General features: G+C 44.7%; 10 protein-coding genes across 17 annotated transcripts; 1 reads left to right on the top strand and 9 right to left on the bottom strand.

Annotated features, from left to right (window-relative positions):
* Positions 1 to 1,946: 1,946 nt before the first annotated feature.
* Positions 1,947 to 5,326, bottom strand: LOC308416347 (endotoxic shock protective protein U9-ORF-like; the record flags this gene model as incomplete). The annotated part of the gene is made up of 3 exons (XM_080911296.1): positions 1,947 to 2,078; positions 4,450 to 4,503; positions 5,273 to 5,326. The coding sequence occupies 3 exons, from the start codon at positions 5,324 to 5,326 to the stop codon at positions 1,947 to 1,949; spliced, it is 240 nt and encodes a 79-aa protein (XP_080767422.1).
* Positions 5,327 to 17,313: 11,987 nt separating this feature from the next.
* PPEF2 (protein phosphatase with EF-hand domain 2) lies at positions 17,314 to 42,158 on the bottom strand (the record flags this gene model as incomplete). Its single annotated transcript, XM_080911308.1, has 16 exons — positions 17,314 to 17,600; positions 18,860 to 18,947; positions 19,955 to 20,118; positions 21,286 to 21,392; positions 24,414 to 24,556; positions 26,702 to 26,887; positions 29,569 to 29,961; positions 34,531 to 34,680; positions 34,785 to 34,821; positions 35,310 to 35,476; positions 36,206 to 36,252; positions 37,124 to 37,238; positions 38,384 to 38,559; positions 39,803 to 39,860; positions 39,983 to 40,110; positions 42,104 to 42,158. The coding sequence occupies 16 exons, from the start codon at positions 42,156 to 42,158 to the stop codon at positions 17,314 to 17,316; spliced, it is 2,301 nt and encodes a 766-aa protein (XP_080767434.1).
* Positions 42,159 to 49,328: 7,170 nt separating this feature from the next.
* Positions 49,329 to 65,210, bottom strand: NAAA (N-acylethanolamine acid amidase). Its single transcript, XM_080917792.1, has 11 exons — positions 64,954 to 65,210; positions 63,991 to 64,155; positions 61,744 to 61,870; positions 57,868 to 57,958; positions 55,665 to 55,741; positions 54,243 to 54,415; positions 54,060 to 54,122; positions 53,165 to 53,231; positions 52,610 to 52,638; positions 50,506 to 50,583; positions 49,329 to 49,903 (listed from the first exon to the last, which is right to left on the bottom strand). The coding sequence occupies exons 1-10, from the start codon at positions 65,172 to 65,174 to the stop codon at positions 50,508 to 50,510; spliced, it is 1,089 nt and encodes a 362-aa protein (XP_080773918.1). The 5' UTR covers positions 65,175 to 65,210; the 3' UTR covers positions 49,329 to 49,903; positions 50,506 to 50,507.
* A 4,483-nt stretch (positions 65,211 to 69,693) lies between these two features.
* Positions 69,694 to 94,868, bottom strand: SDAD1 (SDA1 domain containing 1). Its single transcript, XM_080909735.1, has 22 exons — positions 94,717 to 94,868; positions 90,768 to 90,872; positions 90,290 to 90,388; positions 90,017 to 90,127; positions 88,339 to 88,410; positions 88,110 to 88,210; positions 87,185 to 87,242; positions 86,372 to 86,446; positions 84,724 to 84,825; positions 83,231 to 83,300; positions 82,195 to 82,298; positions 81,074 to 81,131; positions 79,538 to 79,596; positions 78,108 to 78,184; positions 77,477 to 77,574; positions 77,297 to 77,373; positions 76,677 to 76,803; positions 75,976 to 76,067; positions 75,657 to 75,847; positions 75,483 to 75,567; positions 74,331 to 74,492; positions 69,694 to 72,067 (listed from the first exon to the last, which is right to left on the bottom strand). Exons 1-22 carry the CDS (start codon positions 94,804 to 94,806, stop codon positions 72,020 to 72,022), a joined length of 2,061 nt encoding a protein of 686 aa, XP_080765861.1. The 5' UTR covers positions 94,807 to 94,868; the 3' UTR covers positions 69,694 to 72,019.
* Positions 94,869 to 108,548: 13,680 nt separating this feature from the next.
* Positions 108,549 to 115,357, bottom strand: CXCL9 (C-X-C motif chemokine ligand 9). The gene is made up of 4 exons (XM_080921454.1): positions 115,258 to 115,357; positions 114,011 to 114,137; positions 111,838 to 111,922; positions 108,549 to 110,726 (listed from the first exon to the last, which is right to left on the bottom strand). Exons 1-4 carry the CDS (start codon positions 115,316 to 115,318, stop codon positions 110,649 to 110,651), a joined length of 351 nt encoding a protein of 116 aa, XP_080777580.1. The 5' UTR covers positions 115,319 to 115,357; the 3' UTR covers positions 108,549 to 110,648.
* Positions 115,358 to 118,672: 3,315 nt separating this feature from the next.
* On the top strand, positions 118,673 to 194,593 carry ART3 (ADP-ribosyltransferase 3 (inactive)). 7 transcript variants are annotated; one of them, XM_080915551.1, is made up of 11 exons: positions 167,312 to 167,440; positions 168,553 to 168,630; positions 172,433 to 173,141; positions 183,880 to 183,912; positions 185,413 to 185,445; positions 186,866 to 186,895; positions 190,631 to 190,663; positions 192,426 to 192,479; positions 193,563 to 193,595; positions 193,672 to 193,725; positions 194,176 to 194,593. In XM_080915551.1, exons 2-10 carry the CDS (start codon positions 168,562 to 168,564, stop codon positions 193,689 to 193,691), a joined length of 1,014 nt encoding a protein of 337 aa, XP_080771677.1. In that variant the 5' UTR covers positions 167,312 to 167,440; positions 168,553 to 168,561; the 3' UTR covers positions 193,692 to 193,725; positions 194,176 to 194,593. The 7 variants fall into 7 exon arrangements, with proteins under 7 accessions (XP_080771673.1, XP_080771677.1, XP_080771678.1 ...); XM_080915552.1 differs by having other exon boundaries at positions 193,566 to 193,595; XM_080915547.1 differs by lacking the exons at positions 167,312 to 167,440; positions 193,672 to 193,725 and adding an exon at positions 118,673 to 118,783.
* CXCL10 (C-X-C motif chemokine ligand 10) lies at positions 119,328 to 130,294 on the bottom strand (the record flags this gene model as incomplete). Its single annotated transcript, XM_080911333.1, has 6 exons — positions 119,328 to 119,360; positions 123,189 to 123,224; positions 124,562 to 124,696; positions 129,427 to 129,520; positions 129,702 to 129,828; positions 130,234 to 130,294. The coding sequence occupies 6 exons, from the start codon at positions 130,292 to 130,294 to the stop codon at positions 119,328 to 119,330; spliced, it is 486 nt and encodes a 161-aa protein (XP_080767459.1).
* On the bottom strand, positions 130,926 to 144,330 carry CXCL11 (C-X-C motif chemokine ligand 11; the record flags this gene model as incomplete). The annotated part of the gene is made up of 4 exons (XM_080911344.1): positions 130,926 to 130,949; positions 142,738 to 142,810; positions 142,903 to 143,029; positions 144,270 to 144,330. The coding sequence occupies 4 exons, from the start codon at positions 144,328 to 144,330 to the stop codon at positions 130,926 to 130,928; spliced, it is 285 nt and encodes a 94-aa protein (XP_080767470.1).
* A 1,136-nt stretch (positions 194,594 to 195,729) lies between the features above and the next one.
* NUP54 (nucleoporin 54) lies at positions 195,730 to 212,995 on the bottom strand. 2 transcript variants are annotated; one of them, XM_080915531.1, is made up of 13 exons: positions 212,891 to 212,995; positions 212,141 to 212,302; positions 209,247 to 209,330; positions 209,006 to 209,158; positions 206,782 to 207,008; positions 204,591 to 204,778; positions 203,489 to 203,685; positions 202,620 to 202,674; positions 202,141 to 202,234; positions 199,363 to 199,470; positions 197,673 to 197,792; positions 197,270 to 197,380; positions 195,730 to 196,291 (listed from the first exon to the last, which is right to left on the bottom strand). In XM_080915531.1, exons 1-13 carry the CDS (start codon positions 212,955 to 212,957, stop codon positions 196,163 to 196,165), a joined length of 1,695 nt encoding a protein of 564 aa, XP_080771657.1. In that variant the 5' UTR covers positions 212,958 to 212,995; the 3' UTR covers positions 195,730 to 196,162. The 2 variants fall into 2 exon arrangements, with proteins under 2 accessions (XP_080771657.1, XP_080771656.1); XM_080915530.1 differs by lacking the exon at positions 212,141 to 212,302 and having other exon boundaries at positions 212,891 to 212,994.
* Positions 212,996 to 215,959: 2,964 nt separating this feature from the next.
* SCARB2 (scavenger receptor class B member 2) lies at positions 215,960 to 277,601 on the bottom strand. Its single transcript, XM_080932282.1, has 12 exons — positions 277,168 to 277,601; positions 253,304 to 253,461; positions 236,218 to 236,365; positions 234,189 to 234,377; positions 233,512 to 233,603; positions 229,341 to 229,460; positions 228,159 to 228,328; positions 225,813 to 225,931; positions 224,158 to 224,231; positions 222,894 to 222,945; positions 220,448 to 220,606; positions 215,960 to 218,909 (listed from the first exon to the last, which is right to left on the bottom strand). The coding sequence occupies exons 1-12, from the start codon at positions 277,282 to 277,284 to the stop codon at positions 218,871 to 218,873; spliced, it is 1,437 nt and encodes a 478-aa protein (XP_080788408.1). The 5' UTR covers positions 277,285 to 277,601; the 3' UTR covers positions 215,960 to 218,870.
* Positions 277,602 to 288,358: the final 10,757 nt, after the last annotated feature.

Consider the following 288,358-nt stretch of genomic DNA (forward strand, 5'->3'; position numbering starts at 1 on the left):
TTTACTAGTTAGAGAGGGCGGAAGCCAGCGCCATCTTAGGGTGCGGCCCTTTGTCTCCAAATCCAATACGGCTCCCTACACCTTTCAACATGAAACACTGTGGAATGACGTACTATCCAGGAGTGACTCTGACAGGTGTGTTGACATGGTGCCGTGTGACTGAGGAGCAGAGGGCTCTGCCTACATACTGTGTCCTTCCACAGGTCTGCAGCAGAGAAGGGATTGCTCCCTGGCATAGTGTAATCGGTGGTATGCACGCTCTGTCCTTGTTGAACCTGTCTTTCCAAGAAATGGGTGTCTCCTACACTGACCCCATTCTTTTGGCTCCCAAACACTTTCCAAAGAAGCCTCTAAATCTTTCATGAACAACATGTTGTGACTGCATTCCAGTGGAACAGATGGATGAGTAGACTGTGACCATCCCTCACAATCGATGAGCCAGAGCTGCTGCCACTGTCCCTTCATGAAAGATAGACTCCATGTTTGCTTTGCGTCCTATAGCTTTATAGGCAGATACAGAGAGACTTACAACCTCCCATCCCAACTGCAGCAAATGTAAATACATTTGTAGCTTTATAAGTTTAAACCACAGTTAAGAGAGTCGGGATGCCCTCTCTGTTTTCTTGCACACCCCACAGAGTCCGCTCAAGGCCTTGAATGCAGGGGTGGGACAGATCCATCTTTACCTGCCGCTATCCTACAGTAGAGGACGCAGGGTGCCCCCCTCCAACTGCTATTCCCATTTTTCTTCTGTGTGGTGGAATCCTGATTCCTAGCTAGACTTTTGATTACAAAAGGAAGAAAGGAAGGAAGGAAGGAAGGAAGGAAGAAAGAAAGAAAGAAAGAAAGAAAGAAAGAAAGAGAGAGAGAGAGAGAAAGGAAGGAAGGAAAAAAGGAAAGAAAGAAAGGAAGGAAGGAAAGAAAGAAAGGGAAGGAGGGAGAAAGGGAGGAAAGGAAAGAAAGAAAGAAATAAAGGAACTATGTCCTAATTGCTTTTATTTTCCTGATTCTTCTTCAGAGACCTAGTGATGTAGGAGGCATAATAAATATATATCATTGTTCTAATTTGCTTTTTGGGCATTGGTAAACATTCATCAAAACCAAGTTGGGGGCAGAATCTGCATTTAGCTTATGGATTAGAGTCAGGGGCGTCAAAGCAAAAGCTCGACGCAGGAACTTTGGCAGAGGCTAGAGAAAGCTTCTTCCCGCTCGCTCCCCTGGCTTGCTCAGCTAGCTTTTTTTTTTTTTTTTTTTTTTTTTTTTTTTTTTTAATAATCTTTATTTTATATGCATTGGTGTTTTGCCTACACATGTCTATTGGATCCCCTGGAACTGGAGTTACAGATAGGTATGAGCTTTCGTGTGGGTGCTGGGAATTGAACTTGGATCCTTTGGAAGAGCAGCTAATGTGCCTTTAACCACTGAGCCATCTTGTAGGGGTCAGCTAGCTTTTTTATACGCAGCCCAGGTACACCTGATATATTACAGTTCCTGGGCCCGCCTACATCATTTGAACCAAGAAAACAACCCACAGACCTTTCCATAGGCCAGTCTGATGGCGGTGATTCCTCAGACAAGATTCCTTTGTTCTAGAGCTAGAAAGATGACTCACTGACAGCCTTTCTAGAGGACCTGGGTTCAAATCCTAGCATGTACATGGCAACTTCCAACTGTCTGTCACCCCAAGATCTAACACTTTCATATACATGCAGGCATGACAGTCAGGCATGTAAGATAAAAGTAAGTACTTTTTTTTTTTTTTTAAAGATCCCCTCTTCCTGAGGTTTGGGTCAAGTTGACAAAATCTGCCCAGCACAATGTGATGTAAGCTTTTTATTGAAGCATCCTATAGGAAGGAGACACTGTGAACAGGACCTGGAAGTGCAGTCCGCCTGCAGCACGCACTCTGTGGGGGAAGAAGCTTCTCTGGGCTATGAGGAACTGTACTATCTCGAATCTCCCCGCCTTTCGGGAGTAAGAGGAGGCAGAGGACCCCCAGTCAGAGAAAGGTCAGCTTCTGTTGTGGGTGAAAATGATGGGACCATGGTAGTTTTCCTTCCATTCATTGGTGGCTTCCTCTGATAAAAACAAAAGTCAAGACAGAAATGCACTTTTAAAAAAAAAAAAATGACATTAAAAATCACATAGCTAGCATATATGTATACATAAAAGTCACATGGCTATTTGTTATAATTTTAAGTGATTTGGGGGAAGAATTCTAAACAAGACCACAAACTTCTGTGTTTCCACTCTCTTCTTACCAACCTTGAAGTCTTAGAGCCTGTGCGGCATCTAAGTGTTTTCTTTCTTTGTGTGCATTCATGCTGCTGTCCACAGACCACTAGGTGCCCTCCTCCCTCCCTCTCTGCCTCTCTCCTTTCAGACAGGTTTCCTTCCCAGACAGCGAGTCAGCCTCCTGTCCATCCACCTCAGAGCCCAGGTTACAGGTCTGCAGGGGACACCCTGCTTGTTATGAGGGAGCTGGAACCCAAAGTTTGTTCCTCGTAGGTCAGAAGAGGGCATCTTGTCCTCTGGGATTGGAGTTATGGATGGTCGTGACAGCTCGTGTAGGTGTTGGGAACTGAACCTGGAACCTCACTCAGCCAGAGTTCTTAACTGCAATTCTCCAGGTCCCAAACAAGAACTTTGAAAGCATAGTTTTAAAGTGTTTTCTCTCTTAATTATAATTATGTGATCTTAGACAAGTGGTCTCTTTCTTTAAAAAAAAAATAAACCAAAAAAACAAAACAACTCAGATATTCTGATGGATAACATAATTGAGAACTGCGTGTAGCATTTTCAAGAACTGGTGCGGTAGATCTTTTCTTAGGGGTGTGTTAGTTCCTAAATGATGGTTTAGGATCTCATGAAAAAGAAGCTATGGTTTGGCCGACTGTCCACAGCCATCACACCTCCTACTCCCTGCCTCCCCTTTATCTTCCCAAGTCTTCGTCCTCTACAAGCACCATAATGATAGTGAACAGAATAAGAACTTACATGGATTTTTAAGAACTGACAGAGCCTCCGGCCTGGCTGGAAGGTAAGAAGAAGTGGATTGTTAGGAACTGGAGGGTTTTCCTGTGCAGCCCTGGCTGTCCTGAACCTCACTCTGTAGATCAGTCTGGCCTTGACTCACAGAGGTCTGCCCGCCTCTGCCTCTGGAGTGCTGGGATAGACGGGGTGCACCACCACTGCCCGACTAAGTGCATTTTTCAGTGTTCTGAAGAAAGCTCTTTTAAGAAAACATTTACACAAATTTCTTCAGGGTCATCATATGGAAGTAGAGGGGCTAAGGGTTAGCTGGTTGATTACACACTCATCTCTGCTCCTCTACTGAAAGTATGAAAGAAGAAGCCATCTGCTAACTGCCTGAGGATGGTAAGTCTAACCTTGCCAAGTGTCCTCAGGGAGATGCGAAGCAACAGGAAAATGCCAAGAGGCCACAACCTATATATTAAAATCCGAGTCAGACAGCAGCTTAAAATAAATACAAAGTTGGCTGCCAGATTTCTTGACAAAAAAAGAGAAAGAAGAAAGACCTTGGAACTGGAGAGGTGGCTCAGTGGTTAAGAGCACTGACTGCTCTTCCAGAGGTCCTGAGTTCAAATCCCAGCAACCACATGGTGGCTCACAATCATCTGCAATGGGATCTGATGCCCTCTTCTGGTGTGTCTGAGGACAGTGACAGTTATGTACTCACACACACAATAAAAAAAGTAAATCTTTTTAAAAATATTAAAAATGAGGCATCCACATTTTGGCCTTCCTTCTTTTTGAACTTCATAAGGTCTGTGAGTTGTTGTTTCTTGGGCCTCAGTCCTTCTTAGAAAAAGAAAAAAGAAAAAAAAAATCGTGTATTCATCATATATTATTATGTAACAAATTTTATGAGCAATAATAATATTTTATAAAATAAATTAATTTTAAAATTTGAAAAAAAAGAAAAAAGATTTTAAAAATAGGATGACAAAACATGGATCACCAGTCTGTATGTAATAAAATGGACCTCAAACAACAACAACAAAAAAACTTATAAAAGAAAGAAAGAACGTTGCTGGTTGACAAAGTTCTCTAAGAGGAATATATACATGTATGCTTGAATATCATGATAGATGTGTCTAAGAAAGCTAGAGTGTGAGGCATGTGTGTCTGAGATGAAAACGCTGGTAGAAATGAAATTGAAACAAAACAATTTCCTACTTTCTGACTAATTAGTTAGTCAATTGGCTTCTTTTATTTATTTGTTTATTTAGTGTATGTGTATGACAGTGTGTGTGTGTAAAACAGTGTCTGTGTGGTGTTTTTCTCTAAATCATATCTTTCTGAAGAGGAAGAGAAGTAGTGATGGAGGGGGAGGGGATGGGAGGGGAAAGGGAGGAAGAGGGGAGGGGGAGGGAAATAGGAGGAGGAGGGGAGGGAAGGGGATGGAAAAGGGGGAGGGGACTTTACCTTCCAGTTAAAAAAAGAACAGTAGAAGACGATCCTGCCAGGGAATCTTGCTACCTGTGAAAATGGAAAGACTGAGACAGGACATCCACAGTATTGATAATCAGTAAAGAACTGGGAAATTCTTTACAACCCTGTGAAGGCAGGATCTATCTGCCTTTTGACAGGTGAATGATCCCAGCACTGAGCAAGATGGGCCTCTCATGTAGATGTTTAAGAGACACCCCGTTCGCAAAGGGAATGACTGGAACTGGCATGTGTTAGCCTCAGTCACAAGTCTTCCTAAGATCAGTGTCTTATCAAGAAGAGTAAGAACTAACCCTCTCCAGATGGCCAGCTGCCCTCTAACCTTGCCACCCTCTGACATGGTCTTCTGCAAGTGTACTGGGCTGTCTCCAAAGCTGCCTGAGATGCACATGCCTCAGGTTGGACACATCTGTGAGTCTGAGTGACAGTCACTCTCTTCTTTATCTGCCTCAGGCTCTTGCCCCTCCAAGCCCATCACTATCAGTGCCTCTTCCTCCAAACATGGTCCTCAGCCCAGTCACCATTGGAAGAGTCATCCAGGAGCTTGTGACCCTCCAGACACTTGGCACAAACCCCAGACCAGTCAAGCCAGACTTGGGGGTGTGGCTCCTAGATGTCAGAACTTTTGGAAGTTTTCCGAAGGAGTCCAAAGGACAGCCAAGATTGTGAACCACTGCTGTGCTCTGAGGTAGGTGGGGGGAGTAGCTACATACCACTTTGCTCTCAGGGTGTTGTCCTTATTTTAGGACTGAACGTGTGCAGTAAAGCTCGTTTGCACAGACATTCAGAGGTTACTTACTGGAACACAGTGAGCCGAGAGCACGAGGAAAGCCATCAGAATCGCCACTTTCATTTCTCCTTATCTACAAGTAAAGCAAGAGGACCATCGTCATTGAAAAAGAAAGACACACAGACACACACATGGGTCACTCAATAATTGGTGAATGCCACCCAGGCTTTATTTGGGACTCCTTTTATACGTGGTGAACAACAAAGCCTGGGGAGGCCAGGTGCAGTCTCAGTGTACAAAACAGGATGTGTTCAAGGTAAAGATTCCTCGGATGGACGGTTCTGGGGCGTGGTTAAGAACCACAATGGGGCTCCAAAGGCGGGTTACAACACCCTGGAACATTGATTCTCACTCAGAGGCCTTAAGAACAATGACGGCTCAAGCCTATAGACCTTGAGTTCAATCCATGGAACCCACTCAGTAGAAGGAGACACCAATTCCTGCAAGTTGTCCTCTGAGCTCCACACACTCAGTGTGGCATAAGCATATCCGTGCACACATACTCACACACATTACACATATGTACTTTACACATATACCTTAGACACACACACACACCATATACACTTCATACACACAAACCACACATACATTTCATATACAAACACACACCACACACAGCATACACACATGCCTTACACACATCACATACATGTACCTTATACATACATGACATACACATAAATACATACTACACACACATACACAAACACACACACCAACACACACTCATACATAAACACACATATCACACATGCACCACACATACCTTACACACGAGCATACCACACATTACACACCATACACACATATACAGCACACACAGAGACATACATATACCACATACACGTACCACACATACACCAAACACACACACTTTACACAGACCATCCATACCACAGACACACCACAGACACACACACACACATGTATGCATGCACTACATAAATGCAAAAAGAAAAGGTAACAATGTTTCTAATTCAGGATCTGCATGGTTCAAGTGCACTATAACCTTTGATGTTTGTTAGGAATATTTCCCCGATGAATTTAAAACACCATCGCTCACTTCTGTTGTTCTTGAAAGCACAGCTCTGTGATCTTTGTAACTTTACCTGCTTTTACGATGACTTTGATACAATGACATTGTTAGAGTAACATCCCCCTGGGGTATTCGCCCCTGCTTCATATATCAATAAATACACAAAAATGAGGCCAAATCTTCTGTTCTGTACTGTATTATGACAAATATTATTCTAATGTTCTGACAAAAATTATTCTAATGTGGCAAATTTAAAATGCCAGTGTTTAGACTTGTTTTAACTTGATGTACCATGTTTGTTTGGTACCCCTTTGGAGGACTGCTGCCCTTTTCTGAAGGGAAAAGAGGAGGAGATCTGGGGAGGGGAGGTGGGAGTTCAGGCTGAGAAGGGAGGAGGAAGGGATGCAATGTATAGGAAGAGAATAAAGAAAAAAGAAAAACAATCCCTCCAGGCTGGAGGGATGGCTCAGTGGTTAGAACACTGACTGTTCTTTCAGAGGTCCTGAGTTCAAATCCCAGAGACCACATGAAGGCTCAGAAAACAGCCAAAGTACAGGCTAATGACATGCATGGCTTAGGGGTAAGGCCTCTGCTGTTCTTAGAGGACCCAGGTTTAGCACCCAGCACCCACATGGTGGCTCACAACAGTCTATAAATCCAGTTTTAGGGGAGCTGGCATCGTCTTCTTGTCTCAATAGACATCAGGCATGCATGGGGTACACACACATACATGTCAGCAGAACACACCCACATAGGTAATAAGAATAAATACATCTGTTTAAATAGAATTCCATGTTGCCTATAGAGTTTTGTGACTGTTCAACAATTTCTTCTTAGTAATGAACTACTTTAAAGCGCTAACATAACACAGCAACTATCAGAGTAACATATTAAAATACATAGCATAATAAATAAAAATTAAAAAATATAAATACACAAGAACATATAGAACAATATTTTTTTTAAAAAAACCAAAATACCAAGACTGATGAAGTAAGCTAAAATTCTAGTGTGTGAATTCTTAAGTTTGAGGCCATATATTTTATCAGACAAAGTTAGTTATGATTGGGGAAAAAAAGTTTACCAGTACGGCCAGAAAGGATGGAGTATCTGTTAATCTTGAGTTCTTCTGAAGCCTCGTTCAGACAATCTGAATATGAACAGATCTATATATATATATATATATATATATATATATATATATATATATATGCGTGTATGTGTGTGTGTGCGCGTGTGTGTGTGTGCGTGTGTGTGTGTGTGTGTGTGTGTGTGTGTGTGTGTGTGTGTGATCAGCACAGTACAAAGCTCTGATGACCGGAATTTACATAGGATAAGATGGGTTCCCCACCTCATTCTTTAAGGGGCTAAGACGCTGCTTCCTGTTTGGTTAACACAAGTTTGTGGTTATTCATGACACATGAGTGATTGTTTCAGTGTATTGGGGTTTTGCTAATGAATAATGAGAATTGCAACAACTAGGAAATCACTGCAGTGGACGGGCAGTTAGACAGGGTTATATACCTGGAGAGTTTCAACCAAAGGCTCCCCTGTCCAGTCCAACCTCAACACAGTCACGGTGCCTCGGGTATTGGAGGGTCCCATCCCTACAAAGAACTCCAGAGCTCTCCCAGGTCTAAGTAGGCACCAGACTAAAGGCATTTCATTCTCTTTCAGCAAAAACTCATTCGATTCTCTGTAGACTTGAAAGGATAGTCGGGAATAGAGCAGAGCCTAAAATGGAGGTGGACTAACTCGTGCAATAACTAACGTTATTCAGAACCTCAGACACTTTACACTCTGAGTGTTAAACAATGTCATACAAGCAAACTCCACATGACTTCAAACTGTATACTGTATATGAGGGTTGGGCCATTCTTGGAAACAGTTTTTAATAACGAAAGTAAGATAATTGGTATATAAAAGCATATTCTAAGAACAAACCCATCTTTAGAAGAAGTAGCTGTCACAAGACTCCTTGTCTTGGTTTTATTTATTTATTTTTTTAAAGGCTTATTTATTTATTTAATGTATGTGGGCACACAATTTCAGACACACCAGAAGAGGGCATCAGATCTCATTACAAATGGTTGTGAGCCACCATATGGTTGCTGGGAATTGAACTCAGGACCTCTGGAAGAGCAGTCAGTGCTCTAACCACTGAGCCATCTCTCCAGCCCGTCTTTGTCTTGTTATCTTGGAGTTTTCTCATGAGCTTTTAGAGTTCTCAGGCAGCTCCATTCTTGGTTATGGGGAAGCCAGCCCTCTACTCTGCGTCCTGCAGATTCCCTTCCCATGGTCCCAGCAGGCGAGCCCAGTGTCTCCCACATTTTCTCAAAGTTTAGTTGAGGCACTCCCGACTCAGTAGCTTGTCAAGCCTGCCTTTTTTTCATTGTATTTTCTTCAGAGGAAGCCAAAGCACCCGCAACTATGTACAGCTAGATAATGGGGTTCTGACGGCGAACCCAGGAGAGCATCTATCTCCTGCGTCCCCTCTAAGGGACAGGTGTGGGGCGATCAGTGTAACTTAGAGCTTGGATCAGTGAAGTTTTCAGAGATGTGAAGAGAATTCGAAAGGTTTGGGGGCAGAGTGTGGGGTGAAGTGTTGAGTGAAGCCACTGGTACTGAGAGCTGGCCAGCGTCTGCTTTGATATGCTAATAGGCACCTCGGGCATTTGTTGGGGGTGGGGGTGGGTCCAGTTTACAGTTTGTTTGGTTGTGTGTTGTTTGTTTGAGACGGGTCTCACCAGGAAACTCTGCTGGCCTGGAACTCGCTCACAGACCAGTCTGACACTCTGACGTACTGAGTTACGTGTTTGCGGCATCCTTCGAGGCTCTCTACGGGTTCCGTGTTGCTTTGCTTTGTTTTAGTGGATCTAGAACAGTCCTCAGAACCGCTGGGAGCTTCTTGTGGCAGGAAGCTCACTTTCTTGAGGCTTATTATATATACATGGTTAAATCTAGACGGTACATTACCTTCAAGATAAAGGAAAGAAACGCATTTAACTTTTTTCTTAAAGAAGTTACATTTATAATTTTATTTATATTTACTTTTTAATAAAGACTTATAATGAAAGACCCCCGCTTAGAAGCAATTAATGCCATTTCTGTAAGGCTGTGCACACACGGGGCAGGCTTATTGTAACCCTCTAAATATCAGCTTCACCCCACAGGGAAAACAAGATCGTCAGTGGGTAAGAGGAAACCGTTGGGGATGGAGAGTCTATACTGGCAGAGGGGACCCTAGATTCATTTTTGTTATTAAGATAAAGATAGAGAGTCCGCCCACATGACCCGTAGGCCCCAATTCGGTGCTTGATAACCCTGCACCCAGGCCTGAGAGACCTCCTTGTCTCACTCTGTCACCAAATGAGGACTCGTATCCCCTTTTGACCACACCCTCCTATCTCCCTATGAGAACTGAGGACCGCCTGTTCAATCTGCTTGATAGTGCATTTGTTGTTTTAAACCGCCGCTACTTTGACCTTAGCTGTCTTGTTAGGACTTGGAGTGGCAGCAGGAATTGGAACAGGGGCAGCTGCCCTCATCCAACAACCTTACTACTATAATGAACTCAGAGCAGCTATGGACGCGGACCTGGGAGCATTAGAACAGTCCATAACCAAACTAGAAGAGTCATTGACTTCATTATCAGAGGTAGTGCTACAGAACAGGAGGGGATTAGATCTGCTTTTTCTAAAGGAAGGAGGGCTCTGTGCTGCCCTAAAAGAAGAATGTTGCTTTTACGTAGATCATTCTGGTGTCATAAGAGATTCTATGGCAAAGCTTAGAGAAAGACTAGAAAACAGAAAAAAAAGAAAGAGAAACATACCAAGGATGGTATGAAAATTGGTTTAACCGGTCACCCTGGTTCTCTACACTAGTCTCTGCTTTGGTCGGGCCTTTACTCATTTTAATGCTAATCCTAACCTTTGGGCCATGCATCCTCAATAGACTGGTGACTTTTATAAAAGAAAGGGTGAGTGCTGTACAGGTAATGGTCCTAAGACAACAATACCAGATATTACAAGAAGCTGAGGGATCGCTCTAAGATTAGAGCTTTTTACAAAAAGAAAAATGGGGGAATGAAGAGTAAAAGGTTGTCAAAGGACACTGATTCCTTGCCTTAGGGATTTCCTCTGCCGCTCCCAGGAAATCCCACCCAGGAAATCCCACTTTCTTGAGATTTGAGTTCCCAAAATACCACAGAAGGTCCGGATGACCTCTGTGGAATGTTCCAACGCCCTAGGTGTGCCTGGGGGTGTACTGATAAAAAATGTATGATTCTTCCCCTTATGAATTTCCTCATTCCCCCTGTCCTCCCCCTCCTTTGTGATTTTTGCCTTTATAAGCCTGTTACAAGTTCAGGCCGGGGTCGAACTCCTCTACCCCTGCGTGGTGTATGAGTCTCAACCCCAGCATGCTGGCCTGAGATCTCACTCTTTCACTTTCAATAAACTTCCTCATGCGATTGCAGCAAGTCTGGTCTCGGTGCCTCGCTGGGTGCACGCCTCTCCTGAGACTTGAGTGAGGGTCTCCCTTCGGAGGTCTTTCAACACAAGGGTTTTGTATAGTGTGGAGAGCATTTTTGGCACCTCTGGACAGTTTTACCAGGACATCTTGAAGCTAGCCAAGGCAGAAACCTGGCTTCTGTGCTACACCCTGTAAGGGCTAGAATTAAGCACATTTGCATCTGTAGCTCTAGGCAGAGCCCCTGGGATAAGGCTATAGGGAAGTACATCTACATCTGAAGTTCAGGGCAGAGCTCTTAGGAATGCGGCCGAGGGAAGACATTTGCATTTGAAGCTCCAGGGGAACCCTTAGGAATGCAGCTCAAGGCTGGGCAGGTGTCTATTTTTGTCTCTGACTTTTACACTTGACGAGCAGTAAGACGTTTACTGTATCTTTGATTGTTAATTTGCTTATTCCCAGGCTCAGAACTGATGTTACCTTTTTGTATGTAATTAAAGTGATTTAAAAGAGGGTGGAATAAACTAAGCTTCGCTTGGCCTTGAGGTCAGGCCAAAGTCTTGCTGCAGCTTTAACTAACTTGTCTTTTTTCTTTCAATCCTCGCTCAGGCTCCTGGGAACCTGTTGTTTGCCTGAGCTGGTCTCGGACAGTATAGTCCAGCACAACGTATTTCTCATTTAAAACACTCTGTAGCAGACAGAGGAAGCTGAAGCTGCAGCTCTGGGCAGGGTGTATGGGTGTGGCCAGACTCCTTGGCTCCCAGGTTCAAGAGCTCAGCATGACTCAAATGCACAAACTCCTGCCCTGGCCTGGAGTGTGACTCAGGAGCTCTGGCTGGGGTCTACAATCACTAGGAACTTTACAAAACTCAAAGCCTTGTGTAATCAGAAGGGATACATCCCACAGAAGGCTCAGAAATACACTGGAAAATCCTACTGGAGACACCAAACTGATCTGACTTTTGAGTCAGCAACTGGCAGGTCAGCTGTGACCAGATAAGTACAAAGATGAACAACTGACCAGAGCCTGCCCTTCCAGAACACCCAGAGAGCACATCCAGATACTGAAACTGCTCAATATGAGAATGACCTAAGGGTGTGTGTGTCCCATCCCTGAATCCCAATACTTGGAAGGTAAAGGATCAGCTTAGTCTAAACATATACAGTCACATTTAAAAATAAAAATGGCTTTTGTTGGCATTAGGATAGCCCCCTCCCCCAGCAATGGCTCCACCCACAGGTGACAGGAACCTAGCACATCAATTGCCATGGAAACAGCCAAAGCATTCCCAGAAGACATCAGTTCTAAATCCCATCTCCACCTGGGAGCAAGTGACGTCACTACCCCTACAAAAGACCGAAACCCTTTCTCCTCTCTCTCTTTCCTTTTCCTCTCTTCGCCCGGCCTTGACCCCTGCCCTATCCCGTTCTATTAAACCTCTCCACGTGGAACCGTGTTTGGTGTGGTCTGTCTGGGCCTAGGCGAGAAATCTAATTTACAACAGCTTTAGCCAAGCTGGATCTTAATGCCTCTGAATTACATCAGCCAAAGAGCAATTACAAAATCAACTACATTGTCTGATAGGTAAAACCCAGCACTTGTGACATTGTAAGACCCAAACTGAGTCTTATCTACTTGAGGCTCCCATGAATGAGACAAGATCGAGGATTGATGCAAAAGCAAGAGGTTTATTAGTCCAGTGCACTGGGGTGGCCTACATCCAGAGGAGACGCAACCCCGAGTCCTCTGTCAGTATAGTTTTTATACACTTAGTAATGGGTGGGCTACAGCTGGAAGGAAAAGATGACGGGGCACCATTGAAAGGAAAGGTCACTGAAAGGAAAAGTCACGGGGCACCAATGTTGTGTAAAGATGATGTCTCGGGTTTTGGCACCAATGTTAGTGGAAGGATGAAGAGAGTGTGGGGGGCATATGGCCCATGGAGGTGTGGTGGGCAAGGGAGATGCCTCTGGGGGGGCCCATGTTGGGAATCCTTTCCCCCTGAGGGACCAGCCACACAACGGTATAGTACAGAATAGAGTTTATTCAGGTCATGGGAGAGTTAAGAGGGTAGTAGAGGCAGAGAGAGAGAGAAGAGTAGAGGCCAGCCATGAGCACATGGAGAGGGGAAGGGAAGGGGAAGAGGAAGGGTAGGGGTGGGAAAGCAAGGCTGCAAAAGGCCTAGAGAGGCAAGAGAGGCCAAAGAGAGAGAGGAGAGGTCAAGCAGCTCTTTTTATAGTGTCAGGTCACAGCGGGGGGGGGGGGGGGGTTGGGGGGGTGGAGCATAACTGGCTACTACCCGGTAATTGAAGGGTGGGGTTTACAGAATCCCAACAACAGTGATGGTGACCAGGCATGCAAACATTGGTGGGTTTACTTGACTTTTAAATCGATTGGCTGCTGCCAACATGGGTTACATCTCAGGACCTATGCCCTACATTCCAGGGCTGCCCAGATAAAGTTGAAGCGCTCCTTCCTGGAGGGAGCAGTACCAAAAAAGCCTTCAGTGGGAGACAAAAGCTGTAAGACCCTGGGCAGGGAGGGGTGGGGGACATGTAAGGAGGGTGTGAAACTGTAAAAGTCCTTGGGGTCCCTCAACATCACTTACAATTCTTGTACCCAGGACACATTTGGAGAGATTCTGAGCTACCCAGCCTAGATAACACTCAAATCCTGTTTTGTTTTTTGTTTTTTGTTTTTTTTTTTTTGTTTTTTTTTTTTTAATATTCTCTGTGATTGAGAACCACTGAGTCAGACAAAGTAGGGTAATGAAGTTGCATTATCTGGTCTGTCCCCTAGAACTTCTCTAGTTAATTTGCTTGCATTCATTGGCTGCTTCTGATTGGCTAAAGCTCCGACATTTTTTTAGGATAGACAGACGTAAAAGGAAAGTCATTTTGCTTATGTGTATTAAGGTCGCTCATGGGTCCTAGCCAGCTTTACTTAAGTATCCTTTCCTGGACTTTGTTTGCAATAACAAAGAGAGAGTTAACTTTAACAACTCTCATGACTTCCCTGGAAAATAGTTTATGATAACCTCTTTATAGGTGAGGGAACTTATGCTTAATGAGATTAGGCGCTTTTCTAAGGCTCCATGATTCACAGAAGAATGATATCCTGGATTCAAATAGTATGTAAACACAGAGTGTTTTATTCTGCAGAAGTCCAGCATGCTGGGAGAGACAACCAATGACCTCGCAGGCCTGATTTAAAGCATGTTAGGTGACCTCTATGTTAATCTGTTGGGTTTTTCTCTACAGACATTCCATTACCAGAGTGTGGGGGCTGGAAACTGTTGGCTCAGGAAGTAGCTGAGGAAGTCTGGAAACTGAGGCTGACCCACTGTTCTTGACTCAGGCCAGGTAGCAGGGAAGCTCCTGACTCCTGGACTTGCCTGGAATTGCCCAGTTCTTAGAAACAGATTTAGGCCTAGTCTCCTTAACTGCTGAAATCCAACCAAATTGAACAAAAACAACAAAAAGGTCTCTGGACCACTCAGAGGTTTAGTGACGATACTGGACCCCACCTGGTTGTAGCTGTGTCCTGAGGAAGTTTGTACCCCTGTTCGATTTAGCAAATGTGCTATTTTCTTTACTTACTCTACACTGAAATCTAATCTTTATCTTCATATTTTATTCTATTTTTTTAAGACAAGGTCTCACTCTGAAGTGCAGGCTGCCCTAAAACTAATTATGAGTCCAGGCTGACTCAAGCTCACGGCCCTCCTGCCTTCTCCTCCCAGGCATTGGGTTTGCTCTTCACAAACCAGCACATCTGGCCTCCAAGTGTAATTTTTTTTAAAGTGCTTATTATAGAAAAATTCAAATGCAAAGATCTCTCACATAGCTGCTTGGTGATCTAGTCAGGGCGAGCCTGGCTTTGTACCCATACTGCTCTATCAGCTTCTATTTTGGAATGAATCTCAGCATGTATTTCAGTGCATTTACGAATAGTGAGTCAAACATGACCCTGAACCTCACCATGTCAGGAAAATAAATAATGCCTTCACAACATCACATATTCCTGTTAGCCACACAGTTCTGGTTATTTAAGAAAGGAACAGCCATTCTTTGAAGATCAAATTAAGTCATGTTTGCAATGTTGTGTCCTGTAACAATCTGGGACAGGGTCAGTTGCAGACCAGCTGGCCCTCAGCTCACAGAGGTCTGCCTGCTCCTTTCTCTCCGGTGCTGGAACTGAAGGCGTACTACACTGTGACAACCACCTCATAAACATTTGCAAGTCTGTGGTTTTCTCCTTGCTCTCTTGGTATTCCTCTCCTTGTGGTTCATTTGCTGAAGAAGCCTGTCTCAGCATCCCCACAGTCTGCATTTCTTTAGAAATTATATTTTTTTCTCAAAACTCTATTTCAATCTTTACTAGTGTGCCATTTATATAAAAAGTGAAAGTCCCACCCATCCTAGTCCCAATGCCAAGCCAACTGCCCAAAACAGACATCTATTTATTTTTAATTTATTGTATATGAGAACACTGTCACTGTCTTCAGATACACCAGAAGTATCAGATCCCATTACAGATGGTTGTGAGGCACCATGTGGTTGCTGGGAATTGAATTCAGAACCTCTGGAAGAGCAGTCAGTGCTCTAACTACTGAGCCATCTCTCCAGCCCAGACCATCCTTTTTCATGGCTGCATAGCATTTGATGGAGTGTAGAGACAGTAATGTTTATCTCTCTGTGCCTCAGATAAAACTAGAGAACATTTTGGGTGGGGTGGGGATCATGGACCCCATTTCTGCCCATCTCATTAAGTCACACACCAAGAAAGTTCTCCTTCATTTACAAATAAACAAAATGAGGGAGAGGAGTTTGGCATTAGTCAATGAAATATACAGTAAATTATGAATGGAACACTATTCATTCACCTCTAGCCAAAATTTGAGATGACACCCATCTCAAGCTGTGAATTTGTGGTAAAATTCACCTGAGAGATAAAGACCAGAGGATTGGGAATTCAAGGCCATCCTCAGCCATGCACTGAATCCAAAGGTAGCTCTACCTAGGTCAGGTAAGAGGTAATGTGTATGGTGTGTGCAGTCTGTATGCATGTTGGTGTGCATGTGTGTGGTATGTGTATGGTTTATGTGTGTATGCGTGTGATATGTATAGTATGTATGTAATGTGTGGTGTGCATGCGTATGTGGTGTATGTACGGTGTGTGTGTATGTGTGTGTGTGTGTAGTGTGTATGTAATGTGTGGTGTAGGTATGGTATGTGATATGTGTAGTGTGTATATAATGTATGGTGTGTATGTATGGTGTGTGTGTGTGTGATATGTGTAGTATGTATTTAATGTGTGATGTGTGTGATATGTGTAGTATGTATGTAATGTGTGATATATATGTGGTGTATGTATGGTGTGTATGTGTGTAGTGTGTATGTAATGTATGGTGTGTGTGTGATATGTGTAGTATGTATGTAATGTGTGGTGTGTATGTGGTGTATGTACATAATGTGTGGCATGTGTATGGTGTGTGTGATATGTGTAGTGTGTATGTAATGTGTGATGTGTGTGTGTGATATGTGTAGTGTGTATGTAATGTGTGGTGTGTGTGTGGTATGGATGTGGTTGGTTATGATGTTTTCACTTCTCCATACTTGTTGAGACAAGGACTCTCACTAAGCCCATCGATCTGTGACTGGCTAGGCCGGCCAGGCCCTCACCTCCTAGCACTACATTCAACTTTCCATGTGAATGCTGGGGATAGACTCAGGGGGTTGTGCTCACACAGCACGTGTGCCCTTAGCTGGCTGAGCCATCTCTCCAGCCCCTGCCAATTCTTCAGAGTAAGTTATGTCTATAGCCTATTGGTTTCCCTGAAAACCCTAAATAATACAATGTCCTTTAGCAAAGAAACCCCATTCCTGAGATTTGTATCCTAAGAAAACATATTCAAAAATACTTTTACAAGTTAGGCATGATGTCATTTACAAAAAACTAAGCAACATATCTGTTTATTAACTGAGAACCAAATGGATTATAGTACATTCATTTGAAAGAAAGCTATTCGGCCATTAAATGCTAGCTGTGAAAATTATATAGTGTCATGGAAAAGTATGTGCTGTTAAATGTAAATTTATTTAAAAATGAGAACATAAAATCAGAGAATCTCCATAGCTATCAGGAGGAGAAGTGTATAATGAAAAGATGTATATTTGGGTCATAGGATTATAGACAATTAAAAACAAACCTTCTCTTACTGATGATGTTTTAAAACAATAAATAAAATATGTGAAACAAAAACCCGAGGGCGTTCAACTTAAATCATCAGTGAGAACCTGAGTATATTTGAGATTTAAACATTCCTACACCCAAGTTCTACTTTGTGAAGATTCTGAAATGAGGTTGGGACCACTATCTATTCAGACACACACACACACACACACACTTACACACACACACACACACACGCCCACCCACCAGCAAAATATACAGGTGATTTTTGATTTGAATGCCTCATGGTGGCAAATTCCCAGGATAAAGTCCCCAAGTCTACTGGAGTCATAAGCCTGGCATCACCTATAGGCACTTCGAGTGACAGACCAGGCTGTCCTTGCACGGGCCTGGGCTGCTATGGCCACTCTCAGCCGTGACTGTGCACTGCAGGCCAGCAGAGGTGTGGCCCTCCGAGCAGGACTGCTCCACCAGGCGGAAGGCCTCCAGGAACTCATTGATGTCGATGTGGCCGTCCTTGTTGAAGTCGATGCTTCTGACAAGGTCACAGATGCCATCATCTGTGATGCTGATGTTCATATGAGAGCTGAACAGCTTCCAAGTCTGTCTGAACTCATCCAAGGAGATGAATCCTTAGCAGAGGGGAGAAGTCAGAGTGAGCACATCTAGTTTTCAGGGCTAACAGAGTCTGACCTGCTTACGGGATGGATACCTGTGCCCTGTCTCATAAGCAGATACAGATCCCCAAGGCTCTTGGTGACATATAAACTCCCAAAGGGACCACAGAGAAGCATGAATCACGAGTGCTCTTTAGCTGGGAGCATTTGACAGTGTCAGAGATGTACAAACACAAGAATGGATGCTGGGAACAGATGAAAGCCAGCAATACTGCTTAACACCATACGATGCACAAAATGAACTCCTTGAACTACATTATCCGGTGGAAACTGTCGGTGGGGGTGTCTTCTGTCAAGCCATCCAGATACACGCTTATTTATCCTGCTTACAGAACGTGTTTAAACTGGGCACACTTCCTGGCTTCTCGGGACAGAGGTGAGGTTCAGGTGAGGCCAGGACTTAGACACCAGCCTGGAGAGGCAGGTGAAGTGAGATCTCACCTCAAAAGCAAACATCCTGATCTAGCAAGAGCCCTGCCATGGTGCATGGACAGTCGGCCAGAGTTCATTTTCCATTTGGTTTTCTGCAGTTCTGGAAACTGAACCCAACCTGGGGCCCCTCAAAGCTTTATTCTCAGCTAAGGCATTTGCACTGTAGTTATTATAAATCATGTCTCTGTCCACACATAGACACACGCTTATGCATGCTCATGTCCACGTGTGCCACAGGAAGGAAGCATGTTGGGGTCAGAGGGCAACTTTTTAGGAGTTAGTTCTTCCCTTCCACTGTGGGCTCTGGCATTGTCAGGCTGTGTGCATCTGTCTCTTACCTGCTGAGCTATCTCATTGGCCTTAAATTGGTTTTTAAAAAACCAAAGGTCCAAAATCACCCAATGAAGTCAGGAGTGGTGGTACATACTGTAAACCCAACTACCTGGGGCAAAAGGCAGGAAGATTGCTTGTGACCAGGAGTTTTCAGCCAGGCTAGAAGACACAGGGAGACCCCAGATACATAATAAACAAATTCCACTGAGACCATTTGATGCGAGAAGAGTAAAGTCAGGCAGTGGTGGTGCATGCCTTTAATACCAGCACAGAGAGGCAGAGGCCGGCAGATGCCTGGTCTACAGAGGGGATATCAGGACAGCCAGGGCTACAGAGAGAAACCCTGTCTCAAAACAAAACAAAGAGAATAGCTTTTCAGACACTGTTGGGGACAACTCCGAGGAGAAATAGTTCCTGTGCGTGGGTGACAGAACCACGTGTGAGCTCACCCGAATGGTCACTGTCTATGATCCTGAAGATGGTCTCCAAGTTGGATCGGTTTCGATAGAGTTTTTCCAGCAGACTCGACTGAATATTCTGTAAGAAAAAAAGGGGGGGGGGGGAGCTTCTTCTCTCTCTTCCCTCGTTCTCCTTTTCTCAGGGAGATTTCCCCCGACTTGGTCCTTGGGGCCAGTGAACTTGCCCCGCCCGAAAGAAAAATAAAAACAAACCTTATTTTTGCCCTAATGAGAAAGAGACAGCACCACATCTGGCAAAAAAACCCATTCAAAAATAGAATCTGGTGGTTGGTTACAGATATTTGCAAATATAGGCATCTTTTCATATCCTTAGGTTCAGCCTCTGTGGTTTAGCCACAGGTGAAAATTGTGCCAGTATTGACCATATGCAGACCTTCCCTATCATTAATCCAGTATTACATATTTTTACATCGTATTTACATTGCATTAGGTATTATAAGTGCCCAGAGAGTAAAGTCCCTGGAGGATGTGCGTGGTCGCGCTGTTTCATGTTAAGGGATTTGGGCATCCCCAGACTTGAGCATCCTCCTTACTCTCCATACTTAGGGATAAATGCATCCTGACCATCACTGAGTTGAGTCCTTTCAAGTGGTTGAATTATATAACGTGTGAATTATGTTGCAATAAAGGGGTTTTCCAAAAGTTCTCAAGAGAAAGCCTCACTTAACTGGCCTTGTCAGCAACTATTTATTGACTCATGTTTTAAAATAGAGAAAAAATCCTGGTGTGGGGAAATAAAAGTGGTTTTGTTCTGTTTTGCTGCTGGAGGTTGATCCAGGGCTTGGAACATGCTTAGTATAGGTTTTCTCACAAAGTACACCCTAAGACCAAGCCTGAGTCACTGCTGAAAAATGCTATGACCCCAGGCCAATGCACTCTCAGGTCTAAAAAAGCAGGTAACACCTACCTCTAGGTTGTTTGTGGGGATTAACAAAGACAACTCCATAAACCCCTCAACACACAGTCTGATGCATAGGAATGTAACAGATAGTTTCAGAATTTAGATACCCCTTAATAGGATTCAGATGCCTCCGTGTGCTCTCAACCACCCCACCACACCCTTACCTCTCGGCTCAACTGCTCTTTGGCCAAGCTGTCCAACCAGGACTTGTACTCCAACGGAGTGTCTGCGGAACTGTTCACCAGCTGTGGCCGTAGCATCCGCCACGGCAGCCCCAGATGCAGCACAGACTCTGCCACAATCGCCCAGTCACTCAGGGGGATTACGCCTGTGGGAAAGACCTGGCCTGTTGATTGGCCACCCAGAAGTCTGGTTCCGTGTTCAGCGGGTACACTCGCAGGCATACATTTAACGCTTGCATCCTTGAATAACGCCAGTTACCACTACTTTTGCTGGTCAAGGCAGAGTTGGCTGGAAACTAAGCTTGCCAGATGATACACAAGATGGCTAATTAAATAGGAATTTCAGATAGACAACAAAGCATAAATGTATGTAATATGTGATATAAAGCTTTATGTCTGCCTATATTAAAATTTACATAGTGTTTATTTATTAAATCTGGGTACATTAAGATTTTTGTAAATATCATAAAACAGTGTATGTGTGTATGTGTTTTTTATGTATATGTGTATATAAGTGTTTATATATGTGTAGGTGTATGTATGAGTGTGTATGTTTGTACATATATAGTTATATGTATGTATGTGTATATATGAATGTATATAAATATGTGCATGCACAAGTGTGTATGTATGAATGTGTATGTATGTTATATGTGTGTATGCATGTGTATATGTATGTGAATGTATGTGTCTGTATGTATATATGTATGTGTGTATCTGTATATATGAGTATGTATATATGTATGCATTTGTATATATATGTATATACGTGTGTATGTGTATGCATGCATGTGTGTGTCTGTGTGTGGTTGTTTTAAAAGGTAGGTGCTGGTGTAGCTTAGAACAGAGCACCTGCCTAGCATGTATAAGGTCCTGGGTTCAATTCCCAGTACTGAAGAAAGAATCAGTTTTTTACTCTCCTTGGAATATATTATTCACCGAAACCCTTAATAACATATATTTATAGAACTGCAGTTAATCAATGTTTGGTTGGCAATTCCATCAAGTTGAATAAAACCAGAATGTTTAGCGTTGACAATAGAAATGGGGCTGATAAGATCAGAAACAAGCATTCACTGTGGACCAACGCCTGAGACTCACGGTTCCTTGGTTCTGGGCCTGACCCTTCCCATGATTCCATTGCTTTCATCATCTGCATCTGACCAAGTATATGCTCTACTATAATCTTAGCAATTACAAAAACGATGATAAGCTGAAGGTGCGAAGTCATGGGATGAGCTACCTTTCATCCCTAACCAGTGCTCCTGCGCAAGCCCCGCAGAGGCTTCTGGGTCTGTTTACTTGATCCTCACCGCTCTCATCCGGGTCGCGCTTCCTAAACTCAACAAGCAGGTCCGAGGAATGAGCAAATAACTTTTGTCGCAGGGCTCTGAGGGCCGACTCCTCCACCCTGCTGATCCTGGAACAGGAAGAACAAGGGTTTGTGAAAAGCGGAATCTAAGGTAAGTCCTGGGCTCTAGCACGGCCCTTCTCAGTAACACAAAAGCTCAGCTTTGGAGAAAATTGTTCCAGCTCATTCCCCTCTCCATCCCAGGGCAGCCAGTGGCTCAAGTCTAGAGAAAGATCACCTCTGTAGTCACGTGCTCTACACAAGCTGTGCCTCAATTGTTCCATCAAAAACTGGTTTAAAAGGCCATGGACCTCACAGGGTGAAATGGAGATTAAATAGATTCATAGTGAGCATTTAGCAGAACGCCTGAAACTCACTGTCTACCATCATACTAAATCATGTTTTCCTCACAGAAAGTGAGATTTATATAAAACACAGAAACCACTAAATCTATTTGTTTTGTTTTATTTTTTTAATTATTTTTGATGGGGAGGAGGGTCTTGGGATCAAGTTTTGCCCATGCTAAGCAAGTGTTGTAGTTACAAACTACAGTTCCAGGGCTGGAGAGATGATGGTTCGGTGGTTAAGAGCACTGACTGTTCTTCCAGAGGCCCTGAGTTCAATTCCCAGCAGCCACATGGTGGCTCACAACTACCTGCAATTGTTGAGGTCTGGTGCCCTTTTCTGGTGTGTCTGAAGACAGCTACAATGTACTCATAAATAAAATAAACCTTAAAAAAAAAAACAAACAAACCTACAATCCCAGCCCAATTTTCTCATTTTGGTGGGTGGGTCGATCACATGATTCTGGACATAACACTTGGCCCAAAATAGATATTCAATAAATTAAAGGGACGAGAGATACAAAGGAGATTAAAAAACAAAAACAAAACCAAATGTATTCAATTTGTAATATCTTATCAAAGGCCAGGCATTCTATAAATAATGAACAGCTAACCTGTCTTTTCAACTGACAAAAGTATTTTTAAAACATTTGTTATGTTTGATAAAAATATTTATTGCAGGCCAGATGTGGTGGTACTGGCCTATAGTCTCAGCACTCTGGAGACAGAGGCAGAAGATCATAAATTCAAGGTTAGTCTTGACTATATAGTAAGTCCAGGGCTAGCCTAGACTACATAAGACATTCTTGCAAATAAACAAAAAGCAAAACATTTTTTAAGATGAAAAATGTTCGTTGTAATTCAAGTTATATAACCAGTAACCCATATGTAGGCTTCATTAGCCCTTTAAAAATTGTGTGAGCTATCAAAATCTTGGTCCAAATTGCACAAGAACACAAGCACAGGAGCTTTGTCTAAAATTTGTTGTTACATTGGAAGCTAACAGAAGTACAGGACCCTAAAAAGAATCAGTTAGGGGAGCATTTGAATTATGACCTTGCTAACAGTAGTCATTGATAGTTAAGAAGGAACCTGAGGGAGTCATGCTTGGACAGTCTTAGATTGGATACGTTTCTCTGGAATTCTGCAGAGAGAGAGAGAGACAGAGAGACAGACAGAGAGAGAGAGAGAGAGAGAGAGAGAGAGAGAGAGAGAGAGAGAGAGAGAGAGAGAGAGAGAGAGAGTAAGTAGTGTGGTGTGTGTGTGTGTCTGTGGTATGTGGTGTATGTGTGTGTGTGGTGTGTGGTATGGTGTGTGGTGTGTATGTGGTGTGGTGTGTGTGTATGTGGTGTGTGTATGTGTGTATCTGTGGTGTGTGGTGTGTGTGTGTGTGTATCTGTGGTGTGGTGTGTGTGGGGGGGGTGGTGGTGAGTGTTTGCCTCAGCAAGCGTGTGTTGATAAGAGAGAACTTTCAAGAGCTGATTCTCTCTGATCTCACAGATTCCAGATGTATAACTCAGGGTGTCTGGTTTGTGTGTTGAGAACTCAGCCCAGTGTGATGATGGAATTTTAGAGGGTGGAGCCAAGAACAAAGTTCTTAGGTCATGGCCCGCCCCCATCTCCACTCCCTGCCACCACTGCCAAGAGATTAAGGCAGTTTTCACAGGACTCTTGACTGAGTTCTGTGAGCTATGAAAATAGATGGAACCTAATGGTCCTCCTTCATCTGCCTCCCATCTTAAGAAGTGATCTTTCCTCTCATCCCTGATGAGATGCCACTTGCAGTTAGGACCTCACGAAAGGACAGATCCACAGGGCTGCCCAGTCTTATGTGTCTAGCCTCTAAAACCATATGCTAAGAAAGCTCATTTTCTTTAAAAATACCCTGCATCAGGTCTTTTATTGGAATAACTGCAAACAGAATTAGACAGGTATGGCAGTGCCTGTCCATATTCTCAGCTCTTAGGAGGCAGAGGCAGAAGGGACAGGAGAGTGAAGGACATCCTTAGCTATATGTGAGGTTGAGGCCAGCCTGGACTACATGAGACATGAGACCCTACTGAGATCTATCTATCTATCTGTCTGTCTGTCTGTCTGTCTGTCTGTCTATCTATCTATCTATCTATCTATCTATCTACCTACCTACCTACCTACCTACATATCTCTATCTATCTATCTATCTATCTATCTATCTATCTATCTACCTACCTACCTACCTACCTACATATCTATATCTATCTATCTATCTATCTATCTATCTATCTATCTATCTATCTACCTACCTATCTATCTATCTATCTACCTACCTACCTACCTACCTACATATTTCTATCTATCTATCTATCTATCTATCTATCTATCTATCTATCTATCTATCTATCTATTTACCTACCTACCTACCTACATATCTCTATCTATCTATCTATCTATCTATCTATCTATCTATCTAGTGCTGAGTTTAATCTCATACCTTTCATCTTAGTATTCAGGAGGCAGAGGCAAGTGAACCTCTACAAGGCCAGCTTTGTCTACACAGCAAGTTCCTGCCAGTGAGACCCTGTCTCAAAACAAATGGAACAACCAAATAACAACAAAAAGACCAAAACCAGGGGCTCTCATATAATGTATACTCTAGATTTCAGTACCAATATAGCTGAATACCAATATTCTGAACGGTTCTGTAGAATTTGAACATCTCAAGGCACTGACATTCGTTTCCTGATAACTGCTCATTGGGAAGTCTTGCCTTTGCCTCATGGTTAGCTTGTGGGTCGTCTTGTTAGTCTGATATTGCACGATATGTGGAGTCAGGGCTGGCCCCAGTTTGACATAGGCGCCTCTGTTGCTGCCAACTTCATAGTAGTTGGAGGCAGAAAAAATGGTTAACACCTAAATGAAAGCAGAAGAGACACGGCATGGGATGTAGGCATACTGATGAATCGCCATCCTCAACCCCACGGTCAAGCAGTCATTGGGCTATTTCTCACACTCATGGATGGGCCTCCCTCTCCTCCCTCCCTCCCTCCCTCTTCCCCCTCCCCTTTCTCCCTCCCTCCCTTCTTCCTCCCCATCTTCCCCCTCCTTCTTTTCCCCCTCCCTCTCCTTCCTCCCTCCCCTTTCCTTCCCTCTCTATCTTTCCCTCCTTCCCCCTCTTCCCTCTCCCTCTCTTCCCCGTCCCTCTCTTCCCCCTCCCTCTCCTTCCTCCCTCCCCCTTTCCTTCCCTCTCTATCTTTCCCTCCCTCCCCCTCTTCCCCGTCCCTCTCTTCCCCCTCCCTCTCCTTCCTCCCTCCCCCTTTCCTTCCCTCTCTATCTTTCCCTCCCTCCCCCTCTTCCCCCTCCCTCTCTTCCCCGTCCCTCTCTTCCCCCTCCCTCTCCTTCCTCCCTCCCCCTTTCCTTCCCTCTCTATCTTTCCCTCCCTCCCCCTCTTCCCCCTCCCTCTCTTCCCCCTCCCTCTCTTTCCCCTCCCTCTCTTTCCCCTCCTCTCCCTCTCTCCCTCTCTTCCCTCTCCCCTCCCTCTCTTCCCCCTCCCTCTCCTTCCTCCCTCCCCACTTTCCTTCCCTTTCTTTCTTTCCCTCCCTCCCTCCCTCTCTTCCTCCCTTCTCCCTCCCTCCCCTCCCATTGGGTTTCTTTTTCAGTTGCTGTCTACAGTATTTGTTGAGGCAGGTCTCTACATGAGTGGGATCTCACCGTTTCATCCAGACCAGCTGGCCAGTGAGCTCCAGGGGTCAGCCTCTCTCGACCTCCCCAGCCCTAGGATTACAGACCCAACTTTTTATGTGGGTCCTGGGAAGCTGCACTCAGGCCCCCATGTTTTATGCAGCAAGTGCTTTCCCAACAGAGCTGTCCTCTCAGACTTTCTGATCTTTTACTTTTGACTGTTAGGATCCTTTGTTTAATTAATTTATTTTTTGAAACAGGATTCTCTGTATAGCCCTGGCCATCCTAGAACTCACTATGTAGACCAGGCTAGTTTTGAACTCACAGGGATTTGCCTACCTCTGCCTCCTGTGTGTTGGTTTTAAAGGAGTTACCCCATGAAGCTTTTTATGACCTTTTAAGACAAAATTTGGGAGCTGGAGAGATGGCTCAGTGGTTGTTCTCTTCAGCTACAGTGTATTCATATAATGTGTGTGTGTGTGTGTGTGTGTGTGTGTGTGTGTGTGTGTGTGTATAAAAGTCTGAGAACAACGGACAGAGAAGACCCTTTTTTACTGATGGATATAGGAGGCCAGTGTTTTTTTTTAATTAGTTAATTAATTATAAATACACTGTAGCTGACTTCAGACACACCAGAAGAGGGCATCAGATCCCATTAGAGATGGTTGTGAGCCACCATGTGGTTTCTGGGATTTGAACTCAGGACCTCTGGAAGAGCAGCCAGTGCTCTAACCACTGAGCTGTCTCTCCAGCCGGAGGCTAGTGTTTCCACAGCCACATCTTTCCTTGTCTGTCTCAAACATCCCTACAGAGCACTAGATTTTTGCACTGTCCAGGCAGACATTCAGGATCTGCATGTATCTGGGTATCCTTTGACTTAGTCAATGACAATGGGGTGGGGCTCTGTGTTCCCAGAATCCTTTTTCTATGGGAGAAAAATGGGTTTACAGTCCATTAACAGAAGACACATTTGACTGTGAACTGAATTTGTGTTTTCTGGTTGTAAGGCCGAGGGCATTTTCTGTTCCATGTGTGCTGTAAGTCTTAAGGAAGAGAGAAGAGGCATTGTGTGCAGCATCTCCTAGCATATTGAGAGCAGAAAGTCTCATAGAGCATCTCTGAGGTACAAAAGGCATAGAAAACCCCAGTGGGGGCCAGAGAAACAGTTCAGCAAACAAGAGTGTGTACTGTCTTACAGAGGACCTGGGTTCTATCACCAGCATCTCCTTAGGACTCAAAAAGCACACACGCACACAGGTGCACATATACTCGTGCGTTCTGGCACTTGTAAAGTGAGTACAAACCCCAGGCACTCCCAGGAGCTCTTTGGAACCACTCCTGTTACACAGACACCTACAGCTGCAGGGTTCAACCCACCTTTCGGTTGTGGCAGAATTCGTAGCCTTCGGGTTTACATTCATGTGATCGGATCAGGAATTGTAGCTTGTATTTCTCCATTAACTGTTCCGTTACATCAGGCCCAAAGTAGCAGCCTCCTCCTCGGACAGTGTTGGCCTTGCAGCCCTCCTGAGCCATGGGGTCACTCCACAGGATATCTACAACCTAGGAAGAAAATGAGGTATACTCCATCATTCAAAGAAAAAACAGGAGGTGGACGAAGGGGGTGGGGAGGAGGAGAAAAAAAAATAAGGCAAAGTGAAAAAATTTCTATGTGATCAATATTTGACCCATGCCTGTATTTTGAAGTTTTATTTTATTGATTTTTTAATTATTAATTTTAAATGTTTTAATGGGTGTTTTGCCTGAATGTCTGTCTGTGCATGCTGAGAGGTGTTGGGTTCCAAGGGACTAGAATTACAGATGATTGTGAGAGGCATGTGGGTGCAGAGAATCAAACTCAGGATTCTATGTAAGAGCAACCAATGCTCTTAGCCACCTAGTCACCTCTCCAGCCCTAGGGTTTATATTTTGGATGCTTAAGCTGAATTTAAAAAGATTTACACATCCTTTTATTGCTTGTTTTGTTTGGTTAGGGTTTTGTTTGGGTAGGTTTTTTGTTTGTTTTAAGACCGGGTCTTCCCAAGCAACCCAGGCTGTCCTTGAACTCACAGTGACCCTCCTACCTCAACCTCCCAAGTGCCGCAGATTTCTTGTTTGTTTGTTTGTTTTGAGGCAGGGTCTTGTGTATCCCAAGCTGAGAAAGACTCTGAACAATTGATCCTCCTGCCTCCACTTCCCGAGGATGGCGATGACAGGCAGGTAGCCTACAAGTGTTCTATTTCACAACTGAGCAGATGTGCCTATTGGCTAGCAAGCACACACCTGGTCTCTTGGTGAATTTTATGTGAAAGGTCAACATGGTAGTGTTGCTCAGGCAACAGCTGTGCCCACGGCTGATACCCGCAGGCAGAGATCCTGGAAATAGCAGGTATTTCGGCTTCGTGTCTCCATGGCTCTCTTAAGAGTCAGGATGCCCTGTCTGTTTGCCAGCACATCTTGTGGAGTCCACTCAAGGCCTTGAATGCAGGAGTGGGACAGACCTTCCTTTACCCACCTTACCCTACAGAACGAAAGTTGTTCTCTTCAGATTGTTATTCCCTTTTTTCTTCTGTGTGTCCTTCTTTCTCCTGATTCCTAGCTAGATTTTATTATGAGAGAGAGAGAGAGAGAAAGAGAGAGAGAGAGAGAGAGAGAGAGAGAGAGAGAGAGAGAGAAAGAGAGAGAGAGAGAAGACGAGAGCCAGAAAGAAACTATGTACTGGGCTGGAGAAGAGATGGCTCAGTGGTTAGAGCACTGACTGCTCTTCCAGATATCCTGAGTTCAATTCCCAGCAACCACATGGTGGCTCACAACCATCTGTAATGAGACCTGATGCCCTCTTCTGGTGTGTCTGAAGACAGCTATGCTGTACTCATAAGACCTGGTAATGGTGGGAGATATAAGTATATATTAATTCTTCTAGTTTGCTCTTCTGTGCTGGACAAAGCCAACTTGAGAGGAAGAAGATCTGAGAAGCTCCCCAGTAGTTCAGGTTTTACTCCTGTCCAGACTCAGGTGAGCATCACTACCTGTCTGGCATAATGAAGGGTGAAGATATGACAGATCTGGGGTGACGACATAGGCTATTTCCTGAATGTACTTTTAAGGAAAGTGCGCTTGATTTATAACCATCTGCATGTTGGTGGGTCACATGTTGCAAAAAGAGAGATGTTCAATTTAAACTTCAGGTATAGGCTGGTCCTGAAGCCCAGATTAATAACTCTGGGAGACTGTGTCGTGTGTTTCTTACTCTCCTTTGTTGAGCCAGCGGCTCCTTCTGCCCATTTTAGCTTTTAAAACGGCCTGAATTCTTTTCTGTATGGGAGGAACCTTATGAAACTGCCATTTTATAGATGAAAAAATGGCAACACCATCAAGTTTTTATAGTTCTGTAATTGCCCCAACATCATCTCCAACCTGGTTGTGCTTATTTTTATGTCAACTTGACACAAGGTACGGTTATCTGAGAGGCAGGAACCACAGTTGAGGAAATTTATCAATAGGACTAGCCTCTAGGCAAGTCTGTGGACTGTCGTCTTGATTAACAATTCATAGGGCGGGCCCATCCCACAGGGATTGATGCCTCCCCTGGACAGGTTCCTGGGGAACTTTGGGTCAGAAGCTAGCAGCCCCTCCAAGGTCTCTCCATCAGCTCCTGCCTCTAGGTTCCTGCTCTGTTTGAATTCCTGCCTTGAATTTCTTCAGTGACAAACTTTGATGTGGAAGTGTAAGCAAAATAAACCTTTCCTCCCAAGTTATTTTTGGTCATAGTGTTTCATCACAGTAATAGAAACCCTAACTGAATAGCAGCTGGGTATGGTAAATTATATAGTTCTAGAGACCTGGGGAGGCCCATATTTTTCTGAAAAAACAGAGAACAGAAGCTACTAACTAGTTCTCTTGGTCTTGTGCTGCAGCTTGCTGCATGGAAAAATATTCAGAGTGGTACCTAACCTGCATCCTCAGTGGTACCTAACCTGCATCCTCAGTGGTACCTAACCTGCATCCTCAGCTGATGCCAAGTCCTGGAACAGGAGTTCTTGGGAAACAGTCTACAGCAACCTCTTTCAGTCATTACAAAACGTTAACATGAGTTATTAGACAAAAATTAATGTCCTTCTAGAGTTTTCTAATTCTTGATAGAAAGCGGGGCCTCAGGAAACCACTTGCATTTATACAGGACTTTTGATCGGTTTGCTCCCGTGACAGGCAAATTCTTAGAAGCAGCACCTGGCCACACTCACCTGCCTCCACTCCTCGGGAGTAGGCTCCAGCACCCCTCCTGCGTCAGCATCACAGTCAGCATCTGGGGCCAAGGGCAAAGGCTCCTCCTTCTCTCTGATCCCCAGGAAGCCGGCTTGCTTCCTGCACAGTTCCAGCTCCAAATCCTCTGAGCACCGCACCTGCCCCTTCCGGGATAGCTCCCTGCTGTCAGCTGAGCCGCAGGGGATGCTGGAGGACCTGCAGGTTTTGTGAGCCTTAAAGCCAGAGCTCAGGTGAAAAGGCGAAGAGGGGAGAGAGCGGCTCTGAGGAAGAAACCACGGAGTAGGTTTCTGTCCAGAGCTTGTCTGGTTATCTTTTCTCTTCTGCCGGTTCTCGTTTTCCTTTCTTGTTTTGCACCGCAAGGTAGAAACAATCTAAATGTGTCAAATAAATAAACAAGTAAATATACGCACACACTCGCACACACGCACGCATGCACGCACAAGAATGAAATGTTAAGTCTTTTCAGACTACCGTCTGGCATCCAAGTCAGTCTTAAACCTCGGAGGTCACAGAAAATGCTGCTCTGTGCACTTTTCTGGGGTTAAGAGAAGCACAGCGCTTGAAACAACCCTTAGAACTTTGCACAGCAATTCCATATAGCTGTCACATCCAAACCTGAAATATATATATATATATATATATATATATATGTCATATTTCATGTTTAAATTACATTTAACATATTTTTGTAAGACACATATAACATTTTGTACCTCCAGTGGAAATGTGTGTGTTTTGTGGGTCACCCCTGTGTGTAGCGCATCTACGCCTGTATACACTGTCCTTGAATCAGTCACGTAACCTAGGTTTTCTGATGGACAGTCACAGCATTATCCTAAAAATACCGACAAATGGAACAGTAGCGGTGCAGAAACATGGACATGGAACATGGACCGGCAGATCATGGGTTCTGACAGGGTACACGGGAAAAACAAAACAAACAAACATCCCTATTCTATTGGGGTTTGGCGCCATCTGCTGGGAAGTTCCGGATTGCATGGATCGCTAGGCGGGTGGGTAGAGTAGGGAAAGGAAGTCAGGTAATGGTATGCTTGGTGCCCGTGATCCTGTTGCAGAGGGACAGGGGAGAGGAGGCGGAAGCCCTTTTCAGCTGAAGCACCGCCATCAGGGTGCTGTAATCGAGTTAAAAAATGAACACAAAGCATTCTGTTCGCGGGAAGGCAGGAATCTGGCAACGAACACAAAGACAGCAGCCATGCTTGGGACCGAGGGCTACCGAAGGAATCTGAGGTCATCTTTGCAAGGCCAGACATGCGCACAGAATGCCCCCTCCCCATCCCGCAAATACAGCCAGGAACTGTGAGATACAAAAAACAGCCACCCCCGAGTGGAGTGGCTTAGGACAAGAACAAAGGAAGGTCCTGGAGAGGTCAGAGGGGAGAACTTGGAAAGAGTCCACACTGCATAGGGACATGAGGCTGTACCCAAGTGGGACGGGCCCTACCGGGATCATTTCCTAGCAGCTGGAAGAGAGAGAGAGGAGCTGAGATCACCTGGTGCTTAGCCAGTTCACTAAAGACTCAGCAAACACCAGTCACCAGTGACACCCCTGTCACCTCTCAGGAGACTTTAAGGATTCCATCACCCGCTCCTAGCTCTGATTCTCTAACTTTGATTCTTAAGAAGACTTCGGATGCTGGTGTGTTGAGACTTTCTGGCGAGGTACTATGGTGGTGCAATTTTCTTAAGTCAACCTACTTTCTCACCAGCACTATGAGAGAGCATCATCAGTTACAGACAGCTAAGGAATCCGTGGCACAGGGATGCGAAGACTCTTCCTGCGCTGGATCCAGTCTGACTGGAGCCTCGTGTCTTTCTTTGCACTCTTCCTTGGGCCTCCCAGGTTGTCCAAACTGCTGTACCAGCCCCACACAGAGATATGCCAGCCAAATGTTAGGAAGTTAGCTAATCGTAGCCATGAAAAGAAACCGTTCCTTCTGCTCTATCCAGAGTCTTCACCCTCCACTGCTATGTTTTCACAGCTACATACAGGTCTCCAGATGAAATAATTGGCTCTCCTGTGGCTTGCTGTCTTTCCCCCCAGATGGAAACCCAGCTAAACAGAAGGGTTGAGCTCAAAGTTTGTGAAACGTTAAGCTTAAAAAACATCAGGTGCCAGGCTAGCTTTAGGTTCTAAGGCCCTATATGCTCAGGATTATAAGTAGGGGTGGGGTCAGGACGATGCAGAAAGGAGAAGGTGGACAAGAGGGCCAGCTAGAATTAAGAATAGTGGCTGGAGAGATGGACCTGTGGTTAAGAGCATTTGCTGCTCTTATAGTAGACTCGGGTTCAATTCCCAGCACCCGCACGGCAGCTCACAACAATCATCTGAAACTTGAGCTCCAGCCTGACCCTCATCTAACCTCTGCAGGCTCCACACGATGCACATATACACATGCAGGCAAAACACTCTAACAGATTTTCAAGATAATGAAAAACGTTACTTTATAAATTGAGTGTGAGCCAGTAGTGGTACACCCTTTAATCCTCACACTGGGGAGGCAGAAGCAGGTAGATCTCTGAGTTTGAGGCCAGCTTGGACTACAGAGTAAGTTCTAGCCAGGCTACACAGAGAAATCCTGTTTTGGGGAAAAAGACAACATTGTGGAGGCTGGCTCGACAGCACTTGTATAATCCCAGAGTTCTGTTCCCAGCACTTACATCTGGCAGCTCACAAACACAGGTAATTCCAGTTCCCAAGCATCCAATGTCTGCCAACTGATGGCTACATAGCTTCCCACACTCCATGAAGTTTGTTACATATCAACCACCCCTAAGTACATGTGCAAATACTGCAAGGAAACCTGTGACTTTAAGGCTGAAACTGGGCATGGCGGTGTGCATTTGTGGTCGTAGCTCTCGGGAGGTACAATGGTGAGGATCACAAGTTAGAGGCCAGCCTTGACTAACAATGAGGTCTAGAACATTCCTAAAACAAAAACCAAAACAAACAGATATACAAATGGGAAAGGCTGAGATGTCCAGAAGCAGAGTGAGCCAGCGAATGCACAGAGCTCTCTCACCAGCATCTGCCAAAAACCTCACCTTTTTAGAACATTAAATTTGAGTATAGGGATATAGGGATGTGTAACTTGTCCCTGGCCACTGAATCATGTGAAGCCACGCCCAACCCTGATAGTTGGAACACAGAAATTTGGGAAGCCAACATTACAAGCTAAATCAGGGTTGCCATCCTAACCTATTCCTGTCTTCCTCTCTGTCTGTCTGTCTGTCTGTCTGTCTCTCTCTCTCTCTCTCTCTCTCTGTGTGTGTGTGTGTGTGTGTGTGTGTGTGTGTGTGTGTAGACCTTAATAATGAGCATGCACTTTGGAAAAGAGACAGCAAACTTTCAGGTAATTGTAACTATTTGGATACATTCTTGTCAACTAGGTAGGAAGAGAAACATCAGGTGCCACCTGCTGTCCATAAAAGAAAAGAGCGTATCTTTCTTTTGTCCTTTCTAATTGGCTGGAATGTAGTCAAGCAGCCATCTTGGATCTTAAGCTTGGTGGCAGAGAATTTCAAGTTCCTAGACTCTGTGATGTTGCTACAGAAGTGCATTCCCACAAGGAAGACATAAGCATTAAACACAGCCAAGTGAACCTTGGTGTTACCTCAGCCAAACGTGAGCATGACTTCATGGAGCGTGTGTGACACATTTGACTATTTACATTTAATCTTCACAATGCCAATAATAGAGTTTATTCATATCCCCATTATGCAAGTTAGGTCTAAGGTCATATTAGGTTGTCCAAGGTCACAAACTCTAAGCAGTAGAACCAGGATTTTTATCCCTTTCTGTCTCACTTCTCAGACCAGGTTTTGCCAACCCAGGTAACACTTTCCAACTTGAATATGTTTGTGGCAAACATTATCATCCTCCCCTCCCCCCCGCCGCCCAGATCTGTCTTCCAATTCTTTCTCACAGGATGGCCAACAACAAACTCCTCATTTCCAACCTCCCTTCAAATATAACCAACAGTCTGATGAGGCAGGTCAAAGTCATCGAATTTTGGATTGTTTGGAAGGGGCGAGAACACTGGTCCTTTCCTCTCTCTCCCTAGTGTGCAGAACCTGGGTACAATAGCAACTTTTCTTGGCAATACAGATTGAGGCTTGGAGGTGACAGGCCAGGTGATTGCCTAGATAATGTCACAGAACCAAGTTGCCATGTCACCTGATAACTGAAAATTTCAAGCCTCAAAGCCAGCCCTGATTCTAACACTGCACACTGTTGTGTTTATTTATAACCATTGGAGTCACTCAGAGCTGGGGCAGCTGGACTTGTAGAAAAAAGCTACATGTTGTTGAAGCTTCAGGAAAGAGCTACAGAGAAGGCCTTTGCAGAGGCAGCCACATGGGACAGTTGAAGGGGAGATGCATGGGCTACCCTGAAAAGTCAAGAGTCTAATATAAGAAGAAAGTGAAGCCTTGGTCTTTCAGGTCTCTATTTCTAAAGTCAAATGGACAATAGAAAGTTATTGTTCATCGGCTATACTCCATTCCATGTCTCCCTCTCCACCCCCTCTGAAGGGCAGGCACAGTCTCTGGATCATTTTCACATCTCCTAAGTATTGACTTTGCACATGGAAAGAAAGCGGAACACACATGGGTTGAATTTAGATAACAACAATTCACATGTGAATGATTTGGGAAGTAGGGGCTCTTTGGGAGTTGGTGCTGAGGGGCACTGATTACAATTATCTAGACCAAGGGTGTCAAAAACGCAGCAGTAGCAGCCAACCTCCTCTTGTGTGTCCATGGTAGACATTGCTAATGGATTACAGAACACTTGCTCCCTGAGGCCAGCTGGGGACCCTAAGCCTTTTCCCCACATTCTCACCAGTCAGCATGCACTGTGACTTCTATTTCACATTGATGGTGAAACTAGAGATTTGTATGGGTTCATGAATCAGTACCTTGTGCCTGTCTAGTTTAGCCAGAAGTTCCAGGTCCGTCCTGTTTGAAACCCCACCATGAAGAACGAGGACTTTCTCATCCACCAGAGTAGCCAACGGAAGCCAGCGGAAGACATCTTGAAGTGTCCTTAGGATTTTCTTCCCGTGTATCTAGAAAATGATATGGATAGGACATTCTGCTTCATGCTGGTGTACCCCAAAGAGTTTCATCTTAACTGTCTGGTGGGGGGCGCTGGACTTGGGACGGGGCTCACCTGGTATTTGTACATCACTTCCTTAGTAAAGCCGTATCTGCACACAGAGGCAAAGCACACATGAAGATGCGTTTAGTGACAGAGGTCACGGAATGCTCACATGTCATAAAAATGCTTATTCTAGCTTTGTGCCCTTAGAATATGTAGAAAAGAGACAGAAAGAATCATCAGGAAGTTTTCTAGTCTTTCTGTTTATCTAGAATGGCTACTTTCTCTGTGTGAACCCTTATTGCTTACAAGCTAAATATATTAATAAGTAAAAATGTAATGTTCTTGCTACAATAGTAAAATAACATGGAATTTAAAAATCTTTAAAAATAGCATACACTGTGTATTCTTGCAGAAATTAGAAAACTTCTTTTTTTTTTTTTTTACTTATACTTGAACCCAGCCAGGCCCTTGTATATACTAGATAAGCACTCTGCTACTGAGCAACCCTAGCTTTAGGAAAACTGTGATTAAAAGATATCTAAAGCAAGGAATGCTAGAGGAAGCACCCAGCATCCAGCACGTCTGGGCTTGTACCGTAGGTTCACTAGATGGTCCTCATGGTTCCCTCTGTTAAGATGAAACTCTTTGGGATACACCAACATGAAGGCAAATAGAACCATCAGGACCTCCACAGAGTCCTTGCCTCGATCCACGAAGTCACCGTTGAACACGTATGCTCTCTCTGGCGATGGTAGGCCATTCTTCCAACAGACCGATGAGAGGCCACAAAGAGGCAGTGGGGGAGGAGAGAGAACATTAGGTTAAAGGCAGGAGGCATCTGACTGCTAAGTCGGAGCCATAGCCAATCCTGTGATCTGTGGGTTCCTCTACACAGGGAATATCAGCAAAAAAGGAAATGCTTTCCCTTGCCTTATGTTTCCTTTCCAAAGACACAGAAGTGAGGAGATGCTCATCAAAGCCGGCATTTGATGCAGAGGAACAACCATGTGGTGTGAACCAAAGGATTCTGGGCTTGTAAGATGGAAGCCACTTTTAAGTTCCAGGTTCATAATGACAATAACAATAATAGTCATAATGACTGCCACATGGGGATTAAATAAGGTAAGACCAGGCTGAGCCTGATAGCACACATCTGTAAACCCAGCACTTGGAAGATGGAAGCAGGAAGGATTAGGAGTTCAAAGCCAGCCTGGGCTACATAGTGAGTTAGAAGGAGGCCATTCTTGTCTATATAAGACCTTATTTCAGAAAACTTTTATATATACATATATATACATATATTACAATTAATATATTAAATAATTTAATACATATGGAAATAAGGTATACATACAAAGCTGTAGTGTACTAATAAAGCATTATCAGTCTAAGCAATGCTTAGTCATTTGTGTAACGAAGGATAGATCTTATAACTGAACTTTTAAATTAAGCCTCAGAGCAAGAAAGTAACTTAAATTGGATATTCATACCTTATAAAATATAAATATTAAATCATCCAACTGGCCATGTAGATCTCCTAACAGAGAGAAGAATATTAGTTCATACTGACTCATGCTTTAACAAGAAAAGGGGGAGGTTAGAAAGCAACAGTTGCTAACTTAGGGCAAACACTCTCATCTCTCCTCTTGTAATTAGTACTGAAAGGCAGAAAACACTGTTTTTGTTTTTAATGATTATCACCAACAGTCAATTAGCAACATTATTACTGAGGCAAAGACCAGGCAGTACAATACAAGGCACTAATTAGAAAAGAGCTGGGGAGTTCACCCCACTGAAGTCAGAACTTGTCACTCACATGTGAACCCGTGTTGGGAGACTGTTCAAAAAAGTTACAAAACCTAACAAGAAATCTCCTTTTCACTGGTTGAAACCATGATTTCTAAGTTTCAGATGCTCACAGGGTGAGCAAGGAACACGAGCCGGACCAGTTCACACCCTCCCCTGGTGCGCACCACCCTCTGCTGGGGAATGGTTCTGTCCACACGGATGCCGCTGAGAAGATGGAGAAGGTTGGTCACTATGGTACTCTATGTGACGGCCACGTGTGTGGCTGGAAATAAAAACTCTGTGAGCCTTGAAATTTGCTCAAGTACCAAGACATACAAAGTCAGACTGTTAGGGTTTCTTTGTGTTGTTGCCTATTGTGGTCATTCTGCTCTCTGTATGGAGTGCGAACTTGGAATCACTATGATTTGCTTCTCTGAGCCATGTCTCCTTTAAAATACATGTGTGACAAGTGTGGAAACAGTCTGCTTGCTGAGAGAGAGACGATTTGACCTGTTCATCCGCCAGCATGTCTTCCTGCAGCTCCTTCTCCTGGCCCCTTTCCAAGGCGGGGTTTTCTGCTTTGTGTCTACCCAGGGAAGGCGGCTTCCACCGGCACTTACCACACACGGTGACCTCCTCGCTGTAGCAGGTAGAGACTCGGTTGATGTTGGGCAGCTGGGCCAGGTGTTTCCTGGTCTCATGCAAAAGATTCAAGACATACCGAGCATGGAGCTGCTATCGGGAGGAAGAAATGGGACACAATAAATTAACACGGGTGGCCCTGCTTCTGCTGCCAACATCCGGCCATTCCAGACCTCAGAAGGAACCCAGTATGCTGTAGATGCCCGTCATTCAACTCTACCTCTCTTTGACTTTCCTTCCTTCCTCCTCTTTCCTGTCTAGTCTCTACATTTTTTCTTAGCCCGTAGGAAGCGGTGTGTGTCTGCAGCAGTGGCAATGCCTGAATTCCTGCACCTACATTGATGGTGTGGACTCATCCTGCCGTTACTGAGAAATGGCCTCCCAACCCCCACACTGCTTTCATCTCGTCCGAGTGAAAGGATCATGATCTACGTACCTCACAGAACTGCACGCTTCTTCTCACAGAACACACACAACTTCTCACCAGCTCTACACTGGCTATTGGGGGGTTTCAAGCCAAGACGGTGTTTTGCTCGGACCATTGTCTACTGACGAGTTTCCCTGATTCTCTTGCACCCTCACCGGCCTTCCAGTCTCAACTTGGCAAGCACTACAATTTCATTATTAGTTCAGACAGGTCTGCCTGTCTCTGCCTTTCAAATACTGAGTGTGTGCCTATAGGGTGTGGGCACAGTGACTATTTTAAAGAGCAAACCGGACGGAGTATCATCCTGTGTTTCTGCCCCAGCATCTTTTACTTATCCTCTGCATTCCTCCTTGCTAATCACACCAGGCTTTCTGAGGTTCCCGGACAGTCCACGGAGTTCATGACTCGATGCCTTTACACCCTCCTTTTAATCTCCAACACTGTGCTCCCAGATATCTCGGGTGCATCTCTCAGCATGCTGACCTCTGCTCAGATGCCTCCTTCCAAGACTGTAGGGCTGCCTGCTCTCCCGCAGCTCATCTCTCTGCTACGGCATACTAACCCTTTTTGTTCCTACACCGCTAACATGTCAACTGCATGAGGGCAGCTGCATCCCCCACGCCCAGAGCGGTGTGAGCCTCGAGCCTTCCTCACAGGCTTCCTGCAGGCTGAACGAACAAACCTACAAAGGCTGTGCTCTTAGAAGCTGACTGCCGGGCCATAGGATTCTGGCTACATTTCCGGGCTGGCTTGGTCTGCCTTTACTCATCAATACAAGTTGGTAGGGACCCACGTCCCCATTTAAGCTTACTCGTCTCAGCCTGAACGCTTCCACCAGGGCAGTGGCGTGGTCAGGAAGAAGGGGGAAGGAGAGGCGTGGCCCCGTGTAGCTGTCGGGCACCTCTATGGATTCAAAATCGCCGCCTTTCTCTGTCTCCACATCCTGGGCGAATCTCTCCTCGGTGAACATGCGGTTCAGGAAATCTCCTAGTTCAGACGCAGAGGGCAAAGGCAGGCCAGTTTAGGAACAGACCTTGAGGGACCTTAGTGCTGTGGGACCCTGCCAGCTGGGTGCTGGCTCCCAGCCCAGGATGTGATAGAGAAACTGAAGTAGTGAGCGAGGAGGAAGGTTATGTTTCTGTGTCTGTACAATCATTAGTTGGTCTACATTTACATTTAAAAAAAAATCACCAGAAATAGGAGACGGAGAGATAATGTCTCTGCTGTTAGGACCGCTTGCTGCTCTTCCAGAAGACTGAGTTTGATTCCTAGCACCCACATCTGGGATGTCACAAATTACCTCTAGCCCTAGCTCCAGGGGATCTGATGCCCTCTCCTGGCCTCCTCAGACACGATCATACACATTTTCACACATGATTTAAAATAAATATATATATATTTTTAAGTCAAAAGATGAGCTGGAGAGATGGCTCAGTGGTTAGGAGCACTGACTGCTCTTCCAGAGGTCCTGAGTTCAATTCCCAGCAACACATGGTGGCTCACAACCATCTGTAATGGGATCTGGTGCTCTCTTCTGATGTGTTGAAGGCAGCAACACTGTACTTATACATAAAATTAAATCTTAAAAAAAAAATTAAAAACAAAAGAGCAGTCAGAGGACGTCGGGGAAGAGCAGGGCAAGGCCAACGAGGAAAGGCTTCTAGGCCATTCATCTTGTTCAGTGGGCACAGCAGAGGCTTGGGACATCTCCAGCACTGCAGCCTCCTCCAGGGGCCAGGCTCTAAAGGTCCAGCTAAGGGTTTCCCTCCTGGACCGCAGAGGATCATGGGTAGCAGAACCAGAAAGGCTACGGAGCCAACCACCCTCCCATCCGGCTCTCTAGGAGGCCTTCAACCAGGAACTTCCAAGCTGATATTTCCCCCAAGGTCCTGGTGCCCGGAGGTTCATTCTTCATTACTTCGCAGGCCTCCTGAGCTGCTGGCTCACAATCTATCCTATGGTCCGCATCTCTCTCCACCCCTCCTTTCTCTCACTCCCTTCTACCTCCAGCGTTTCTTAGTAAACCAACTTCTTGCGCGTAAACTTGTCTCCAGGGATGTTTACAGGAGAGCCCAGGCTAAAGTTTACTCAGCCATTACTCTCTTTATGCCAACCTTCTTACACAATCCCAAACTCTCGGCAAATTTCCAGCTACACTCCCAAAGTAACCCTACCACATCGACACCATAGTATTAAACCAGGACAGCACAGCATGGCATCTCATACTCACTCTCGTGGTGGCTTCTGGGAGTGAAATGGTCCACAAGGTAGCTGAAGAATTCATGGAGCTGTGGAAGAACCAGAGGAGGCTAGCTTTAACAATGAAGGAAAGAGAATCCAGGAGTGTGGTCCCAAGCTGCACCTTCAAACACCAGGCCAGTTCCCTCTCCCTATGGTCATGGCCACATACCTTGACTTGATCCTGCTGTCCAGCATACTCTATAGACTGGAAGATGTTCCAGGTACATCGCCGCCTCATCTCTAGACGGGCCATGTAGCGCCGGTACCATCTCTGGATCAGGGCTGCTGCCTTGAAGGCTGTAAACAGATGTAAGCCTGTGTAAGCCTATGAGATGGGGCTGGAAACACGAGTTTTGTGTGTGTGTGTGTGTGTGTGTGTGTGTGATATTTCTACAATGTGACAGTAAAATGAATATCAAAAGATTGGGTACCTCTGAACTATCCTGCCAAACTATGTGGCTTGAACAACTCAGCTTCTGCCTCAGCATCTTCATCTGGACAAGGAATTAGACTCAGTGGAGAACAGGTAGTCTCTTTATGCCACACAACACGTGATGAGTGTTTCTTACACCCCAGTCTTGTATGATACTGTTCTGGCAAGTTTTATGTCAACTTGACACAAGCTAGAGTCATCAGAGAGAAAGGAGCCTCAACTGAGAAAATGCCTCTATTAAGATGTAGCTGTAGACAAGCCTGTGGGGAGGGGGGGTTTCTTAATTAGTAATTGATGGGGATGGGCCCAGCCCATTGTGGGCAGAGCCATCCCTGGGCTGCTGGTTCTGACTTCTATAAGAAAGCAGGCTGAGTCAGCCATGAGGATCAAGCCAGTGAGCTGTGCTCCTTCGTGGCTTCTGCACTGGCTCCTGCCTCCAGGTTCCTGCCTTGCTGGAGTTCCTGTCCTGACTTCCTGTGATGATGTGGAACTATGATGTAACGCATAAGCTGAACGACCCCTGCCCTGCCTCCCAGGCTTCTTTGTCCATGGTGTTTCATCATACGCAAGAAGAACCCTCACGCAGACAACATTCTCATTTTAAGAATTACATTGAGGTTGTGGTAGCACATGCCTTTAATCCCAGTACTTGGAAGGGGAAGGCAAGCAGATCTCTGTGAGTTTCAGGACAGCCAGGGCCACATAATGAGACCCTGTCAACAACAATAATAATGCAATAATAGTAATAATAGTACATTTGTCCTGTAAGGGATTTGGTCACATCTATGCAAAAGTAGCTAATGTGGATGTGTTAGTAGCTCTAAAAATTGATTTCTTTTTAGTCTTCAATTCTTTCTTCGAATAAGACAGGAGGGTGTTCCAAAGAGATAAAAATGTTGTTATAGAGTTCCTTATTTTTAACTCCTTCATGCTTTTGGGATAAAGTTTAGAATCTTTCAGGAGACTGAATGTAGTGGCTCATGTCCATAATGCCAGCCCCTGAGAGGCAGACGTAAGAGAGTTGTGTCAGGTTTGAGACCAGCTTGGTCCCTAGCGGGCAGCCAGAGATCCACAGTGAGTCTCTGCTTTAAAAGACCCCAGACAAGGGGCTGGAGAGACTGCACAGTCGTGAAGAGCATTGGCTGCCCAAACAGAGGTTGTGGAGTTCAATTCTCAGCACCCACATAGTGGCTCATAGCCATCTATACTGGGATCGGTGCCACACAGCATATACGCAGAGCACTCATAGACACACATAAACCCCAAACAAACAAAATCCTGTAAGGTTTGGCTTTTGCAGCTCCGTTTCTTCTCCACCTTTGTTCTCTTCAGACCTATGAATCCCAATCCCTCTGAGGGTCAAAAGACACTTTCACAGGGATTGTCTAGGTCCATCAAAAAACACAAATATTTACATTACAATTCACAACAGCAGCAAAACTACAGTTAGGAAGTAGCAACGAAACAATGTTCTGGTTGTGGGTGGTTGTGGGTCACCACACTATGAGGAACGGCATAAAGAGTCTCAGTGTCGAGAAGGTCGAGAGCCGTTGGTCCAGGAACGGGCATTACTTCTCCCTCCTTGCTGGTCCTGGCACACGGTGGACCCCTCTAGACCCCTCTACACAGCATTTTTCCACCTGTGCACAGACTGGATAAACCCGGAGACAGCAGTGGCTGCTGGGAACACTTTTACTCTGTCAACACAGATGGTCTGCTGAGCACCAGAGAGCAACCCAGTTCTAAGAGGCAGCATGAGAACAAATGAACGGCTTTCTATCCATCTTAAGGGGTTCCGCCCTACGCAGCAAGGGCACTGGGTACCAAAAGCAGCTCGCACGCAGAAAAGCCACATACCTTTTTCAGCATTCTGAAACGCAAAGTGGTACTGGCTGGACGAGCTGCTTCCCATGGTTGAGGGCAGAGCTCCTGCCGGACACGGACTGTGGATCCCGATCGGAGGGAAGGGTTTGCTGACGACAGAAGGGGTGTTGTCAGCCGGGGGTTCACACACAGCGTCAGTTCAGGTGGAGCAACTGTCTATGAGCCCCATGAGATCACCCCCCTCCTCTCTGTTTATCCCGAGACTCCCCTCAGCGTGTTGTCCCGTCTCCCTCCGGTGTTGATGCCACACTGTCTTTTTCTGAGTGGACCAGAAACACACCCATGGCTTTTGTGACTTCAAAGCTGCTTTTCATAATCTCCACCATCCTTAAGCTGCTACCAAACCAACGCTGTCCTTTCCTGCAGACTTCTCACCAGAGCAGATGGCATGTTCTTAGATACCGTTTGTATGGCACCGGGACTGGACTTGGGGCCTGGGGTATGTTAGACAAATACTCCACTGCTGAACCACATCCACAGCCCCTTTTACTTTGAGACAGGATTGCATGCAGTGCAGGTTAACCTCAGATTCACTGTGTATGAGGATAACCTCGAACCTCCAACCATCTCTGTTATCTGCCTGCTGGTAAACAGGCACACACCACTGATTCCTGTCTATGTGATGCTGGGATCAAACTCGGGGCCTTGTGCATGCTAGTCTGGTGCTCTATCAACTGAGCTACAGCCTAAACCTCTTTTTTTCATGATCACTTTCAAAATGCTAACCATCCCAGGCTGGCTTCAAACTTGTGACCCTCTTTGTGCCAGTCTCCAGAATAGCTGGGATTACAGGTCTGAGCCACCCACGCCTGACTTCGTAGGTGCTCCCAGAAATACAGTTTTCATCATCATTATTGATCAAAGTATTTCATGCTGATGTCTCCAATAATTTCACCTTTCAGTCAGTACTTTTCTAGAACAAAGCCACTGCCTTTGCAGGTTCCACCTGAATTATAGTTTTGTGCCTTGAGGTCTCAGATGCTGGCCATGTTCTGGTTGCTCCCACCTCTCTAGGCTCTCTTGAGCTTGTTTGTCCCTATCTTTCAAATGCCAGTGTGTACGTGTGTGTGTGTGTGTGTGTGTGTGTGTGTGTGTGTATGCATGTATTCTTCATTCTTGCTTGCATGCATGTATGTATGGATGTATGCATGTGTGTCTGTATTCATGCATTCTTCATGCTTGCATGCTTGTGTGTGTGAATGCATACATGTATGTATGTATGTATGTGTGTGTGTTCGTGTGAGAGAGAGAGAGCAAGCACACATGCACTCACGTATGTATGTGTGTGTATTCTAGTCCCAAATCTCTCCTTTTACTTAGTGGTTTAATAATTGGCTCTCACATACTAACTATTACCTTCCAGCTCTCAGACCTCTTTACTAGAGTATCATTAAACTCCAGTCTATACATCTGGCTTTGTGCTAAGAAGCTACACTGGGGTGTTTAGGTGTACAGAGTGGGGTTCCTTAAAAATCTAGATTAAACATGTAGATTTGAGAGGCTAGATGTCATAGTTAAGCATGTAAGAGCTGCTTAAGTCAGAGAGTAAAAGAAGACCATTTTATTTTTGGTTGTGAGCCTAGCCTTTAACGGCTGAGCCATCTCTCCAGCCCAAGAAGACCATTTTAAACAAATTTTTGTTTTGGGTTTGTGTGTTTGTGTGTGTTGCTAGGTATTGGCCCAGAGTGCTAAACATGCAAACACATGATGCACCCCAAATGTAGTAGTTATCCTTGGGCAAAACTCCAACCTTGCACCATTGTTTGATAATTTACCACTCTACCGTCACTGTGGGCTCCTCCAGAGCTAGACTGTATAAGAATTCATCCCCAGAGTTTAGCACAAATGCTTGACCCAAGGTGGAGAGTCAATACATAGTCACTGAATAAACTTGAATCATATGCATTTTATATAACCTACAGGACTCCAGACCTGTCTCCAGGAAGCCTTGTGGGGTTGGCTGTCTTTTCCTGTGTTTATTCATTGAGCACAGCATTGTGCCACATAAGGCCACTTTCCCACAAGTACACACTACACACTGAGCACACTCGGGGTCCTCTCTTCTTTCCTTCCCCCTCCCCTCTCAGTTGGTCCCCTTGGTCCCCCTGGAAAGCTTAATTTTTACTTTCAAGATGATATACCATGTCACTGAAGCATGAAACCAACAAGACAGCTACGGAAGGCCGATGCTCCAGGATTATAATTGATTAATTCTAATTCTCTCTGGTGCTCCAGCAGCTCATTGTCTATGAAGAATAAACCCAAAGGGTGGTGGAAGAAGATGATCTTAAATTTCCTACTCTATTAAAAAGGCCAATAGAGATCAATAACGCTGCTCCTGAATGAGGTGTAATAGCTCTCATGGGTCAATAACCAGGATTGGTAGCTATGGTGTTTTCTGTCAGCTGGCACATCTTATTGTAACTAATAGCGTTACCATGGATAAAAGGGATGTGTGTCCACATAGCCCATGGAAGGGGTGAGGGGTCCCAGCTATTACCAGAGCTACAGAGGGACTAGCATCCCTACTTGGGGCTCCATGGCCTCTCCTGTGTTGTGCATAGGCTCTGGTAACTCCATTACAGGGGGTGCCGTCTGGTGACTGGGGTTTGTGAAGGTTTACCAGAAACACAGACTAAGAGTTTTCTTAAATGACAGACTCAGGATTTTAGAGCAGGGCATGGTGGTGTGTGCCTGTAATCTCAGCACTCAGGAAGACCACAAGTTTGAGGCTAGCTCGGCCTATCTAGTGGAGGCCTGACTCAGAAAAAAAAAAAAAAAAGTCAAATCTCTTCCCCACAAAATGAAAACGTGCTTTAGGTAGTTTCCGAATAGAATCGACCAAATATATTATGGCATAATAAAAACAGTGGCGTCCTATGCAACAGGACAAAGAACAAAGCAAGCGTGTGTGCAATACTCTAAAAATGTCCCCAAGATGAATCCCACAAAAAGCCTGTGTGCCCAGTGTGCTCTTATCACCGAAGACCAGGTTGTACACCAGCTTTTAAACTGGTGAGTCTGAGTGAGATAGTTCTGCTCCCTCCCGCCGGGGTCTTGATTTGTATCCCAGGCTAGCCCACGATACATTCCTCCTTCCTAAGCCTCCTGAGGGCTGGGTTTACAGGCATGTGCTACCACACAGTTTGAGACTTGGGTTTTGCCTACACCAGTTCCATTTTAAATGAGCCTGGTTGGATCTAACCTCAAAAGCTAAGCAGAACTGAGCCTAGTTGCTAATTGGGTGGGAAGATTTTAATTTTTAACTTATAGAGTTTTTTTTAAGATAACCTTTATTACTGAGATCAATACATGGTATATTTTCAAAAAGTTTACATGGGGGGGATGAGACAGCAACTGCAACTAATAGGTATTATTATGGCTCCTCAAGAGAACGTGAAGTCATCTAGGCTGGCAGAGTGTTCTAGAAGCCACTAAAAATAAAAGAAAAAATAAAATAACTTTCAAGAAAAACAACTTCAGAGTAATAACTGCAGGCTGGGGAGATGGCTCTGAGGGTAAAATGCCTTCTGCCAAGGCATGAGGGACCTGATCGTGGATCACCAGCACCCATGTAAACAGCCAGGGGTGCTGGGTGCTTCCTGATAGTGGAGACAGGCAGATGACAGGGCTTATGGGGTGCATCAGGAGAGACAGGAAGGACTAGGTTCAAGAGAATCTGTCTCAAAAACATGAAGTTGAGAATGACTAGAAAGATTATAGAAATGATGCTGACCAGCACACCCACCCACCCACACACACAAACACACACACATACACCTCATACCCCCAGCACACATACCACACACTACACACACACACACCACACATACACCACACACACAGATACCACACACACACATATACACACCACACACACATACTCACCACACACACAGATACCACACACACACACATACATACCACACACACATACTCACCATACACACAGATACCACACACACACACATACACACACCACATACACAGATACCACACACACACACCCTCATATACCACACACACACACCCCACATATACCACACACACACATACACACCACACACACCACACACATATTACATATACATACACACACATTACATACACACACACCACACATTACACCACACATACACATACATACACCACACGCAACACTCACACACACAGCCACTACACACACACAATACACCACATATACACACCACACACACACACACAGATAACACACACACACCACACACACACCACTCACCACTCCTGAAAAATGAGGCTGAAGGAGCTTTTTACAACTGAACTGGCTCCTCTCACAGTGACTGGTAGCTGCCACACCTAAGCTTTGCTGTGACCAATCTTTGTAAGTCACGGTGATTTCCACATTATGCCACTTTGTGAGGGAGGTTCCCTGTCCCTCTAGAACTTGACAAGTCAAGTCAGCCAAGCCTTACAACATTCTTTTTAATCTGTTTCTCTGCTCACTAACTGTGCCTAATGAGTGCAGGGAAAGCAGGTTATCAGGACTTGAAATCCAAAAAACATGAGTGTAGTGCCTCCAACAGAGGCTTCTGACTGACCTTCATCCCCAAACCAAATGGAAGCAGGAGAAAAAGACAGAGAGAGGGCTGGAGATGGCTCAGTGGGTAGAGCACTGACTGTGCTTCCAGAGGTCCTGAGTTCAAATCCCAGCAACCACATGGTGGTTCACAACCATCTGTAATGGGATCTGATGCCCTCTTCTGATGTGTTTGACGACAGCCGCAGTGTACTCACAAACATGAAATAAATAAAATTAAAAAGACAGAATGACAGTGACAGGCAAACATAAAATGGCCTGTGGCCCTGGGGCCTGGGGCCTGTCTTGCTGATGGGGTCAGGAAACTTCTAGAATCTTTAGTGAAGTTGCAGTTACCTTGTAAGGTGCTCCATGCTTCCCACAAGGTGTTGGAGGCAACAGAGAAGCTATGCGTACAGAGGCTGAACTGATACACGAATTCCCAGAGACCAAGGGTGAATAAACTGCTTATGTAAAACCAATGCGACTATAACCTTGAACATTCCCTGAACTCTTACAAACCCACCTTTGTTTACTAAGAAAAATTCTTCAACTTAGTCTTGTTACAATACCCTTTGGGCAGTGCTGGAAAAGTAGTTGGAAAGTGTGTGGTGTGTGTGGGTACAGGCACCTGTGTGTTGGGGGCTGGGGAGACCGCTCAGTAGTTAAGAGCACTTGTTGCATTTTTTAGTGGATCAGGGTTCAATTCCCAGCACCGCTCCCCATGGTGCCTTGCAATAACTTATAACTCCAGTTTCAGGGAACCCAACAATTTTCTGACCTTCACAGGCACCAGACATACACAAACATTTATATATGTAAAATAAAAGAAATAAATCTAAAATATTTTTAATAAGTGTGAGGTGTGTGTGTGTGTGTGTGTGTGTGTGTGTGTGTGTATGTGTGTCTCTGTGTGTGTGTGTGTCTGTCTGTCTGTCTCCTGGGGGGATATTCTTAGCAACCTTTTAGAGGGGTCACTTGAAAACTACTAAAATCCTATATAAACCTGATGTAAAGACACATAAATTGGACCCTCATCCACAAGGCCACAACCATGCATGAGAATATCTCACTGTTCCCCAAAGCACCTCTCTCTATTAGCTCTGTGCCTAATTTTTATGTTAGAAATGTACTTAATATCCAACTCTGCTTATACTGGCCTTCACTCATGGAAACCTCACATCCTGGTTTTGCTTGGATGGAGATCCCTAGGGGCCAGAGAGGTCTTGAGGATGCTCTGGGAGAGGGAAGGAGCTGTTTCTGTTTGTTGTTCTCAGAGTATCTTTTCCCTCCCACATTATGGTCACTGGTCGACTTCATGGCCTCATCCATTTCTGCCCCACAGGCTGAGAAGTCTAGACTTACCTTCTAGGGGTCTTACTGACTCCGAGGCCTGAGGAGGTAGGCACCCATGTGTCTGATCACTATCTGTCTTCAAGGTTGATGGGAACTTCCTGGTTGGTCTGCGGGTCTAACAAATATGGAGCCACCTTTGTCTGATGTCTTCTCAGAGGGCACAGTGACACCCACAACTCTGGCAATGCATATCAAGTGCCATGTGACATTCACAATATCCACCTTTGAGCCCTGGGCAGCAATCTGGGAACTGAAGGCAAGTCTGCCAAGTGTGGTGTCACTTGTCACAGGGATGGAGGATCCCCCCCACACCTAAATCTTCTTACTCTTCTGGATTAGAAGGGACATTCTTGAAGCCAGCCTGGTTAAACCTGAGCTCCTTAACCCAGAAACACAGAGTGCTGACCCACATAGAGAATGCAGGGGCCAGCTGCTCCAGCTGCTCCAGCTGCTCCAGCTGCTCCAGCTGCTCCAGCTGCTCCAGCTGCTCCACAAGAGCCACAAAGCTGCTTCCTGCAGCCTGCACCGAGACTTTTCTGTTTGCAAAACTTGACTGAAACATCCTGCCTTTCCCATAGACAGAATCCCCTTAGGACGGAGCTGAGGTAACTGTTAATCTACTATATTTAAAAACAGAAGCTCACAGTTCCAAGGGAGGCAGGTAGAACACAACATTCAATGTCTTGCTTTTTTTTTTTTTTTTTTAATTCTCGAACAGCATCTTGTAGCGAGAACTTTGTATTTTGGGGTTTCTTTTAGAAACACAGAAGTGTTATATGGGTAAGTTTCGTTGTGATCCCAGTTGCAGGGATAAAGAGCCATTTGGAAGTGGCTGGCAGTGGTTCGCCTCGTGCTCCAGCAGGGGCGGATACTTTCTGAGATGGTGTGATGTTTAGAATTCTGGGGACTTTTTAGAGCGTGGATAAATGCTAGAACCCAGATGGATGGGTTGTTGGTTGATTGCTGTTGGTTGTAGTTAAGTCAAAACAAGAAGAAGAAACTAAATATCCTGATGGCAAAGATCAAACTTGCCCAAAGGGACTTGACACCCCTAATCATCAGGAAGTAGTCTAAAGATGACGTTACTCCCTTTCCCCTCTATCCTTTTCTATATAGTTTTTAGGGGGCTGAAAGGTGGAAGAAAAAGAACCCACAAAGAAAAAAAATGCAGCTAGAATTTTTTGACATTTTATTAACAAACGATAAAGAATGACAGGAAATTACTTGGTGTCATATAATTTTCAAAAGTAGTAAGAAATTAGTTTTATTTTTTAATAAGGCCCACATTTTAAAAAAAAATATATTAGACGTTTACAAAAAAATGAGTTTTCACTATATGGAAACACAAAATCAAAGGTCAGAGGAACATACCTTCAAGCAAATTCTACTCAAATTAGAGGTTTCCACTCTTCAGAGAAAACTTTGGTTGGTTTATCTATGTTTTATTTACTTAGTGGTTGTAAACTCTGCTACTGAACCTCATCCCAGCCTTAGAAGAAACTTTCTTAAGGGCTTCTCCACAAGGTGTCCCTCCCCATGACAGCCATCTTGTCCAGTCCCGTCTTCAGTGGAAAAGCAGGAATGAGAATACAGAACCACAGGAAACTTGTCGAGTGCAGCCTGACCTCTGTGTGTTGTGCACGGTGTGTTCAAGCCAAGGGTGGGTTGTTGGTGAAGGTCAAGGGGACCAGGAAGTCAGGAAGGTGCAAGGGCTACTCTCCTCTTCCTCCAGACATGTGCCGAGACGTCTTCCTCTCCACAAGGCGGGAAAGCTCCAAGAAGAGGGAGTATGCATTACTCAGGAAACGGCACAAAACTTCCAGTCTTGGTCTTTTATATGCAGCTTTTAGACAATAAATCACCTGGTAGGAAAGAAAAGAAAAAGGACATGCTTTTAATTCTAACAGTAATGTTTTTTACGTTCCCATGGTAAAAGATTAACCTATCAGACCAGGCTTCCCAGTTCAGACACCTAAGCAGAAGAGCCCTGACCACCGGTGCTGTCCAGAGGTGGAGTCCAGGGTCACAGGAAGGAGACTCCTGTCTCTTTCCCTTTCCCCATGGGCTCACTGGTGCCTTCAGGTAAATTCTGTAGAGGTCCTTAGCCTTCGGGATCTGCCTTCTGATGCCCAAAGTGGACCTCAACACTGCTCTGGAGACACACAGGTCCTCCTAAATATCTGCCCCTCCACAGGCGAGAGAGGAGGTACCAGCCGGTCTTGAGAACAGGGTATGTTAAGGGGCGCTGGGCAGAAACACAGGGAGATTTCGGTGTTATATAAACTCCCTAAAATAAAATGCCTACTGACTGGGTATCAAATGATAAATGCTTGTCAGAGTCTGTACCGTCCTTTCAAGTCTTAGGCGGGTCACCACTGTCTCTGAGAAGCCTTTGCCATTTTACCCAAACAGTAACAGGCTGTGGAGTCCTTTGAAGCACGGGCACACCCACTCGCCTGCTCACCTTCAGCTCGGGTTTCTGATCATGGTCATGTACTTGTCGGGCTCGGCAGCGCTCATCACCGTACTATAAATTGTGTAGCTGAAATAAGACAAATTCTTACTGTTAGCATTCTAAGCTCCGCCCCACAGTTACCTGGCAACAGTCGGGTATGCTCCGCCCCACAGTTACCTGGCAACAGTCGGGTAAGCCTGACACTATAAAAGGGGCTCCTTGCCCCCTTGCTCTCTTGCTCCTTTCTTGCTCTTGCCTTCCTGCCCCACTCTCTCCCCTTCCCTTTCCTCCTCTCTCTCCACGTGCTCATGGCCGCCCTCTACCTCGCCATTCTCTCTCTTTGCTTCTGTCTCTGTCTGTCTGTCTGTCTCTCTCTCTGCCTTTCCCTTCCTCTACTATCTTCTTAACCGCCCCCCCCCCCATGCCCTGAGTAAACTCTATTCCATACTACACTGTCCCGTGGCTGGTCCCTCGGGGGGGGGGGGGAGGATGCCTCAGCATTGACCTGCGGAAGCACCCCCTTCCCCCATACCCGACCACACCTCCACAGAATAAATCCCTGTCTCAAACTTACAGATGTGTCTCCTTCCCTAATATGATGCCCTCCTGCATCTCCTTGGATACAGGATAAGGATGCAAAGAGGAAGAATGTTAAAAACATAAACCAAGAGATCTAAGCGGGTTTTCTTCCTATTTTGAAACACCATTGAAAGCCGAGTCAGACTTCTAAACTCTGATTCCTCAGAGCTCATGCTGTGGTCGTGAGTGGCAGTCAGCCCCTTAGTGAAACTACCTCTAACAGGGCCACTGCCTATTCTTTGCTTGAAAAGAACCCCTCCCCAACTTCTTGTACAACTGCCCTTTAGGGCAAACTAAGTTTCCTGTGGCTTTCCCCTTATCTCCAGGCCAGAGAAACCCTAGCTCGCACACTGCCACAGTCAAGACCACCACGGGCTAAAAGAGGGAGGAATAATACTTAATAATATCAACAATAATAGAAAAACAATATTTAAATTTTTTTATTGTTTTGTTTTTTGAGACAGGGTTTTTCTGTGTAGCTGGCCTGAAACTCACAGAGCAGCTCCTCCTGCCTGTGCCTCCCAAGACATAGGTCACCACCACTTGGCTAACGATATTTTTCAAAACCAAAAGAATAGAGACATAGAAAGAAAGAAAGAAAGAAAGAAAGAAAGAAAGAAAGAAAGAAAGAAAGAAAGAAAGAAGGAAAGAAAAGAAACATGGCAGTAAGCTGTCAGCAGGAGGAGGGGGAGGGGAAGCGTGAGAGTGAGGGGCAGAAACTTGAAGGTGACAGACCCTTAGTCCTTAAGGGACTTAGGAGGACTGTCTGTGTGCAGACTGAGGGGCAAACATGTCACTACCCACCTCCTTCCACGATCCTGGTTACCCCATCCTCTTGGCTTTGTTTGGATTTCTTGAATTTCTCACCTGATTGCGGTATGTTTACCTGCCTCTCCTCCTCAAACTAGAGCATCTGTCCCCTTTGCTTTGCTTGCTATCACTTCCGTCAAGGATATCTCCCCCCCCCCCTGCACCCCTCAACCCCACTTCTGTTGCCCCTGCCATTTCCCCATCCACCTTGTGCCTTCCCCCAACCCAGGGTGTGTGTGAAGTTGTAACACTTTGCTTTGGATCACTGCTCTCCCCTCCTCCCCTCTGCACTCGGCCCTCTATCGGGGCGCGCAGGGGGGGGGGGGTTGGAGGAGTGCCTATCTGGAAACTGGTGCTTACCTAAACTCAACTACTTCCGCTTCAAGGCTTAACCCTGCAGAACCAGAATGGGGACGGAGAGCAGCCAGACCACGCCCTCACCAGGAGGAGCTCTGGATGTCGGACTCCACTTTTTCTCTATGTAAATCTAGCTGACTGCGGTCCCTTGAAGACCGGCTCTGACTCACAGAGCTCTTCATTCCTATCCAGCATGCTGATGGAAACTCCCCTCTCTGCTTTTCCCCAGTACGCCTGTCGGACAGGTGGCTGGGCTAGCTTTTGGAGGCTGATAGTGCCGGGGCTTTTGGTCTGAAACTCGGGTTACCTGGCCATAGTAACAATTTTCCTGGTGAAAGTAAACAGCTAGGCCGAACATGCAACTTACTTGTTATAAACAGGAAACACGGATAAAACCTGCATAGGAAAAAAATCAGATTATGAAAATATTAAAAGATAGAAGAAACACATGTAGAGTATGTATAAGAACATAATCACTGGCCCTGCGAGATGGCTCAGCAGGTAAAGGAGCTTGCTGCAAAGTCTACCAAGCCTGAAGACCCGAGTTCAATCCCTGGAACCCACATGGTAGAAAGAGAAAACCAACTCCTATAAATTGCTCTTTGACCTTCTGTGTCTAGTGTGGTATGAGCATTAGCATGTACAGACACACAGACACACAGACACACACACACACACATACACTTCTTATAACTGAAAGGAAAAAGAGATCCACTTAACACCTCAGTGTATCTCAGGATAATTCAGAACATATGAAGACAGACTTAGATGAAGGCAGACGTACTCTGATCTATACAGAGCCAAATTCAGACACCATGTAGCTTTAAAGATGTTTTCAACAGTATAAAACTTTTGTGGCAACATTTTTCCTAATTTTAGAGGAGGTTCACACCCCAGGTTAGGTAAACATTGAAAGAATTACCTGGAAGAGGGTCTCCAGACTGAGGTGAGCTTGCCCTGTGGCATTCAGGGCTTTGATGGCTGGTGTTCTATAAAAACAATGGGCAACGGTCACCAGGTGCATATGGAAACCCTGAATCTCAGATGTCATTTTGAGAGGCCCAGTCCAAGGCCCAGACTCTCCTCAAAACAGATTCTGGTTCCTAAGCTTCCTCCCTGTGTCCACTGGGTCCCACTGTGGTGGGGTTCATTCCACTACACACCCTCAACCTGGTGCTCAAGAGAAGTGGGTCAGTAGCTGCAGAAATCAACTTGCCAACCTTGCAGGGCAACAGAGATTAGGGAGGTGGACTTACTTCCTGGAGCCAGATGACTCATGGTGTTTCTACATTAGAAAGGGCCATGCAAGCCCTTGTACCCGCCGGGTAATTGACTAATTGGTTTATGGGAAATTACTTCCTTCCCAATAAAGCCTTACAACTTGGTAGCCCATTAGTCAGTCCTTCCCTTTCACTTACAGTAGATGAGCAAAGGCCCCAGTGGCCCCACAGAGTCATTGATGGGGTTCATGATAGGATTCGGTGCTCCTTGACCCGGAAGCCAGGGCTAACTTCATCCCTCTAGCTAATACCAACTACCAAGAGTTCCCCCTCCCCACTCCCACTCCCCCCACTACTCCTCTATACCCTGGAGAGAGGCCAGGTGTATTTTCTGGAAGGAGACAGCACCTGAGGTCTCTCCGTGTCCTGTTGTAGGAAGGGGACAGTCTCTTGACCGTGAGAAACATTGGAAGTCGGTGTGCAGGGCTCTAACCCCAGCACCAGGGAGGCTGAGACAAGTGGCTTACTCCGAATTTGAGGCTAGCCTAGTAAGAGCCTTTATCAATGAAACAGAACAGAAGAACAGAAAGAGTCTACCTTCGGTCATCCCTCTTGGGTACAGGCTTCCAGTGGTCATAATTTGTCTCAACTCGGAACCACCTGCAGGTAGAGGGCACTAACGTGTCTTATCCAGCAACACTTAGAAGAAATACGAAATATAAAAATAGCTCCTACTTCAGCAAATGAAAGACTTGACAAAGATACTGTAACTCTACTTACGCTCCATTCAGAGGGTCAAGAGGCCAAATGTCTGCAGGGCCACCTCTGTCTCTGGTGATGACTACTCCCTCCTGGGGCGATGTACCCCCAACAATGTAATAAACATCAGCAATGAGGGGAGTCTTGGCCAGAGAGTAAACAGCTGTTTCAAAGTTTTCTGACTCACTCAGGGTCTAAACAGAAAGACAAACCAGTGTGGCAACCTCATCCAAGGGAAAGGCCCATATTGCAGGGCACACATTCCAAAGTGTAACCTCCCTAAGCTAAGCCAGGGCTGTAACCTGTAACTCTTCTGGCTTTATCCTGTTGTCATGGGGACTTCTAAGGGCAAAACAAAACAACAGTGACAAACTCCTCAGCTTTCCAACAGCAGCAGGAATGTCTCTAGGGCATCTTGTCAGCCATGGCTCACCTAGTCACTGGGCTCACCTAGACTTGGTAAGAGACACACCACACCTCCACTCATGTTATCCCCGTTGCCACTGTCTGAACCCTGCTCTGGAGTGGGCAATGTGTTAGAGAATGTTACTTTCCAGTAACACAAAGACACCACCAGGCAACGGTGACACGGTAGAGAACCCATCTTGAGCATAAGAGCTCAAGGATCAAGGGACAAACCTGATGGGGTGGTGGAGCGGTTGTGGGACTGAGTTCCAGGCCAACGAACTCAACTGGCAATGGCTTGGAATTGTGGCATTGTGACACTGAATGAGGAGACACGCTAAGTCTGTGAAGAGGCTAGCAGTGAAGAGGGTCACTTTCCAACTGCCCGCTTCTGTTTGGGCTCCTTCGCTAAACCGGAACCGGAACCGCCAGGAACAACCTGCAGCGGTCCCTCCGCCCCCTCCACCTTTACATCACTCCTGGTCACTTTCTGAGAGGAAGACATTTTACAGTCGCTATCCTATTTAAGACATAGAGAAGTATGAGGATGGGAAAGGGGCCAGACGACAGGACATTTCAGAAGCTAGGGTCACCAGAGGCTCTCCCGCATGGCGCGTAAGCCACAAGACCCTGACAAGGCATCGCGAGTTCCCAGCCTGGTACATATTGCTGGAAAGATGAGATTTTTTATTATTCTGTTTACACTTATTTCGTGTGTCTTCTCTACGTCTCCATTCACCCCTTCCTTTCCCCCTTCCTCTTCCCTGCGTCTCTGTAGAGATCAAAGCTGAGCTGTGTATAAACCACACCGGATTGTGTCTATCCCAATAGTACAGCACCGGCTAAAACCTGCCCTTATTACCGTTATGCAGGACCCAGCTTTATTGCCGTTGGAAACACAAGATGGATTGGAAACACTAAAATGCTTCTTCTTAGGGGACAGGGGTCATGCGAAGGAGTCAAAGCGTGGTGGAGGGAAGCCACGACACTGTTTAAAGGAGCCTGTGGGCGGGGGCGGGGTCTACACTAGCTACTCACTTTGCGAATGAGCCAGCTGACCGGAGAGTGTCCCAGGGAAAGCGCTGCGATCATATTCTCCCACCACCAGCCTTTGTCTGCGCGCATAAAGAAGCATCAATCAGCCCATGGTTCAAACACCATCCGCATGAAAAATAATCTTAATTAATAACTTTTTAAATTCCATTTATTTACATAATTTTACTGTGCATTTAGGTGAGGGTGCACGCATGCCACAGCGTGTACGTGGGTGTCAGAGGACAACCTGCAAGAATCAGTTTTCTTCTGCCACTATGTGGGTCCCGGGGATCAAACTCTGATCCTCAGACTTGGTTGCAAGTACCTCTACCTTGCTGAGTCATGTAGCTGGCCCCCATTCGCAAAATTGTGTTCTTTCCAATATTACAAGATAATGTGAGGAAATTTCAGCTAATGAAGAGGATTTTACTAGTGTCCAGCTTTCAAAGGCATGAATTTCTTCCTTAAAATGTGTATGTTTGTGTATGTATATATGTATATATTAGTGTGGGGGTGGGGGTCAAGGGCATGTGTCCATGTGCCACAGTCTATGTGTGGAGGTGAAAGGTTATCTTGAGAGAGGTCCTCTCTTCCATCTGAGTCCCAAGGATCCAGGTCACTAGGCTGGACAAGAAGTGTCTTTGCTGGCTGATTATACACAAGTGAATGTATCTATTCATACAATGACTATAGATGCCTAATAAACAAAAACGAGCAGATATGCACTGACTTTTCTTTTTTCCTCTTTTCCCTCTTTTAATTTTTTTGAGATAGGATCTTCCTATGTAGTCCTAGTCGGACTTCTAACCGGATATTCTTCTGCCTCAGCCTCCCGGTATTGGGTTCAGACGTGAGCCACCATGCTGACCAGCACCTCTTAGCCTTGTCATGCTGTGGCTGAAACTCAGATTCATTTATGACATTTGAATAGATACATGAGGATAAAAAGCTGATTACTGTGGGGGGAGGGTGGAGAAAGAGAGAGTATGAGAGAGTGTGGGGGGGGGAGAGAGGGAGGGTGAAGCCCTATCCAAATGAATCAATAATGGCTTGATGTTAGTCAGGGGTCATCAGGTGAGGAATGTCATATGCATGCTTTGTTCTCCTTAGCACCAAGTCCCTAGGGACAGCTGAAAGAGGCCTGAGCAATGTTGCCTTGAGGTTTGGGCAATGATGTGAAGTTGTTAGCAAACAGAAGGACTCAAGGAACTGGCTCCGGTCCGGGAGATCAGCCTGAGAAATGCCTCTTACTCCCATCTGCTACCCTTTCATTTTGTAACCTCAGTTTCCAGCCCTGTATCCTGTGTGGCCTCTAGGATCAGCTCTGCCTGCTTCAGTGAGATGTCTGAGCACCCACCTCCATGTTAAATCCAAGAGGTTCATAAATGTTGCTTGTGGACAGGAAAACAGATCTCTGGGTGAATTCAATAGCTCCTCAGTGTTCTTCTGACTCTGTATAAACCCAACACAGTCTAATCTGTACTGAGAAGCCAAAGTAAGGGTCAAAAACATAACCCTGGCCTAGGCATGGCAGTGGGGTCTGCAATTCCAGCATTTAGGAGGCTGATGCAAGAGGGTCCTAGTGTTTTGTGGGGGGAGTGGGGAGGAAAGGAGAGGGAGGGAGTGACACAGACAGACAGAAGACATACACAGGAGGAAAGAGAAGACAGGGAAGACACACGCACAGAGAGATGGAGAGGGAGAGAGACAAAGAGCAGAGACAGAGAGATTTGTTTACTCTTCAGCCTAAAACTCTCCTATGGCTTCTAGTCTGCTTAAAATCCCAGATGCTCGTTAAGGTCACAGTGTCCTCACATTTCCAGTGTCTTCCCTGCTGTAACTTCTCAGATTTTGTCTCATTTCTGTGACGTACCAACAGTGATACCTGTGGCCTTTTTAGTGACTTTCAGACCACCCAGATGATCTCTGGCCTCTGCAGACCCAGACTAGGATCACAAGGGTCAGGGAAAGCTCCTCCCCCTCCCCTGTGCCTCTGTGCCTGCATCAGCCCTTCTTCACTCCTGTGGTTCTAACCAGCACCAGAGATCACCCTCAGCACTCACAGACTGTTTCTCCTCAGTGAGTGGAAATCCCTGGTGCTGGAAGGTTCCTTCCATAGATTCTGCTGGTTGAGCCAGTGAAGGAAGCACCCAGAAAACCTCGACAAGGATTTGATTTTAAAGGCTCAAGAGTTTGTTTTAATTACCTCGTTCGTCACCAGAAATTGTAAACTTGTGTGGACTTTGACCTGTCCACAGTCCCACATAGCCAACGAAAGTGGTCCCTGTGAATGCAATCTGAAATTGGAAAAAAAAAAAAAAAAAAAAAAAAAAGTCATTGCCATCCAAAGAATATGTGCTGAAATCCCTTAGTTTCCCTGCCCTCTCCTGCATTTTCGGTACTGAGCTGTTGTTGAGACAGGGTTTTACTATGTAGGCCACGCTGGCCTCAAACTCAGAGATCTGCTTACCTCTGCCTCTCCTGAGTGCTGGGATTAAAAGTGTATGCCACCATACCCAGCTTCCTGGGTGGTTTTGTTTTTTTAGAGGTTTGAATGTAACAGAATTAAGCTCTGAAACAGCATTCTAGAACAAAAGTTCTGAGCCAAGTTGGGGGAAGTGTCCATGGGCAGAATTCAGCAAATGATTGATCACCCACCCACCCATCTATCTATCTATCTATCTATCTATCTATCTATCTATCTATCTATCTATCTATCTATCCATCTATCAATCTATCTACTTACCTGTTCTATCTATCTATCCAGGTTTTTTGAGACAGGGTTTCCCTGTGTAGCCCTGACTGTTCTGAAACTGACTCTGTAGACCAGGCTGGCCAACTCAGAGATGGACCTGCCTCTGCCTCCCAGTGCTGGGATTAAAGGTACCTACCCCCATGCCTGGTTCTTCAAACTGCTTTTTAGTAAATGTGCTTGGCAAAGACAAGAAGTAATGGCAGTGTCCGGGACTATCAGTGGACCTTGCTGGTTCTTGCACACAGTGACAGTGGTTACAGACATAGGACTCACAACACCATCCACAGTGTTGCTACACAGGTGTCATAATAGTTACTAGACTTGCTGCTCAATCAGACTACTAAAAATTTAACTTAACAGATCGTTTCTAACCCTTTGCGTTCTGTGTGTCTATGAAACTTTATTCACCTAAAAGACTTCCCTACTGAGAGTAGCAAATGGAGTCTGACTGGAAACTTGTTTTGAGCTCATGAGACAGGCAGTCAGTCTATAGGTAAGCTTTGTGGAGTTAAGGACGTGCAGGCCATGTGGGGGACAAGTGGGACAGCTCGCCAGTGACAGCCACTTACAGTTTAAACGCTTTAAAAACCATCCTGCACCCAGCTTTCGTGTAGCCCCTAAGCGCCTCACAGTAAACCAAGCCAAGCTGCAGTGGCTGAAAGATACCTCTGGCAACAATCTTCAGTACCAGACTTTTTTATTCAAGGAAGAATTTAGGGGGCTTGAGAGATGGCTCAGTGGTTAAGAGCACTGACTGCGCTTCCTGAATTCAATCCCAGCAACCACATGGTGGCTCACAACCATCTGTAATGGGATCTGATGCCCTCTTCTGCTGTGTCTGAATACAGTTACAGTGTATTTATAATAAATCAAATAAATAAACCTTAAAGAAAAGAAAACAGCATTTGCTCATCTTCCAGAGGACATGAGTTCAGTTCCAGCCCCACATGGTGGCTCATGGTTGATTTCAACCCCAGTTCTATGGGATGTGCAACCATATATACTTGGTCCCACAGATATACACATAAAATAATAAACCTTAACAAAACACAAAACACAAAATCTCTAAAGCCCCTTTACAATGCAACCATGGGGAAAACAAAAGGAATCCAAAAATCTCACATCATTCACATGATGCCCTCAGCCCTAAGGGGACACACCCTCACTCCAGAGGAGGCAGGAACAAAGTTAGGAAACCCAAACCACATTCTTCTTGCAATCACAGTTCAGAGAGACTGTAAGGTGTCTTTCTTTTTGTCTCTAGATAAAAGTACCTCCCAACAAGTTCTCCCAAGGCAGTTAAGATAAACCCAAGATGATTCCAATCTAACTGTGGCTGAACTATGGCTCCCAGGAAAAGCCCAGCAGGGCTGCAGGCTGACATCTGGTCCCACGTGGTTTAGGGCACATGAATCTGTTAGGCCTGGTGTGTCCCTGCTGAACCATGTCTCCAGCCCTGTACAACCTGCTCCGAATTTAGCAAAACCATTTTCTGACTTGAACAACACCCAGGTGTGAGCTGCATGGGTTTGGGAACAGTCACTAAGTGCCACAAACAAAGCCACTGCACAGACTATTCCCGTAGGATCTGCAGCAGAAGCAGGAGCTAATGATCGAATAGATACTTCAGGCTGACTACATTTAATTCTTGGACTCAAAGATTATCTCCCTGTCCAGAGCACAGGAGAGCACACAGCAGCTGCCTCATCACTTCCTCATGACATTCTAAGAAGTGATTAGGGCGTGTGCAGAGAAGACAGCAGTTAAAAGTACTCGATGCTCTTGCAGAGGTCCTGGGTTTGGTTTTGAGAACCTGCTTAAGGCAGTTCACAACCATGGTAAGCCCAGTTCCAAGGGACCTGTGCCCCCTTCTGGCTCTCCAGACTCCTGTATTCCCGTGGTCTCACACATTTACACATGAAATAAAAATAATTAACAAATACACATCTTTAAAGAATTGATTTCGGATTTGTATTACCACTGCTTCTGCTTACAACTGTGCTTTGGAAGTGAACCTAAAAACAAACAAACAAAAAAACCAACGTTGATAATGTCAACGTAAGTGAACAAAATTGAGAAAGGAGAAACTTTCCTTAAATATTTCTGTATTGCTTAAATCTTTTCCGAGAGAAAGGTTTTCTCGATCAGGTGACCAAATGAGTATTCAGTAAATATGTTTCTATTATTGCTGAATCGACCACAAAATGCAAAGAACAAAGAGGATATAATCCTTGTCCTTACGGCCAAACCACGCCCTCCCATGCTCTTTGTGGTTCAGCAGCCATACACTTGGCACATCCCATTACCACTGACCAATGCCACTCTCTAGATGCGTCCAGTCACGTGACCATGGTAAATATTAGCTCCCAAAAGTGCCTGATGCCATGGAGGTCAAAAGAGCTGAACCCAGGTCCTATGTAAGAGCAGCCAGCGTCCTTAGCCACTGCCATCTCAGGATTTAGCCGCCGTTTATCCAGACCTACAACAAGCTTTACACAGAGGACTTCCTTTAATCTTAACAGCTACTTCCATGACGCAAATCTTAATGTCTTTGAGCTGGAGCCTCTGGAACCAAATCGAGTCATTCTCAATGGAAATGACAGAACCTTGAAACTGGGTGTCCCTCACCACTGCCCAACCCCTCCTGGTCCAGAAGCCACCTGAACAAGGAGACAAAGGAAGGTGCAGATTACACACAACCTTTACAAGACTGATCCCACCCCCAATCAATGTGCCTAAAGGAAACTGGCCTCTTTAAGGCCATGCCCCTGAAAACAACGACCGACCCTTCTTCCTATGGGCACAACTGGCATATACCTCTCTAGCTTTTTCACAGGAAGCTGATGGTTTGAAGATTATTTTAATCAAGGGAAGGAGGGCTTGTATGAGCCGCGGTGCATATATGGCCGTCAGAGGACAATTTCAATTTCATGTGACACACCTTGCCTTCCACGTTCCTTAAGGTAGGGTCTCTTATTCGCACTGTCTATGCCTGGCTAGCTGGCCTCTCTCAGAGCTTCCCATTGAAACACAGACATCTGCTGCCAAATCCAGCTTTGCATGGCTTTGAGATTCTGAACCCTGGTCATCACACTTGTACCGCAAGGACTTCATCCACTGAGCATCTTCTTCAACCTGCTGTTTGGCTCTTTCCGGGAGAAACACCTAAAGTTAGCAGACCTTTCAAAGGGCTCCTAGGCCAGACAAGACGCCTGCTGATTTCTGCATCTTGTTTGTGCGCATGACTGTTCCTGCCCCTGACCTCTGCATGTTGTGCGCATGGCTGTTCCTGCCCCTAATCTTTCCATCTCTCGAGCATGGCTGTACCTGCCCATTCTTTACAAACTGCACGTCTGCCGTCAGCTTTCGTAAGGTATTTCCAAAAGGGTAGTCCAGGTTCCGGCCATGGTAAATACGGCCTTGGGAGTCTTGGGCCACAATACTGGTGCAGAATCTGAGCAAAGAAAAAGTCCAGCATGAATGAAGGCAATAAAAACAAAGACAGTGAGACTTCTGTCTTTAAAACAAACCCTCAAAGCATCAGGGTGTCTTGATTATTGCTGGCATAAATGCTACAATGATATACTCTTGTACAAGAGTCTGGAACTACAGTTGCAGCTGGAAAATACAATTGGACACGACACATCTAGACCCTGTCATTAGCCCACAGCTTGCTGATACGGATATACCAACCAGAGTTTCATCTCCCCCACACCCCGTGGATACGCTCATCCCTCGGCTCGCGGGCACATTACCTATGAACATGTTACTATATAACCCAATTAGCTATCCTAAGCTACCCTGTCCCCATTATGCATTGTTAGAGCAAATACACACACACACACACACACACACACACACACACACATGCCAAAATACTAATTAAAAAAATTAAAAGGCACTTCAGGCTGGGCGTAGTGGCAGAAGTCTTTAAACCCAGAACTTGGGAAGCAGAGGCAGGTGGATTTTGTGAATTTGAGGCCAGCCTGGTCTACATACACAGTTTCCAGGCCTGACAGGGCTATCCTGCCACAAAAACCAATCTTTTAAACAAACTTTTCTGTATTACTGATTTTTCTGTCATGATTCAAGATTACTTTTTAAACGTTTTTCATTATTTTTTTAAGTTTAATTTTAAAATTAATCTTACTTTTATAATTAGGAAAAACAAGCACTACCTCACTGGTTTGTCCAAAGAAGAAAGCTTAGTGAGGTTTCTGAGCTTGACCTGGAAGGTTCAGGTAGGGTTGGGAACCCAGGTGAGTTGGTGAGTGGTTACGCTTGTAGTGCTCTCAAACTGGATTTTTCTAAATGGTGGCAAGGCAAACATCCTTGCCAAATCTTTTTCAGGCTTACCCTGGGACTCACCATCTAACAGGCTTGCTCAGACTCAGAGATTTTTTCCTGCCTCTTTGTCCCAAATGCCAGGACCACCACTCCCAGAATACAAATTTTTCAATGTGACCTCTCCTGCAGGTGCCCAGGAGACAATGACATGTCTCTATGTTGGGAGAGGTGCTTTGGACATGGCAAGACTTGTAGTGAGCAGCCTTGGAACTCACCAGCTACAGGACAGCCAGCAAGTGTCCCCTCAGAAGCTTGGTTTCCACAACACAAAAAAATCCTACCCCCCCCCACCAGCCCTGCAGGCAGCCTGAGGCCTGGAAGATTCAGGAGCGCATAGTTAGCACTCACACAACCAGCCTTCAGGAGAGCAAAGCATTTCCTACCTGAACCTGAGGGCGCTTTAAAAAGAAAATTAGGCAATTTAAGAAACACCTTAAAAGAAAAAAAAAAAAAAAAGAAATGGGGGGGGGGAGGGAGGAAGGGAGGGAGGGAGGGAAGGAAGGAAGGAAGGAAGGAAGGAAGGAAGGAAGACCTTAATCTGAGACACAAAATTAGAATCATTTCATTTTACTGGAACATTTGCTTTAATCTGCTTGCATCATGGACTCAATGAGATATGCTCTCTGATTTCTTCATTTAGTAAGCCACAAAAGAGGACAGTAAGGTTAACCAAGTCCCCTTTGAGCATGCGAGTTTAGCAGAAGCTCATTTCCCCAGAAAAAGCAATTAAAATGCTTCTTAGGAACTGTGCTCCTCTGAGATTGGAAAGTTGCTATAGTAAAATATTTTTAATTTTATTGAGAGAGAGAGAGAGAGAGAGAGAGAGAGAGAGAGAGAGAGAGAGAGAGAGAGAGAGAGAGAGAGAGAGAGAGATTCTCTGTGTAACAATCCCAGCTGTCCTGGAACTCCCTTTGTAGGCCAGGCTGGCCTTGAACTCATAGAGTTCGAGTGCCTGCCTCTACCTCCAGAACGTTGGAATCCTCTGGGCTGCCCCTCCTCCTCCTTTTTTTTTTTTTTTTTTTTTTTTTTTAAAAAGGTTTATTAATTATATTTGAGTACACTGTAGCTGTCTTCAGACACACCAGAAGAGGGCACCAGATCTAAGGTGACTTCCAAACTGTAGCCATTATCTTATCTCCAATCAAACATTTCCTCTTTGTAGGTGGTGTGAGTCCCCAAAAGGTGACAATTAATTGACTTCAACCCATCCTAGCCTGGGGCACTTACGCGGAAGCCTCATAGGCCAGGTTGACCAAGACACCCTCTGCCAGGCTGAGGTTGAGCGAGTCACAAATGCCGCGGATCTCGTCCGTGAAGGGCTGAGGCAGGAAGCTCTCCACCTTCCACACGATTTCTGCGATCATCTCGAGTACCCACTGGGGAACCCTGTCACTAGAAACGAAAAAGCACGAAGCTTGTTTCTCCTCTCAGAGCACGAACGGTGCACGTGTGCATGGGCGAGGGGAGAGGAATCTAGAGTATTTTCAGACCTGCCTGGTGCTGCTCCACCCCAGCGTCCAAACCAGAGGGAATAGACTGGGCACGGTAGTGCAGGGTTGTAATCCCAACTATTCAGGAGGCTGAGGCAGGAGGATTGTAAGTAAGGATAGCTTATGTTTTACAGCAAGATTTTCTTTCTTTTCCCCCCTCCCATCATGATATTTCTATTCATTATTTGGGAATTTCATACAGTGTATTGTGATCACACGTATTCCTCTCGGGTTCACCCCCTCACCTTTGCCCCGCCCCCTCAAAAACAAAACAAAACAAACCACCAGATCCAATTTATGTTGTCCGTATACTCCCAGAGAGATTTTCTAAATGAAAATTCTAAGGGCTGAGATACACCAAGTGGTAGAGCAACCACTGCCACCTCCAGTGCCAACCACCGTGAAGAGGAGGAAAGGCATCCAAGGCTCGTCGGGGATGAGGAGGCTCGTGGCTGCATGCCCCACGCTGCAGCTTAGCCGACTTGGGTGACACCTTGTGCGTTACCCTGACCCGGAAAACGTATGGTAGACCCACGCGCCACCCGGGAGACCCCGAACTTGAGAGCCGAATCGGCCTTGCAGTGTCAGCCACCCGCTGGGCGCCGCGCGGAGGACAAGGTGCAGCGGAGAGGGCAGGGGTGCAGCGCCGAGGGAAGAGCGGAGCGTGGCTGCAAGTTCACCGGACCTGTCCCGCGCTCACCCAATGACCTGCGCCACCGCGGCGCGCACGAAGTCCGGGTCGTAGTGCTGCAGCATAGGCAGCCAGCGCTGCTCCGGGGCCGCGTCCAGACTGACGTTGAAGAGAGGAGGAGTCCCGGGGACGACCGCGGACAGCCAGGGACCCGACAGCGACAACAGCAGCAACAGAGCCAGCGCCAGGTGCGCCCCATGGCACGCGGTGCGAGTGGCCGAGGTCCCCATGGCTCGGGCTGCTGAGGCCACCACCGGACCGAGGAGCCTTTGCTTTGCTGGGGAAGCGGAGTGGGAGGCAGGGGCGGTGCTGGCACTGAAGGCGGGGCCTGCGCTTGGTCGCTCCGCCTGGTCCTGAACCCAAGCGCTGACTTGGCCTCCAGCCCCAGCAGGATTCGGCTTCCTCCTCATTCACAACTAGAGGCCGTACCACACCTCTGCGGACTAAGAGTGCGAGCTTTTGCTAACTCAGAACAGTTGATTTATCATTGGGGATATGACTATGTAGCAAGTATTTATTGAAAATTAAAAATAAATTATTTTAATACTGAAAAAAAAAGAGTGCGAGCTTTGAAGTGTTTGTAGTATGTGGTATGTAAATGCAGTGGATGTAGTTAATAACCTGGTGATCCCTGCTACATGTAGGGCCTGGCCTCGCCCGAACCTTCCAGACTTCCCCAGATCATTGCTTCTGTCAATAGGACCTATCCTTAGGGAAGATGTGACATGAACTTTGTAGTTTGGTGACTCTATGCCTATATGACCAAGACCAAAGGACCCCAGGCCAGTCCACCCCAATGGCCTCTTGCTGAGATGGAACTAAACTGTACATTCAGTTTATCCAAATCTGTGAGCATCATGTTCAGTGAGACACCCTGCCTCAGTAAAAGGCAGCGGAAAGTAACAAAGACACCCAATGTCAGCCTCTATGCACACATACACATGTGCACGCCCCCACCACACACACCACCACACCCCGACACAGAAGCTAAGGTTGAGCTAGTCAGCAAAAGTATAAATTGATACTCTACGAAGAATTTTAAGATACTAAGTACTGTGCTGAACACACACACACACACACACACACACACACACGAGCACACACACTCTTGAGGGAGGGGTCATAGTGCTTCAGTTCCACGCTTTGGTTCGCTTATACTGAATTCCTCTCTGTAAGGCAGGCTCTCCCTAAGTAGTACACAGACCAGGCTGGCCCACCCTTCTGTTCCTCCTGCTTGAGCCCCAGGTACTGGGATTACAGGTGTGTACCTTGATGCCAACCTCTCATGCTTTCAGTTAAAAAAAAAAAAGGCCAGGGTATCAACATTGGATTGGCAAATGTCTCCTCGTGTTCTATATCTGTATGTTAAAGAGTCATGGTTATAAAATGTTTTTATCTTTTAAAGAGAGGAAGGTTCAAGTACCCTTGAAACAGGAAGTTGAGGTGTCTTTATTCCTAATTTCCTTACCGAGTGGTTTCTTTAAACGTCTGCTTTGGCAGCCTTTCCAATGGCAGTTCTCGTTTTACCCTTCCGTTTTACAATGTGGCCCAACTTCCCTTTCAGGCCCGTTGTCGCTGCTGCTTTAGGACCAGCAGGTCCACCGCAACTGCTACTTGCTGAGAAGGAAACTTAGCGTTTCTGGTTCTGCCGAGGACGATTTGTTCAAACATTTAACATACAAATCGGGCTGGAGAGATGGCCCAGCAGTAAAGGGTGCTGACTGTTCCTCCAGAGGTCCTGAGTCCAATTCCCAGCAGCCACATGGTGGCTCACATCCATCTGTAATGGGATCTGGTGTCCTTGGCTGGTGTGTCTGAAGACAGCGACAGTGTGTTCATATGCATTAAATAAATATTTTTAAATGTACAAATTACCAAAACGTCTAAAGCAGAGAAAGAGAAGCCACTCAGGCAAGCCCTATCCACTGACACCCAGCAGCCATTTTCACATGGGCATTTTGTAAGAAACCGAGAGAGAAGGAACACCTCTTCCAGCTGCAGAGACACTAACAATGGACACTGGAAAGATGCTCAACCACCAGAGCAGAAGCCAATGACAGATCATGGAGCACATGACACCGAAAATGAAATAAAACCCAGGGGTCCAATCAGATGCAGAGAAAGTGGATATAGAATAATGTACAAGAAAAGGACTAAGAGATTGGTGGCATTTTTAAAAAACAAAACCCCCACTTTATTAATAAGAGCTATGTATTTGGGATGTCAACACAATTCTGAAGTATGAATAAATGATAAATATCAACCTGTCCCCTCTAGCAGTAACAGAACATCCCATGACAGATGGTTGTGAGCCACCATGTTGCTGGGAATTGAACTCAGGACCTCTGGAAGAGCAGTCAGTGTTCTAACCACTGAGCCATCTCTCCAGCCCAGCTTGGTGGATTTTGATGCTTGATATAACGAGGAAGTACATTCATACATTTGCCTCACTGATGTTCTCTTTAATGTGTATCATTTAACTTAGTTTACTTACTGACTACAACTGTACACCTAGGACTTCATTTTAGAAATGCAATTGTATGTTAATACTTTGTATAAAGGAAATTTTGGTTCAAAAGAAAAAGAAAAACTGAATGTGCCCCAAGGGAACACTGTCGTTTAAAGTGTGACTTGCTTTCTTGCCAGCACTCTGCATTCAAAGAACTTTCTCATGGTTTTGTAGAACTAACATATATGTAATATATGTAACACACACACACACACTCATATACTCTTGTATATTGTTTTAGTCAGGTTTCTATTCCTGCACAAACATCATGACCAAGAAGCAAGTTGGGGAGGAAAGGGTTTATTCAGCTTACACTTCCATATCGCTGTTCATCACCAGAGGAAGTCAGGACTGGAACCCAAGCAGGTCAGGAAGCAGGAGCTGATGCAGAGGCCATGGAGGGATGTCACTTACTGGCTTGCTTCCCATGGCTTGCTCAGCCTGCTTTCTTATAGAATCCAGGTCTACCAGCCCAGGGATGGCACCACCCACAATGGGCTGGACCCTCCCCCTTGATCACTAGTGGAGAAAATGCCTTACAGCTGGATCTCATGGAGGCGTTTCCTCAACTGAGGCTCCTTTCTCTGTGATTAACTCCAGCTTGTGTCAAGTTGACACAAAACCAGCCAGTACATACATTAAAAATTAAGATATTGCTTATGCTTCTTTGCATTCTGGCTCAATTTTCCCAAATTGCCATGAGTTGATGAAAAACACTACTGTTTTCCCCTCCACACTACCCTACCCTCTGTGTTATTAAGAGCTTTGGGGGATGGGCAGGGAAGGATAGCTCAGTGAGTAAAGCACTTGATGTTAGGCATGAGGACCTGAATTTAAATCTCCAGCAACTCCTCCTCCTCCTCTACAGTGTCCACACCTGAATTCTCAGAGTTGGGGTGGCAAAGGGAGAGAGGCGGGTAGATTTCAGGGACCCATTAGTTGGCCAGCCTAGCCAACCAGTAGGCTTCAGTTTCACAGAAAGACTTTCTTCAAGACTCCAGGTGTGCATTAGTGCACACATGCACAGGACCTTATGATTCTGGTTTTGAGACTGAGCCATGCATGCTAACATGGAACTTGTTTCATAGACCGAGCAGGCTTTGAATTTACAGTCGTATGCTCCAGAGCTTCAGACAGTTAGAGACGTTACCCTGCAGGGCTCAAGTGAAGCTCAGGGACACCACACAGGTCAGGGGGTGGGAAATGCAATCTAAGCTGTGGGAGGCCGAAGTTGGGGTTTCCAGACTCTTAAGTATTCAGTCACTGCTTGAAACCACTCAGAGGAATGAAGGGTGTGTGTGTGTGTGTGGGGTGGTCCAGGGCCTGCGATAAAGAACCTGGGACTAGGAACTCCCAAACTCAAGGACATCCAGGTGCCACTGGGAGTTGGGAATGGAGTTGTGAGCCCTCGGGCTGAGGATGATGAGCCTGGGGTAGGGGATGGGAACTCCAGCTTAGCTCACTGGTGGTAGTCTGGGAGCACAGAGAAGCCTTTTGTTGGAGACTTAGGCTGCAGCTCGATTGTTGAAGGCTTTTTCCATGTTCCCCATGGCTGTTGATGAGACAGTCCATGTTTATCCACACCATTTATTGACTGCTCCTCATGGAAAATGGGTAAATATCACTTTCTCAGGGTGGACCAGAGATTAAATACCTTTTGCAGAAAGGAATATCAAATTATTAGCTAAACCCTCAAGGCCTCTAGAACTTAACTCAGGATCTCTGCAAGAGCAGTCATGTCTCCAGTCCCCTCAGACAGGGTGTTTCCAGACACTGGGAAGCCAGGGGAAAGAATGAGGAAGGAGAGACAAACAACTCTGAACACTTAAATCGACAGTGCCTTAGGGCTGGCAGTGCAGAGCGTCCAGGCCTTAAGTACAGCCTGGTGGGAGCTCGCTTGCCTCCACATCCCAAGGGTCCTTGGCTTGATCCTGGCACCATGGGGGAGGGGAGACCTCCTGCTTCTAATTACAGAGAAATTTCATAAGGATCATTTGTCACACATTTTTATTTCCCACCTTGTTTTTGTTTTTTGGTTTCTTACACAATGACATAAGTAAAAACATACACTGTGAAAGACACAGAAAGTAGAAAGAAATTACAGCACCAACCCTCCTAATATTTGGCACATTTCTGGATATTTTTTTGGTCAAGCTCTCTCTACTTCCCCCCATTTCATATCCCCACTCCACCCCCAAGCCCATAGGGTTCTGCTGTCTTGCTATGTAGCCCAGACTGGTCTCAACCCAGAGCATCCTCCTGCCCCGCCTCATCCCCCAAGTGCTGGATTATAGGTGTGTGTCACCATGCCTGCTAAAGCTTCCTTAAATCTCAAAAATACACCCCAAACCCACGCAGAGAATAAACTAGAGGGTACTATTTGGGAGACAATATTATCTAGAGTTTAAAAAAATGTTACACAAAATAGCTTAACAGGATACTCAGAACAATTAAACGTTTTAGTTAAACTAAAAATTTCAAAGTAATACTCTATACATTATAAATTTCCAAATTAGAAAAGAATAAAAACAACATTTGTATAAACTGTAACACTTAAAAATGACGCCAACACTATGTGGACTTCACCACAGGACTCAGACTCAGGGAATACATGTGACAGAGGCCACAGGCCCTGTGGTCCAATGTGAGTACTCGGTGTGTCTTCTGGGGAGGGACTGGGTCCTGATGCTGCTCAGCTCCATCTTCACACGTCATGTTACCCTCAGTGGACTAAACGCTTCAATACGACACAGACAGCCACAAGCATCCAGCAGTGCTTTATACACAATGGACTTTTAATATGGATTTTAAACCAGCTGCCCAACATTGGGTGTGATGGTTAAAATAAACATAGCAACTGTAAGGAAAAAAGAAAGAAAATATTCCCCCAAAAAATTTTACTAAAGAGAGGTGGGTGGTATATTTATAGATGGAAACCTGGGCGGGCAGGGTTCACCCACATGTTCCAACAGGAGACACTTAGCACCAGGGATGAGCAGAGAGCAGGTGAGACTGTCCCGTGTGGTTCTTCTTCACCAGTGAAGTTTGCTAATGGCACACATGTAATTTGCTGTTTCCCAGATTTATATGCCAAGCCCTGGTCTGACCCCTAGCAGCCTAGACCCTGGCCATGGTGGCGTGTGCCTAAAATGCCAGCAGCTGAGGTGAGGGCAGGACTTAGAACAAAGCACACAGCAGAGCTGCAGCCTGAGCCCCAGCTGCTTCCAGATCTGATGCATAAGCAGACGCCCGTGAAGAACACAGGAAGAAAGAGAAGGGACACTTTCAGGTCTCACATACACAAATCTGCACAGGACACTTCCTCCACAGCTGTGCTGGGAAGGCTGATGGGCACCGTTAGGGAAGATAAGGGACAAATAAGCCCAAGTGGACCTCAGAAGCTGAACAGAGCGATGGAAAGGAAGGCAGACACCAGCAGCTGCTCTCCAACTGAGGGGCAGAAACTGCCCTTTCCTCTAATCCGAAAATGAAACGTTTTCTCATGACAAGATTACCTAAGAAATCTGAGGCAAACTTTCTAAGCCCAGCAGCCTGCACGCAGTCTGTCTTGTAACAGACTCAAATGTGACAATAACTGCACACACCACTGTACATACCTGACTACTAACAACCCGTGAGCTTTGGTTGAGAACAAGGCAAGGGAACTGGTCCAGCCTTGTGAAGAGTAGGCACTCAGGGTCGGGGAAGCTCAGGGGCAGAGAACCTGCTCAGGGTAAGCATGAGGCCTTGGGGCTCATCTCCAGCACAGCAAAAAACAGAAACAGAACCCCAACAGCACCAGGCAGCAGAGAACCAGCCACTCAAATAACAGCTCAAAGATGGTTTCTGTTCCCAATTAGGGTCTCCCTATGTAGCTCAGGCTGCCCTGAACTAACTCAGTATGTCAAGCTGGTTCTAATCTTAGAAGCCTCCTGCCTTGGCTCCCCAAGTGCTGGGATTGTGGGTGTGTGCCACCACACACTGCTAGGCATTTCAAAAATCATTATTTAGACTTAAGGCAATTTAAAAAAATGAGGCCTTAGCCAAAGGTATTTACATTAAAAAACAAAAGTAGGGCTCAACCGTCTACCCGGATCTGTAGAGCAGGAGCCTGTTTGACAGGTAAGCCTGTTTACAAGTAAGAACCTCTTACTCTTGTGACACTGTCCTGACTGAAGAGCATGGATAGCTTCCATCCCTGCACAGTTGGTCCAGGAGCCCCAGTGGCCCCAGGAATATGGACTTTTTTTTTTATTTACAGCTTACTATAAACACCATATGTATACATCTACCCTCAGTCAAGGGCTATGGCTCACTCAGCTACATACACAGCCACAATCAGCAGGCACTCAGCTCTTCTGCTAGAGATAGAAGTGAGCTTAATATCACTACTGTTTACATTTCCCACCAGTCCCACCTCCCAGTTAAAAATACTAAATCGTTACAGATGTTACTGTGGTTTACAAAATAGTGTTCCTTGACTTTTAGACGTCAGCAGATATTTACTAATTTTCGGTACACTGATACACACAGCATCGGGCAGAAAACAGATAACTTGCTGCTAAGTTACTTCATCCTTTTCCTCTTTTTCAGAAGTGCATCTCGCAGTGCCAGCTGCAAGGAAAGAGAAAGGCTTCGTCAGAGTAAGAACCTGTACCTCATCTATGTCAAGGTACCAGACAAGAATGGCTAGGCAATAACCACCACATCATGTAATAAAATATTCCCGAAGGGACCGGATCCGAGCCAGCAGGATGGCTCAGTGGGTGGTGGTGATTACCACCAAGTAAGATAATCTTACCGCCTGTCACCTGTCAGGTCTCTTCACCAGCTCAGACTTCAAGACATTAACTTAGGAGTTAAAATCCTGGGAATGAAGCTCAAGGCAAATATCTCTTCCTAGCTAATTCAGGTGACTCTGTTCTTGTGTGTGTGTGAAGGCGCATGTGTCCTGGTAGCCTAGTGGGGGTCAGAGCACATCTTTGTGGAACTGATTCTCTGACACACTGGCAAGGGTGAAGCTTGCTGCTCTTTCCTAGACTGTCTGGGTCAACAGGTTTCAGGAACACATGACATACACTGCATTTACATTCAACAGGATGGTCTAAGTTCGGCGGAGACAACAAGAAAAGCCAGGAGCAAGAGTTATGGTCTTGTTGCCCCCACCCTACCCCAGACAGGGTTTCTCTGTGTAGTCCTGGAACTCACTCAGGCTGAACTCGAGGACACAGTCTACCTGCCTCTGCCTCCCAACTGCTGGGATCAAAGGTCCAGCCGAGGGTTAACTTTTTTTTTTAAAGTGTTTATTTTAAAGATTTATTTATTTAACGTATGTGAATATTCTGTCATTCTCTTCAAACATGCCGGAAGAGAGCATCATATCCATTACAGATGGTTGTGAGCCACCATGTGGTTGCTGGGATTTGAACTCAGGACGTCAGGATGAGCAGTCAGTGCTCTTAACCCCTGAGCCATCTCTCCAGTTATAAAAAGTTATAACTTTTATAACAAGTAAACCCTGAAGAAACCGCAGGGCAAGGAAACAGGCAGAAATGTTCATTCATTTCTCAGTGTACACAGCAAGACAACTGCGGGACGAAGGAGCAACACCCTTAAACCAGCAGCTGTGTCAATGGACTCTCAGTTTAGTCTGAGAATTTCATCTTTGAGAGAAATGCTTAATAATGACTAATAAGAACAAAAGCCCCACTTCTCTATAAGGCTAAAAAAGGCAGTCTATGAAACAGGAAGTGAGAGAGTGGCACTTAAGCTAAATTAAACTGTGTTTGAAGCCAGGCTGCTAACAGGGTGGCTGTGACTTCCTCAACCTACGATGTCAGGAAGGATCTGAAGGACAAAACTCAAGTCAATTCAACTATGTGGCGAAATTCAGGGCTGTTTTTAGAAATGGTGTTGCTTTATTATTTACACGTGTGTGTGTGTGTGTGTGTGTGTGTGTGTGTGTGTGTGTTTTAAGTATAGAATAGTTTATTCAGGGCATGGGGAGGGGAGTTAAGAGGGTAGTAGAGGCAGAGAGAGAGGGGAGTAGAGAAGTAGAGGCCGGCCATAAGCACGTGGAGAGAGGGGAAAGGAATGGAGAGAGGGGGTAAAGGGGGGGGAAGCAAGGGCAGGAGAGCAAGAGAACAAGAGCGATTTACACCTGTTAAACACGGTCACAGATGAAAGAATAAAGGCAGAGGGCAGAGCTCAGGAGGTGGCACCTGCACAATCACACACGCAGGGCTGGCCACTACACTCAAGTCTTGGCAGTTTGTCATTGGGTAGCCACCAGGAAAGATAGCTCAGAGATCATGTAGTCTGGAGCTGGTTTTCTACAGTTGCTTCAGAATGACACATGATCAGCTCTTGCATGCTTCCACGAGAGGAAGCCACAGTGTCCATGTTTGCTACAGTACCTCACTGAGGTAAGTAGGCCGGCCAAGCAGCTCGACCCTGGGCACATGGTGCCAGGTGCCTGCAATCACAAAGCAAAGCAACACCCAGGGGGCTGAAGCCAGAGACTCTCACACACAGCAGTCCTGTGTGCGGAGACTGCTTTCCTAAAGCCAAGCGTTCTGAAGAGTCCCCATAACCTACATCAATTTCACTCTGCTTCACAGGTTGGAGGACTACGTTAGCATGGGACTGGACCTCATGGGATCCTGCTTGCTTCTCTCACTCACAGAGAACATCCTGGGTCACCCACAGGTCACATGGTGACCTCTATCAACTCAGGTTTGAGTCTTTCCCATTCTGACTGCTTCTCCCCTCAGAATGCTTACTCGAACCCCAAAGCACGCTCAGCATGTGCTTCTCAGAAGGCACCCCCTGACAAACATAAGGCTGTTTCAGCACCCAGGCTTCATGCCAAACCCACCTGCTTCTCCCGGAAGGAGCGTGCTGTCTTTGAGCGGACATTCTGGCTATACCGCATCATCATAAAGTTCTTCTGCTTTTTCTTCTCTTTATTTGTGGAACTGGAGAATGGGTTTATTTTGGTTTTCTTCTTCACAAACTCCTTTCGGTCTGTCCTTCCAGCCTGTTAGCACAAAGAGATTCGTGTCAGTATTTCTTCATAAATAACCATCTCAGGCATTCTCTGATCGCTCTGCTGGATGCCAAGGACAAGACAGGGACAGAATTCTGCTCTTGCTCCTCAGAATTAGGTCCAATAGAAACAAGGTTTGAGCTCAGTGAAAGAAAATGTCCTGATTCAGTCTGATTCACAGAAAGCCAAGCTGTTTTTGGCATAGTGGGAAAAGAAGGAAGAGACATCAGTGTGCAGAAAGCGTGAAGGAGAGAGAACACGGTTATCTAATTACTAATGGGTCTCCTTTCAAAAGAAGCAAAGGTGAGGAGTTTTTGTGTGATGCCTCACGGCAGTTACGGTACAGGAAGCAGCTGAGAACAGTCCTGCACAAACACAAGCAGCAACCGCCTGAGCCAGAGGCTGACTGTGACACATCATTCTGCTGCTTGAATAAATGTGCTAAGCCTTCTGGTACCACCACCACATGACACTGCATTTTCATCCTCTGCATTTTGTTTTGAGTGGTAGTCACATGGTTATATGCAGCTGTCTAAAGTCTTCTAATGTAGTGGCACACATTTTTAATCCCAGCACCCTGGGGAGAGGCAGATACAAGCTGATCCTTAAATTCAGTGGTGCATATGCAAAGTTCAGAGAGAGCCTGTCTCAAAGCAACAACAAAAATACACAAAAAGACTAAACAGAAAACCTCCCACTAGGGCTGGGATGTGGCTCAGTTGGTAGAATGCTGCTTGGCACAGGCCTGGGTCCTTCCCCAAGCACCACACAAACCAAGCACAGCAGTACATGTCTGTAAACCACCAGGCAGAGGAAGAGGGTCAGGAATCCAAGGTCATCCTCAACTAAAGCTTTAAGCCAGCCTGAGTTATGGGTTATGTCGAAAGGGTGAGGACATGAAATTTATGGCTACACGCATGGAGCATCATAGTTCATTTTATTTGCTGTTTGCAAAAGGAGAAATGGTATGTACCCACTTACCATTGCGGTTGCCAGTCTTGTCTCCTTGTCAGACTTCGGTTTTTTATGAAGGCGTTCAATGTCCCGAAGAGACAGCAATTCACCCCTGCAGTGAGGGAAAATATAAGATGGGGCAGGATTCCTTTGCCTGCTACAGTCATGGCCACAGCTGACTGCAGGCTGGGCCATCCTCACCTGGACTCCTCGTCACTGTCGATTTCCACGTATTTCCTTTTCTGGGCTTTCCCCGGGGCAGCATCCATTTCTTTCCTCATCTGGGCCATTCGGATTTTCTGGAAGTCATCCTGTGTTAAAACTCGGCTGGTGCTGATGGCCGCAGCTTTGGCCTTCCGCTCCTCCATGGGCATGCTGTCTAGCTTCTTGGCCTTGAGAAACACAGAGCCAAGAGGATGACTGACTACCAGTTCAAGTGACAGCTCAGTCATTTAAATTTCCACACGGGCGGGGGAGGCATCTTGGCAAACACCAGCCTGTGGCAGTCATTCCAACTTACAATTGCTTGCTGTTCCTCGTCAGAAGAGTGGTGCACATCAACCCAGTCGCCATCTTCCTCCTCCTCACTGAGGCTGGCACTTTCCCATCCATCTGTGTGAAAGAGAGCTCACTGCCGCAGCTGCCCCTTCATGCTGGGTAGTCACAGCGAGATGAGGTAAATGAGCGAAGTTGAGAAGGTGGGTAACGAGCCTCAGACCGGCACTGACTGACAACTGGAGACACTCAGTCCCATGCCACATCAAGTGACTTAAGGAATGGGGACTAGCACTCAGTATCTATTAACAGCCAACATTTTACAGTGATTTACCTAATTCTTACAGCTCAGAGAGGAACAGATTCTCAGTAAGACACATAGCAGAGGCTGGGTGTAGTGCGCACCTTTAACCCCAGCACTCGAGAGGCAGAGGCAGGTGGAACTCTTTAGTTTAAGGCCAGCCTGGTCTACAAAGTAAGTTCAGGACATCCAGGGCTTTGTTACACACAGAAATCTAGTCACAAAACCAAATAAGCCAAACAAACAAACAAAAAACCCACAGCCTGTCTGATTCTCTGTGGTCCACCATTTTCACTCAGTATCACAACAAGCTCCCTTATCCTGCCAGGCAGCTTCAGGGGCTAGAGCTTCCCTAGCATGAGTAGACTGAGCATGGGTCAGATCTTAGCCAAAGGCAAGGTGAGGCAAAGGGCAGGCAGAGGAACCTTCATCGTTGTCTGTGTTCTCTTCTTCCTCAAGCTCTAGAACCTCTGCTCCTGGGATATAATCTTTAGCATCCAATTCTCCATATTCTTGTATTCTCGCTTCGATGGAGGCTTCAGTGGGCTTACCCTAAAGGAGAAAATTATTTAAAAATAAGGTGCTTAGACCTGCAAATGTGTCAGAAACAATGTAAAACCCCAGGAACAGCAAGTTCACTTCTTTCTCAGAAACTGGCTTTGTAAAGAATACTGAGCTGCTCTGACATTTTAAGTCTCAAGTGGGCTACATCTTTGTGTTATGAACACGCCTCCCTCTCTGCTGAAAAAGGCAGCACCCGGAGGGGCTGTGTATCAGCTGCTCACTCTAAGCTGCGGACAGCACCACACAGTCAGCTACAACAGCCCGGCAGACCTTTGGGACCCAGTGGTCCATCACAGAGCACATGTCAGCAGCAACGGCCGAGGACTACGGAATTCAATCCAGTCCCCTCGAAGCTTCAAGTACAGAGCCACACAAATCCCATTTCCCCAGGAGCATCTGTGATCTAACATGCCAACTACAGACACTACCCGCACTTTCTGAGACCACAATCTTCAGACTAATGTAAGTATGTTTCACTCACCCGGAACTTCTTCTGCAACATCTGAGGGTTCAGTGTCCGGAAGAGATGGATCAAAGTTCTGGCGGACATCATTACATCTATGAGACACCACCTTTGGTTAGGGAATGTAAAGCAAAGGCTACAGTGAGGTAGCAATGAGTCCCACTGTGCTCACTGCCTGCAGAGAAACCTGCTACTCACTCTTATCCTTGTGTGTCTTATACTGAGCCAGGTCCTGAAGAAGCTCTTCAGTCATGGCCAGAGGACATCGAGCTGTGATCTCCTTTATAGCATTGATTCTAGAAAAGGGAAAACAATGAGAAGAGTACCATGGTGGACTTTCTATGCACTTCCTCTGGCAGTGTGACAAGGACAACAAACGATGCAGCGTTTGCTCAGCAGCAACAAGGACGGGCACCAAGTCAGACAGGAAGGGTTAAAGGTCTTTAGGGCTGTTCCCCAGCAGCAGTTTGCAAGGGAGACACAGAGAAACTGCTTAGCATGTTATTTACAGGAGCACACATTAAATAAACCTTCCTTCATGTTACCCAAAGGGGCTACTGAAGTTTTCTAGAATTAGAGGATTCATTAACAAATCACTTGTGCCTGCACAAGACAAATCCAAGGTGGATGGAAAAGAAAAACTTAGGTTGGCAAATAGTCATTTGATCAGGACAAGTATTTTTATCTAGTTCCCTCTTCAGAATTCTGACCAATAAATGAAATTACAAAGCATCCTGAGAAAACTATTTTCTAGAGGTCACACCCACAGCATAACTGCCCATCTTAGTACATTAAAAATACTGACTGTTCCCAAGTATGTTCCACATACCCTACAGTCATGACTTCTCCAGAGTTCTTGTCAGTAACAAAATTGTTGGCCACCGTCAGGAGCAGCGACTGAATAATCTGAGTTGGAAACAAAAGAACCAAGTCAGGCAAAGGTCCCTGACTCCTGCACTCCTACGCACGCAGACTCTGAAGTGCAGAGGCAGCCTTCCTCAGGGTGGAGCTGAGAACCAAAGCTAAGGAGGAGAAAAAATATGTGTGCCCCAGTTCAACAGTCTGGATTACACTGAAGGTAAGTTTACTGTCCTTTAATATGGTTCTCTTTTACAGTGTGTGTGTGCGTGCATGTGTGACAATATACATGTACCTGAGTGTGTACACGCACACATGCACAAGAACACATGTGTGAAGGTCAAAGGACAACTTGTAGTAGTCCTCACAGAAGCTGCTCCCTGTTTCTACTGAGCTGGCCTCCGGGCTAGCTGGCCTTTGCCCTCTGGGGAGACCTTCCTGTCTCTACCACCATCTCCTGGTAGGAGCGCCAGGATCACAGATGCGCACAGCTGCATCTACTTTAAACGAACTCAACTCACCGTGTCAGTTTTGTGCTAAGTACTTTTACCCACTGAGCCATGACTGGCCTATAACATAATTTTCCTTTTTAAAAAAATTAATGTTTTAGGTTGGCACACAAAGTATCAGTTATCTTTTAGTTTTTCTCTTTTTAAAGATTTATTTACTTAATGTATATAAGAACACTGTCGCTGTCTTCAGATATACAGAAGAGGGCATCGGATCTCATTACGGACGGTTGTGAGCCACCATGTAGTTGCTGGGAACTGAACTCAGGATCTGGAAGAGCAGTCAGTGCTCTAACCGCTGAGCCGTCTCCGGCCCAGTATCAGGTTCCATTATGGCAGTTTTTGCGTCATTCCTTTGTGATCCTTCACCTCCAGTGTGCTCTCTGCTCACCTCTGCTTCCTTCCCTTCTCTCAAACGGTCTTGCTCCTGCTCTGTTTAAAGGGGTTTGTTTTGTACTCATGTGTGTAGGACATGTGTGAGCTGTCTGACCTGGGTCTCTGACGAGCAGCAAGGCCTCTGGCCTAAGGCACTGCTCTGGCTCCATGCCTGCGTTCTCACCACATTCACTCCATTACACTGCTTTTAACAGTGACAGAACCAAAACAAAGCTGTGCTTTGACACAAGATAACTCAGTGTCCTTCTAATCAAAGCATTAAGCAATAATAACTACCATGAGCTCACAAACACGTTTGGACCTTCCTAGTCATAAAACTTGATTATTAAACAAAGTCAGAACCCTCAGCTTGCTCCTTTCTGTGAACTGTACAGCCAACTTCTGTGTCCATCTCCTTAGGAGTTAGGGCTCCTCTGTTCAGTTAAAGAGGCCACGAGAGACAACTCTGGACAGAAACCCTCACATGCCAATGGTGACACCCCTAGAAGTGTCTCACCTCTGGGGGCACCAGGTGATGAGAGGCTTGTGCAGCGAACAGAAGGATCTTCGTGACTTCTAAAGGCAAAAGAGACAGAAAGGAAAAATGTTGTCACTATGTGTACTGGCTGTTTTTATGTCAACTTGACACTAGCTGGAGTTATCACAGAGAAAGGAGCCTCAGTTGGGGAAATGCCTCCATGAGATCCAGCTGTGAGGCATTTTCTCAACTAGTGATCAAGGGGGAGGGCCCAGCCCATTGTGGGTGGAGCCATCCCTGGGCTGGTAGACCTGGATTCTATAAGAAAGCAGGCTGAGCAAGCCAGGGGAAGCAAGCCAGTAAGTAACATCCCTCCATGGCCTCAGCATCAGCTCCTGCTTCCTGACCTGCTTGGGTTCCAGTCCTGACTTCCTCTGGTGATGAACAGTGATATGGAAGTGTAAGCTGAATAAACCCTTTCCTCCCCACCTTGCTCCTTGGTCATGATGTTTGTGCAGGAATAGAAACCCTGACTGAGACATTATGCCTCCAGGGACTACTACCACATGGCAAGCAAATCCAGCTGTCATGACTGCCACTTAATGTATCAACCTCAACTCCAACCTGGTCTGTCTGCATGGCTCACCCACTGCCCCTCTGCTCAACTGCTGCCTATCAGTCTGCCTGACCCTGCGGCCAAGCAGCACCTGCCCTGTGCTTGCTGCCGTTCTCACGCTGCTCTCCTCTTCCAAATGCCTGGCCTCCATATTAAACCAGCGACATCTAGACTTCTGTAGAGCACAAATTCAGTGAGAAGGACTCTGCTTTATGGTCACTGTGGACCTTAGCTGTCCTTGGCTGCCTGTGATGCACACAAGCCACAAAGGAGCCTTGTGCGGTAACTCACACCTACAATCCTAGCACTTTAAAGAATGGCAGCAGAAACGGAAGGACCTGACACTGGGGCCAGCTGGGACTGCTTTGCCTTCTCTCCAGACCCAAAATTAGAATTTTCAACAGGAAAATTTATATTATAAAAAGACTTGCTAAGATTAAGTAAAATTTATCTTTAAGTTTTATTTTACTTTAAAAACCAGGGGAATGTACGTGTGTCTCTGTGCACATAAGTGAAGTGCTCACCAAGACCAGAAGAGGACACTGGATTCCCTAGAGCTGCCTGAAGTGGGTGATGGGAACTGAACTCATCATATACTCTACAAGAGCAGTATGTGGCAAGTAACCACGCCTTGTAGTTAAGGAATAGGAAAATAAAGCCATGGCTGATTTAAGGAAGAAACGTAGGTCTCTCTGTCCTCCTTTATCACAGTTTTGCCGGGAAGGTTAGGGTTCGGTGTTCTCTTCTGTTTGAGAAAGGCTTTGATGTTCTCCAGGCTAGCCTCCAACCTGGCATGTAGTTGGAGCTGGCCTGAAGTTCTGATCCCCCTGCCTCGGCATTCCACTGTCCTTCTCTATAAATCACACGTAACTCCATCTGTCTTCATAGCACAAGAACCACAGACTAGCCACTCATTCTTAGGTTGGGGCTGGCAAGGGGCACACACACAAGCAGGTTACCTCTCTGGTGGGGCTGCAGAAACCTTTGCACAAAAGGGTAGAAGTTGAAGAGGAAGAGCTGTGGGGAGAATACAGCAACTTTAATATTTATAAGATGTTAGCATGGAATCCCACTGTCCATCACGTAATCTCATTACGGAAATGCACTGGGAGCCATTTTGACTTGCTTGTCTCAGTAAGCACTCTCCCCACTGCAGTAACCCAGGGAAAGACTTTCCCCACACTACTCTGCCATCTTACCACATGCGAGAGAAAGAGCAGAAGAAGTAGGAAAGGCAAGCAAAACCCAACACTCTTTAATTCTGACACTGGCCTGGCTGCAGAGCTCCAAACTGGTGTTCACAGAGAGAAGCCAGGACCAGCACCGGTATTAAAGTTCCCAAGGACAGAACAGGGCAAATGTGAAGGGCACTGGCGTCATCAGACCGCCACAGACTGACAGCCCTGACTCCACTCTGTATTTAACCAAGGAGAGCAACATATTCAACCTTGTCAGAAAACTGCACTGGAGAGCTGGCTCAGCCGCCAGGAGCTGTTACCAGCACCAACATGGTAACTCACAGACATCTATAACTCCAGTCCCAGAGAACCTAATGCTCTCTTCTGGCTTCTGTGGGCACTGAACACATGCACTGCCCATTTCTTTGTGGTCTAAATGTTTTGGTAAAGGCAGCTATTCTAAAAGCATCAACATGTACCACACACCCACCAACAAGTAGCTCTTGCAATCTAATTCAATACAAAAGAAACACCCAGGAAACCCAGCATCGTAAACATACGGTTCCCTACCAGAGACACCAGAAGTGAAGAATGACAGGAAGGGTTAGCCGGGCACACTGAACTAAGGGTCGATAGATATATGCAATTCACTCTGGCTTTAAAAGTAACAACTGCACACAACAGTTGCGTGTGAACTGAATGTGCACACATCAGTCTTCCTACGGACTGGGAAAAACCAGGGCAGGTAAAAGCAGCTGTTTTCAGGACAGGCAGCACTGCCTGCTGATTCTAACTGCAAATGACTTAGGATTAAAACGGAGACACTCTTCTACATAAGAGCTTTCCTTCCCCTAGCTCACCCCACTCCTAACATCCACCAGAAGAGGCAGCACGTTTCATACCTCGTGAATTCCCACCAATCTGGAGATGAGGTTCATGAGCATCATCTTCACTTCAAACCTCTCCTTACAGCTCTCTAGCTGCTTCAGAAGCTTTTCTGCAAAGTCTGGAAAGGATCAAGAGTCACTGTGGGTTCCCAGCTGCAGAACAGGACTCTACAGGCACAGGGAAAGGAAGAGCAACGTCTCACCAGTGGAAAGACCAGGTAAGGTACTCCAAGTTCAGCTTCGGGAGTCCTGAGATTTTTTTTAAAAAAGATGGTCTCACTATGTAAGTACAGCTCTCCCACAACTCCCTCTGTAGAGCAGACAAGCCAGGATCCCAGAGATCTGCCTGCCTATGCCTTCGGAGTGCAGATTAAAGGCGTGTACCACTGCTCTAGGAGATCTTTTACATTTCTTTATAGAATTTATTTATTTATGTACATGCTTGCATGTGTGTATGAGCACATGTGTGTGGGTGCCCACAGAGGCCAGAAGAGGTGTTGAATCCCTTTAGAGCTGAGCTGGTACTGTGAGCTCACGTGGTGCTAGGGACCACACTTGGGTCTTCCACAAGCACAGCCACTGCTCTCACCCACTCAGGCAGCTTTTTAGCCCAGGATTCCTAAGACCCGCTTCTAAAAATCATTCCTTTTACTTTTTGAGGTAATATTTTCCCCCTTCCCTCTCCTCTCTTCAAACCCTCCCATATACTTTCCCCTGTCTTGTTTCAGTGTTACATCATTATATGTGTATATATCTACATCCATATTCCTAAATACACAAATATACAGATTCCTGACGTGTGTGTGCATCAACCTCTTCAGTGACTGGATAGTTTGCTTCTGTGGGTGTGGTCTGCAGACCATCAGCAGCCAATCTACTTGGATTTTCTTGGTAGTGCAGACTCCGAAGCCACACCCACAGCCTGACGAATCAGAGCCTGCACTTTACCCAGTTCCCTGGGTGATTCAGTTAAGAGACCCTGACCTAAAACAAGAGGAAGAACACGAAGTAATAAGGCCAACAAGGAACTGAAGAGTAGTCATTATGGTACCTTGGGGATCATGAATCAAGTGAATAGCTGAAAAGTTAAACACTTCTGGTTTCTTCTTCTTCTTTTGTTTCTGAAAGAGAAAATGGTTCAAAACCCCTTTGTTCAGAATTCTTCTGGCATGACCAACTAGCCAGTCCTTTAGCCTGTTCAGGTGCCGTCCTGAAGACCCGCCAGCCCGTTAGACTGTGCGTGCGCTGTGTCATTCAGGGGAGATGTCAGTGTTCCGCCCTATCACGCTGAGACCCGGTTTCTTACTAACCCTGGAGCTTGCTGTTCTCCAGTGACACTGGCTGGTCACCAATGTCCAGGGACCCACCTGTCTCTTCTCTAACCAGTGCTCAGTTACAGATGTTCGCAGCACATCTGGCTTGTGCTAGATATCTGAACTCAGGTCATCATGCCTGGGCAGCAGCATTCTAACCCATTGAGTCATTTATTTTCCCTGTCCCGTTACACTAATTTAAAAGAAAAACAAAACCAAAGAAACCAAAACAACCAAAAAGCTCCTTGATGTAAAAATCTCTTCATTGTCAAAAATGAAGTGTGTCTGGAGAGATGGCTCAGTGGTTAGAGCTCTGACTGCTCTTCCAGAGGTCCTGAGCTCAATTCTCAGCAACCACATGGTGGCTCACAACCATCTGTAACGGGATCTGATGCCCTCTTCTGTGTCTGAAGACAGCAATAGTGTACTCACATACATAAAATAAACAAATCTTTAAAAAAACAAAAAACTAAAGTCGTTTTTTGCCTTTTAAAATTAAGCTTTGAGAAGCCAGGTATGGTGGTATATGCCTTTAATCCTAGCATTTGTAAGGCAGAGGCAGGTGGATCACTATGAGTCTGAGGCCAGTCTGCTCTACATAGTGAGTTCCAGGATAGCTGAGTGAGACTGTCTTAAAAAACATTTTAAAAAAAGCTTTGAAAATATACCAGCTATTAAAAATATATCAGTTATTAAAATGTGAGACTTAAAGAAATGTAAAGATCCATATGCTAATACCACACAGAGGCTGGGGCATGGCTCATTTGGCAAAGTATTTGCCATGTGAGCCTGAGGACCTGAGTTTGGATTCTCAAGAAGGGTGTGGCGAACCCTGTACCCCAGCACTGGGGAGGCAGAGATGGGGGAAGGTGGGTTCCTGGAATTCCCCGACCAGCCAGTCCAGCCATGTTCAGCGAGAGATGCAGAGTGACAGAGGACGCCCATCACTGTGGTCTTTGGGCAACCCACACCGTGTTCACATGTACCTGCATCAACCTCACACACGGACACATGGAACTCCCCCAGAAATGAACTGTAAGCCCCACACATACACCCAAACACACAACTTTATAGGGATCAAACCTATGATTGTTGAAACAATCACCAAACACCTTTCCACATTGTTGTAAGAACTCAGGTTTAATTAAGGCAGTTTTATCACAGCTGAGCACAGCCCACTGTCTAGGACGGTGATGCTTACGATTCCCCACACCCCCAGGCACACCCTCACCTTCAGCACTCTCATCGCCTTCTCCAGCTTCTTCTTGTTTTTGGAACCCTTCTTTCCCGTGGCATACTGCACCAGCAGGTCTCTCGCTGTGGGCCCGTCATCCTGAAGAACAAACCACACTGCAAATCTGCACACAAGGCAAATCTGCAGTGTCAGTGTATGATTCTTTCAACTACATCCTTTTGTTCTAGAGGTTTCTTTTTACGTATGTGTCAGTGTATGTTTATATGTGAGTACGTGCATGTGAAGAGGTGCCTTGAGTCCCTGGGAGCTGGTTGTCTCATAAGTAACATCACATCTTCAGTGTGTGTGACTGTACTAGGCACCAGTGCATGTGCAGATATCAGAACGAGGTTGTGGAGCTGGCTCTCTGCTCCACCTTTACTTGGTACTCAGTAAAGTACTGAGTAATTTAATGTCTCTTGGGACCCTACATTTTGGTTCTTAAACTTTTTGCACACACCTACTAATGAATACAACTTTAAAAATCAGGAACTATGTTCACGTGTGCAAAAACAGGCTTTATGTTTTCACTGCAGGGCTGAATTTGTGCTTAGATTTGGTAGTACTTTGCATTTCAGTATGATATGCGGATATAATGTTGCTTTTATTATCAGGAAACTGTCAATAGAAGAGTGCTTAGTGTAAGACACATTCATATTCTCGGATAAGTGGTGGATATTCATCAATCTAAACAAAAGTTAGCTCTGCATACACCAACACAAACAACGCGCTCTGCAGCACATATGTTACACACATAGCTTGTAACACATTAAGACTATTTGTACAAAAATATATAAATGCACCAGAAAAGAAATGAGCTGCCCGGAAATAAGGAAGGAAGGAAGGAAGAAAGGAAGAAAGGAAAGAGGGAAGGAAGGAAGGAAGAAAGAAGGAAGGAAATAAGACAGAAATAATCCAAGATCAAAAAACCTTTCCCCAAACTGGGCACTGGTGGTGAATTCCTTAAACCCCAGCACTTGGGAGGTAGAGACAGGTGGATCTCTGAGTTTGAGGCCAGCCTGATTTACAGAGAAGTGAGTTCAAGGACAGCCAGGGCTATGCAGAGAAACCCTGTCTTGAAAAACCAAACTAATAAATAATAGATAGAAGGATAAAGAAAACCTTTACTCTGTGTACATTATTATCTGAAAGTTTTTACAATTAAATATAGTAAGAATTTATCAGACATTACTGATCTACTTATCTATGCTAAGAGGATGTGTGTGTGTGTGTGTAAGTCTGCACATCCCTGTGGATTCCTAGGAAAACATAAGAAGGTGCTGAATCCCTTGGAGCTGGAGTTAATGTATCCGTAAACCATCTAACATGCATGGTGTGAACCAAACTGCAGACTCTGCAGGAGCAGGAAGTGCTCTTCCCCACGGAGGCACTGATCCGGCACCACATGCATCTATCTATGTATTTTTAGGGTGTTTATTGAAAAGAACTTTTTACTTCTTCTAAGAAAAACTGTTTGATCACAAGCCTTGATTAAAGACACTGCAGTATCACTCTCCTTTCCTCCCCTTCACTGTACTGCTGGCACTTCCTCCAACACTGTCAGCATTTTAGGTGAAGGTCTTACAGTCTGAACTCAGAGGAGCAACACAGGAACAGCTGTGACGTCTGACCTGCACAAACCCACCTCGGATTCTGAGTCACTGTCCTGTTTCTCTTCCTCGTCTTTCCCAAGGAAGAACGTCAAAGCAGCAACTAATATCTAAAGACCAACAAGGAAAAAAAATCAACTTATCCAGCCTACAAACGGAGATTTCTGTTGACATTCCCATCATATACCAACACTGTTGTGTCTGAAGGGGAGAATCTCAAGGGCAGGAGGAGGGTAATTACTCTCCTTTCATGATTTAACATCTCCCACAATGGCTCACATTTCACAAATACACAGCATCATCTTAACTAGTGCGGGGACAGGGATAGAGCTGGATGTCAGGGCACAAGTTGAGTAATCCAATCCCTGCTCCCATACCCCGCACTCCTGGCCAATCATTTATTAGATAAAAACTGGCTTATAGCATATGGAAGGAGAGGTTAGCTCTCCCCTTGATAAGGATGGAAGAGCCCGGAGCCTCCAACATGCATGTAACTGAGGCACTGGCACCTAATCACTGTCTTTACACACGTGTGTTCTAGCATTAAACACTGTGACTTAAACAAAAACCTGCCAGGCTTTAAGTTACCCTTCAGGTAGACAGCCAAGAACAGAGCTATCACAGTCCTTATTATAAGTTAAACGATGTCCTTGCATTTCTTTCAACTGCCAGCTCAGCAGAAGGGAAGTCAGGCATCAAAGGCAAATCTCTGCCATTACTGTGCCAACACCATAGAGCTGGGCTTTACGGTGTCTTTACAGCGTTGCTGTCCTGGCTCCAGCCTGAGGCTCAACTAGAACTGTGGGGCTCTAAAGCATGGTGCAGCACCGGGCAGATCTACAGCTCACCTTGGTGATCTTGGAGAAACATGCAGTTGTGATAACATTGACAGTTTTGGCGTCATTCCTGAAAGAGAACATGGCATAAACCAACAGTGAGTGCTTCTGACATTAGGACAGTCAATCCTAGGGTTGAAGTGCTAAGGTGTCAAATGAGCCAGCACAGGTCAAATACCATCAAGATGAAGAACATTTGGTGCCAAGGAACCCACTCAGAGTAAGTGTTAGGAAAACAAAAACAAAAATGCCAACAATTCTGTTGGAAAAAACTCCAACATAGCTAACCCAGGGCTGGAGAAACAGTTGGTGCAGAGGGCACTTGGGTGAGCATGAGACCAAGTTCAGACCCCACAATTCATGGCAGGAAGGAATGGTGTCTGTTGTCAGAGGTGGGTCCCACAGTCAGCTAGATTGGCTAAATTGAGTCAATCAGCTTCAACCTGATTCAGAAACACACTGTTTGACGTATAAGGTAGAGAGCAGATGAGGAAGACAGCTGATGCCAAGCTTGGACCTGCAATCCCCTCCCCTACACAATATATAGCATGCGCAAGCCTACACACACACACAAGAAAAAAAAAACAAAATAAAAAAAATTAAAAATAGAAATTAGCAAAATCCCAACGACAGCTAAAACCCCACATCCGTCACTAATTAAGATGCACCACAAACTGCCTACATGCCGTCTGAGGGCGACATTTCTCAACTGAGGTCCCTCTTCCCAGGTAATGCTAACTTGTACTGAGCTGACAAGAAAAAGAACCAACCAATCGGAGTGCCTCTGTATTTTATGTCCAACTTCAATGTATTGTAAGTATATTAAAGGATGTATGATTAAAAAAATAAGACAAATACCCGTATCTATGAGCTCAGTAATCAATCATTACAAATTAAAAGAAGCAGTTTATTTCTCCTGGGAAAATTCCTGTGTTACCAGATGTTCCTGCGGTAGAGTTCAATCATCACATCCAAAGACATCTTGGCTGCAGTTGCATTGCTGTCCCTCAGCATGGTGTACATGAAGTTCTGCAGCACCTACCAACCCAGGGAGAAGGGTGTCAATGCATGGCTGGCAAAGAGCTGGGAGTGCAGGGGTGGAGGGGCAGGGGTGCAGGGTGGAGGGCAGGGGTGCAGGGTGGAGGGCAGGGGTGGAGGGCACTTACCACGTTCACTTTGTTGTTCTTGTGTTTGGCGTTGATGTTCTTGATGTCAGTCACAATATGTGTGTACAGAGTCTGAGGAAACAAAGCACACACATTAAACCTAGAAAAGCACAAACACACAGGAGAGACTTGCTTTTTCACTTCATTCTCTAATAGAAGAGATCCAAAAGAAGGGAGTGCTCAAGAAAAGGTGAAAGGTTAGACTGCCCTCCAGGGGTTAAACGTGGAATTACCCTAGAGAATACCCTACCTGCTTGACAAATAGTTAAATCTCCTTTATTTGCAAGAGGCAAAAAAGGAGATGCAACCCAATGCCCATTTGCTGATGAATGGGCAAGCATGTGGCAGAGTCACATCATGGAATATTTGATGACCAAAAAGATGCCATACACACTACAGTAAACACTGATCTTGAACCAGCATGCTAAGACAGCCAGAGAAATGAGTTCTGTATGGCTTCACTTACATGAAACATCAGAGGCAGAAAGACTGCTCAAGGGAGCCTGGGCTAGTTACATCAAGGTCAAGGTCAGGCTGACTACTCAGTGAGATTCTGTCTAAAAACCCAAGGGCTAGGATGTAATTCACCGAACAAGCACTTCTAGCAACTGCAAGGTCCTGGACTCAATCTTTAGCATTGCCAGAAACCAAGAAACCAAAAGCAGAGGGTAGAGAGATGGCTGTTGAGAGCACTTGCTGCTTTTCCGAAGGTCAAGTTCAGTTCCAGCACCCACATCAGTGACAGCCATCAGTAACTCTACCTCCAGGAGATCAGATATCTTTGGCCTCCACGGGCACCTGAACTCATGTACATAGCCACATATAGGTATACACAACTATATATAACTAAAAATCTTTTAAAAAGCATACTGAATTATTTATTTATTCATTTATCATATACAGTTCAATGCACTTTTTTGAAAAGATCCTTTTTTGTGCATGTTTTCCGTAAACATGTGTAAGTGCTCTGCATGTATTCCTTGCTCAGAGTTAGAGTTCTGTGCCAGGAACTGAACCCAGGTTCCCTCGAAGAGCAACAAGTGCTCTTAAACCACCAAGCCGTATCTCAGCCGCAACCTTTTTAAAGGGAAACAAATATCTAACTGAATGCATGACAAATCTGTGTCTATAAAATCACTAGTACCCAACATAGACCAGAACTATAAATGCTCGAGTCAAACAGTAGTCCTCTCTTATTAAATGGTATGAGGGAGTAACATGATGAATACAAATTCAAGTTTTTCTTTCTGAAAGTTGTCTCATAAGCCTTCAGCTCTCAGTCTTAAAAAAGCAAATCAAAAGTCATGGAAAAACGCTAACAGCAACAAAACATCAAGTTTTACTGTATGGGTCTGGTTCCAGCTAAGAGTAACTGTGTCTCCCCTGTCTAACGGTTCAGTGCAGCATGGTGCTGAAGACATTAGGCTTGGATGCTGCCCGGCCAGAGGCACGCTACTCAGCTGTGCCTCAACCTGTCTGTCTGCACAACATTAATAATGAAGATTTTCCTCATCAATCTCTATCTTTTGTAAGTAAAATATATACTCTGTGATTCAGCCTATTTCCTCTTGAAGGACCAGCTATCTCTTATAATACCAAACAATGCTAAGAATTGTGACTTCTGAACTCTGCTGTGTAAGCTCAGGAAGGAACGGCGGGCTAAACTTCTGCTCTTTACCTTCCGCAGGAGCTTGTCATGGCAGCGCAGAAGCTCAAAGAAGAGCTCTAGTAAGCTTGATGGATTGATGAGATTCTTATTTCTCAGTAAGATCAAGGCTTTGCAAAATGTCTAGTGGGTAAAAGAGAGCATACCAAAAAGGTGAAGTTAAACAGATGAGGAGACAGCATGCATCCCATCCCTGCCCTCCCCCAGACACCAAAAAGATATTTTGCAGGAAGGCGCTCTCGGGTCTCCCATTATGACATGCACAGACCAGTGTAACTCCCCTACCATGCGGAGGTCTGGGTCTAAGACAGTGTGGTTGTAGGAAAGCAGGTCCTTCAGCTCCTGCGGGAAATTACTGAGATGCTCCGGGTAGCAGTGGCCAATCTGTAACAAAGCAGAGCTGTTCTCAACATCAGCCTTTCCCCTAACTTCAGGTGCACATTCACATGCTTTCGTCAGGGAACGGCTTTCCCTGGAGGCTGTCTCTGCTACTTTCAGTGTCCCTGTGGATTCTGTTTGTGACACAATTGAGAACTTGCCTGTATGATGAATGAAAACAATTTTTTGATGATTTTTGTTCTGTTTGGCTTTGTGTTAAAATTAATCAAAGTCCTCCAACATATCTTAGGAAGAAAATAAGATCTATAAGACAAAGGCTGTAGAAAAACTTAAGTTTTCACACAGAGGGTGAAAATAACCAGGTGAGGGAACTTCTGCAAATTATGGTAGGGCCAACTTCTGTATCACTGAGAGACCCTCTTACCTGTGCCATGAACATCACCAGCTCTGCGAGTTCTTTGCTGGGTTTATCTGGCTGTAACTTGAAAATCTCCATATTGGATTTATAGTGATTATATTGCTGAAGGAACTGCAGAGAAAAGAGCAGAGTTCATTACAGTCTCACACAGAACGACTGGTACGCCTTTGCCAGTGGCGGAGAAACAGAATCTCAGGCACTGCACAGCTCAATGTCAGCAGTGTGGCACAGATACCAGTTGGAGACTCAGTTCCTGGCCTTGTTCTGTCCTTTAGTACCGCATGTGTGTGAAGAGCAGAAAAATGCCAGGTCAGGCCAGTGAATGCATGCCCAAAGGACATGAAGCTTTCTAGTCAAAGTCCTTCCTTTCAAAATACCCTTTAAGCTTTATGTTGGCGTACTAGACAAGATATGTTAACTAGCCAACAACACAGGCCTCTAAAGACAGCTCAGCGGTGAAGAGCACTTGTTCTTTCGGAGGACCTGGTTCACTTCCCAGTGATTTGGAACCATCTGTAACTCCAGTTCCAGGGGATCAGAAGACCTCTTCTAATCTCCAAGGGTACCAGATATGCACACAGTGTACACAGAACAGGGAAAAAAGAAAAGAATCAAACACAGGGCTAGAGATGGCTCCATGTCAGAGGCTTGCCTGAGGCTCAGAGTACAGATGCCAGAGCACACATAAAAGCCAGTGAGAGGGCCAGACAGGAAGGAGGCTCTGCGGCTTACTAAATACTCGCTTAGCTCCAGGACCAGAGGAAGAATGAGACTGGGTGGAATAAGAGACTGGAGCAGGTCCATCCATCCTCCACGAGTGCATGTGTGCAGACACCAACCTAACATCCTCTATGTGCATGCATGTGTGTATACACACCAACCTCTGCCCACCTCCCCCCACCTCAAACCAAAATGACATCAAACCCACGGGTAATAGACACATGGAACATGTATAAAGCCCCAGCGCACACTTACTAAGCACTTGGTTTGTACTGAGCTTTTTACATATATGACTCTATTTCACTATAACTGTAAATGAAGTCAAGTCCATTTCATGCCCCACAGCTATTGTCCTTCCATAGATTTCACAGCTTTTGTGGGGCTAGGAATGGAACTCAGGATGCTCAGGTATGTCAGAGAACTGTTCCACTGCTCAGCTACATCTCGGCTCCCCACAGTTAAACTGTGTGTCAAAGATCTCTTTCTCTCTAATCCTCAGCCTTTATTGAAGGTTACTGAAGGTTTATTGAAGTGTAAGAGTTATTACTGCCTCTCCCTCGGCGCCATAATCCACAGGAGTGAGGAGGCCCCAAACTCTTCATGTTCCTAACCTAGTCCTCCTACCAATTCCTTCAGGGTCCCACTCATGGACAGTTACATGCTCACAGCTGCCGGTCTGCTGGACATGAGCAGGACACACCACACTCTCATCCCAAGCTTCACACTAGTGCCCCAAAGTGGTTCTGTGGATGTCTTGGCCCCTCCACTGTAAGCATGGCTTTCCTCCAGCGCTCTTATATCACTTCTTTGTCCTATGGCGGAGTCACTCAGTAGTCATTCTCTGTTCCTTCCTGACATCAGCCACTTTCCAGATGGAGCTGTTTTCTTATCCTCTCGCCTCAACCACTGCCCTACCAGCAGATCATGGAGTGCTACTACTTCTGCAATCTAAGGAGAAACTGCTTCCACTCCATTTCCCCTTCTTCTTGTCAGAAAAACAAACTTTAAGAACTATCCATACTTGGTACTGAGATTATCTAAACTCTTCATTAGCTCCTAGAAACACCAGAAGTAAATTCTAAACTGCTTACTACTGCTGGAAAGGCTCTGACCTATCCACACGTCTCACGATACACTTCCTGGCAATGTTCCTGCTTCATTTATTTCCACAATGGCTTCTGTGAATCCCCTTTTCCTGTCTGGAATGTTTTTAGCACCATTGCAGAAAAGGTCTCCCTGCTCACAAGAGTCTGCAGCTGTCTATTCAAACATCCTCACCTATTCTAACCTTCCTCGGTCCCCACCTTATACAGGCACTGTCCTCCTAAGGACAGGGGTCCGAAAGACAACAAGGCTCCATTACCTGTCTTACTTGTCCCTTACAATCAATGTCTAGACATATACTGACATACAACCCTCGCAGTGTATGGAGGTGGTGGCTGTCACCTTCCTTGAAGTACAAAGGTTGTTGCTAACCTTCCTTGGTTATACAACTGGTCAGAAATCAAACCGGAGCTTTGAGTCAGCTACAAAACAAATGGTCTCAAGCGCCTGCTGAAAGGACTCTGACAAGAACCAAGATACAGGAGGGCCTGCAATAAAAAAGAAAGCAGGGCCAGGCCAGTGAAGAAAACCCACAGAATGGCAGGAAAGCTTCACCGCTGTCTCTCGGATGGAGGCTAGTAGGTGGAATGCATAAAGAACTGTATAGACTTCAAGAAACATCTTCCAACCAATAAATGAACTGAAAATTCTCAAAATAAACACAAATGCCAGTAACTATGTGGAGAAGTGTGCAACATTCAAATTAGAATCATCCTCGATTCTATTTCACCTCAGTCAGAATGGCTGTCAGCAAGGGAAAACCGACAACAAATGCTGGTTGTGGAAAAACAGGAACTATATTCCCTTTCTCTTATACTCACATACAGGCAGGCATGAGTGCACACACACACACACACACACACACACACTGTCTCTCTCTCTCTCTCTCTCTCTCTCTCTCTCTCTCTCTCTCTCTCTCTCTCTCTCTCTCTCTCTCTCTCTCTCTCGGGCACAGGCATGCACACAGCCCACTGGTGGGAACGGAGGCTGACAGGACCACTATGGACAAACTGAAACTGACCTTCCTCACAGCCTGATATAGAATAAAAAAGAACTCAGATCAAATACCATTTGTGCTTACTGGTGCACTACACATGACAGCAAACAAACAGGGCCAGCCTATATGTTCATCAACAGAAGAATGTGTAATTGTTTTACATGTGCTTAATTTTCCCAGCCATGAACTGAAACCACGATAATGGTTTAAGAAAGTAAGCCAGATTCAGAGAGGTAGCCCATTTCCTCTCATAAGCAGCAGTCAGACTTAAGTTAGAAAGGAGAATATGAGAAGCGATTCTTTTTCATGTGTATTGACTGTTGGCCTATGTGAACACTGATGCCTAGTGTCCAGAGGCCAGAAGACGTGTGTTGGATCCCGTGAAACTAGAGCTACAAGGTGGTTATGAGCTATCATAACTGAACCTGGGTCCTCTGGAAGAACAGCCAGTGCTCTTAACCATTGAGCCACCTCCCCAGCCCAGGAAGAAGAAATCTTAAAGGGATGTGGGGAACTGAAATATATGTGACACGGATCCAAAGGTGGGGGCTGTTTGGGGGAGGCAGGGGACCAGAATGAGGAGGGAGACAGGAAGGATTGGGAAGGGCGGTGTAGAAAGGGTACAAATAAACACAAAGGCGTGTCTTAACCTATCTACCAGGTTAAGAGTACAAAGTCACCTCTTTCATTTCGTGGCTCTCAATAGTCGCCACACTTGGGAGTGTTCTGAGTCCCTCACAAACTGGGCCTAATAGAATTTTCGACTGCACTTTCCCCTCAAAGCCTTTTCTCAAATCTAGCTCAGGCTGGCTCCCAAAGAGTTTGAACCGTGGCTTAACTACACCTTCTAAACTCCTGACTGTGGCCCTGGCATTTGAGAACCCCTTGTTCTTCTTGGCAGAGCTTGGGGCACTCGGAAGCACTCGGAAGTACCCAGCCTCTTCACCCGTCTTCCTCGTCGGCGAGGCGAGCGGAGAGACCCGGAGGCAACAGGCTTTAGAGTGTGTTTCAGTGTTGGTGGGATCTGCAGGGCAACATGTTTGCGAGCGGTAGGAAGCGAGTCCTCAGAAACGTTCCTCTCCCGTACCCCGTCTCCTCCCGAGAGCATCCAGGGAAGCCGGATCCCTGTCCCACCTCCTCGACGTAGGCCGGCGGGTCCCGCTTGATCAGGTTCTGTAACTGCGGCAGGTTGCTGGGCAGCTTGTTGTTGTTCCTGCCAGACATGGTGGCTGTAGATGGGATTCCTGGCGAGCAGTTCTTGGAAAACCTAGGCCCCTGTCAGTCACAGCCAGGTTCCGGCGGCAGCTGAGACTCGTGTTTCCCAGTGTAACCGGAAACAGCACGTGGGACACCCTACTAGCCGAACCGAGCTACGGAACTCTCAGAGGATCAAACTTAGCCACCCTGCTGCAATGCTTTATAGGAGTCTGAATGCTATCGACCCCTGGCGTTCGGCAGGCGCTACTACTATCACCAAAGGATGAAATCTGAAATTTAAAGCTCTCGTTCTTCCGCTCCCTCGGTTTCATTATCTCAACATTCCTTTTCATTGAAAACAATTGTTATACAATATATTTAATCATGTTTTTTCCTCCTCCAATCCCTCCCAGATGTCATCTAGTTCAGCGTCTTTATGGTGGCCCAAATAAATGAGGATTAATAAGGGACTCAGGTATGACAGCACACAACTGTAATCCTTGTACTCAGGAAGCCGAGGCAGGAGGATTATATGTTTGGGGTAAGCCTGAGGCTTACACTCTGTCTCAAGGAAAACAATAGAAATCAAGCAGGGACCTGGGAATGGCACAGGATGGTTCAAGTGGCCTACCTCATAGGAGACTCTGGGTTTCTTCCCTGCACTCCATAAACTCAGTGTGTTGGCTCATGCCTGCAACCCAAATACTTAGGGAAGAGGAGGCAAGACAATACAGGGAATTTGAGAGAAGCCTGGGACATATGAGACCCTGTATTATGAAATGAGGGTTAGGGGCTAGGGATGGCTCAGCAACTAAGATCTGGTACTGCTCTTACGGTAGATCCAGGCTCAGTTTGCAACACACAGGTGGCTCTCACTTGTCTATAGTAACTCCAGCTTCCGAAGAATGTGTGCCCTCAGCAGCAGGTACCTGTGCTCACAGCACACATACCCACACAGAGATGTACATACATAACTAAAACAAACTTGTCAGAGATAAGAAACCATGAGGAGTATGCCTAGAAAACACTGTTTTAAAGAACGGCAAAGAGCTGTGGTAGAGGTTAGACTGGAGTTCATGGTGGTTTGATTCGTTTGTTTGTTTGTTTTTTGAGACAGGATTCTCTGTATAGCCTTGGCTGTCCTGGAACTCAGTCTGCAGACCAGGCTGGCTTTGAACTTAGAGACCCACCTGCCTTTCTCCCTCAGGAGTGCTGGGACTTAAAGGCGTGTTGCTACCACTGCCCCCAGGCAACTCTTAATTCTAAACACAGAGGGAAACCCATAGCTCTCGGATGGAAACTAGTCTTACACTAACAAATGAATCAGGTGCTGTTACTCTGTTTAACCTAAGCAGTTTCCTAGACCAATATCATCCACGGTCACCTGCCTCTGTGTTATAGAGCCTAAATCGAGAGAAATTTATGATCATATCTGGACCAGTCCTGAGAATAGTTAGTTCAAGAGCGTTCACGAAGGGGGATTTTCCCTTCCATATGCAAGTATTCTAATTTTGATGTTTGCAGTCTAATGGGTGGTGATTTAGCCCAGAAATGGAGCAATGCTGGTTCGTTTGTTTGTTTATGTATATTGGTGTTTTGTCTACCCATAAGTCTGGGCATGTGCCTAGTACCCACAGAGGCCAGAAGAGGGTGTCAGATCCCCTAGATGAGAGCTTCTAATGTTTATGAGGGTCCTGGGGACAGAACAGCTCTCCTTTGAAAGAGCAGCAAGTCCTCTTAACCACTGATTGATCTCTCCAGCCCAGCAAATTATCATTTGTCATGAATCTGAGGAACTGTGGGTGCTCCAGCTGCCTGGATAAGGTAGGGTGGCACCAGCAACTGACCTGACTCTGTGTGTGTGTGTGTGTGTGTGTGTGTGTGTGAGAGAGAGAGAGAGAGAGAGAGAGAGAGAGAGAGAGAGAGAGAGAGAGAAGGAATGAAGAAAAGACAGACAGAGTCACACTGGAGACTTGGGATTGGGTGGGCCGGGATCTCTAATGGAGAAGCTGTAGCAGCTGGAGACGCTTGGTGTGTTTATCATATACAGTTGGACAAGGAGGTGGTGCTGTTGGATGTAGAAGAAAAGGGAGGCAGGTTGAGCTAGTCTCTATAGGAGCTGTCTCTGTGTACGCAAGGGGGTGGGGTGGGGAAAAATCAACGTGGGACTTTTCAGTACACATTTCCACATTTGCTTTTAGACTAGGAAGGAAGACTTAGCCACTTCCTTGAGCCCATGCACAAGCGCTGTGATTTGTTCTGGCAGCCTGACAATTGGGCGTTTCATAGGATGCGATTTCCCTCTGGCGATAATTTCCCTTGTCCTTGTCATTGTGTAGCGGTCTCAGACCTCGTTAGCTTTGGCTGGGTTTAGTCACAAAGGTTCTCTAGTCTTTGGACATTGTGCCCTGTGGTCTCCTTCTATGTTTTATAACACACCTGTTGCTTGAGCCCAAGAGCAGACATGGGAGAAAACACAGAGCACACTTAGTGGTCCCAGGGACAGAACCATGCTGTGTTTGCCCTTTGTCTTTTTCTGTGCTCCCTGTTCATTTCAGCGTGAGAATACAAACCAGCTGCCTGTCAGTTAAGAGGAGATCCCTCCCTAGACACCAGGTCTGCTGCAGGCTTCATCCTGATGCTCTCCTCCCAGAATGGGGGAAATGAATGTTTTGTGTGTAAGTCTCCTAGTTAGGGGTGGGGGCAACTTGCTATGGAAGACGAGATGGACAAAGGCCTTGTAGGTCCTGATCACACATGATTTGCACATGCTAGTTCCCCTCCTGGAAGCTGGTTGAGTCTTGTTTCCCAGACTTTAGGTCTTTGCTCAGTGACAGCCCCTTCAAGATGCTTTCCATCCTCTTCCAGTCCAGACTCTCTTTCTCAGTATCTTGTCTTCAGACCTCTACCAGCTAGTGCAGAAACAGCTGATTGTCACGAGGCTCTGCACTAGATTAGAAGGTAATAGAAACTCTTAGGTCTGTTCTTTGCTGTGCGCTCAACAGTAGATGGTCCTACAACCATTCGTATTTTGATGTTAATTCCACTTCCCCAAGAAGTGCTGCCTAAGAACTCAGCACTCAGGATTTCATCAGAACCTTCTCATTTTAATTAGTAAAATAAAGGCGAGAGCCAGTGATTGGGCAGGGGAAGGGAGGTGGAGAGAGGGTCAGAGGTCAGAGGACGTGGGAGGACCAAGAGAGGAGCTCCAAGATGGAGATCGGGAAGGATGAGCTGGATCCAGGTGGGCTTAATTGGCATTAGGTAGCTAGAAATTTTAAAGATTTTATAGGTCTTTATCTCATATATAGGGCAGTTTGTATCGTTGTCTATTTGATGTACTTTTATTGTGTAGAGGGTTTGTGGATTAAGAGTTTGATATATAGACCTGTATGAAAAGCTATCGGGTCTTAGAGCCATGTTTGTGCTGGGCAGGGCGGTAATTTTACCCCGGTTGAAGAGAGTCATGTGGGAGTAATGAGATGGGGGCAGCTTGGACGGAGCCACAGAGTCCGTGCTCCATTCTAGAAGCGGCGTCTGCGGAGTGAGACGACAGGACCGGTAGAGACAAGCCTTTCCATTCTTAATACTTACCGCAGCACCAACACTCGGAGCAGTGCGGGGACATGCCGCTCCTGTAGGGACTGGGCCGAGACAATATTTGTGGATCGAACAGGCAGATGCTAACCTCCGAAGTTTCTTCCAATTTTTTAATCGTAAAATTAAATCGATATTTTAATTTTTCCGAAAATCTCCTACAATATGTTTTTGATGATATTACCTTTCCCCTAGTTCCTCCAGACCCACTCCCCCTTCTGTCTGTCTGTCTGTCTGTCTATTTTCACTCATTAAATCCAGTTTGTGCTGTTTATATATTTTGGGATGTGCAGCCCTCCGCGGAGTGTGGTCAATTTCACATTCCTGAAGAAAACGGACTGTTTCCCATCCAGACGCTATGAATGACCAATAGCTCCTTGCAGAAGACAGGTTCGGTCTCCAACCACGACATGGCAGCTCACAACCATCTTAACCCCAGTTTCAGGGGATCTGATGCCCCCTCTTCTGACCTGGGGCACCAGGCATGCATATGGTGCCCATACATTTCTGCAGGCCAAATGTTTATACGTATAAAATAAATATATACATAAAATCTGAAGAGAAAAAAAGATTTAAAAAATTATCTCAAAAAGTGGTCAACAGGAATTTTAATTTCTCTTACTTGAAACCAGATGTGAGGGGACTGGAGAGATGGCTCAGCTGTTACAAACAAACGCTGGCTGCTATTGCAGAGGACCTGGATTCAATTCCCGGTGCCCACACGGTGCTCACAATTTTCTGTAACTCTAGTCCGGCGAACTTTGACACCTCTTCTGCCTTCTGCAGATACTCTGCATGTCTTTGGTGCACAGGCAAAACACCGTGCACATAACAAAGATGAGAAAGAAAAGAAACCAGCATTAAGAATTTGGGGTATGGGCTGGAGAGATGGCTCAGCAGTTAAGAGCACTGACTTCTTTCTCTTCCTAGAGGACCCAAGTTCAATTCCCAGAAACTACATGGTGGCCATCAGTAATGGAATCCAATGTCCTCTTCTGGTATGTCTGAAGACAGCTACAGTGTACTCACACACAGAAAATAAATAAATCTTTAAAAAAAAAAAAGAATGTTCAGTCTGCTTAAAATACATTGTTTTGAGAAATCGATAAAGTAGCCACTAGGGGGAGTGCCTGCTCTGTTTTAACAAAAACCAAACTGAACCACGGGGTTAGTTGACAAAATGACCACCAGCAGATGAAAGCCAGCTGGAGAAACTTGAGTCTTTTCTAAAGCTAACTTTAGAATTCAACTCCGGTTGCCCAGCTTGGCAGCGCCACCCACTGAGCCATCTGACTGGCCGCCAGCCTCACGCTTCATTGTTTCTCCCTTCTCCACGACTTTGGGTATTTATCATGAATTTTGCCCGCAAGCCCATCTATTTCTTTCTTCCCTGGGAAAAGAGAACTATTTAGGGATGTTGATGGACACACCTATAATCTAGGCTTAATCTCATCTGGGCACCATCCTTTGATTTTTTATTTTTCTTAAAACTTTCTGCCAGGTCGTTAAAAAATAAAATTACCCCCCCCCCAAAGCACTGAATAGTTTTTTTCTTTCTGTTTTTACACTTGAGAGCTCAAAGAATGAAAACATATTGTGATTTCTTTCTGCACTTATTACTTTCTGTGGCCAGGGATATGGTTCAGTTTTTAACTAGTCTGCCTTTGTGAACACGAGGACCGAGTTCCATCCCTAGAATCCACATTACAAAAGAAAAAAAAAGCTGTCATTGTGGCACATAGGGTGGCCTGTTGGGGAGTGACATGAAGTCTGGGCAGAGGACAAATAGATCTTTGGTGCTCCCTGGCCAGGTATGGCAAGGTCCAGGCCAGTGAGAAAGTCTGTCTCACAAACAAGGTGAACTGTATGTATGAAACTTCTCCCGAGGCCGTGGTCTGGTCTCCACTTGTATTCTTACACACAGAAATATACACCCACAGGAACATGTTCATGTATGTACAAATGCATGCACACACACCTGACACACATAGAGCTAGGCTGAGAATGTATCTCAGTTGCTGGAGTGCTTAGATAGACCTGCCATCCTCAGGAGTTTGAGGTCGGTCTGGTCTAGAAGAGACCCTGTCATAAACAAGCAAACCAAACATTGATGCGTGAGGGATAAACGAAAAACTGTATATATTTAATGTATACAAATTGCTGAGCTTGAACATCCTCATAGGTCCGTAGATCCATCCTCACAGTTAACATGACACATGCTCATCACATCCCACAATTTCCTTGAGACGTGTGTGTGTGTGTGTGTGTGTGTGTGTGTGTGTGTGTGTGTAGTTTGTGTGTGTTTAAAAATAACCTATCTACCCTTTACACAAACTTTAAGTGTATAGCTAATATTACAGAGCTAATATTACAAATGCTATGCAGTAGATGTCTAGGGTAGTGACATTCTAGTTACCTTGGAAGATGTAATGATTATGAGAGTCAGGAGGGAGTCACTAGCTCCTTAGTGTTCAGTCTGTGTCTAACCTCAGGATGACAGGAGTAAAGGCTGGTCTTTATCTGCCAGTTAGTTATCTTGAGGAAGCCAGATGCACCGGACACTCTTGACTGCCTTGTTCGGGAGATCTGCTGTTACTCCTACATCAAGTTCAGCCAGGGGAAAACTGTTGTTGCGGCTGCATTTGGTGTCACTGATTTTTGTCATAATAGGAAATGAGTGGGAGAACCCAAGGTCATGTATAATTTTTCATTCCCGGTGAAATGTAGTCTGTGACTATTTTTTTTTAAGTATGTAAGGCTTTGTGTGTTTCTGTACGGAGGACAGGTCTTCTTTGTTATGCTTGCTTTTCTCTGTTGGTTTTGCTTTTGCTGTTGTTGGTTTTCCCTTTTTTCTCTTTGGTGGAGAAAAGTATAAAACCCCTGTATTACTGAGCTACACCCCTAACAAAATATAAATATATTCAAAGGCATATAGTAGGAATCTTTGTAAAAATAACCAAGCACCAACATGACCATCTATTCGTGGTGTGAAAACCGTGGTGTGCTGAGAATACTGAAATGGGAGAACATTCTGGAAGAACCGTTAGAGCAGTGGTTCTCAACCTATGGGTCACGACCCTTTTGGGGGTCAAATGACCCTTTCTTGGGGTTACCTAAAATCATTGGAAATATCAAATTTTTTACATTACAATTTGTAACAGTAGCAAAATGACAGTCATGAAGTGACAATAAAAGTAACTTTATGGCCTGTGTCACCACAACAGGAGGAACTGTATTAAAAGGTTACAGTTAGGAAGGTTGGGAACTGCTGACTCAGAGATGCTGTAGAGGTAATAATCTCCTGTCCTTTACTTTGCAAATGAGGTCATTGCTCTGCTGAGAGCCAAGGTAACTTGTCAGATGCTAATAAGCCATTTAGAGCCAAGACCCAGGCTGCCCATCTGTAATACTGAATATTAATTGAGGGTTTCTGCTCCACCTTAGATCATTTAGTTCCCAAATAAAAGACACAAAACCTTTATTTGTAATGATCCTTACAAGCACCAGAGCTGGGCAGATACAACCCTCTATGCTAGTTTGTCTGGTCACTGTAAGCAGCCCTGAGGTGTGACCTGCCCTGTGCCTGGCTCTTACTCCACCTGGAAGGCCCTCATGGCCTTGCTATAATAATCTGCCTACCCCAGCGCATCTTCTTCCTTCTCCTCCCCACATTGTGGTCTCTCCTCAGACCCCAAGCCAGGCAACCAAAGCCCCACCCACCTCTCTTCTGCCCAGCTACTGGGAGGGGGCGTTGTAGGATCTTTATTCAACAAATAGTTTTAAATTAAGGAGAAAAGTTACATAGTATCACTTGGTGTACAAGAGGATCTCTTCATTGGGAGGCAACAAGATCTTGGGGGCCAGTATTAAAGGTTCAGTACATAGCAGCAGAACAAAACTGGACAGCCATCTACTCTTAAGCTCAGCCTCTTACTTAGACTTCCATTCCTAACTTTCCTTCTAGTGTCCAAAGTGTAAACTAGGAACTAAAGGGCATAACTATTAAGACTTGTATAAAGCATTAATAATTTAATAATAATGATAATGATAAATAATAATAATACAAACATGAGCCAATCAGATCCTCTGAGAAGCAAGCCCTGAGACAGAATCAATTGATTTAATCAGGAAGGATTCCTATGAAAATGAAAATGGGGAAAGCAGATTGGCAGAGAAGTTTCAGGCTTGTTAAGTCTGATCAGAAATACTCAGGTAAGTCTTAGTCCTTGGACTGGTTATTACGTCCTGTAATCCCAGAACTAGACAAAGACAGGAGAATCAGGAAGATCCCCGAGATCCCATCTAGGTTCAAGTTCCATGAGAGACCCTGCCTCAAAAAATATTGTGGAACTGGGCGTGGTAGTGCACATCTTTAATCCCAGAAATCTGGAGGCTGAGACAGGTGGATCTCTCTGAGTTCAAAGCTAGTCTTGTCTACATAGTGAGTTCCCAAAGCCAGAGCTAATAGAAAGACTCTGTTTCATATATATATATATATATATGTATATATATGTATATATATATACACACAATTGAGGAAACCATCTAACATTAACTTCAAGTGTACACCACCCCTCCCTGCTCATAAACACACACACACACACACACACACACTTACACACAGGCTAACTCACTCATATACATATACACAAAGTCTTAGTGAACTCGACTTGGAGCCTATCTTAAGGTTTTATTGCATGATGCAGGAGGAGCTGAGAATTCTACATCTTTATCTGAGGGCTGCTAGCAGAATTCTGACTTCAAAGCAGCTGGAACTAGGGTCTTAAAGCCACACCCACAGTGAAACACCTACTCCAACAAAGCCACACCTCCTAATGTGCCCCTTCCTGGTCCAGGTATATCCAAACCATCACAGAGCCCTTGATTAAAATCTCTATCAGAGGAGTCTGTTCTTGCTCTTTGATACCCTTCCTAGATACTAGAGACTTCTGTTTAGTCCAGTTTGAACTGCCATGGTATATATAAAAATGTCCAGGCCAGCATGCCCCTAGTCAAAGGCCCCAGACAAAGAGATGTCTACTCTCAGGTAAAGTCATCCTGCTTTCAATCTTGTACAAGTGATTTCTGGGATTACATATAGGTGCAAGCCACCTGCCTGGTTTATGGAAGGCTTTTGAGGAAAGCAAAGAGTTATGTATAACAACACCTTTCCCTCTCATCTTTCCTTTTCTTATTCTCTTTCTTTCTTTCTTCCTTTCTTTCTTTCCTTCTTCCTTTTCTTCTTCCTCCCCCCACCATGATGGTTTGAATAGGAATGGCCCCCATAGGCTCATATATCTGAATGTTAGTCCTCAGGATGTGGCATTATTTGAGAAGAATTAGGAGGTGTGGCATTGTTCGAAGAGGTGTGTCACTCTGTGGGCTAGCCCCAGCACTCAGGAGGCAGAGGCAGCTGGATCTCTGTGAGTTTAAGTCCAGTCTGGTCTATAGAGTGAGTTTTTGAGACAGCCAGGGCTACACAGGAGAAACCCTGTCTCAAACCCTGACCCCATCCCACCCCCGAAAAAAGTTCAAGCGAGGCCCAGTGTCCCTCCCTCTCTTCTGCTGCCATTTCAGATGTAAAGTTCTCCAGCACCATGTCTGCCAGTCTGAAAGTGTGGCCAGCCCCAGTTAAATGCTTTCTTTGGTGACAGTGATCGTGTCATGCTGCCTCTTCAGATCGACAGACTGAAACACCTTCTCTCTGATCTTTTCTCCTTCTCCCTCTAATCTTTCATCAGTTCATTACCGATCCTAATCTTATTCACGGATGAAGATTAAACTGTTCAATTACCAAAAGCCCTGAGGCTGGGCTTTTCTTGTAGTTCAATGGAAAAACCAGGCTGGCATGCCTGAGGACCGGGTTCTAGCGTCAGCAGTGGGTGGGAAACAATTTCCACTTTCTCACACAAACATCTCCCCCAATTACTTAAGCGAGAACATGCCAGTTTAAATAATAATAATAATAATAATAATAATAATAATAATAATAATAATAATAATGATAATAATAATAATAATAATAATCATATAGCCACATCTTTGTTTTTTATTAATTGTCTAGGAATACAATGCTTCTTGATATTGGAAAACAATTAAAATATTAACAAGAGAATAGTTCTTCCTATGTGAAGGCGCTTGTCAGAGACCAGGGCATCCCAGGATGCAGTTTCGAAAAGTGGGACTTGGATCTCATAAAGGCCGAGGTCAAGTGAGGGGATGGAGCAGGGGAGAAGCAGAGGAAGTGTGTGTGTGTGTGTGTGTGTGTGTGTGTGTGTGTGTGTGCATGGTATGGGCCAGGCTAAAGGTAGAAATGAGGCACACGTCAGTGAGCATGGCGGAGCTGCTGAAATTGATTTGGAAAAGGCCTCTGAGAAAACTTAGAGTGAATCATACACCAATCAACAAAACACTCTTGGTAAAGAATTTGGAAATGCTAGAGTCTGTTCTGTACACTGACATTCGGTGGTGAAGGAGACAGGGATTCTGTAGCCAAGCAATATAGACTTGTGTATGTGGGTGGAGAACAAGAAATAATCACATAATTTTTTATTAAAGACTTGTTTTTAATTACACACTATGTGTCTGTATATGAATGTGGATATGTGCACTTGAGTGCAGGTGCCTCCAGAGGCAAGAAGAGAGTGTGCACCTGCGTGGCCAAATTAGAACACTCATACAGCATATGCATACCTTAACTTTTGCTAGCTTAGGTTGCTTTATTATTGCTTCACTATGAGTTTCTTTTCTTTCTTATAAATTCCTTATTTTTTATTTTAAGATATAATTTCATCATCTGCTATGGTTTCCTTAGTGGGAATTCATCAAAGCTGCTCTACATAATACAAACCGTAGTCACCATCAGTGAGCTCAGCTGCTCAGTTACCCATAGGCTCGGGTGTTTGAAACTTGTTTTCTGGCCGGTGGTACTGTTTGGATGTTGGAATAAGTATGATATGGCTGTGGGGCAAGGTGGGGGTGGGGAGGGGTGGGTGGTGTTGGGAGTAGGGTAGAGTGGGGTTGGGGTTGAGGGTGAAGTGGGGATGGGGTGGGGGCCGGTTCAGCATGGGGTGAAGCTTTGAGGTTTCAAAGCCACATGCCATTCTGAGTTCACCAGTAGCGTCCTGTTTTCAGATGCTCTCAGCAGTTTCTGCCTTCCCATTTGCTGCCTGCTACCATGGTGGCCTCTCATCCCTCAGGGACCATAACCCCAAATAAACCCTTCCTTCTATATGTTGCCTTTATCGTAGCTCTAGAAAAGTCACTGATAGATAATCTGAAGCCTAATTTATGAAAATAATTCTTTATTTATTTTAGGCAATTGTATCAATTAGGGAAGGAGTCTCTACTAGACATCGTGGGAACAAAGGGTTTCCTACAGGGATGAAGGAAGGATGCTGGAAAGTCAAAGTCCTCGTGGGAAAAGCAGGGGACTGGAGAAAGAATTATTGACTAGTCTTGCAGAAGTGCTGGGCCAGCTGGACAATTTGGTTTGCACGAAAACTCAAGAGAATGAGCCCTGGTTGCCAAAGTAAGGTTGCGAAAGTTTATGGGAAGTGGCTACTTCTGTAACAGTATGGCCTCTGTTGATCCACTGCTTCTCCTGGGGGACCTGGGAGCACCAGTTATCTCGGGTCAGCAATGGGGAAGATGAACCTGCTGGGCAGGAAGAGAATAAGACAAGCCGAGAGCCACCACGTTCCGGTTTGCCTAGTAGTCCTTTCTGAAGATCAGCGTTGCTCTTTCGCTTTTCCAAATCTCACTCTTTCCTTTGTAAGCTAATTGTGAGAAGCACCCTGTGAAAGGGACTCCAGGAAACACAGAGCCCACTCCCACCAAGTTGATGGCGCAGTCCAACCGAGCATGGAGCAGAGGCTATCCAGGACCTTGGAAAGCAAATGAACTCAGTGTTCCCAAGAGACAGAAAACTGAGGCTTGTACAAGAAGAAAGCATGATCAGAGAGGCAGGCAGAGCCAATTTAGACAAGGTATTGCATTTTGGATTATTAGTTTAAAAGGATCGTGCTGGCTGCCGTGGTTGTAGAGAAGAAAGAGAAACTTTAGCATGTAGGAGACCCTTGGGGTAGCCCAGAAAGAGGTCACAATAGTCTAGGTTCAGTCTATGGAAATGTCCCTAGAAAGAACTGCTCAGGTGAGCTTTGGATCGTGTTTCTCCAACATAGACTTTCATCTACACACATCTCTCTGCCTATGAGACTTGGGGTTGTCTCTATGAGAGGCAGGGATGGCCATAAGTGGGTAAGGAGGGTCTAGAACTTTCTACGCACCAAGATCTATATGAATTTCATTTCTCACAATGAACCTGGATGAAGAAATGAATGAGGAGAGATTCCACGCCTGAACCAAGGCCACACAGCTCAACAGTGAGCTCAGTTGTTCCTGAGATATATCCAAAAATCTTTGCTGTTTACACAGCACCTGGCTGCCTCATAAGTAAAGGCCCTTGGGGGGAATTCATGTATACCACTAGTGACTGACACCTGCCCAAACAGCACACCAGTCTGGCTTCTCAAGAATACATCAATTGTATGTGCTGATGTTTTCCATCTACTTTCAACCTTCCTAGAGATCCCACGTGATGTGTCTGAAGTCCAAGAATAATAACTATGGCGACTTTCCATTACCAGGATAGATATGCAATGCAATCAACCTAAAAGGAGGGAAGTCTATTTTGACTCAGGATGGCTTAGGCTGTGGCTCCTTTGCCAGGTTGCTTTGAGTTTACATGGTACAGAAAATCATGGCAGGCTTTATGACAGAGGAGGGTGTTCACCACCTAGTATCCAGGAAGACAAGGAGAAAGGAGTTGCCCAAATGAACGTTCTTACTTAATTTCCTCCCAGTGGGCTCCATCCACCTCTTAAGGCTTCATCTCCTCTGAAGAGGTAACCAAAGCGGGTAATTAAGCCCAAGAAGAGAGTAAAGGAAACACAGCTTCCTGCATAACCAAGTCAACACAGCATGGTCCAGCATGACAGGGACCATGCAAGGGTCTTGAAAAGAAAATGAAGTAAGTACACCCGAGGGATGGGAAGAAAGGCTCAGTACATGAAGATAATTGTCAGAGAAACCCTTGGAGGATAATTTTCTAAACCTTTGCACCCTAGACTTAAATAATTGATTTGCCGTTTGGGTTTCTACCATCCCTATTTGAGGCCTCATGTCCCTTGAACATGTAGTCCACTAGAATAGTGTTACTCTTGATAATTAGACAATCAGTTCAACACTACACAATTCTTTGTAGTTTTATTTAATTTTAAGTGTGTAGGTGTTTTGCCTGTGCATACCGGAAGAGGAAATCAAATCCCCTGGAACTGGAGTTACGATTACAAGCTGTCATGCAGATGCTGGGAATTGATCTTGGGTCTTCTGGAAGGTGCTCCTAAGCTATCTCTCTAGCCCCACATTGTCATAAGGTAGTGTGTTGGCCAGTTATAAGTCAACTTGTCACAAGCTTAGGTCATCTGAGAGGAAGGTACCTCAATTCCTGACTCAGGTGGGAGAACCCACACCTTTGTGAGAGGTACCACCTCTGGGTGGAGGTCCCGGGCAGTGTAAGAAAACAGACTGAGCAAGCCATGGTAGGCAAGCCAGTAAGCTCCACTCTATAGCCCCCTTTACATTAGCTCCTGCTGCTAGGTCCCTGCCTTGTGTGAATTCCTGGCCTGTCTGCCTTCAGTGATATCTGGGATTCTGAAGCAGAAGTGAATGAAGCCCTTCCCTCCCCAGGTTACTTCTGGTCATGGTGTTTCATCACAGCAACAGACACTCTGAGACAGTGTCTCACTATGTGACCTAGAAGTTTTGTTTTTCCCTGTACTTACGGGGACCCTTAAAGTGCCTTCCTGTCTTTATCTCAGTTGACATCAACATCATGAGAGAAAGCCAAACAGCAAAGGAATAAAGAAAAAAAAAAAGAATTCTTCTGAAGCACTCAGTAACCAAAGGGCAGACAAAGACATTTAAGAAAAACAAGTTTATTTTCAGATTTAGAGCATTCTTACTGATATAACTATCCTTTCACAAAATAGCTTCAGAGCATATATGCTAATTTTTTGAATTATAAATGAATTATAAATTTTGAATTATAAATCACACTGTAGGCATATGCATTCATCACAATTACTTAGTAAAAATACTCAGTCTTTGGCTAGGAGTCATGTACACTACCTAGCTGTCAGATGCAAGGGCCACCAGCTAACGAGTTAGGGAACAGCTTTAGATTTTTTCTCAAAGTCAGTTACCTGGAGGGAGCTGGACAGCCTCATCACGGTGTAATGGCGTTTGGATGGGAGCCCCACCAGCAGCACCCAAAACCACCTTCAGCCTGAGGAACAACAATGTTTGAGAAACAACATGCGTGAAGAAGGCTAAACTTCTACCTAAAAACATTCTTTTCTGTTTAGTTCATCGGATCTCTTTGGCAGGGCAGTTTCCAGCTCCCACAGAGACTAACTTGGCCCCATCCACACTTCCTGTAGCTATTAGTTTCCTTAAAAACATCTCTGTGAAGATTTTTATTTGGTATCGTAAATTATGTGTGTCACATCAGAGTGTGGGCCTGTGAACATTTGAGCAATGCTTGCAGAGGCCGGAAAACAGGGATGGGTGTCCTGGAGCTGGAGTTAGCGGAGGTCCTGAGGCTCACGCATGGGTGCTAGGAACAGAACTCTGACCACCTCAAGCCCCAACCTTGCCACCTTCTCCACTCCTTGACTCACATGGCGATCCATATACCCATACTCTGGGAGTTCTGCAATGAGGAAAGGTGGTAAAGAAACTTATATTCACCTAAGATAAACTTGTTAAAGGATTTGGCAGCTATTTTGTTGACTCCTAGGAGTCTTGACCAAGAATTATCTTTCAGAGGCATTTTGTTTTGAGGGAGGAAAGACCTAGTATTTTCCAGTCAAACCTGCCTTCAACGTAAGCTTCTGTGTTTCTAGATGGCCTGTGTCTTTCCTGAGCAATCCCAAATATCCACAAATGTCTTAAACGTGTGATTCCTGTTTGTTAAGGAATCTCCTCCTGCCACAAGCTAAGACTGTCCTTTCACCCACTCTGGCTCTTGCACTGAAGATCCCTGAAGATAATAAGAAAGCTAGGTAATGTAAGGAAGAAAGGGAGGAGGGAAGGAAGGAAGAAAGGCGGGTGTAGTAGCACACACCTTTAACCCAGCATTCAGGAGGCTGTAGAATGCAGATATATGTGAATTCAAGACCAGCCTTGTGTACTCTGTGAGTTTTAGGACAGCCAGATGAGAAACTCTGTCTTAAAAAAAAAATAGCAAGCAAGCAAGCAAGGAGGCCAAGGGTTAGAGTTAGGCAATATGGAGTACCTGGGTATTGGCCAATGCCTGGTGTCTAACAGCCTTTCCACCTCTAACACATGCAATTAGGAAAGTATTCAAAACCAAGTTCTTGTAGGCACTGTGGAAGATTTAGGGGAATAATCTGTGGGCCCTACTCTCAAAAAACAATCTCTTCGGAAAGAGAACAATAAACAAGCACACACGCACACACAAATCCAGTTAGATAAAAGTGAAGTGTTTACTCACGAAACACTGAGCAACAAGCAAAATAGATTTAAGAGAATTTGAGTAGCCAGAAAGTATTTTCTAAAGCACCTGGTCCGTGCAACACCAAGCATTCTGCCACTAAGCTGCATCCACAACCATCTAGAAGAGTTTTATTTCAGAGGCAAACTTTGAAGATGGGAATCATGTTAATAATGACATCCCATGGTCTCAAAAGCTACATGGAAGGTTCTGAACATCAGCTCTGGTGGTCTCCACTAGCACCGATGTCTGAGACACACTTTTTGCAGGGACTGACCCAAAGGCACTTTCTGAAAAGGCACTTCACTTCAAGCACTTAGACAGGCCTGGGGCTTGGTGATGTGAGCCTCAGAAGATGTAAGGCTCTAGAAGCCAGACAGATGTTGTGTGTGGGATAACTATGTGTGGACATTTGCCCAGATTTGATAATATCATGAGTGTGCTCAAGGGATCAATGACGATTTTTTTTTTTTTTTTTTTTTTTTTTTGGCTGTGTAGAACAAAGATAGTTAGTTTTCTAATTAACTTCCTATCTTTTTTGTTGTCGTTTCAAATTCATGCTTTAGGCTTTGTAGTTAAGTCAATGGGATTATGTATCAAAGGGAAGGCATTTCACTACACTATAAAAGCCATTTAGATGCAGAATGCTTGTTGGTAAAGTGGTCTTTTATGTGGTCTTCTTCGAAAGAGGACTTCAGAGTGTTTTAGCTTTTCGGGTTTTCTTGTTCTTTTGATGTTTCTTCCCCCTCTTTTGCTTTTTCTTTTGGCTGATCTGCAAGAAATGAGAAAAAGGCAATACTTTCCAATTGTAATCGTCCCCCCCACCGATGGTCCAACTCGTCTTGAGTGTGATCACTCCTTATCTGCAGAGCCAGCTTAAGTTGCTGCCCTCTCAGAGGCCCTGGTCTCATCTGCTTCCCCCACATTAAAGAAGCTACAGCTCCCTCTTTGCTTGTTTGTCTGTTTTTCTGGCATCTTGCTGTTGTCACATCCTCTTCTTCCCTCACCCACCTGAACCAAACACAACCCTTCAGGGCTGGCTGGTACTGTTACCGTCCACTTCGCATATAAGCCAATGGTTCACAACGTGTGGGTGGAAACCCGTTCGGGACGCGTATCAGATATCCTGCGTGTATCGGGTATTCACATCGTGATTCATAATAGTAGGAAAAGTTGCAGTTATGAAGTAGCAACAAGACCATTTTATGGTTGGGGGTCAGCCTCAACACGAGGGACTGTGTTAAAGGGTCTCAGCATTACGAAGGTTGAGATCCACTGGAAGTGGACAGGGCTGGGTGAGCGTGGAACCTGAAGCTTAACAGTGCAGATCTGGGGCAGACCCAGGAGTCAGGTGTGGGGATCCAGACTGCCTGCCACATACACCTCGGCTCTTCTCCAACCCAGCTCCTTAGCTACACAGTTCTTCCTGCTTCGTTCTTGGCTGCTTTCCCATCTGTCCCTTTGTTCTCTCCTTTTCGATTCCAGCTACATTACTTCCGGCTCTCGAACACACCTTGGTTTACTTGAAACCACTAACGCCCACACTGTACTTAATTAACTGCCTGGTAAATATCCTTAAAGATCCAGCCAGCGGTCACGTGATAGGCGTCTACCCTAATTATCCTTCCTTTCGTAATTCAGAGTCTTGTGTAGACACTATTCTAAATGTCTCCCACAAGTCTGTTGATTCTTACACATTGTCAAGGACGGTCTGCTATATGGGGAAGGGGATATAGCTTATTATTTTTGAATCCTTCGTGTCTTACTATTTGATACTATTCAGAAGGATGCAAAATGGATCCTTAATGGGTGTGCCTGGGATCTGTTGACTTTCTGAGTTGACCTCTAAAGGAAAGCAATTCGTCTTCCCTCCCCTCACCAACCTTTTTCTCCCATTCTTTCATCAGCTTCTTCACCTTTGCTGAATCTGGGTCTAGGCAGGTTTGGTTTCCGTTCCTCAGTGTAGCACTGTGCCAAAGAAACCGGAGTAAGCCTTCTCCCGCCAGTAACAATGTAATAATTCTTAGTAGGAACAGTGAAACAAGTGGGCATTTTGCTGAGTTTTCCAGTGAAACCGCTTAAAATGTAACCAAATGTCTTCCTAAGAGTAACAGGTAGATTAAAAAACTTGCAGCAGATCTTTCAGGAGATCTAAAAATTAATTTCTCTGTACATCTTAAGTATAAGAATAGCTATTTTGTATAGAATCCCTTAATTTATGTGTCAAAGGTCATATGTATGACCTTAATATACGTATATATTTATATCATTTATATCTATGTGTGTATATATTTATGTTATAAAGGGCATATATATATTCCCTTTTATTTTAACTTTACAATTCTAATTTCTAAGAGGTTTGGAATGGTGGCTTATGCCTGGAATCCCAGCATTCATATGGACAAAATAAGAGGACCATGAGACTGAGGCTAGCCTTGGCTACTTAGCAAGACTCTCTCTCAAAACAAACAAGAAATTCTAATCTCTAGAAAATAATTACTAGGAAAGAATTAAAGACAATTCCACAATAGTAATAGTTTGACAATGGTGATTTTTTTTACATAACCTTTGTTTCTAGCAATGGGTATGGACTATACAAATGGCCCATATATTTTATGGCCTATCAACATGACATAAAACAGCTTATCCATTAAAAGTCATTATGAGAGCCAGTGAGTTGGCCACTGGCAAGCATACTTAACTCAACCCCAGAACTCAAACAAGGACAGAGGAGAAACCTGACTTGACCAAGTTGTCCCAATTGCTATACGCATGCTACGGCATGTGCACTTGAAAGCACAGTATATGGATTACAATTTATTTTATTTTTAACTTCTGTGAGTCTCTGAGTGTAAATGAGCCCACAGAATCCAGAAGAAGGTATAGGGTTTACTGGGGGTGGAGTTACAGATGATTGTGGGTCGTCCACTGTGGGTAATAGAAACCAAACTCAGTTCTCTTAACCTCTCAGCCACCTCTCTGCAACCCCTTAAAAATCTTAAACGCCATTTTTAGGATTCAGGGTTAGGGTTGAGTGGAGAGAGCATGCATAGCCTGCTCAAAGTCTTAGGTTCAATCCTAGCACCCCCAGAAAACTAGCAAGTATGGCATTATTAGAAAATAATTAATTGCCGTGAGAAAACTATATGTTATTATTGTGTTAAGAAAAAAACAAATTAAAAATGGCAACTTCTCCCTATTTACAGGGAAGATGTCCAGGTTCCTACACTCTCAGGTGGTACCTATGTACCTTAGATAAATCTGATGTGTAAATTAAAGAGAGTAAGATATTAACAACAATAAATAATATCAAGATAAATCAGTTACAACAATGTGCTACTGTAAAATTATTTTTAAAAATTTATGACCCATTTGTTTCTGGAATATTCTATTTAATATTGTGGACTATGGTTAACTTCAGGAAACTGAAACTTAGGAACTTGATTTAGTAGATAAGAGGGAACTACTGTATATAATGTTTACCTTTATTGATTTTACTTTTGTATGCACATATATGTATGCATTACATATCAATAGGAACACACATGTGAAGGGGATAAAGGTGTTTTAAAGGACCACATGCCTAGGGGTTAGGAGAGCAGAATTTTGAGTCTTTACTTTTTTCTTTTCATCAATCTGCCTAAACACTTAAACATCTAGGATCCTTTTTTTAAAATTCCAATTGTGTTTTCTTTTATTTTTAAAAATGTTTTTTACTAATTCATTGAGAATTCCATTCATGTATTTTGATTATATTAATAGGAATATTTAATAGTAATACAATTAATAATTAACAAAGATATATTAATTATATTTAATTAACTTTGATAGTCAAATATGTGTTTTCTGAATCAGAACCGTAACTAACCTTAAGAGGCAATTTGGTCTCAGAAACAGTTTATTATTTAAATGATATTTCCAGCAGAAATTTCTTATTTTGAGGAAGAAGGAAGAAAGGGAGTAGACAGACAGAGGGAGAGCTGCCTGCCCACGTGAGCAAGTCTCATCTCTCTCTAAATCCAGTGTAGAATGCATGTGTTAGAAGCTTTTACTCACATGATCTCAGTTTTGTTGCAGTTAGGATTTGGGGCAAACTGTTTGAGGTCTTTGAGAGATCTGTAGTGAATCGTGCCTTGGCTGGTGCTGATACAGGAGCATCGCTGATTTCTTATCACTAGATTTCCTAGAAGAAAGATAGTACACATTATTAGGGTCGATCAGTTATTATTGCTGTGACTGAGAGAGAGAGTGTGTGTATGTGTGTATGTGTATGTGTGTGTATGTGTGTATGTGTGTGTATGTGTGTATATTTGTATATGTGTGTATGTGTGTGTATGTGTGTGTATGTGTGTATATGTGTGTGTATGTGTGTATATTTGTATGTGTGTGTATGTGTGTATATTTGTATGTGTGTGTATGTGTGTATATGTGTGTATGTGTGTATATGTGTGTATGTGTGTATATGTGTGTGTGTATGTGTGTGTATATGTGTGTGTATGTGTGTGTGTATATATGTATGTATATGTTAAGCAGTTCCTCAATCTACTCCTTACCTGCTGGGGGCATGGGGTTGGTGTAGGTGTGGACAGAGCTCTCCTTACAATAACTAATTGCCATTTCAATCCTATTCTCTCTCATACCCACTGCTCTGCAAAGTCTCTTCAAACATACATCTTCGTCCCTCATTGCTTACATAGAGACTCAGTGCCTATTTATGTAGGTTTTACCATCATACAATAACTACAACACTTCTACTTCACACATGTGAAAAACACTCTAGGAAGGTTCTTCGTCCAGGGGAAGCAAAGTCATGAATAAGGAGGCAAGAGGCAACCTCTCTGACCTCTGAATTCTCAGTCGGCTAACCACAGACGTTCTTATCGGTACACAGCATCAGGTGAGGAGAAGAATGCAGGAGAGACAACTTAGAAAAGCATCTCTCGAGTCACTCCCTGTTGCCTGTGCTGTGGATTTCATACCTCACATGATAAATGACAGACTCAATGTGAAATAAAGCGCCCAGAATTCTTTACACCTGAGAAATCATTTTCTCATTATCAAAATGTTCAAATATGCTTTGAACCTTCACTGGGAACTCACAATATCTGCACCAAGAAGGCATATTTGACTTGGCAGGTATAGTCAAAATATGACCTTTGAATAATTTCTCACAGAATCCAACTTCTTTGATGACTGAGCAATATTACTTTTTATTGCATGCAAGACATTCAGTTTTATCACTGAAGGGTTTTACAGTGATGCATAGCCCAGAACTTACTGACTTAATACAGTGTAAAACTCACCTCGAACTCCACACTGATCCAGGAAGATGATGCCCAAGAGGACAAGGACAACGGACTTCATGTCAGAGCTGAGTTCTATTGAGTCACTGTGCTGGAGCCAAGTCCAAGAATGTCTGTAGAGAACATGTTCTTGGGAATTTATTTAGGAAATCTCTTTTCCTGCCCGTCTCTGATTGGCTGGTCTCCTCAGCTGACCTAGAAGAACTAAAGTAACCACAAACTTGATTGTCCTGGGGAAAACCCTACTCTCGGATCCCAGGGAATTTCTACATGTTCTACTTCCATTTCACATAAACGGGTAGTTTATAGTAAGGGATGCAAATCCACCAGTGCAGGCAGAGCTGCTACCTGGATACAGAATAGATTATACAATGACTATATCAATGCCATATAATGAAGGTTGGAGATGTGCTTCCCACATGGGAAGTGATCCTCTCTATGGCGACATGAGTATTTCCTCAAACTGTTTTCCTGACAAGCCAAAGCTTCTTAATTCCTTGAGGGCAAATCCATTTTGTCTCACTGTTGCTGCAAAGTCACTATCACTGTAATTGTTACATTAGTTGCTTAAGCCACAGCTGTTCTGCTCCTTGCCACCTTTTCTGAATGTCTCACAAAATGTCTGTGCCATTCATAGTGGGACTGTGAAAGGAGAAAGCACACACTCGGGAACGTTTTTCTAAGGAGTTTGAAGAAGCTCCATATAATAAACAGCATTTAACAGCTGTGAGTTTTAAAAACATACAGTAGCTATTAAAAATGCTCTGGTTCTAAATTCTTGTAGCTGTTGAAACTAAAACAAGAGTTAGCATGGCGGTGGCAGAAATTGCATCACACTTCCTCAGAGAATCTTGCTGTCTTGAACAGGATGCAAGCCGGAGGAAAGAAACATGGACACAGAACAACAGGATGAAGGAGCAAAGCCAACTATTATCTTTCAAAACAGGATCTGAGAAAAAGGAGCAAATAAAAACAAAAGTGCGTGTATGTGCTGGTGCTATATATAGTCCGTTGACATGTCTCGGCCAGACCACAGCCTTTAGGACGTAAGGACAGTATTGCTAGGGTCTGACCAAGTGCTGGGTAAGACTGGCAAAGAGAACTAAATAAAAGAAAGTGTTAATTTTTTCTCTACTTCCCACAGTTGTTAATTAAGGTGGGACTGGCAAAAGCTATTAGGATTCTTTGGCTTTGTTTCACAAAAATCATTGAGTGCACTCATTAATAGAAGGGAGAGTTAATAACGAAGAGATATGATTGTTCTGTAATTGATTACACACACTTCCAGACTTTGACCATCTCCACGAAGACTTTTTATTCTTTCTTTACCTCCTCTAGAGACGGCTGGACCATGGTTTCATTAAAACAGCCCATGTATCTTCCTTTTCAACGTTTTTGGGCAAAATGAATAACTATTGTGTAAATTCCCTTTCCTCTCCTTTCTCTCTTGGCAGCAGCTTTCTGCCCCCTTTATCCCTCCTCTCCCTAGAGCAGCTGGTCTGACAGGAGTGTAGGCAGTTTTCGAGAGTCTTCAGTAGTAGGCAATACTACAACTCAAGGTGTACCGTAATCTTGGTAAAATAAAAAAACTAAAAATATTTCCCAAATCAAGGTAAAAGACTAAATAATCTTTACCAACTTTTTCATTATGAACTCCCCTTTCCTATGGGAAAATCATATGTAGCCTAACTAAAATTTAAAATAAATAAACCAAAATCAAAAGTAAATTTCTCCCTAATGAGAGAAATTGAAATAGACATAATATGTACTTGTAATAGATATTACATATATACTGTATATTATTATAATATATGCTAAGAAATGGACTTTATAGGGTGAGGTTGAATCTCACCTATTGGGCATTAATTGAGCATTAATCATTGTAATACTTGTTTTAAAGATAAGGTCAAGGTCTGTGTATAGCAGGTTGACTTTCTCCTGCCTCAGTTGTGTGTGCACTGGGATTGTAGATCTGCATCCTGCGCCCCACTAACGTCTAAGAGGTTTTTGTTGTTGTTGCTGTTTTGTTGTTTAGCCTCCCCAGACTGATGGCTGTCCTTGGAGCAATAATCTCCCCCTATCCCCAAAGTATGCAATTTAGAACAAGGGGATACCTTATATTCATCCTTTCTGTTACACAATACATGCTTTTTTAAATAGCTTCTATATAGATTAACAACATATAAAGTAAAATATCACAGAAATCACTTTGAAAAACAGAACTTATGATGACTTTGATAAGTTGACTCATCAGTTTAGTCCTGATAATGACTGTGCCCAAGGCTAGGGTGGACCTGGATTAGGCACCAATGCTGCCAGCCTTGGATCTCTCACTCAAGGCAATAGCTCCCAGTTTCACCAGTGGTTGGTAAAGATTCATAGCAAGAGTATACTGCTAGCGGGTAGCGGCCAATCAGAGACTTGTAATTAGCTGAAGGGTGGAGAATTGCTGTTCTGATTCTCAAGAGAACACACACCACCTCTGCCCCAGCTTCAGGGAACATCCCAGAGGAGGGGCTTGAAGGAGCCAGAAGTTGGGGAGGAGCACTGAGATAGCTCTCTGGACTGGACTGCAACTGTTTACCTGCTCAGGACACGCAGGGCATCGGTCATCATTTCATCATGCCTAGGGGAGGGGCTCATGAGACTCCACCCTTAACTAACGTTTATGAGTCGAAAGAGTAAACAAGATTTCGGAGTAGGAGGGGGATTTCCGGGAAGAAGAATGGTTCCCGCGGGAGTGAGGGATGAGAGAGGGCAATGGATAGTGGAAGTGCCTAAAATTCAGTATGTGCATGTGTGAAATTGTTGAAGTGTACATAAAAAGAGCATTCACCCTGATGCATCGAGCCAGTCAGTGGCTCTTCCATCCAAGAGCTGATGGAGCCTTCTCAGAGCGGAGGCAGCCTGGTCCGTCTGGTTCACTTTCTAAGCCTCTTCCATCAAGCTTTCTTCTAGTTTTTTGAGTCGCAGATTGTGTCTCTTTCGTGTCTGTAACGTGACAAGTGCACGCTTACGCTGCAGCATGGCAGTATGCTAATCTTACCCTACTCAGCATCCCAGCCTTGGGAAGCTTTCCCTTGGCTCCACAAGCAGCGGCATGCACCCATGTCACCTCAAGGATCCAACTCATAGACCCGATATAGTAAAAAAAAAATGTTAGCTTGTCTCCTTCTGTTGAAGGAGGGTTTGTAAAGACTCATGCTTGAACTTGATGATAATCCAAGACCTATCCTGGAAGAATATTCCTGAAAGCCCGGTACAGTAAATACTCAGTATAAATGTTTGCAAGTGACAAAAAGGGACCAGAGTCCAGCTGGGCAGATCTTGCATCAGCCAAGGATTGAAATCTTGAGTCCTTGATTCTGTGACCTCTTCTAGTTGTGCTATACACAAGTGCGCATGCCCAGCCAGTTTGCTTCCAGAACTTTCCTCTACCCGGAGCTCAACGCTCACTCTACGTGTGTAGTTGCTGGGGCTGCCTGCACTGATCTGCTGAAGAAAAGAAGCACTTTAGGGAGGAAAGGTAATACGTACCCTGGGGCTCTCCTCTCTGTCCCCACTGTCCCTCTGCCTCCCGCCCCGAGGAAGCCATTTTCCCTAGGAAGCAGAATGGAGACTTTGCGACCCTGGGGATGCCAGGAGCCGAGTGTGGCTTTCATAGGAGGTTTGGTAAGGGTGGGAGGAAGCAGCGCCCCCAGAAGCCCAGTTCATGGTGTGGTGGCCACAGGACTCAGGAATATCCTTTGACAGCGGCTGGGATGACCCAAAGTAAGACCCATTGGGTAGGAGCTGGTGTTGAGGCTGGCCAGAGCCTCCAGGTTCAGAGCCCCTTAACCCAGGATGTCCTGAGCCACTGACACCCAGAGCCCTGGAGGCCCTGAACCCCAGAGGCTAGGCTCCCTTACTGCCTGCAAGGGCTTCTTCCTCCCCTAAACACCATAAGTATCTTTCAGCGGTAAAAGGCTTCTTGGCCCAATTTGGGTCCTAAGGCAAGATGGCTAGAGCTAGACCATTGGGGTTCAGGCATTATAAGGCATTTGCTTTCCCAGACTCCATTTTTGACAGTTTCACGCCAGCTTGCAGAGGAAGTGCGGTACAGACTGGGGAGAAAGAAAAGAGAAAAAGCCCACAGAGGCCGCATTTATTGATAGGAAGCTTTTTAGGAGAAGTCGAAACTTGCTAAATGAGACAAGATGTTCCTGGAGTTTCTCACAGGCCTGGGAAGAAAGCCAAAGGATTTTTAAGACTGTTGAAATCAACAGGCAATTTTTAATTTCTCCTCGGACAACAACAACCAAAAAAAACCCCTTTTTTTTCCTCTTGAAAAATTCCAGGTCAAGTGTCCCCGAGGAACTCCATGGTGGTGATGTAATCCCCAAGAGGCAGGCACGGAAGGCTGGCTGGCCCTCACGTGGTATCTGCTCTCCCTTTCCAACTGTCTTATTATGGAATCATGCAGGTCTGTTTAAATAGGTTAACCGCGTGACCGTGTAGGAAAGACAGGAAGCTTCCTTCTGCTTTTCAGAGGGAACGTTTCTCTCCAACTGAAGCTCGTGTGCTCGTTTTAATTCCTCAGTGTCAGGACTTTTCCCTTTCCACTAGTCTCCCTAATAGTAAAGGATCTAACCAAACAACAATGCCTTTCTTGAAAGTCCCACGCTGTGAGTTAGCATTCTGAATTTTCTTTCTCCTTGCTCAAGGAGTTATTCTTTCCTTTAAGAAAAAAAAGTTAAAAAAAAAAAAAAAAAAAAAAAAAAAAAAAAAAAAAGAAACAACCTTTGTGCTAACCAAGCATACTTTTGTCTCAGGCCACCAAGGAAACGAACAGATTCATCCTCCATTAATCTTATCTTGGCTTCTTGGTTTGTGTCTAATAAAAGCCTCAGGGCTGGTTGGATTAGTAAATAGATCGTTCTGAGAGATAACATCTGGACATCTTTGCAAGGACAGATGTAATCCAGTGTTGGCAACAACATTATTGTGAGTTTTGTCGAGCAGTCTGATAACATGTAATAATGATGATGATGATAATAATAGTAATAATAATTGCACAAAAGCTGCTTCCAAGATGGAAGAAAATTATTTCAAATGGGGAAAATATTTTTGTTTTAAGTTTTCATATTTGTTTTTTTAAAAAATCTACTTAAAAATGACTATAAAAAAATAACTCTACAAAGGACGGGTCTCAGAAGTTTCAGGAGTACTTGCTCCCGCCAACGCAGGCTCAGCGCCCTGCACCCATGTGGCTGCTAACAGTTGGCTGCAACTCCATTTCCAGAGGCTTTGTCGCACTCTTGGGTTCCACAGCCCTGCATGTGTGTGGTGCGCAGACACACCTGTGCATAGACCATTCATACACACACAACTACAAAACAGTGAACAAACCAAACCCAAAACACACAAACAAACCCTCAAAGGAAAAAAGGTCTTTCTTTCTTCCTTTCTTTCTTCTCTCTTTGAGACAGCTCAGGGTAATCTATTTTTTTCCTATATAACTAAGGATGCCCTGACCTCCTGAGACTCATCTTCTGAGCCCTGGGAGCACAGGTGTGTGTGTGTCACAAACACTATGACTGTTTTATCAGTCACTCCTGTCCATGCATCACACTTTTCTTTTGATTCTAGATTCTAAGGACACCGATATTTTTGCCCTCCGAGAGTTTTAACTTATTCGGGTCAAATCAGCGCAAAACAAATAACTACCACAGGAGAGAATTGTGACATAAAAGGGAAGCGCACAGTTACTTCGTGCAGGGAAACATCTCTGTCACCAAGTGTCTCAGACAGTGTCTGAGTCAGATCCAAAGGGGAAACCGCAGTTACTACCTGTTAGAAGCAGAAGGCTGCAGAAGCTGCCAAGGCTGTGCAAGGGTAGAAGACAGTAAGGAGAGGCTAGGGTTGAGACTAGCAGCGTAGCCGGCACTGAAGGGCAAGCAGTGTTGGAAACCTCACTCAGGCTCACAACACGGCTCTACCTATGTGTATATTTTTCTCACTGAACAACACTCATTAATTTTATTTATTTAGAATTCTTTTTCAAGATTTATTTATTTATATAAATATACTGTCACTTTCTTCAGACACACCAGAAGAGGGCATTAGATCCTGTTAGAGATGGTTGTGAGCCACCACGTGGTTGCTGGGAATTGAACTCAGGACCTCTGGAAGAGCAGTCAGTGCTCTTAACTGCTGAGCCATCTCACCAGCCTTTATTTGGATTTTTTAAGACAGAGTCTCTTTGGGTATCCCTGGTTGACCTGAAACTCTGTAGACCAGGCTGGCTTCGAACTCATGGAGATTCGCCTACCTCTGCCTCCCGAGTGCCAGGATTAGAGGCATGTGCTGCCATAACCAGCCCTAGCTGATCTATTCTTAAACAGTTCTTTATATGTCTAGATTGTTCATTCTCAGTGCTAGGGCTTTGGGTTGTCTCTAACATTTTAGTAATACAGTAATGCTCTTATATTGTGAGTGATTATAGTTCTGGTTCCAGGTGTTGGTGGCACACACCCGTTTCCTCAACTATTGAGGCGGCTGAGACGGGATAGTTGCTTGAACCCAGGATGGACAACACAGCGAAGTCCGCCTTGTGACATGAACATTTTTATGTCACAAAGGCTGACTTTGCAATGACCCTGATAGGTATATGTCTCTGTTTCTCAGTCTTCTATTTATTTGTATCTGCTGTGTCAAAATTGGCATATGAGATTATTTCCAGTTGTGTATGTATAAATGTGCATGCATGTATATGTATATTTATTTGTGTACAAGTGTGTACATACAAGTAGAAGCCTGAGGTCAGAATGCTGCTCACACCAACCGCCCCCTGAGGTTATTGTCACAATTCCCGTTTGCCTGACAAAATCAAACCTCTAGAAACTTGTAATTTATCAGTCAGATTTATATCAGCAAATTCCCATTCCACAAAACATCCACACGATAAACTCAGAGCCAGTAGATATTGAAATTATCTGCCCACCTAGATAAGACAAATTGTTCTATAATTATCCATTCCTTATAAGATATTCATAGCTACCGTGGCTATCCAAAGCCACACGGAGATGAATTCTTCCTCTTCCATCTTCTTCTCCCTTCCCTTCTATCTCTCCCGCCTTTCCAAAACTCTGTCCCCAATTTACCTTTTCACTGCCCAATCACAGGCCTTGCCTTATCTTGTGTCTGCCCTCACCTGTATATCAACCACAAAGTTATCAAGTAGGCTCAGAGTAGCAGCCTCTTTCTTATCCATAGTGGATATATTCCCAAACCTTCCACAGATACCTGGAACCACATATAATACCAAGCCCTGGATATGTCCATGTTATCTTTTTCTATATATACATATATACCCATGACAAGGTTTAATTTATAAACTAGGCATGATAGAAGGTTACAACTATATGACAATATACTCTAATAAGAAATATGTGAAGGTGATGTCTTGTTCTCTCTCAAAATACCTTTGTTGTGCCAGGAGACATTAGTGAACCCCAAAAAGACCACCAAGGAGCCGAGTCCCATGTCACTGCATTAGGGTGTCTTTATTCAAGCTTGAGCTTGGGCCACACCACCATGTCTCACAAAGGAGAATGGAAGGATGCAGCTCTAAGCTTAGTTCAGGCAAGCATTTATAGAGGCAAGAAGTAGGTATCCAGCCTGGCACACATCTGATTGGGGAGCCATTATGGTCTTTAACATAACTGGCTACTGCTGGAAGCCAAACTATAAACTCAACTTCTTTTGTTTGTTTGTTTCCTGATTGGTGGTTGTTAGGAAGTGAGGTGCCAGGGACAGGCTTGTAACCTAGGGGTGTAGATTTGTTGGGGGCTAGCCTGGAAACTGGTGCTAGGTACTGGCCTGTTTGTTAACTCTAGTTAAACCTCAGGTCAGGTTCTCTAAGATGGAGTCTTAGAGATATGGCCTCTCACCTTATCACCACTCTTGTAGCTCCTGGGTGTTTGAACCTGTGGAAAGTGACATTGAGAATAAGAGGGCACCACAGTATTGACATTGTAAATGTATGCCAGTCATTTACATAATACATACATACATACATACATATACACACATACATACATATACATACATACATACACACATACACATACATACATATACACACATACATACACATATACATACATACACACACATACATACACACATACATACATATACACACATACATACACACATATATACACATGCATACATGCACACATACATACACATGCATACATACACACATACATATACAATTTCCTTTGCCATCTGAGTTCTGGGACTAAAGGTGTGCCACCATTAGCAGCTAGAAATGTCTGCTCACTTGTCTTAAACATACTTAAAGAGCTAAGAAAGACAGCAAAGGAATAACAGTTGGCAAAAGCACAGAATATCAACAAAGGTGTGGAAATAATTATAAAAAGAAACCAAAAGCTTGAGGATTTGAAGAATTAAAATCTTAAGAGGCTGACAGTTCATCACGGTGGTAGGAAACATGTCCAGTGTCTACATGCGTGGGGCTCCTAGGCCAGACACTGATACCACACACACACACACACACACACACACACACACACACACACACAAAACAACAAACAAACAAACAAAACAAAAAAACAAAAAAACTCAAAAATCCCCAGAGGTCAGCAGCAGTTTTGAGTAATCAGAAAAAAAAAATATGTCTTCAGCATATTGAAGACAAGATCATGGAAATGATTGATTCTGAGAACAGAAAGAAAATAAAGAGGAAAAGAGAAAGCCTAAAGATGGGGTGTGATACCTAAAAACACTGTGTGACAACTAACCAAAGATGCTGTGTGACATCTAATGACACTGTGTGACATCTAAAAACACTTATGTGAACTTGGGAAAGGGAACCAGGCAGAGAGAATATTCATGGGAGTTAGACTTTCAGCTTCCTGGACAGAAAAATTCACTGTGATCTGCGATGGTGTTTTAGTAATCATTAACCACATCTGAAATAAACTAAAACCCAAAAAGCTAAGAAAATTTTACTTAATTGAATTATTTGAAGCTGGAAAAGCCACTTTTTTTGTTTGTTTGACTTAACATATGTGGGTGTACACTGTGGCTGACTTAAGTCAGAAGATTTCATTACAGATAGTTATGAGCCACAATGTGTGTTGCTGGGATTTGAACTCAGGACCTCTGGAAGAGAAGTCAGTGTCCTTAACCACTAAGCCATCTCTCCAGCCCAGAAGATCCACTTCTAATCCAGATAGATAGGAGGAGGGCAGACACACCTTTAAATAAGATCTTTTGAGGTAGGAAGACCTACCTGGACCACACCTTCTGCTCCAGAATCCATGGCTTCAGCAACAGGCAGGGCTTGTGGGTTTCTTGCGGCTGAGGTAGATTCGTCAGAGCTACTGTGACGCTTCCAAAGCAGCAGTGCGTCACAGTTCCTGTCCATCTGATTGACAAAGGAGCTGACTGATTGGCAGCTCTTTGCACAAGGCACCAGGGAATGATCCGTCAGGTGCTAGTCGGTGTCTGAATGGCCCGTTCTCGACAGTTGCAGCAGAGGTTGCTGTGCTTGCAATGGGACAAGTGTGAAAGTAATTTTAAGCTGTGAATCGTGTTTACTTTCCAGACAGCCTGAGGGAGAGCTGGGTCCTTCTGGTTCACCTCTCAGGTGACAAGGGAACTAACTCTATCTAGCCTTTTCTAATCCTCTTAGGACACCGATACATTCCTTCTGTTTTCCACTCTGGAGGTGTGGGATTGGTAACTGGGCTGTGTAGCTGCTCCTGTCATTTGTGAAACCTCTCTGGTGGTTACCTCAGTAGTAAAGTTTACTTTTAGTGATTTAGGTAGATGTAGACAGGGAGTCACACTTGTATATTCCACAGTTGTCTTCCTGGTTATAGTTTTAATTCAGCTTTTGCCTTAGATGCCAAAACACAGGATGTGTGCTTCAGGATCTGAGAATGTATGAATTGGGAATTCTTACATTTCTGGTCTTTTTCTCTCAGTTCTTTCTTTCTCTCCACATTGAATGATGCCTTTTGTAATCCCAGAGCTATGTAGTTACTCACAGAAGCTTGCGGATTTAACAGTAAGAATGGACCTGTGACGCTTGCTCCCTGGACAGGTCGACTTTCTGTTTTTCCCTAAGTTTCCCTAATCTCCCCTGAAGAGTTTCACTGAGGTATGTCGTTGTGAATGGGTAAGTACTCAGGGTCTTCTTGCTTTGTCATGCTTCATCTCCAAACTGTCATTCCCCTTCCTGACAAGTGCCCACCCTGTCAGCCTTGCTCCCTCGAGCATTGCTTCCAAGCATTGTTAGTGTTAGTGTAGATGGGACAGCACAGGTCACATGATTTATTATTCCACAGTGAGTGGAAGATGGAAGCTGCCGGCTCTCCGTCTGTTGCTACACATACTTAATGTCTGTAGTGTAGACAACTGTAGTGTAGACCACCGTATCACTGGGCAGTAGCACTTTTCATTTCTTGTTTAATGTGACCGAGCCAGTGGAGTATAGTCTGCAGCTATCAAAGCACTACATAGTGTCAGATTACACTTTCAATCGACGTTGGTTGACTCCTGATAGACAGAAGCCTTGGCTATGGATAACTAACTGCATGCCACTTTTTGAGTGTTTTATAACATACACATGGCATAAAATATAAACTACATTCATTCCAAACTAAAAGGTGTGTGTGTGTGTGTGTGTGTGTGTGTGTGTGTGTATTTGGGTATGATTTTCTGTACTAAAATTCACAAATATGCCTTTCAGAGTCCAGATCTGCCATCACGTTCCCGGTTTTCTCTCTCTCTCTCTCTCTCTCTCTCTTTTGCACACCTTAAGTCCACAGAATAACCGATTGTTTAGCAGTTAAACTGTAAGCTACAGTTGTCTCTTGTGATCAGGTATATAACAAATGTGTTTGTTGAATGCACACCTTGCTCTTGAACAAAGAGAAGCTTAAAGCTTTCTCCACACTCTTAAAATTCAGCTACTGTGCGAGTTTTCAAAGCCAAGGCCTTGCATTTGGAAATGTAGTTGAGAGGAAGGAAGGAAGGAAGATTGCATATTTAGCTTTCTAGAGACCTTGACTAGCGTCCTAAGGAAATAAAGTAAAACACCCACCCAAAAAAGGAAGGAAGGGCCTTAAGAGAAGGGATTAAGGGAAGAGGGTTTCTCCAGCTGGATTGAAAGGTGCCCTTTGTGAAGGCTTGGCTTTCATTGTGGGTTTTGCATGTGCTAGGCAGCTGTAAAGGGTTTGGCAAAGCTTCTCTCTCTAGCCCTTCTGCTGTTTATTGTGATGTATTAGGATTCTGTAGTGAAAGGCATAAGCCATTCTTGTATTATATACCAGAATATGATCATTCTCATGTTCTGGTTTTATATGTAAAGTTGCTTGATGTTCACAGAAGCATCTCAAAATTGGCAGTATTCCAAAGTTTGTTTTGCTTTTTAACTGTTTAAAAAAAGATGTTTTGTTTACTTTTATGTGTGTGTCTTTTTAAAAAGATTTATTTATTATATAAGCACACTGTAGCTATCTTCAGACACACCAGAAGAGGGCATCAGGTCTCATTACAGATGGTTGTGAGCCACCATGTGGCTGCTGGGAATTGAACTCAGGACCTCAGGAAGAGCAGTCAGTGCTCTTAACCACTTAGCGGTCTCTTCAACCCTCACTCTTCCTATTTTAACCCTTTTGCTTCTCAACTTGTGCCCTCCTGTGTGTGTGTGTGTGTGTGTGTGTGTGTGTGTGTGTGTGTGTGCGCGTGTGTGTGTCTCCGTGTGTTTTAATGACCCAGTGTGTTGCATTAGAGTTGTTTAGAGGACCTGGGCAGCCGACCAGTGTCTGCACTACTATGTCTTGTATGGCTTGGTTCTGAAAACCAGACTAGGGTGATAAGGACATGAAGACATGACAGACACACAGACATAAAGTCTGGGGTCCGGTGGCATGATCTCTCTGTGCATCCTGGAAACTCAGCATATGTTATTATGTATGGGGGGGCAGTCTCAGGCAGCAGTTATCCAGGAGTGGGGAGCTGAGCTTCCTGGTCTTTGCACACACTGGTCAATCAGTTATAAACACTTGAAGTGGACCAGGGAAAGGGTTTGCAAGTTCCCATGGGTTTGAGGCATAGCTGTGTCATGTACACATAGACGTTAGACTCCATCCGCTCCTCACACTATGCCACTGAAGAAATTTTCCCTCACCAATAACAATATAACCCCCCCCCCACAGAGTGCATCGCTGAGCTCTTGTCCAGGTTTCATGCAGGTTGTCATAGCTGCTGTGCTTTTAAGAGTGCAATGGAGCTGTCCCTCTCAGAGGTCAGTGATCCACGCCCCTCTTTCCTGCTCTGACACTTCCTTCTACAGGGTGTCCCTATTGCTGCCATCCTCACTCTGACTGAGTACTTGACTGTCACTCCTCATCGGATCAGAGACGATCCTCTGTAGTCTCTGCTTCCAACTGCAGAGAGCAGCTTTTCTCACTAAACCCGACAGCAGCAATAATCCACAGGTATAAACAGAGCTACCAGGAGGCAATTTAATGGACATATCATGTCCACTTAGCAAAAATGGGCATGGACAGGCCCACTGGGACCTCCAGTATCCCCAGCCATGAGCTTCCAACTGGGTCCCCAGTAGCAGATGATTTTCTCTTGCAGAGTGAGCCTCAGATCCCACGGAGCACTTCTGCTTATCCCCAGGTAGACCTGCAGCTACCACACGGATAGGCACATCGTGCCCGCTCTTGGGAGTGTTGCACACAGTCTAAACCTGCTCAGGGTGGCCTCAGGACAATCACCCACACATGGCCGCAGACCAGTCTGATCTGCACAAGCCCCCCTTTTCCCAGGGGCTCTCAGTTGTGTAGACCTGACAGTGAGAACTGATCAGGACAGGGTCCACACTCGTGCCTTTTCTTTCTTTGCTGCTCCAGTCACAGGAAGCCTACGTGATGGGCCTGGAAGGAGGCTAAACTGAGGATGGTGTGGTGATTCTCCTGACTTGTCTCCTGCCCACCCCAGCATCTTGTCCAGGCCATTGAGTCTCTAAACCTCTGAAATACGCCCCAGTCACGTGACCCTCATGGCATTTCATGTCAGTTATCACTTTATTGTCTTTTAGTCTCTGACTACTTTCAATACAGTACATTTTCTTTAGAAAACCATCTAACACCTTTTATATTATGTAACATTCAAAGCATTTGTCTATGTAAACTTTAACTACTCACTGATATATACTTAATGACACAAGTTCTATATACAATGAAAATTGTACAGAATGCATCTAGGAATTCTATTTTGTACAGTTGTTCATTAAATAATATTTACACATACATTTCCAGATTACAGTAAGTATTCAGAGTTATGAAATTCCCTTGGGAAGATGGTGGTCAGTCTGTTCTTACAAACCGATGGGCTAGGGAAGATGGTGTGGGAGCAGGCTGGGGCCTGGCGAAGCTGGAGAGCGTCCACCCCACGTGGCTCACAGTACAGAGCCAGGAGAGCCATCAGCTGCTTGTGAGGGGGGGGACTCAGACCAGCTCTTAAAGAATTGGGAATTCTTGCTTCTGAAGTTACTTTTGTCCCAGGACCATGACCTGCCCATCATCCTGCAGGGAGTAGCAGCTGATGTGACCATGGTTGGTCACCTTTCAGGAGAAACAGGAACAGATAGAACGAGCCATACACTGGGTGAAGGGAAGTGATGAAGAGACCGTCTCTCTGCTGTCCGTGGGTCTCAGCACTGTGGGGAGTGACTTCTCTCTACTTAAGGAGTTCTTTTAGACCTGTAGGAAGAGGAAACTGTATTGAGTGGAATCGTCTCTGCCTTCAGTCCAGGAACCCAGAGACCCGGGGCAAAAGGCTTGGTGCATTTTCCTCTACTTTAAAATCTCTATGGGTTATGGAGGCTGGGTTTGTTTATTTGTTTTTGTTTTTTAAGTGAAGAAATGGGGGAACATTTGACAGCTTTACCCAGACAGTTATAACTGCTTTATTTCTAGACACTAGAAATGTATGACCTAGGATGGCACCTCGGTGTCTGTGTGAATGGGGGGAGGAAGGCAAAAGCTGGTGCCACGAGTTTAGGCAAACATCCCACAGCAAAACCCAGGAGACTTAATTCCCAGATTTCCATTTCCTGAAAAAGCAACACCAAACCTGCCTTTTCTTGTTCATTGCTTTCAATAAACTCTTGATGGTCTCAGATTCTGGGTTCAGACATTTCTTCTCGTTGTTCTTTTTCATTGTGGCACTGTAGAAAAAAGGAGTGAGATACTCAGATTAACGTCAGGCCAGCAGAGCTGACAGCCCTGCAGGTCCATGTCAGAACTCAGGCAGAGTCATCAGATCTGTTCCTGGGCTTTCCCGACCCCCCTCACGATGTACCGTGTGGTTACGTAAGGGATGTTCTCGGCAGGTGGGATTGTACTCACATGATCTCAACACGTGGACAGGATAGGCTTGCAGGAATGATCTCAAGTTTTCTTAGGGCTCTTGGTCTCACGTCTTGGTCATGGATGGAGATGCAGGTGCAGCGGACCGTTCTTGTGAGAGGGGTCCCTGCAGGAAGAGAGCGGTAGAGGGAGGTCACACGACGATTCATTGCAGGCACTTAATTAACACAGTGTCTAGCAGAACCTGTCCCATATTGTCATGGAATCTGTGGAGAGATGCCTCCCATTCCATTCTAGGGCTGAACGGTTGGATGTCTGATTTTGGTGAGGAGAGATGTGTAACTTGCCAATTATGAGATTCCTCCCCCTTTCCTCTCTATGTCTCCTTTCTCTTACTCTATTTTTCCTCTGACTTCAACCAGCATATGAAACATTCTGCATGCGGAAAGAATTTCTTCCTGCTTCCCTCTTCTTTATAGGCACACATTGACGCTTGAATACATGCTGTGTCTAGAACTGAGCTCAGCCATCTTTCCAATCTCAATAATTAAATGGCCTTGGTGTCCCTTACCTTGAGTCCCACACAGACTCAGCAGCATGAGGCAGAGAATGACAGCAGCGCTTGGGTTCATGGTGCTGAAAGGGGAAGCTTCCGGAAGGTTGGCTTGGGCTGTTTCTCAGCTGTGGATGAAAATGCTTCATGAAGTGCAGGCTACTGTGGAGTATTTATCTGCACAGAGTTTCCCTCCCTGAGTCTTGATTGGTTAGTTTTGGAGATGACTCAGCAAGACTCCTTAATCTTGGAGGGAAGTCCCCTGTAGTTAAACCATTGCTTGGGTTTATTGTGACCCAGGAGCTTGGAATTTCCCTCTTCCCTCCTGTGTTCCTTTTGATTTGTAATGAAGTTAGGTTTCACTTTCCAAATCATGAGCTGTTTGAGAAAACATGCAGTGCCTTGTAGAACACGTTTGAAAATGGCTTTAATTCTCACCCTCCTTCTCTGATAAATAAAACAGAGCTGATATTTAAGTCAGGTCCTAAACATAGTTTTTATATTTGTTGCGTTTACATCACGTATTTTTGCGTTATATCGTTGTGAAATTTGTTTATTTACCTTACACACATTATTATAAAATACTTAAAAAAATATTCTATTAAAAAAGGCACACATCAAATTTAGCCAGATTCAAAGTCTGTACAACTTAATAAATTTATATACAGTTAGAAAGGCGGAACAGGAGCTGTGGGGCATCATGGTGAATTTTACACCAAGTGCAGGTACCGGTCCTGAGTCACAAAAGGGATTGCAAAGTTAGTCATCACTCCAGCTCTGACTCTGTCATGGATGTTTTGATTGTTTTGTGAGTGTGTGGTAACCAGGTCAAGGATGAAAGTGAATGTGGGCGTCACTCTGCAGAGCAACCAAGGCTGCAGATACCTGGAGCCCAGAGGAGCATGGGAGGCATCTCGCATAGAGGTTACAGTGAGGACGGGGCTGGAGGTGATTCGTCCTGGGATGGGATAGGAGCCTGGAGTTTACTGGTTCAAAACTTGGCACCAGAGGCCAAGAGTGAGACCTGTACCCACAGACTGGAACTGTGAAACAGGAACTCTGCCACCAGAACAGAGAGAGAGTTGCTGCTTGGGAAAGATGGAAATTTCTAGAGAGCTAAATCCTACGTTGACGTAGTCCAGGGACTAGAACAGAGCTAAGCTTTCAAGGGAGTAAATCATGGGACAGCTGTGGAATCTGGAAGGACAGACGGAAGGGAATGGGGCAGAGGCAGAAGCCAAAAGACTTTGATTTTGCAAACTTGTGATGAGGAGTGGCTGTTGTGAGAGGGCAGAGGGGAGCACTCGCTGAACCTCTTCTGCACAGGAGACTCTGAGGTGCACGGGCCGCACGTGGGAAGAGGTGCTGAGCAGTTTTCCGTTAAACAGTAAAGATGCACGGTGACGGTTTTATTTTTATATTGGACAAGTTCTCAGTCAAGATGTTAAAGAAAAAGAGATTTGAGAATGTCACGGGAAAACAGTTAGCAAGTGGGTGAATAGTCCCTTATTAAGGAGGAAATAGTTTAGTAACTATCGGTAGTGTTAAGCATCTGTTAGTCACGAGGTTTTTCTAATTAAACCCTTTAAGAATCCAGAACCTCTGTCTCTGTAGCCCATGCTCTCAAACACGTGGTAAATTTGTCTCTCCAAAGAGCAAATTTGTGGTTCAGGCTCCTGTCCACTTTGCCGAAGTCATCTTTGAGGTTTCTTTGGTCTTTCTGGAACTAAACACCCAGGGGAGGTTTAAATGGGATTGTTTTACACAGGATTTCACACTAAGGTGAAAGTTACTGCAGTTACATACATTGTACATATGTGTTGCCTAGTAAACACTCATTCTTGAGAGCAGCCCTGTTGACTGAAACAGACCCCTTTGTACTGAATCCTGACACAGATTATAGCAAGTATGCATACGTATTATGGAATTTTTGTGGCTAGGAGAAAAATGTGCATTTCTCCCTAGATATTCAAATCTGTAAAAGAAAAAAATAAAAAATGAAACTAACCAACTATAAGGTTCATGTCAAATGACTGAAATCAAAGTTATCTAATATAGAAGTTCCTAAGAGTTAGTTTCTAAGATTTTAAGAAAAGTCAACATCAGGTGAACCTTAAGAGTAATCCCAGCACTTGGGGGCAGAGGCAGGCAGATCTCTTGAGTTCCAGGCCAGCTTGGTCTATGTAGCAATTACCAGGATAGAGGGATACATAGAGAAGCCATGTTTTAAACACACACAAACACACACACAACAGAGGAAGCCAAGCAGCTTGGAAGTGGTCCCTGGGTAGGACCTGGAGTTGAGTTTTGTGGGTTCAGACACCCATTGTCCCCAATTATCCTCAGTAAGCATGATTTCAGAGATCTGATTATGCTAAACAAACCTGATAAAGACCAAGACAAATTGTTTTCATTACTACTACTACTGTTTTGGTTTTGCAAGACAGGTCGTACAATGTAGCCCTGGCTGTCCTGAATTCACTATGTAGACCAGGTTATCCTTGAACTCAGAGATCCATCCACCTGCCTCTGCCTCTCAGTGCTTACGGTTAGAGACCCATGCCACCATGTCCACCCTAAGATGCAAACTAAAAAGTTTGTTTCTTGTTGGTGTGGGCCTTGCCTTGTTGAGTGGCTGGGGTGGCTACCCAGGCCACTCGAGTCCCAGTGCCTGGGAATGTGAAATAAAATCTGTCTTCTGCCTTGTGAGAGAAAAAGCAAGTCAGAGATGCCGTCTCTTGTTCTGCATGGGAGCCTGCTCAGGGCACGGACCTCATGGATGTAACCAACGTGGAAAAAGCATCCCAGAGCAGGGGTGGTTTGTACTTCAGTAGCAAAGCTGCTGCTAACACTCCAGCCGATGCTGACCTACATGGGGTAGTTGAGTGGAAAAGAAAAGTGATCACTTCTGAAATGTATTTTTCTCTCTCAGCAGTTCTCAAGGCTTTTGGCACAGTTGCTTCACTGGTATTTATTCACGGTTCAGGGTTCGCTTAGAAAGGGAGAGTTAAAGAACTTAGTTTCAGTTTCCACTTCATGTATTTGGCCTGTGATTATGGCACCAGACCAGAGAAATAAAACCCAATAAAAACAACCTGTACTTAAATGCTTGTGAGCACAGATTCCCTCCCCCCCCCCAAAAAAAAAACAAAGGCTTTCTGAGAAATGCAGTCAGTTAGAAGAAGGTCAGAACTAGAGGCTTCAGAAGCTCGTAGACGGGATTCCCCTTGCTGCTGCAGGGCGCTGCTCCGTCCAAACTCTAAAGTCAGCAACTTCCCCTTTGCAGCTCTGACTGGGCCCTGGCTGGGAGGACTGCTCCAGTGCTTCCATGACACCCGTCTCTTCACTTGCTGGCAGCCTGAGCCCAGGGCAAAGGAGGTGCTGACAGAGGAGTGGCAGTCACAGTCATGTTTGGGAAGACTGAGAACGGCAGGTGTATAGCTCATTCCAGTGGTTCTCAACCTGTGGGTTACAACCCCCCATTAGTTACACGAAAATTGATCACAATAAAAGTTACAGTGACAAAGTAGCAATGAAAATAATTTTATGGCTGGTGGTCAACACATCAGGAGGAACTGTACTAAAAGGTCATAGCATTAGGAACACTGAAAAGTGTTTTGTTATTTCTTTCCAGACAGGATTTCTCTGTGTAGCCCTGACTCTGTAGACCAGGTGGGCCTTGAAGTCACAGAGGGTTGCAGTTTCAGACCACACAGTGACTGGTTTTTGCTTTGGTGCTGGGGATCCAAACCAGAACCTTAAACATGCTTGGCCGGTGCTCGACCACTGAGCGCTGTCTTAGCCCCAGGTTTTGCCGTTAGTTTTGTTTTCGCAGTGGGGAATTCTGTGGATGATACAGTTAACACTGTTGATATGTTTGCTTGTTCACCAGAGTTCACAGGTTGTAGAAAAGTTAGCACTTTGAGAGAACTGGAGACCTCTAGGAAGGGGCTTTGACTGGTAAAGTCAGTCTACCTAAAGGATAAATAATGACAGAGCGGATTTATGGGCAAGGACACCCCTTCCAGTGTGCCGGGGGTCCTGAGGTTAAAACAAGGGGGGGCAGGAAGACAGATTCTTAGAGATGATAAAATTGCACAGAAAACTCTAAAGTAGCACATTTAAAACTGGTCTGGTCAGATATTACTAGCAACTATTGTCCTGGGAGAGGGGCATCTACGTAGAGGCAAGTAATTCTAAGATGTATAAAGATAGTTTCGAGTAGCAGTGATGCTTAAAGCCAACAGGCAGCACACCAAATGTCGACGAGCCTAAGGTTCTAGCCGCTAAAATAACAACATGTTAACTCGCTCACAGTTGTCCTGTGACACTGCTCAGCGAGCCAAAAACCAGCCAAGTGGCATCTTGTCTGGGTATGTGCATTTGCACGTGTGGCCTTAGGCACACCACTGTGAATGCGTTTCGTGGCACTGAGCCGATGGCAAGTTTTATCCTGCTGTCCCCGCCATCCCTCCCAACCCTGCTGGGGTATTTGGATGGTGAAATGGTGATAACTTAAAATTTTATTGTTGTCTTTCAGTAATTCTCAAGGCTTTTTACATTTACTTTGCTAGTCTTCACTGTTCGGGGCTCACATTGAAAGGAGAGTTAGAGAATGTAGTTTCAAGTCAGGTGTGGTGGCTCACACCTTTAATCCCAGCACTCAGGAGGCAGAGGGAGGAGGATCTCCGTGAGTTTGAGGCCAACCAGGATTGTTATACAGAGACACCCGTCTGGAAAAAACCAAACCAAACCAAACAGAACAGCTTAGCGAAGTTTCCATTTCTTCTGATTCAGTCATCCACATTTAGAACCAGAGCTCAGGACAGGGTTGGTGTTGAATTTGAAGACAGGGTAGCACAGGAATAGATGGATATGATCTTGATTCGGTGGAGAGTCTCCACAGTACAGACTCATGGGTAAGGGATAGAGACTTATGGGTCATTAACTAAAATGACGATCCAGCCTGCACACCAGAGGTCCAGTAAAGAAACAGTGCTGGTGAGGTGGCACATGCTCTAATTGCAGCACTGGGGAGGCCGAGGAAGGTGGACCACTGTGAGTTTGAAGCCAGCCAAGGCTGGAACTTCATATAATGAGTTCTAAGTAAGCCAGGGCTTCAGAAAGATTCCCTGTATCAAAAAATCAACAGATGATGATGGTGATGATGGTGATGATGATGGTGATGGTGATGGTGGTGATGGTGGTGATGGTGGTGGTGATGATGGTGATGGTGGTGATGGTGATGACTGTGATGACAATAACTTACCACAAAGCTCTCAGGGAAACAGCAAGAGCAGTGTTTTATTTAGATTCCTGGTTTCTTCTTTGGAGAGAGCGCCAAGGAAAATGTATCCTAGTCATGTGGTAGTCATTTAATCCCAGAATTAAGAATGCTGAGGCAGGGGGATTGCCACAAGTCTGAGGCCAGTTTGCCATACATCAGGAGTTCCAGGCTCCCGAGTGAGCCACCGTGTCTCTATAAAATACAGCAGGAAATGTGTGAGAATGGAACCGTGACAGCACTCTCCTAAACCTGGTACTGGGCAGCTCTGTGGCCTTGGATATTAAGCGGTGGTGACATTTTGAGACAGTGAAGTAACTGAAGGCTTTCGTCACCATGGTATTCAGAGGGCACCCGTGAACTAACGAGGAGGATGTCACAGCTAGTGGAGTAGCAGAAATGGTAGGAGAAAAAGACAAGGTCAGGCAGAGAGCAGGTGACGGGGGAGCTTTTCTCCATGTTCCGGCTCTCCCGCCCTCTGGCCTTGTTTCTCCATCTCTCCTTCTCCGGTTCTAGTAGAGCAGAAAAGCTGTGGGTTAAGATGTTTTGAAAAACCCCAGCACAGGCTGTCTCGATACATGGATTAACACAGAGTATGAACAGTAGCACGGAGTGTCACATGGATGCCAGTTACTCGTGTGACCTGGTGACCCGCCTAGTGTTAGAATTGGAGAATCATGCAGTGGAACCAGCACTCACTCCACATTTTCACCTGCGTGGGGCTGTGCTGTTTTGTTTGTTCAGTGCACTAAAGGCTGCAGAGCCACCTGGGCACACTGCCGCGCAGCTTGTCCGTGGGAGCTTTGCTAATCCCTCTCTGCCGGCACGGGAATCAATGACTCAGATCAATACATCAGGGCATGGGGCTTTCCCAACCTGAGAAGCGTAAACTGAGGAAGAAGCAGTCCTCGCGCTCACTCTGACCAAGCATCGAGTGTCCCACTCCAGGAAGAGGAAGGATAGACGAAGCTGAAAATTTGGGAAGATACACAGACCCCAACTACCCTTTTCTCCCTCCCTCTGGATCGACTCCCTTTCTGTGTTTCATTAGAAAAGAGCAACATCTAAGAAATGACAACCAAACACGACAAAAATAAAATATAGTAAGACACAACAAAAGCCATCACATGGTAACACAACAGGAAGAAAAGAGCCCAGAGGACATGCACAGAGGACCTGGTGCAGAAATGTGTCTGCCCTGTGCATGGTGCTTCTGACTCTTCTGAGCTCCCACGGGCTCTGCTCAGTTGATTTAGAGAGCCGTGTTCTCCTGTGTGGACAGCTCTTGTGGGACAGCTCCTGTGTGGACAGCTCCTGTGGGACAGCTCCTGTGTGGACAGCTCCTGTGGGACAGCTCCTGTAGGACGGCTCCTGTGGGACAGCTCCTGTAGGACAGCTCCTATATGGACAGTTCCTGTGGGACAGCTCCTGTGGGACAGCTCCTATGTGGACAGCTCCTGTGGGACAGCTCCTGTAGGACAGCTCCTGTGTGGACGGCTCCTGTGGGACAGCTCCTGTGGGACAGCTCCTGTGTGGACGGCTCCTGTGGGACAGCTCCTGTGGGACAGCTCCTGTGTGGACGGCTCCTGTGGGACAGCTCCTGTGGGACAGCTCCTGTGTGGACGGCTCCTGTGGGACAGCTCCTGTAGGACAGCTCCTATGTGGACAGCTCCTGTGGGACAGCTCCTGTAGGACAGCTCCTGTGTGGACGGCTCCTGTGGGACAGCTCCTGTGGGACAGCTCCTGTGTGGACGGCTCCTGTGGGACAGCTCCTGTAGGACAGCTCCTATGTGGACAGTTCCTGTGGGACAGCTCCTGTGTGGACGGCTCCTGTGGGACAGCTCCTGTGTGGACAGCTCCTGTGTGGACGGCTCCTGTGTGGACGGCTCCTGTGGGACAGCTCCTGTGGGAAAGCTCCTGTGTGGACGACTCCTGTGGGACAGCTCCTGTGGGACAGCTCTGGCGATGGAGTTTCATAAAAGCTGTAGGGTGAGTCAGGAAGGAAGATGTCACCAAAGTGGACAGCTCCTGAGGGGCAACTCCCACTGAGACAGGAAAAGAAAGTGCACCACTGTGACAGCTGCAGGCTGAGGAGATGTGGTACAGTAATTTTGACAGGAGCAATAATTTTGGACAGCTTCCGTGGGGCATTTTACTGCCATGTGGTAGGTTGGGGAGGGAAAGAAGGGTTGGCTCTGCTTTGACCATTTTATTGCTCAGGGACTACACTGACCTATTGTTTTGGCAAGAGCATAGGTTGATTGGGGATGAGACCCATTTGGCCAACAACTCAATTAGATATAATCTAGTCCTGGGTTGATGGTGACATGAGATGGCCCAGTTGTGCCTCTGTCTCCCTCATTATTTGGAGCCTTCATTAGGATCACCTTCAGACACTTTAGGAAGTTTCCATTGCACTAAGTTTTCATTCTGTAAAAGAATTGTTTATTTGAGCTAGGCAATATAAATGACACAAAAGCTTGGTATTTTGTTTGACAAACTATAAGCCTAGATTGTGCAGGTTTTGAGCTATTGTAACTTACATCCAGTCCATAGGCCCCGTGTTAACTGCTGTTTGAGGCTTACCCAGCCTTTGCTCACACACTGTGTCTGTCCTCGGGATGCACTTCCGGCCACACCCTCATGGTCCATCTCCTCTCTCAGTCCCTACCTGCAGTCTCCAGCCTGGTAACTGAAACCCCGCCCACCTCCGTTCTCCCCAGTAATTGGCTGTAGCCACTTTTATTCAACCAATAGCTTTAAATTTGGAAGCAAGTTCTACACAACAAAGGCTGGTGTACATAAGATCTGGGGGGGGGGGGGGATCAGATCTTAAGGTTCAGAATTTAGCATTTGTATGCACAGCAGCACCAGACCAACTACCAACACCAACCACCCCTCAAACGGGGTGTCCCTCAATTCTAGTGTCTCTCCCTTCATTTCTTCCTTTTACAGCGTCTCTCCTGCCCCTCTTCACCTGACCCTCTCTCCACTTTTGACTCCCTATCCCCACCTCACCCATAAAATCTATTCCATTTGTCCCTCCCACAGACATAGATCTACGTGTCCCCTCCTAGTCCCTTCCTCTATATCTGACCTCTCTGGGTCTATGGTTGTAGATTGGTTAACATTTACCTAATGGCTGATATCCACATATAAGCAAATGCATATCTTTCTGGGTCTGGGTTACCTCACTCAGGATGATATTTTTTTTCCAACTTCTACCCATTTGCCTGCAAATTTCATGATGTCATGTTTTTGTTTTGTTTTGGCTATAAAACATTGATTGATTTTGTACATGTATGGAAAGTGAGGACATGCATCCCACAGTGCACTGTGGAGGACAGCTTATGAGAGTGGGTTCTCTTCTTCCACCAAGTGGATTCTGGGGATCAAACCCAGGCTTTCAGGCTTGGAGAGCCTTTCAATCTTGAGGGGCCGGCAGCTCAGCTTCTTTAAATGAGATCATGATGTCACAGTTTAACAACTGAGGAATATCTGCCTTATAAATGTGCCACATTTTCTTCATCCTTCTGTTAAAGGACATGGAGGGTTTCCAGTTTTGGGCTATTATGAACAGACAGCAGTGGACACAGTTAAGCAAGTGTCCATCTGGTAGGCCATCCTGCTTTCCTGAGGAAGACTTCCGTGTTGGCTGCGTGAGTTTGCACTCTCACCAGCAATGGAGAACCCTTCTCTTTGCTCCACATCCTGGCCAGCATTAGCTGTTGCTTGTGTTACTTCAGAATGGTCTTCACCATTCTGACAGGCATAGCATGGAATCTCAGGGTTGTTTGGATTTTCATTTCCCTTATGGCTAAGGGTGTTGACCATTTCTTTAAGTGCTTCTGAACCATTTGAGTTTCCTCTACTGAGAATTCTGTTTAGATGTGTACCTCGATTTTTATATTGGTTTGTTTTTGTTTGTTTTCTTGGTTAGTGTCCAGTTTCTTGATTTGTACATCTGTTGCTTCACAGAAGTCTTGGGGTTTATTTGCTGATCTTCTTTGAATCCTACTTGTGAGGGCTCAGGACCCCATTCTGCTCAGAAGAAAACAAGCCACTGTAACAGTGACACCATCAAACCAAGAAAGCTAAGAAGCACGCTGACAATGATCAAAGCCAGCACATCACCAATGATCACAGAAATAAACTGGCGAAAAGTATGCAATATGAAGTTACATGTCTGAGAGGAAACATTGAGACTAGTGAGTGAATGGGATAAAGAGATAGGGGAGAGGAGAGGGGAAGAGAAAGCAAGGTCCCATCAAAGGAAGGAAGGGAGGACACAGGGCGTCTGTCCCACTGAGGAGAGAGTAAGAGACAAGGGGACATCTGACTGGAAAGAAAGAAAAACTCGGCAGCAAATCAGATGAGCAAGAGGGAGAGAAATGAAAATACTTTAAAATAGTAGAAAATCAAATACTGCTAGGCATATAGCCCTCCACCCCAAAAGCACTGGAGCCGATTTTGGGGTCTTCTAAGATTGGAGTCTGCCAGGGGAGGGACTGCCAGCTGAAGCTGCAGTCTCCTGTCTACTGTGCCATTTCCAGGAGAAACTCACTTGTGGGTCCTTACACAGAACTGAAGTTGAAAATCACATCATGACTTCAGACTTGCCCAGCCTAGTCACCGCTGTCCTGAAAGTAGAATTAGTGACAAGAAGATTCGTCTACTGTCCCTCATCCAAAAAGAAACCAGTTTTGTGAACGAGTATTATTTAGACTCCAAAAATGTGTTGACCACATCATAAATACTTAAGTTTGTTAGCTTATTCTCAGTCCTTCAAGAGCAGTTAAAAAAAAAAAAAAAATCAAAGATCCTAATACAATTCAACCCAAAGATGCACTAATTTGATGCTTTCGAATCCTGAGAGCAAACAGTAGAAAATACGAAACGCCTTTTGTTCCTAATTAAAGAAGTGATTGCATTTCTGTGAGAGCAGGAACCCTTGTAGCCCGCAGAAACGCTTCAGTGTGTTGAATATGCTGTGGTCTCCAGTGGGAGCGCTTCAGACAGGGTTTGCTCACTGCATGTCATGTGGCATGGCACGCACAGTACAACATACATGTTATGTGCTCAGAACTAAGGTTTTCGTGATGTCCTGTAATGAAGCACTGGCAAAACCAGCTACAAACACCTTGGCCTGTGTTAGTTTTTGTGGGTTCAGAGATCCTGCACTGTTGCCAGGTTGTTTGTTTGTTTTGGTGACTCTACATTCGGCTGTGTCATGTTTGTGTGGCTATGGACTGACAGTAACAACTGGAAAATGGACACACACTTAGGGAGCTGGGTAGAAAGGACCCAGCAGAGTCGAGCCAGGTGTCCAGGAGCCACTGGCTAGAGTCACTGTGCTATGTCAAGTGTGTCCCTCACTGAGGTTCAGACTCTGAGTACACACAGCCTGGCTGGGTCTCTGCTGTGCTTGGCAGGAAATCTTCTTATGGTTTTCCATTTTGGCTCAACCCAGAAAGTCACAACGGGAGAGAGTTAGGAAAGTGAAAGGGGTGGGTGGGTGACTAGGAGGAATCCCTTTCAGTCCAAGACCATCATCAAAGTAGTGTCTTTCTTTCTTTCTATTTTAACACTTGGACATTTATTTTTATTTTATGATAGAGTTTCTCTGTGTAGCCATGGCTGTCCTGGAACTTTGTCTGTAGACCAGGCTGGCCTTGAATTCAAGAGATCCTCCTGCCTTTACCTCCCAAGTGCTGAAAACTAAAGGTGCATGACACCACACCTAGGTAATTTCTTCTTATATATTGAATATTTTAACAGTACCTTTGTTATCATGTTTCTTTTTTTCATCCCCAATTCCTCCCCACTGAAATATACTTTTGTCTTTTTTAAAGTTTTTCGAGACAGGGTTTCTTTGTGTAGCCCTGGCTGTTCTGAAAGACCAGTCGGTCTGGCCTGGACCTCACAGAGATCCACCTGCCTCTGCCTCCCAAGTGCTGAGATTAAAGGCATGAAATATATTTCGAAAGAATTCTATGTGATGAAAAATACCTGTGTGCCTCAAAAAAGTAATAAATAAATGAAAAAAATCTAAAGGCATCTCAGTGTCCAGAAAGCATGTAGTTGTTGATATTTAGTAAGAATTATAGTGGCCTACTAGAGAAACATAATTTTTATTCTTTTCAAGGAGAGACAGTGCCAGCCATCCCTCCCACTCATGTATGGCAAAGGAAAGGAACAAAGCACATATTTACATATTTTCCTCAAAGGCAGAATACGAAACAGACCGAAAGAGATACATAGGGTTTTTTTTTTTTTTTTTTTTTTTTTTTTTTTTTTTAACATTTGGTGAGCAAAACCAATTTATTTTAAAAATCTATCCAGGTAATTGTCACTGATAAGACAGATAAAGCCAAATGTACAGGAAATATACACCTTAAGCCCTTTAGAAGGCCTCAGTGGGAAGCCAATGTGACTAACTCAGGAAACAGTGGTGCTCTCTTACTAGCTTCTACAGCACAGAAATGTTTGCAGGGTACCTTATGAATAATCTTTTTAAATGAACAAACAAAATGATACTTGGACACTTTTTCATAGACGCTCATGTGTCTTGTGATATTTGGGGAAAGGAATGTTTATTTGCATGAAAAATTATTTGAGGAATGCTTTACTACACATAGAGCTTTTGAATCCAGCACTGGGCGGGATTCCAGTGACAGTGTGTCCATTGTAACCACAGAGGGTAATGTGGAGTGTGCGCACACACAGACACATGACTCTTAGAGGTAAACATTTTAATAACCAAGCAGAGTAGTTTCGATGTATCAGACCTCATGGGAAGTTCTGCAACCTGGTAATCCATGGATGCTTATTCCAAAACCGGGAGGGTCGGGCTCCTGGCGCAGTTTGTATTTGAGGGTTTACAGTCAGACGCTCCCAGGATGCCTGGCACTTTTTTTTTTCAGGACATCACGTGTTCTGATGCCTTTAAAAGTCTCTCTCTTTTTTTAATTGTCTGTAATGAGAAAATGAAGAGCTTTACTTACTGGGATATTTTGTTTCCTCAGTAATTAAGAGCTGACCTGTAAAAACAACGTGGCAGGGGGGTGGGGCTGGGGATGGTGGGGAAAGGATGCTGCCAGGTTTAACCCAGGACCCCTTAACTGGGTGCTTCCTGGATTGTTAGGATGGTAATGGAGTCTTCCCGCAGCCGCCTGTTTTTCTGTGTTCAGCGCTCTCATAGGTAAAGGACATTCCGACCTGGCTATTTCACAACCTACCTGCATTATGAAGCGAGCTTGCTTGGTTCTGGGGTCCAGGCACAATTGTCCTCTCTGAGCCTTCAGGGTAACACTGGTAAGGGAGACACAAAATAGTCTTAAACTTTGGTGGGAAAACATCAACAAAACAAAAGCACCAACACCGTTGTAGTCCCTCTCCCATACATCACTTCAACTTTGTCACAGCCGGTACTCGGGTAAATTACGGAAGCTTTCTCGATCTCTGCCATTTTGACCGCTTTCACTCCGGGGCCGATGCAAAGGCAGCGCCCCCCTTTGAACATAACGAAACCTGGAACAGACCACAGCATTGGGTGGTTAGTCAGGGCTGTGGAGTGGATGGCAGACACATTTCTGTTAATCTCATCTGTGCAGACTGAAAGTAAATTTTTGAATCTTCCTATGGTATTTCTCTCTGCATTAGGCTAATTTGCTGTATCCTTGATTATTTCATTCTTTAATTTTTGTTAATTATTTAATTTAGGTTGCAGACAGGAATCACTTGCTATTTGGACCAGGTTTGTCTTCAACTTACCACAAAGCCCAGGATGACCTTGAACCTGAAGCACTCACTGCACAGCAGGCCCCATATCTTGGCAGTGTTCTACCTCAGCTCAGCCTCCTAAGTGCTGGAATTATTTTACAGTATGGGTATGCTGCTGCCTGGCACTTGACGACTTTAAATAACATCTATACAGTATATAGCAACCCAGAGAACAAAGTGGCTATTCTGTATTTATTTTGAATTATTTTATGGCTGATTGGGTATGTAAGTGTAGTTCCCAGTCGCTGGTGATGTGTTCTTCACTGAATGAGCAAATAGTTAATAATTCATAAATCATAATTCATAAATCATGTTGTCCTCCACAGTTGGAACTGTCTTTGAGAGTTCTCAATGCTCCCAGGGAAACCACAAAGATATGTCATGTCATAAGGGCAGCACAAGTTGTAAAGATGGCTTGGCTTGTCACATTAACTTCATCTTAATTAGCCCAAGTCTGCTGTGATAATCGCATGAGGGCCTTCAGATCACAGGAGACTCGGTTCCAGGTTCAGTTGTGGGGAAATGTTAATCATTTTTCTATTTTGAAACGGTTTTCTCTGGGGAAGGCTTATGGAGAATTATCAGTATCCACTCTTGCCCTCAAGTGACATACTGATCAAACACATATGACGTTTTGGTGGCCATTGCCCCAGAGAGAAATTTCCTTTTCTCTATTCTGAAAATATTGGTCATAACAAATTAGTAGTCTTACGGTAAAAACAAATTTTTTTCAGGATACCTACGTAATCCCATATAAGATTCTCCTAACAGACATTGAGAGCTAAAGGCTCTTGCTAGATAATTGTCAGAAAATTTAGAAATTCATAAAATAATCATTTTCTTTAAAGATTTCCAACATTTGCTGCCATTGCCAGAACTTCTAATATGTGAAATTAAGTAAAAAATTTAAATTGTGTGTTTTAGAGAAAAGACATTTGAAAAATAACATAAAGAACACACAGGCTCAGAAGCAAAAGGTACCATATACCTTGAACCGTTGTGGCCCAGATGATCACAGCCAGGGCTGTGGCCGTGCCCTTCCTGTTCATCTCAGCAGCAGCTGACACTCTCCACCCTGGCTTTGGTGATCTCTCTGCAGAGAGCAGTAGGAAGACTGAACCTGAGGAGTCTCAGGAACATTTATAGAGTGGCAGCCTCATGCAGAATCAGGAATTCCCCTTCTTGACTCACGTAGCCTTCTTGCATCCTGGAGTTTCTGTTTTGTCCCTAAGTCAGTGCTTGTGCCTGTCCCTGTCTGCTGGGGTTAAGAAAGCCACTGGAGGAGAAAGCACTGGGGAGCCAGGGCACTGTGTGCAGGTAGCTCGCACAAGGGGAGCTGCCCTCACAGGTGACATTCCTGAAAATGCCTTTGCCTGGATAGTGATTCTGGGCAGTCCCACAGACTTGAGTCCCACAGGCTCAGGAAGACCTTCCCAGTTCCAGGCAGCTCATCTTGCCTCCCTCACAAAACCTCACACAAGGACATTTGGACAACGCATGTATTGTCCCGACCAGGTGACCCCTCATTTCACTTGTTTCTTTCTTCCCATTTTATGTCAGAAACACTCTCCCTATACCATCTATTTCTTTCGGACTTTTAAGGCTTTTTGCTTTCCTTCCTTCCTTCCTTCCTTCCTTCCTTCCTTCTTTCTTTCCTTCCTTCTTTCTTTGGCATCTATCAGTGCACATGCTTGCCTACATTCTATAAAAACAAACCACTGGCATTCTAGCCTTGAGTTCTTGTTAGGTTAACCATCCTAGCTCTGGGTGGCTGACCCAGCGCAGGTTGTCATTACCGACGGCTCAGAAGCCTCTGCATCTCTTGGCTTGTGGAGATGTTGAAGAAAAGTTTGATGTTTTATTGAACAGAGTTTGAACAGTTGAGGAGAAAAGGGGGAACTTTGACCTGCTGTTGTGTGAAGGAAATTCTTTTGGCTCTACCCAAGATGCTGAGTGGGAGGGATTAAGATTGGCATCCAGCAAGCTCCCATTCAGACATGGGCTTGGTATCCAAGATGCTGGTGGGTGTGGATTACTCTGAAAACATCACTTACCTGGGTTAGAAAGGTGCTGTCTTCACTGGGAGCTCAGGGCTGCAGATTGTATATCCCAGTAGGGCAGAACTGGTCCTAGGGTACACTTTTAGTCCCAAGGATATGCCTTCCCTGAGAACAAGGCCGTGTTCCACATCCCATGTTAAGGGTGTTGATACCTTGCTCCTGTTCCTATGACCCAAGTATGTGGGGAACTTTGAGAATTCCTCTGGAGAAGTATATAGCAAAAAAAAAAAAAAAAACCGAATGAGGTGTTCCTTTGGTCTCCAGCCTTGCCTCAAGCTTGAAACTACATTTTGCTGCTTTGGAAAATTCGTCTAATGAAAGACTTCCATACTGGAAACCATGTCTTCTACAAGCAGGTGCGGAGTAGCCCACTCTCTTCATATTGCTGGCCAGTACTGGAAATCCAGAAAAGGAAAAGGATCTTCATGCATTCCATCCTAGTCTCATGAAACTGATGGCGCTGGCAGAGCTGGTAAAGCAGCCTCCGATGCCCCTGAGGAAGAACCAGCCTGTCAACTTGGTCCATCTGAATGAAAAGCAGGTAAGAAAACAGTCATCCGCAGGAAGGAATAACAAGCCCCCTATGGCTTTGTGGGGTTTGTTTTGCCAGCCCTGAAGTGGAAACATATTTGGTGGTCATCACTGGCGCACTGTCACCTCGCCCTGGCCAAAGGAAGCTCCTCTGGTGACCATGTACCTGCCAGTCAGTTTTGGAGCTTTCGGCAGAGGTGGCAGAATCTGGTCATTCTTGTGCTCCTCGGCTGCTGTGTGACAAATGACATTAAAGACACCTTCATCTCACCCAGGAGAAACACAGCTGTTGGAAATTGCAGAGACTTAGGATATTAAACAGACTGCCCAGCCAGGAGCTCAACATAGGAGGAAAACTTTCCCACAAAATTAAAAAGAAGCTTCCTTTGTAAACGGGAAGGAGTACTGGCCATTGAAGCTCTTCTCAACATTCCTGAGAACGCTGACCAGAGGCAGTGTCAAGCTGGTGAGGAGGAGGTCCCAGCTAGCTGCTTCCAGAAAGACTTTGAGCTTTTTGACTTTACTCTGGACGAGTAGCCAAAGGGAAGGGAACACCACAGTCACACCGATGGCACAGAGATTGTTCCAGTGTGTTCTTAAAGTGAAACTACTGTCTCCTGTGGGGACTGTCTCCTTGCCTCTTAGTATATTCCCATGGACTCGCCAGCAGCAGGAGGCCTAGGATTGAGCATTTTATATGAGGTCATTCCGAGATGCAATGATGTTAGAACATCCACTGCATGTTTCCCTACATCCTCACCGACTTTTAAACCTCTGAGAGTGAATATGATCTCAGGAACTGGGGAGTTATGGCAGGAGGATTGCTGTGAGTTCAAGGCTAGTCTGGACTACATAGTGATTTCCAGGACAGTCTGGGCTATGGCGTGAGACCCCTTTCACTTCCCAACCATGGCACTCCCCAAAATGCAAAATAATGTTTTTCAAATTTTAATAAAAAGGGAACACTTTTCTTAGATTGAATATATATATATATATATATATATATATATATATATATATATCATTGTCTTTTTGTTCCTGAATCTTGTTTCTGAATCTGTTTTTAGGTGTGTGCTTACACACAAACTATCAGGTTCAAATCCAGGGCATTTAAAACAACAACAACAAAAACAAAACAAAAACCTTTAGACCTCTGGTGGTTGTGATGGTGCACACCTTTAACTCCAGCACTTGGAGGTAAAGGCAGGCAGGCTGTGAGCTGAAGGCCAGCCTGGTGTACAAAGCAAGTTCTATATTTGTAGATCTTTAGGAGGTTGCAGGAGCAGACAGAGTGACAAAAAATGTCCTTCCTCCCCGACGGTGACACAGGTGGCCATGGAAGCGGAGGGTCTGTGCCCACCATGTGCATGTGGCTGTGTCTACTTTTCCTTAGAGAGAAAGCACAGTGTAAATACGAAGGAAAGTTTCTTTCAACTTTCACTTGAGGTCGTCAGATAACAGATGTGAAAGCAGGTGAGCGGGGGAGGGGCATCAACTTTCCTACTGATCTTCAGCAGCAATGTCAGCAGTCTCCTTTCCTGGAAAATGCCTTCTACCTCAGCTCAGCAAACGCTCATTAATGTTCAGATGCACGGGCAACCCTGGCATTCTTACAGATACCAGATTCCTTCGAGGCCCTGCAGACCTTGTAACCTTTGGCTTTGCACGTAGGATTTCTGTTTGCACTGCAGAGGAGGAGGGTTCAGGTAGGATTGGTTCTACCTTGTCCCCAGCTGGGCAGTCTGTAGTGTCACAGGAGAAAGGCTTTCTTTTAGAATATTCTTCACGCGCAGATCCCCTGATCTCTCTCTGGAGAATTTGGTGTGTCTGACCGGGAGTGTGCCATTCTTCTCCTGTTTGCGCCTTTCAATCACCATCTTACCTTCTTCTTTTGTTCTTTGATGTGCTCTTTTGCTATGGAGCTCAGGTTGGCCTAATTTGTGACTATCCTCCTGCCTCATCCTTTCAAATGCTGAGAATATAGTTATGTGCCAGCATGCCTGGGCTTTTACTTATTTTTAGAAAATAACGTCTTTTCATGTTATATAGTGATTATTTCTTCTAACCTTTTAGAACTGACTATCCTTGCCTTGCTTGTCCAGGACTGATATAAATTACATCCGTGGCTTTCAAATCTCCAGCAGTCACATTTAAAAAGTAAAAATAACTGAAAATAATTGAAGCAATATATTTTATGTAACTTGAAACATAAAAATTATTGCCTAATGAGCATCAGATGAGATTTTGTTTTTTTTTATTAAGTGTTCAAATTGAACAAATCACATGTCAAATACTCAGTGGTCATATGTGCTTAGTAACGCCATTCTGGATGGGAGGACCTAGTGGGTACATGCACTGCATGTCTCCTGTGTCCTGGCTGCTGTGATGCTCACTCTACAACAGCTCAGGATGAAGGACAACGCAGACACCGTGGTTTTGCTTCACGGAAACGGCTGTTTCCCAGGCAGTTTCCTGCTTCTGTGTGTGGCTTCTTGCTGTTCTTATCTCCAACTATGGTTTTGCTTTTAAAATCTTTTTTATTACTTTTAATCCCGAATTCGCATGTGTGTCTGTGGCGTGTACATGTGAGTGCAAATGCTGTCAGAGGCTGGTGGTGTCAGGGCACCAGGACCGGGAGCTCCAGGTCCTGAGACCCAGTATGAGTGCAGAGAATAGCTCAGGGCCTCCAGAAGAGCAGTTTGTCCTCACCACTGAGCCTCCCTCCAGCCTCCTAAACAGCACCCCTTCCTTCCAGGGCTACTGGGCTCTTTAGTTGTTTCTCGAGTTGGACCACTTCCTACGTTATATTCCAGGTCCACCTACTCAGAGTTTCCCATGGAACTTAGCTTTCTGTTCCTGTAATAAAGCACTGTGACTGGAAGCCACCTGGGAGAAAAGGGCTTATTTCTACTTCCAGGTCACAGCCTGTCACTGAGGAAGCCAGGGCAGGCACTCAAGCAGGACCAGAAGCAGAGACTATGGACGAACGCTGCTTCTCCGCTCCACTGGCTTGCTCTTGTTCACTTTTTCATATATCCTAAGACTACCTATCTGAGGAATAGTTCTGTCCACAGTGGACTGAAGCCTCCTCACATAAATCAGTAATCCAAGGTGGACATGACCACAGCTAGTCTGATGGATATGGTTCTTCAGTTGAGGTTCTCTCTGTCTGGGTCATGCTATATAGTGTCAAGTTGACAGTAAAACCCTAACCATGTAGTGTGATCTGTTTGAGCTTTTTGGTAACGCTTCCAAATGAATGTTGACTTTAAAAGGCTGGTAGCTCAGAGGTAGGGCACTTGCCTAGTGTATCTGCAGGCCCTGTGACTGATTCCTAAAATTCCCAGCATAGTTTTCAAACCTAATGAGATTAATGCAAGCCATTTGGTTAATGTTAACTCTCCATTTGATATGTTTGAGAAATGCATAGTGGCCCCTTTACCCAATGTCAAACCAAGGTCTTTTCTTCAGTTCAGTTGTGAGCAGTGAACTAGAAATGGAAACTCTAATGCTTCCTCTTATTAGAAATCAGTGTGATGTAAGAGGTTTGAGGTTATAGAAGACGGATGACTCACTCGGGATAGATTGCCAGAAGTCCAAATTAAGATGCCTGGACTGAAGTCAGGGATGGCCAAACCCAGATCCTTTAACCCTTGGTGGGACAGCTCCTGCTGTTGCTTTATATAATACAGTTGTCTTAAAGAGCTGATAGTGGATTTGTCAAAACATTAACACTGTGATTTCCTAACATTAAAATACTGACCCAGAAGTCAGAAAAACCCTATACACTATGTTCAAAGTGTCTGCCAGACCCTGAGTAAAATCCCAATGAAGGAAACAAATAGAAACTAGAAATAAATCATATAAACATAAAAGTCCACTAAAATACAGAGAAAATTATGCATTTTCTTGTTGCCAAAAAGAGCCCCAGAGTGATTTTTAGAAAAGGCTGTTTCTGAACTTAAGCTTAATCTTCTGGTGATTTGATGTAAGAAAATGTTTTCAAAAACTGCGCTCTGCTTACGTTGTCCGGAATCTGAACTAGATCTGCCAGGGGTCACATTTTATCAACACCACTTTGTGTTTGATGTGTGCTGTCCCAGGCTTTACCCCACTGGGCATGCGCACAGAAATGGGGGTGGGGCAAGAAGTCACCACCTTCTGACTGACCTCCCCAAGCTCAGAGAACCGCGTCCCAGGAAGGATGGAGTCACACCTGCGGCTCAGCTCACACGAACAGTGCCAGAGTTCGTGCTGAACGAGATCTGAAAAGCTGTTTGTTTTGCGTGCATGCATGTTCACATGTCATTGATGCACATATGTATGTGCACGGAGGCCTGAAGTTGGTGGCGAGTGTCTTCCCAATTCCGGCCAGTTTATTACCCAGCTTGCCCTGGGGCTGCCCTGAGGATGCCGCGCACGGGGACCGTGGGAGCTCTGTCGTGTGCCTGGCTGTTATGTGGGTTCTGGGATGTAGAGTCCAGTCCTCATCCTCAGCGGGCACATGTTTGATGCACTGAGCCATGACCTCAGCTCCTGATAAAGTTATTGAGAGTTGGACCAGTACCAGTTCATGCTGGCTTACTGTGAGCTGTCTCCAGCCTGCTCCTGAGCTCAGTAGACTCTTATTGGCAGCAGGAAATCCACTGTGTATATTACTCTGTTATGCTGTGGGTGTGTTTTTTTAACTTTATGTTTTTATTGCTTTTGGATATTGTGTTTGAGCAAAGAGAGTTTGAGCTGAATTTTTCTTTACCTTTTTAGAAGATAAATTATCAGATATAATAGTAGTCATTGCTTTTTTTTTTTTAAACCTGGGAGAGCATAGTACATCAACATTATTTTATGTATGACCAGATTTGTTTGTCTTGGGATGCTACTTTTGATGAAATTCACTGCCAGGCTAATCATATTAGTACATCATTAACCCATGCCAAAGCTGTTCACTTATTTTATCTTGAAAATGCATTTTTAAGTAATTGTAAGAAAAAAAAAAGAGGACATGAAGTTTTTACAAATTATTTTATTGGATATTCTCTGTATTTAAATTTCAGATGTTATCCTCTTTCCCCTGCTCCCATACCCCTCCCCCTCTACTTGCCTCCATGAAGGTGCTCCTTCTTCCAACCACCCTCTCCCACCTCAGCACCTTGGCATTCCCCTACACTGGGAAAATGAGCCTTCACTGGACCAAAGTCCTCTCCTCCCATTGAGGCCAACAGTGCCATCCTCTGCTGCATATGCACCTGGAGCCATGGGTCTCTCCATGTGTGCTCAGTGGTTGGTGTTTTAGTCCCTGGGAGCTGTGAAGGGTTTGGTTGGTTGATAATATTGTTCTTCCCATGGGGTTGCAAATTCTTTCAGCTCTTTCAGGAGGACATGAGTTTAAAGACAAATTAATTTGGAGTTTTAGGTAAGTTCAAAAGGCCATATGCCAAAACTCAGAACACAGGGCTGGAGTCATGGAGCCATGGTTAAGAGCACTGGCTTTTCTTGCTGAACCAAGGACTATGGTTCAGTTCCCAGCACTTCCATGGTGACTTGACCATCTCTGACTCCAGTCCAATATCCTCTTCTGGTCTCTGAGGACACCAGGCACATACATGGTCCACAGACATACATGCAGGCAAAACACCCATAAGCATGAAATAAGCATGAAACGAAATGGGAAAACACTTCCAAACCCCAGGCACATTTGCATTGTGTAACCTTCCTGGCTAGACTGTCCCTCTTTTCTGCCACCTCTGTGCTCCTCCGGGCGTTTGCTGTCTCCTGCATGTATGCGAGCCAGGAACAGTAAGTAGGACACAACAACCTCAGTGTCACTACAAGCTTCAGAGAAAGCATTTCCCACCCAACAAAGGCGGCTCTGTGCTGCCTTCTGTTGACCGCCCAGAACAGAGCATGGCTGCTGGGCGAAGTCGATGCTCATGTTAATTTTCCAGAACAGCGTGGCTATTGTTAGGGGACAGTGGCACTGAGAGTATCGGAACAGCATTGCTAACAACTGGTGGGTTCAGCAGCAGGGCAGCCTGCGCAGGAGAGAGGTCGGGAAGCAGATGTGGGCAGATGTGGCTGATGCCAGTCCTGCCCTAGTCGGAGGATCTTGCTTCAAGGGACCAGTTCTACGCATGACTATGAGAAGAGCCATGTGTGCACGGTATGGTACTGCATTGGACTTTCTGGTGCTTTAATAGGCTCTGATCCAGACAACCAGTTATAGGAAACATTCCTGTTCGTGTGGTTTGCCAGTTTGAACTAAGGGTTAACTAGACCTCTTTAACCTAAGAGATCTGCTCAGAAATGCAGCAAAGGAGTTTAGAAGGGCATTGTTGTGATTGTGATATTTTATTACAGTCAACTTAACTGGCTTTTGCATTCAAGACAAGAATAACTTCTTCAATACTGAGTTTAGTGGGGTTTTTTTTGAAATTGAGTATATTTCCTTTTAAGTAAAGTAAATCCTGTCATTTCCCTGCTTCCTGCTCTGCCTTAGACCCACACTTTGTCCCCCCGCCCGTGGTCCTAGCTTCCTAGCTCTTGATTTTAATGCCTAGAAAAATGAGTGATGAAGGTGTGGCCAGAGAATGGCCTCCTTCCAGGTTTGTTGCCCACCTCTGACCGTGCTTCTGCACCTGTTGGTGGCTGGATAGCAAGACAGAGGGACAGGGACCCAGATAACAGCTGTTGCTTGTTTGCTGTCTTCAGTGTGCCATAGTGTGCACCGTGTCTCCAGTGTCACAGTATTTCAGTAAGAAAGACACATCTTTTTAAGCAAGGATTCAAGCATGTGTGCGATGCTATCTTAGCCACTTAAAAGAACTTGAAAGAAGCAGGGTCAGTAGCAGAGGTGACCAGCACAGGAGAATTTCTTCCTTCTCTGTTGCAATAGACAGGAAGGGAGACCTCAAAGGCCTGGTCATAACTCAAATACCAAGACCTCCCAGACAAAAGATTAGAGCAGGAGGCTGAGTGTGGTCTCTGCTGGTCATATTTACCTTCCGTGCCTCCATCTTGACCAGCAGTGGCAACTCCCAGAACATCCAGTGCACATCCCGCAAACAAGGGAAAAGGTGCCAGAGCTGTTGTTGACACTTGGTTGAGATGGTAGAAGCTGGTGTCAGTCAGACGTACTTGATGTTTAACGTTTAACGAAGCAGGTCAGCTCCCGACTGCAGGAATCTGTATCAGATGCAGGGGGGAGAATCTGTACCATAACTAGTTGGGGAGAAGAAGATGAGGAAACCGTGCCCCCACTTAGTCCACAGCATTTCCCCACTGGACACTTTCATTTCAAGTCCTTTCTTAGAGCCCCAGCCTAGGTATTCTCTCTCCCTTCATCCCAGGCCCCCTTACCTCTAGAACCTTTAAAGGTAGCACTGAGTTCTGTAAGGGCTGACCTAGTAGGGATAGGATTTTCACTTGTTGCTGTGGGGTTTCCGCAAATCTAAATAATCTACAGGGTTCCTAAGTGAAGTCTGGAAAGTAACGAGGGTTACTAAAACCAGAGACTCCAGAACAGTTCTCAAAATCGGTACTAGAGGAAGAGAAAGGAGTAGAAGGCTCCGGGCAAGGGACTCGTTCCAGACCTGGAGGTTGCTAAAGACTCATGTTACTGTTCAGTAGACGCAGAAAATCGTGAGTGGAGAGACCAGGGAAGAGACAAAGGTGCTCTTGCTTATCAAACTGAGGAGATAGTGAATAAATGCAGTTTCACATCTCAGGTTGAGACCTAGAGGGTTTTCTCCCTAGAAAAATAGATTTATTCTAGCCAGCTAGAATAGTTATATCACGGTGATTTTGAAGTAAACATTCTAGTGATCATGAGAACAATTAGTAGAAAAGACTGAGTTTTCTGTAGTTGTTTTAAAAGATTTTTTATTTTATTTATTTTATGTATGTAAGTACACTGTCACTGTCTTCAGACACACCAGAAGAGGGCGTCGGATCCCTCTTACAGATGGTTGTGAGCTGCCATGTGGTTGCTGGGAATTGACCTCAGGACCTCTGGAAGAGCGACAGGTGCTCTTAACCGCTGAGCCATCTCTCCAGCCCAAGACTGAGTTTTTAAATGAAACTTGAATTTGGTACCATTGATGAGTGGGAACCACCTGTTACTTAGAATGAAAGGAAAGGCAGTCACACTTTATCTTATCATAGATGGATATTCGTTATAACTGACATGCCAAGGAGGTAGCTTGGTGTGTAAAGTGCTTAGTGTAAGTGTACAAATCAGGTAACTGGGCAAACCAAGACCCCAGTGCTGGAGCACATCGAGTAAGATCCCTGAGCTCACTGGCTGGTCAGTCCGGGTAAATTGATGAGCTGCAGACCAGATTCGGTGGGAAAGGGAGATGGAGGGTCAGTGAAGACACTAGACATCACACATGTGCTCACACATCCACACGTGCATGCAGCCACCACAGACATGCCTACAGCATACACAAAAGACAATCTGTGCTCTTAAAAAGTAAAAGCAGGGAAGGAAGGAAGGCAGGCAGACAGACAGGACCATAGAGATGGTTCAGTGGGTAATGCAGTTGGCCTAAGTACCTGAATTTGGATCTCAAGAACATGAAGCCGGAGGACGTTGTGTTCCCTTGTAACCCGAGATTAGATACTCCCACGTTGAGATTAGAGGTAGAGGCAGGAGAATCCCCTGACTCTCACAAGCCAGCGAGCCTAGACTACATACTTCGAATAGCAAGGCGTCCTGTCTCAAACATGGTGGAGAACATGGGGCAGCCCTTGGGACTGTCCTCCATGTGTGTGTTGTGGGCGTGTGTGTGCCTGCACTCACAGGAATACGCCTGTGCATGTGATTATTATTGTATACACACCACATGCACCCAGACTAAAGTATAGAAATGACACTTCGAAAGAGTATCAAAGAGTTTCATAGAACGTCCTCCAATGATCTTTATCTGACGTCCTCCCGGAAGACGTTTATTCATCTTTAGCAAGAGAATTATGAAATGATATTATATCGAGCACTGGGATTCCGAATGACTCTCTGATAATAACTTCGATCGTACTATTAAGTTCATATCTGTCAGGAAGGACTGTTACACAGAGAGGGGACTGGGGAACTGCTAAACGTGAGTCCTGGACCAGATCCTAGAAAAAGACATCAGTGGCAAATTTGGTCTGAAGTTTTGTTAGTGATGTGGTTCATTTCCTGCTCTTGGGAATTGTGTCATTGTTATTAAAGATGTTAACATTCAGGGAGGGAATGGGGGGACAGGAACCTTCTTTGTACCTTTTATTAAAAAACTTTTCTTTTGCATACATAAAGTTAACTCAATAAAGTTTCAAATTTATTATACATAATTGCATTAGTGCTTATGATGATCATCAATTTAAACTTAGAAAGTTAACAAGAAACATAGCCAGAACTTCATATGATGCCTGACAATTGATATCTGTGGGACTAGGGTGGCCACAGACATGTGCACTGTGCATGTCTCTAAAGGGAAGGAGATACGGAGGCCAGAGGAAATTCTACAAGTTACCCAAGATGAAGGCAAGCAGCGAAGAAATGCCCTTAGCTCAGATCTGTGCTTCACCAAGCTGGGTGTGACTGGTTGCTAGAACAATCCCCAGGTGTTTAGCCCATGGCCCTGTGTGGCATTTGCTCAGCCATGAGCTCTGTGAAGCTGCTTGCGGCTGGTCATGCCTTGGTACCAGGTCTAAAGTCAGTCTCTTTGTGTCATTTTCTTTCCAAAGTTCTTGTTTTTTTAATGTGTATGAGTATTTTGCCTGCATGTATGTCTGTGCACCAAGTGCGTCCACAGAGACAGTTGTGAGCCGCCATGTTGGTGCTGAGAGTCAAACCAAGGTTCTCTGTGAGATCAGCAGTGCTTTCGATAGCTGAGCCATCTTTCTAGCCCCCGTGTCACTTTCTTATGCCCAGTTTAAGAGTTCACTTTCCCAAGCAGCGTCCTGATGCACACAGAGGCCCCGTCCTGGTCCTCCGATGCCCTTCCCTGCATTTCAGTGTGAAATGTTCCCAAACCACTTGCTTTTGGCCCTGGTTTTCTTCTCATTTTCACACTTTCTTTGTGCCCAATATGCTCCATCTCCCCCTCATTTCCTTCCATAGTGAGGGGACCCATTGTCCCCATTTGATGTATGTGGGTACAGGAGAAAGAACAATGCCACACACGGCCAGCGAACAGCTGGGCTGGAATCTGCACCATTTTTGAGGTTTTTTTTTTTTTGTTTGTTTGTTTCAGTTTAGTGCCCCAGCTACATAGTTTTAAAACACACACAGCAAAGCAGGGACACAATAGTAAGGCACAGAGTTGGTGTACTCTAAAGCAGTGTGAAAATACAGTAAAACCAACACTTACTGTCACTTTTAAGAGAGCTTTGATGTCCATGATAAATGCCTTTTCTCACCTGTGTGTGTATGTATGTATGTATGTATGAATGAATACACACACACACACACACACACACACACACACACACACCAAAACCAAATCTAACCAGGTCTAAAGGTACCAACACCTCGGAGGTAGAGGCAGGGGAATCTCTGTGAGTTAAAGGCCACCCAGTTGGTATACACAGTGAGACCCCATCTCAAATAAATAAACCAATGTAAAAACTAAAGCAAAGCCCCAAAGCTTGTCCAGCAGTGGAACACTAGCCCTGTAAAATGTTTAAAATTGAAGAAAGGAGATATTATGTGAATCAGGGTAAAGTGGCCCTTTGGGAGTCTGAGACACTGGTGTGAGACTTGGGATGCATGTAACTCCGAGAGTTAGATAGAAAGTTGGTAAAATGCATACATTAGCACTTAGAGACTTAGTAACCAACAGTTTTAACCAGTCACTGCCGTCTCATTCTAGGTTCAGATACACTCATCTTGATCTCTCTGTTTGCTTGGGGCAGAAATACCCTAATTACTTAAGAGGTGAGAAAAGCAAAGGGATTTCCTATCTATTTATACACAAAGCAGAGCAAGGGCTCGTCCTGTCGGCTGCAGAGGCAGTGTAGCATTGTTTCTGTAGTTAGGGCTTTTTCTCCCTGTGTGCCCAGTTAAATTTTTAAACAGAACCAACTCATGGATTTGTTTTTTTGTTTTTTTGGGTTTTTTTTGTTGTTGTTGTTTTTGTGTGTTTTTAGTGTGTGGAGAGGGCAGGGTATCGTAGTGCACACTTGCTTAAGACCTTCCAAAGGTCCTGGCTCTTTTAGTCTGATCCTTCCCTCCCTTCCTCATTCCTCTCTCTTATCATAGTCCAAATTCAGAATCCTCCCACCTCAGCCTCCATGGCTGGCTTATGTTATCGTTTGCTTCATTTTAGTCCTTTTGCTTCTGAGACAGGGCCTCACTGTGTAGCTCTGGATGTCCTGGGTTTAACTGTGTAGACCAGGCTAGCCTTGAACTCACAGAGACTTGTTGAATGTTGGGATTAACATGCAACCCCACTCCTGGTCTGAAGTTTTGTTGTTTGTTTCTTGATACCTATAAACGTTTTTTAAAGATTGTTTCTTGGCCTTAACATTAAATGAGGACCAGCTGAACCTTTCTTGGTTTTCTAAGTACAAGCTTTTTCTCCAAAGAAAAAGATGTGCTCTCTTTTGTTTCCACTGAGCTGTCCAACTGTGTGTTCAGGCCGTCCTGGATTGTATGAGAAGCTAAGGCAAAGAACTAAGCGACTTGAACAATTTAGAAAGGGAAACAGCAGCACTGTGTAGTGTTAAAGGTGGAAATGTAGTTATGAGAAAACACAGGCCTCGAGTTTGCACAAGCCTGACAAAGAAACGAACCCTACAGAGTGAATTGTCAACGGGACGGACACTAGACACATCACACTGGCACAGAAGGGCAGAGGGGCTGTGGGTGCGGTGAGGTTTGAGAAATCCATGAGTCGGGGGCTGTCCTTAAGAATTAGAACTCATCTTCCTATAGATGCTGAAGTGGTAACAGCTCATTTTGTGGGGGCCTGTAAATCAGGAACCTAGTGTGTTGTCAGACTTCCCCCACGTTTGCCCTGTGTGAAATAAAGTGGAAAAAAGGGAGGGGGGAGAGAGGGAGGGAGGGACAGACGGACAGACAGACAGACGGACAGACAGACAGACGGACGGACAGACAGACACACAAGAGCTGTTACTGGTCCTAAGCCATGTAAGGATGCTCCCAGGCTGGTCTCTGTCTACCCCTCACACAGGGATTGTCCCAGCCTGCTGGCTTCCCCTCTTCTCAAAGTTAATGTTTCCTGTTTCGGAAGGGAACAGGTTTACAGTTCTTTAAAAAAAAAAAAGCAGTGTTATCTTTTAAGTTTGGCCGACGTCCCCACAATGGCTACTTCAAGAGGATTTTCCAGTTTTTGGAACAGAGGCAGTGCTTGCACGTTTCATTACATCCACCATGCCACTGGGAAGAGCGCTAGCCTTTCCTTCAGGCCGCACAATGGCTCAATGGCTCGCTTATTCAAGAGTGCTCATCTGGGAGAGCACCTAAGGTAAATTAGGTCCCGCCTCCCCTGGGTTTGTCCTCCGTCCCTGTTTGTTTGGGATTTTTTGTTTTTGTTGTTGTTTTGTTGTTGGTTTTTTTCCGGACATCTTATAGCTGAAAACAAATTGCCATCACTTCTTTTCCATTTTTTTTATTCCATTTCCATCCCATTTTTTTTTTTTTATTCTATGGAGAAAGAAAGGTTTTTCAGACAAAAATAGTGCAAGTGGAGCCGGATACGGTGATTGACTCCTTCAACCCTAGCACTCTGGATTCGAGGCTAGCCCGGTCTACAGAGCAAGTTCCAGGACAGCTAGAGCTACACAGAGAAACCATGTCTTAGAAACAAACAGACAACAGCAACGAAAAGGTTGAACTGAAGAAGTCAACAGAAGAGACGTGTTGAGCTGAAAAGGAAGGAACAGGCCTGCTGCAGTCTGTGGGCATGGTAGCGCAGACATATGGGGAACCCGCCCCCACATTCTTCCAGTTCTTCCTTCCTTGAGGCATGCCTGGGATAACTGTCACCTCGAAATACGGAAGTTGTCATGTGCACAGTGAACCCAGTTGTGCATCCACCACATATTCCTGTGAGAGACTCAGAATTTCCCTGTGAACCAAGGGAACTGTCCACCCCTTCGTGGTACATGTACTGTGACGTCAAGGCCCGTGTGATGGGGGGACAGCCCTACAGACCGGAGGGTTACTTGGAGACATGTCTCGCAGGAAAGCTTGGATTGCCAGTGGCAGTGGGGCTTCCAGACTTGGCATCCCAGAAAGGCGAAAAAGACCCGAGAAGCCCTGCCCGGAACAAGTCCTACCAGCAGGATCCCTGCACTTCGCACACTGCCTGGACCGCCCTCACGGCTGACCCTTCCTGTTGTCAGCCACGGCAGGCAGACTGCTCATTGTAGCTCAGCACTGACTAAAAGAACTCCCGGGTGTGAGGCATGGTGAAACAGGTGCACCACCAGTCCTCCGGAGGCTAATTCAGGGGGAGTCCAACTTTGAGCCATCTGGGCTACATTGCAAGACTCTCTCAAATAAGTAAACAACAAACCCCCAAACAGAAGAAGCTAGAAAGGAATCTCAGGTGGGGAAGGGCTTGTCTCGAATGGAGGAACCCCTGGGTTTGATCCCAAAGACTGCATAAACCAGGTTCTGTTGGCACATGTCTGCAATCCCAACACTGGAGAGGCAGAGGCAGGAGAATCAGGAATTCAAACTCATCCTTAGCTACATGAATTGGAAGTCAGCCTGGGCTTCAAGAGACTCTCAGAAAAACAAAATCAAATAAACAAAAACAAACAACAACAACAAAGTATTGGCTTCCTGGCTATTTTGAAACTTTTTGAGCCAAGTGTGGTGACACACCTTTAATCCCAGTCCTTGAGTTTAGCTGGAGGCTGCCCCAAGAGGCCAACCTGGTCTACACAGCAAATTTCACATCAGCCTAGACTACAGAGACCCTATCTCAATAAACCAAAGGAAAGAAAATCTTTCTTGTAGCCACATTTGAAGGAAGAGGAAGATGAGGGAGAAGATGAGGAGAAGGAGGAGGAGACAAGTGAGATTATTATTACTAATTTTCTTATTTAAAGCACTGTATGTAAAGAGCACACTTACTTTCTTACTGTGTTTGAAATCCTTCAAGACTTTATACTGACTGCTCTTAGCATTTACAGACTAAAATTCCATCACAAATAATTAATCTATATTTAGTCTTCATGAAATGTCAAGTTCAAAAATAGATACAAATACTTCTGTTGTTCCAATCATTGATTGACAGCTTCCCAGTAAACCAATCACAGCTCTAAAAATTAAATAAAATGAAATGTCCTGAAACCTTTAAACTTCCTCTTCACCGGGCCATTTTCAGAGTCCTCTCAGCAGGTGTGGGGTGACCAACACTTAAGAGGCAGAGACAGGCAAATCTCCGAGTCTGAGGTCAGCCTGGTCTACTGAGTGAGGGAATTTCTGAGTTCAAGGCCAGCCTGGTCTACAGAGTGGGTTCCAGGACAGCCAGGGCTACACAGAGAAACCCTGTCTTGAAAAACTCTTAAAAGTTTTTTTTTTTTAACAAAGGGAAATTATTTTGAAACTAGAATTATACAGAAAGCTTTTAAAATTATTAGTTTGTGTGTGTGTGTGTGTGTGTGTGTGTGTGTGTGTGTGTGTGATAGTCTGTTATTTTGAAGATTCTGAATAGATAGGTTTTTTTCTACCTTTGTGAAAGTCAGTTCCTTTTGTAACTCCAGCTACATTTAAGCCTTAAGATTAAATTGCTAGTGGTTTAGACAGGAGGGAAAACGTAGAAAATACCTGAACAAGGAGGTTGGTTCACCAGAGAGAGGAAGAGGGATTAGTATGTCCAGAGTGGTGCTACTAAGAATAAGGAGGAGGCTCTAGACAGAGAGGAGCACCTCCTTTCTGGATGGGGCTCTAGGGAGTCGGAGTGTCAAGAAGTCGTCTGGTAAGCTCAGGGGCTCCTTCAGCAGCTGGCATTTTCTGGTTTACTTTTATTGGGGTTTTTTTTTTTGCCTTTTTTTTTTTTAAGATAAACAATTCTCAAGGTCTCTTGGGTGGGGTTGGGGGCGTGGGTAACGCTGCATCTAACATGGGAAATCAGCAGAAGCCAAGTGAGGACAAAGGTTCTCTCCTGCTTTTTTCCTTTTATTGAAAATGGATTTTTAAAACACAACATACTTTGATTACGGGTTCCCCTCTAGTACTCCCAGTTCCTTCCCACCTCCACTCCCATCCGTAGAAGAACAGGCATCTACGGAATAATAATAAAATAAGATAAATCAAAACCAAACAAATCAGAATATAACAAAACTACCAAATGAGAAAAAGAGCCAAAGGAAAAGAGCAAGGAGTGTGCAGGTGCAGAGACACCCATGTTCCACACTCGGGACCCCAACCAGAAGCTCTTACTCTTCCTAACCTCGCTGGTTATCTGGATTGTAGTTTGCGTCAGTGACTGAGCAGCTAACATCCATGTCTGAGTGAGTATGTGCCATGGCTGTCTTTCCGGGTCTCAGTTACATCACTCACATTTTTTCTAGTTCCATTCATTTACCTGAAATTGTCATTTTTAAATGGCTGAGCAATATTGCATTGTCTAAATGCACCATGTTTCTTTATCCATTCATCTACTAACGGACATTGAGGTTGTTTTCAATTTCCGTAGGTGTGTGGACTTATTTCTGTGTCTTCAATTCTATTCCATTGATCTATATATCTGTTTCTGTGCCCGTAAAATAGAAATATAATTGAAAACATGCTGTTTTTATGATTAGGGCTCTGTAGTACATAGGAAATGGTGATACATACATCCATTCTTTATCATTCAGGATTGTTTAGCTCTTCTGGTTTTGTTTGGTGTATGTGCGTGTGTGAGTGTGTGTGCATGTGTGTACTTCCCAGAGTGCTTTCATATGAAGCTGAAAATTGTCTTTTCAAGTGCAAGAATTGTGTTGGAATTCTGACGGAGACTGCACTGAATCATAGATTGCTTTTTGGTAGGATGGCCATTTCTACTATATCAGTCCTACCAATTCGTATGCATGGGAGATCTTTCCATCTGCAGAGATCTTCAGTTTCTCTTCCCATCTTAGAATCCTTTATACACATCATTCACAAGCTTGGTTACAGTTACTACAAGATATATTGTCGAGGCCATCGTGAGAGATGCTGTCTCCATGATTCCTTTCTCTGTTCGATTGTCACATGTATATAGGAAGGCTGCCAAGTTCTGTGAGTTAATTTTTTATCTAGCTACTTTAGTAAAAGTGTTTATCAACTGTAGGAGTTTTCTGGTAGACTTTTTAGGGTAATTTATGTATACTATCATATCATCTGCAAATAACTTTGAAATTAGAGTGTCCTTCGAGAAGTTTGATGTTCTAGCAGGACTGCCTACACATTGCTACTTGGTGTTTTTCCTTGTAGCTTTTAACATTCTTTCTTTGTTCTGTAAGTTTAGTGTTCCGATTGTTATGTGCTAAGGGTGCTGTATTTTCTGGTCTACTCTGTTTGGTGCTCTGTAAGCTTCTTGTACCTTGATAGTCCTCTCTTCTTTAGGTTGGAGAAATTTTCTTCTATGATTTTGTTGAAAATATATTCTTACACTTGTGACCTGGGTTTCTTCTCATTCCTTTATTTCTAATATCTTTGGATTTGGTCTCTTCATACTTTCCCGTATTTCTTAGATGGTTTTTTTTGTTTTGTTTTGTTTTTGTTTTTTTTTTTTTTAATTTTCAACATTTTCTTTGACTGAAGTATCTTTTTCTTCTATCTTGTCTTTAGTGCCTGAGATTCTCTCTTCCATGTCTTATATTCCATCAGCGAAGCTTGCCTCTGAGTTTTCTGTTTGAGTTCCTAAGTTTTTCATTTCCAGTTTCCCTCAGTCTGAGGTTTCTTTATTGATTCTATTTCTGCTTTCAGGTCTTGAACTGTTTTCTTGATTTTGTGACATTTTGTTTTCATTGGTTTCTTTAAGGAACTTTTTAATTTCCACATTAAGAACCTCTAACATATTCATGAAGGTTATTTTCTGGTGCTTCAACTATATAACCTTTCTTAGGACTTACCGTTGTAGGGTTGCTGGGCTTTAGTGGAGACACATGGTCCTGGGCGTTGTGTTTTTATCCGGGAGTCTAGCTAATCATCTCCGTTTGAGATTATTGTAATTCTAAGTGCTGATATCTGGTCTTGTCTTTGTTGATTGTGTTTCTTGGTTTCTGTTGCCCTCTCTGGGTCTTAGGAGGGTGTGGTGGCTGTGTGCTGCCTGGGAGTGTTTCTGAGTCCCTGCAAGTGTGGTCATTGGGGGTCCTAGTTAGAATGTATTACTTGGTCTTGGGAGCCGACACTTGTTCCCTTTCAACTTTATTATCAGGTGGCTGGCTGTCCCACAACCTCTATACAAATTCCCTTCTCTTCCTGGCTGTCTTCTTACAAAGACTGGAAGCTAGCTCTGCCCCAGTCACCTTTCCTAGGTTCACTCAGACAGAGAACCCACCAACTCTGCCGGCCAGGGAAGCAGACTGGCAATCTTCCCTCTCTCTGCAGCCTGCCAGTCTCATCCCCAGCTCATCCCCAGCTCTGTAACATTATCTGTGATAGCCCCTTTGAGTAAAGACTTTGTCAACGTTGGTTGCTGCCCAGTAGAGCCTATGAAATGGAGAGAGCATGTGTTTTTGCTGCCCTCTGGTGGTCACTGACATGTGGACAAGCCACAGCACGCCCATGCTTGCGCTCTCAGACTAATAGGAAATAAAATAAACACAAAGTTATTTATGTTCTTAAAAAAAAAATCTCTTTTTCAGATAGTACTCAAAAAATATAACACCTACCTAATTAAAATGTATAGTTCTTATCTGGGAACAATGACACATGGGTTGAAGGCCGGTTTGAGCTACCCAGTGCATTTGAGACTGTTTTTAGGGCTCCTGGCACACAGCATGCATGCAATCCCAAAGCATTAGGAATGCTAGGAAGTCAGTCACCAGAGACTGCACATTGATTCCATGATGACGTTTTAGCGACATAGAGAAGGGCAAAGCTGTGGCGTCGGGTAGGTGAGTGAATGGTAGTGTGGAGGGAGGAGGTGGGTGCAGAATTCAGAGGGAAACACCTTCGCTGCCATTTCCATGGCCCTGGAAAGGAACCACACCCATCAGCAGCCTTTGGTGACACTGCTCTTATGCTCCGTTTCTGCAGACATACCATGCGGTGTAAACATATCACTTCTTCCTGCTTTTAACAGCTGGATAATACCCCGCTTGTTTATCCATTCACTAGAGGCTGGACATTGGAACTGAAATATAGAATTATAAGTATCATTGTAAATAGCATTGCTATTATGAATAACATTGCTTTTATTAGGGGGAATGAGAGTGAATATGAACAAGGCACAGTTTCTACACTTATTCTGTATAATTCATATAGCTACTGAAATATTCTGAACTTAAAAAGAGCCTGTGTAACTTTTTATCACCCCCATGTCCCCAGATTTCAGCTAAAGCCCTCCAGGAAAAGGCTGGATGGGTTCTGTGTACGTGTGTGTACATGTGTGTGTGCACGTGTGTGTACATTTGGTACATTTGTGCATGTGTGTGTGTATGTTTGTGTATGTGTATTTATGTGTGTGTGTATGTGTGTACATTTGTGTGCATGAGGGGTGTGGGACTTTTTACAGGGCCTCAGCAACCGTCTTTTGAAAAGCCTGCTTTCCTTCCCGAGTATGTGTTTTAGCACACATCTGGGTAGGGCATCCAGTTTCTTCAGCATCATTCTCATGTAACTATCTTTACAGCACATATCATTTGGAATCTGGCAGCTTATTGTTGTGATATTCTTAGCATTTGCAAACTGGGGTGAACCCTTTGGGTTTTGGACAAGGTCTGAAACTACACTAAACGGTAAAAGCCCTGAGTGACAGATAAGGGTCCTCATGAGTAACAATACACCAGCAGTGGATGATCATTTCACTAAGGACCAATACAGAGACTCTGATCAGTTCAGTCAGACATGTGTGTCACCATATGAAATAAAGTGTATAGCATATAACTGGACACCGCAGACACTCGTCTACTGTCAACAGTTTGATTTTACAATATTTGAAGCTGAGGAGATGGCCCAGCAAATGAACTGCTTGCTGCAGAAGCATGCGGTTCTGACTTTGGAAGCATGGCGGCTTGTACCTGTAACCTAGCCGTGGGAAGGCAGAGACAGGAAGTCCTGTGGGACATACTGGCCAGCTAGCTGAACCTTCCAGGCTTAGTGAGGGCCTTTCTCAAAAGATAAGGTAGAGAGAGCAACTGAGGAAAATGCTCGACCTCAACCTCTGGTCTACACACACACAGATAGAGAGAGACAGAAACAGAGACAGAGAGACGGAGAGAAATACATATAGATTTGTTTTTTGAGGCCTGCTTTCCTGAAGTCAGATATCAATTCTTCAAATAAAAAAATTTTAATTAATGTTATGATTTATTCAAATGCTTCATTTGTACATTCTGGGAAGGTTTTATCTTAGACACAGTGTATTGCTTATTACAGCCAGGTTAAGTAAACATGAAGTCAGAGCTAATGGCCTTCTGCTGAAGCTACCCTACTGATGTCCTCTGCCTGGGACTCCAACTCTGTACTGCACGTAGAGACCAAATGAGGAGGAATGGGTTTGACTAAAGGGTTGGCTCACCAGGTCTCCCTGCAAGTCATAAGAGAAAGCAAGCAAAGGCTTGAGACAGTCCCTCCTCAGGACCTGGGCCAGCAGCTGCCCAGCTGTGGGATCTGGGGACCCTTTTCTCTCTGCCCCTTAGGGGTGTTCCTCCTCAGTCTCTAATCATAATGTCAATCACACCAATAGACAAAAGAGCCACAGGTATCACCCTGATGCCATGGTAGTTTGTATTGGTCACAGGTGACAAGTCAGGCATAAGAAACTAAGACAGCAGGCATGTAACATATGAATCGATACACAGGGGAAAAAAGCAAACACCAGATATACAAGTCGTATATAATAACTCAGCGTCGTTATGTACTCGGTAGTTTTCCATTGTGAGAGGATGAAGTGGGATCCCTACCACAGTGCTGATAGATAATTTAAAGACCAGTTTCTGGGTTTTGTTCGTTTTATTAATTTTATGTGTATGGATGTTTTGCCTGCATGCATGTTTTGAGCACTGTATGCATGCAGTGCTCTTGGGGGCCAAAAGAGGGCGTCAGATCCTCTGGGACGTCTGTAACAAGTGTGTGAGCCAGTGTCTTAGTTACATTTTTACTCAGTGACAAAACACCTGGACCAGAGCAATAAATAAGAGAAGGCGTTAAGTTGGGGCTCATGGTTCCAGAGGGTTAGAGTCCATGTCAGGGATCTGATCCACAAGCTTGAAACAGACAGACTGGGTCTGCTGTGTGGGCTTTTGAAACCTCAAAGCCCATCCTCAGTGACACACCCCCTCAAATAAGGCCACACCTCCCAGTCTTTTCCAAACAGTTCCACCAATTTGGGATTAAGCATTCAAACATATGAGCCTATCGGGGCCACTCTCACTCTATTCATTATCGGATGCCAGGTGGGGTCTGGTAATCAAGTCCATATCCCCTGCAAGAGTTGAAGATGCAAGTGCTGGCTGTGTGAATGTGCAGTTCTGAGCTCAGGTCTCCAGCCCACATAGAAGAGGAGTGCTGGTGTGCGCCTGCGAATCCCAGCAAGGGGAAAGACACAAGAGTGTCCCTGGGGCTCACCTGCCACCCAGCCTAGCAAAGTCATTTTAGGTTCAATGAGGAACCCTGTCTCAGAAAATGAACTGCTCAGTCTGCTTCCTTATAGCACCCGCACCACTTCAACACCAATCTTGGTGGGCAAAGCAGATTTTCTCTGTTGAGGTTCCCTCTTGCCAAATGAGTCTAGCTGTCATCAAGGGGCCAGAAAACTAGCTGGTATCTGTGTCTTATTCAAAAGTGTTCTAGATGCTGGGACCACCAGCCCCCTTTCCACTGGTGTTCCCGTTGGACTTCCGTTGGTCTTTGTCTGTTCCGAGCAGTTGTTGCCTAATTGTGTTTGGGTGCATACACATAGTGGTTTACTAGATTGTGTATCTCAGTGCCTGGGCGTAGTACCTGAAATGCAGTCATGGGGCCAGTGGTGAGCGGGTTGAGCGGGATACACCGCCATCACTGTTTAACAAGTGAGTCCCCTTGCTGTGGTGTCATCTAATAGAGGACACATGAGTGCCAAAGGCTCAGTTGTTGGGAAGTCACACACACACCCAAGGGAGTCCAGGGCTGAGTTCAGATCTGAGCATGCTCTGTGGCAGGGGCTTTGCTGTGGACTCAGACCTCTCGGAGATAGAAAGTGTTAACAGCAGTGGTTCCAGAGCAGAGTGTGGGGACCGGATATAAATAGCAGAACACAAGTGGGGTAATGGGCCACTGCCAAGCTACCACTAGGGGTGTTATAAAAAGAAAAGCGTTCCCAGGCGGCCCGCACTGTCAACAAAGTCCTATCCTGGGGGGACGATCACCACAGCTGAGAGTGGAAATCAGTTCGAGACGGGGCATCATTTAAACTTCCCGAAAAAGCACAATCTCCAGGTAAACATTTTGATTTATTTGCACCCAAACTACAGAAAGGAAGACCAGGGAAGCCCTGGCCCACAGCTGGCTTGGCACATGCAGCACGTGTGTATTCCTTAGACTTAGAGGGACGTTTGACACAGGGTAGCATCTTAAAATAACTACAGATATTTTAATAGTGCTAGATAAAAAGACTGCTTTTGAAGAAAGACAGCACTGGGGGCCAGGATGGATTACAAAAAGAAAGACTGCCCTTCCTTCCCTCCCCTGTGCTGATCATTACCTCTTTCAGAACTCAGACTATGATGTTTGGTAAGCTACAGGAAAATAGAGGCTACATTTGAGTTGCAGCAATGTCAGCTCCGTTGGAGCATTATGCATGTGACATTAATTGAGCTGGTTAGTGTCTCTGGATAGCTTCAGCCATGAGGATTCTTGCCTCTTGTCTATCCCTTAGGCTGCCACAAATACGGGAATGGGCATTGGGCACCCAACCAGGAGAATGATAGACTCTTGTTAGATTCTCATCTTTGAAGGGCCCCTGAGTCTGCTCCTAAGGTCGGGACATTCCACACTGGCTTAACCGCTGGCTTCTGTTGATTGTGAAGAGTTAAAGGAAGGAGGTCATCTCAGGCAACCAGCTTTGTATTGCTGCTGACCTCATGTCTCCACTCCCACCCAAATGGGCATGCTCTAACTTGAAAAGCAAACGGAAGAACGGAAGCTGTACCTGGGAAAGTTTCTAGACAGTTCTTAGTAACTGGGAATCAGTGTAAGAGCATGCTGGTCTTAGTCTGTGTTGTTTCCTGTGTGTGCTCAGGGGACATTTAGAGATGGGGGAAAAGTCTCTGGTGAGAGAGATCTGTCTAGAGTTATATAGAGGAAGACAGATTGGATCTTGGAAGCCTTGAAGTTCTCTGTGGTTTCACATTGTCATCTCTAGAACAAACTGTTAGACATCTAGAAAAGAATCAAATTCCTCTTAAGTCATAGGAATGTATTTGATAATCACTTTGAACCTCACAATATCTATCCAGAATGAAAAAGTATATAACATCACATTATCCTGCTCTGTTTCTCTAAACCCTCTTGTTAAATCTACTGAATCAAGGTTTTTCATTCTAATCTAGAAGAGAAAAATGAAGATGGGACATTTTGAAATGGTCACCATACTGTTGGCAGCCACCATTCTAGTGGACATTTTCCAGGTAATGTCGGGAATGGAAAACACACTCACTGGGATGGGAGCCCTGTAACGCTGCGTGAGGCATCTCTGGACTGAGAGGATCCAGGACAGACAGTTACCTTGTTGTAGGTAGCTTTTCCTTCATTTTGCAGGTTATACATGTGGTAAGTGTAGAAATTTTAAAACTTAAAATTAAGCCAGAAGACAGAAAAAATTTAACCATAAACTCCCTCATTCAGAGGGAGAGACTCTTGGGGGACCATGTAGATCATGTACACGGCTTCTCTCTTTGTGTATAATTTAATTAAAAATGTATCAATACTGTTTATGGTACTTTTATTTTTAACCTTGCCTACAGCCAATACTGCACAGCATTTCCATGTCCATAAACATTCTAGAAATATCATGTGCTCTCTGAATAATGCCACAGAGAGTTTGATTCCATGTTTGTTACTAAACTCTGTAATGACTATTCCCCTGTTGTCTTTTTACTAGTATTTTATTTGCTGTTCAGTATTTAAAAGCTGTAACATACTTTATGTGTGCTATGAAACGGGTTTCTCACTTGCTGCCTTACATTTAAAACATTGTATCCGTCTTTAGAGCTTTGATCCATTTTCTAGACTCTAGAAATCTAGAGCAGCAGCTTCCTGCACTCTGTTGCCTTCGCATCATGTTACAGTTGAGATACTGGTAAAACATGTCAGAGCACACACCTCCGTTTATAGCGTCCTTGCGATGTAGTCCAGCAGCTCTGAAGAGCCGCTTTGCATCCTGGAGGTCAGCCCCAGTTCCCCCCAGCACCCAGAGAGTTGTGTGGACATTTCAGTGGAGTGGAATCCTGCAGCCTGGGTTCTACGGGACTGTTTTCCGTTCTCTCGCATAGTCATCGCTCTCTGGGGACAGATAGAAGCACTCTTGCTGGCTTCATGCAGGACTTACTTGTGTAGCTAGCACTTATATGTAGTGACAATTTTGGATTCTTTTTTTGTTTATTTAAAAAAAAAACCACAGAAATGCTATAGGAATATCTTTTTGTTTTAATCCCAGGGGAATATGGGGTTGCTTCAGATTGTCCGTAGCAGCTGATTATGATTTACCTCTTGCTCTAGCAGGAGTGTGATTTTGCCAGCGGTGGATAGTTTCTGTGATTGTGTGATGTTGAGAACTCTGAGGATTTTTCCTGAGGGTATAAATGCTAGGGCCCCAAGAGGTGGGGTGGGTTGTTGGTTGGTCATGGTTTGTTAAGTAGCCATGAGCAAAGCCGAAAAAAGGGAATAAATTAGATATCCTGACAGCAAAGATTAAACTTGCCCAAGGACCTCAAGTGCCCCAGTCATAAGACAGTAGTCTAAGGACAATGTTGCCTACTTTCCCTCTGTTCTTTTCTCTCTCCCATCTAGTTTTAAGGGATTGAAGGGGTGAAAGAAAGGGGGTATCTAGGGGTGGAAGAAAGAAGAGCCCACAAAGTAGCAAATGATGGACTACATACACATGTATGCACATATGTAGTTGTTCACACAGTGAACACGAATTAGCCAGGGCTGTGCTACTCCACACATTGTTGTGAGCATATGTTTCACTTGCTGGAGTTGTAGAGTCGAATTACTGGGTCGTATTGTAACTTCAGGTTAAACAACCCGAGGCACTGCTCAAGGGCTTTCCATACTGGCTGTACTCCATTCAGCCTGCATCCGGGCTGCAGTTCAGCTGCCTCCTGTTTGCTTGTGATCTTCCTGTTTGGCCCTTAGTTTTGTTCTGGTCATTGTTCTCATTTCAGAGAGTAAAAAGTGGTGCCTTGTGTGGTTTTAACTTGCCTCTTAAGTGTGATTGCAGAACATCATTTTATCATACTTCTTCCATTAATGTTTTCCCTGGTTTCTTCTCTGAAACACCAGGGTCATTTCCACGTATTTGAAATGAATTTTTGGTAGCTGAATTTCATCGCCATGAGGTTTTGTTTGGGTCAGAGGAAGACATCATCAGCTCACTCACCCAACCTTCTGTACCTGCTCTCCTTCGTTCATTCATTTGTCCCCAATGGTGACGGAACTACAAGGCACGCCCTGTACAGAACACACAATCAGCTATGGTGTCTGGCCAGAAAGGCTTGCTGTCTAAAATTAGACATGTGAAGGCTGCTTTGGGAGGCATAGGGGAAAGACAGGAACATATTGGCTGGATTCTGATATGGCCGGAGGCATGTGGGAGGTGGCTTCGGGTCTGTCTTAAGTTGCTGTCTTCAAGATAAATCAAGCTTTGGTGCTCAGGCTGAACTCTGGTACATTCTGTGCTAAAGAGCAAAGTGAATTTCATAACCTGGAGACTGAAGTGATTGATCTCAGAAGCTCAAATCCCCATGTCAGAAAACTGACCTACAAACCAGGGAGCACAGGGGTCTCAGTGAGCCTCGCCGAAGCTGCCATGGTCAGCTGCTGCTGGTCCAGTTAGTTATCTCAAGGGTAAAGCGCTTCCTTCTGTTTCGTAAAATTAAACCCTGCGAAGGGTGCGACATAAATGTCAGTCGAACATCTCTAATTTTTTAGAAGCAACAGAACAGTTTGGTGAAGAAGGCAGAACTCTGGAACCAGAGTGTCTGGGGTCAACTACGAACACTGTCTGGGTGTCTTTAAAGAGAAAGGTGGAAGAGAGGTCTCGGCATCTTAGCTTCCTCCTCTTTAAAGGAAAAGGGCTGGAGAGATACGGGATGGCAGTGAGCACTTCTGTTCTTACAGAGAGTGTGGGTTCTCTTCCCGGCACCCACATGGCTCACAACCACCCAGAACTCTAGTCACACTGTCTACTAACTTTCAGGCACCGGACACTCATGTAGTGACTTACATACATGCACACAAGCACTCATATACATGAAACAAAATAACTAAACCTTTAAAATAAAACAAAATAAAATATAATTAAAACAAAGGGATGTTTGTTAGTGATAGTACCTCCCCTCCCCCCATTACGTGTGGTAATTCGTGCGAAGCATTTAGTGCTGAGAAAGAGCATGGGAAGTCTCTTAGGGTTAGAAATGGGGTGGGGGTGGGGCAGGAAGGAGCAGTGATAGCTGGAGCCAGAAGTGTCCAAGGAAGACTCCACAAATAGCTGAATGAACGGTGGTTGTTACTAAAGGCTGTGAGCAGTGGTGAGTTTATACAATTGGCCTTAGACATGGATGGCCGGTCCTTGGTGGATCCAAACAAAGGGGCCAAGGGGACAATTAGCATAAAGGTGTGGCCCTCACAGGGACATCCTCACCCTTACAGCCTCCTCTCTCTGCCAGTGCCACCATTCTCCTTCCTGACCTCGTCCCTGGTGGGACTCCAAGAACAGCTGTTGGAATTCCTAAGCCAACACTGGCCTGAGGCTGACAGCTCTAAAGGAACCAGTTTAAGGAGACGGGTATTCTGATGGCTGGACCCAGACGGCCTGCTTTTACATCAGGCCGAAAGTGCAGTCAGTCCTCTCTGTGTCACATGCGTAAGGAAGGGTGACATCTGTCAGGATGCGTTTTCTACCCCGTGCAGTATTTTATACACGATACTTTGCATTATACAAAACAGCCTCAAGAGTTGGAGGAAGTGGAGCTAAGGGCACTGTTCTAACCCGGGCTAGACTGTCCTCAGTATCTTCCCCACCACTGAGCGCAGGACACACACTCTCTCCACTGCCCACACAATGGGGTGTAATTCATAATTCAAAGGGCATGGGAAAGTGGGCACACTATATATGATATACACATATATGTATGTATGTATATGTATATATATTTATATCGACTAAACGTTTGATTTCAAGAGCTGTCCTTTCCTTTTGCTCTGAAGGTGAAGGCGGAAGTGCTAGACATGGCAGAGAATGCATTTGACGACGAATACCCGAAATGCAACAGCAGAATGGAGATGAAGTATATCCCGCAGATGTACAGGGAGGAGCGGGCAAACAGCGTGCTCCTGCAGATGGTGTGGGACAACGCCCAGGTACAGTGGGAAGCACGGAAGGCTCAGTTCTCCCCCCCTAAGGACTTCAAGGATGCCTATGGGATAGCTCTGATGGCTTACGTAACTGAGGCTCAGGAGCAGACTCCCTTTTACCACACATTCAACGATGCTGTGAAGATAGCCGGCCTGTCCCGAAGACGGTACATCTATAACTTCCCATTCAAAGCTTTTCATTTTTACCTGGTAAGAGCCCTGCAGCTTCTGAGACGGCCTTGTGAGGAGAGTTACAGAAACGTGGTGTACAGCACGAGCCCAGACATTTCACTCGCGCTTGGTGAGCGAACCCAAGCCAGGCTGGGCAACTTCACACTGGCATATTCAGCCAGACCCCAGACAGCTACCAACCGACAGGTGCTAACCATCCAGACCTGCTTTGGAATTGCTGTGGGCAAGTTTCTTAATAAAGAAAATGAAGAAGTTGTTCTAATACCTCTGAGTGAGGTTTTTCAAGTGTTGAAGGAAGGAACCAGTGACGACCTTATCCTTCAGAGCACAAACAACACCTGCAGTTACTACAAGTGTGCATTCCTTGGGGGTAAGTGAGCTCTCCCGCCCCGAGTTTGTCTGGGAGAAAGGGTGGGGCACAGGTTTTCAGCCTAACACTGAATGCTGTTTCTTCACCTACAACTCAGTGGTCAGATAAATGCCCGTACTCCATTACCAAGGTTAAGATACTGTAAAGCAAAGCCCTTTTTACCCTCAGGGTTTTGCAATGGTCAGGAACTTTTTTGGTTGTCCCAACTTAGGAAGAGGTGTGGTTGCTATTGGTCAGGTCCTACCAAAGACTTCTCTGGTCCAAAATGTCTGTAGTGACAATGTTGAGAATTCCCACACGTCAGGCAGTAAACACAGTCCCAAGCCATCTCGCATCTGTTCTAAATTTAAGCTGAGTTTTCCAGGTGATGTGTTTATAAAAAGATAAAAGAGAGGGGGACATGTTCTATGGAGGTGTGGTGAGGTGTAGGGGTAGGGAGATGCCTCTGGCCAACCCATATTGAGGCATCGCTTCCCCTGCCCCTGGACCAACCAGGAAATCGTATAGGTATAGTATAGAATAGAGTTATTCAGGGTATGGGAGAGTTAAGAGAGCAGAGGAGTTAAGAGGGGAGTAGCGGCAGAGAGAGACCATGAGCACGTGGAGAGAGAGGGGGAAAGGGAATGGGGAGAGAAGGGACAAAGAGAGAAGAGGGTAAGAGAGCAGGAGGGCAAGAGAGAGAGGAGGGGCAAGCCGCCCCTTTTACAGTGCCAGGCATACCTGACTGTTGCCAGGTAACTGTGGGGCGGAGCTTAGACAGAAGGCTAATGCCAGGTACATACCATCATGTTTGTAAGTGAATATCATGCTTTCATTCTTTATGAATTTAAAAAATTTTAGTCGTGGTCTAAATATTCCCAGTAGAGTATTCAGTCCTCATACACCATGTATCATTTAAGGCATCTTTACTGTTGCTGGATCAATAGTGCAGGCTTGTGATCCTGCCTATCAGGAGGCCAAGGAAGAAATGCCAAGTTGAAGGCCAGCGTGGGCAACTTTAGTGAGACACTGATCCAGAGAGTAATAGGTTAGTGATCCAGTGCTCACTTTGCATCCTAAGGATTACAGAGACTTCATATTTCTTTCAGCTCTAATAGAAAGCCTAACAGTTCTTACTGACTGGGGCTAGGCTCTTGGTTCCACAGCTCCTCTGTGGCATTAGTAACCCAGGCTATCTCTCTGTTCCACTGGTCTAAGGACTCCTGTTTGAACTGTAATTTGCCTTCAGGCATCAGTCTGCATCCAAGACAGAAACAGAAGGACTGACTCTGCCAGGGAAGGCAAAAGCTCCATCACAGGACTTCATGTACTTCTGACTCCAGCCCTTTGCTGGAACTGTTTCTTCGTTGTGCACGGCTACTGGAGAGGCTTAGAAAGGAGGAGGTCAGTTTTGCAGCAAGACGGGGGATTAGAAGTAGCTGCCAGGATGCACATCCGTGATCTCAGAGTGAAGGGAAAGGATAAGGTCTGGGTCTATCCTGGGCTACATAAAGAGATCATGTCTCAAAAAGAAAAAAGAAAAAAAAAAAGAAAGAAAGAAAGAAGGGAAGGGAGGGGAGGGGAAGGGAGGGGAGGGGAGGGGAGGAGGCAGGGTTAGTAGGTCTGTCACCAGAGAGTGTCTGATGCTGCTGTCTCTTCCCTGCAGTCTGATGACTCCACCCCGTGTGTGCTCTTGGTTTTTGTTGTTTTGTTTTAACTTCTGTAATTCTTCCTTTGCCATGGTAATTTTATGACTTTACTTTAAAATATCCTACTAATAATTCACCCCAGATCTCTTGACAGAGGTAGAAATCCCTGTACATTCCTCTTCCCCACCCCTGGATATACCCAGATTCCCTCATCCTGCTAAGGGCTGTGCCCTTAGGCTCGCCAAAGGCCCTCCAGCCTCTCCGCGCCACCAAGCTAAGGTGTTGCTTCTCCCACACAACCCTGTCGTGGGTTTGCATGTCTTCCCCAGGTTACTCCCCTTTGTTTGGTGGGGTGAGGCCAAGTGTCAAGCAGTTTTCTGAGACATGGTACCTGGAGGCAAATTTTCCAAGACTGAATGTGTAAAGTACCTGCCTTTAAGCAAATAATAGTTTTGTAGCCTGTCACATCCTTGCATGGCTCTAGGGACTTGGGCCTTACTAGGAGCTGATGAGGGAATCAAGACCAGACAGACAGACAGACAGACAGACAGACATGTGGAAATAGCTAAGGTTGAGCAGTTTGAACATTCAATAAAGAAACCTCAGAATCTCAGCATGTTCATTATATAGAGTTGAACAGAGAGACAGGGTTATTACAAACTGATGAACAAGGAACCAGACTTTATAGTACACAGCTGGACCACGACATGGGCTTGGCTAACCCTGGTAGGAACCCTCTGGGGAGGGGAGGAGGAAGTAACCCTCAGGCGGTAAGTATCTGAGGGGAGGAAGCTATGGTGGGCATTTTCTGAACTGACTGTTAACTCTCACACTTGATCCTCCAGGGAAGGCTTTGCCATCCCTTCAGGTCTGAGCTGTGGGATCTTGACATGGGTGTAGAACCATTCTTATTATTCGAACGTTGTATGAATTCTATGTGGGTTTTTTGATGTTTTGGTTTTTGCTGTTATTTTTGTTTTGTTTCTTTTTGCGGCTAGAGATGAAACCTAGCCTGGATCATGCTAGGCAAGTACTCTATCACTGATTTTCATACAAACCAGCCTGAGAGCTGAGCATTTTATTATGGAAGTTGAAGGTAGGACATTTTCTTTATCTGCAGCATTTCAAGTGCTATGGGTTTAAAGGGCTGATAGAACTCATTCTCCCTCCTATGAAAACCACAGAAAAATGGCATTTCTCTGTAATGTGCAGAGGACATAATGGCCAGTTCTGCCTGTGGTAGACAAAGCCCTCGATGGTGAGGTACCTTAAGCAGGAGGAACAGGTGGGACCTAAGGTCCTGGGACAGAAAGCTATAGCTTCAAACTCCCTGAAAGCGGTGTTATATGTCCGGAAGCAGAACCGGACTCTGGCACTGACCTGTCCCTACAGCGGTCGGTTCAAGAGGTCTTTCTTGTCATGAGATTATAGAGCAGCCCCTGCACAGCCTGCTAACTGCGCTCATAATTATGGAGGGTGGGGTTAGAGTAAAGACACTTTGTCTGCTTCCCTGCTGTGTGCACCAAATTGCATTTTCTGAAACACACAGAAAATGGGTTAGGGTTAGGGTTAGGGTTGGGTTAGGGTTAGGGTTAGGGTTAGGGTTATGGGGGTTAGGGTTAGGGTTAGGGTGAGGGTGAGGGTTAGGTTTAGGTTAAGGGTTAGGGTTGTTAGGGTTAGGGTTATGGTTGTTAGGATTAGGGTAGGGTTAGGGTTAGGGTTAGGTTTAGGGTTAGGTTTAGGGTTAGGGTTAGGGTTAGGGTTAGGGTTAGGGCTAGGGTTAGGCACACACACCATGAGGAGCTGGTCTTCGGGTTTGTGTGCCTATATAACTGACCCAGATCCCACTGCTGCTGAATCTAACAGCGAATACTACAGTGGGCCTCTGAAACAGGGAAGACATCAGACCTTGACTCAGTGTGCCCAGTGTACAAAGAGGTAAAGCATAGGACAGTGCTGAGGAGGCGTCGTGCTCAGTTGGGACACTGACATGCTTGCAGGCAGATGGCAGAAGCCATGAGGCCACCTCTGTGTGGCGCAGTGTTGCCAGGGCCTTCCACTTTGACCTCCTGTGCTTCTGTGATGTTGGGAGTGGATGATTCCAGACACCTCACCTGCCACATCTCTGATCTTCCAAGTTACAGCTGATTTCTGAGCACTCTCCTTGAGGTGACATCCACAGAAATGAGCGGATTATGTCAAAGAACATTCAGCCCTCTACCCACTGTATATTGGTCATGACCCCAAACCAGGTCAGCTAGAACCAGCTTGTACCAGAGTGAAACCCTTGTCTTGTTCCTGCTACATCACAGTGACTTAAAATTGGCTGGGGCTGAGTGATTTGTTATTTCCCCTTTACCAATGACGATGGAGTCTCCCAAGACGCCCAGTGGTTGTTTGAGACCATGGATTATACCAAATCCTACGTGTACTGGGTATTTTTCTGTACATCCATACTTATGATAAAGTTTGCTTTATAAGTTAGGTAACCGAGAGTTTAATGATAACGGAATGATAACAGTATGCTCTACTAGAAATTCTGTGAGTGCCACCCCCAGGAATATGCATTTTTAGCCTTCATTTGACTACTGGGTAACAGTTAAACTGTAAGAAGAGGGAACTCAGAGATGAACAAACACTAAAAGCCACGTAGGTCTCCGTCCCCCCATGTGTCTTTGACGTCTCTGGCACAGTCAGAAGCCCAGTCGCAGCTGGACCATAAAAATCATACCTATTTTGGTTCCCCTGATGCATTTAGGCAAATACCATTTATGGAGGTCCTGGTTATATAAAAGCTCTGGCTACCAACCATGTTTAGTAACTAGTGCCTGACTGATGGGCTGTGGTGGGCAGTGAAACCCACAGGCACAATGATAAAACAAAGCATACAGAGAGGTTAGCTAGTGGATGGATTCTGAATGAGTCAGGGGCTCGAGACATTCGTGGCATGTTATAAGCCTGTGTAAAAGGGAATGAGGGAGAGGGTGAGTGTGGGGAGAGGTAATGTTTAGCTCAGCCACAAAGGAGGTGGGGGGGTGGGGAGCGCACATGTACCACATGTTGTAGAGCACTGTCCAAGGCAGCAGCTGTTGCTGAGCTCAAGGTTTGACCGAACCTGGAGTCCTCTGCTGCCATCTAGAGATGACCAATGGGAATGCACAGTCAGGGGCTTCCTAAGGCCAGCTGTAGGCGAGGCTGAGTGGTAGAACACTTGCCTTGGGGGTCAGTCCTCCAACACTGGAAAACAAACAAACAAAAGCAACAACAACAAAAACTACAGTTCTGAATGACAAAAGGCAGTGTTTCTAAGTATTGACATTTACTAGACTTAGCGTGTTCTAGTGTGGATCTTACAAAAACTGGCTAGCTAAAACAAGCAAACCAACAAGCCAGTTTCATTTGTTAGGAAATGGACAGACTAATTCCTGGTGGTCATTCCTGGTTAGTTGGTATGAACCCAAGACCATAGAGATAAAGAAGAAACACCCTTTCCTTCCTCAAAAGAGGCTAGGGCAGGTCAACCAGCTTCGTCATTTCTCTGGAAAACTTGATAAAGATGGAGTGTCAGCTGTGTAATCAGACTAAATTCCTTATCATTAAAAGTTACCCGCTGGAAAACTAGATTTGAAGGACTGTGGGTCAGGCTTGAATTTTTCAGAGAAAGCCCGAGTTCTAGAATGCCTCATGGCCCTGCAGAAGAAGCAGAGAAACAGTGCGTGCCTGAACCCCAATCACCTTAACGAGCAGTCTGAGCATACATGGCCTGCTGCTGCAGTCAGGTTTCTGTCCAGTGGGGAGGTCTGAATGATGCTTTACATATTTACAGGCAGGGAAGCAGGAGATACTAAATGTTCCCTAGATGAAAACAGGCCTTGTTAGGCAAGAGGAGCCTCTGCTCTGGTAGCTGTCGTAAGCCTATTTTTGGACACTGTGGCATGCTGAGCAGATCCCTGCTAAGCCATGGAAAGGGGAAAAGGAGATGAGTTTATTGTGCTGTCCAGATTTATTTCTTACACATCCACCCCAAGGCTAAGGATATATAGGCAGAGGGCTTGCCTAGCATGCATAAGGCTCTGTATTCAGAAAACAAACACAATTCCACCCAGACCACAGTGGTTATTGAATATGATTTTCATTGTTTCGATTGCTACATGTGAGCATATCCTGGGAGTACGGAGGCTCCTGTGTTGTTTGAAACTATCTGAGATGGGCCATCAGTTCATGTAGTGAGGAAGATGGGAAGTGACCCACAGTGAGTTGATACCTAGGACAGTTCAGAAGAAACAAACTCCGTATAACAAGGGTCCTCCCAGACCCTCACCACCTGGATCTGGTCATCCAAATTGTCTCAGGGTGAAGTGTCAGAGATGAGAGGCAGAAGGAAATTCATGCTTGGACAATTAGTGAAAGGAGTCGGTTTTTCCTGTTAAGGGTCTGGCCAAACAGGTCTGGAATCTACATGTCAGGCTATGAGGCACAGGGACCGGAGCTCAGAACATGAACGTAAGCCATTCTTCACAGGCAGAATTTCTTCAGGAAGCCCAAGCTCTCCTCTTGACCTTTCTGTGGATCAAATAAAGTGGCACTGGATATATTGGATATTTTCTTTACTCACAGTAATTGCATAAAGACTCCAATGTGCCTGTCTTAGTTAGGGTTTTACTGCTGTGAACAGACACCGTGACCAATGCAAATCTTATAAGGACAACATTTAATTGGAGCTGGCTTACAGGCTCAGAGGTTCAGTCCATTATCATCAAGGCAGGACCATGGCAGCATCCAGGCAGGCATGGTGCAGGAGGAGCTGAGAGTTCTATATCTTCATCTGAAGGCTGCTAGTGGGAAAATTGGCTTCCAGGCAGCTAGTGTGAGGGTCTTAAGCCCAGGCCCACAGTGACACACCTACTCCAACAAGGCCACACCTCCAAATAGTGCCACTCACTGGGCCAAGCATAAACAAACCATCACACTTTGTAGCAGTAGGTAGGTGAGTGCTTTATTGGATCTGGGTCCTAGACAAATAAACTGAAACTTGACCTTCAGCCTGTATTAATTATCCTTTACCACATAGTAAAACACTCTGTGACTCTCAACCTTCTTAATGCTGTGACTCCGTAGTGCAGGTCTCTGGTTGTGGTAACCCACAACTATAATGTTATTTTTGTTGCTACTTCACAACAGTAATTTTGCTGCTTTTATGCATCATGATGTAAATATCTGTGTTTTCCGATGGTCTTATGACCTGTGAAAGGGTCATTCTGTCCCCAAAGGCATCACATCTGAGAACTGTGGCTCTAAAATGTAGTAGCTTATCACACACATCTTCCCTTGAAGCTGCTGTGGGTGGACTGTCCAGGGCAGCTTGCTTCTGTTCTTCGAGGAAGCGATCTCTTGGCATTTCAGTCGGGTCTTAGTGGAAGGAGTCTGTCTCTTAGCTATTTTGCATAGCTCTGGGTGGGATATAGTGTTAACCTACAGGTAGTTAACTGAGGCACAGTTCCTCGGCAGCAGCTGGCTGCAGGCCTCTCTTGGTTCCTAGCCACACAGGCCTCCCAGGTTTACGACACAGCAGTGCTTGTCATTTGCAGAGAGCAAAGTACCATTAAGTCAGTGACCTAATGGTTGGAATGATGTCTCTCTGGTTTGCTAAATGCAAGCACTCTTCAGCACACACTCCAAGGGAGTGTGGGCAGGGAAGACCTGCAGCTCTATGTCAAAGCTGACGTATGACACAGGACAGTCATTCCAGCTGTCACCTCCTTTGGGGATAACCTGCTTTGTCCCTTGCCCATAACAATGAATTCTAACTAGGGGACATCCGGAGAAGAGAATATTTCTCAGAACTGTCAGATGTCATTTTTTATGAGCGTGTGTTTCTGGTCTGGTTCCTGTGACTCCCTGGGGCTGTGTGCAGTATGTTTTTACGTGCTGAATTAAAGCAGGTATCCTCTGAATGGCTACTGAACACTAAGCAGTAGTCCCACAACAGCACGTTCTTCCTCCAGTTCCCCTCACACCACCCTCCAGCTCCTGGCTCCCAAGTGCTTGGAGACTCTGCCAAGGCAGAAATTAGGTTGGCTGGATTCAGGTTACAGACAGCAGAAGACAGCCTTCAGCACTGAAGAGATACTCTCTGGGAAACTTCCTTTGTTTGGTTTTCTTTTAGTGGCTTTTGTTTTGTGTGATTGTTTTTGCTTTGAGATAGTCTCACTGTGTGAGGAGGAAGGAGACTTTCTCCTTCATGCTGGGGTTATGTGTGTGTGTGTGTCCCCAGATCCAGCCAGGTGGGTTCAGCTGGTAGGTGTTTTCCTTTGGCAGCCTGGTGATGATGATTTCCCTCCTGCAGAAGATTCCCTCATAGATGCTCCGCGTGCTCTGCCAGCCTCCAAGTGATTTCTCTCGATGGTGTCATGCACACCCATGTTCATATAAAGACTGAGCTCACAAGTTGTATCTCATAGAGCTCACAGGTGTGTCAACAGAGAAACACTAAAGATGGATTTCTCTTCAGGAATTCAGTTCTAAGTATCTCTGTGGCCTGATCACATAGCAGAGGGCATCCATGCTGCCAGATGCCAGTGGGTATCCATGTATCCCCTCCAGGATCACCATTTGTGGCTCTGCCCAGCACATTCTAAGGCAAAACAAAACAAATCAACCACCGAACAACAACAACAACAAAACTCTTACTTAACACCGTTGCAACACACTGATGCTGAATTGTTTTTATTTCCGAAAACTGACTGTTTTATCATTAAAATGTGTTATTCTTTTAAGGGTTGAGCTAGTTGTCTGGGTGAAGTGGGAGGTAAGGATGTTGCAGAGTTGAGATCTCAGTTTGGAGTGCCTCCTTGTGCCTTAAGTTTATTCACAGGGACCCCTAGGCTAAAAGAAATACCTGGGCAATCTCAGACAAATCAGATGTTCATAACAGTTGGGCAACTATTTAAAAAGATAACAAAAGATGCAGCTTTAGCACGAGCATGATTCACGAGGCATCTTCATTAAAATCATTATTGTACGTGTATGTATGACCGGGGGAAGGGGCATGTGCCCACATCTGTGCCACAGAGGTCAGAGGACAGCTTTCCAGAGCTGCCTTCTCTTCTTCCATCTTCACAGGGTTCCAGAGAGTGAGCTTGTGTCTCTCTTTCAAGTACTTTACCCTAAGAACCAAGAGTCTGGCTAACTAGCTGTCTCGGCAGACTTGTTTATAATAGGTTAGTGTTGTTTTTATGGTGGGCATGATCTAGTCAGCTGTATGGAAACCTTCGACTCAGAAACAAAAGATATAAATTGAGTCCATGTGGGTGAGAGTGAAAGTCTCTCTCCCTTTCCATATCCCTTCAGCCTTCTCCTGTTTTCCTAGTTTGTTTCCCCCCTCATGCTTAGAAAAATCTAGAATCCTCTACATTTTCCCTAATTCTCTGCTAAGCTCCAGGTAAGGTGGAGCCACTACCTCCTGCTTGAGACCAAATTTCGAAGTAGTCACCAGGACTGTTCTCAGGTCTGTCCTAGTCTGTTTTAGATAAATGGGTGTGCTTTGAATTACAGTGTTGCTTAGCTTCTCCTCCCATTGCTGTGGTAAAATACTCTGACAAATCTGAGTGAGAAAGGGCTTATTTCAGCTCACAGTTCTAGACTACGGCCAATCATGGTGGGGAAGTCAGGGTAGCAGGTGCACTGTTTGGTTCCTTTTTCCTGTTTACTCAGTCCAAGATGTTAGCCAGGAAATGGTGCCACCCACAGTGGGCAGGTCTTCCCATCTCAAGATATATAATTAGCATTACCCACTATAGGCAAGAGCCCACTTCCCAGGTTGTTTTAGGTTCTCTCTCGAATTGACAACACCATCATGGCCATCAACTAGATTCTAACCTACCTGTTATTTCCTGGACACGTGGGAACCAGACTAAGTTACTCGAATTTCTGGTTTAAATTCTAAACATGATGTGGGATTTGAAAGTAGATTATAGAAGAGTAGGTGTGGAACAGGTCTCTAATGGGCATGTGCTTGGGTAACTAGGCCTCCACATTAAATCAGTGATTCAGACAGATTCAGAGAGGGGCCAAGGCATTCAGACTCCCATGGGAACCTGGGCCACCCTCCATGGCCCACACTGACATCTTCACATTTTCTCACTGACCTCCTAATGTTAGGCAGGCTGGCAGAGTCCTGCTCTGCCTTGCCTAGAGACACACACTAGAGCATTGGTGACAACTCCCTGGGGCATCGACCGGGCAAGTGTCTGGAGCCACCTGAAGCGCTGACCATTTCATGCCACGTTCCTAGTGTCATTTCACCCACAGAAGTGTGTTTGAGAACATACCAACTCTTCTTTGATACAAATAGGAAGAGAATCTTTGCTCGTATGTTAAAAGATCTTGAAAACTGAGATCCTTCCCTCCAAAGGCTGGGGGTTGTTGTATCGAAGGTAATGGTTGTTATCTACACAGAGAATCAAGTCAGACAAGTACTGTTCTCCTTAAATTTTGTAACAAACCACAGGCATAAACTAGAATGTAAGGTGTTAGTCCTGTAAGGATTCTCCACAGTCATAAATAATTTCTTAGTAAAACGGAATACCTCAAAAGGTGTGTGCTTTGTATGTCTGTGAAGATAAAACCATGTTTCTGAAATTTCACATTCCACTAAAGGATGAGTCACTAGGCCTTTACAGATTAGATCACTTGATGGTTTGTATATGCTCAGTTCAGGGAGTGGCACTATTAGAAGGTGTGACCCTGTTTGAGTAGGTGTGGCCTTTTTGGAGTAGGCATGGCACTGTGGGTGTGGGCTTTAAGACCTTCATCCTAGTAGCTGCTTGGAATCTGAAGGCATTGGAATCTTGTAGCCTTCAGATGAAGATATAGAATTCTCAGCTCCTCCTGCACCATTCCTGCCTGGACACTGCTATCCTCCTGCCTCGATGATAATGGTCTGAATCTCTAAACCTGTAAGCCAGCCCCAATTAAATGTTATCCATTAGTAGACTTGCATTGGTCATGGTGTCTGTTCACAGCAGTAAAACCCTAAGACGATTACCAATAACCACAGCTTATTTGAAACTTAGGTAGGTCATGTCTAAAATTTTATCTTTGTGTTTCAGGTCTAAAAACTGAAAATTGTGTCACAAACCCAGGTAAGATGAATTTAGATAATCATCTCTGTCATAGGAATTTTTTAGTTTTGATTTGTTTGTTTGTTTCCCCTCACAATTATGGGTCACACTCCGTCATTGCCGCCACTGCCCGCCCCCCACACATCGTACCATTTTACTGTCATACCATCAGCCACCACCTCTTAGGGCTAACGTTTGCTTTGCTGGTGGCTCTAAGTCCATTAGGTCTCCACTGTAAAGCCGACACTGGGGAGTTGAGAGACAGTAGGAAGAGAACCAGGTTTACTCAACACCCCCCAAAAGATGGGGAGAGCACTTGTTTGGGGGCTTATATCTGGTATTTGAAGGGGACTTTGACAGAAGGTGTGGAGTAAGGCCATGATGAGTCACACCTGGCTGGACAGTCAAAGCATCTCACAGTCTCTTGGCAGACTTTCATCTCCTAGGCCAGTGCCTCTAACCCTTTGACCCCTTGACACTATCTCTCTGCAAAGCAATTGTACCATCAAGGCCTTGTCCCACATTTTGATGTTATCTGAAGACCAATGAGAGTCCAGGTAATGGAGAACTCAGGAAAGCTCCTAGGACATTCTAGTTCTAGGCAAGTGTCTCTGTCTTATTTTCTTAGTGTAAAGCCGACCCTGGCAGCCAGTGTCTTGGTGACACTGTAATGGTGATCTTCTTTAGACTTTACAGTGCTGGGCAATGAGGGAACGCAGAGCAACCTTACACAGGGCACTCTGCCGAGTGGTTAATCAGGAACAGGGCTGTTAAAGACACACCCGCATTTCAGTTTTCCTGTGAGAGCTGATCCTGCACATCCTGGTCTTTGCACGTGGCTATACTGTTTGTCCCAAAAGGGGGTGGGTTTGGGGTGGGTGTGGGGTGTGTGGGTCTCACTTAGTCCTGCCTTCAGGAGCTTTAGAACTGGTAAAACATCAGCCATTTCCCATGTGGCCCCATGCACAAAGCTAGACCCTACTTCCTGTATTTAGGTGTCTCAAGAAGTAAGATCAGGGAGAGTCATGGGAGAGTGGGTGGATGGTTGCAGGCCTGGAGGAGCTGTGACAGGGTCTCCTTCAGCTTCCTGGGGGTGAGGGATAGGAAGACGTAACAAAAGTAATATCTACCAGGAGATGGTGGGACCAATGGGAAAATACACAGGAAATTCTAAATATTTTGAGGCTCAGCCTTATCAAGTACAGTGCATACTATCAAAGTGCCAAAAAAAAAAAAAAATGTTGTCAGGAAATTGTTGGGAAGATTTGTTCATTTAAATGTTTGAAAACAAGGGTCCACTTCTAGCTGTCTTCCTGGCTAGCTTTTCTATGCATTATTCTTCAGGTTAAAAAAAAGTCTATATTGACTTATCCTTGAATTGACTTTTCTTATAACCACACTTCGTATAGTTCTTGAAGTTAGAATGACTCGAATGTTTACATAGCAGCATTTAAAAGTAGACTGAACTTGGCATTGCGTCTGGGCACACAGTACATGGATGAAAATGTATTTGTATTTCAGAATATATTGACCCTGGATATTCCAACAACCCCGGTGAGTATACACTCCTCCAAACCATCCACCAAAGGTGTTTAATTGCTCTTTCCTGTGTGGCAAATGCACCTCCTGACTGAGTGAAGGCAGTAGCCTGGCCGATCCAAAAGAGGGAGGGAAATAAAGTGTTTTAGGAACCCCCCCCCCAATTTGCTCAGAGGCCCTCTGAGCAGGAACTGTTCTGGGGAGTGAAGAAAGGGAACCTGCAGAGCTGCTCTCCCAAGGCTGTCTGAGGGCGTGTAGGTCCCTATCCCACAGTAGGAGTTGGAGCAGGTGACACCAAAATTCAAGGGTGAATTAAAATTCCTAAGCACTCAGAGAAAGGGAGGAGGAAGGGGGAGGGGGAAAGGATTAGGGAGGATGGATGCCCTGGAGGGGGACAGTGGGCAGGATGTAAAGTAAATATGAAAAATAAATAAATAAATAAATAAATAAATAAATTCCCAGCATATGTGCCACCCCCAGGCAGCCAGATGTCCGGTGTATCCACAGAGCACAGTCAACCTAGTTGAGAACACGGTAAAATCACACCTATTTTGAGCTAATGAGGTTTACTCTATGGGAAGACGCAGGTCCAGGACATCTTGAAGGTGTGCTAAGAGGTTTATAACACGCCATCTTGGCTGTAAGTGATGACGCCCGTGAGTGAGGGGTGCGATCAGTGGTGGTAACAGTGGTAATTCAGCTCACTCTCCGGGTGCTGTGGGAGGGTGTCTGTGGGGCAAACGACCAGGCGAAACCATGGAGGGCACGTGTGAAGCCCATCTGGATATGATTAACAATCGCCTCCCACACCATGTGCCCTAAAAGGCTGCTTTTCCGTCTACGTCAATTTTGACATGAATCATTTGACTAAACTAATGGGGCAATTGGATTTTTCTAAGTCTCCACATGTGGAGACTCAGACAAACCATCTGTATTTGAGTTCTTGGTTTTGCACTGAGATTATTTCTTTATTGAAGAAAGAGAATTAATTAAAAAAAAAACAAAAACAAAACAACTTGCCTTCAAGCGTGCCAGTTTTTCTTTGTTGGAAAAGATGCCTGTGATCCCCACAAAGGCAAAGCCACTGACATCCTGAGGACCCACCTAGAGCCCTTCTTACTGGCTCTCTGTGTTCATAAATTATGACCATTGCACAGGACCTTAGTCTCCTTAAGACTCCCAGGAGTCTTGTTCTGTGCTGTATTTCAGTGGAGGCCTCAGAGAAGGCCCCATCACCCAACACACACATTCGCACACACACATGCACACACACACATGTGCATACATGCGAACTCACGAGCGCACTCACGCATGGGGAGTCTGGGTACCGTTTACATGCAATAACAGCAGACACTAGATGTGCCTCCTGGTTCTTTATGGTCCGTTCTTTCCATCTCTTGTTAAAACTGATGCACCTTGCTTGTTTGTGACTTAGATCTGGACAATCAGAAGCTTGAAGACTCTGGTAAGACATTCTCATAAACTCTGGGACTTTATGTTTTGCAAGCTGTGAGTGGGTGGTAAGAAAGTGAAGAGGAGCTAGAACCCGACTTAGCTTACTAGTTTGATTGATCCGATTGAATTAAAAAAAAAAAAAAAAGCTACATCCCCCGGGCTTCCTGTCAGGTAGTCTTTGGGTCACCCAAAAACCAGAGACCAGTGTGACTAATGAGTCTGCAAACTGTGACCCAGTGCTGTTGATAAACAAATAACACCTAGTCTTCCCAAGTTAAAATCATTCTTTGTATGTGTATCTGAGTAGCATGGCACCAGTGTCCATTTGATGAATGCATTCCAAAGCATAACTTACTCCAAAGTTTTTAATTAAAAAAAAAAATGGGGCTGGAGAGATGGCTTGCTGCTCTTTTAAAGGACTCAGCCATCAGATGGTTCACAATTGTCTGCAATTCCAGTTCAGCAGATCTGATGCCTTCTGGCCTCCCCCAGACACCTGCACACATATACTCACTCAGGCACACACACACACACACACACACACACATATACACACACACACACACATGAGTAAAAATAAATGTTTTCCTGTGTGAGTGTACATCTGTGTGCATGTATGCTTGTTCGCACATGTGCATGTGCAGGCACATTATGTGTGTGAGTGTGTGCATGTGTGTGCACATGCCTGTGGGGGCCAGAGTCTGGTACCAGGTGTCTTCCAAGACCAGTGTGTGTACTGTGGAAGGATCTCTCACAGTGAAACAAAGCTTTCCCATTCTGTTAGTCTAGCAAGCCAGCAGGTTTGGGGTCCCGTCTCCACCTCCCATTCCCAGGGATTATAGGCTAGCTATGACACCCACCTGGCTCCTCTGTGGGCCTGGGGCTTAGGCTTGTGTGGCAAACACTAAACATTCAGCCATCCCCCCTCCCCAGCTTCAAAGATTTTATTTTTATTTTTAAAGATGTTATTGTTTTCAAGTGCTAGGGTAGAAATGTTCTCAAGTTACTGGAGAGATTATTGGAACACTTTTTGTATTTTTCTTTTTTTCCATGGTGTCTGGAATCAAACCCTGGGCCCCCTGCAAGCTAGGTAAGCATATTACTGCAGAGATCTACCCCCCAGCCCCTGGAACCAATTTTCTAATGGGTGACTTAAGAATGTGTCACTAACCTTGAAAATGTCACACCTTCAACCCAGTTGTAACTTGGCAGCTAGGGACAACATGGCAACTAAAGCTGTCATCTGTGCACCACACAGTGTTCCTCAGAAGGACAGCACCACCAGCTGGTTTGGTTTTCAGGATCAGGACTAAACCAGGCTTCACACATTCTAGACCACTGAGCTACATTCCCAGCCTCTTTTTATTTTTTAATTTAATTTTTTAACAAAACTTTACAGAGTCCGAGCTGAGTAAGACAGTGCACACCTTTAACCCCATCATCACTTGAAGGGTAGGGACAGGCAGGTATCAGGAGTTCAAAGACAGCCTGGTCTATATAGTGAGTTCCAGGCCAGATTAGGTTATATAGGTCCACCCCCTCCTCTGCCCACCCCACCCCCACCAAAACCCCAGAGACTCTGATTAGACTGGCTGGCCTTGAACCCTTTAACTTCGAGTTCTCCTCCCTCTGCCTTCTGAGTGGTTGGGATTTGCAGGCCTATCCCACAGCTTCAACCAGAAAGACCTAGTGTGGACAAGCCGTGATTCAGGGGCTCTGCCCAGCCGACCTAACTCAGACAAGCTCTGGTCAGGTCCTCCTGGAGCTGGTCAGGGGCCAAAGATGCCCAAAGAGCAAGTGGTCTAGCTCAGTAAGTACAGTGCTGGACCAGCCTGTCTACAGTTCTCCAAGTATACACTCAAATGCACACACACACATACACACACACACACACACACACACACAAAGTGTAACAGGAGATGAATATGATCAAAATACATCACATGCATGCATGAAAAAGATCATACTTGAAACCTATTTTTGCATTTTTCGTTATATTATTTAGTGTACGTGTGTGTCACAGCACTTATGTGCAAGTCAGAAGACAACCTGTGGGAGTTGGTTCTCACTTCTACTAAGTGGCTTCCCAAGGACTGAACTTCCCAAGGCAAGCAAGCCCCTTACCAACTGAGCCATCAATATTAAAAAGTGTGGTGGTACAACTTGTAATCCTAACACTTGGGAAGTTGAGGCAGAAGGATGACGAGTTTGAGGGAACCTGGGATACAGAAAAAGACCTTGTCTCAAAAAAAAAAGAAAAGCAACCTCAAAACCTGAGTTTGATCCCTAGTACCATAATTAAAAAAAAGATATAACACAAAGGATCTATAACTATTAAAATGCATATATATATGTATAAATATGCAAAAAAATTAAAAATAAGTATGCCAAAAGTGTTACAGGGTATCTGAGGCAGATCTTTTAATTTTAATCCTCAATAATTTTGTATATTCTTTGTTTCTACATTGTCATATATTATTTATATGACTAGAAAACATGTGTATATGTATACATATATACATACACACACATACATAAAGCTTTGTGTCAGAGACTTTGGATGGATTTTTCCCCACTACTCTTTTACTCTTTCTTCCCCTTCTTCTTTCTTCCTTTGTGTGTATTCTGGAGGTCGCCCACATGTTGTAGTACATACACAGGTGGAGGTCAGAGGGTAACTTGCAGAAGTTGGTTCTTTCCTTTTACTATATGGGTTCCAGAGATAAGACTCAGGTCGGCAGGCTGGGTAGCAAGTGCCTTCACCTCCTGAGCTGTCTTGCTGTCCCTGGATCGATTTAACTTGAATGAAGAGTTGTCTACTTGACCAAAGAGCTGTCCTGGGTGACCGAGTCGCAGTTCCCACACATGTTACATTCCAGTGGGCTAATGACTCCCCCTTCTCGTCACTGTTCCCACTGCTCTGCAAACATTTCCGAGCTTTTCACTACAAAGAGCCCAATAGAAACCTAAATTAATTTGGAAGCTGAGTACTTGCCTTTGTAACTGGATCTCACTGAGCTCAGGCTGGCCACTAACGTTTGATCCTGAAGTCTTGATCTTCCTGCCTCTGCCTCTCAAGAATTGGGTTCCAGCCATGGGCACATTGGATCTGCCTCCCACCCCTGACCTGGACACCCCTGTGCACACACACAAGAAAGTCCTTATTCTTAACCTTAGAAATAAAAAGCCAGGGACTAACCTGGCTTTTTACTACTCTGTCAGATCAGCTAGCAGGCCAGAAAGGAAACACAAGAACTCCTAGGAATAAGACAGTTTGGGGGGGGTGGTGGTGAATGAAGCCACTATAGCTCTGAGGGATGTTGTTTTTTGAGAGGAGTTTAGTGGTGGTGGTAGTGTTTTGGGTTGTTTTATGTTCTATGCAGTGAATCAGGCATTTGATGTGATGTTTCCAATACCTCTCACTTCTTACAGCTTCCACATGATTTCTTTTGTGTAAACAAAGGCTCCCAGTAAGACCCAGGACCTCCAGAGTTAGTGGAGCCCAGCTCTCTTCTGTTTAAAAATGGACACACTGTGTTAGAAAGCCAAGCCTGGGGCAATGAGAACTAAATCATAGATGTTTGCTCCTGGAATCTGGATTTGATCAACAGATTTGAACTTCATATTGTTGTTGCTTTTCCCTTTATGATCAATCTATTGAAAGCTTAGAGATGGGTGACAAAGGGGACTGTTAGCAATGACGCTATATGACAAACACCAACCAGCATTTGTTTCTGCCTTTTAGGTAGGAAGAGGCTTGACTCTGCCAAAATGCCAGGTAAGGTCGTTTTCTCCCCCCCCCCCCCCCCCCCCGAGAGCTGGTCTCTCAGCATTGCAGAGAATGTTAGCATGAGATGACACTCAAAGGTTGCTCTTTAGCCCTGTGCCAGTCACACCAGCTTTTTCTGGAGAAGGTCATAGAAGCTGTGCCCAGCCAGCCTTCCCAGGCTGCTGGAGTTGGCTTTGGGCAGGACAGCCAAACTGTCTGAAACATGCTCAGGGCCAGCTCACTGGAACCTGGTCACAGAGGGGCCAGGCCTTCCTGAAACTAATGTTGCTCTGTAGAAACTCTGCTTCTCAGACCCGCTAAGCACTCAAGCTCACAGTGGCTACCTGGGACTTGTGAGTAATGGCACACTATTCTGCTGGTGCATGCACAGCTCTGTGAGATGCTACTCAATCTGGTTTGGCATGGACATGTGCCATGAGGCTCTTGGAGCCAGAAGAAGCCTGAAGCCATACTGCAGCAATTGTGCTGTCAAGAGCTTAGGACATAGAGGCAACCAGAGCTCAGGGGAGTTTTCACTTAGGAAAGAAAATTCCAGGACTTTCCCTACTTTCTGATAAGCAATGGTTGGCACTCCAGAAAGCCAAAAATGCAAACGTGGAGTCAGAGACATAACACATGCCCAGACATCTAAGAACCTGGTCTTTTCCTGTCTGCTCCCCAATGCTCGCATTTCCTGGGTGTTTTCCACAGTAGTTACCATGACAGATGCATCCTGCTTTTCAGAGCAAACCATGAAAGGGTGTGTTTTTAAAAAAGTATAAGGGGTGCCGGGCTGTGGTGGCTCCTGCCTTTAGTGCCAGCACTGGGGAGGCAGAGGCAGGTGGATCACTGTGAATTTGAGGCTAGCCTGTTCCAGGACAGCCAGGGCAATACAGAGAAACCCTGGTGCTGTGGTCAGAGATGTGGAGGTATGAGGCTCCTCAGAAGTTCCTCAGCACTTTATGCTGCTGAGGGTGATGGAACATAAGAGGGTACATCTTATCAGACAGTGCCAAACAGTCGTGATGCCTCTGTGCCTCAGAACTGCCATCTTTCAAATGCAACCACCCTTGTCCTAAGTAAGCTCACAGGAGTATAGAACTGCAACCCAGCATTTCACATCCTTCCCCCTGGGATAGTGACCTAAAAGATTTTGTTAATTATGGACATGGCCATCTGTTAATATACTTAATTATTTAATTATTTGATGGACGAAGCCTAGGGCTATGCATGCTAGGTGAGGACTCTACAGTTGAGCTCTATTCCCAGTGAATTTAGCAAGTGCCAAACTCCATTCCTTGCTCTGCCCTCGGCCACACACTGTCTATTTGAACAGTAGGCTATGCAGCAGTGTTAACTCTGAACAGACACAGAAAGCAGGTCCAGCAACTCTTTTGTACTGATTCAGACCAGCGCTGATAATAGAGTGGGCACACCTTGGTCTCCTACATCTCTTCCTGCTATTGCACAGTGCCCTCTTTGGGGGGTCTTCACAGTCTAAGTCTGTGGCTATCTGGAAAGCAGCCTCTAAGCTGAGCATGGAAACAGATGTGAGCTATGCAGCCTGCCTGGTGTTAGCAGTCCCCTCTGCAGCCTGCCTCTGGTAACTTGTGTCAATTACTTCATTTTCCTGAGCCCCCTCTGTCCTACAGTAAAAGATGTTTCCATCTTTCAGGACTGAGGAGAATCTGATGACACAAACTATAGGATGTAACATACAGAGTAAAAGCTGTCATTTTATTAATTAAAGTCTTTTTCCCCCCCCATTTAGACATTAAAGTGCTACAACCAGAGGAAAACCCTCTCCTGCCAGATGAAAAGCCTGGTAATTTTCCACTGGGGATGGAGGCCATGGAATTCTTAGTTCTTTATGGTTACCAGATACCTTAGGGACTGGGAGAAGACATAAGGCCTGAACAGTTTCTGACATCTCATCTTGATGTTAGAAGTGTGATTGTCGGGAAAAGGGGGTGCATGACGATGACAAGCCACACACACACACACACACACACACACACACACACACACACACACTGGGAACTCATTTCTGTTTGAGCAGGCTGCTAAAGCCTAGAAAAGGGTAGGTGGCTCGAAACTGGACAGGAGCATCCAGCTGTACTTCCAAAACAAGTCAGGAACTGTAGGGTGTCTGTAGATGCAAGAATACACTATTGAAGATGAGAATGAAAACCTTCCAGCATTCCTCTGTTACCACACCCTCACTTCCTCAGCAGGCCAGGAACAATGCCTTGTGTCCCTCCTGGAAAGCTTGTAGAGGCTGGCCTATATAATCCGGCAAGGTAGATACGATCCTTGCAAAGCTCCATGAAGGCATGGGGGTAAAAGGAGACAGCCAGATGGACACCCATCTATTCTGGACTCCCAGAATCAGTGAGTGAATATGCAAACGTCAGTTTTCCAAGGCTGGCCAGACACTTGGTGGTGGTGCAGCATAGCAGCTGGGAGCAGAGGGTCACAGGCAGACATTCATGGCTTGGACCCCTGCACATGCTACCCCAGATGGTACAGATGGTGGCAGTGGCCTCCTTGAAGTGCCAGCTCTGCCTGATAGGACTATGGGAAGATGACTCGGGGCTTCTGTGATGTGCCAGCACTCAGTAAGCGAAAGAAATCTTCTTGGCAATCTGAGCTCAATACATAGAAAAAAAAAGCTCTTTTTGGTAAACAGACTTCACATTTAATGAAAACATATACATTCATGGGGTAGTTTTTCAGAGAGCAGATGGGTAAAATTAAGCCCTTTCCTAACTTCATGCATATCTCTGGACCAGTTTCCCTTGGCTTCACACCTACTCCCAAGGGGAGAGCAAGCTAGCTTCATCTTTATGAGATCTTTCTTGTCTGGATAAACTATATAATGCAGTAACTCAGAATCTCTTTGTTGTAGAAGACAAAAGTCAAGAAAAGGCCAACAATCCTAGTAAGAAATACCTCCTTTTCTTTGATAAATGCTCTGAAATATAAAAACGGCAAGCTAATTTTTTCCTCATTAAAAGGTGACAATGCATTCATTTGAGGCACCTTAACAGCGTGAGAACATCCAGATACGTGTGTGTATAAAGTCACAGCATCTGTTTAACGCTGTTTAACGCTTACACAATTGTATCCAGCTGTTTGCTGCTGTTTACTGGCAGCCCCGTGATTGCGCACATGCACTGCCTTGGTTTGAAATAGGACACTGGAGCTTAACTTGACATTGCATGCTCTAAAGCAAATGGAAAGAGAATTTCAAAGAAATTCTGGTGTGTCTGAACAAGAAATAGTTATCTTGGTTGCCTGCATAGATTAAAAAAACCTCCGTGAATTCTGAAAGAAAAAAGAGACCGTAACAGTGAGTCCTGATGAGACGTCTGGAAGTGTAGCCTGACCCCTTGAGGTTGCTTGTGCCTCGGGCCCTCTCGTTCGGGCCGTTGCTGCTCAGTTGTGCTGCCTGTTGTATGGTGGAGGACCCACACAGAGCAAGCAGAGTGTCGTGCTCACTACTACGTTCTTTTTCACAGCTCCGGGTCCAGCTCCGGGTCCGAAGTCCCACCCTTCTGCATCCTGTGGCAACATGGTCCTTCCGTCAGTCACCGCAGCCGCCATCTTACTCGCTTCTGCTGTAAACGGCATGGCTCCATAGCTTAATGTGCTACCGTAATTTTATCTGAAAGATGCTATGGGGGTCCCACAGGAGTCAAGAGGAAAAAAAAGTATCTTTTTTTTTGCACAGACTCGCTGCATAAAAGAACTGTATATTTGTTTTACAGTTTAGAAAGCTGGTTCAGATAGTGTCATAGAATTAACTTTTCATTTCTGTGTTCATTTTAGGATTGGAAAAATCCCAAAGCTGTATACTTTTGATTGGATTTAATAAAAATGTTAAGTTTACTAAATATCTTCCTGCAGAATTTCCAAATATTAAAAGTCTATTACTAATGTTAGTGTTTAACATGAATTTAATGCCAGAATCAACAGTTGGAATGGGCAGACAGGGAAAGTAAAAGTGAGCTCCTAAGATGGCAGCCTCTTGTTCCCAGAAGACAAAGGGAATTGCAGGCAGGATGAGGTCACTTAGGGACCCTGTAAGACTCCCACCCTGAGATCCCTTTGTCCCACTTGTTTCAGGAAAGCTGTTCCTCTGCTTCTGTGCATTTCTGTCTTTCTTCATCCAGTGAACTCAGCAGTACCCTAGAGGACCACCACACCCATTACGCTGGCGCCGCAGGCAGACCTTGCCCGAGTCAGCACTCAGCCGTCTACAGAAGGTGTGCAGAGCATTGGAGCCCCTTCTGCACTAGGCCCCGAAGATGAGAACAGGCCTGTGTTCTGAGCCAAAGTGATAACAAGCTCATGCAAAGAAAAAAAAGCCACTGGAATTGTAACAAGCAGGGAAGTAAGATTGAAAAACAAAAAAAAAAAAAAAAAAAAAAACCCAGGGGAGAGTGATGTTATGCTTGCATGGCACAAACTCAGCAACAACTACAAAACCCTAGCAGCCAGCGTGGAGAGCAGTTTTACAGTCTTCTCTCCTAACAGTGTAACCTCTTGTGCTTCAGTGGGATTCTACACACACACATAGCACTTCCCTCACTACCCCCATGTTCACACTACATGCAGGGCACTCTCTCATCGCACCTCTCAGTGTAAGCCAAGGTAACACCCAGAAGCACAGACATAATGGGAGCGTGTGGAGAGGTGCCAGCTGAAGCTTTGCTGTCAGCTGTATTTAAAATGGCAGACTGTGGAAGAATGACATGCTGTGAAAAACTCAGCCATGGTTTTCAGATGTTAAGAAATGGGGGAATTCTTCACCCTAGATGATGACTGTCCTGTCTTAATCCCTAGTCAAAACATGTCAGCACTGACAAGTCCTTAAATAAAACAGCAGACAGGATTACATAAAATTACACATTAACAATTTATTTTAGGGAAAAAAAATCTTGCAAAAATGGTAATTTTGTTATATCCTAACTGGTTAGGTATTTTTTTGTAAGTTCTAAATAAGTAAAATAATATAAAAATATATTTTCACATCTTTGTAGAACAAAAGGAAAACCACACAAATCATTAAATAGTTTGGGATTTTCTTTACTCCCGACAGCTGATTTCACAGATATAAAAGCTGAGCCGCATTTAAACTCTGAAACATAGTCTCCAACAGGCATGGAACTCGTTTGTTGTGTTATATAGGAGCAGCTGTCTCATTCAGTGCTATGCAAAGGAGACTAAAGATCACCATCAGGCTCCACAACTGCGCTTAACACTGTTATAAAATGAAAAGCGTATATGCTTTGGGTAATACTTTCTAAGAAGTAAATACAGCTTTTAGATAGAAACTTCAAAGATTCTCCTTGAAGAGCTTTGTGGTGACCATTTCAGATTTGATGTGCGGTAATTTCTGAGGAGCCTCAAACATCACAGTGAGGAAAAGGACCTTTTCCTGTCCATGCAGGCCTGATGTAGCAAGAAGATATTTATAAACCTCTGGAGCACATCTGTGAACCGTCAGCTAAAGACACCGCCTCTGCTATGGATGGTTTCACTCAATCCATGCTCCACCAGCTTTATGTCTTCCAGGTCATCTTTTATGATGCTAATCAAGTGGCTAAGGCCTTCCTGTTGTTGTTTCAAGTGCTAGAATGAATTAAGAAAATAAAGTGTGAGTGCACTGTTCTGTTGAAGTGCAAGCTACTCACAATACAGGACTTGGTAACTGAAACCTTCACAGTGAGACAGCTCTGTCCAGCCATACAAGACAGACCCTAAAACCCAGTAAAACCAAACAAGTACAGATCAACAATATCCTTCAAACATGTTCTCTGTATTTTTAGAGAGGTCCTCCAGAATGCTGAATTATGGGTGTATACTACCACGGTTAATATGGTGCTGGGGCTCGAATGCAGGCCCCTAACTACTAGGCAAGCTGCCTAGCCACGTCCCTAGTCCCAGCTTCTCAATTTACCCCGCCTACATGCAGGCACTTCCGTATCTAGACATTCTGGGGGATGCGTACGTAGCTCCTTACTGTCATAACAACACATGGACACTTGTAGTGTACAGGGATGTTGTGACTTTCACATCGTTGGCCATCTGTCATTCTGTGTCACAGGAAGGGGAAATCACACACTTGTCCTTGTATGACCACATACTTCAACCATGTTGTTGCATGTGTCACAATTTCCCCCTCTTTAGGAGGGACACTCTGCTCTGTGTATGTGTACACGGTGTATAAATGTCTGTGAAGATACCTGCTTTCAACTACCTGGGGTGTATATATCCACAAGTCGAGCTGGGTGGACGTGTGGCGCATGCCCTGAATCTCTGTACTCAGTTGGCAGAGGCAGACTGATCTCCGTGAGTTCAAGCTCAACCTAGTCTTCATAAGCATGTTCTAGGCCAACCAGAGCTTCACAGTGAGACCCTGTCTCTCAAAACTAAGTAGAACTGCCAGATGACAAGTCTACTTTTCATTTTTTGAGGAAGCAATGTCTTTATATGTTGTTACTTAAAGGTGCCTGAAGGTTACAATTTCCCCACCTTCTAATGGATGAGCATTTGTGCTGCTGAATAATAGCCATCTTGATGGCTAGAAAGGTGTAAACTGACACTTACCTGCTTGATTTCTCGTAATAGGTCTGCATCTATGTAATACTTTTCTTCAGATTTCACAGCTCCAAAATGATTCTGCATCCTGATCTGGGACATCAGTTCATTCAGTCGACCCTACAAGTGAGTCAGAAACAAATGCTGACAATCACAGCTAAAGACAATCACAGTAAAGACAATCACAGCTATTCCTAAAGACAATGGCTTTAAAACCATCTGTTCCAACTCCCAGTTCTTTGATTTGAAGTATTAATGTAAGCCAAAGGAACCATGACTGAGAGTTTATTTTAGGGAGTTTTAATTAAGGCACACAAATGCTGAAGAACACAACTCGATACAGAACTCCCGTGTGATGAGACAACCGCACAGACCCACCATAAACAGCCTCTGGCAACTGAGAAGTGCTTACTTTGAACTGAGTAGGCGCATTCAGCTCCCCTTGGATCGTATCGAGCTGAACACGCAACTGTTCCTCGTCCGCCTGGATAGCATAGCCACTCTTTCTCTGGATCTCCTGTTTGATTAGGACCTACAAGAGACGGACACCAGTACCATCTAGTAGAGCCCTTCAAAACTCCATTGTGAACTTGCTGTTAAAAACTGGCTGGAAACTATTCAGGGTTCACTGAAATCCTAGCACTCCGGAGGCTAAGGTAGGAGGACCACAAATCTGAGGCTAGCCTAAGGAACAAGGAGAGTTGCAGGCTAGTCTATGCTACATAGCTGACATCCTGCCTCAAACAACAATAAAAACCCAAAACATTAAAAAAAAAAATCCAAGTGCTTTATGCTTACTCTTGAATAAAGCCCCTTTACTTGTATCCTACATTCCATTAGATTTTCATGCCATAGAAGTATCTTTGTATAAAACACAGTAACATAACTAAAACTCAATGCTGTTTATAAATTTACCTTCTTTTGAACTCAAATACTGAAAAAAGATAACAAAAGATAAACAAAAATTATTTGCTTTGAGACAAGATCTCAAGTAGCCCAAAGAGGTCTCAAGTGTGGTTTGTGGATGACTTTGAACTCCTGATCTGCCCATGTCCAGATGCTAGGATTATGTGCATGCCCCACACAGCCAGACTTAGTTACTTCCTATGCCAAGTTTCTAGCTTTCTAGTCATGTGATCACATCTCTGTGCTACATATGTAGCCAAGCACTGGTAGAAGGTTGCCAACAGATGTGGGCTAAACAGGTGAGCAGCTCTTGAGAGGCATGGAGAATGTCTGCAGGATGACGAAAACATCCTAAACTGAGGAGATGCATGGACGACACACCTTTAAGCAGGTTAAATATATGGTGTGAGAATTACATCTCAAAAAAATTGTTCAAAGAGGGGAAAAAGGAAGCCAGCAATATTTTTTATCAGAAAGATTAAAGTAACAAGAATTAGCTTCTTATTAGTCAGATAAAATTCAACAATGAAATGAGATGCTCTTGGGGTTCTCATGGTCTTTAGCAGCTCTCCCTCCTGCTTTCAGGGTAGTTACCAATTCCTTAACTTTGACATACATTACTCTTGGTAGAAAATCACCCATCTTTCCTAGGTTCCAAATCAAAAAGATACACCGTCTTTTTACTCAGGCCTCAGTGTTTAGGTCAGCGCTTCTGACTCTGGCCATCTCTTGCTGAGGATTTCCAGTTCTCCCCACCGTTCCTCTGAACCTGACTATCCCGGCTTCTTGCTCTCTCTTTTTTCAAGCTTATCTGTACTTGGTATTGCTTGGCTTTTGAGTATGTCCCTTCGAGTCTGATGTATAACACTTGTTTTCGTGACAAATGGTGATTCCAGGTTTTGTTGTTATTTCTGACTGTCTGTTAAACTGGTAACTGGTTTTAATCATTAAAACACAGTCACATTTCCTTTCCTGGCAATCAAAAATGTTCTCTGCTTTCTGAGCCAGGAATAAGTGAATTTCTACTTTTTCTTGTACCCTTCTGATAAGAAGTGAACTTTAGAATACTTTTCTCTTCCCTACTAACTGTATGATCTTTTCTTTTTTTTCGGGGGGGGGGGTTCTTTTCCAACTTAAAAAAAAGATCAGTATTTGGCCTATACTTCACATAAAACATCAGGGGATCCAACTTTAACCTGTAACGTTCTGTGAGAGAGGTCCATCAGTTTCCTCTTGTACTGGGCTATTTTGGCCATAGTTGTAGTTTGATTCTTTTGCAGTTCACTAATATCTTCAGATATGATCTGTTGAAAGAAACATTTTTGAGGATAAATAAGGATACAACAGCTATGTAACAGGCACACTCACATGTCCACACCTAATCCTGAGATAATCCTGAGATCCATCTCTCAAGATGTAACTATCTTTCATTCTACATTTTATTATTTTTAATTTTTTTCTTTGTACATGTGTATGTGTGTATTAGAGTCCAGAGGACTCTGGCTCCCCTCAGGGTAGAGTCAGAGGCAGCGGTAAACTGCCTTTTTGCTGGCAGTATGTGCTCTTAACTGTTGAGTTTATCTAGCCTCATAATTCTGTATGTTAGGTTTCTTTCTCTTACATATCCAAAATCAACAACAACAAAAGCATTATTCAAAGATTTCTTTAGCGCTTTAAGACACTCAGTGATGAGACAGCACACTGCATAGTGGCAGTTCAGAAATAGGGTCTTTGAGTACTACTTTGCAGTGGAAGCAATAACCAGGTCTGAATGGAAAGTGTTCAGGTCTGTGAGGGATGTGGGTGTGGGCTCAGCTTCACATCAGTCTGAAGCTGGCAGGGCTAGACCACTGCACTCCATACGCTGGCACAGAATATGTGGAGTGGGGGTAATCTGAGCAGGGAGAAAGAGAATGATAAAAATCCTAAAAGTGAACACATTTCCTTGTCCCCGCTTAGTCATGTTTTCTGTCTGGCATAAAATCCTCCTAACTTGCTCTATGTGATCTTTTCTTTTTTTTAAAGAAAGTATGAGTAATTTTTTAAAAAAAGATTTATGTACATGAGTGTACTGCCGCTGTCTTCAGACGACACACCAGAAGAAGGCATCAGATCCCATTACAGATGGTTGTGAGTCACCATGTGGTTGCTGGGAATTGAACTCAGGACCTCTGAAAGAGCAGTCAGTGCTCTAACCACTGAGCCATCTCTCCAGTCCTGCCTTATGCTATGCTTCTCTTAACAGGGTAAGTTTAATTTGTGTGTGCACACACACATTCTTTGAGTACAATGTACATGTTTCTGTAGAAGCCAGGGTACAGTCTCAGGTATGGTCTGTTTTTTTTTTTTTTTTTTTGAGATGAAAGAACTCTCACAGGTCTGCTGATCAGTGGGCTTCAGAGGTCTGCCTATGTCTTCCTCCCTAGCACTGATATCACAGCACCATCATGCCTGGTGATTTCACATGGGTTCTGGGGACTGAAATCAGGTCAGAATGCTCAGCACTGTAACAAGAGCCCTACTTCCTAGCAGGTCAGTCTATAAAGCATTCCAATGAGGTCTAAGTCTATAATTGTCCCTCTCATTAATTCATTTCTTCATGTCATTGGAGTGTTGAAAGACAAAACAAGGAGGTTGTATTAACCATTTCAGTATACCCCCTCTGCAGGTCATCCTTTTGGGGCAGGAGATGAGGACACACTAGGGAACTGAACCTAAGGCGTGGCATATGCAACATGAGCATTCTACCACTGAGCTACATCCACCAGACCCTTCCCCTTTTCACTGAGACAAGATCTTACTACATTGGCCTTGACCATGGAATCCTCCTGCCTACGCCTTCCAGGTAGTTGAGATTACAGACCTGTACCACCAGGTATGGCTTCATTATTCTTTAATGAAACACCAAGAGATTATAAAGTAACAAAGGACAAAATTAGGTTGCTATGTTCATCACCCCATGTTTATTAAAAATCTGGGAATCAGTCAAAAAAAAAAAAAAGAATATATAAGATTTTTAAAAAGGGATATCTTAAAACTAGTTTAAGGGCATAGTCAGCCTCAATGTTATTCAAAGATGAAATGAGTTAGTATTAAGATTCAAGTCTAACTAGGTGTTGATTCCAGCACTTGTGAGGTGGATGCAGGGGAATTAGAAGTTCAAGGTCTTAGATACATAGAGTTTAAAGCTAACAGTTCGCTCTACAAGTGATACTCATGAATTCAGTATGTGGGACCTAACATAATAAGGTGTCTGGAGAGTATGCCATAAGGGAAGCCATACTGGAATTTTTGGACACAGAAATGCTGAGGAGTAACAGTGATGCATAAATGCTGTCAGGAAGCACAGTGGCTACACACCCGCAGGATCAGTGTAAAAGGAGAACTGTATTCACAGACTGGCTGACAATCAGACTGCGTCCTAAACACTGAGCTCGATCCTCTGTCTTATGACATTGGAATTTCGTGTAAAATAATATGGAAGCAAGCCTGCAGTCAGAACACCTGCAGTGCACTGGATCTTGTTTAATTTTGGAAGTTAATCAAGATTGGGTCTACTAAGTAGTTGGATAAAAAACAAAGGTGACCTTGACTAAGTCTAGGGTAGACATCTAAACTCATAAAATATGTTAATAAAATCAAATTTATGGGGCTGGAGAGTTAGTTCAGATGTTAGGAGCACTGGCTGTTCTTCCAAAGAACTAAGGTTCAATTCCACACTCACACACAGATTGAATTCCAGTCCCAGGCCATTGATATACTCTCATGGCACAGTATGTGGTGTATAGACATCTATGTGGGGAAAGTCACCTATATTACACTTTTTAAAGGTCTGTATGTGGGCGGGAGGGGCACTGCCACCAAGGCAGATGCACAGAACTGTGATCTGCAGAGGACTAGTTCTCCACACATGGGAAAAGTCTCTCTGTTTTCTTTTCTACTCGGAAGACAGAGAATGCAAAGTAAATTCTTACATCTAATCTGGTCTGATGCTGCTTAGTCATCTGATCTTGAACCTTCAGTCTTCGAAGCAATTCTTTGAAACCCACCATCGGTACAGGAATTAATCTGAAATGCAAGGTCACTTTTCAAAATGCACTGCTAAAACCAACAAGATGTATTTCATAATAGACTTGATGCAATTTTACAATGAACTTCTAAATCCACAGCATTGAGATCAATAGTCACTATATGATTTTATTCCGCCTATTTTATGAATAAGGAAACACAGTTTGGTCAAAAGCTTGCAAATATAGTAGGTGATTAGAATTCAGATTTCTCCATCCCTACCAAGTTTCACCTCAGCATGCTGCCTTACCAAGGTAGAATTGTTTTAAAAACCAATGAAAATAACTCTCTTCAAATGCAAGAATACAACCAACAGCCCACAGGTGTCTATTTCCTTTCTGGTTAGGACTAGTTTGTGCATAAAATAAAATGGTGATCTACTTACTTTTCAGAATCCGGGTTATCCACCTTGGCCTGTTCCCAAATAATAGGATCAACACCTACCACAAACAAAAACAATCTTTTAGAACCTATAACTTTCTGAGTTTATATTTGTAGGGGAAATGCTTTCCCATTATACACAGTTCAGAAGCTATATGAGGAATTACTTTAAAAATATTACAAAATTTTTATAACTACTGATTGAAAGGAAGGATCTATAATAGACAGTGTAATACCTCTGGAACCCCCCCACACAAAGCCCACATCACATCATGACAAAGGGGTAAAGGACAGACATAGGCTATCCACAAACAGGTTTGAAAAGATAGTAAACCTGGTCTCCAGGAAAATTCAGACTAAATATTAATTTTTTAACTACTTTGCTGTTACCATGGACAAAAAGGAATTTTAAGTTAAAAATATACACACACATACATTTACACTATATATACTAACATGAGAAATTGTTTTCAAGTAAAAATGCAGGTGGCAGCAATGCACAATGCAGAATTCTTTTCCTATTACATATACACATGGCTACGTGTATCATCACACAGGCCTGGATCAGCAGAGTCCAGTGCTTTTGGAGGGAGACGACCTAGAATTATCAGTCTACTGAGGGTATCTAAACTCTTTAAGTGCAAACACATTAAAGTTTTCCTTAAATGCTCAGTTAAAACAGAGATTTAAAAAACCTAAAACATTTCAAATAGAGAGATTATTATTTTTATCACCCTCTAAAATTTCTAATAAACATATTAGTGATATAATTTAAAATTACACCCTACTAAAAACAAACATTCAAGAACACACTATAAATAAGCAGACATGTGATAAGCCTAGTAACCGACTGGCCCTGTCTCCAGCACATACCAGCAGGAGGGTTCTGTAAGAGCTGCTTGATCTGAGCAGGAGACAGCTCTGTTCTGGTCATAGAAAGGGTCACCCCAAGCTGCTGCAGCTGTGTCTTAATGTTGGCTTGCTCAAAGTGGGCATACAGTGTTGTCGCTGGAACTCTTCTCGAGGTGCCGTTTGGAGAACGCTCGACAACATAAATGACAACTTCTGTCCTGGAGGAAAACAACAGATTTATAACACACGAACTACATAACCCACAGCCATAAATACCAACACAGCTTATCGCTGAAAAAAACTGCTGGAAATGAATTTTATAAAAGTCTTTTTTTTTTTTTTTTTTTTTTTTTTTAAACCTTGAAAGTAAACCCTACAAGTGTTAGGCACACTTGTAAATCAACTTAAATGACAAAAGCCCAAATGAGGTATGTAAGCAACAATTTATTTTTTGAAAAGATCTGCTCGGCAGTATAGCTCTGAATCAAATGCTTATGGCTCCACCCCATCCCTGAACTATTTAACCTCATAGACCCAGGAACCTGACCCAGGAAGTAACCTGAGTCAGTCCTCGGTATTACTAGCAACAATCACGATTCATGTCACTTAACAGTAATTATCTGAAATGAAGTGAGCATATTGCAACCAGGAATTAAATGGCAGAAGGGCCTGGAAACTGGAGCAAATCACGCAGTCCATGAATGAGTGACATAATCAAGGCAGACCTGGTTACACTTCTCTTCCAGCTCAGAACAGAAAAGGCAGGAGGAGCACTCCCAGTATTAGGCTAACCTGGGCTAGAGAATGCATTTCTAAAGAGCAAGCACCAAACAGCAAGACTTCCTCAAATCCACCAAAACCAACAGCAATAAAAACTAAAACAACCAGGGTTGGTTTTTAAAAGGTTCCAGCAACACCTTACTGTGGTCCCCTGCATGAAGCCACAGTGCTCCCCTGCTGCTCCTGAATAAATATCAGAAATTCAACAAAACAAAACAAAACCAAAAAACCTTTAAGCAGTTCTATAAACACACAATAATCACCACCTAAAGGATACATTGTGCTGAGGTTTGTGCTTCCGATCAACAACCCACAATGGACAATCCAGATGTCGTATACTCACTGATCATCAGGCAGAGTCTTAATGCCCTCCACATTGACAGTAAGGGTCTGGCTTCCTCCCAGAACTTTATGCAATGATTCTACCAATTGCTGCTGTTGGCTTCTAATATCTGTTTCTTTTTTGTTGAAAATTAAAACTACTAATCCATCTTCATCTTTATTATTAGGCATACAACTATAACCTACAGCCTGTGAAGTAAACATAAAATATCAAAAGTATAAACAAGTGTTATACCGGATGTTCAATAGGTAGCTTAGCATCTGCTAAAATGATCTAAATGGTAACGAAGGAAATTATCCTCCCCTCACTCCAAGCCTGAGGATATCCCACGTTATAGACAAAAATGGCATTTCCCAAGAGTCACATAAACAGAATGAAATTAAAATTCCCTCTTCAACTAAAGAGTTTTCTCTGAAGATTTCATATTCATGTATGGGTTTTGACGCACTGAAACAACTGTCATGAGCACAGCTGCAGATGTGCAGACCAAGCGCACTCACTTCTCTAGAGATCTCACTAGTGAGTCTTGAACTAAATTAAAAAAACAATTTCCAAATAATACATATTTAATGTACAATGACACTGTCAAGTTACTAGTAATATAAAGAATGTCTATTATGATTTCATGTACTAAAGCTTGATGAAACAGATTAGTGTATTATTAAATATGAAGAATCACACACTGCTAAAAATAGCTTATATAAAGCAGCTTTTCATCCTTTGCTTCTGTATATATTCAACTTTTAAAGATGTATGTAAGTTCATTCATTTATACATTTTACTATGTATGTTATATAGCAGCCTGTAAAAAAGATAAAAGATTTAAAATGGATACTTCAACCTACATTTGCTACTGTATTTATTGCTAAACAATGATATTAAAATTTTGAATATACTCAGACGATACAGAAATTACATATCCCTAATACGTAAAGCTAAACTACAAAGTGCTCCAAATTCTGAAACTTTCTGAGGTCATTATGATGCCCTGGGTAAAAAAAATTCTACACTTGACCTTGGGTCACATAAAAAAATATTAGGCTGCATATACATGAAAATTAATTTCCTGTTTAGGTGAGTCCTGTCCTCAGGATATCTCATTATATACACAAATATTCCAAAATCTGAAAAATCTAAAATCTGCAACACTTCTTTGGTGTTAAGGTGCTGAAGTGGAGTTCAGGGCGGAACATGTGAGTAGTATACACAAGGCTCTGGGTTTGATTCCCAAGCACCCCAGCCCCCCAAAATAAAAAACAAAAGACAGGGCAAATATCAGCTTGTGTTTTCTCTGGCAAGTGCATACCAGCTGACTGTGATGTAGCCCTACACCAATCCCAACACTCAGGAGGCCAGCCTTGGCTACACAGTGCATTCAAGGTCAGCATGGACCTGTTACAGCGGGATCCTCTTTGAAAAAGAAAAGGAAAAAAAGACCACTCATATACAGAAAAGCAAAGAAAGAAAAATAGTCAAGTGCACAGTCCCGTACAAGTGCACTTGACCACTTCCACTATCAAAAGCAGACTACTTGAAGTGAAATTTCAGTAAGATGGTTGTTTATACACAGTGGGAGGCAGAACAAAGAAAACAGCCATTACTGCCGTATAACCACAGTGACAGGGCTTTACATGCCAAGCAGAAGCCCATGCACTGGCTAGAAGACACCCCCACTAGTGTCAAGTGAGCACAACCTAAGTCTAGTGACCTTCACAGTGGGTGACAAGCAGAACATGACCCCATTTGTTGTTTTCATAGTTACTTAAGGAGAGCGTGTCAAACTCAGGCCGTCAGGCTTGGCTGCACACAGACTGATCCACTGAGTCACTTTTCGGAACCTGAGTTTTTGAGACAGGCTCTAATGTAGCTTGGGCTGGCTTCTGACTTGCTCTACAGCTGAACACGACTGACTTCTGTCGTGTGTCCACCAGAGAGCTGAGATTCAGGTGCACACAGAGCCAGCTCACCAGGTCAACAGCTTCTTCCTCAGTCCTCAGAATCATACACAATACTTTTTCAAAAGCCACTTTAACTTTACAATTTTTTTTGTAATTTTAAAATAAAAAGTAGGATCCCACCATTCTCAAGAAATAGCAAAAAACCAAACAACCACTTTTTAATGTCATTTTAATCTAAAAGTTAGTATCTTATATTCACTCTTTTAAATGAAGATTAAGGACACAACTGGTACCTTAAATCGGCAAAAGGGGTTCTCCTGTGTAAACTCCACTGGAGGAATGTTATTATTGAAATATCCTTTTCCTGTTCCCCAGAAGGCCTGCAACTGGTTCCACTTTGCCAAGATGGCATCTCTCTCATCCCCCAGTAACGTCGGAGCAGAAAGAGCGCTGGCCGTGTTGATGAGCTGGCTGGACTGCGCCGGAGCTTGTGCAGGCTGACTGAAGAGACTGCCTAAAGCTTAAGCAGTAAAAACAAACAAAGGAGCCCAAAGAACTTAGACCCAAGTATGATAAGCAAAATAACGTCCCAATCCCAATGTCCATATTGCAACTTCTATACTGTCTTACATGTGGGCGAGACTGTAGCCAGGACAGGACAGAAGGAGAGCAACAGTACTGTCTGTCCAGAAAGCCTCTGGGAAGTCAGAGGACCAGACTGAAAACGGCTGAAAGGCAGGTGAAGGGATGTTCTCCAGGCAGTGGCCCCTCTGGAGTACAGGGATGAGGGCATGGCTAATGCAGATGCTACAATAACCAAAACTGGCAGCACAGTTACAAATAAAGGTCAGGCTGATGACACGTGGTCAGAGCCAGCACACAGAGAGCAGACGCTTCAGAGATAGTGCAGCTGACGGCATCTCAGACAAACAGGGCTTTAAAACAACATAGTGCTGCAATCCAGATTTTCTCTTCAAATCCAAGAGGGTTAAACTGAAAATAGCATGCTCAAACGTGTGGTACCTCACACTTGTGAGGCTAGCTAGGACTTGAGAACAGGTAGAATGACTGCCATAGTTTATGGCCAGCCTGGGCTACATAGTGATTCCAGGCCAACCTAGGCTAGAGCGTAAGACCCTGTCTCATAAAGGAAAAATAAATAAATAAACTGTGTCCAGGGAATAACCAGATTTCACTTACAACAAAAGTCAAGAGTGTTTGGTAACGAGCAAAGATGCAGAGGCACTTACTAAATCTTACTGGAATAGATAGAGGAATTAGTCAACAAGGATCATAACTGTGAAGAACAGTCTTTGTGTCTTCAGTGAAGATGCGAACAGGCTAGGAGGATGGCTCAGTGGCCACTATCAAGACTTGAGGACAAGCAGGTGCAGCAGCACACACTGGGGCCCATGGTGCTGGGGAGGCAGAGACTGCAGAACCCAGGAACTAGTTGACCAGTTGGTCTAACCAATTACCAATTCACCATGTCGAAGCTCCAGTGACTTGCTCTCAAAAAATAAATGATTGAGGAAGACACCCAATATCAAGGAAGACATGTACACAGTCACACACATAAAATTTGACAAGTGAGATTCTCTGACATTAAGAAGCTTCTATATAGCAAAAATAATTACAAGAGTGAAGATAACCTATAGAATAGGAAAAAAAAATCTTTGGTAGCAATTGACTCAATAAAGTATTTACATCCAAAAATATGTATTAAAAACATTAAAATAAAGACCAAATAAAATAAATAATCCAATCAAAACTGTGTGAATGAACTAAAACAGACAGTTCTTGGCAGTGAAGAGTGCTTCCAGAGGCCCCATGCTTGACTCACAATGAGCCAAACATAATAGACAAAGTTTAAATGCCTGACAGCCTAAGTTTAAAAAAGAGGACCCAGAAGGCGGAGTATGATGAAGCGCTCACATACACTCCTAGTAACAAAGGGTTGGAGAGACAAGCCCTTATTGGAAGGGGGAAAAAATAAAACAGGGCTGACTGTATTACCCAACATTTAAAAAAAAAAAAAAAAAAAATCAAAAGCACACAGGTGAGGTAAAGGTTTTTACAGATGAATTCAACAAAAGACTCTAGATGAACAACACTACTTCTTAATCTGTAATAAATTATCTAATCTAAGTAGCGATTACCAACCAATGGCTGCTAGCATCATTACAAACCCACATATTTAGATATTATACATCTCATGATATATAAAGATAGCCTATGACACAGTCTTACACGGCCAGGGTGTGCCCATGTACATAATCTAATAACCTATTCCCACACAGACATCACAGTCTTCATGGACTGATTTCAGACACAGGGTCCTTATGGTCCTAATCATGCTAGTCAGTCTTTTTCCCAGTTCCTTGCATGCATAAATATGACAATTAGCTTTGGAACTCTTTGGAATACACTCACAGTCCTTCAAACTAAGACGATCTGTATTTGAAGCAACATCGCTGTTACTGTCAGTCTTACAGCTGAAGATAAAATTCCACTTACAAGTCTGCTGCTGCTGCTGCTGCTGCTGGGTATTAAAGCCTCCAAATCCAAGTCCGGTTCCCAAACCAGTGCCTAAACCAGTGCCAGTTCCCGTCGTTGTGCCAAAACCAGTACCAAAGCCAAAACCTTTGTTCTGAGTGCCACCGAGAAGGCCTTTCAATGGAAAATCAGAATGCAATAAGCTGCAGGCATTAATCTCTACTACATGTAGGTCTCTGGCTGACTCAGGACAATGTCTTACCTGTACTGCCTGTGTTTGTTGGGGCAGAGAAGCTGAATGCAGAGCCTGCAGTTGTAGTTGTTGTTCCAAATCCTCCAAACCCACCTAATTAAGAAAGGATAAACCATGAGGATCCTTTAATATTAAGGACATATTGATCTAAATTTTTTTTTTCAACATCAGTAAAAAGAAAATCCTACATTACTAGTCAGAAGGTCAATGCACTGCAATAAATAAATGACCAAGTATTTTAGATACAAATAGTGGAATACATAGCCCTTAAAATAAATGGGTAACATAATAAAAAAAGACTGTGTCACAAGTCTAAAATTTTATATATATATTTTAAGCCAGCCATTACAAATTCAAGTGTCCATACAATTTAGTCTAATAAGATTAATGAGACCGTGGAGCTGACAGAGGACCTGTTTAAGGTGAGCTCCTGAACACAGCAGTCTTAAGACTCCAGAGGCTACTATAGGTGTGTGAGAGTGTCACCACTCCCGTCTTCCCTTCCCCAGCAAAACCAGGAAATCTAGATCCTTTGCGTAAAACCTGTGGGGGTTTGCTGAGGCAGGGAGAGTACGAATGGCTCGATAAGTTCTCTACCCCACTCACTCTTTTCAAAAACTCCTAGTTCAACTTTGCTGTTTCACAATGAATTCAGTTGTTTTCTAAGCATATGATGGCAGCAGATGGCTTTGCCAGTTCTCATCCTAATTTTTGTGAATTACAGCTACACTAGCTTTGCATTTCTCCTCAGTCTGGGTGAAACAACTATTCAAAGGCAACACACCAATGTTCACCTCTATAAGAATGTCTTTCTGAAGGAAGGAAAAAAATTAGTGGAGGAATGGCAAAGAAGGTAGCCTCAGCTACCATGGGTCTGCATCACACTGTGGCAACCTCACGGCTTCTATTTTTAACTACATCTAGAAACAATCTCAGAATATCTAACAATGTATGAATAGAATGACATGCCAACCTAGTTTAAAAGAAAGTATTGGCAGCAGTTACCTGGTTTGAAATATGCTGTCAAAGACTTTCAAAACAAGCATTTAAACCCTAAATGCTGAATTACATTCCAGGCTTTCTGAGATTTTAACTTGAACCTCATATGTTTCTTGTAATAAGAGAGCCTCTTCAAAATTACAACAAAGATGGGTGTGGTAGTATATACCTGCAATCCCATGGAGAGAGATGCTAAGGCAGGAGGATTACAACTTTTAAATGACCCTGAACTACACAGTGAGATGCCATTCCAACGAGAAAAATTTAAATCAGTTTTAATCAATTCTGTGGTGCTGGTATTAAATTGAGGACCTCACACACAGGAGGCAGGCAAGTGGTCTACCACTAACTACCCTGTACTCTTAAACTCTTAAACAATACAATTCAGATTTTAAAAATTATTGAGTAGGCAACTGCATACACGTAACTTATAGATTCTACTGAAATATTGCCAGCTAAACATTTTGAAGAAACATCTAAAACAAGTACTGTCTTTAGAGTTCTTTTAGCTTCCTACTTTCAAAGAATAACTATGTTATTTGAATTGGCTACACAATAAAAAGGCTAGTCAGTATCTTATGTTTCAAATGATCAAAAATACTCTATTAGTAATAGCAGACCTGTATGGATACAAAAATGTAATTTTTAAAGCTCTTTCCTGAAGGCTAAGTTAATGAACCTATTTGAGAACAATCAAAACACACTTATATTTGTACAACTCAAAATAACAGTGACAACTTCAAATGGACATGAAATCAAGCAAATACAAACAGGTTTATTTGTTGTTGTTAAACTATACGGTTTGCTTTATTCTGAAAACACAAATTTCAAAATAAGGTTTGTTTTGCCCAGTGCCAATTTTAAGCAAGCTAGGAAATGTAAACACACCAAGGATGGTGATATGTAACATGCCTAATATTTCTCAATGTGTTGCTTTATCTTTGGAATTTCCAAGTAATTTTTACATTATTTTCAGCTGAGAGGATAAGGGGACATAAGCAATGCAAAACCAAGTGAATGGGCAAAAATACCTCCAAGTAAGTTTAGAAGTAATGTTTACCAAATGCATATAATTGGCATGGGCAGGAATGGCTTAACAGAACATAAACTATAGACAATAAATTCATATACGAGCAGCCGAGGATCAAGGTTTTTCTAAGAGTCATATGTTGAGCTCACATAAGCCTAACTTAAATTGAGACATACACATCCATTATATTTGTGTTCTGAAAAAAATTTAGGTATCTTCAAGCAACCCACAGATTTAAAAAATCTTCATCATCCTCTTTGTGAATGTAAAGATGCCGAGCCTACTTTTTATAACTCAATGTCATCTAGTTAATTAAATTACTCATGGAGAATTTCCCAAAAATCTAGCAAAGAATCTGAGATTCTTTCTACAATTATATATCTCATAGAAATACATCCTAATGTGTTGAGTTGATGTTAGAAAAAAACAAGACAGGTCACTGCTGTTCGTATAAGACTTGTTTCTCTTGGAAACACAGGACAATAAGATGAAATCCCGATGAAATATGTATAAAAAATGAAAAGTGACTGCAGGAGTCCAAGAATCTTAGGGAAACACTTTGAGTTTATGCCACAGCTAATGACTTAAAAGACATTCCATTTCAAATAAATTCCATTCCAAACTTATTATTTTGAAGCTGTACTCTGTATGATTAAATGCAAATCCAACAAAGAAGCATTCTAACTCTTAAGGGTTTCCAGAAACCACATCTTTTAAGGCAGTCAAAACTTGTAAATATACTTGATTTGACCTTAGGAAATGTACCCCTTTCCTTATTACACAAGCGCCATTTCTTCCCCCAAACTCTAGAAACATCGAACATTCTTGGACTCCAGCCCCCATAGTCATTACACACATGACCCGCAGTATCTACCTGCACTCGCCAGACTGTTACCAAAATTGAATGGCGTCGCCGAAGTGGTAGAAACACCGAAATTCCCAATATTAAAGTTCACTGCAGGGTTAGCGGTTAATCCGAAACCCCCAAAATTAAACCCACTGGCGGTGGAGTTGGCAGTCTCAAGCCCACCAAATCCTGATAGACGTAGAGGCAGAGAAACAAAATTTTGAAAAGGTGAGAGAGGGGAAGAGAAAAGGAAAAGAAAGCAAGATAAGAATTACAAGAATCAGCAAGAGGTTTCACAGCGTGAGCAAACCTGACCTGCACCGGATCAGGGGAAGAAAGCCGAGGTGGGGACAGACAGGAGGAGCGAAGGACACCTTCAAGCATCCCCCCCCCATAGGCTGGGGAGGGGACAGAGGGAGCTGCGGGCAATCTGGCTTCAGCCGTACACGTCTAGGCCGGGAGGCTAAAGCGGATGAGGGAACGCGGGGTCCCGGGAAGGGAGAGGGGCGTAGCCTCCGGCCTCTCCTGCGGCGGACTCCCCAATGGCGGGAAGCAACGCGGTGGCCGGCCACGCGGGATGAGCGTGCCGTGCGAGCCCCAGGCCGAGCCTGAGCAGCCCAGCCCATGGCTACCGCCGCTCGCCCTTTCCAACTGTTCTCAAGGTGTCCGGAGTGCCAGGGCAACCCCGGGACCCCCAGCCGGACGAATCGAATAGAGGGGGGCGGGCCAGAGGCTTTGGTTCCTTGGAGGAGGAAGGCAGGACCAGGGCTGACTCACCCGCCGGTGCCGCGGTGGCTGTAGAGGTGCCCGAAGTGCCCGAAGGCGCCCCAAAATTGAAAGCCATGTCGCAGGAGCAGCACTTAGATGGTCCCCGGCTCCCGCGGCGCGACACCCAGTGTTCTCCGCTCTTCCGTCCGGCTGGGAAACGTCGGGCCGTACCATTAGTTCCGCCTCCTTTCTGGCCTAAGCGAATGGAGTGGGTGGAGGGTAGAACGGGAACGCCTCCACCCAATCATTTCCGGGGGTGTGTTGTGGCTTCACGTGGTGTGGGACGTCACCACAGAGGGGGGGTTGATGGGAAGTTGGATGGAGGGTGATGCCGGCTGACTCTCTGATGCCACTTTAGAGAAGTGACAGGGCGCAGAGACCGCGCGAAGGTGCTGCCCTAAGCACTGAGGAGCGGTCCTTCCCGGAGGAAAAGAGGTTTGAGCAGTGAAGCAGTTGAGGAAGAAGCATTCAAGAGTGACGGAAAGATAATGGCAGTGGTGGTAACACGTGTGTTAACTCTGTGGCACGCACTCTAGTGATCGTTTACATAATTCTTTTAGTCCCCAGCTGTGTTTCAGACAGTATACCACTATTCTCATTGAACAAGAGGGAGGGCTGATTCGAATGAAGCAAAGGAGCCCTGTAATTGGTAAAATCTCTAACCCGGCATCGCACTTCTGGAGAACACTTAACCCTCAATCACACAGAGAAGTCTGTCTTTGACTAATTTGCACAGATGAGACGGGAGGACTGAGGATTAGAGTCCCCAAAGTCATTTCGCTGGTCTGGAGTCTAGTTTCATACACGGTTTTTCTCTACTTAGCCCCAATTTTTTTCTTTTAAAAATATTTATTGTACATTGCACTGTTTCACATTAGGACATTTTGATACAAGTATATGTTGTATTTTGAGCATATATCCCTATTTAAATTTTCTTTCTTCTCCTCCTCCCTCCCATTACTCCCCTGGCAGTTTTATCTCATTTCCCATGCCGTATATGTGATTTTATGTATTTAATTAAACTTAAGAGTCATAGTGAAATCTTTTTCCTTCTGTGGCTGGCTTAATTCACATAATAATGTTTATTTCCAATCATACTCATTTTGTGCAAATGACAAATTCATTTTTAGGGTTGAAAATTCTTTTGAGCATATATACCACCGTTTCTGAAAAATCCCTCTGTTGTTGGGCAACTAGGTTTGTTAACAATTGTGACTAGTGCTTCAGTAGAAATCGATGTGCATCTGTCTCTGTGACAGGCCAACTTGGAGTCCTTATAGACATAGCTGGGTCATGTGGTAGATCTAGTTTTAGTTTTCTCAGGAACCTCTTTGCCCAAATTTGTGTGTGTGTGTGTGTGTGTGTGTGTGTGTGTGTGTAAGGGGGGGAGCACGCACACTAGAGGGGGCACACATGCATTTATGGGGAAGATGGGGAGGGTGTATACGGTATATGTACAAATGTGCACACGTGCCTGGAGGCCAGAGGTTGATACAAGGTCTCTCACTAAATCTAGAGCTCATCAATTTGGCAAGACTAGCTCCAGGGGACTCCTGATTCTTCCTGCCCTCTGTTAATGGTTATAGGTGAATGCCATCATGCCCAGTGTTTGTTTGATTTTAAATATGGGTGATTAAGATTAAACTCACATCCTCAACTTGCACAGCAAGCTCTGTATTGGCCAGCCCCACTTTAAAAACTTTGCCATCATTTTTTGTTTCCCTAAAGATTATGGTCAGGATTTCATTCTTAATAGCAGTAAGAAAATCTTTGAAGTTTTAGATCAAAGAATGTCACGATCAGAATTGTTAAAAACAAGCATGCATGTTTGTGCATGTCTGTAATCTCAGCATCTAGGAGGCATGAGCAGGATTAAGTTGGAAGCCAGCCTAGGATACACAGTGGAAGCATGTAAAAAACTGTGTGTGTGAATGTGGTGTATGCATGTGTGCACCTTTGTGTGCAGGTGTGCATGCTCATGCATGTATGTGGAAGCCACAGGACATCTGGTGTTCTGCTCCTCTCCACCTTAGTCCTTTGAAACAGCATCTCCTATTGAACCCAGAGCTTGTGGCTTTTCCATCTGTAGGTCCTAGGGATCTTCCAGATGGTGTCAGCCATCGTTAGACATGGCTGCGCCTAGCTTATATGCAATCCAAACTCACTCCTTATGCATATATCGCAAGTGTTATTTCTTACAAAATTGTCTTCTCAGCCCCCCAGGATGGTTTTTAAATGCTTGTTTTTAAATGCATGTATGTGCGTGTATGTGTCCGTGTAAGTGGCATAGTTTCAGTATCTAAAGAAGAGGGTATTGGATCATTGGAGCTGGAGTTACAGGAAGTTGTGAGTCCCCATGGGTGGGTGATGAGAACTGAACTCAGGTCCTCTCCAAGTACTTATTCTTCATTGCTGAGCCATCTCTCCAGCTAATCTACACATAGGTCAGGCTCTGCTTTCCTGCCTCTGCCCTGTAACAATGTGAAGGACCCACAATAACAGCTGGTGGATCAGGGGCGAGGGGTGTTGGCGGTGAGGGGTGGCCTGAGTGGGCAGACCTCAGGCAGCACGTGAGCATGAATGATAACAGACCCTTTGGAGACAGCGAGTTTAATGGGGGAGGGGGGGACAAAGGCTATTTAACCTTTGATGGGCGAGTGGTGTACATCACTGTCAGGTTCCAGGGTCCTGGGGATGCCCCATTGCATAATGAGGAATTCCAGGTGCTGGTGGACTTGACCTTATAAGGGGAGACAAAGTGAGTGGGGCAAAGGAGGGAATACAGGTGTATATATACCAGACACACAGGCCAGGGGCAGGGGTAGAGAGAGTGTTCCTGCACCTGCCAACCTCAGAACAAGATTTCTGGTGTTTAGACCCTTCTCTCGTTGCAGGTCTGCTCCCCACGGTGCCAACCACCCAACACCTACAACAAATTCATTTTCATGAGATCCCTCTGATTATCATGGGGAAACTGAAAGGGGCCACATATCTGTGGGAAGCAGAGCTTTCAGGGGTACTGAAGAGTTCCATAGTAAAGAGATGACACATTTTTCAAATGAGAGACAGTTCACAGTGAAACTTTATAGAAACTTCCTTTAATTAGTGAGACATCTCATTGTATTATGGGTAGAAATAAAACCTAGTCAAGAAGCACAAAGCACAAACCAACTCTGTAAGCTACATGAAGAACATCCTGGTCAGTCCTTTTTTTTTTTTCAAGATTTATTTATTTTATGTGAGTACACTGTACTGTCTTCAGACACACCAAAAGAGGGCATCAGATCCCATTACAGATGGTTGTGAGCCACCATGTGGTTGCTGGGAATTGAACTCAGAACCTCAGTGCTGAGCCATCTCCTAGCCCCTGGCCAGTCTTTCTAAAGCCAGGCACTTGGGGTTTACACCGGCAACAATGCTCAGAGGGCCTTTTGATGAGTTCACACCGCAAGCATCAAGTTAAAAAAATTACCCCCTTAAGCAAAAAACCCAATAGGAGTTGGTTGTGTTTGTGCTCATCCCCTCGACCATTAGTGATCTCTGCACAACACAAGGAAGTAAAGCCTACCGGGCAGAGCCGAGAGCCGTGGAAATGCCCATCCTCCACCCTGTGTCTCACAGTCCCCTGCCACTCTGTGGCTCGAGGATGCTGATGACCACAGCCTTTGGGGCCTGTCCAGGATAATGCCCTCAAAAGAATGAACACAGAGAACAACTTGCTATTTTCAGCCCCACACCGAACGGGCACATTTGTTGTTAATCAAAAATCTGATTGTGGTTTTGCTATGGACCTTTTAGAAAGAAGATACCAAATGAACCACAGCTGTTAACAACCTCGGCACTAATAAAGGATTAATCTGGTTTTGGTCTCTTTTTGTGTGTGATTCAGTCTACTATGTACATCATTAACTGCTATAATTTCCCTGTTTTAAAAAATCTCAGAGATGATTATGTCCTGAAAATAGGAATGAACAGTTAGTATGCACTAGCTTGTCAGTGTCTTAGTGTGGATAAGTCGTCGAATAGAGACAGGCAGGTGTAGTGCATGCCTGAAACCTCAGCACTTGGGAGGCTGAGACAGGCTCACAATAAATTCAAGGTCAACCTATGCTACATAGTGAGTTCCAAACCAGCCTGAGCTACAGAGCGAGACCCTGTCACGAAGCATGAAGACAAGATATGCCAACTACCTAGTTACAAATTGATAGTCTAAAAGTACTTGTCATTACTAAAGGTCAGATATTTTCAATTTAGTTTCACACTTTGGTGATACAAATCACCACAAGGTATCTAATATTTCTACTTTGATTAGTAGGAAAGGTGAAAATTTAACAAATTGTCTTTTCTAGAAGGGAAACATCAGCCAAGCATGGTGGCTCACTGATCCCAGCACTTATGATAGAGGCAGGCAGATCTCTTGAGAGTTCAAGGCCAGCCTAGTTTACATAATGAGTTTCTGAACAGCCAGGATACAGACCCTGTCTCAAAAATACTGATTTTTTTAAAAAGGGAAAACATCGTTTATTGCTTTTGTGTCAAGAGAGGGAAGTTTGGGCCTGTATATTAAAGCAATGGCAATATGTATGTGACATCTCAGTTTTTAAAAACTTTTAAATACATTAAAATTCAGATTTTAAGAAATTCTATAAGCAGCTAGCCAGATAATATATAGTGTTACTTGAAAAACAAAAAAACCCCAAAAAACTAAAAATAATGGTGTAAGCCTTTAATTTCAGCATTCTTAAAAACCAAACCAACCCACCAAACAAACAAACAAACAAACAAACAAAACCCAAGACAGTAAACTCAGAACCATGGATACTGCCCTCCAGGATAGCTGAGGTCTGACAGTTTTGACACTGATATCCTTAGTCCTACACTGGAAGTCAGTGCCTTCCAAAGAGAGGCAGCATGGTGTCTTCTCTAGACTCCTTATCTCAAGTGCCTTCTGTCTGGCAGTCTAACACTTGTCGCTCTGTCAGGAAAATGATTGTCACAGGAAGCAGAGGGCATTTAGTGACAGGGAGCCACAAAACACCTGCTGGGTCCAGAAGAAATGCCTCTTCTACTGGCACACCTGGATCTGTCTGTAATGTGAGCCATGGGCAGATGGACTTCCATTGCTTGTAGTTTTACAAATAACCCATCAATATTTGCAGCCGCTGTCATTCCATGTCACTGTCCTATGTAGCAGAGATGCCTAGTGGGCAGAAGTCACTCATTCTGTTCTACACCCAGATACCTTAGCCTGTAGATGTTGTGGCTAGCATTGAACTCTATTCTAAATGACATATCTGTCTTGCTCTCACCAACATTCCTGGTGCAACCTATTGCTTCACAAAAGCACAACTAAGAACCCTCAGGAGCTCAGTGCTATCTACTTATAGATACCCCCACCCCTCACTCGGTTCCTACACACTAAACAGTCAGAAGACTCACTTTATTTTCCTGAAGGTCAGAGCGAGATGCAAAATGTAATGTTTTAGAAAAGGAAACCAGACCCATTTGTTTGGTACACTGTATGACACTATTATTTGTACCCTGGGTGCCACATCTTTCTGTGTACGGAGGTGGAGAACAACAACAGAAACAAATATTTTGAACACAAAGTTTGGAGAATGAAGCATACTGAATCAGGTCAGGCCAAGCAACATTAACAAGTGACTCAGACACTGTATCTACAACAGGGGTCAGGAAATCCCCACAGCTCCCAGAGCCCAACCACAAAAGGTTTCTACACAAGTTTATTAGAGACTTCCTAAGACACATTAACACAGCTTTAGAGACATGATTTTATAAGGCATAATTGCCAGCCATGTCAACCTGCTCAGTTCCCTCTGTCCAGGAGGGTCTTCTCACTTGCTGGTGCTGAGGCTTCACTCCCTTCTTGACAGCCAAGGAGCCCGTGAGGATGCTGTTTTCCCTGTCCTGTCCAGGGCAAGGCGGTTCTCACATTGTCTCTCCAAGCTCAGATAACAGGCAAGTCCGATTAGGTTCGTATGAGGGGTGCTCTTTCATCTGCAGTTCCCTGAGACAGACAGAAGACGCAGAGGTTGAACGGTCACGTCAGGAATGTCTGTCCTGACGTGAAAGGTGGAGGAGGTGGCAGGAGGGGAGGCTGATGAGAAGGCGGCTTTCTCCACTCTTCCTCTTGGCAGTCTTTGCTTTTTAAGACTCTAACAAGACCCTGTTAGAGGACACCTTTTCCTCTCCAGCCCTCAACGCCAGACCTGCAAGCTCTGCTCTGTGTATGTTTGAAACGATGACCCTTAGCCTCCTTCCTGGTTTATAACCTATCAGGGAGCAGTGTTTCAGGGGCTGTAGATGCTCACCAACACTTTTGGAAGATGTGAATGGTTGATTATGGGTGCTAGTTAGCATTTCCTAGATGATCTGCATTTACCTAGGAAATCTCCACTAATGACACAGCCTGGTCCATCTACAGATGGGAATGGTAAGCGGATTGCCTTATCTCAAATTTTGGCTAGTATGAGTTAAAGTCACATAAAAGCAGGGTTTTCCAAGCCACGGTTACCCATATTGTTTCTTCTCCTGCTTCATGATGCTCAGACGATTTAGCAGGATAATTGAGGGGAAGAAGTGTGCAGTAAAAGAAGTTGCCAAGCACTAAAGGGCATCTGCGCCAGGCCTGGTGGTTCAGGTCTGTAATCTATCACTGAGAAGGCTGAAGCATGAGGATCACAAGTTCAAAGCCTGGCTAGACCGCAGAGCAAGTTCAAGGTCAGCCTAGGCAGCTCAGAAAGATCTCATCTCAAAATGCATTTGTATTTAAACATGAGGCATGTGTCTCTCCATGGGAGAGTGTTTGCCTGGCTTGTGTCAGGCCCTTTCTTCAACCTCAAGTGCCACAAAAAAAGAAGGGCTTCTGCAGGAGCTATCAGAGGCCAATCTGAGTCAGTTTATTCCATTCCTTTTGGAAATTAATGATTCTTAGGTACACTTTTTACCACTGTTATGGGATCTTAACCCTAACACCTCCAGATATACCAGAGATTTTTAAGAAGTGGTCTCTGGCCCCTTTGCTTTACTACATTGGTAGTGTTTTTATTACATATAATAACCAAGCTTACTGAGAAACATAGAGCCATGTCCCCCTGCTTTCTGCATCATCTGATCCTCTCCAGAAACTCACAAGGGAGACTCTATTATCACTCCTTTTACAGATGATGAAATTGAGGTCATTTCAAGGGTCAGACAGATGTTTAATGGTGGAACTGGGATTTGAACCCAAGCAGTCCAGCACCGAAGCTTAGGGGATTAAAGGTTTTATATTCTTGTTTTACAATATTGCTTTCACAGATGTAAAGTTACCTCCAAACCCACGGAGACCCTCAAACACCAAACGGCACCACTCTATCACCCTGCCTTTCCCAATGCACACCAGCACCATATAGTCCACCTGTAACTGTAAAAACCAGTGTTCCCCTTCCCCTCAGCCCCCCAAATCTATCCGAAGGAGCCAGCTGACCACCATGCAACAGATTACTGAGGAATCCCTCAGATAGACGTATCAACAAGAGAGAAATCCCTACACCCAGCACTCACCTCACCCATAGAGCCCTGTCCCCGACACGCCAGTCCCGTGAAAACCAAGCCGAAGAACACGCCCAGTGTCATGATGATGTAGGGTATGTTGGTGACAATCAAAGTCGTGTTAATCACAGATTTCAGTTGACTTGCAGTCTCTTTGTCAATGAGAACACTCTGGAAGGGGGAGAAATAGTATTATCTCGAGGACTAGATACTGTGTGTGTGTGTGTGTGTGTGTGTGTGTGTGTGTGTGTGTGTGTGGTGTATATGCATCCATTCAAACAAAATACAATTTTATTATGCCATATTATCAGTAAACCAGATATACTGAAAGTTCACTTAGCGTAACCAAAGATGGCAGTTACTCAATCTGCCTTCTCTTGAAGACAAGTGCAACTCAACATAAATTAAAAATAGAGAAAGATGTTAAGAAATGTTGAGAAAATATGTGTATGGTTAGAGTCTGAAATGTCCCCACAGACTCCTGTTTTAAATATTGATTACCATCTTGTAGGACTGGTTTTGTCTGTTTGCATTTTATACTGAGATAAGCTCTCATTCTGTAACCCTAGCTAGCCTGAAACTCACAATGTAGGCCAGGGTGGTCTCAAACGTGTGGCACTGCCTCTGGAGTGTTGGGTTACAGGTGTGTGCCACCACGCTGCACTGCTCTGGAAGACATGGAGGCTTTAGGACAGAGAGACCTGGTTGGAGAAGTAGCTTCCTGATCCACTAGATGTGAAGACTCCAACCACACCCATCAACATGGCCTCCTTGCCAGGATAGACGGAAGTCTTTCTAAAACTGTGAGTCCTAATAAGCCTTTCTCCTTTAAGTCGCTTCCTTCATATTGACACAAAACTAAGTGGTGTGGTAGCCTTTGCCTGGCATCAGATGGGTTAGTACAAATCTATCTCAGCATTTCTTCATTCTAGAAGTGTCTCTGGCTACCTCAGGCCTGACAGAAGAGCATTTGTTGCTATCCCTAGAACCTCATTTATTGTCCTTGAAACCAGCATACAGTTTATGTTCAGTCACTGTGAGCTCCTTGAAAGCAAGACAGCTCAGCCACCTCCACCCCTGGGAGAGCACCCCGTCAATAGTCAGTACACAACAGGTGCTTAATTAATACTGGCTGAGTAAATGAATGGATGGAGCATGACAAAGAAAGGTATACAAACAGCATCATCTCTCTCCTGAGTCCACATGATGGTCACTGGTCTCAACAGAAATTGCTCAGATGAGTTGTGGCGCCAAGGATTGGAAAGGATTTCTAGTCAAGGAAACACTCTAGAACAGCATCTTAGTATGAGAACAGAGGGTTCCTCACTCGGGGCAATGCATAGGCATCAAAGGAGCAAACATCTGTAGGAGTGAGGAACAATCCTGCTCAGTCTGCACTGACTGGGCTGGGGGTAGGGGTGGAGGATTGTCGGGCTCTGTGGAAGATTTTCAGGTACCTGTTCCAGGCTTATCAAAGTTGGGACTTCCTCCTGACAGTAGTCTCCAGTGTCACTTTCAGACCTAGAGTTTCCTTTTCTTCTTTCTTTCCTTCCTTCATTTCTTCTTAAGACAGGATCTCATTAGGTAGCCCTAGTTGGTCTTAAACTCAGAGATCCACCTGCCGCTGCCTCTCTAGTACTAAGTTTAAAGGCCTGTGTCACTATTCCTAACCTTGATAGGTAATTTTAAAAACATTTTATTTATCTGTTTGTTTGTTGTTATTGTGTGGTGGAGGTGGTGGGTGCATGTGTGCACGCATATGTGTGTACATGTGTGTGTGCATGATGGAAGTAAGACAATTTTGGGGGTTGATTCTCCCCATCTACCCTGTGGGTTCTGGGGACCAAAGTCAAGTTTTCCAGCACTGGTAGCAAGCACCCTTATCTGCTGAGACATCTCATTTGCCCCTAATATGTGACTTTTACAGACAGTGTCTTAAGCTGTCTGGGCTTTGGCGATGCAGGCTTTGTGGGACAGCTTGGCGCTGCCTCTCATGCCTTGTGTAGCTCTTTCCCATAAGCCAACCCTCAGAAGGGGTTTAGTTCAGCTAGTGTTGAGGAAGAAAATGTCCAAATCATCCCCAGACACAGGCTCCTTCCTTTAAGTATGAAGAGAAGTTTTCCGAAGACAGCTTATATTTTAAAACATTGTCTTTGTGGCTGGAGGGATGGCTCAGCAGTTAAGAGCATCACTGCTCTGCTGAGTACTGAATTCAGAGAAGCCACACATGGAAGCTCACAAGCCCCTGTAACTCAGTGCCGTCTTCTGGACTCTCTGGGTACCAGCATTCGAACTCACAGATGCACACACAGACACACATAATTAAAACTTTTGTTTTAGAAAAACCACTTTTTCTCCCTTGAAGGCATGTCATTACAGCAAGCAGACATCATAATGGAAGTATGCCAAGCTTGCATAGTTAAATCACCCTGTGGCTTCCTCCCCTTTCAGGACTCACCTCATTGAAATACATCACAGGGAAAACCATAGTCCTAATGTCTCCTGTTTCACTGCAAGACAAAGGATGACGTCATTTCATGGACATCCTCATGAAACCATCTCTCACCCGAAGAGACAAGTTCAAGCAAAGAGTACAGTATGCTTAATTCACTCAGTTGCTGGGAAGAGATCAGACTTATTAGTTATCTCTGCCAACATATAAACCAGAAATCAAGACTGCAGCCTTGGCAGCCAGCAACGCAAACCTGCACATTTATGTGGCATTTTAACAAAGCACAAGCTATAGACACAGACCCATTAAAGGACACCACCCAGAGCAGACAGCAGAAGTGTTGCTCCAGAAGTTTCTAGGCCACCTTTTTGTCTCTGCAACAAGAGCCCACTTGACCACTGTTTGGCTACTCTGTGTTCAGTGCTTTCGGGGCTTTATTTTATTCAGCTCTTAGAACAGTCACGTGTTAGAGTTCTCAATATGTACAGGGTGGACGGAGGGAAACCTACTGATAGAAATGAGGCAATGTGCCCAAGATCCTGGTGACTAAGCAGTGAAACCAGGGTGTAATTAAATCTGAAGAGTTCAGTGGGGGAAATACATCAAGGTCTATCAATAGGTGGATAGATGGATGGACAGAAAGACCAGACAAATGGACACAGAGATAGACTTGTTTTATATCCTGTCTCTCATTAAATATTTGATGGGTATTTTCTTAGATCTAAGAAGAACCCCACTGACAAATGTGGGCAGGAAGCCACAGTTGGGAATTCAGTTTTTGGTGGGGAGGGGAGGAAAGTTCTTACTGAGGAGCTGCTTATGGTTCAAATGTGGAAGAGAAAGGGTGGATTCTAGAGATGGCTGCTAAGTGTCCAAATGAGAATGTGTGGTGGCTCAGCCCAAGCAGAAGCAGAGGGAGTGCAAAGAAAAGGTGGAGGCCAGTGTCACAGGGTGGAGGCCATTGCTAGGTGACTGGGTAAGAGCCACTGCAGACCCACACAGCCTCCACGACTGTGAGTCCCAGCCTGTCACTTAAGTAGCGTGTCTCAAAGGACAATGGGAAGCCATAGGCTGGTGGCTATAAAGTGCCAGCATAACAGTGGTCCATGGGCAGCGCCTTACAGAAGCCAAGGCTGAGACACCATGAAAACTGAGACCGCATCCCACAAGTGGAGCGATCAGAAGTCGGCTCTACTCCCCGATACCAGGCCTCCCCGAGAGTCAAAAGGCAAACCCAGCATCTGCCTCTGTAGGAAAAGGCAACACTTACACAAAATCATCCAGTTTCTTAACGTAAGTGTTGACTTGGAATCTCTTAGCCCCTCTCAAAATAACTCCAGTCAACTGCAAACAAAACAGAGGGAAAAAATTAGGATTTATCCAGCTGTATTTTCAACAGAGTGTCATTGTGTGGTTCTGACCCACAAGAACCTATGTCCATGTTTGACAGGTGGGATGTACATGGGAAAACTGGTCTCTATAGCAGGGCTACAAGTGCTGGTTGCGCTGGGGGGTAGGTTGGAGGGGGCAGGGCTTTGTGGGGATGTGAATCCCTGGGAATCTGCTAATTCTTCGTAAAGATTCTGATAAGCAGATCACAGTGGAGCACAGAAACAAGGCATGTCTATTAAGTTCCCAGGATATTGCCACTTGGTAGAGCAAACCCTGGAAGCATGCCACCAGAAGCCACAGATTCCATGTAAGATGTGACAACTGAGCAGTTTTCCAGAGCTAAGAGGCTAATGGGTAGTCCCTGCCAGAGAATGACTTCCAAGACCTGGGGGGAAGGGGGGGCGTTCCTATACCAGCTACCTAGGAGGCATGAGGCAGCAGGCACATATGTGCCTTAAGGGAACAGGACTTTGCCCATCCCATGGTGACCAGCCCTGATGAAAGGGGACAACCTGATGGCTAATAGGAAAGGAATATAGTCACACCTGAGGGCTGGGGATGCAGCTGAGCTGGTGCAGTGTTTGCTTAGCATGCACAAAGCATGCTGTAGCCCAGACTGCCCTTGAACTTGTGATCCTCCTGCTTCAACCTCCTGGGCAGCTGGGATCACAGGTCTGTGCTGCCAGGCTCAGTGAGATCTTTGACCTTTTTGTTTTAGCTTCTACAAGAGAGACTCTTACACTGAAGGGATTCTCCTGTCATCTTAACATTTTTCTGTGTGTGAACTCAAGAGCTAAATCTATACATATCTGATACCATCTACATGAATAATATATAAGAAACTTGCCGAAGTACCTATGGGAGGTTTGCCAAAAGCTGATGAAGCTGATATTTATGCTTAGATCTGCATATTCCAAGAAGAGAATTCACAATCGATCTGAATTGTAGAGGCGAAATCCAGCACTGTCTGACAGCAGGCTGGACGGTTTGTGGTACAGCCTCAGCTGGTTTCTGAATTTGCACTGTTGGCTCCATTTTGTTTGGTTATGTTGCACTGAGTGTAGGGCTTTATTCAAGTGAGGTAGCACCCCACTGCTGAGCCCCATCCCGAACCCCATGCTTTTTTGCTTTCTTTCCATTTTCCTTTAAAGCAGGTTTGCTGGTTCCTGCAGATTTGACCCACAGAATTCAGACATCTCATGATAAGCTACAGACCACAATGAGCACACTGATCCCCTTCCACCCACTTGGATAGCCACAGAAGGAAGTATATCCCTTAAGAATGCTCTAGACTAGGGGCTGGAGAGATGGCTCAGTGGTTAAGAGCACTGACTGCTCTTCCAGAGGTCCTGAGTTCAATTCCCAGCAACCACATGGTGGCTCACAACCATCTGTAATGGGATCTGATGCCCTCTTCTAGTGTGTCTGAAGACAGCAACAGTGTACTCACACATAATAAATAAATAAATCTTTTAAAAAGATAATGAATGCTTTAGACCAAAGTGAACCTGTATGTACACACTGTGTACTCACAGGATTAATGTCCACAAATGACTCGTGTTCTTCCTTGTTTGGATGCATTCCTTTTATGGCAGAGACGTACTTCTCGTCAGCTTGGTAAAAGTGTGGGAAAGACATGATAATGGGCGCACCTGTGGCGATGAACATAGACGGGAATGGTGCTGTTAAAATCTCAGAAGAATATACAGGTCCTGACCGCAAAACTGGTTCACCAAGGAAAAGCCATATCCAAGTGGTCTTGGCCAGGCTTAGTTCAATGTTTACACTGGGTTTCCTGCCACCTGCTGTATCCCCCTTTACTTTACTGTACCCCTTCTACCAACGTCATAGCCACACTTATACTTACAGACCTACTGAACCTACACATAGACTCTTTATCTAAGTAACTATGTTAAATAATACCCCGGGACAAGACTAAAATCCTTATCCTCATTTTGCATTTGAAGAAGCGGAGGCTCCCAAACAGCATGAGACTTTCCCAGGGACCCATAGCTCTCAGGCTCTATGGGAAATGTTCCACCTTAACAAGAGGGTCTCACCTCAGAGAACTAAGCATGCCAGTTCTCTCTCAACAACGACGTTTTCTTGTTATTGCTTTGTTTGGGGTTTTGCTGTTTGTTTAAGACACTGGGGACTTATTTTGCAGCACAGGTTGGCCTGGAACATATTCACTCCATAGACCAGGTTGGCCCTGAACTCACAGAATTGCTCCTGCTTCTGCTTTTCAAGTCCTAGGATTGCAGGCTTAGCCTCAAAGAAATATTTAGTATCTTACAAAACTGATATAAGGCTTGTGGGCTGCTGTGAAAAGGACAAGGAAGGTGAACTGCTGTCTCGGGCTTATCCAAAGAAGATTTTACTGTCAATCAGACAGGAGAACCAACTTACTGTATCAATTTATCTTTGAAAAAGGAGCACCGTCACTCAGGAGAAAGGGGTGCCATACAGCTCTCCAAAGGAACCTTAAAGAGGGCCAGGGGTGAAAATCCCAGCATTGACAGAGGCTGAGGCAGGAGGATCACTGTGAGTTTGCAGATATCCTGGGCTACATAGTGAGTGAGTTTGAGGCCATCCTCAAAGTACATAGGGAAAACATCTCAAAACAACCACCACCCCACAGACTTTAAAGAGGAATTCTAGGGATCTAGCACAAATATTAGAAATTCTAGGGCCAGCCTGGTCTACATAGTAAGTTACAAGATAGCCACAGCTACATAGTAAGACCATGTCTCTAAAGAAACAAGACGAAAGAAGTGCTAGCAAAGAAATCCTTAGAGAAGTTTCATGAAAACACACTCCTTCTCCTCGCTCTGTTCCCATGGTGATAAGACTGGGATATTAAGTCTATATATAAGACTATACACATCATCCCAGGACACAGGAGGCTAAGACTCCAGGGGTGGAAAGCTTGATGCCAGCCTGGGCTACACAACGAGACCTTTCCTCAAAGCAAACAAAACCAAGGGCAAAACCCAACGTGAAAGAAAGAACTGCACACCGATCAAGCAAGGCCACTGTGAGCAATCCTGCTGTGACTCCTAACTGTTAAAACTCACCTTTAGGATGAAAATGACACCTTTTATCAGCTGCAGCGTTGGTGACTCTCTCTCATTCATGGAATGGAACAGGGAGCTGGGGCACCAGGGAACTGAGAGGGAGAGCAAGATGCTCAGAGGGTGAGCACCCAAACCTGAAGACCGGAGGTAGCTCTCAGGATCCCACATACAGGTGGGAGGAAAGACCTGGATCCATCAAGGGTCCTCTCATTGTCACATGTTATACATGCTCACCATTACCATTATCCACCATTAACAACAAATTCAAATTAAAGACAGAAAAAAAAAAAGCCAAAAACAGACTGGAGAGGTGGCTCAGTGGTTAAGAACACTGACTGCTCTTCCAGAGGTCCTGAGTTCAATTCCCAGCAACCACATGGCAGCTGAGAACTATCTGTAATGGGATCCAATCCCCTCTTCTAGTGTGTCTGATACACATTAGTGTGTACTCATATACTATTAAATAAAAAAAAAATAATTAAAAAAAAAACCAAAAACCAAAAAACCAGGAAACTCATGATAAGAGAATAGGACTAAATCTGCTTCAAAATCATTGAGAATCTTAGCCAAAGCATGTGCTACCAAAATATCTGTGTAACAAAACAGCAGCAGCAGCATTTGACACAGGCTGACCTTGAGCTCTTTCTGCTGCTGCCATCTGGGGGCTGAGATTGCAGACATATGTCAGAACATTCTTGAAAGGTTGGAATTGCACTGCATATTGGTGAGAAACTTAGTTTCACACCTCAGATCTGTCTGCCTTCTAGACTCCTGCAACCATAACCCCCCTGGAAGTTCTTACCGTTTTTGCAGACGCTGATATTCAACACTCCCGAGTCCATGCAGTTTCCCTCAGGTATACAGAAGCCAGCGTTTTCGGAAGTGTTGGCTAGTATTTCCGCAGGCACCTTGTACCGAAAAGCAGGCAGTCCTTCTACATTCTCAAAGCCACTGAAAGTTATGTATACCGACCTGAGAGGGGAGAAGGAAACAACGCTAGTGGGGTGTTGGAGAATGAGAAGTTTGGCTGCATCGGGCTCAGGCAAGTTTGAAGCCAGCCCGAGACACCTGAGTCCCTGTCACACACACACACACACACACACACACACACACACACACACACACACATTCATATAGAAGGGGGAGGAATAAAGGGGAGAAATGAGGGGAGGGGACAGGAAAGTGTAGCTGATGTCAAGGTGATACATGATTGGACAGTAGAGAGTGGGCAGGAACAAAGTTTTGGTAAAAGTGAAGGAGGAGAAAATGGGGGTGGGAGCTTGAAGAGGAGGCAACATGGAAGCAGACATGGATGTTTCTCTCGGTGCATCTCTATATGGATGAGGTTGTTATGAATATTTTATAAGGGATGGAATCATACAGGATCATTTGACTTCTCTAGGTAGGCAAATTATATCATACCAATTGAATCAGAGTAGTTTGGTGTGTTCTTTGATGTGGCAACTTTATTGAGTTCAAAGGGTGTAGTGGCAGGACGCACAAAGCCTGCCACAGAGTTGGGATGTGTGTGTGCAGGGCTTGGCAACAACACGCTAAGGGAAAGGGAGTAAAAACAACACGCCGGGGCAGGTGGTGTGGACCGCTCCTGGGTCAAAGAAGCGGGACTCTGTGAGTACTTAGAGGTGGCATGGAGCCACTAAGATAAAGATGGCCTGCAGTGCCATGTGGTTATCCCTTTTTAATATTTATGGCAATAGGAAGAGACAAGGGGAGAGGGAAAGCAGAGGGAAAGAGAGAGGAAGGGGGAGGCAAGCGAGACAGACTGGTTAAATGACTTGCCCAGGACCACACAGCGGCAAGGAGAGTTAAGAACCAAATCAACAGAGCTATCTTCTGGCATCTGTGCCCCTCCCCCGTGAGCCAATCATTACACATCATCATCTCTCAACGTGCCTCCAGCACCTGCACCAGTGTGTAAATTTCCGTGCACTCACAGTCCACAAGCTGTGTTAAAAGTTGGTACCTGCAGAAGTCAGAGGGGAAGATGTACAGGGCCTCATCTTTGCTTATTAATGGGTGGAAAGAGTCTCCATCTGTCCCGTTAATCATGTTGCACGTGGCTGTGGTCCACCAGTCCAGCGACCTATGTACAGGAGAGAATAAAAACGATCCAGTTGGATCTTAGGATGTATGTGGATCCAGGTGTACGTGAGGCTGGCTACAGCAGTATGGCATCCATACATGGGCACAGGCACAGTAGGACTACAACAGAGGAGGAAGAAGTAGGCTCCAAACCAAAATTGCTTTTGATAACAGCCACAAATTCCCATTTCCTTCTTCCCTGCACGGGTGTTTAGAAATAGTGGTTTTAAGGGCCATCAAGATGGCACAACAGCTCGGGTAAAACTCACAGCCAGAGTTCAGTCTCTAAAACCTATGCAAAGGTGCAGGAGAAAAACCAAGGCCACAGCGTTGCCCTTTGACCTCTACGTGCACAGTGTGACACAGTTGCCCCCACATCCTACACCCTATGAAAATGCAGCAACAACAACAGCACAGATAGAAATACTGATTTACTTAAAGGAGTAACCCAAGTAGACGCCAATGGCAGCCTTGCTCGTAGCTGGACGGGGCATAGAGGGACTGTGGATTTGATATATCCCGTTCCTTAATGTTCATGGAAGACCATTAGCTACTCTCTGAATAGTTCTCCCTTCCAAAACTAGCAGACTTACCCTGGACAACAGGAGATGCTAGCACTGCGTTGCTGTCACTGCATTCTTTAACAATGGTACATGTAGTGAGTTAGACAGGTACAATCCCTCTAGGTCTTTGTATTGAAATCCTGCCTGTCAGGTGATCAGGTCAGGAAGGTCTGACATAAGACTGGTGACCTTAGAGGAGACCCTAGGGACTGGTTTAGCCCTTCTACCATGTGTGTGAAGTTAAAGCAAGAAGGTGGCCCTGTAAAGAAGCCATATCCCTCCCAGCATCAGAGCTGCTGGCAATGCTGGTCTTGGACTGCTCAGCATGCAGAACTGTGAAGAATACATTCCTGCCTTTTATAAGTCATGTGGCTTATGGTAACTTGTCCTAATACCCGGAACAGATGAAAATAGCACAAATGCAAAAGGAAGGAGAGGGTAAAGAGTAAAAAGAAATTCCTCCAATTTCAGGTACAGAGGGTTCTCTGAGTTTCTGCTCTGAGTAAAAACAGGAAACCAAGGATCATAAGACATGAACGGGAAACATTCAAACAGCCCACACCACATTCAAAGCAGGAATAAGCCCCTGCCTAGACAAAGTGTCGGTAAGTATATGGTGGTGAGCAGAGCTGAAATGATACATTCTGTATGTTGGAGGCCAGGGGAGAGAGCCAGGGCCCAGTTTCGAAGTTAGTAAAGGACAGAGAATATCCCGCTCTGGCTTAAATCGGGGTCTGAGGAGCAGAGACGCCCTGCTCATCGGAAGAGGCCAGAGAAAGCAGCTTCTACCTTTGGTGTGCATTTTGGTGTTGTCCAAAGCTGTGGTTCAGAAATAGCCTCCCAGTAGAATCTGAGCTAAGCTCTCTGTGGATTTCCCCTGATGGCACGGTGGGAGGCCCACCTTGGGCTCTGGTTCTGAACTATGTGGAGGCTGACTGGTACATTGAAAGGGATGAGGGGAGAGACAGACAGACAGACAGACAGACCACACACACACACACACACACACACACACACACACACACACACACACACACACACACACGATGAAGCTTTCCAATGGAAACAATGTGGAAATAATTTTTTAACTGAAACGTATAGTAAGATACATAAAATAAAGTCATCAAGGAAGTTAATTCACTTTGGAAGAAACTAGAATAATAGAACAGGTTGATTCCGTAAGTGTGTGTGCTCAGCAAAGTCAAACAGCAACATTCTTACAAATAATACAGGCCAGCCAGAGAGATGACTCAAAGGTTAGGAGCACTTGCTGCCCAGTATCCACCATGTTGACTCACAACCCTCTGCACCTTCAATTCCAGAGGATCTAATGCCTTGAATTCTCGTGGGCATCAAATCATGTGTAGTGCATAGGCACACATGCAAAGTCATACATACAAAACAAAACAAGCAAACCCTTTTTTACCTAGAAAGTAATGGAGCCCGATAAGATAATGAGGCTTAGTGTGTAGTGCTTGGTGGGCAAGCATGAGGTTCTGAGTTTGATCTCCGATACCATTTAAAAAACAAATAAAACAAAACTGAAGGTAGGTGGTGTGGTATTAAAAGAAAGGAAAAGTCAAAACAAAATTAAGAGAATGAAATTTAAAAAAATAGAAAACTTGGATGTAAAAAGAATGTATTGGAAAGAAAACTACCAAGAGTAAAACTCTAGTCGGCATAGCTGGAGAGAAAACTCACAAGTTAGAAGATAGTTGTCGGGAATTTACATAAATACAAGATACAGAAAATGAAAAGATTAATTAAGATGCAGACTAGACGAAGAGGCTCCAATAAATGTTTAGAGGAGCTCAGGGGTTAGGAGGTGGGAAATGAGACTAAGGCAGACAAGCATGTTCGGGAGCTTAGCAACCTGGTGTGGGAACCCTCCTTGCATCAGGCTGCACAATCTCACGCCTGTGAGTTGGGTGTACATATTATTACAGTCAGATTCAAAAACCATATATACACTATGATCCTTAGCAATCACATTTCTCCCCTTGAATACCGAAAGAGAAAGCCCTGACAATAATCCAAGCTTTGGAGGGTCCTCACGCATATGGCCTGCTAGGCCTCTTGAGAATATCTCCTCATTGTGATCTGCACTACCATTTTGCTTTAAATAGAGTCTCTGTGCTATTGTGCAAATCTTCGTGTGCTGATTTCTAGACTTTGAATCAGATACCAGGCTCAGGTACCCAGATCTCAGCCTTAGATTAGAAGTGTGCCCAAGGACCAAACAGAAACATGACTGATATCCCAATCTGGATGAATAAGATCAAAGGGAAGGCAAGTGCTAAAGGTCAAAGGGCATCGGCAGTGGTGGCTCCCAGCTGCAATCTCTGTGTCTATGGGGCCAGAGAGAACCCGAGCTCCAGGCCAAACTGGGGTTGAATGTGAAAGCTTGACTCATCCCCAAAATGGAAGGGGCTGTGGACACACCTCAGAGGTAGAGGCTGAGCACACAAAAGGACTTGGTTTAAAGACCAGTGCTACAAAAAAAAAAAAAAAAAAAAAAAAAAAAAGGAAAGAAGAAAAAAATCAAACCAAAAAAAGCACAGTAGCACATTTGTGTGGTAACCCCAGCACTCAGGAGGCAGAGGAAGGTGGATCTCTGTGGTCTACACAGCGAGTTCCAGGCCAGCCTGGGCTACAGAGTGAGGCCTTGTCTCAAATGTCTCCCTGATTTACTTTTGAGATGAGGATGTGGATGTGAAGAAACAGGTAAAATTATTGTCCTGTTTGGAAGGAAAAATGAAAAGCATGAACTATAAAAGTCTAAGCACAGCAAAGAGTCTAAGTTCAAACATGTGAAGTAATATATCACACGTTTACCCATAATTCACTATAAATATAAAAGGCTAAGCCAACTAATTATTATTAAAACACTAGAAATGTTTGCATATAAAACAAAGATTTGGTAATAAAAGTTTTTAATTTGAAATATTATAATACGAATGCAAATGAGCTCCATCTTAAAAAAAAAACAACATGAACCAGCCACACCCATGAAGTGAAAAGAGAGGTAATCCTGCCTGCGTGCCCTCCCTCCCTTCGTCCCTCCCCCTCCGAACAAATACTGGTTTGAAAGTGTCTGAGCTGCCCCTACCACAGCACGAGAACCAAGGGAAAGCAGCGAGGCCACTGCATGGCTTCTAATTCATGCCTGGCCACAGGAAACATACAAATAGTTAATCCTAATTCTCAAGTTGTTTTTTTTTTTTTTTTTTTTTTTTTTGTTTTGTTTTGTTTTACTCTCACCTTGATTGGTAAAGTAATACTTTCAAGAATACTGACTTTTTTATACAAAAGACAAATGCCAACTTATTTTCCATGGCTGTTATCAAATCCAGGGGTTTGTGTATGGAAGGCAGGTGCTCAGCCAGTAAGCAAGAGCCCCAGTATTAAATTAGGGAGATTGGGGGAAGGGCATGTTTTGTGTAAGTGAAAAATTAAAAAACTTTACTCTAGGACTCTCACTGGACTTACGTTTTTCCATTCCACTCCACGATTTTTGTAAAGTTAAGGTAATTGTCCTCTCCAGTCAGAAAAACATACTCCCCATCGCTAGTTCCATTTCTCTGGAAAGAAGTGAGCATCACAATTTCTTTAAAATTTATAAAATATAAACATTAAAATACCAAAATGCATCTGAAATGCTGCGATACCTTAACCTCTGCGAGCTGAGCCAGGACATTCTAGGGACCGAGTCTTCAGCCTGCTCCCCCACAATGAAAAAGTGTTGGCAAGAGAGCTTTCAGGACCCGTTCTCTTACAGAAGTCATATTTAAGACTTGTTTATAATTGTGTCTGGACAACCTCTAAGTTTTGTAAGCCCTTAAGGCTTGCCCTGTGTCAGGGAAAATGAGGAGCTACAGCGTATGCATTGAGAACAAGACTTCGGTCAGGTACAGCCCAGACTACAAGCACACTTCCTCACCCTGCCCCAGTATGTCACTCCTGAGGTCAGTTTTATCTGTCACCAACTATTCATTTTACGATAGTTTCTTTCCCTCCCCCTCCGAAGCCACAGTCTTATTTTTCACAGGCTTCATAACACATTTTAGAACTCTAGGCAAGTTTGGTCTTTGCCTGGAAGAAAGCTTCTGGCTTGTGTGCCCTCTTCCCACCGTGTGCTGAAGACAAGTTCTAGGAAGAAAACTTACCCCATAGAACAGTCCAAAATTAGGGGAGATGTCCGGTTTGAAAATATGGACGAGGGAAAAGATTTCATCTTTGTAGCCCCAGAGCAGTTCATGTACAGTGTGAGTCACAAACAGTTTCTGCTGATAGGCTGTCAGCATGGCCTCGATGAGCTCCCTTAGGAAGGGCAGCTGGGCTAGTTCCACAACAGTCTGTAGAGCAGAGGCAGGTTAACCAGTGTCCCCCCAAAACCACCCACTTAGCTCTCTCTTCCTGCCCCTCAATAGAAGGGGCCAGAACTGAGATGTGAATGTTTGAGACTAAACAGAGACCCCAACCAGTGACCTTCCTGTCTCTGTGTGGAGTAAGAGTTCAGCTTCTGCACTTTCTTGTGTGTGTGTGTGTGTGTGTGTGTGTGTGTGTGTGTGTGTGTGTCTGTCTGTCTGTCTGTCTGTCTGTCTAGACTTTGTGGCCTTGCACATAATAGACAAATATGCTACCACTGATCTCTATCCTAAGCTCCAGGCCACTTTTTGTAAATTTTGAGACAGGATCTCACTAAGTTGCCCAGGCTAACCTTGAACTCACTCTGGAGCCCAATCCAGGTTTTTTGATCTTCCCAGTTTTGCCACAGAAAGTAGCTGGGATCATAGACCCAGAACACCAGGACAGGCTCCTATTACATCTTAATGTAGATGTGAATTTAAACTTCCCTTTGGCAGGCTCTGTATGAAGCCAATGTTGCAGAGATCTTACAAACACATAAAGACCTTTGGCCACAAGGTGGCTCCATGTCCCCTGGAGCAAAGTGGCCGCTGGACCCTTAAACTCTACCTTTAGCAGCAGGGCAAGGCTCAGATTTAGATCTGAAGGTCCTGGGTCCTCCATCAGTGTTAAGCAGCGGTCACGGTAGAGTAGAAACCTCAGAAGAGGTTGGTATAGGTAATAAAGGTCCCTGGAGGACTAGGGATTCAACTCAGTGGGTAAAGCAGCCCCATCCTCGAATGCTACCATGTAGGAAGCTCTAAATTTGATCCCTAGCACCATATTAAACAATAAACAAAGGTGGAAGGCTAGCATGGACTACAAGAGATCAAGTTTCAAGAAAGAATGCCCGTGGGTCTCAGTATGGCACAGGTATAACACAGGTGTTATAAGGTGAGATTGTCATCATAATTTGAGACCAGGAACAACACAGTAGACTCAAATCAAAGATCTGAAAGGGAGGGAAGTGTCAATCACATAGCTTAAATTTTTGAAACTTAAAATGAAAACCTAAGAAGTGACATGAAGAGTCTGGAGAGGTGTCTCAGTGGTTAGAGCACTGACTGTTCTTCCTGAGTTCAAGTCCCAGCAACCACATGGTGGCTCATAACCACCTGTAATGAAATATGATGCCCCCTTCTGGTGTGTCTGAAGACAGTCAAAGTGTACTCATATAAATAAAATAAATAAAAATTCTTTTTTAAAAAGTGATATGAAAATTCTAGTAGGTTTCTAAGACAAAATGAAGGAACAAATATGTTTGAAATTTTTAGGTACCAAGAAAAGTGATTCCTTATTTGCATAAATGCTAATCCTGAACATAGGGAAAAAATCCCTGAGACCTAGTCTTTGAATAATGTTTGAAATGACCTCATTTTACAGACCTCAGAAAAAAGTCTGTATCACTATATTTAGTAAAAGTACATACACACGAAAGGCTGGCCACCTACTGCTGCTGGAGCATGTTTATAATCCAAGCATTAAGCAGATGTAGAAGAATCAATATCAAGCTAGAGACTAGGAGGGACACGGACACACACACACACACATACACACACACACACACAAGTCTTTCTGCATATCTGTATTTTGTGTTTGTTTTCTGATGGTGCTGGGATTAAATCCAGGGACTCATGTTAAGCAAGATGAACTCCCCCCAATACCTATATTTTATCATAAAATGGCTCTTAAATTTTACAGCTCTTATTTTATTATCATAAAACAATAGCTCTTAAATCTATCAATTTTTCCTTTTTCCTTCCACAAACCCATGATAATGATACTTACCAGCAGAGGAATATTTATTGTTCTAATCAAGTCAACCTGAGGGTCTCCAACGGATTGGTTTTGTTCAAAAACATATGCCTTATTGGTGACAGCAGATATAGTTGTTCCATTTTCTCCGAACTGAATGTTTGCCTTGTTCCTGAGCTCCCTAAAAAAACAAACAAGATCATTTGAAAACAGCCGTTTAACAAACCAAGCCATTCATTGCCTCCACTCAGTACAAAAGTTACATTGTTTTCAATGAAACATTTCTAAGAAAGTGATTATTTACATGGGCTGCTGATGTTCAGCCGCTTAGAGCCAAGATGACGAAAAGGGATGAGACCTAGGAAATCATCAAAATCTATAGTTTCCACTTCTTTTTCTTCCAGAGTCACTAAGATATAAGTCAAACAGACAAATAGACAAACTGACAAATGATCTGTTTACTCAATTACAACTTGGTCCTGAAATGTTTTCAATTCAGTTCACAGATTGGATTTGGTTTCAGTTTGTATCCTGGTGCCTTTGACTCCAACTGTAACTTAGTTGTGAGTTTATTTTAAAAATTGAGGCCACAGCTAGGTAAATTGGTGAGCGTCTGTAATCTCAGCACTGGACAAGCTGAGGCAGGAGGATCACTGACAAGTTTGAGTTATAAACTTATAAAAGGTCCAGCAGCCACTTTGCTCTAGGGGAAATGGAGCCACCCTGTGGCCAAAGGTCTCTATGTACTGGTCTACATAGTAGCAAGAGTGCTGCCAAACGTTTAAAAGGAAAATAGAGGCCAAAGGCTCAATTGGGGAGATGGTGTGAGAGGAGGGAGGGGCAGAGATAAGGAAATGAATGGGGCCAATTGAGTAAGTTGGAGCTTACTCCTGCATCTTTCTATACATCATTCAGCTTAGTTCACATCAGTTCCCCGAAATGAGAAATCTCTTAGAAAGAGCCTGGTGGGTAGTATGACAGGTAACAATTGTTGACACCGACAATTATTTCTAAGTATCTAGTTGAGAAGGTTTCTCAATATTCCCAACACAAAGAAATGATAAGAAATGAAGTGATAGATATGCCCGTTTGGAACTAATCTTTAAGCATCTGCAACCTATAAATTACTGTGTCAAAACAAAAAGCCCATATACACATGGAAGCTGAACAATGTTCTACTCAGCAATAGCATGGTCAAAGAAGAAATGAAGAAAGAAATTAAGGATTTTCTAGAATTTAATGAAAATAAAAGCATAACATACCCAAACCTATGGGATGCAATGAAAGCAGTACTAAGGGGAAAACTCATAGCTCTGAGTGCCTCCAAAAAGAAACTGGAGAGAGCATACACTAGCAAGTTGGCAGCACAGTTGAAAGCTCTAGAACAAAAAGAAGCAGATACACCCAAGAGGAGTAGATGGCAGGAAATAATCAAACTCAGAGTAGAAATTAACCAAGTAGAAACAAAAAGAACCATTCAAAGAATCAACAAAAGCAGGAGCTGGTTCTTTCAGAAAATTAAGAAGATTGATAAACCCTTAGCCAGACTAGAGGGTAAAGAGAGATTATCCAAATTAAAAAAATCAAAAAGGAAAGTGGAGACATAACAACTGAAACTGAGGAAATTCAAGAAATCATCAGATCCTACTACAAAAGCCTATACTCAACAAAACTAGAAAATCTGGAGGAAATGGATGAATTCCTAAACAGATACCAGATATCAAAGTTAAAGCAGGACCAGATAAACCATCTAAATAATCCCATAACACCTAAAGAAATAGAAGCAGTCATCAAAAGCCTCCCAACCAAAAAAAGTTCAGGACCAGATGTATTCAGTGCAGAATTCTATCAGACATTTATTGAAGACCTAATACCAATACTCTCCAAATTATTTCACAAAAGAGTCAGATGGAACACTACCCAACTCACTCTTCAAAGCCACAATAACTCTCATTCCTAAACCACACAAAGACCCTACAAGGAAAGAGAACTTCAGACCAATCTCCCTTATGAACATTGATGTAAAAATACTCAATAAAATTCTTGCAAACTGAATCCAAGAACACATCAAAATGATCATTCACCATGATCAATTAGGCTTCATCCCTGGATGCAGGGATGGTTTAATATACGAAAATCCATCAATGTAATCCACCATATAAACAAACTCAAAGAAAAAAACCACATGGTCATCTCACTAGATGCTGAAAAAGCATTTGACAAAATTCAACACCCCTTCATGTTAAAAGTCTTGGAAAGAACAGGAATCCAAGGCCCATACCTAAACATAATAAAGGCAATATACAGCAAACTAATAGCCAACATCAAAGTTAACGGTGAGAAACTTGAAGCAATCCCACTAAAATCAGGGACTCAACAAGGCTGCCCACACTCCCCCTACCTATTCACCATAGTACTGAAAGTTCTGGCTGGAGCAATTAGACAGCAAAAGGAAATCAAAGGGATACAAATAGGAAAGGAAAAAGTAAAAGTATCACTATTTGCAGATGACATCATAGTATACTTAAGTGACCCCAAAAATTCCACCAGAGAACTTTTACAGCTGATAAGCAACTTCAGCAAAGTGGCTGGATATGAAATTAACTCCAAGAAATCAGTAGCCTTCCTCTACTCAAAGGACACACATGCTGAGAAAGAAATTAGGGAAAAGATACCCTTCACAATAGTCACAAACAATATGAAATATCTTGGTGTGACTCTAACTAAGCAAGTGAAAGACCTGTATGACAAGAACTTGAAATCTTTGAAGAAGGAAATTGAAGAAGATCTCAGAAGATGGAAATATCTCCCATGCTCATGGATTGGAAGGATCAACATTGTAAAAATAGCCATCTTACCAAAAGCAGTCTACAGATTCAATGGAATCCCCATCAAAATTCCAATTCGATTTTTCATAGAGTTGGAAAGAACAATTTGCAAATTCATATGGAATAACAAAAAACCTAGAATATTGAAATCTATTCTCAACAGCAAGAAAACATCTGCAGGAATCACCATCCCTGACCTCAAGCTATATTACAAAGCAATTGTGTTAAAAACTACATGGTACTGGTACAGAGATGGGCAGGTAGATCAATGGAACAGAATAGAAGATCCAGAAATGAACTCTCACACATATGTTCACTTGATTTTTGACAAAGGAGCTGTAAACATTCAATGGAAAAGGACAGCCTCTTCAACAAATGGTGTTGGCTCAACTGGTAGTCAGCATGCAGAAGAATGAAAATAGACCCTTTCTTATCTCCTTGTACAAAGCTCAAGTCCAAGTGGATCAAAGATCTCCACATAAAACCAGGTACACTGAAACTATTAGAAGAGAACGTGGGGAAATCCTTAGAATACATAGGCACAGGGGAAATTTTCCTGAACAGAAAACCAATGGCTTGTGCTCTAAGATCTAGGATCAAGAAATGGGACTTAATGAGATTGCAAAGCTTCTGTAAGGCTAAGGACACTGTCAAGAAAACAAAAACAGCAGCCAACAGATTGGAAAAAGATCTTTATCAATCCCACATCTGATAGAGGTCTAATATCTAATATATACAAAGAACTCAAGAAGTTACAGTCCAGAGAATCAAACAATGCTACTAAAAATGGGGTACAGAGCTAAACAAAAAATTCTTAATTGAGGAATATCAAATGGCTGAGAAGCATCTAAGGAAATGCTGGACATCCCTAGTCATCAGGAAATTGCAAATCAAAACAACCCTGAGATTCCACCTCATACCAGTCAGAATGGCTAAGAACAAAAACTCAGATGACAGCAGATGCTGGCAAGGATGCGGAGAAAGAGGAACACTCCTCCACTGTTGGTATTGTTGTAAACTGGTACAACCACTCTGGAAATCAGTCTGGTGGTTCCTCAGAAAATTGGACATAGGCCTAACTGAAGACCCAGTTATTCCACTCCTGGGCATATACCCCAAAGATGCTCCAACATACAATAAGGACACATGCTCCACCATGTTCATAGCAGCCTTATTTATAATAGCCAGAAGCTAGAAAAGAACCCAGATGAATGGATACAAAAATTGTGGTATATTTACACAGTGGAGTACTACTCAGCTACTAGAAACAATGACTTTATGAAAATTCCTAGGAAAATAGATGTATCTAGAGAATATTATCCTGAGTGAGGTAACCCAATCACAAAAGAACAGACATAATATGCAGTCACTGATAATTGGATAATAGCCCCAGAAAGTTCTGAATACCCAAGAAACAACTCATAGATCATATGAAGCTCAAAAAAAGAAAGGCCAAAAAGGGGAAGCCTCAGTCCTTCTTAGAAAAAACAACAACAAGTGTATAGCACCCACACAGAGTGGGGTACACCTAGACCTTAAATCATTAATAATTTAAGAGCTAAAAAGATTTTGTGGCAATTTTTGGTATTTAAAAAAATCATCATGTTTAATCTATACACACCAAGAAAACTTTGACTATTTCCATGTTATGTTTTGTTTTACATGTACTTCATGCTTATGGTAACTAGTAAGATTTCAATGCATACCATCAAACCTTTAAAAAAAATCAAGTACAGACAAAAATATTCATATAGTTTTAAGCTAAAATGCTTTTTAAAAATCTGTACATGTATCACGCTTTTTTAAAAAATAAAGTAAGAAAAAAATTACTGTGTCAATTAAGAAACACGTCTGTAGGTTGATGTCAAAGCGATACATGATTGGCGGGGACAGGTTTTGTTTTTTGCTCTTTTTTGTCCCCCTACCCCTCGTAAGGCAGTAGAGAAGGAGAAGCAAGAGATTCAAAATAGAGGCAGCAGAGGAGCATGGTTCAGATCAAGGTGAACTAGATTGGTTTTATCATGTCTAGGTGGACGGTTTATATCTTTATTAACTGGCAGTGAATTTAGTGTTTGGATGTAGTGTGGATTGAGAATTTAACATATAAGTCTGTTTGATAAGTTATTGATTTTACCGGGCTGTAGAGGACAGTGTGGGACAGGGTGTGTGGGACCGGTAACAACAGAACCTTTTATTTAATTTTTACTGCAACACACGTTTCTCAAAGGCTTGGGCTGAGTAAATATGACTGCTCATGCCTGTGATCCCAGCGCTTGGGAGACTAAAGTAGAAGACAAAGTTGGTGGTGTGAGACTTTGTCTAATAAGTGGGGGTTGGAGTGGGCAGGACATAGTATGCAGGCCTAGGAGGACTCTTTGAAAGTGTGAAATGCAGGATATATCAAAACACTCAGTCAGCAAGATAAAATAATATTTTAGTGCAATATAATTTTTTTCTAAATTTGGTAGAGCTTTTTGTTTTGTTTGAGATAGGATTTGACTCTGTAGCCCACACTGGTCCCCAATTGGGGGCAATGTTCCTGACTCTGCCTCCCAAGTGCTAACATTTCAGGCATGGACTTTTGCATCTATATAGAAAATCTTTTGTTAGATATTTGTTAGACAAAATGTCGTCTAAGAGTCTGTAGACATATAGAAGGCCCTAGGCAGCTGGGCCACGACCACTTCCCTCATAGGCCCCTTTGACCTGGGGATTCTGGGGTTTGTTGTTTTGTCTTGTTTTCACCCATCTGTGGAGTTTGCTAACTGTACTTGCTTTAGGAGCTGAGTTATAAACTTCTGAATGAAACCCTTTAGACCGTGAAGGAAGTACCATGCAGTCTCTGGTAAGATGGCCAACAAGCTGAGGGCAGAAGCCTGAATATTCGGTCATAACTCCTCTTAAAGGCATCTTTGAATGTTCTACAGCACTAAGCACTGAGCTATACACAGTACTCATAAAGATCTGACCTTTGCATAGCTTTCTCTGGGTCAGACCTCCTAAAAGGTGACTAACAACACCAGTGGGGTGTAACCAATGAATGCTGTAATACAGACCAGCTTTAAATAATTATGAGAAAGAAAACAAGCACATGTCTTCTAGGAATATACAATATAACAGGTGCATATGGCTGTGTTCAAAAATATTCAGAGGTTTTCAGTGACTTGTGCTGTTATTTGATTTCCAGCCCCATTCTTCTGGAAGCAGCCTGATTTCCTTTCCTCTATGTTCTGGACCAATCACGACTCAAGGTGCTGGGGGCCTGAGTGTAGCAGTTCCTGTGACTTCTCAATCTGGACACCCTCGAGGTCCAGCATCCCCCTGGTGCAGCTCATGCTCCTATGACTTAGTTTTCTGTTTCGAAGCAAGGGCTCCTTGAACTAGCAATCCCGTCTCAGCCTTCTAAGTACTGGAATTCATTGGTCTGGCTCATAGCATGAATCTTTAAACCTGCCCTGCCTCCTAAGCTGCTCCTTTTATCTCTATTAAACTACTTCAAAAAGGCTCTCCTGATTTCCACTGAGCACAGGTACTTTCCCTTGCTTGAGATCAAACATCCCTCCTCTAGAAATTATAACATAGTTGTTGTGGATGAGAAAACAATTTGGGGACCAGACAGGTTTAAAGCCTTGGTCACCTGACCTCATAGTCACAGAAGTTAATCCAAAGTGATTATCAGAAGATGGAAGAGAGGGAATTTCCAAGCCAAACACTTGCTCAGCCAAAGGTGGCCTCCACACAGAAGGCTCCGCCCCCTCACGCCTTCCTCGAGTGTCCCCACATTGAGATGGAGGACAGACCTTATACAGGAGCTGGAGATCATGGTTATTGAGCACCCACAGTGATCAACATCCCACTGAGGAATCAGAACATAGGTGAGCACAGGAGCCAACAGAGTCCAGTTTCCTAATGTCAAAATCAGGGTCTTTGCTAAGCATGTTTAGTTTATTTGTTTTCTTCCCCGGAGTCTTAGTTCATGAACCTAAAGGCCTGACCATTCCCAAGCCTGTTTTCACTTAGGCTTCTGTATATAATGCTGACTGAGGAGATGATTTTTTAAGAAGTTCCTTATGATGTAGAGATCTAGGGGTAAATTGAGGGCAGAGATGCCAATCAATTTAGGCCTGTAACCTGACTTGGTTTCTTAATAAAGTTCAACAGTCAAAGCCAAGGTTTTCCAATAGTATCCCCATGGGACACTGACTACTACTCATAGCCAACCTTGTGACTTCCCTCAGCTACTTGGAGTCCTCCAGCAACCCTAAGTCATCACTGACTGGCTCCTGGCCTGTACATGGAAAAAACAAACAAACCAACCAAAAAATCCCCAGTAAGACATGGCTTCCTACTCTGCCGAGGGAAAGAGGGAAAGAAAGAGAAGAGGCAAGAAGCATTCCTTTCCAAACAGCATGATCAGCCAAGAAACCATTTTCTTTTCTCTGGCAATACTCAGACAGACAAGAGGAGGGATTTCCATAATACCAGTAAACCCAGTTAGCAACACACATGTTGGTGAACATACACAGGAATGCTTGCCTGCTACCTTGGTCAACAAGAGTCAACGTGACTCAGCGAAGTTGTTGAGAAATGAGACAGACGCCAGGAAGTGATCAGATCACTGCCAACCATATCAGTGAGGGCCTAAGACCTGTCTAGAAACACACAACTGCTTAAAACAGAAACAAAAGCCATCTTGGGGCTAGACAAGGAATCAAGGAACTGTATTTCCGACAGCCTGATATAATTGCCCTGTTCTTCACTAGACAATAATAATCTGAGACTATACTTTAATGTTTGTTAAACTCTTTGATGAATCTAAGCATCAAAAAAGAGAAAGGGATGAAAGAAAGAGAGAAACACACACACACACACACACACCCACACACACACACACACACACGAAGGCGGGGGTGGGGGTGGGGGATGAGAGTGCCAAGAGTGAGAGCCACATCTTTAGTTCCCGCTCTGGAGAAGCCGAGGCCAGAGGATTTCAAGTTTGAAGACATCCTGGGCTATATTGTGAGACTTTTCTCAGAAAGAATGGAAAGGGAGGGAGGGAGAGAAAAAGAGTTGGGCAAAAATCCTGGTATGGTGATATTATATGTAATCTCAGCCCCAGAGAGGCTGAAAGAGCAGGAGGATTACTTGAACCTAAGAATCCAGAACCTTCAGACCAGCTTGGGCCACAGAGCTTACGTAAACCAAAGCTCTGTTTAAAAAAAAAAAGCAACAACATCAAAAACAAAACAAAGTAAGAAGGAAATGAAAGAAAGAAGCCTGTCATTGTGACCTCCTGCACTCTCTGGTTTTGGGAAGCTCAAGGAAGAAGATTGCTGTAACTTTGAGGTCAGTCCAGCACACAGTGAATTCCAGGTCAGCCTGGACTGCAGAGTGAGACTGTCTCTAAAGCAAACAAAAGAAGAAAATGTTTGTTATACTCCATGAATCACACAGGAAGAAGAAACACACAGAAAGAAAAAGAACAGTTTTAATTCACTGGAGAAAGCAACCGCTGTGCTTCCCACTCCTTTGAGATGCAAGAGAAATTGGTTTGTACAGTGTGATGGGTTAGGGATGGGGATACATCTCAGGGCTGTAAGAGCACTTTCACAGCATGCACTCCGCTCAGCCTTCAACACCAAAGGGAAAACAAACAAGCAACACCCTGACTTTTTTGGGTTCACGCATAGCTCTCTATGGAAAATCACCAAGGTGGCTCATTCACAGTGGTGGCTGGTATCAGTGACTGAGCTCACTAGATAGAGGTATAGGGTGAGATCTGGCTCGGGGTTATTGCTCAGTCCTGTGTACACTAATACTTGGCTATGGGACTAAAATGTCATTTGTGGCTTCGATGGCTTTATCTTTTTTTTTTAATTATTCAAAATAAAAAGAAGGAGGAGGAGAAGGAGAGGAAGAAGAAGAGGAGGAGGAGGAGGAAGATAAGACCTTACAGTGATGCCTTGGCTAGCCTGAGACTGTGAAACACTCAGCCATCCCTCTGCCCCGGCCTCTCAAGTGGGGATTGCAGTGTGAGCCTGTTCCCCATGGCTTCTGTCTTTGTTTCTTCATTGATAAAATGGTGACCACATGTACCTGCCCCACAGAGATGCTGTGAGAAATAAATCACAGAAAAGTAAAGCTCAGCTGAGGTACTCGGCACACTCGACATTCAGTCATGACTGTGTGGCACCTTCACCTGTGCCAGCTTCTGGAGATGGGGGATCCTGGCTTCTGTCTTCAGAAAATCCACACTGAGGCACAGGAGACTGCCATTTAAATACCAGACAGGAGGCCGTGAACGGTTTTAAGGTAAACGTGTAAGTGCACACACCTCTTTAACCAGCCAGTCTCATTTTCTTTGGATGGACACCCAGTGGTAAGATGCATGAATCACATGGTAGCTCTATTTTTAGTTTTTTAAAGGAACTTCTATGTTTTCCATAATGCCATTAATTTACATTCCCCAAAACAGTAGGAAAACAATAGAAAAGTGGAAGTAAGTTTCTTTCTTTCTTTCTTTCTTTCTTTCTTCCTTCCTTCCTTCCTTCCTTCCTTCCTTCCTTCCTTCCTTCCTTCCTTTCTTTCTTTGGCTAAAATCTCTGACACTGGGGGATTTGATGCCCTCTTCCAGCCTCTGCCTGTACACACACACCACACACACACACACACACACACACACACACACACACACACACACATCAAAATAAATCTTAAAACTAAGAAAAGATAGGAGGGCTGGGGAGACAGCTCAGTCAGGAAAATGCTTGCCTCGCCTGAAGACCTTGCTTCAATCTCCTGAACCCACATCAATGGCAGGTAGGTGGCCGCGGCTCACATTTATGTTTCCAGTGCTGGAGCACTCTGGACTCACTGACCAGGAAGCCTTGTCTAATTAGTGGGGTCTGTCTAGGCTAAGTGAGAGGGCTGCTCTCAAAGAGAACAAACCCACTTAAGATTTAGCACACACATATTTCTTATTTCTGTCAACGCAGTCATACATGGAAATATGAAGGAGAAAAATCCAAGGAACACAAAACCAAGGCTGATCAAGAGGATATTGTAAATTTAACAAATACTTAACAAAGTATGAAGATTAATTGAACGGATCCTAGACAAATGAGTTTTTCCTGACATAGTGAGTGATGAAAAAAAATGAATAAAAACAATAAATTGCCAAAGGCTGAGAGAGCCGTAGGTTCTCACAAATCCATGAGCATCAATCAAAGGCTCCTCTGAGTGGAAGGGCCCTGGGGCAGGTCAGCTCTGTTCACTCAACCTCCGGCTTCAGAAAACTCAGATGTGGCACATTCCATAAACCAGACAGACTGGTTCTTCATACATGAACCTGCCTGTCTCCCAGGAACTTCCAAACTCTGATGCAACCTGCTAGTTCTTGGGGCAACAAACCCACTGCAAACGGTCAGATGAGCCAGGCCTCGAAAGCCTAGAAGCTTTCCTTCCTCTGCGCCCCTCTATTCCCTCCACAGAGGACAAGGAGAGCATCACCATGTCCTCCCTCACTGTGCACCAGGCCTCCCGGCACACCGTGGTTAAAGATCAGCTGACCTGGCTGAAAGGACCAGTTCATGCCTTTAATCCTAGCACACGGGAGCCGGAAGCAGACACCTCTCTGCGTGTTAGAGGCCAGCAAGATCTACACAGTGAGCAGACCAGTAGGAGCTCACTGAACTGTCAAAACACTGCGGCAGGTGCTGAGGTGCTTAGTCTGTCATCCCCCCACTACAGGTGCTGAGGTGCTTAGTCTGTCATCCCCCCACTACAGGTGCTGAGGTGCTTAGTCTGTCATCCCCCCACTACAGGTGCTGAGGTGCTTAGTCTGTCACCCCCCACTACAGGTGCTGAGGTGCTTAGTCTGTCACCCCCCACTACAGGTGCTGAGGTGCTTAGTCTGTCATCCCCCCACTACAGGTGCTGAGGTGCTTAGTCTGTCATCCCCCCACTACAGGTGCTGAGGTGCTTAGTCTGTCATCCCCCCACTACAGGTGCTGAGGTGCTTAGTCTGTCACCCCCCACTACAGGTGCTGAGGTGCATAGTCTGTAACCCCCCACTACAGGTGCTGAGGTGCTTAGTCTGTAACCCCCCACTACAGGTGCTGAGGTGCTTAGTCTGTCACCCCCCACTACAGGTGCTGAGGTGCTTAGTCTGTCACCCCCCACTACAGGTGCTGAGGTGCTTAGTCTGTAACCCCCCACTACAGGTGCTGAGGTGCTTAGTCTGTCACCCCCCACTACAGGTGCTGAGGTGCTTAGTCTGTCACCCCCCACTACAGGTGCTGAGGTGCTTAGTCTGTCATCCCCCCACTACAGGTGCTCAGGTGCTTAGTCTGTAACCCCCCACTACAGGTGCTGAGGTGCTTAGTCTGTCACCCCCCACTACAGGTGCTGAGGTGCTTAGTCTGTCACCCCCCACTACAGGTGCTGAGGTGCTTAGTCTGTCAGCCAATCTGCATCTGGGGCATCTTAACAGCCATTCATTGTCAGGGCCTGGTCTTTCTCCAATCTGTCCTTGACTTTTCCTAAATGAGTCCTACGAGTAAGGTGTACATACTATAAATACTTGTATCCTACAGGTTTCAAACCTCAGCTAGGACCGTGTGTCACTCACTTCTGTTTGTGCCAACAGATGCTGGATGCTCAGGATGAATGGACCTCTCCCTACACGCTACCCTACACACTCCACCGCTCCTCTTCCACCCTGGCCTTCCAGTATATCAAGATGTCAAATACGTATAGCCACTTTTGGTATATTTCTTTGTGCATGTGTGTTTTCAGGTTTGTATGGTGTGCTTTCACATATGTTTGTAGTGTTTTCACACACATGTGTATGTGTCTCTGTGTGTTGTTTTCACATGTGCTTGTGTTTTCGAGAGTGTGTTTGTATGTGTATGTATGTGTCAGTATGTATGTGTATATGTATGTATGTGTGTATATATATGCATGTGTATATATGTATGTATATATATATATATATACATGGGTGTATGTGTGTACATGAATGTGTATCTGTATGTGTATATATATGTGTGGTATGTGTGTGTGTATGTGTGTGTGTGTGTGTGTGTGTGTGTGTGTGTGTGGAAGGTACAGACTTGTACTCATTCTCAACAGAGGCACTGCAGTACCTCAGTGTGGCAGTGTTTGAGGGGCTCATGGTGAGAACTGAGCTTTGATCTGGCTGCGATGTTTCACTAGGAGACCTAAAAATGGCTTCCATCCTTGAGTGAGGTGGCCTGGAGTTACCTAGAGAGCCCCTTCCCAAACAAAGAACCAAACAAAAACCAGAGGGAAGATGAGAGGAGTTTTCATTTTAGCCCTCTAAAAATTATTTTCAAAGATTGATTTCTTTCTATTTTACATGCATGAGTGTTCTGCCCGAGTGCACGTGTGTGCGCCAGGTGCATACAGTGCCTGTAGGGGTCAGAAGAGGATACACTAGGATTAGTTACAGGTGACTTTTGAGCCACCCATCTTTTGGGTACTGGAAGCAACTTGGGTCCTCTGCAAGAGCAGCACATGCTCTTAACCACTGAGCAAACTCTCCAGCGTCTGTTCTGTGATTGGTCACCGATATGTATCACTGACTGACTGGAGCTCAAAACAGTCCCCTGTCTCAGCTTTCCAAGTGCTGAGAGATCACAAGCGTGAACAGCCACATCCAGACTGAGGGAGAGTATGAAGGGAGGATCACAGGCCTTGTAAAAGGGGTGAATGGGGGCGGGGCGGGGCGACTCCAGAAAGAACAGCTGCCTTGTGTCATTATCTCTGTCTGTCGCTGAAGCTTTAATAGGCATGAGCATGGTAACTGTGTTCTGCACTGGACCACACGAGCCTTTGGTATACCAGGCCCGCCAGCTAAAGGAAGAAACGTGTTTCACTGCTGTCGCCTGTAATTCTGCAGTCAGTTACTTGAGGGCCAAGACTCACATGAGTGTTTATCACAGAAGACAGCTAACTGAACTTTATCATCCTGACTTTAGCTTTTAGCTTTTGATAGCTCTGGGAAAGGAAGAAAAGGAAATTTATCGTTTAGCGTTGGGATAGGGCAACAGGACATTTATCTTTCATCTTTTGTTAGTTTGAACATAGGAAGCTAATTCATCATATTTAGTGGCTAGTGGAGTTTACCCCTTAGCTCTCTGTGGCCCTGTCTAAGGTCCATGGCTGCATTTCTGGGTTGTTTTAACTGAGCGGTGTCAAGCAGGCTGAGGATGACACTGACATGTTGGTACTCAAAAGTTTTAGATTTTCCCTGTGTGTCAGTACTAACAGAAAACACTCAAAAAAAAAAAAAAAAAAAAAAAAAAGGCTAGAAGGGTTAAGGGTAAATCCCAAGGGTAAAGCATTTTCCCAGCCTGCAGAAACTCAATTGCCATCAGGACAGGGGTAGTGACTAGGAGCCAATCCAGGACACACTGCTTAGAATAAAACAAAACATTTAAGGGCTGGAGTTAATGCTCAGTGATAGGGTGCTTACATAGCATGCACAAAGTCCTAGGTTCAAACACTACTCCCCACCACACACACACACAACCTCATACCCCTGGAAAGAAATATATGATGTAAACAGGAAAACGTGAATATGGGATCTGAAAGATTTAGTGTGAATAAGGAAGACATGAAATAAATGATTCTGAATTCTGGCATCATGCTGAAATATATTTGGGGGGGTTTATGTCAAATAAAATATGAACATTAGTTTTATCCTTTTTTTCTTTACTTCGACAGATTTGGGTACTAGCAAAAGTTTAAAGTCACTTGTGTGGCTCACATTAAATTTCTATTGAAAGCCCTAGTTGGAGAATACGATTCTTTCCCCCCCTCTTTGAGACAGGATCTCACTCTGTAACGCAGGCTGCTAATGGCAAGTCTCCTGCCTCAGCCTCCCTAATGCTGGGACTGCATGCATGTGCCAAAACACCTGGCTTAGAGTGTAAAATCCCAAGCTAAGAGCCAGGCTATGATTTGGTTAAACGTCCTCCAGAGGTCCATTAAGGCTCATTCTCCACAGTTGCACAATGGGAGAGACTAAAGACTTTAAGCTGGGAGGGGTGTTTGAGGCTGTGTCTGCCTTTGAAGAGAACATGAGACCTGAACCCCTTCTTCCTGGGCTATGTCACTGACACCCAGCAGCCAACGGGGCCAAGGAGTCCTTTCAAAACCCTCCCAAAGTGTGAGTTGAGTTTCTGCTTTATAGAGAGTGTGTTACAAAGATGGAAGAACACAGGTGTCTGAAACAAAAGAAATAAATACAATACAGACATTGAACAGTTTGGGAAGCTGAGGCGGAACCAACCTGACACCTCCTCTCTGAGTCTTGGGGGAGGTATGGAAGCAGCTGCAGATGGAAAACAACCAATAGTCCTACTCAGTAGCTATGTTGTCTGCAGGCCATCACAAGGACAAGGACAAGATGCTCTAAGAGGTGTCATGGTGGTACTTATCTCCTGGTGTAGCCATTTGGACCCAAGGCCCTTTCAGCAGAACCTCCTACTGCCACATTCACTGAGCAGCACAGTTCCTACCTGCATTCCAAATACGGATCCTTCCACCCACTGAGAGGCATAGCTCTTGTGGATGAATAGAGAAAGTCAGAACTGGTCAGAATGTACGGAACAAGTGGCCAACCCTGGCTGACACACCTACAATACAAACGCTACAACCGAGGGCTCAGAAAACAGCAGAGAGTGGGTGGAAAGACTGTGGGGACAGAGGACTAGGGCATCACTGTGAGCTACTAAAAGAATGACGGTGCCTGGAGACAAGCCATCAGAGATGGGGACGATCCACAGGGCTCAACACCAGATAGGGATCTACAGGTAGTGGATGATGGCCGAGAGGGGAGGGGTCAGTCTCTTCCAGGGAAGTGCCTCATGGTGGGTGAGCCAGTCCCCAGAAATCAGCCCTCAACATACAGACAGGGTAGCAGCGCTAAATAAACAGAGCAGGTTATATTTATAAATGTATATGTATGTATATAACGTATATATATATATACACATATGTATGTATATAACAATAATAATTAAAGGGTAAAAGGACATGAACTTGAGAAGTCATGGAAAATGATGTAAATATAATACTTATATATAAAATTTGCAAAAAATAAACAAGAGAATAGAGTCTTTTTAAAAAAAAAAATCTGTGCTTTAACATCAGGCCAGTGGTGTACAGCTATAATTCTAGGCTTAGGGAGACAGAAGCAAAAGTTTATAAGTTTGAGGCTAGCTTAAGCTATCCAGAAAACACTTGTCTCAAAACAATGGAACACAAACAAACACAAATCTGGGGTTGGGAAATGGCTTTAGCTGTAATACCTTTGCCAGGAGAGAATGAAATTCTAAGTTTAGAGCCTTAGAACTCAGGTAAAAACAGACCCAGTCACACAGGCCCGTGACTCCAGTGCTCCTACAATAAGATGAGAGGTACAAATAGGAGACCCCAGAAGCTTGTACATAAGTGGCAAGTAAGAGACCCTGTCACACGTGAGGTTAAAATATAAAAGCTGACACCCAAGACATCTCTAATCTCCAGCAGAAGATTCCAGAGCCCAGACATGCAGACTAGACCTACTATTTAAAAACATAAAAGAAGGCAGAGAAGGAGAGAGGGGGAAGGGGGAACAGTGGAGTGGGGCATGGCATAGGGAGAGACTCAGTTACATAACACTCATTGGAGACGTATTGATAATCCCAAACTCCTTTCTGGGCATTCTTTTTAGTTGGGTATTGTTTTGCTTTTGCTTTTATGAGATAGGGTCTCAGTGTAGCCCAGGCTGGCCTAGAAATCATGACATAGCCCACACTGGGTAATTGATTACAATAGACTTTGAGACCAGCTGGCAGTCCAGAAGAGCTGACTGCTTCTTTACTGATGTCTTTTGTGTGTTTGTTTGTTTAATATTGGCAAAGAAAGCCTTTCCTGGCATGGTTCCTGCAGGGGAAGGAGGAGGTACGGGAACTATGACAACACAGAGATTCCTAACTGTAAGACCCATGTTACCTCCCTCAGTCTGCTCACCTTTGAAGACGTATGGGCAAGGGAGAAGGACTCAACTGATGAAGGTGTTTGCTGCCAATCCGGAGGACTTGTGTTTGACCCTTGGGATCCACAGAGTGAAAGAAGAAAACTGACTCCTGCAAGTTGACCTCTGACCTCTACACATATGCCATGGTGCATGCGCGTGCGCACACACACACACACACACACACACACACACACACACACACTAAAAATGATCAATACCATTCTTCAGTCTTCTCAGCCTTTGAAACTGGCAGTCACGACTACAAAAGTCACTACTACAAACCCAGTCACCACCTGCTATTTCTTACACGTGGTGAGAGGAGCTTAGAAAGAAATGGTCGAACTGAGTGTGGTGGACTATATTTGAAATCCTAGAACTTGGAAGGCTGAGGCAGGAGGATAGCCAAAAGCTCCAGTTCACGGCCAACTTAGGCTACAGAATAAATTTCAAAACAGTAAAATCCTAGAGAAGTGCTAGGAACACAGTTCAGCTAGATAAATGCATGTAAGGAACCCTGGGTTCACACGCAACATGACATAAAGGCTATCCAGTAAGCTCTTGTCCCAGTAATCCCAGTTTAGCAGGCAGGAGACTCAAGAAGTTCAAGGTCATCTTGCAAATACATAGTGAATTCAAAGCCATACTGGGCTACAAGAAAGCCAGTCTCATTAGGAAAGGGGGGGGGGTGGAAAGATGGCTCAGCAGTTAAGAGCACTGGCTGTTCTTCCAGAGGTCCTGAATTCAAATCCCAGCAACCACATGGCAGCTCACAACCATCTGTAGTGGGATCCAATGCCCTCTTCTGGTGTGTCTGAAGACAGTGACAGTGTACTTACATACATAAAATAAATAAATCTTTAACAACAACAACAAAAGAATTGGTATTTTTTAAAAAAAGAATAAAAATCAGAAACATCTCAGATCAACAGTGAATTCTACAAACTGGCTTAAAACTGTATGTGAGGAAGGGAGTTAGAGGGAGCCCTAAAAATTGCCAGAGTCTGAAGGGGGACCTTAAAAGAGGTGGAGAGCACCTGTGGAGGACAGGAAGGGGCAGCCTTCCTGAGTCAGGCAGGCAGGGAGGAAGCCCCGCCCACAGAGCTCTGAGGAAGACTGTGCCCAGACAACAGCAATGCCTTGGGCCTCACAGAACCAAAGCTGTGTCTGCAGGCCCATCCTAGCTCAGTTGTGCTGGTACAGCCCAAGGATCCCACCAGGTTTCAACAGAAGAGGAGGGACTCACCTGTAGGTGTACGGCCCCACTTCTTCTAGTTGGGGGATTTCTCCTCGAAGGATCTCCTCTGGATTGGTGACATTGAAGAAATAAAACTGCATGTACACAGGTAGAGGGGGCTTCTCCCAGGAATCAAAGACCTTCGTCCCATTTTGTAATACCATATTCTGAGGGAAGAAAAAAAAAACACAAACAAATGGGTTTACAAAAAGGTAAGGCCACTGCTTTGGAATGTGGGATAGAAAGAAGGGCATTTCCTGTCCTGTAACTGCGGTTTGGGAGCAGAAGAAGCTCGGGTTCCAGAAACCACAAGAAGCTTGTCATGGCAGCTGGTCCCAATCCGTGAGTTAAAGAGAAGAATAACCTTATAAAGTGGGGAAAGACAATCGATGTGTTGAGAAGACAAACATATAAAGGAGTCCTATGACTCTGAGCTCACCCTTGGGGTCTTGGCAGAGCTTTAGAAGTTTGGGGTTTGCTTGGTTTTCACCTGGTGTTTCACTCTGAAGTCTAGGCTAGCCTGAAGTAAGTTTTCACTAAGTAGCCCTGGCTGGCCCTTTGAGGCAGTGCTTTTCTCTCCACCCCTGAGTGGTTATTGGAATTCACTGTCACCCCTGATGAATTTTAAGTAGAGGAAGAACTGGGGTGGCTCTGCCCATCTTTGTCCCAGATCTGACTCGGCCAGGTGCTTCAATCTGCTTGTAAATTAACTGCAGTATCAACCTGGTTCCTTCTAAGGGATCTACTCTGAGTATAGCCCCTCCATCATATACACTGGTTCCCGTCTTCCATTAGGTGAGTCTTGAAGGGGTTGAGCTAGGTAGGGCAGAGAGACACTCCTCAGAGATGATCAGCAAGAATCTGACCTGGAGAAATGCAGGCACAAAAGGAGGGCAGAGTGGCCAGGTTCTCACCCTGCTTTTACTCATCTCATGGGCCCAGATTAGGCGTCCACCCTCCATAGCAAAAGCAGATCCCAGTGCCTGTCATGGTCTGCCTTCCTTGCTTGTTTATTTTATTTCTTACTTGCAGTCTCTTGAGAACGGGGTTGTATTTTACATTAACAGGTCTCAAGCCTAAGAATCAGTCAGACAAGTTAACACCAGCTTTGGTCTGCCTTTGACATGGAACCACACCCACCCAGTAACTCCCCATTAGGAGCTGTGTGTGCATGCCAACCCCTGATATGTCTATAAAGTAGTGATGGTTGCCTCTGGCTCAAACACAAACAGTTTCATGATTATTGTAGATGATCTCTTTTTCTCACAGGTCTTCCTTTACTTCCTACTTATGTCATGGGCTAATATCCCTATATCTTAAATTCATATTTTTAAAGTCCTAACTCCCAAAACCTCAGCATGTGAGCATATTTGAAGACTGGATTTTTTAGAGAGGCGACTGAGGTAATGAACGTGGGACCCAATATGACTGGTTTCCTTAGAACAAAAACATAGGAGTAAAATGCTCCCAGAAATTAAATGAAAATCCAGTGTCAGGGTTGGTTGGGGAGACCTCTGAGGCCCTTGAACAATCCAGGCAATTGCCACTGCTGTTGCTTGCCTAACAGAACTAAATGAGAACATATGCTTTGATCACAGGATGGTGAAATCAAGGTGGAATTGAGCTGGAGTCTTTCTCATTGCCCTCTTGACAATAGCACCAGAGTGCAATACAGACTTCAGAGAAGAGTTACCATCAACAGTATTACTCACATGTGGCCCCTGAGTTTGCCTCTCAGTGCAATAGTGGCAAGCTTGTTATGGGAATAACCAACCACCTTCTGATTCGATGTGAGACCTGCTCCAGAGGAACTCATATGTGACACTGTGAACCTGCCAAAACTCCATGCCTTGGAGGCACAGGTCCTATTGCCGTCTAAATAATGATGTCTATGTGCAGAAAATAATGCTGCTATCAGCTTTGTTCAGGGAATACCCGCAGACTTATTACTGGTCACAGTAAGGAAAACAAGTGACTTTGGTTGCTCAGGAATAAATGGGGTATCTGTCACCTCCTCTAAGGCACAGAGACGGTTGTGAAAGGGTGGGTGTCCAGCCATCATTTCTATCCAGTACCTTTCGCACTCAGTGAGTTGAGCCGTGACTAATGGAATAGAAACAAAGAAAACAAACTAAAACCCAAAATTGACGTGACTCCTTGGCTTGTCCAACCTGCTCAAGCACGTGCTTGGCACGTCTATCCCAGGCAGATACTCAGATGCTCTTTCTCTACAATAGAAGCAGATATTTAAAAGCTTTGTTGATTTTTTTTTTCTTGCCCATGAGGTAATGGGAATTGAATTTAGGGTCCTGTGGATACTAGGTAAGTACTCTACCGCTGAGCTACATCTCCGGCCCACAAAAAAAGTTTTAATTATTATTGTTATTTTGAAACACTAAGTTACCCAGGTTAGCTTGGAGTCAAGCCCAGACTGGTTTTGGCTAAGATCTGTCTTTATCTTATTTCCTAGCCTCCAACCTAAACTATCTGAGAGCAGAGGGGTAGTGAACTGCAGAAAAGCAGACTAGATATACTCAGACAGTTGAAGGGCTCACATTCCTCCACAGCTGTCACAGCCGGATTTGGAGCTCAGCGGCTTTTGTCCAGCATACACTTGAATTACAAACAAGAACATCTCTTTATATATATATATCGCAGTCAGTCAGAAACTATGAACCCAATGCCTAGAAACTGTACCAGGAACTTAAGCTACTGTAAACCGGTGTTGGAATTATGAGAATAGAGAGCCTGTGAAGAATAATCACTTCATTTCCCAGAGCATTTCCAAAACCCGTAAGGATCACTTTTTCTTGTCCAAAACTTTCTAGAAAAAGACAAGGCAGTAATTTTGTTTTCTTCTCCACAAACTCCCTGAGGAAAGCTGTACTGGAAGAAACCTGTCTCTCCACTGAACTCCATGACACAGCAGAGTGGAATCACTTATGATACACAGAGAATACTCAATAACAGAAGCCATTAGGGATCAATAAGAAACGGATGAAATCAGCAACCAAAACGGAAAATTCGGCCCTTCAGGGTGTAACCAGCTGGGCTGGCTGCTGCCTTCTCACAATGAGTAGCATTCACCTTGCCCAGCAGCATGTGGAAGGCTCTAAGTTCAGTTCCTGGAGGCTGGAGGGTCAGAGGAGATGGGAGCGGACAACACAAGCCTGACTTGGGTCAGGAGAGGCTCCCTAAAAGCATTACTGTGAGGAGAGAAGGGACTATTGCCAATGGCAAAGATAATAGAGATGTTTGTAGGAGTCTCAGGGGTTAGGTGAAAATTTTCGTTTCTTGGGAGGAATGGACAGGCCTAGACAAGTGTCAGGAAAGGTGGCACCACCAGCCAGTGGGCAGAGGGCCTCACCTGGAAGCCAGCTACTTTTGTTTCTTCCAAACCAAATGTACTTAATCTCTACCTATAATGTATACATATGTGTGTTCCAGCATCTTGTCAAGTCCAGGCGCTCGTTACATCTAGAACAGCTCCAGAGAAGCAACCTGCAGATACTTCAGCCTTCTCTCGCAGACACACACAATTCCACTGGACCTGTTACTTCTGACCTATCCTCAGATGGTTCCACAGACCCTGGACAACAAGAAAACAGTCAACTCTAAGACTGGACAAACATCCCTACCCCCACTTTTATGGACTCTCTAGAAACATCAACCCAAACAAGCGTGAAGCAGTCAAGAGATCACAACGACCCTATTCCTGGTCCATCATCACCTGTAATTTTTCTTCCTTAATTAAACCAAAAATGGATTATTACAAAAATGGATTACACTCTGCCCTCCTTTTGTGCCTGCATTTCTCCAATGGGGAATGTTGGGATTCTGTAAACCCCACCCCTCAATTACCTGACAGTAGCCAGGTATGCTCCGCCCCAGTGACCTGACACTATAAAAGGGGCTGCTTGCCCCCTCCTCTGTCTCTTGGCCTCTCTTGCCTCCTGGCTCTCTTGCTCTCCCAATCCTACCCCTCCTCTTCCCTTTCCCCCCCTCTCTCCACGTGCTCATGGCCGGCCTCTATTCCTCTCTCTCTCTCTCTCTCTCTCTCTCTCTCTCTCTCTCTCTCTCTCTCTCTCTCTCTCTCTCTCTGCCTCTACCACCCTCTTAACTCTATTCTGTACTAAAAAAAAAAAAAAAAAAGGAAGCAGAAGACTTTCCAGAAAAAAAGAAGGCAGAACTCTTTCCAGAAAGGGTGGAAGCCAGCCTACTTGGGCATCTATAAACCTCCTCTCTCTGAGGATAAAAATAAACCTTGAGAAACCCTGTCTCCTTAAACAGCAAATGCAAACACTGCTGGCTAACACCAAAACAGTGCTTGGCGGCTTGCCTGCGTCACAGTGGGTAGCAGACTCTGGCACATCCTGGTGTTTGCTCTGTGGTCAGCCTGACCCCATGGCATTTCTCTGCCCTGACTACTTAGCGGAGCCAACGCCATCTGGACACACTGTCCTGTTCTTCTACTGCCTTTAAACCTCCCCCCAGTTTCTATACAGTTCATGTGTGTTTGCTCTGTCTCACATAGCTGCAGCCTTGTCAAGAAGACCTGTGTGTGTGTGTGTCTATCTGTGTATATGTATCTGTGTGTGTGTCTATATTTGTGTATGTGTCTGTATCTGTGTATGTGCATGTGTGTGTGTGTGCGCGCGCCCAGTGTGCACATATTCATGTGTGTTCTGTGTGTGTGATGAAGGGGGAATAAGAGAGCAGAGGGAAGCTGTATATGCAACTGCCAACATTTCTAAAAGCAGTTACATCCTTATCTTTATCCTTTCCTGCTTTCAGCTCCCAGAACAGTCACACTGCCAGCCCAGCCAGCTTCCCTACTGTGCACCGGCCAGAGTCTGGGCTGTGCTAGAGGCCTCACTGCTTCTGAGCTTTAGTGTAGATCCTGCAAGATATAAATTTCCAGTTTCCCAATGTGCATCCAAGTCAGGCACCATAAGAGCAATACAAAGAAACTCTAATTTTGTAGACCAGGAAACAGCAGCACAGACTTCTGCAAGTAGCAAAGCCAGAACGTTAAATCAAGTCTGGACAAGCCCTAGTCTGCAGTGTAGCAAAGCCCATGTTTGCTTACAATTGACCTTCATGGGAACAACAGTTTCTTAAGTATAATTATGTCCTAGATATTACACAAGCTATCTAGGAAATGATTTCATCTTTTAAATACACATACATTTACACTACATGCATGCCTGGCACCCAAGAAGGTCCGAGGATGGTACTAGATTCCCTGGGGCTGAAGCTACAGATGGTTGGGAGTCTCTGTGGGGATGCTGAGAATCAAACCCAGATCGCTAAGCTATTTCTTCAGCCCAGAACATGTCTATGGAGGCATCTAAAGGATCTGGGGACAAAGTGTTGTGATATCTGCAACTTATATTGAAATAATTACAAAAAACAAATAGGCTATGTCAGAGAGCTATAGCCAGACAGTAACAACTAGTTGCTGGAAGTTAATGATAACATTATCCAAATACTAAAATAATTAATTTTCTGTTTATCTGGGATGTAAATTAAACTGGGTTTGATATCTAGTAACCCTACCCCAAGAGGCCATAAAAACAACATAGAAACCATGATGTGATGCACTGGGAGTTTCCCAGTCAGTCACCTTGCGTTCTCCGGCATTGAGGACCTAGAAGAGAAGAACGAAAGCCCAGAACCCGAAGCTCCTTAGCCCCCCTATGCTAATGTATCCAGAGGAAGCACTCGAACATTGAACCACAAGATGGACCAGAAAGCAGATCCCAATAGATAGAACCTTCTAGTTCTATGCCAGGTACACAAGTCACTGGATGTGCTCTGCAAAAGTGGTGTGAATAGACTAATAAGCAATGACCCAGGGATGCCCAGCACAGGAAGTCTTCCGTTCTGCCACATACAAGGAACAAGTATCACTGCCACAGATGCCCTGTGACCTTCTTAACATGAAGCTACATGGGGGAAATTGCTGCCTATCCCCTGGGGCTCTGCTGTGACAGCCCCAAATAAACACTCAAAAGCTGAGCTGTCTTAGACCAAATTTAAAACCAGCATGAGGTTCTCCGGCAGGTTCACAAATGACTTTGGGTTGTGCTTATTAATTTTAGTCAGGTAGAATGGGATAGATTTTTCTAAGCACAATACTGTGGACTCTCACCACAATAAAGAATGGGACAGATCCCTTGTTATGTGGTGAATTTTAAACAAAAGCTAAACTAACAAAGCAGAAAACTTACTTTTCTGTTCATCAGCCCAAAGGTACAAAGTAAAGTCGTTCCTGTGACAGGAAGAAGCCCTGTTCTTAAGACAAAAGTTAGAAACAAAAACATCAAATAGAATTGTAAGCAAGTCTCTCTCTTGCCTGGGGTAAAACAATCAGTCTAAAGAAGTGTGTCTGGTAATACCACATTTAAAAAGACATTGATACAATAAATTTAAAAACAAATCACAACTGTGCAGGGAGAAATCAGGCAAGCTTCCAACCTCAGCTTCCATTGGCTGTCACCGGAAATCAGGGAAATGGCACTGTCTTCTCAGCCTAGGACACTGCAGTGGCCTGAGAAAAGATTTTCTTTGCAAAGTTGTTTGTTTGCTTTTTAAGACAAGGTATTTTTAGATCCTCAAAGCGAGGACCCCCACGGGGGGGGGGGGGGGGTTAGGGTTAGGGTTAGGGTTAGGAATGGCAGTTGAAGGGGAAAGCCAGGCTGTAATGCTCTCCTAAGTTCTACAGCCTCATCAACTTTTCGAAAAGCTGCAACAATCTCCACCTGCTTGATGTTTTTTTTTCCTAATTACAAATACGTGAGTTAAAATCTTGAGCCTGTAATCAAACTGCAAACTTCAGTCAATGGAACACCAGAAGTTTTATTATATTTTTAAATTTTTTTGTAACATTAGAGCATAGCCACAATTTTAGAAAAACAAAACTAATTTTTTTAACAGTGCAAATGATCTATTCTTTATAAAAATCAATACCAAGTTTACTACTTTCATGCCACAAAGTTTGGCTGCAAACTTTTATATATGAATGCATGATGGCGCAACTTTTAATATCTTATTATTTTAAATCATATCTTTTAAGTCTGTTTTTTAGAAGAATTACATAAAATATTATTTCAAGTTTGGGGTATCCATAGAAAACGTGGCTCATGTCACGTGTTGTTGTCTAGGCTGACTTGGACCAAGTTACTAGTTTTAAACAAACTTTGGTTACCAATGTTACACATTTTTAATCATACCCAGTTGCTTATAAACCAATAATCTAAGACCAAGATATACAGAGCATATTTATGCCTTATAAAACCAGTCAAAAGCAAACATGAGGTGACCACACATCTTATATAGTTAAACCACATAAAATTTTTACTTTTTTTTTTTTTTTTTTAGCTGCAATTTGCAAGAAATGAGCACCCTATCGCCTGCTGAGCTCAGTAAACACAGTCAGCGATTTTTTTCTAGGAGAAACAGCCATCAGCTCTAAACCGAGAGCAGCCGGGCACCTGTACAAGCAGCCTGGCCAGACATTCGGCTCCAGGCAGGCCTCTAGCTGAGCTAACTTCCGGTGTAGGGCTCCGAAGGCCTGCTCTTATTTTATCTTTTATCATTACCCTTTTAGGCATGAGTTAAAACTAAATCAAGAGATAAGCAACCAACAGACGTTTTAACTATTTTTCTTTTGAACATGAAACACAAGCAATACTCAAACAAAAACACAGACACAAATTGAACCACACCTTTTAAAGACGCAAAGACATTTTTTAAAATAGTGTGTCCTTAAGTTGTCAATTAGAGTATCTTGTATTCTCTCCCACAGAAATAACATCAATACAAAACTCAGCATCATATCTATTTTGAAACAATATAGACAATTAAGATAATTATAAATCCTCACTAGCCAGTATCTGACTAGCCATGTGGTCTTAGCAGGGTAACTGTTGCCCGCCCATGCCCACACAGCTGCTGCTGACCACACGGCCATGATCCTCATGGCGTGGCGCAGCAGGGTGAGGTGGGGGAGTCAATGTCCTCGCTCACAGCCAGCTGCCTCTCCTGCGCGCATCCACGAGGCCCACGGGGAAGCACTACGCTCTGCCCCCCCCCTTCCCTGCAGCCCCGGGCCGCCCACCAGGGGCGCGCCTTTGTGCTGGGGGGGGGGGGGGGTTGCATCTGCAAAGGCCTGGACAGGCGGAAAGATTTTTACTTCTGCCTGCAATGAAACTTTTCTCCCTCCCTTGCTCTCTCTCTTCTCCTTCCTTAGCCAAATTGGTGGGCCATCTTCAGGCGCCTCGGAGACTTGCCTGTTGATAAATTTTTAAACTCTCACTACCTTTAGCCATGGTGTAGTCCCAACTGGGGTGAGTCAAAGGGAATCCCATGTCAATTTTATTTTGCAACTGTGTGGGCCTCCCGTCGGTCCCAGGAACATTTTTCCTAGCCTCTGATAGAATTCTCTCCCACTCCTTGGTTGTGAAGAGCATCTGCAACAGCTGTTGACAATCTTTAGTAGGTCGATGAGAGAACATAAGAGACTCCACCAACCCGGTGATGCATTGGGGATCCTCTGAGGAAGGGGGATGGTTAGATTTCCAGTTATGAAGATCTGCAGAAGAAAAGTGCCAATACTGGAGAGGCTGAAATTTGCCACCTGACAGATCCAGACACTCGAAGCCCTCAGAAGACAAAAACACATGAAATAGAACTCAACAGATCCAGACACTCACAGTCCATGTCCTCCACAAGCAGGCAAAAGAATCAGACGGTCGCAAATGGGGAAGCTTCCGTTACAACAACAGAAATCCGACTGACAGCAGGAGACCACCAGGGTCCCTGGGTCACCTCTCACACCCTGGAGCGTCCTCCAAGGCAACAACTTGTGATCATCCCAGCACTTTTGCTGATCACAGTTCTTCAGCCATCACAGACTGAGAGAATAGCAGCAAACCGAAAGCACGAATCTCAGAAGTCAGAAATCAGACAGCTTCCCCAACAAACACTCAGAACAACTCAGACCAGAGATGCCAGCCGGCACACACACACTCCAGAGGGGATCCCCCCATACCTCCAAGTCGGTTCTCGGGTGTGGGAGTGGTTGTGCCTTCCCGGCCAACACACCAAATTTTAGATCCTCAAAGCGAGGACCCCCCACGCTCCATCATAGGAAAGGCGACACCCCAAATCACTCACAAGAAGCGGTCTTGATGCAAACTGCAAGAGAATTTTTATTCCAAGTGCGCTAGGGCCCACAGTCATACACCTCGCAGGGGTAGAGGACTGCGGACCCCGAGTGCAGGATCAGGACAGCTTTTATAGGGTTCACAGGCCCGTGGATCACAAACCAATCATGGCAAAGCTCTCGAATCCCAAACCAATCAATTTAAATTATTTAAGCCTGCACTTTATGGACCAATCATGTTAAATATCTAAGCCCACGCTCAATGGACCAATCAGTTCTCTAGTGTCAGAGTTCTGTATTTGCGCGGTCTCCTGGATGGGGTGACAATCGCACTCAGGATAGGTCACTAGGGCAGGGGGCTTCTATGGTGCAACCAGTTTGCAGAAGCCAGATAAACAGTTAAGTCAGCTTATTTCCTGTTAACTTACTAGGCCTGGCTTGAGTATCCAAGAACCTGTCCTATGCCCTTTCACCCAGTTTCATACAGAAAGTGGCTCCGGAACAGCAATGTGTGACCTTATATCTACTTACTGGCAGAGAACAGGGTCTGGAATTTGAGTTATTTAGAGGTTCTTAGGCGTGGGGGTTAAGGCTCCTTTAGCTTGGGGTCCTTGGAGAGGTTAGGCAATATTTTCTATCCTTTCAATGTCTCTTTGTAACAGCCCTGGCTAGCCTGGAACTCACTTTGTAGACCATGCCACGCATTCACAGAGATCCACCTGCCTCTGGCTCCTGACTGCTGAGACTGGAGGTGTATGCCACCACGATTGGCTGCAAAAGTCTTTATAATAAAGTTTTGATTAAAAAAATAACAGGAAGCCCCTGGTCACAGTGGCCTATGCCTAAGATATGAGCACTTGGGAGGCAGAGGCAGAAAGATAAGGAGTACCAGCAAGGACTAGCTTAGTGCATCAAGGTGCTGGATGGCCAGGTCTGCTGACCTGAGCAATTCCTGGAACCCAGGAACAAAGTTGGATGCCATCAAAAGAGCAATAGGAGGAAGAGAGAGTCTGTCTCAAAACAGTGTGAAAAGAGAGGACCAGCTCCTGAAGAATTCTCCTCCAAGGGCCATTAGAGTATCATGTTACATGTGTGCCTCATGGTACATGCACGATCATGCACACATGTGTACACACACAGACAAATGAAAAAGAGAAATAAAAAGCGTATAAAGAAAAATATATAATACCCTTATAATTCACACTAAATTAAAACAATTGCTTTTATTTTATATGTATACATGTTTTGCCTACATATATGTACCATAAGAGGGGCTGGTTGTTGGGATTCTGTAAACCCCACCCCTCAGTTACCTAGCAACAACCAGGTATACCCTACCCCTCAATTACCCAGCAGTGGCCAGGTATGCTCCGCCCCAGTGACCTGACACTATAAAAGGGGCTGCTTGACCCCTCCTCCCTCTCTTGCCCTTGTGCTCTTGCAGCCTTGCTCTCCCACCCCTACCCCTCCTCTTCCCTTTCCCTTCCCCCTCTCTCCCACATGCTCATGGCTGGCCTCTACTCCTCTACTTCCCTCTCTCTCTCTCTCTCTCTCTCTCTCTCTCTCTCTCTCTATATATATATATATATATATATATATATCTGCCTCTACCACCCTCTTAGCTCTCCCATGACCTGAATAAACTCTATTTTGTACTATACCGTTGTGTGGCTGGTCCCTCAGGGAAGGGATTCCCAACATGGGCCCCTCAGAGGCATCTCCCTTGCCCTCAGGCCTTGCCGCACCTCCATGGGCCATATGCCCCCCTTCATCCTTCCCCTAACATTGGTGCAGTGACTCGGATCGTCATCCTTTCACAACATTGGTGCCCCGTCATCTTTTCCTTATACTGGTGACCACAGAGCCAGAATACTTTGGATGCCCTGGAACTTGAGTGACAGGTGGCTGTGAGCTACCATGTGAGGCAAGGGCCTTTACCCATGGAGCCATCACACCAACCCTACTAATTTCTTCAAATCCACTGCTAGCATTGGAACTATTCGATGAAGGTTTTCATGAACTCATGCTACCAGGCGCTTCCAGAAACATCAGCAGTGAGCACATCCCTCAGTACAGCCCTCTGACTCTCTAGCTTTAAGATTTCTTTTTGACATTTTGTTTAGCACTGTGAGGCAGCCTTGGGAGAGCTGTTCTAGGGCAAGCCATTTCCAAACAATAAAAATAAGCACATGGGGAATTGCATCAGGTTTGAAAGGAATCAGAAATAGTTTTAAAGAAACCATCAGGCCTTAGGAGCACTAGCAAGTACTCTGCAAGGTCAACAAAATGCTCTGGAAGAACTGAACACAACTCGAGCATCCATGTTGCCATTCACCCTCGTTTAATGCAACCAAACTTTGAGAACCTGGTAAAGAATATGTGTGGTTTTCCTTGGGTTTCAGATTAGGAAAACGCACCAAATACCAAAACACCAACTAGTTGCTTTTCTTCTGAAAAAATTGCTCCCATATATTAAGCAAAGAAAAGATGGGCTGCTATAATTAAAATCGTTTTCACTTCTGCTGTTAGTTCCAGTTGTACTAAATAAACCCACCACCGATGTTTTCCCCTTGATTCCGGACTTTACACTGGAAACAGATATTCTGGCCTTGTGCCTTGTTGTTGCTTGTTTTTGTCATTTAACTCCAGCTGCTGTGACTGTGACTGTCACAGTGTAGCTAAAGAAAGCTGATGGAGTTTCAAAGGCTAGCTCCCTGGCGAGCTGCTACCATGTCTTATAAATGACTCAAGTTTGGTGGTTTTGTTTCATTTTCAGTTTTTGTTTTTGTTTTTTGTTTTTTTTAAATGGTGGAATAGCTACATTGAAGCAAACTCCTGCTAGGAAACCACTGAAGTGTTTCTAAAGGGTCCGGGGTGATCAGAAAGTGCAGCCAAGGCTGAGACCAGCAGGTCTAAAGGGAAAAGAGCAACTACCAAAAAGAAATCGAAAACTAGTAAGGGAGGGTTTCAACACAGAACTTTCGAAAAGACATGAACATCAGAACATGACAACCTTCGTTTCTCACGGTGAAAGTAGGGAACATATATTTGTGTAGGAAGGATGGGCAGGGAGCCAGGGAGTGGGTAAGAAAAATGATTTTAAGATGGGACGAAATAAAATGCAGCCATGGAAACACTGAGCATGCTCTGTGTGTGATCTCTGCAGCCTGACTCATTTCAAACCTGTTTGGTTATGATTATATCTCATGCATGAGCCATGTGATGTGATTCCCACTTGTTTATCCGTCTCCTCTCCCATGCCTGGTAATTAGCAGACATATGGTGTCCCTTTGAATGGACCATCAGCATGGAAGGTAAAGAGAAATGTTGTCAACATGTGAATTTCAACCAGCTAAGAATAAGATGATATACAGAATGACTATAGTTAGCAACACACTTGAAAAGAGCTGAGGAGATTTTTAAATTGTTCTCATCAACCCACGACCCCCCCCCCCACACACACTGCCAATATATACATCAATGGTATGTATCTGAAATACCCCCGCTTAGCAACAATAAATGCCATTTCTGTAAGGCTGCGCGCACACAGGGCGGGCCAGGTCAGGGACCCAGGTGGCCAAACAAGTCGGTGGGCAGCCAGCTTGCAACAGACAGAAAACAGAAAGCTCCTAAACAAGCCCTATAAGGCAGCTGCTCTCAGAAGAGCCCAAAGCAGCTATCCTCGAAAGCTGCAGCCCCGGCTGGTACCAGGAGTTGTGTCCTTGGAGTCATATTTCTGCCACAGTTCCCACACTTAGATAAGCCCAAGGCAACTATTCTCGGGAACTGCTGGTACCAGGAGCTGTTTCCTTGGGCTCACTCCCTGGCCACACTTAAACTAACCAATTAGAACCCTGTTGCTATGCTTCTGCTTCTGTACCTTGCTTCTGCCCCCCAAGCCCTATAAAAAGGGGACTGCCCCTTTGTCCGGCGCGCAAGTCCTCCGAGAGACTGTGTGCCCACAGGTACCTGTGTACTTTGATCAAATAAACCCTCATGCTGATTGCAGCCAGTGGTCTCGGCTGATTCTTGGGTCCTGGAGTCCCCTCAGATAAAGGTCCTCTGGACGAGGGTCTTTCAGTATCGAATTGCTTGATTTACCCATTTCAGGCTGACACACACACACACACACACACACACACACACACACACACACATCATATCGTAACCATAAATAAATATAATTTGAATTGTTGAATTGTCTATTAGAAAACGTGGTGGCTGATGGCGCTACTGTAGAGAAAGCATTCATTGTCTCTGGAAGAGGTGTAAAGAGAGCAATGGAGGGGCAGGGTTAGTGGGAGAAGCAGGTTTCGTGTGCTGCAGGAGTGTTTGAGGAAGTGGGAAGAGTAGTCACTTCTATAGAGCAAGCCTTTGCCTCCATTTGTCAAACACATAAGCCCCCAAGCTACCTCCCAATTTCTGTTTTTGGTAAAGAGGGTGAGGCTCAGAGAGAGGTTTCACTAAGAAAGACAACAGAGCAAGGCCAAGGGCAGGGACATTTGCTAGACATTAGGAGGTGTGAGAATCCTCAACCCCAAGGTGACAGTGTCTGGAAATGACTGACACCAGTGAAGCCCTTAGGGAATAGGATTAACGCCTGTGATGATTCATCTTCATTATCATTATGGATCTAAATCACCTAGGAAATGCACCACTGGCTGAGTCAGTCTGTAAGATCAGTTCAAGAGAGAGGGGACAGCTCACCCTCAATGTGACAGGAGCCCTGGGGCTGAAGTTCCAGGAGAATAGAAAGGAGGGAGACTCTGAGACCTGAGGTAATCTCACTCTAAGTCCAGCCTGTGATTGCAGTGTGACCAGCCACCACCCTCAGGCTGTAGGCATAGCTGTTTTTCCTCCCGGGCCCTCCCTGCCCTGATAAACTGTGCCCTCAATCACCACCCCCCCCCAAAGCCTTTATATCCCAATGTTTCTTTACCAAGTGCTGAATCTGTCAGCGCCCTCACTCTCCCATCCCTCAGAACCTCAGTGAGAAATGTATTTCTGCTGTTCAGAAAGTAGCTCAAATGGGCTAAGACAGCAGGGCTGGCCCTGGGGCTAACACAGCAGGGCTGCTCCCCAGCCCCCCAGGTCTGCTCTGTTGGCTGCTGCTATACAGGACTTGGTGGTCACTAGATAACATATGCAAATTTTACCATATTTATTTATTTGTTTGTTTGTTGTACATGTGTATGATGAGGCTGGAATGTGCCTGTGGAGGTCAAAGAACAGCTTTATAGAGTTGGTCCTAGCCTCCTACCTTCCCATGGTTCTGGGCGCTGGGCTCCGTCATCCAGCTTTCAGCTTGCACAACAAACATCTTGACCCTCTCAGCCTTTCTCTCCAGCCCAAGTTTCCAGAGTTTAAAGGAATAAGCCATTCCAGGGGTAAATATGTGCTGACTTGTCCTACAGGATGGAATAAAATGTAATGCCACACAAGCAAACAAAATCTTCCAAAGACAGAATTTGTATCCATCTAATCTTCCATCCATCCAAAAGCTTTTATTGAACATTTTGTTCATCCCTTCCTTCCTCATTTCCCTTCCTCCCCTTTATTTTTTTTTTTTTTCTCCCTCTCCTTCTCTCTTTTTTAATGGTGCTAGGGACTAAATCTAGGCCTCATGCGTAGGGTAAGTGCCCTTCCACTGAGCCATAGCTGGGCCCCAACTATGTTGTTTTGTTTACCTTTGGCAATAGGAGACGATACAAAACTAAGTATGACAGGACCCTTACCTTTAGAAACTACTTGCAAGATAGCTTAAAATACTAAATGGCTACAAACTGAAAACTCTGTGGGGCTGATGCCAGAGAAGGGCATCACTGAGTTATGGAGATGCCAAATTACAGAAGAACACATTAGAAGACAAGAGAGTCCCAGAGCCTAAATCTGTCAATGGCCCCAAACCTGAGGCTTTTGTTTGGTTTGGCACTTTTCCCCCCCTATTGAGACAGAATACCATTTCCCCAGGCTAGCCTGCAATTCACTCCACACCCCATGCAGGCCTCTCTTCTCCTGCCTTAGCCTTCTAAGTCCTGAGATCACAAGGCATGAGATGCCTCCCCCATCTCTAAACTCAGTTTGACACTGAGCTCATGCACACACAAGAAAGACACAGTAAACAAACTCTGGCTGCCTTGAAAATATTAGTAATATAGTTTCCAAATAAGTCTTACAGAGAAATAACCATGGATATAGATTATAATTATATATTATACATGCTATAATAAGAACAAAGATATGTGTGTTATATGGATTATAACATGCATAATGTAATTAATATGTTAATAATCTAGGTAAGTAATAATATGTACTGTATTTTTTAAGCATTCCTAGAAAGTCAGCATTATTAATTTAATTAAAACTGGATGACGTGATCTCTGGACCTCTGGAAGTCCCTGAGACCCTCTCAGGCGCTCCACAAAATCAAAAGTAATTTTAGTAACACAGCCAAACATCATTTCCTCTTTGCCCTCTCTGGCTCTGTGACTGTGAAGTAGAGTTTACCTGCCCCACAAAGATGTCCTTGCTCTGCTGAAGTGCAGATGTGTTGGTGTGTTCTCAAACTGTTAAAGTTTTATCTTTCTGTGTGAATATGTATTTTTGTGTGTACATGGATATGGGCAAGTACATGCCTTGGGTGACAGTCCTAGCCTTCTACCTCATTTGAGGTCTCTTTGTTTGTTTCCAGACTGCAATCACCAAGCTATCTGGCTGTGAGTCTCTGTGGACTCTCCGATGCCCACCGCTCATCCGGCTATAGAAACACCGGGATTTCAGATCCCATTAGGCATTGCAATACCACGCCTAGCTTTTACCTCAGTCCTGGGGATTTGAACTCGGGTCGTCACACTCATCTCCAGCTTTGGCTTTAATTCTGCCACTGAAAGCTTCAGTACGTACAACCCACAGAAACAAAACTACAAGAGGACAGGGAATTCTCCACCCCGCCCATGCCTTCCCCAACCCCTCTTGTTTACTCAGACTGTGGCTCTCTCCTGCACTCTGCCTTGAAAGCCGTACACAGTCTTGCAACACTCACTAAACAAACAATGAAGGACAAAGTGTGTCCCCATAGCACCTTCAGAAAGAGAAAGCAAACTGTTGGGTGTGGCCAGCACTTGAGACAAGGAGGCAGGAAGATCAGGTAAGGTTTGAGGTCATCCTCCCCTACAGAGAGTTCAAGGCTAGCTGGTCCACACTAGATTCTATCTCAAAGAGTATGTAAAGAGTTAGAACCCAGAACGGAGTTTATTTCTCTTTGGTTGCTTCTGACAGATACTAGCTTTGATTAAAAACAGCCCCTCTCCGAGTCCTGTGAGTGTGTGATCTATTTGGTGACATGGGTTGGACCTGTCCTCCCTTGGCCAGCATCCCTTCTTCTCATTAATAAGCTTATTCCCACTAGCTGACTTCTCTGCACAGCAAGCACATGTCTGGCAGACCAGATGGCCCTTTGGCTGTGGCCTAACAGAAGGAAATTTTGCACTTTACTGAACAGTAAATCAAGTGACGGTCACAGCTAAAAAACCTTCCTACACCTCTATCTCTGTCTTTTCACGTAAATGGGATGGATAATGGCAGTATTAGTAATGAAGTCTTCAGCCAGAATTCCCATCTCAAGGGATAAAGATGGGCTAAACCATCACTATCCCCAGCTCCTTAACCTTGTACTACTGTTTGTAATGAGTCCGACATCTCTATGCCTCCATAAGAGACAGTATCCCCCTAGAGCCTCCATAAGAGACAGTGTATCCCCCTAGAGCCTCCATAAGAGACAGTGTATCCCCCTAGAGCCTCCATAAGAGACAGTGTATCCCCCTAGAGCCTCCATAAGAGACAGTGTATCCCCCTAGAGCCTCCATAAGAGACAGTATCCCCCTAGAGCCTTCATAAGAGACAGTGTATCCCCCTAGAGCCTCCATAAGAGACAGTATCCCCCTAGAGCCTCCATAAGAGACAGTGTATCCCCCTTAGAGCCTCCATAAGAGACAGTGTATCCCCCTAGAGCCTCCATAAGAGACAGTGTATCCCCCTAGAGCCTCCATAAGAGACAGTATCCCCTTAGAGCCTCCATAAGAGACAGTATCCCCCTAGAGCCTCCATAAGAGACAGTGTATCCCCCTAGAGCCTCCATAAGAGACAGTGTATCCCCCTAGAGCCTCCATAAGAGACAGTGTATCCCCCTAGAGCCTCCATAAGAGACAGTGTATCCCCCTAGAGCCTCCATAAGAGACAGTGTATCCCCCTAGAGCCTCCATAAGAGACAGTATCCCCTTAGAGCCTCCATAAGAGACAGTGTATCCCCTTAGAGCCTCCATAAGAGACAGTGTATCCCCCTAGAGCAGTCTTCTGAACCTGTGAGTCTCAACCCCTTTGGAGATCATGTATCAGATGTCCTGCATATCAGATATTTACATTTTAATTCATAACAGTAGCAAAAGCTATGAAGTAACAACAAAAATAATTTTATGGTCTGGGGTCACCACAACATGAGGAACAGTAGTAAGGGGTCCACAGCATTAGGAAGGTTGAGATCCACTGCTCCAGAGTCTGGGGATAACTCTGACACCTACTGGTCTATTCCACTGCCACAACAGATAGTTATGAGAACACCTTCCGCCAGCTCGGACTAAAGGTTGAAGGAAGCATATAGGAGTGTCCTGCGACAAGATCGTGTTTTTGAATAGACTGAAGAGAAGGCCACTTAGGAGTCAAGAATCCTTTAAGGAAGTTGTCCACATGCCTGTTTATAGCTCTCTGAGTCCCACCTGGGTGGGAAGACAACCACGTCACGGTTATCAACTTGCAAAAGGAGAAATTAAGAAATGAGCATTTCCTGAGGACAGCAGCTGGAGCCTCATGACAGCAGGAGGCTCCAAGTCAGTAAACAGCCATGGCTGGATGTGTAAGCAAAAGAGGATGGGTTCCTGCTGACTGCCTAGTTCCTGCCATCCTCTCAGGAGGCCTGACAGGGCCTTAATTCAAGAGCTTCCCCTTCAAGCTTTATAGAAAGAAAGAAAAATAGTCCTCTTCCACGATGGGGCTCTTTACTCCTTAAAGACTGGGCCCCTCTCATGCCAAGACATGACAGGCAATAGAATTATGGGAAGCCATGTAGCACGGGGTCCGGTAAGAGATGGCCACAGTATTCATTATCCAAACCAGCAGTCTTTTGGGCAGAGTCTGCTCACCCTTATACCAGCAAGCACACACCATACAATCGGGCAGGGCAATCCTGGGAACTGAGATATCATCATCTGTTAGGTGGGAAAACAGGTTCAGCATCAGGTTACCAAGCTCAAACTACCACTCCCCCTCTAAAGTTTGGGGGAGTTGTTTTGTTTTTGCTTTTGCTTTTTTAACAGAAACCTTAGGTGAAGAGTCTAAGTCTTCTGAGCTTTTGGCCAAAACTCTGTCTTGTTTACTGTCATCTTTGTAGCTCTAAGCACTAAGTCATGACCTTTCTCCTCTTTTCTGATCTTAAGGATTAAATGTAGGACATGGACCACACCGACCAAGCATCCTAATATAGAGTCATAGCAGCACAGCCCCAGCTTCATGATTTGAAAGCACAGCAAGCACTAATTCTCAACTTTGAATGGAAATGACTAGGAAAATGAGGTCAAGACGCAAGAAAAAAGTCCTTGGAGGTTATACGGTTGCTGGAGGTGCAGCTCAGCCATAGCTCCTTCAGCATGTGCAAGGACCCCAGGGTTTACATCCCAAAAATTAGTTTGTACCTACAATGTAGCAGGCAGGCACTGCTTAAGTATCAAAGTGATGGACTGGGCTATGGAATAAACGCAGCAAACCTCATCCTTCCAGGTTCTCTGAGAAAAAGAAAATGTGGCTTGCTTGTTAGTGTTTGGTTTGGTTTTTTTTTTTTTTTTTTTTTTTTTTTTGAGACAGGGTCTCACTCAGCTCTGGCCAGGTTGGAACTCACTATGTGGATGGGAGTAATCCCAAACTCTGGTCTTCCTGCTTCCACCCCTAAGATTCTGGTTACACTGTACAACCATTACCCCAGGGATCACAGAGGGAAGCAATCTGTTAGGTCTCTCTATGCAAATACATCTTCAGAAAGCCTCAAATGCTTGCCGAACAAGGTGCTGTTGATGCCTTAGCAGCGCCTAGAATGGTGGGGGGTTGGGGAGTGCTGAAGAGAAGCGAGGTGCTTCCACACCTCTGCAAATGAGAACTAAACCAAGGACAGCATGTTTTTTCCAGGATGAGGTCATCATTAGTAGACACCAGTAGGCCCGGGTACAGCACAGCAGCTCCTTTGAAATTGTCCTGACTTTTGCCCTCTGTAATCTTTTGGTTGAAGGAACTCATTGTTCTGGTTACTTTTCTGTCACTATCATAAATCACTGACCAAAAGCAAGATGGGCAAAGAATAGATTTATTTGGTTTATGGCTCCACATTATAGTCCATCACTGAGGGAAGCTGGGGGAAGAAAAGGCTGGAGCCTGGAGCAGAAACTGAGGTGGAGACCGTGGAGAAACACTGCTTGTTGATGTGCTCCCTGGCTTGCTCAGCTTACTTCCCCTATACATCCCAGGCCCACTCACAGGCCAATCTGATGGAGACAATTCCTAATCTGAGGGTTCTCTTCCCAGGCAACTCTAGTTTGGCACCCATCAGCATGGTTAAGATGATTAATGCTAGATTTTTCTTTAGATTAGCAGAAGTCAAGATCCAAGATCCAGCCAGCCTGCCTGCCTACCTGCCTGCCTGCCTGCCTGCCTGCCTACCTGCCTGCCTGCCTGCCTGCCTCCCTGCCTGCCTGCTGCCTGCCTGCTGCCTGCCTGCCTGCCTGCCTGCTGCCTGCCTGCCAGCCTGCCTGCCTCCCTTCCTTCCTGCCTGCCTGTCTGCCTGCCTCCTCCCTTCCTTCCTGCCTGCCTGTCTGCCTACCTCCCTTCCTTCCTGCCTGCCTACCTGCCTGCTGCCTGCCTCCCTGCCTTCCAGCCTGCCTGCTGCCTGCCTGCCTGCTGCCTGCCTGCCTGCCTGCCTGCCTGCTGCCTGCCTGCCTGCATTTAATGATAGCACGTGGGAGGCAGAGGCAGATCTCCATGAGTTCCAGGCCATCCAGGACTAGAGATTGAGACCCTGTCTCAAAAAAAGAAAAAAAGAAAAGAGGTTCTGCCTTTTCTCTCATGAGGTTCTGCCTTCTAAGACTCTGCTCAGCTGCAGCCTCAGTGTCCCTTCGGTACCTCACATACCTAATTTCTTCAAGTCTGACTTCAAATAAACTTGACTACTTCCAACCATTGCTTGTGTCTAAATTTTGGTTACGGCGAATAGCAGGCAGGTGAGACATTCGGTGCCAACAACCATTCTGTCCACTGTATTTACCGGCCAAGACTCTTGACCTGGTTGTCTTTCTTCCTTTCTGTTATTGTTTTGGATGTGTGCACACGTGTGACTACATGTGCACGTGTGTTCACAAGCATGTGGACTCCAGGGGTCAATGTTGAGCGTCTCCTTCAACCACGTCTCATTTATTTGCTTGTTTGTTTATTTGAGACAGGGTCTTTCGCTGAATCTAGAACTCGCGCTTGGCCAGGCTTGCTGGCCAGAAGTCCCAGAGATTGTGTGGCAAGCACTTTATTCGACTAAATTATCTCTGAGATCTTACCAAACTTCTTGAAATTGGCAGAACCTGAGCATATGAATGCTATCTTTTCCTCACTCCTATTTTTGATGTTACACAAGTTGAGGCATGGACAATCCTCAAAGGGAACAGTGAGGACTGGTGGTACTGGCATGGGTCACATCACACTGTGGATATTAAAGTCAATTTTTGGATGAATTGTCCCATAGAAATGCTACTGGAAATAGTGACAGGTGTCACATACCCATCCCCCAGTCCTGTGTGCTGTCTAGGCATGAAGTCTACGACTATCATAAAACCAAGATCCAAGTTTTATGGATCCTGAAGCTTCTGTAAGTTGAAGGGCCCTTCATAGGAGGAAAAAAAAAAACTAAACATGAGGCTTTGGAAGGACCTGTGCAAGCAAGAGACCCAAAGCTTGAAGTTCAGGAGCTTCACAGAAACACGACTGAGTCCAAGATGGCTCACATTGCCACCTTCACAGAAAAGAAACTGAGGCTTACAGAAGAAGTGACTTGCTCAAGGTTAAAGCTGCAGAGTGGGACATATGGGATCTGAACACAAGGTGTCTGATTTCTCATCTCAGACTCACTGTGTGGCTTCTAATAAAAACAAAATGGCTAGTGTTTCATTAAACCCCGACTACATCCCAGGAGGGAAAGCATACTTTTTTTCTTGGAATTTCTTGAAATGCATTGGTCATTATTTCAGGGTTTACAGTCAAGGAAACATGAATAAAAAACACTATAGGCTGGGGGAGAGCTAGTGTGGAGAGTCTAAGATTCGAGAAACCTCCGTTCGGTGGCAGTGCTGTATAAGCCATGTGTGGTGAAGCACACTTGTCTCCCCAACACTCAGGCAGGAGGATCATTCTCAGTTCTAGGGTTTGAGGCTAGCCTGAGCTCCATGAGAAAGATGACAGCCAAGTGTCAGGGTACATGCTTGTGACCAATCCCAGAACCTAGGAGTCTGAGATATGAGCTGTGTGTTCAAGGGCCAGCCTGTTACAGAATGACACTCTGTCTCTAAAGGAAAAAAACTAAAAGACTCAACAAGTAGTCCCTCCCTGGCTTCTCAGTGGATGCATGGAGCCAGCCTTCATTCCCTGCCCTTGTCATCTGTAAAGTCCTTGGTCTCCCCTCTGTTTGGGATGACCCTACAGGTTTCCCAGGGAACCTCTGGCTGACTTACGACATCCCCAATCCATCTGTTGAAATGACGACGCTATTTCCTCCCTATCAGACATCAGGTGGCACACTGGTCTGCAGCTCTGTAAGCGTCCTGTGCTGTAACTTATCAATCGGGTTCTTCCCAAGGAAAAGCACTTGTGGCCAACAGAAACTCAGGTTCTGTGACGTTACTTCCCAGATAGCCCTGCCTGAATAAAACCAAGTTCACTAAGAATCAGTGTTTATGGCTGAGGTGCTGAGAGAAGCCTTTATCTTACCAGATCCCTGAACACACAGACACACACATACACAGACACACACACACACACATAGACTCACATACAGACACATAGACACACACACAGAGTCACACACAGAAACACACACAGACACACACAGAGACATACACACAGACACACATATACACATACAGGCACACAGACATACACACACACACACATTCACATATACAGACACACACACACTCACATACACAGACACACAGACAGACATACAGACACACAGATACACACACAAACACATACAGAGACACATAGATACACACACAAACACAAAGACACACATAGACACACACACACACACACATACACACACACATTATATTCTATTGTCTTCCTTATGCAAGCTACCAAAGCAAGATTTTAAGACTAGCCTTGAATTTGGATGTGGGGAGGAGAGAAAGGGTTTGTTTTTCTCCTTGAACACACACACGCTCAGGACAACAATATTCTTTGAGAAGCTCACACAGTAGGCTTAGCCTTCTTTTGGCAATGCCATCTCATTACCGCTTTGCTTTGACACTTAAAAAAATCTTTAATTGCCAGATTCCAAGTAACTACTGGGAATATGTGTTTAGGGACTTCATCTACTGGCATTTGGAATAAGGCAACTAATTTTATTAGTCTGGAATAGAGTGACTCCAAGCAGATTCTCAAGCCTAAGCTTTGTACCCGGGCGACAGCAGTAGAGATCAGCGAGACGTCATGGGTAAATATGATGCTAACGAGAAAAGGCTACTCCAGTGACTTACTTATTCATCTCCTTCTTTTTAAAGGAAAAAGTGATCCTAGTAACTCTCTCCGGTTCCTCTTTCTACCGCGCTTGGTGAATGTGGGTGAAAGGGTAAAAGAAAGAAAGGACCTGGGCGGTCCCAGGATAGAGAAGTCTTCCACATGACCAGCTTCGCGGGCCCCAATCATCCCACCCTGGGAGACAGGTTCAAATTCTTTAATTACCCAATTTTTTAATCACCCAAGTAATGGCTGATAACCCCAAGGATCAGACCCAAGGAAAGAGAGCAGAGACTGTCCGCGAGACACAAAGCCACTAAGCACTAAAGCACTAACGGGATAAAATGTCACCCGTTCCTAAAGCCTGGCCCGTTGGCCATCTGCCCTGCCCTGCCCTGCCCGGCCCTGCCCTGGCCTCCCCTGCCCTGGCCTCCCGTGCCCTGCCGAGAAAGTCTAGAACACAATAGACCTCTCACCCACTTCTCACCCCCAGGCCCACTCCTCTTCAAAGGCCGCGCGGGCAGCCGACAAAGCCTGCTTCTTCATCTGCGGTGTTTTCAAGCATTTCTATTTCTTTGTGAAATGCGAGGGAAACAGGGATCAACATAGACGGGTGCGTTGAGGGGTGGGGAGAATTGCTAAGGATAGGATGGAAACTCAAGGCTTTCTTACAAAGTCAAGATCTGTAGACTACAGGTTATTTAAAGGAAACAGTCACCTCAAGTCTCCACATCCTGCCAGCCCTGAGAGACAGCGGGCAAAACAAGAGCAGTGTTCTGCAGGCTCGGCGCCAACGCAACTCTCCCCACACGAGGTCCGCAACGGGGGAACGGCCTGGAAAAACACACACATACTCAACACACACATACACACAGCCTAGCCTCACCTTTTGGATCGTCTGGTCCACCGCCTTCTGAAAGACTCGAGCCACTAGCAGCGTGATACTGGTCACCAGCAGCAGCAGAGACAGTGTCCCCACCGTGTAGAAGCAGCATCTGCCCATACTGCGCGCGGCCCGCGACCGAACAGCGAGAAGAGCCTTGGCCAAGGCCGCGCAACAGCCGCCCAAAGCCCCAGGGCGCTGCGACTCCCGCGTCCTCCCCCTGCGGGCCGAGCGGCCGCCCGCGCAGTGTACTCAGCCCTGAAGCAGGCGCGGGGCGAGCACGGCCCTTGCAGCACAGAGCTGGCGCGATCGCGGATGCCCGGGCCGCCTGGCTTTCGCTTTCTCGGCTGCTGCGGCCGGGGAGGTGCAGGGAGCGCGCAGAGCGGTGACGCGGGCCGCTGGGGCTCGCCAGCAAGCCGCGACGGCGGCGAGGGTGGCGGCTGGAGACTGCGCCGAGAAGCGGGAGGGGCCGGGCGGAGACCTCTAGTCATGCGCCCTGCAGCGGCCCCTGCGATTCGGCGGGCGCTGCGCCTGCATCCTCTCCCTGCAGGAGGCGCGGTAATCGGCCTTCCCTGTCCGCTCGGCCGCTCTCTGTCTCCCGCAGATCCCTGCTTGGGCCATGCATGGGGAATTCCTGCTGGACCCGAGGTTTCCCTTGCTCCAGAGGATCTCCCCGGTTCCTCCGAAGATTTTAGTACAATATAACGAATGCTTTTACAAGGTGCCCGCTGATTTGTGCCTGCAGAGACATTTGCCTTGTTGGGTTGAACTGAGTCTTCAGAAATAGGTCAGGGTGTGTCCTCTGAAAGTGAGGAGGAGGCGTTCCACACACTGAAGGCAAAGGCTGTAGGAGTGAAAGCAAAACCCCGGAAGACAAGGAGTTAACTGTTGAGTAGTGTAGGCCCTATGCTACAGGGTTTGCGGTGCCAAGTCCTGGAGATCAGTCTCTGTGAAGGCTGAAGGCTGTTAACAGAGAAGCAAGTCATGTCGAGCAGGTGTTTATTTTCTGCCTTGGTCACGATTAGTTGAATAAGGGTGAGTTCTATCACACACACACACACACACACACACACACACAGTGTGTTCATAGAGGAACTGGAGTCGGGATGTGGGTGTGATTTCATTAATGGGAAGAGGCTAGTACGGTAGACTGGGTGGACAGAAATACCTACACTCACTACAAGTTCAACAAAGCCACGGTAACAGGGTAGTCCTTGAGACAAATTGGCATATCCCCAAATTCTGACATATGTCAGATGTAGGCCTGCCTTAAATGTCCCCGCTGTGCTTAATCAGTGGACAGGGAGCAACCTTGAGAAGTTAGTTTTTACCAGCTGGGGGTGAAATACCACGGGATAGATTTTAGTGTGCTCAACAGCTGAGAGAGTCATCCGTCACCAATGCCATCGGCAGGGAAGATTGGACAGACATCTTCCTGGCCAGGCCGCTGTCCTCACCATGAAGGACTCAACCAACCAGGATGGAAAGCATTCAAGTAATTGTGGCACTGGAGGCCCGCCTGCAGTATATGGGGGGACCTTGTCTCACAAGAGGAAAGAAAGCAGACAAGAAAGAAGAACACAAAAGAAGGAATGAAAGAAAAGAACTTAAGCGAAAGTTATGCTGTTGCTGGTGAACTACATAGACTCGGGACAGTTGCACCTACACAGATGTCTTTTCCTCTCCTCCTCCTCCTTCTTGTCATACTTTCCAAATGGTGGTGTCCATGTTGTTACTTTGTATCAAAGATTATAAGTGAGAAAAACAAATAATGAGGAGAGATGGTGTAGGAACTACGCACACACCTTGCAGTCTCTCTCTCTCTCTCTCTCTCTCTCTTTCTCTCTCTCTCTCTCTCTCTCTCCTTCATTTTCTTTTAGTTTTTACTATGCTGTTTTTTCCTTTTGTTTGTTTTTTTTCTAGTTGTAAGACAGGGCTTCATGTAGCCCAGCCTGGCCTCAATCTTGCTGTGTAGGAAGATGATTACCTTCTGATCTTGCCTTTACTTGTCCAGTGCAGACAGTATGGCGATCACCATTTTGGGGTTATGATGTGCTGAAGGATCAAAACCAGGGCTTCTTACATGCTAGGCCCACAGTGTGCCTACTGTAGTATGTCCCCTGTCCCTACTATGTCATTTTCTAGTAAGGCATCTGGGCATCTTCAGAGGGCCCAGACACAATCTGTTAAGGATTCTGGGGAACACTTTACAGTTGCTTCAGGATTCAGGGCCTTGGCTCCGAAACTGTCTGTTTCTACCCTGTGACTACTGATGATCTGGAGACAGGAATCAAAAGGCTTTGCTGAGCGGTGAGCAAAATGAAGGGATGGTGTGAGAATGGTGGCAAATTCTTTATCACTTCCACCGAGAGGAACCGACCGACTCTTCTCCCTTTGGTTTAGGATAGATGTAGTGATTTGTTAGACTAACAGAGTATGGCAGAAATGGCAGTATCTGGGAACAGCTGCTTCACCTTCCCTGTTTAAACTTTTAAGACAGTCTCATGCGCCCTGGGATGGCCCGGAACTCGAATGTAGAAGGATGGTCTTGAACTTCCTAACTGCTCTGTCCCGTACCCGTTTGTTTAAGGGGACAATACTAGACCCTCAGCCCTCCCTTTCTCTGTTTTCAGGCAGGGGTTGGAATTTTGTTGCAATCTCTGTGTCTTTTTATTTGTTAACTAGGAAAAGGCTTTTCTAAGTAGCCTTCCTCGCTTATCACTCACAGGTTGCTCACTAGACTCCTGTCCCCACCTCCGATTCTAAATCAGATACTATTGGCTGGCACTCCACAGACAGCTACCACCTGTTCCAGGCCTGATCCCCAACGCCAGCCCAGTTCCTTTTCCAAGTTCATAGGTGTGTATAATATTGTATCATTTCTCTCACACTCCTCCCTTAACCCCTCCTGTTCTTCCCTCCACCAAAGTCATAGCTTTTAAAGATTACTATCATATATATGTGAATATATATATACAAACACTACCCAGAATCCATTTAGTGTTCCTTATATATAGGTACATGCTTTTTTGGGCTGACCACGAGGTACCAATTAGTAGCATCATCCCTGGGGAATTGATGACAAGAGTTATTAATTGCCTCTGGCTCTTCCTCTAAAGTTAGGAGCTTATGAGACTTCTGCTTCCCATGCTAACATGTCAGCTGGTGGCCCTGGATTCACTGTAATTATCCTACCTCCAACCCCACCCCATCTCTGTCTCCTGGGTGCTGGGATCACAGGGATGAGGAACCACACCTAGCACATTAAGGCCCATTTTGCTTTGCTTGTTGTTTGAGATGATCTTACTGTGTAGCTTAAGCTGGCGTCACACTCCCGCTCTTCCTGCCCTGGTTTGCCCAGGTGTTGAGATTACAGGTACACAAATGGTATCAGACGCTTGAGGTCCTGAGTCTCTGGAATATCGACAGACAGGAGATGGAGAGATCGAGACAGCTTTGAGAACATCTCAGTGCGCATCTCATTATCCTCCGTTTGCCTCCCAATGACTCTCTTTTCCTATTTATTCTGTTTACTTCCCCTTTAAATCTCTGGCTGGACCAAAAAAAAAAAAAAAAAATCATTCTTGCATTCTTGGTTCCTCTTAGCACAGCTGACCAGACCGATACTCAGAAAAATGTCCTAAGCACAATGACAGAAACAGAGTGTCCTAATTACAGAAAATATCAACAGGTTTTTAAAAGCGACATATGTTCCCCAAATAACATACTGTTAACCCACAGTAACTTCCATCTCACGCTGGTGCCTGGCACACCCTGGCCTGAAGGCCCTTCTGTTCAGTTCCTGCTCCTTTACCACCTGGCAGGAACAACCATGAACTTTTGGCCAGAGTCTGATCAGTTTTGCAACGCTCCTTGTGACTTCCTCATTGCTGGTCAATGGACTTGCCTGTACCACTAATGAAGTTATTATTTTAATTGGCATAGAATAATGTCATCTACAGATGAGACACCGCCCTCGTCTCCAGGGTGAGATCCTGGCTTCCCAGACTTACAGGCAAATAGCCCCAGGAAAGACAGGTGCTTGGGTCGAGGTCAGCACCCTTATGATGGGAAGGCTGACATCCTAGGAAGGAGGATGAGGAGTTTTATGATGGCTTCTGTACATAAAGTCAGAGAACTGTATCCACGAAGAACAAGGACACTTAAGAATGAACAACCGCTGGTACTTCTTGATGTCCCACAATTCAGGACTCAGAAATGAAGAATTTTCTCCTCAGACTGTAAGAAGAGACGGTTAGGGAGGAATGGGTGTGGGGAAGTAAGAGAACTCTTTCAACCACTATTTTAACTTTTTTTGGGTAGAGGGAGGGGCAGGTGTATCACTTGTAGACTGGTCTGAATAGCCCAGGCTGTCCTGGGACTCAAGATCTTTGTGCCTTTCAGGTTCCATGTTAAATCTAAAAGATAGAAGGCACATGTATTAGTCAGGGTTCTCTAAAGTCACAGAACTTATGAATAGTCTCTATATAGCAAGGTGACTTACAGACTGTAGTCCGATCCCTTAACAATGGCCGGCAGCAGCTGTAAAGTCCAAGGATCTAAACAGATGCTCAGTCCCACAGGGCAAGCAGGCAGAGCCCCACAAGGCAGGCAGGCTGAGAGAGAGAGCCTTCCTTGTTCCAATGTTGTCCTGTAGGTCTCCAACTGAAGGTGTGTCCCAGATTAAAGATAGCTGTCAAAGCAACCCAGCATCATATGGCCAATCGGAAGCAAAGCCAGTGCCGAAACTGAAACAAACCTGACACAAATAAACAGGCTTGTAAGTCACTGCCTGAGCTCCTGCTCTCCTATCTGTTGGAAATAAAAGGAAAGTGGTGAGTTTGTTAGAAACACTAATAGTGTCATTAGAACGTTTCTCAAGGTGGTTAACATTTCTCAGGTTCTGACATGAAACCTGTTCTCTCCAGATTTTTTTTTTCGTAGAAGCAAATGAGGTTTGGGTTGTTGGTTGGGGGTGGCTTTTCAATTTTTCGAGGCAATGCCAACATATTACAAAATCTCAGAGCCCTCTGGTTTCCTGAACATTGCAACATCAGGGTGAGCAAGCAATAGGAGAAGGCAGGTATTCATTCTTTAATGAGTCATTTCACCAGGAGAAGTTGAAATGAGTGTTAGTTTGCTTGGTCTCTTCTTCTGAGAGACAGGAAGAGAGAAAATGAAAAAAAGTCGAGGGTCAAAGTGAGTCTTGTCAGCCCCAGAATGTGAGCAGTGGCTATTTCAGCAAGAATGAGGATGGGGGAGGGACTGGCACATAGTCATGCTGGGGTTGAGAGAGTCCTGTTAGTCAACTGTATGTAGCAATTAGACACACACCAAGACAAACAACCTAAGGGAAGTTTATTTGGGCTCATGGTTTCAGTTTTGGGTCCCCGGCCACTGGTCCACTGGTTCCCTTTTGGGATGTGGTGAGGCAGAAACCTAGGGTATAAAAGCCTGAGAGAACACAGATGCAATTGCTACTTATGTAACAAGTGTTGGCAGACGTAGCTGTCTTTCTACATTGTTTGTTGAGATGAGGTCTCTGTAGCCCAAACTGACTTCAAACTCACAACATAGGTGAATATGGCCTGAATTGGAGAAAGAAATATCCATCTCCCAAATTTTTGCATTAAAGGTGTGTGCCACCAGGCCTTCTGGGCTTCGGGATAAGCAGAGGTAGAGGTGAGCAAGAGTCTAGTCAGACAGTATAATTTATTACGTTGAGTAACAATCTTGTTTTATAGACTGTATTTTTTCTCCCTTTTTTTTTCAGGAAGCATAAAAGTCAATTATTTTTCATCCCTGTAAAGTTTGATAGAAAAATGCCTATCTTCACCTGTCTGAACTGCTGTAACAAAACCCTTTAATGTACACATCTTACAAACAGCAGAAAATCTATTTCTCACAGCACCTAAGGCTGAGAGTTCTAAGATCAAGGTGGCAGCAGGTTTTTTGTTTGTTTTTTTGTTCTTATACAGTGAGGGCTTAGTTTCTGGTTCATAGCTGGTGCATGCTTATGTGCCCCCACAGTGGAAGTGCTGACTCTCTAAGACATCTATTACAAGGTCAATATTCTTCATGACTTCTGTCCTCATGATCTCATCACCATCCAAAGGCTTGATCTCCCAGTCCCATCACTTTGGGATTGGGGGTATCCAGACTTCTGCATGTCAATGAGGCAGGGCACATAAACATCTAAGCCACCGCACTGCACAGTCATAGTACTTAAGGACGGTATATTAATCAGTTTTCCTGCTGTGATCAATTCCATGAGAGAACAACTTACAGGGGGAAATTTTCGTTCTGACTCACAGTTTCAGAGGTAACTCATTCCTTCCTAACAGCATGTTCAGCTAGGAATTCATCAGTAGATTTATTTATCTGTCAATTGGACTAGAGACTTTGTAAGCCAATCGCCTCTCAACAATCCCTCCACTTTGGGAACAAGTTTTCAGCATGTGAGTCTTTTTGGGGGGAGACTTCTATCCAAGTCATAGTGAATGCTTGTGATGTGATTGACATTTGTTGAGTGCTGGGTACTTTCAAGTTTTCATCTCACGTAATCCTTAGGTCTTCTACAGGAGAGAAAGTCTACTATTATTCCCACTGTACGAATGAAGAATTTAAAACCCTGAGACGCTAAATGACTTGCTGAGGGCGAAGCACATGAAGAGACAGAGTTCTAGTTCAGACACAAATAGGCTTCAGGACCCACTGATCGTACTGGATTTTGTCTGGCATGGGGCATATACTTGTAATTCTAGCACCCTGGAGGGTGACTGAGGAGCCGTGAGTTTAGGGCCAGCCCAGGCTACGTAGTGAGACCTTGACTCAAACAGACCAACAAAAGCAAAGCAAAATATTGAATTGTGTTTGACCAAGAATCTCATGTTTCCAACTGACTATGTAGCCCATAATGACCTTTAACCTCTGATATTTCCCCCTTCCTTCTCCAGAGTGCTGGAATAACAGGCCAGCTACCATCTTTGGCTGTATGTGGTGTGGGAGATCAAGCTTGGGACCTTGCATAATGGGCAAACATTGTAACCTACGAGCACTTTCCCCGTTTGAATAACCCAAATCGATCATCCCATAATACCTACCTAATGCATTTACATTGCATTATATTGTCTTCATAAAGTCATGCAATATGGACAAAGCCCTTAATGTAAATAAACTCAGTTTGAGGAGTCCTAAACCACCTCCCAATGGTGCTTTCTATGGTAGAGTGGGCTACCTGGTTATGTGCCCAGTACTTTGGGTCCAGCTGCTTACCACTTGAAAGCCTGTGGTTGGGAGGTAAAGGTTGGTGGAAAGGGAATCAGGTTTGTTTCAAGGGCTGGTGAAGATGAGGGGTTGTCCTTTTCAATGCTCTGTCTTAGGAAATTTGAGGGTCTTCAGGGTTTTTGGAGGCAGGGACAAGAGCAATGATGATGTCATTTGAGTCAGTGTTTCTATTGTTCTCTGGACTGAACACTACCCTGAGTCCAGATCTCTCTGTGCTGCTACAGACCTTCTACTTTCCTGCATCCCAGCAATTTACAGCCTTCGTGTGAGTGAAGGCCTAGAATTAAAGAACAGAGAAGTCCGATTTTGTCTGAAGATGATCAGAAGTTCTGAGTTTTTGTAAATCTAAAGAAAGATCACTGAGCAGTTAACATCTTAACAATTCAGATGGAGCTTTTCCTTAGAATTTAGACTGCTGGGTGAAGAAGGAAAGTGAGTCAGCCACAGAGAGCTCCCAGGAAAGGACCACTGCTGTGTTTCTCATTTGTTTCAGAACATGTTACCCACAGGGGAAGGCACAGTCCCCGGAGAGCTTGACAGTTAGCTATGAAGGGACCCTTAAGGCTTTCGCCAGCTTCCCACAGCCCCTCATCAAGGATCTCCCTTGAGCCTCTATCCAGCATCCCTTTAACCCCCTTCCTCCAGCCTCAGCAAGGGGGGAGAGTGGGGAAGGACCCTCAGAACTGGGACTGACCATGGGACCCGGAGCAAAAGGACCACTTCACCTGATACAACAGTGGCCCTCCCCCTCCAAGCCTGCAGGCCCACAGATGAGGATAGTAATCGGGCCGTGCAGTATTGACCTTTTCTTCGGCCAACTTGTACAACTGGAAGGCCCAACACCCCCTTCCCCCTTTCAGATAATCCCAAGGGGCTGACTAATCTCATTGAAACTGTCCTGTTTACCCACCTGGGATGACACACAACAGCTTCTGAGGGTCCTCTTTACCACTGAGAAGAGATAACGGATTTTCAATGATGCTGAAAAGAATGTGCCCTTGGACACGGGGCTCCCTCAGAAAACCAGCCATTATTGGTGCAGGATTCCCTTTAATAGACCCAATTGGGACTTTAATTCAGTCAAAGGCAAGGAGCACCTTAAGGTCTACCACTAGGCTCTGTTGGCAGATCTCAAGGCAGCTGACCAAGGTACATGAAGTTAGACAGGGATCATTTGTGTCACACACTGCCTTTCTAGAGGGGCTAATGGAGGCATTTTGCCAATATGCACCCTATGACCCCAGCAGTGAGGAACACAAAGCTACTGTGACTATGACTTTTATAGATCAGGCTAGTAGAGATATCAGGAAAAAGCTTCAGAGGCTACAGGATAAATCGTTGAGGGATGTAGTGCGGGTCACTGAGAAAGTCTACCATAAGAGGAAGACGGAGGAGGAGAAGGGGCAGAGAAAGGGAAAGGGAGAGGATAAAAGGGAAATGAAAAAAGAAAAGCAACAGGAGAGGAATTCACAGAAAATTTGGCTACAGTAGTTAGGGAAAGCAGAGAAGATAACTCCAACCAAAGAGAGACAGAAAACCCCTTGAAAAGGACCACTGCATATATTGCAAGGAGAGGAGGGGCCACTGGGCCAGAGAGTATCTTAGCAAATGGAAGCTGGGGTAGAAAATCCTAGACCTTGGAAAAAGCGCCTCCAAACACCAAAGGTGTTAGTCCCGGGGTAAGACAGTGACTAGGGAGGGTGGGGCTCAGACTCCCTTCCTGAACCAAGTGTAACTCTGAGAATTGAGGGAAAACCCACTCAATTCTTAGTGGACACAGACTTAACACTAGGTCCTCCTCCCAGATGATGGACCCATTTCCAAGAAAAAATCCTGGGTCCAAAGAGCCACTGGCACCAAAATGTATTTATGGAGTACCTGAACTAAGAACAGTGGACCTCGGGGTTGGCCGGGCGTCCCATTCATCTATGCTCATCCCAGACTGTCCTACCCTCTGCTGGAGAGAGACTTACTCTCCAAGATGGGGGATCAGATATTTTCTGTTCCACAGGCCACAACTAACTGGCCCTAAAGGATTGCCCATACACGTTCTGACTTCTTGAAACCATCTGTACTCAGAGCCAGGACTTGGCTTGGTGGTTGGAAACATTCCTGTCAGCCTGGGAAGAAGTGGCAGAGATGGGCAAAACAAAGTGTCACCTCCCATGGTGGTAGAACTCAAGGTGCAGGCTACCCTAGAGTCTATGCCTTGGGAGGCACAAGAAGGAAGTAAGCCACACAACTCCAGACTCCTCCAGCTTCAGGTGTTGGCTTAAGTGCCAATCAGCCTGGAACACACCTCTCCTGCCAGTTAAGAAGCTGGCACTAACAATTATTGCTCAGTCCAGGACTTTCAAGAGGTAAACCTTCAAGTGACTGACATCCACCCTACTGTGATAACCCCTACACTCTGTTGAGTTCTTTGACACCTTCCAGAATTTGGTACATGGTCTTAGAATTGAAAGATGCTTTCTTCTGTCTAACCTTGGCACCCAAAGTCAAGAACACTTCACCTTTGAATGGAAAGACTCAGAGGACAAAACCACTGGTCAGCTGACGTGGACTAGATGCTCCTTGGTTGGGCTTAATCCAGTCACCTTGCTGCCCAATTGTAACCTCGAGCCACCACGAGTGTCAAGAAATACTGGCAGAAGCCCATGGGTGAAGAAAAGACCTCTCCAACAGACCCCTACTGGGAGCCGAGGCTACCTGGTTTACAGATGGGAGCCAGTTTTCTCCTTGAAGGTCAGAGAAAAGAGGGTGCTACCACGGTGGACGCCACAAATGTTATCTGTGATAAATCTCTACACACACCCCAGCATGTTGGTGCAAATAGCAGAGCTAATTGCCCTCACCAAAGCCTTGGGACTTGAGGCCAGAAAGAAAATTAACATCTACACAGATAGCAGGTATGCCTTTGCTATAGTCCATGTCGGTGGGCTATACACTGAGAGAAGACTGTTCACATCAGAGGGAAAAGAAATAAAAACCAAGAAGGAAATCTTGGATCTCTTGGATGCTCTGATGAAGCTGGCAACTGTGAGTATTACTCATTGCCTAGGACATCAGAAGGGAAGGGACTCAGTAGCCCAGGGCAATAACCAGACAGATAAATCGGTTCAAGAAGTGTCTATGCCAGGAGCCTATCCTTGCTATGGGCCTGCAGGAGACACCTTCTGGGAAGTGGGATTGAGCTAAGGGATGAGACTATACATCACTTAGAATATACAGCAGAAGAAAATGCCCAAATTGCTAGCCACCCCACCAACTATTACTTAGCAGAGGAAGGACAATGATTCACTTACGAGGAGAAAACTATACTCCCCGGAGAACAAGCAACAGACTTGGCCAGATGCACAAATGGACTTATTTAGGGGATAGGAAGCTCATCCAAGCAGTCAAGGGATCTAAGGTATATGTAAGGATCTTAGGTTTTTAGCCAGAGAGACAGTGGAACAGTGTATGTGAGCAGGTAAATGCTTATGCTGCCAAGAGCCAACAGGGCAAGTGACCTAGGGGAGAACGACCTGGGGTATATTGGGAGGTCAATTTCACAAAAGTTAATTCAGGAAATATAGTTACAAATACCTCCTAATGTTTATAGATACTTTCTCTGGATGGGTTGAGGCTTTTCCCACCAAGCAGGAGACAGATTTGTGGTAGCCAAGAAAATATTAGAAGAATTTTTCTTGAGGTTCAGAGTGACCAAGTTAATTGGATCAGACAACAGTCCTGCTTTTGTTTCTAAGGTAAGTCAGGAATTGGCAAAGATATTGGGGACTAATTGGAAGCTACATTTTGCATACCTTACCCAGAGCTCAGGGTTGGTAGAGAGAATGAACAGAACCCTAAAAAGACATTAACTAAATTGTTCTTGGAGATTGGGGTGTTGCTCCTTCCCCTGGCC

This window comes from Micromys minutus, assembly GCF_963924665.1.
Source record: "Micromys minutus genome assembly, chromosome: 1".
Taxonomy (NCBI): Eukaryota; Metazoa; Chordata; class Mammalia; order Rodentia; family Muridae; genus Micromys; species Micromys minutus.

Coding starts and splice junctions, on each gene's coding strand:
- NAAA (XM_080917792.1), bottom strand. CDS start 65,174: ATGGGGACCTCGGCCACTCGCACCGCGTGCCATGGGGCGCACCTGGCG. Junction 54,416..55,664: donor TCAGCTGGCTCATTCGCAAA/GTGAGTAGCTAG, acceptor CTTTCTGTTTAG/ACCCTGAGTGAGTCAGAAAA. Junction 50,584..52,609: donor GTGTTTCCTGTTTATAACAA/GTAAGTTGCATG, acceptor GTCTTATTTCAG/CTACACAATTTATAGTACGG.
- SDAD1 (XM_080909735.1), bottom strand. CDS start 94,806: ATGTCTGGCAGGAACAACAACAAGCTGCCCAGCAACCTGCCGCAGTTA. Junction 88,211..88,338: donor AGAACAACAAAGTGAACGTG/GTAAGTGCCCTC, acceptor CTGGGTTGGTAG/GTGCTGCAGAACTTCATGTA. Junction 83,301..84,723: donor AGGCGATGAGAGTGCTGAAG/GTGAGGGTGTGC, acceptor TTTCTCTTTCAG/AAACAAAAGAAGAAGAAGAA.
- CXCL9 (XM_080921454.1), bottom strand. CDS start 115,318: ATGAAGTCCGTTGTCCTTGTCCTCTTGGGCATCATCTTCCTGGATCAG. Junction 114,138..115,257: donor GGATCAGTGTGGAGTTCGAG/GTGAGTTTTACA, acceptor TCTTTCTTCTAG/GAAATCTAGTGATAAGAAAT. Junction 111,923..114,010: donor TGCAACAAAACTGAGATCAT/GTGAGTAAAAGC, acceptor TCTTTGGCACAG/TGCTACACTGAGGAACGGAA.
- ART3 (XM_080915547.1), top strand. CDS start 168,562: ATGAAGATGGGACATTTTGAAATGGTCACCATACTGTTGGCAGCCACC. Junction 173,142..183,879: donor CAAGTGTGCATTCCTTGGGG/GTAAGTGAGCTC, acceptor TTTGTGTTTCAG/GTCTAAAAACTGAAAATTGT. Junction 192,480..193,562: donor CCTGCCAGATGAAAAGCCTG/GTAATTTTCCAC, acceptor TCTTTGTTGTAG/AAGACAAAAGTCAAGAAAAG.
- NUP54 (XM_080915531.1), bottom strand. CDS start 212,957: ATGGCTTTCAATTTTGGGGCGCCTTCGGGCACTTCGGGCACCTCTACA. Junction 212,303..212,890: donor AGCCACCGCGGCACCGGCGG/GTGAGTCAGCCC, acceptor TACGTCTATCAG/GATTTGGTGGGCTTGAGACT. Junction 203,686..204,590: donor AAGACTCTGCCTGATGATCA/GTGAGTATACGA, acceptor GTTTTCCTCCAG/GACAGAAGTTGTCATTTATG.
- SCARB2 (XM_080932282.1), bottom strand. CDS start 277,284: ATGGGCAGATGCTGCTTCTACACGGTGGGGACACTGTCTCTGCTGCTG. Junction 222,946..224,157: donor AAGAAACTGGATGATTTTGT/GTAAGTGTTGCC, acceptor TTTGTCTTGCAG/TGAAACAGGAGACATTAGGA. Junction 218,910..220,447: donor GACAGGGCTCTATGGGTGAG/GTGAGTGCTGGG, acceptor TGTCTGTCTCAG/GGAACTGCAGATGAAAGAGC.